The sequence below is a fragment of the Cimex lectularius genome, unplaced genomic scaffold (assembly GCF_000648675.2).
Source record: "Cimex lectularius strain Harlan isolate CLEC.00 unplaced genomic scaffold, Clec_2.1 scaffold253, whole genome shotgun sequence".
NCBI classification, from domain to species: Eukaryota; Metazoa; Arthropoda; class Insecta; order Hemiptera; family Cimicidae; genus Cimex; species Cimex lectularius.
The window spans coordinates 413,937-660,670 of record NW_019392814.1 but is presented as its reverse complement, the minus strand read 5'-3'; the positions used below and the strand labels follow the sequence as shown (position 1 = coordinate 660,670).

General features: G+C 35.0%; 1 protein-coding gene across 1 annotated transcript; it reads left to right on the top strand.

The window, feature by feature from the left end:
• Positions 1-23,594: 23,594 nt before the first annotated feature.
• LOC106673051 (limbic system-associated membrane protein-like) lies at positions 23,595-240,239 on the top strand. The gene is made up of 6 exons (XM_024228370.1): positions 23,595-23,658; positions 23,768-23,940; positions 133,956-134,057; positions 181,364-181,472; positions 220,019-220,309; positions 239,690-240,239. The coding sequence occupies exons 2-6, from the start codon at positions 23,854-23,856 to the stop codon at positions 239,794-239,796; spliced, it is 696 nt and encodes a 231-aa protein (XP_024084138.1). The 5' UTR covers positions 23,595-23,658; positions 23,768-23,853; the 3' UTR covers positions 239,797-240,239.
• Positions 240,240-246,734: the final 6,495 nt, after the last annotated feature.

Genomic DNA, 246,734 nt, shown 5'->3' with positions numbered 1-246,734 from the left:
TATATATATATATATATATATATGTGTGTGTGTGACCCACCAATTTTAGCAATAAAATTAAACATATACTTCTGATGAAAAACACAAAGAACAAAAGAAAGGAGCAAAGCAATAAAAGAGACCAAATAAATCAACAAACCTTCTATAAGGATACACGAAAGAAGAAGAAAAAAAGGTGTTTTACCACTGAGGTGGTAATGCGACAAGCGCTCTCACTGGACGCTGAAAAGTGCCGCCTTTAGTCCTGTGTGACTACCCTAACAACCCCGTCTGTTCCTGGATGGACCGCGATTACTCTCCCCAACGGCCAGGACAAGGGAGTTGTGGTCATACCCTTTATGAATACCACATCATCAACCTTTAGAGAAGTCGCAGCCTTGGCCCATTTCTTCCTTTGTATGAGTTGGTTCAAGTACTGGGTGGACCATCTGGACCAAAATTTTTGGTGGATTTTCTTTACACGTTCCCACCGTGTCGTAGGGGTTGAATTCTCATCAACTAGGGTTTCCGGTGGAGCAAGAAGTGGCGCTCCCGTTAGAACATGTCCCGGACTTAAATAATCCGAGTCGTTGCCAATGTCTGGTGTATTTGAACACAATGGTCGACTGTTAAGCACCGCTTCAATGCGACAAAAGAAGGTCGTATATTCTTCAAATGATAGCGGAGAATCATCTATTATTCTATAAAGACGAGTCTTTACGGATTTTAGTACAGCCTCCCAAAGCCCGCCGAAATGAGGGACTCCTGGAGGGTTGAACTGCCAATCAATTCCTCTCGTTGCCAGTTGGGTAAATATTATCAAAAAACAGATAAAAACCCTCTAGTACTGAGATTGGAAACAACTTCTAAATGCACGGCCTTTGTAGCCATACACACAAAAACACAAAGCTACCCCTTAGTGGTACAGGCATTTCGACGCTGATATTCTTTTATGGGAAAAGGACCCGCATAATCCGTGCCGACATGAAGAAACGCTCTCGAGAGGCGAGTCCGAGTACTCGGGAGATCCGCCAATAGGGGTGTAACAGTATCACCTCTAAATTTATGACAGGTTAAACAGTGTCGGATACGTTTTCTTATCAACGAACGAGCGGATACTATCCAATACTTACGCCTTACCAATGCCTGGACTATAGTGGGTCCTGCGTGTAGGGAAATCTTGTGGAAATAATCACAAATGAGGGCCGACAAGTTACAGCGTTTTGGCAAAATAATGGGATGCCGAGCGGGGTAAGGTAGCAAAGAATGGGATAATCTCCCGCCCACCCTGAGAACACCACAGGAATCAAGAAAGGGGGTAAGAGAATGAAGGGCATTTGGAATTTCTTTCTTCTTGACGATTTGTTTTATTTCAGCTGAGTAACATGTACCTTGGGTAATTTTGATACATGCCAAGGTACCTGCATTAATTTCACAAATAGAGAGAGAACCAATATCACGGGTTACCTTCTTCAGCCTTACATTTTTGACAAAACGCAAGACATAAGCGAACACTCGATTCATCTTTGTAAATGAGGAGAACCTTTCTAGAGAAACGCACAAGTCATTATTGTTTTCAGCTCCAGTCAAGACAGCCACACAAGATTTTACTTCTTCTAACATTTCCAAGGGAATTACTTCAGGAGGGAACTGGTCCCACGAAGAGTTGCTTTGACGTAAGAACAAGGGACCCTCGAACCACGTAGCATCACGAATAAAGACTAAAGGAGTGAGTCCACGCGATGCTAGATCCACGGGATTATTTTCTGAGTTTACATGATGCCATTCTCTAGGAGAAGTGATTTCTAAGACCTCAATCACCCTGTTGGTCACAAACGTTTTCAAACTGTGCGGAGGTGTGGCCAGCCAAGATAGGACGACAGAGGAGTCGGAAAAAAAATGTCTTGACCTTATTTCCAATTCTAAAGTAGGAAGAGACCTTATTAGTCGAGAAAGAAATACAGCTGCACAGAGTTCCAACTGAGGGATCGTTAGGATTTGAGAGGGGCAACTTTGCTTTTAGCCTTGAGAAGCGAGAGTGAACCGTGAGAGCCATAGTCAAAATGTAAGGCATCACAAAATCCAACAAGGCGGCAAATCGCGTCAGGATGAAAATATGATCTAGGGATTTTCAACGAGGAGAGACATTCGAGTTCAGAAGCAAATCTAGACCACTGAGTATGTTGAGAAACGCACAAGGGTTCGTCCCAATCGACACGAGAGAGCCATAAACATTGTAAAAAATGTTTGATAAAGAACGTGACTGGGGCTAAAAATCCTAATGGATCGAAGATTCGAGCTACGTACGAAAGAATCGATCGTTTACATATAGGAGCGTCAAACGGTTTTACGTGAAACATGAAATTGTCATTTGCGGGATTCCACATCAGACCCAAAATTTTAATCACGTGATTATCTTGTGAAAATACCAATGGGGTTTCTAAATAATCTTTTGGAAGGCTCGCCAAGACCGCAGGGTCACTAGTCGACCACTTGCGTAGTTCGAAACCCCCTTCTATTAAGTAGGACAATTAGCTGGTCGAGTAACTTGGACGCCTCATTTTGATTTCTCGCTCCAGATATCACATCATCTATGTAAGTTTGGTTTAACAGAGAGTAGGAGGCAAAAGGAAATTCTCCTCCCTCATCAGCAACGAGCTGACGTAGCACTCTTTGAACCAAATAAGGAGCCGAAGTGAAACCATATGTTAGAGTGTTTAATTCATATTTTAAAACAGGGTTATCAGGATCAGCCCGCCAAAATATATGTAGCTTGGAACGGTCATAAGGATGCAAAAGAATCTGGAGACACATCATCTTGATGTCTGCACATAAAGCGATTGCATACTGCCGAAACCTAATTAAGAGATCACCCAACTCAGGTTGCAACTTGGGACCACTAAATAATCGGTCATTCAGAGAACCACTAAATAATCGGTCATTCAGAGAAGCACCAGTTGCATCAGGAGCCGAAGCATTGAACACTACCCTAACCTTCGTGGTGGAAGAGTGCTCTTTTATCACACAATGGAATGGTGTGAATATGTGATAGAACATATTATGAAGCTTGTGGCGCTAGTACCATATGATTCAAATCAGCTCCCTCATGAACGAGAAATAATCCTTATGCCTATTCACATTCCGTAAAAGTGTCCTTTCTAAAGATAAAAATGCCTAATAAGAACGATTTCGATTATGACTTAAAGGAGAAGAATCCGGTTTAAAACATAAAGACACTACATATCTGCCCTCAGTATTGCGGTAGTGTGTAGAAGAAAAATGTTGCTCGCAAATACGATCCTCAGGATTTTCTGGTATTTCAACCTTGACCTCCTCGGTTTCCCAAAATGGTCTTAGGTCTATATCAGAAACCTGGAGATGGGCAGCGACTACTGAAGCACTCGGTGGTAATACCTGATCTTGATTAACCTTACCGAATATAACCCATCCAAAGATAGTCTCAATTGCGGAAGGCTCTCCCTTCAGTATATGACCATCAGATACCAATATCTCTGAGAAACTGTCTGCACTAATAAGCATATCTATAGAAGCTGGAGAATCAAATTTATTATCAGCCAAAGGCAGGGGTTTAAATTGATTAAAATAATTACTGCATAGAGGGGACACGGGTAAGGGATTGGAGACTGAGGATAATACAAAGGCTGATAATTTAAGTGACATAAAGGATGGTAAGAGAGATTTAAGAGTACATTTCACAATACCATATGGTTTAGTAGAATGATTTCCGATTCCTGTTACAATTACACGAGAGGGGTATACCTTCAAATCCAACTTTTGCAATAACCGCGAAGAAATAGCTGAAATCTGAGGACCTGAATGTATGAGTGCACGAACTGGCTAATAATCACCATGTGAATCTTGGATCAAGGCGCGGATTGTCCCAAGTAAAACTGCAGAGGGTGAATTATCAAGTTGACAAGATAGAGCTTGCGAATAAGGAGATATCAAAAGTCAAACTGCAGAGGGTGAATTATCAAGTTGACAATGTAGAGCTTGCGAATTATTCATATCAATAGGTTCAGAAGGATTCGTTTGCGAAGGAGTAGTGTCTCTTAACAGAGGGACCCGGCGAGGATGTATGGAGCAATGTATGATGACGAGAACTGTTACAAGTCAGACAAGAGCGATTTGAAGAACAGCGATCACGTGGATGAGCACCGAGACAAATGAAACAACGCTTGATCCTTCTAACTGGGTGATAACGTTGTGAGGTTGTAGAAAATCGGGACACTGGGGAAGCGAATGGTTAGCTGAGCAAAGACAACAGGAGTCTTGTGTTTGGATTCAACAATGTTCTTTGATGCGTGGAATGATTTCATTTTAGTTGATCTTGAGGATGAGGCTCCGATGGAATTGGAGGCTGAAGCTGAGTACAGTTCATAAGTTCGATTGTGTTCGGTGACGAATTCTATAAGTTGTTTAAAGGTAGGCAAACTTTGAGAACCCTGAATTTTTTCAAATTCTTTGCGAGTCGCAGCATCTAAGTTGTTCAGCGCTAACTGCACTAGTACGAAGTCAGACAAATCAGTAATGATTTTAACGCATTAACTGCATTTTATGAGTAGTACAAACTTTAGTAATCACTGATGAGAAGGATTCTTAAGAGCAGGAAAATTCAAGATCTGATTAATATACATAGAGGCCAACAACCGTTTATTCTGATATCTATCCAACAGTGTATCATACGCAGAAGTATAATTCTCTGGGCTTAAATGATAAATGGACACAACCGACAACGCTTCGTCAGTTAGGCAAGATACCAGATATTGAAATTTTCCAGTTTGAGTTAAAGACTGTTGCGAGTGCACAAGTGAATCAAATAGCTCAATGAAATTGGACCATGCTTCTATCTGCCCTCCAAAGGCGGGGAGATTTATTTTCGGCAAGTTACGAGGCTTATTACCAGGAACAATAACAGGGCTCGGAGTCTGAAAAGTCAGTCTACATACACCCGCCTAATTTCTCTGAAATGCTCTTCTAAGGCCGTTTGATGGGATTCTACATCCAAACCGAATTTAGGATTTTCCAATTTACTATTGAATGCAATGATCTCATTCTGGACTGTTTCCATTCTTTCCTCTAAATAAAATGGTTTTTCATACATCGCTTTGTGTTCATTTTCTGCTGTGAGCTCCTTAACGGTATCGGCATAAAACTTTACGCTTGCAAAAAGTTGGTCCCTTTTAGCTTTTAATTTTTCAAAAAGTTGCCTATCCTTTTCCGATATATCGGTCATTTTAAGCGACTAGAAATTGTAGATTTATAATAAGAGAAGAATGATCAGAAAGAGAAACCAACAAATTTAAATTACGTTCAATTTAAATTAATTTTTAATTAACTATATATATTTTTAAACCTTTAGCGATTAATTCAAAGAAGTCTCTTCTGTAAACAAGGGATTAGCACTTGAGTCTCACCTTATCCCGAGATTGAATCACAGCTAAAATGGCCGCATGAATCTCTATTCATTTAAACAAAAACAAAAAAAAATTATCCAGAGGCCGATTTAGACCTATCCGGACCGGTAGAGCACCAATGTTTCGGCTATTGCCCAAGAAAAAAAATAAAGCAAATAAAAATTATAATGAAATGAAAGTAAATTAATTCAACTAAAATTAAAATAAAATAAAAAAGTTGAAATTAAGCAATAATTTGGAATCTTCGCAAGGAACCAATTAGTCACAATGAAGAGCAAAGGTAAACGGATACTTACCACCAGTCACGAGTCGCCCTCGTCGGAAGAATCGGCCTCCGCGTCGAGCTCGAGCGGGCCTCAGCCAGAAGCAACTTGTTTTGCAAATCGTGATGGTCTCCAGCCAGTCTTCTCGGCCCCTTTTTGTGACCAATATTGGTTACTTGCACGGACTCGTTTGATGAAGAAATAAAATAAAAATAAAACTTAAGAATAACGGAGACAATCGTAAGAGTCGAGGGAACGAAAGATGTACAGCCTTCTCTCATGCCTTGAGAACAACAACTGGCTTAACCGAGACCCTCTTTAAGATCAACTGTGATTCAAAATCAAATTACTTACTGGCGTAAACATATATATATATATATATGTTGTGTGTGTGTGAAAAATGGAGGTTACCATTGTAGAAAAGATAATGTTTTTCATCTTTTTCTGTTTATAATNCAGTTTTTAGATATCCAGGGGTTACACTAGTAAGCTTAACCTTTCATAGTTAATATTCAAATCAGTATCACAAAGAAAAAACATTTTTTTATATCTTAACAATTTTTTTTAACGGTTTTGACCTATTCAACTATTCTACCTATAAAAAAAAGGACAATCCACGCACAGTAAAGCGGTAGTTCAGGGGATCAAGAGGGCTCTAATCATACATGTCCCTGTGACCGAAATGGTCTCACGACATCTTCACCCGACGACCCTTAAGAACTTTAGGTTAGAAGGTTTTCAAAGGCCAAGAGCAAATAAAACCGGGTTCTTTTACCTTCATGTTGTCCAACTCCGAATACTTTTTATGATTTTCAAAAATAAAAATTTTCCAGGAATTCAAAAATTTCTATAGGAGTGACACTGCGGCCACCTTTCGTTCCAAGGGTCGGTACTAATTGATAAGCTGGGTGTAGTACTACACAACTGGTACAGGACTGCGCCAGCTGTTCCTCTAGACAACATGACTATCTCCCCAAAGCTGTTGAAATTTTTTATCAGCTTGTATAGATTCTAAACTATTATTAAATAATTGATTTAAAACATACTTGATTAATGTGAGAATTAGCAGGCTATTTTATGACATGGTCATTTTTCATCTTCACCTAATTGCCTTTATAAATTACACGTATTGTTATATAAACCTTCTTTCCAACCATAAATAAAAAAGGAGTTATGTGGATACATAGCTAGTTATAGAGATAGAACAATACATAGAGAGTAAAGAGATGGTGATAAGGAGTGAGAGGGGGTGAGAGGGGGAGAGAGGGGGGTGACTGGCGCCAAGTTTCGAAAATGTCAGGAAGGTTTCTACTTACTATATCCAACAAAAAACTTATCTCAACGGTAAAGAAGTAATTTCAGGCTTTGTTTTTTTTTTTAATTTTTCGTCTTGGGTCCACTAAATTGCTTATAAACTTCGGAATTACTGACTGTAGATGAAATCTTGTTTGTGGCTTGTGCCACCTGATAGAACGTTAACTTTTCTGCATGGAAACTTATTCGCATTGTAGAACTGTTGAAAAAATTCTGCACGAAAAATTCAGAAAAGACAGAAATGTTGAAATTTGTATTTTTTTTTAAATGTTGGATTGGTAACTGTTAATAACTACAGGAGCTTTGCAAATTACCTCAAAAGTTCTCCAGCGGTATACCCACCTTGCTGGATTGCTCTTCCGGAAGGCCGAAAATTTCGCATTTTGATGAAAATAACTGGTGTCGATGAAGGGGGGCATTAAAGGGGCAACATTAAATAACTGACATGAAACTCTAGAGCTAGGCGGATTTCCCGGAAAAACTGAACCTGCCTTCATAGCCTTAGCCAACCGATCCGCGAGTTCATTCCCCGATGTCCCAACATGCTCTCTATTCCACGATAAATAAATCGTATGGCTTCGCTCCATTCTCCGCAAGGTGCATCTAAGTTTCTCTATGAGCGGCAAATGTACGTGCGTCCTACTATCAGTCGCGATTCGAACCTTGGTCAGCTGATGACAAATGACGTTCCACCCATTCTAGAGCTTTGGCCACTCTAAGTTGTTCTGCCTGATTATTCGTACAAACGCCACTTCGTCTTAATGAAATATCTTCACTTCCTTGCTGTTGATCACGAATGCTCCTCCCACATATTCCTCATCCTTACTACCTTCAGTATTTTTTGCTGGTTAAAAAGCTAGTCTAATTCCATGTGCATTACCGGGTAACAGCCCGGATGCATCCATTTTTTAAAACGTGTGGGTCTGTTCAGTATGCACCCATCCCTCCAAACCTTCGATTACTTCCCCGCTCCGTACCTATGGAGCCGAGTCAATTCTTCTGCCAAAAGACAAATTGGCTTTGCATCCACAATCACACACACCGCATTATAAAAAAATAGTTCGGTATCCTTTGATAAGCCTAAGAGGAATCAGCCTTTGAATCCTTTCAATTTTCTTCTTGTTTTTCTGTTTATTCGATGCAGAGAACCACAAAGGCTCGTTGTATAGAATCATAGCCGAGAAGGGACCTTGAGGATTATTTTAAGGGCTTCACTATCAATCCACCAGTAAACTTTAGCCACTCCACATGGCTGGTTAACAAGATGCCCCCTTTTTTCATAAATATGGTCTTCATGAAGGTTCCAGCTCCACTTCTTATCAATGATGACACCAAGGTATTTCCGATTATCGACTTTTTCCAACTTCTCCGTGTACATGTAAGCCATTATATTTTTCGGGTGTTCTTTTCTAGAAACATGTAGCTTTGATTTTTTTGTTGCTAAATTTAATTGTTGATTCTGAGGCCCAAACTTCAAGCCGCAAAACCGAGGTTATCATCCGCACCCAACTCCAGCCCATTCTTACCTGCTGTCAGCATTAAAAAGTCATCGGCATAAGTAATGACTACAATGCGGCCAGAAAAAAGGTAAGTTCAAAAGCTAATCAAACATTATAACACAAAAAACGGGCCCAAAGCTAGATCCCTGTGGACAACCTTTTGGGGCTTATGTTACTTTATTATAGGTAGTTTGTGTTTGTGTGTGTGTGTGAGAGAGAGAGAGAGAGAGATAAATAAGTGTTTAAAGTGAGTATGTTTGATAGAGTGAGGGGTGCAAATAAAACGACGTTGTAAAGTGAGTGTAAAAACTTGCAATTAGTTTTCTTCACCCCAAAAACGCGTGAATACTAATTTTTTCGTCACAAAAGGCTTTCTCCAATTTATCTACATTTGTTTTTATGCTGATTGTTGTCAAACATCACAAACATGGTTATTAGTTTAAAACAACCCCACGGACGTATGGAAATTATAACAGGGGTTTAGATCCCTATAAATAACAAATGTTGGAATAAATTTGGTATCCATAAATAAATTAGAATTAGAGATATAAAATAAAACGTCAGAGGAATTTTTGTTGACAACATTATTATTTATTTCACTACTAATCAAATAAAAGCTTAACACTGTGTGACACAGAGTGAAAGTAGAGTAATTCAGCTTTCTCGGTCCTAGGGTCCATTGGCATAAACCTTGGGACACGTATTTAATACTTTTTTCCCTAGTATTCCCAACTGCTTAAACATATGAATTTTTTATCATTTCTATGAATTTTTATCTAGAACAATGGCTACAGGAAACAAACATGAAAACTGCCCCGGCTAATCCCGTCCAAAGATTTTTGTTTTTGGTTTGCTTATAAAATATGTATTGAATGGTTTTGTTGCGCGCTCAAAGCCAATTCCCATTGGTTTTTTCAAACCTTTTGTTGCCTACTTTACCGAAAGCGTTATATTGTTTGTTTTTGTACATTTAATCTCATTTAACACCATCTTGCCGTTTTACTTGCTTATTCTCTATAAAAAAAATTGAATCACATAAAATAACTTTGAAATACACGCAAAACAAAGACTGAAAACATCAAAAAAACAGTACAAATTATTTTTTGTCGGTTCTGGGGTCCATTGACATAAACCTTCGGACACGTATTTAATACTTTTTGCCCTCGTATCCCCAACAAAAGTTTAATTGAAATCGGTGATCCCTCGTCCGTGGCTTCCTCTTTAGTGCACAGCATACAACAATTCAATCTGTTTATTGGGTGTTGTTTTTAACGCCTTCATGAAGGTGACTCTTATTTGTAGCCTTGCAAGATGTTTATTACTACCGTTTTAATAATAGAAAAGAAAAACCGTAATCGTTTAACTGAAGCGTTGAGCAGTAGTGGTACCTTGAGGACCATATACAGAACCAGCTAAAACATCTTTACTTGCTTACATGTACAACAACAATTGACAACATAAGCGGATCCGGTACGTTTAGTGTAATCTGCCATGAATTTTTTTATAAGTCGGCCAAACGGCCTTTTCGATCATTCTTTGTCTTACTGAAAGAATCTCTCCTTTTTCTAAAGTTAGCAAGATAGTTCTGACATCTTAACTGACAGCATCCACACAACACAGGATATTTAAAAAACCTCTTCTGTACAAAATGAATATATTCATAAATTTTGCTCAAACATATATAAAGGTGTTCCTTAAGAATATCAATATAAAATACCAGATGAAGTCTCATAATAAGGGTAAATAGTTTTCAATAATTTTAGAAAACAGTTATACATGAATACGAATTTTGCCATAGTAGTGGGTTTTTTACAATTACAGGGAACGAAATTGTTTCCATATTTTTTCAAACATAAAAGATTGAGAGTGTATGTGTGTCCAAACCATTGTTTTTATTATGAATGTATCACAGCAGGGTATTTTCCTTTTAAAAGTCCATTTACCCCAATGGGTTACAGAGTACAAAGCCCATAGTCATTAGTCCAGTTTGAGCAAACCCAAAGCTTATTTTTTTACCAGTAATTTTTTTTCTATTGTACAACAATATAAATTGTATAGTATTTAATAACACAATAAGATATAAACTTTGATTAAAATTGTAAAAAATCATTTACATGCAAGTTGGTATTATTTTTAAAGCTGTACAATACTAACAAATAATATTTATTTAATGATGATTACAAAAGCAAAACAAAAGATTACAAAGGAAACACCTATTCGGTGTTTGAGAAAGTCCGAGGTCAGACTTCGATTTGATCCATCTGACCGCCAAAGTTGAGCTCCATAGCGATTCTGACAATCGCATTTACTCTAATAAATACTCCAATTAATTATTCTTTTCATCTAAGGTTTTTGGTTGCGCCTCCTTTCTCTACATGAAGGACACATACGCGGGCTCAACCCCTAAGGCGAAAGAGTTTTGAAGTGTGAACAAACAATGCAATTTTACTTGTTCAACAACAACATTTTTTGATTTTTGCACAAAATAAAACCGGTCCCATAGTATTTCGAGCTATATAATTCCTTCGAAAATATTTTATGGAAGTAGGGAATCATGTGTTCTCTTGCTCAGCTTCCTATAACGGCGAACTTTTGAATTGTTCGCCAAAACCCCTACTGCTGGGATATTCCCATCCTGCAATGCGAGTAGAAGTGGAAAAGGAGGAGGCTCTGGGAAGAATGGGGAGGAGACGGCTTTTGATCTGCAAAAGGAAAGAAGAGAAAAGGATTGCCGTGTGAGTCTGCGCAGACGAGAAGACTGTATAGTAAAATTCTATTCATTTCCATTTGTATAAACTTCTACAATTTATACGTTCTAATAATTTGTATGAGCTCAGAGTTTTGGCCAGAGGTGCCTATTCATTTATTTCTATTTTTTATATATATAAACAACAAGTAAACATTTTTTTCAAATTAATTAGGTATAATTAATTTACTTTATATATACAGAAGCTATGTATTATACTTGTATGTATGAAAATTTTTTTATTATTTTTTTAATTATATGCAGATTTGTTTGAAAAAGAGGTATTAGTGGAATTTATTTAATTTAATTTTACCCTAACATAACACACCGTAACTTGAAAACTCTAGTCTTATANAGTTATATATATACATATACATATACATATATGCTACGGTGCTCAGGTTTGGGGAGGAGAGCTTTTTCGTCAGGTAGAGGGTTTCTGCCGTTCTTCATCAGGAGGCTGTTCAGGCTACCTCAATACACCCCCACAGCCTCCCTCTATGCTGAGACAGTTTTCCTTCCGATTTTTCTCTACACTAGAAATCTTTAATTTCATAATCAGAATTTTATCCCTACCCGATAATAGACTACCGAAGATCTTCGCCAGATTGTAGTTAAAGAAATGTATTGGTTTTAGGAAATAAAAAGTCATATCATGCGGTTTAACTTGGACTTGTCCTTAGACCGGAGCAATATCGGCAGAGTTGAACTGTGGAAGGATGGTTTGGGGCTAGTTAGACGGTCCATTTGGGAGAATAAAAAGAGACAACATTGCACAAATATGGCCATTCAGACAGTTTCCCATTCCATAGACAGCTTCTATTGAAATCCCCAAATTATCCAACAGATCTCTCGCTACTATTTAATAGCAAGCGGGGGATAATTAAGTGTCGTGGGGATCTGTTTCACTTAAATTACAAACACATCATACAGCAGAACATTACATGTGAACTTTGTAGTGGTACAGAGCAGGAAGATTTGTTCCATTTCTTGGCAACTTGCCCTTCACTGGCCGCTATCAGGAAACAATATTTTGGTAGAGAAACTCTGTCGAGTGAGATTCAGCTCGAATATATTAATAGCAAGGATTGGACTATGTTGGTCAATTTCTGCAAAGAGGCTTATTTTCTTAGAACCAGGATTAGAGGCACCTGGTGAGGGTGGAAGAAGCTTCTATTGGCGGATTTACATCCTCGACTTAAATATTGTATAGTAAACATTTATTATTTGTTTTGTTTATTACTATTATCTTTTGAAGTATCTAATGTACTTCATTATTATTTACTTTTACTTTTATTATTTACATTTACTTTATTTTAGTTTAGTTCATCGATTGAGTTATGTGCATTGTAGGTAATCATAAATAAGTGATGTATGTATTTGCAATTATACTTCAGCTATATTATGTTCTATTATTACGTTACTGAAATTTTTGAAGAAAGTATATATTCTTTTTGTAAACACTAATTATAATTACTTGCATATTTATGTTTATGTGCTGGACTCCCTCAGACGGTTCCAGAAAAGACAGAGCAGAAGAATTCATGAGACATAATGTCATCGAAGAATCGATAAGCGAATATTTCCAGTCTTTGTTTTTTAGTAACAAAAAAATCAAAAAAGTAGATTAGTTTCGGACTATAGCCAGTTAAATAAGAAACTGAAATATTTCGAATTCCCAATTCCTCAGTCAAAACTATCACGGACACACTAGAAGGGCATAACTACTATTCTTCAATAGACCTGAATAAATCATTCCACCAAATCCGGTTAACTAAAGTTTGCCGACACTCAACCTGTTATGATCTTGTTTATTTGTGTTATTGCTGTTTATCGGTGTAAACCTCTTACAGCATCTACTTAAGAAAATTTTAATTTTAATTTTATCTTTATTCTATTTTCGTACTATTATTATTTTTACTTTACTTGTACACTTTACTTATTAATTTTCTGAATTAATTTTTTTTTTCATCACAGGTCCCCTTACTCAGATCTTTAGCTGTTATAATTATATTATAACGTTTCCGGGATGGACCGCTGAGCGGCGATCTGCTTTTACAGGGATTTTTTTCTGAGAAGTTTTACAACAATTGAAAGAACAATTTTAAACAGATAGAACGACTTTTTACAATTTTAAAATGACTATTTTGACTAGGAAATAAAACGGGATAATGAAACGATTAAATAAATAAATTAAATAATTAAAACAACCAATTTAAATAAATATTTTAACTATATTACATACTAATAACTATATACAATTAAATTAAGTAATTTAACTATATACACATATAAATATTAAAGCATTCTGTATGTATGCACATTTATTTAAAACTAACTGAATTTATACATGGAGATACTTATTTATTTATATACATACTAAAAACGTCTGTGGGGATGTTTTGTTATTAATGATTTTCATTTTGGGAACCGTTTTCAGTCTTTTCTTCATAAACGTAGTTTATACATTTTGTAAACTGTTCATAATTGTGTTTGTTCTTTGTCAGTATTACCAACTTACTTTCATCATCTATTTTTGTTTTTATTTCAATTTCTAGTACTCTTCTCATTTGGTGGTAAATTTCGCAATTCTTCATTATATGTTCGACACTTTCTATATCACCACATTGACATATTGGTGTTTTTTAACCTGTAATTGTATAAGTATTTATTAAATTCTCCATGCCCAGTCAGAAATTGGGTAGTAATATAATTTGGCTGTATAAAATTCCCGTTTTTTTATTCTTAATTTAATGCTTGGCATGAATTTGTATGTTGTTCGCCCTTTTATGCTTGCACTCCATCTAGCTTGTCATTTTGTCAAAATTTCATTTTCTATTTCTTTAATTTTATCACCATAATTGTTGCATGCTATTTTCCTTCGTTTTTGTATCTCTACTCTTTTGTGGAGTGCTAGGTCTATTGGAATCTGCCTGTTATAACTTTTAGTGCATCTGTTAACGTGGTTCGATACCTTTTACCTAGCCATTTTAGTGCACCTCTTTGTATGGTCAGTAATTTGATAATTTGGGTTTTGTTTAATTTTGTAGCCCAAGCTGGTGCTGCATAGCACGGTATTGAGACTACTTTGTATTGTGTTTTTGTGCTTTCGAATTTTAGCCCCCAAGTGGCCTTTGCCAAGTTAGCAAAGTAATTTTGTTTTTCTTCTATTTTTTTTTCTGATCATCGATATGGCTGCTAGGGTTGAAACTATTACAGATGACTACTCCTAAGTATGTTACATTTTTTCCCCACTTTTATTATATTCCCCTTTAGGCTAATTTTTGGTGTTGTTTGAGATGCAACTTTTCCTTTCAAGAACTGAACTTCGGTTTTGTCTTCTGATACCTGGAATTTCTGTTGTTGGCACCACATATGGACTATTTTATTGCTTCGTCGCTTCTTTCCTTTATTTCTCTTACGCTGTCCCCATCTACTACTAGGGCCAAGTCATTCATGAATGCAGTTGCGCTAGTTTGATTGGTTTCCATTTCCTCCAATATTCCATTAAAAGACATTATCCATATGAGTGGCCCTAGAATGGAGCCTTGGGGGCATCTTAGGTTCACTTCTTTGAATAATTTGTCATTAGGAATTTCTGTTGTGGCATATCTTCCGTGGAAATAGCTTTTGTTAACTTTTGAGCAATTGATCTTTAATTTCTTTGTTGTAGAGGTCCACTACTACTTTTGGCCACCATAATTTACCTAATGCTGCGCTAATATCGGTGTAGATTTTAGCTGCATATTTTCCCCTTTTGAATTTTACATCTCTTTGAAGGTTCTGTATTGCATCTGTGGTTGACTTGAATTTCATACTTCCAAATTTCTTTGTATTAATGCTATCTTGTTTTTTATTCTTTCTGGTATGCCAATCAGGTGTTTCAACATTTTGCTGAAAACAGGTATCAAGCTAATTCCCTTATAAGATATTTTTTGGTTCTTTGGTTTTAGCAAAAGTTTTATTTTTGTTATTTTACAGTAACGAGGGAAGTTAACGATTATCCTAGTCTCAGACATTCATTATAAATGTCAACTAGTTCCTTTTTTATTATTTGCATGCTCTTTTTTGCTATTATTGGATCTATTTTATTCTTCCTGACGCTTTTCTAAGCTTTATTTTATGTATTGCGTTATCCATTTCTTCTCCAGGAAAACTAGATCGGTCATTGATTGTTATTGTGTTGTTGTACTGGCTTCGTATTTCTTTTTGTGTTGTTTCTGCTACAGTCTGAACTTGAGGGAAGATGTAATCAAGGATGATGTTCATCGATTCGGTCGTTGTTCCAGTTTCATTTCATCCTTTTTTTATTTTGCATATCTCATTTGGGTTACTTGTTTTCATTGTTATTTTGTAAGGTAGTCCCCATAGGTTTTCTTTTCCCATTTCTGTCACGAAGTTTCTCCACCCCATTCTTTTTTCATNCCTTTAGTTAAGGGCCAAGTGATTGTTTTCCGGACGAGAAGCTGGGTCATGTTTTTTAACTCGGCTAATACTGGATAAATTTAAATTTTGATATGCGTTTCATTTTTCTCAGTCTACACTTTCTGTTTAAGCATCATAGTATACAATTTTACTGTATTTCACTAATTTTACAAAGTCATTTAGTTGTTAAAAGGGAGGCCAAAACGTAATTTTTTAGAACTATTTTTTCAAAACGTTAGCGTAAGAGATCCAGAAATAAGACAAACCACAATATGTTTTTATCTTTAATTTTTTTAGATTACTTACTGGACAATGATAGAAGAAATCTTGTCTGGAGGGCCTCAAATTTAAATTCATCTGATTTCATTATTGGATTAATTCAGTAAAAGGCAAGGAGTTTTACTTTATTGAAAATTAAATGTGTTTACTATTATAATAAATGTGTAAATTTTAATATCAATGAAAATACGGCGCTTTTCCAGTTTTACGTTGAAGTATGAACGGGCACTCTCAACACGACACACAAGGATGGCACAATTACACAGAAGACAAACACTTTGAGCCCTGAAGATGATCTCAATAAAAGATCGAAACGTTGGCACGATAAAGAAAATGTTTTTCTGAAACCTACACCACACCCGACCGCATCTCACGATATCTGAATAACTATGAACATAAATTGCGTGAAACTTCATTTAGTTCATTCTTTACTTCATCATTGAGGTGACGATTGAAAATTTCAAGTTCTTTTTTACTACAGATTGTACTTTTATTTTCAATTTGATATAATGAAAAAATATATTATTAAAAAACAAAGATAAGGATGTAAGTTCAAAATTCCAAAACATATGTCAAAAAATTAAAGCAATACTATTAAAATTAATGTAATACTATACTCAATCAATGTTTTTCGTTCGTACTGAAATTCTTTGAAAACTTACCTTTTAACTAATATTTTAAAAGCGCCAAAAATTGAATATTAAGCAATTTGTGCCACAACAACAGAACATGTAACGTCGTGATTTTTTTCAAACTTAAAGTATTTCTTAGCAGTAATTGAATAATAGTAGTTGAGAAATTACTTCTAATGAGAAGCAATTCTATTTGCTTGTCCCCTCCCAAGTAATGCATGGTCCTGAACTAATTTGGCTTGGTTCCAGTTCGCCAGTTGAATGGTGATTTTTCTTCTTTTTTCCTTTTTCTCCGCTCAGCCCGTTTGGCTTTTTATCATGAGTTGTTCTGAAACGCCAAATCAAGCTGTGTCGAGGTTGCCTTTTAGTAAATGCGACCCACTAAAAACAAAAATTTACACGATAAATAAGACTATAATTACTGGAATTTTTATATATGGAGCTTTTGCTAAAAATGCTATTAATTTTTTTCTAGTTTGAATAGATTTCAAGACAAATCATGTGTGGAACTACTAAGTGTCAGTAAATTTTCTCGTCTAATGAATATTAAACCTTTCGAAAAATACACAAAAAATGAAAGTTAAAATAACCAATTAAATTTCGCATTTGAATATATAATTGTAACATCAGTAAAATAAATGATCAATACTGTTCGATAATAGAGCATGAAATAATAATAACATATGAAAGACCTCCCGGGCACGAGAAGCGACGTACGTTACGACTGCGTCCACGTGCGTAACACTCGGCGAAATCAAAGTATCACGTACTGGAAATGGCACCCTAGGGACATAACACTGCCACACTTCACACCAGGTGGCTGCTAGGCGGAGGACTTGGTGCACCCATGCTGTTGGATGAGAATGTCCAGGCTCTCATATACCATCTACCTCGGAGGACACCATGTCGTCACGCCTCTACCAAAACACAGGAAAAGGCGAACTTTTCGACACGTCAGAAGGCACCCGACGGAAGATAATTTGATTGGGTACAAAGTTAAAAGAGCCGTATACAGTCTCAAGCCAAAAGGGAATTCCATGTGAAGTATGTGGAGAGTATCAACTTCGTACTTCGACTGGGAAGGCATGGCTTAGTTAGGATCAAGGCTATCTCTGGCTGAACTAGAACTCCTTCTGTGCCGATACTAATTACGGAACACAACAACGTCACCAAGGCTTCGGATGTCGCTGGGTAATTGGTACAACACTTTGCAACCATGTCAAGTTCCGTGGCTCACATTGACAGCTTTCGTAGAATGAAAAACGAAGCAGAAACAATCCGGATTGACTCTGACGGAGTGATAAGAGGGGTGTACAACCGTCTCTTGAAGGTTGGACAGTTGGAAGCCTCCTTGGGCCGCACCTGGAATTCAAGCCCTATGAAATGCTGCGAAATTCCCCAGGGTGTGAAGAAAGCCTGTTAGAATTCTTCTACAACATATGGCATACGGGCTCCAATGTCGACCGTTGGCGTGAGGCCCTAGTCAATCCCGCCCATAAGGTGTGAAAGAACCCGAATATGGCCACGAGTTAAAGACCGATCTCCCTGACAAGCAGCCGGGGTTGCGTTACTTCCGAAATGTTGGAATATCGGATTTGGAGGCAAATTCCGCCGGTTCATTGTGGCTTTATTGAAGAACCGAAGATTCCGTGTCAGATTGGTGTCCGAGCTTTCCAGGGACTTCGTTCAGGAGAATGGAGTCCCTCAGGGTTCTCAGTGATAAGCGTTATACTTTTCTCAGTGAACGGTGTCTCTGACGGTGTTCTGCAAACAATGAGAAGATTACTGTACATCGACGACCTCTGTGTTTTCCTTTCAGGGAAAGACATAGCGGAGTTCGGAGGGGTGATGTAGACAGCGACAAACCTTGTGGCTGGAAGAGCCGAGAAAACCGGATTCGCATTCTCTGCGTCGAAAACCGTATACGTCCACTTTCTTAGGATGAGGAGGGTCCAAAGCCTTCCAAAGCTCGGCCTGATAGGCTTTGCGGCGGGGTTCCTTGCCAAACCGGTACATCCGCTTTCGAGTGTGAATCTTTGATGCCCGTATAGTAGAATGTACGAGCAACTCTAGGAATACACTTCGGCGAAGCCTTAGGGAGGGCGGGGATTTCACTGGGAACAGTACTGGAGCTGGATAACCGACTCTTCCCTGGGTCCTCGCCAAGTCATCCACTCCGCCATACCTTTACAGAGCTAAGTGCTTGGAGCTTAAATCGAGTTTTTTCGGTTTTCGAGTCGTCTTTATGGACGGGACTAACACTAATGAAGATGAGGGTGAGCCGTGTATCGCGAGGGGGTCGTTTCCGCCGCACTATAGCGTTTACACAGCAGAATTGTACGCGATTTAGGCCGCGCTTGAGGTGATGCGAGGCGACGGTGGCCCTGCGACCGACCACTGCGCAGATACTGCAGTCCATGACAGGTTTTCCCTCGACACTCTCGTAGTGCTCGTGTTGAAGAGATACCCCGAACTGGAGAGTTTCGGTAAAGCTGTCGATGTTGTCTGAGTACCTGGTCAAGAAGGCGTACGTGGCAGATATAAGGCCAACCTCTGGACTCGACCACCGCGTCCTTACTTGTGACGCTACGATTTCAAACAAAAACCTGATTAGAAGAAGGTGGCAGCGTCAATGGCCGGATCGACAGGGAAGCTTTCTCTTCACGAGCACTGGCGATGGGTGGCCCTCGGAGGAACTGACTCGTAGAAGAAGGGGCATCCTCACCCGATTGAGGATAGGCCATGTAAAGATAACACACAGACAATTATTACCGATTTTTGGACCAACGTGTGTCCGGAATCCAGAGGACAATAATACATTTGCTCGATGTGTCCCGCCTAATTGAAGGGTGCAATTCCTTGGCTTCATACAGAGCGCACGCAGGAAAGCCTCCCGATTTGAAAATTGCACGGCAGCGAATATCTGGTTCCCCTGTTCCGATTCTTAGAGGAAACGGGGTTGTTCCGTATTTATATTTTTACATTTTTAAATAAATCATTTATGTCGTAAATAAAAATATATATATTTCTAATACTGAAAATATTTCTATAAAATAAAAACCGAAAGAATTTCACAACTGAGTTGTTTAAAACAATCATAAATAATGAGAGAAAATTCAGTTGAGTGAATTTATTAGCCACGTTTATTATTCAATCCTTATTTAGTAAATGATATTCAATAAAAAGTTCCATATGGTGTATATATTACAGGAGGAGTAAAAATTGATAAATTCTAGAAGGTAGAAAAAACACTCGATATTATTTTTAATAAACCTAATAATTTATGGTGAATCGATGTGGAATTCGTTATCACGGATACAGGCAATTGTTATAATATTCCAATTTTGATGATGTAAAAGTGATCGACCAGCCTGACCAGTTATTCAACAATATATTTGGTAGGAAATGGGATGTGCTGAAACTACGCCAAGCTTTCGGCACATTCCTCAGAACTCTACAATGGATGTATAAACATATAATATTTTATAATAACTCATCTGTGAAGATGAATTTTTTGGTAGTTACAGTTTCTTCAGTCAGTAATTAAAATTGTTTTCTTTTATCAACATATATAAACCTTTTTTTCTCTTTTTATCATTTCTTACTTTTTACTCTAGATAAAATGTTTTTAACAAATATATAAATGTCACTTTTTACAAAGTAATATCACAGACAAAATTAGAAATGTAACCTACACAAAGAGAAATTGTGTAGATTACTATCAGATACTGTTTGGGACTTGTGCACGTAGTGTTCTGTACCGTTTATATGAAAACCAATTTTTTTTTTAAGTTGTAGTCATCTATCATCTCCTTTGCATTTATCCGCATGCCATCGGAATATTCGAGAGACAGGTTATCTATGGGAGTCTATGAGGTTATATGGACCCACCCCTGAGGGGAAATTTTATTAGTATTTTGTCCCTTTATCAAGTAAAGTGGAAACGACTGTAAGGAGACCTCCTTGATAGACAAATCATGTAATTTTTGGATTTTTGTTTGGTGAGCTAGTGTAATGACCTGTTTATTCAAAAATAGAAAAGCTACATTTCTCTCGGGATTCATGTTTTAAAAAAGCCATCACGTACATTCTCAGTAAAGTCTAATAACATAAAATGTTAAGATTGTACGACGATATTATTTACTTTCGTGATGAAAAAAATAAAGGCGTGTTGTTGTTTATTTTCATTTCTATTATAGAATGAGGATAATTTTGTTTTTTGCTTCGGCAAAGTGCATTGCAAAGAAGTGAAAAAAAGTTATTCTCATGTTTAATTAATGTCAGTCGATTTAAATGTTGCTAAATGTAATTTTGGCGATCAAAACAACGTAATCTTGGAATTGATAATATTAATAAAAAATAGTCGAATATATTTGTGGAAGATGTACTGCTAGTTGTCCTGCTGAAAAGATACGGAAAAATAGTATTTGTTTTTAGCACCATTTAACGCCGTTAAATACAAATTTTAATGTCTATTTTTTGAACATATTGTAATGTCTTTAAAATAGCCATTTCGGACGAGAAGATATATTTGCCGAGAGAGAAAATCTTTTATTTGTCCTCCGTACTGCACCGATTTCGGGCGTGGAAGCAATGATAAAGTGGATATGTTGTCCGAAAAACGAGGCCATATGAATTTTCTACGCCTTGAACCTTTGACATAGTATTTTGCCACAAAAAAGAAATCATCCAAAAATGGATCCTTAATGAGTCCACAACCTGATGGAACAATACCTCAGGCATGAGACAAGCGAAGACATACAGGAGCGATCCGCAATTCCTATAAAGGAATAAAGGGTGTCCTTTTTAGATGGCCCGGCTGAATTTCTCTCGGACCAATGACGCTATCAAAAACACAAAAAATACGGATTTAATATCAGCCCCAGTTCAACTTCATAATTTCAAATACGACCCTGTACATCCAGACACAACATTTTTTCACGCTGAAAACGAAATATGAACGTGAAATGTGATTAATATATAGCAAATGTTGTTTTTTTTTCCAAACTTTTTCATTTTTTGACCAATTTAAAATCTGACTTCTCCATTGTTTTGGGCGTACAAAATCCTTTCAAAAGATGTGCCAGGATGTATAGGGTAGTATTTGAAATTTTAACCCTGTATAATTTTTCTACAAAAAAGTTAAAAATTTCTAACTAGACAATGTTTTTAAATGAATTATTTTTTTTAAAACGTCATTGGTTCGAGAAATTCGTCCCTGCCATCTCTAAAGGACACCCTGTATAGAATTGAGACGACTCGAAAAGCTCGAAAAAATTGATTAATCGTTGATAAATCCAACACCATTTACGTCATTCCTAATTATTAATTACTTTCAGCAAGATGGATCTGATCACGCAAATACAAACCAAGGAAGCCCCCCCCACACTTCTTGATAAATCGTTTAGCGCATTTTGTGATTCATAAGATTATCTGTCTGATCCATCAATTTTGAACGAGAATCCTTTTTTCCCCCATTTTAGCTAGAAATAGTAGAAAAGATATGTGTTATTGAATTAAAATAATCTGATCTTATATATTTGAACAAAAACTAATCAATTTATGGGGCATCTAATTAAAATAAGTACACCTCAATCTATTAAAATTAAACAAATAACTTTAATAACGAGTAAATAACAAATTACTAAAAGTACAATTTATTTCGCGCTTTCTTATCAAAACATCTTAACCCAACTGCGATGATGCAATGCAACAAGGCAGGTAATGAATTATATCGTAATAAGGGAGTAAAGAATAACATATGTGTGAACGTATTTAGTTCATACCTTAAGGGCACGGTCCATAGGGGCCGTAAAGAATAGGCCCTGCGGGGTTGACACATGAACACGAGTGCGTATAGTATATGAGAATCAACCTTAAGCACGACAGCAAGTATCTAGGTCTTCTGTTCTGATTTGTGGAGGAAACAGGGTTGTTCTATTGTATATAATACTGATTTGTGTCCCTAGCTTGTGTTTAGAGTAAATGTATTATTGATGTGAACGTGAAGCTTGAGAAGGCTGATAGCGGAATATTGATTACCGCATCGACCCTCAATTAGGTGTTAAGAGTGATGGAGGAATATCGAGTACTCCCCACCATAACTGAGTGAATAATATGTAAATAGAAAATAAGGTATTTAAAAGAGATAGATAGAATAAATTGGTTTGGTTTCAACAACTATTTGCGTTGAGGGCTGAAATGGCCTAGATGTTGATAGCCCCTGAGCTCAACCTCGACGGCTGGACGGTCTGACCTCGGACTGCCAACACCTGTGGTGGGTGCTTCTCGAGGCCTGACGGCAATTTATTGTAATTAATTGTAAATTACAAAAGTTTGAATTGGCGGTGGACTGCGAGAAGTGATAGGCTCAACAACACATAAAAGCTTATACAAATCAGTAATCTGTAATCAGTTTACTCCTTAGGATAGGGATGAAAGAGGCGGCCACAAATCCTACTGCACCTTGACCTGAATAGAGTTATTAATCAGCCTCCACAGCTTTGCCAGCGGCTCCTTAGTGTAGGATCTTGCTTGTGGTTTTTCTTGACCTAGTTGCAAAAACCTGCACCTTCATAGACCTTCGCAGAAACATAGAATGTGTTCTGCAGTCTCCCTCTTTCTGGCAGTATCTGCACAGTGTTTCTTCTGTCTGTACTCCTATCGGTACGATTTGTCCGGGGGGTTGCCGACAGTTCGGTCTTTCGGTTCAACCCGAAGACTCCAGCTCCCGTACCCTTGTTCGTTTTGGAGCCGTTAGCATACCAGTAGGGGTTTGCCTTCAACAGTGTTCCTTTGGCCCATTCTTCCCATTCTGGTACCTTGTACTTTTTAGTAAGATTTGGCGTAGTGGTATCAATTGGCATGCCTAAAATGCCATCTGCCTGTACCTCTCCCTCAGTTTCCATTGTTTATTTACATGGCCTATTCTTGCGGATGGTTGTTGATTTATGAGCCTGAGCTTCACCTTGAATTAAGATATGAAGTGGTGGGAGGTTTAACAACACCTCCGGTCGTAGATGGCGTTGTGAGTTTACACCTTAACAGATCTACCACGAGATATTATTTAATGTCATTTACATGGTCTGATAAGATTATAACTAATTACAATTTATTTTTGTATATTTTTCAGCTGTTATTCTTCATATAACCTTTTTTATCTTTTCTTATGAAAAGTTTTCATATGTTACAGGTCATAACGACTGGGGGGCCGAAGCGAAACCCGATCACGGCAGCAAAGATTGGAACAGTAACAAGTCCAAGCCTGCAATAGTTTTCATGACTCGCAACGCCAGCATTGTAACAGCTCAGGCCGGAAGTAAAGTCATCCTACCATGTTTTGTTAGAAACCTCTGCGATGGAACAGTAAGTGAAGTTTTGATATTTTGCTTTTAAAAAATATTACATAAAAAGAGCCAAGTTAAACGCACATAAATATACTTTTTTGGTAATTTCAACCGACTATAAGTAAATAAATATATAAATAATAAATATATCAAATACAATAAAATAAAAAAAGTGTTAAATGTTTTCGGTGTTTCGAATCTATTAGCGTCTAAATCAACTCTACTGAAATTAGCAGATAACGAGCCAAAAGTAAGCGGAACTTTGCAGTTACCAGCACGCAGGCTTAAACGATCCCGGTCAATCCTGAATAAGAAATTTTACTTCTGCTTAATAGTTTTCGCCGCTCGTCGTATAATCGATTTCTAAAAAAGATTCAATTACGGTTTATCTACTGAATCCACTAAATATAATTACATAACAAAGTTTAAGATCAGCATCACTTCATAAAAAAACTCGTTTTTTACTTAAATTGTAAAACAAACTCAAATATTGATGTAAAATATTTTTTTTACATATTTAAAAATAAACGTGTATGAATATTAAATATAGACGACAAGATGTAAATTTTTTTGTGATATTTTATCGCAGAGACGACCGTTTGTCAGATGCGTTTCAGCATTTCGCCACCTTTACTGTTGAACGCGTCTGACTGACAAAATCAGAGAGGATAGGCAAACCAAGATGATAAGTAATTATCAAACTATCGATTTTATCCATTCCCATGAAACTATGTTTCGTAATATAAATATAAACAACAAACAAAACTATCGTAATGAATTTATTCTGCTCTATCGGTTCTATTTTAGTTATTGCCGTCTATAGAAAATAATTGGCCAATTAAGAAATTACTTACATAAAACAAATTGTGCTGAAAGTATGATTATCCTAGGGTCACAAGTTTAAAGATATTTGTCATTATTTTTTATTATTTCGGCATGGCCTGTAATAAGGCATTAACACAGGACAACAAGCGATTTATTAATCACTCATTTATTATACATTATCTCTCTGCAGTCATTAATGTTCTGGATAAAATTCTTAAAGGAAAATCAATCCAATTTGCCACACCTGATATATTTTTCCTATAAAAAACGAATGTAATACTGTCACTAAATGAACTTCGAATTTAACAGGAATACAATTAACAAATTTTGTAAAATAAAACAAAATATATTTTTATATTGTATTATTATGCGAAGAGGTAACGAATGGTAAACTTTAAATTAACGTTAAACATTCCTTTTGTGTGTAATCTGACTATATATTTCACTTTCTTTTGCTCATTCGCTCCCTCTCTCTCACTCTCTCCCTCCCTCTCTCTCTCTCTCTCTCTCTCTCTCTCTCTCTCTCTCTCTCTCTCTCTCGTGCTCTCTTTCTCTATGTCTTCCCCCTTCTTTCAGTCATAGAGAACGTCATAGAGAGTATTTTATGTTTGTTTGGTATGCTCACTCATTCATTCACTAAAGAAAAAGGTTGCAAATACATACTAGTAGTAATTGATATCTTTTCAAAATAAATGTAGACATGTGAATTGAAAAGTGAAAAGGGATGTGAAATACTGCGCTTATCTAAAGGTTGTCTATCACGAAATTGCAATCCGATCAAGTTAAAGATTTTTACAATAAAGACGCAAATTCCGTTTTTAAAAAACTTGGTATAAAAATCATCTATAGTTGAACGAAGTATTAGAACCTTAAAAACAATGATTTACGAATAGTTATCACTGTCAAAATCTCACTAAAAGCAAAAACTCTATGAATATAATAATTGGAATAGTGCCGACAGCAGTGAACCCTGGTAACATTGAAACACATTTATTAGAAAACGTTTTCATTACAAATATAAATAAATAAATAAAATAAAAAGTTACCAAAATTCCGAATTGGAGATGACGTGAGAATATCGAAATACAAACCACAATTTAGTATAGGTTATACTCCGTAATGGCCACTGAAATTTTTAACATACATAAAGTTGAAAAATGAAATCCTGTAATGTATACGTTGAAGGTCATAAGAACAAGAAATAGCGGGGTTTTATCGGGTTTAGGAATGGTAGAAGTGTAAGTAAGGATATGCGGGTGGATTTGTTTTTTTTACAATATAGTTAATGAGTTTCGTATTTTTCATTACTAATACCGTTTGTTCTGTCGACGTGAGTAAAACATGTCTTCCAAACAAAAATTCATGTTCATGTTTGTTGATTTGTCTTCCCCAAGTCTTTACAGATTTTAATTCAACAATAATTCTTTTCTCAAGAAAAGTAGGTCCCTGTTGTCTTGTAACTCACAATCTCAAATTTTGAGAGGATAAACATAATTTTTATCATCAAGACGGAATATATTTATCGAGATGTCATTCAATTTCTCTTTTTTTCCCGAGGATACTCAACTACGAGGTTATATGAACCCTCGAGAAGGCGATGTTTTTGACAAAAAGCCCATTTGTAAGTATGGATCCGAACCAGGGACCTTTCTGTCATAGTGATAAGCACCGTGTCAATGACTAAGTCGTTGCAGCCACCCATGCCCAAAACCCTTTATGTCTTTTAAACCGTTTTAACGGTGTGGGATGGTTAATACTTGAAAAGTCAACCGATTCAGCATATTACTGTTGGTGCGGGGTGGATTTGTTTATGTTAAATAATTTTTTAGTTGTAATAAGTGAATTATTTGTATGAAAAATAGGGTAATGCCTTTCATTTTTAATAAAATAGGTTTTCAGATTGTTATTAAATGCCGTTTCAATTTCGATGAATCCGTCATCACCGATCGGATCCATTTCAAGACGAGTTTTTGGTAACATTCTGTCATTTACCTTTTCTTTTTTCATGTATATTTTTGCAAAGCAACTCACGATCATGTCTAGCTTTGATGTTATGAAAGGGTATGCCTCACGTCCCGTAAATATGCCAGCAGGGTTCGTCAAAAGATAATTGCAATGGCAGATCACGTGAGGTGGATGGAAGAAGGATTTTGCGTGAAATTTCATGCACTTCTCTAGTTACATCTCCAATATTTACCCCATATTTTAACCATAATTTGGACCTCTCAAGTATAGGGATATTGTCATCGCGAGTGGGTGCGCAACTCCTTTGTAGTTCACATAATGCTTCATGCGCTTGTCTCAATTCGTTTGTATCAAATGCTTATCCTCAAAGCATGCAAATATTAATTTTGGATGATGAATGACAAGTTTTTTATGTCTAGGGCGGATATCAGGACTTGAAAACCTTTGGTAAATTACGTAATTTTCTTATCATCCATCTTAATAAAAGTATGGATCAAATTAATTACAAACTAAATAAAGAACTCATCGAAATTACAAAAAATAAAAGTCAAGCAAAAATAACTAACCTATTTGATCAAAACAAAATAACGAAACAATTGGTTTAAATTAAAATAAATTGATTCAATACGATAAACGCAAAAGAGGAGTTTACAGTCTTGAGTCTAAAATGTATGCGAGTAGGCAATGGGAAGGGGTGAAAAACGCAGACGGGTTCCTAAAATTAAAAGGGTGAGAGGAGACATGCCAGGTCAAAAACCCGCGTCGCTGACGTAGAAAACAGGTAGAGAAATCATCTGAATTTAGGTTGTGGCCACAAAGAGCGCTACGTGAGCAGTGACTCTCATCAAATTCTGTCAAGATGGATGGGGTTGAACTGTGAGGCAGTCACAGGACCGGTTTTTCCTCAACGCTCTAGTTTAGATTGTGTCCGCCAGGAACACAACGTGATTCGTGAACCTCGTCAAACTCCATGAATGTGGATGGAGTGAGGTAGGAAGTGGTCACAGATCCGTTTTTCCCCTACTCACTAGTTCAGGTTTTGGCCATCAGGAGCGCTATATAAGCCGTGGACTCCGTCAGAGTCCATCAAGAAAGATGGTGGTGGAGTGTGAGGTGGTCACAGGACCGGTTTTTCCTCAACGTTCTACTTTAGATTAAGGCCACCAGGAACACAACGTGAGTCGTGAACCTCGTCAAACTTCATGAATGTTGATGGAGTGAGGTAGGAAGTGGTCTCAGAACCTGGTTTTTCCCCTCCTCCCTACATCAGATTTTGGCCATGAGGAGCGACTTCGACCCTGTCAGACTCCATGAGTGTAGAGAAGTGCGGAGTGAGGCGGTCCCAGAAACGGCGTTGTTCCTCTACTGTTGTTCATTTATAATCATGCCCCTTGGTCTTATTATAATCTTAATTGTTTTTACTGGAGTGCTGACGGCAAAATTAACTTAAACAAGAATCTTCTTTTATAAAATGTCAAACACATGGTAAGTTTACGGGTAGTTGTTTTTCCCACAGTTTGGTTTTAGAAACGAAGAAAAAAAATCCTTACGAGATAAGTTGAGCTTGATTTTTCTTCGGATTTGATACCATTTTACTTTACCTTCTCCCGGAATCTTTCTCACCCATGGTGGAAAATATATTTTTTTCGCCAGACGTCACACGTTCAAAAGACATAAAGTGAACGGAGCACAAAAGAATAACTTTACTTTTTTTATGTTGGTGTAATTTTATTAGTCGACATATGGCTTGCTATTGAGGTCCTTACTAGCTGTCCGTAAATAAATTATAATCTTTGGTTTTCTGCGGGATTAACGATAATACACCGAGCTACTGAGGACTACATCCTTTCGATGAAACCCGTTCCCTCTTTACTTTACCCCCGCACGGATTATTACAGCTTTATATTTCGTTCCTCATTGCCGTTATTAATGTTAACGGATATTAAATTCTTTTTCAAATGAGCCTATTTTCATGTCGATATTATAATTTTTATAACTTATAAGAATATTTAAATAATATTTAAGATAATTTATTGAATATAATAATAATAATTATAAGTAAATATAATTACAATAAAATATATATAGATTTAAATAAATATTGTATGAACATTTGAATATATTTTTAATTATATTTTAAATATATAATCCATTCCAAATATATGCTTTACAAATCTAAAAACACTTTATTTCTTAGTTATTATCTATATTGCAGTATAGTTAAATTATTTTGATATTTTTGATCAGACTGTAGACTGTCATTCAATACTATAAATCACGGATAAGGAAACTCGAACGGAACGAAAAGAATCAGTTCTGAATTATAATTATTTTTATATAAGTAAATAGGGTTTATTGTTTGGAGAGAAAATTTTCAGATCCCTGACATCTTGTTTATATTTAAAAGCAACCAGCTCAAAGGAGGCTGCTTGAAAAATGTGCCTTTAAAGGGGATTGTATGGTTAAATTATGTCGGCATTTTGGTTCAGAAACAATGCTTGGAATACGAGCTATCAAGATGACCCTCTATCAATTGGCCATTTAGTCAATGGACTGAATGACTTGAGAGTGTGCTCGTACTAGATCCTCTTGAATTGTCAGAGCAGGCAAACAGCTTGACAATACCTCTACATCTATGCTTCAATACACGAATGGTGGCCAATTTTAGATATTAGCGTATACAAATTATGAAATCATACGGAAATTTTAAACTGAAAATACTTAAGTTAATAATTAATTAAGTAAATTTAAAATTTTAATTTTTTAAATCAAATAAGATGTACAGATGGCTGTTAAAAAATGAAATGATATCAAAAAGCTACCTTAACAGACGTGATGACTTCCAGTACGGAATGAATGTATTTATTCCCTTGACTGTTTGAGTGAATGGGTGGTTTGTGACGGAATGTCGGGTACCCCACAGACCAACCAAAAAGATTTTTTTTTTTTTTTATTGGCCTTTTGATCTTGCATATTAGCTATGGTACGAATTCTTGTGTGTTCAAATTGGGGGTTATCGGGAAAAAAGGGCCAGAGGCGACGGTGGGAATCGAACCCACGACCGCGGCGTGAGAGTCTCTCATGCTAACCACTCGGCTACCGCGGTCCCCAACCAAAAAGATTAATTAGTTTATCGTCCTGATTGAATGTACTTATTAGCGTAATAGGTTCCGTGCGTGAGTGTATATGTATGGGTTTTCGGCAGAATACAGAATCCCCACAGACCCACCAAATTACGCTACCTTTTAGAGTAATTGTGTTTAGAGTGAATTAGAGAGTCATTTCAAATACCCCAGTAACACCTCAAATTTTATTTGCACATATTGTATGATCGTATTTTTTATGTATGGGTGAACGAATCTGTGTCGAAATCAAAAGTATTCCACGGTGCAGCAAACCTTTAGAGTGAACGTAGGTGAATAGGGGTAAACTCCGGTGCCAGCCAAAATATCAATTCAATATGTACGTACATAGTATGAGAGTTTCTAGTTTGTTTGAAATTATTTGTTAACAGGAAAGGAGGATGGCGTTTCCTCATCAGAATGTCCAGGACCCTGAGAACCGATTAACTTAATAGAAATTATGAATAGAAATTGGCTTAACTTACATTAGGCAATAACATTTGTATTTATGTACGCCCGTGTGTACATGAGTTGCAGTGTCTTTTCACCACCTATGTAAAGGCCAATTAAGATTAATTCTATATAGAAAGAGATAATAAGAGCTCCATAAGTACCATCAATAATGAAGCATCGCCAACCCCTTAAGTGGCTGAGGCAGCTCGTGAACTTTGCACAGGAAACAATAAGTGAGCGCAGCACTTCCAAAAAGTAAAGTATTTTTCTTGAAAAACCTTTAGAGCATCATTCTCAGCTTTTCTTTTTCTTTCCGGTTGGCAATTTGTGACAGTTATGTATTTTCAAGACGAAGAGAAAGATCATTTTTAAAAAGAGAACGAATTGAAATAATAAGAAAATCGGGAAACCAAATGTGTCGGCTTTCTCATAAACTCTATTAATTCTAATAAGAAACAGAAATAATTTTCTTTTAGCTGGACAACGGTAATATCACAAACGGGGCCCCTAGATGGTAACGATCTCGTCAGACGTTTAAAACATGCGAATTCAAAAATTAAAATAAAATATTCCTACTTTTCAGAAATACTATTTATTTGTATCAAAATGTCCAGGGAGACTTCTAGGCTTTCTCTGAAAAAAAGTCGATTTTTTTCGAACTTTTTAGTAGGTAACTCCCCTTAAATTCGCACAATAAGCACGAACGAATTATCGATTTTGAAGCTATGAGAAAGAAAATATTTTATAATTCCCAGGGAAATGTTCAAGACACATTTTCTTTATGGACTGACGGATTATTCTATTACCTTATGGAAACACGTAATCCTTCTATGTAAATAGGAATGCTGATTAACGCTAATAAAACAATAACAAATGAAAAACCGCACGGACATTTCTGGTTACCTGTTAGTTTATTCATGAAACCTTCATATAAAACTTTTACCATCAGAATCGATACTACTCAAATAACTGATAGCTGGAATATTTCGAGGTTTATAAAATTCTTACGAGAGGTAGCCAAGGTAACAACTTACCTTGAAATCCACATTGCCCTGAGCATACAAATCGGTGAGAGATCATAAAACTGCTTTTTATTTAAGATTTTTTAAAATCATTTTTTGTTCTATCTATTTATATATATATGGCCGCAACGGTTTAGGCGTTGACACGGCGCTCATCACTGTAAAGTAAAGGTCCCGGCTTCGAATCCAGCGGCCCTGCATTCGAACCCGACCTACTTACAAATGGGCTTTTTTTTCAAAAAACACCGGCACCCCGAGGGTTGATATAACCTCGGGTGTTGAGAACCCTCGTTAATAATAAATAAATAAAGATATATATTATATATTTATAATATATTATGTTATATATTGTACATATATATATATTATATGGCATAAATAATATTACTTAATTAAATAATAAGTGATAAACAATTAAATGTTCATCTGAAATAACAAGAAAAACATAACATTTTAATCGACTACAAAAAAGAAGTTAATTTGGTTAAATCTGGGTTGTAATAAAAGGAAGCGGCTTGAACAACATAACAAAATAACAATAAATTAATAACACTTGACCGTAATTTAATCTTATCCCGCTTGAAATTTATCTCTCGGGACCTACGCTCTTCTAGCTAGTAACTTCTCAGCCATTTATTCATACCACTTCAAACTAACTTTATACATTTATTTACAATAGAATGCTAACAAATTTTAACGACCCGACTTTATTAAAAGCTAAAAACACACAAAAAACAGTGCTTAATGTTCCAACATCATTAGCTAAGATATGAGTCCAATACCGAATTTTACTTTTATTATAATATTTTTTTATTATTTGTTAAATTAATCTGAATTTTAGATGTAACTCAATGCTTCCTACTTTTTCAAAGTTAAATGCCCGGTAATAGTTTTAATTTTTTTTATTTTAATTTTATTATTCACATATGATGCTGAAAAAGTACATAATCGAAATAAATTAAGAAAGGGCTTCATTGTTAGATCTAGTTATTTTTGTTTCGCACTATCCTCTGCAAAAATAAATTATTAACGGGCTCATAAATAAATAAAAACAAATTATTTTTGGTATGTTAGTATCGGTGAGTAATTATAAGATTTTATAAAGGAACACACGATAAAAATATTTCGGGTGCCAAGTGCATTTACATGATTTTATTATTATTTAGACTTTTTGAACTAAACCGTTCAAAGTATTTACTTCTCAGTTATAAACATTTAAGGAGTTAATTGAAATTTCTCTCTATAATGAAAACATCAATCGACAATATACCAGTAGAACCATTTCTGCGATGTGCCAACTTGTTTAACATTACATAAGCAAATATTGAAACCGGCTTAAATTACTCTAATGTTCGATATTTCTATGCTTTTTATGCAATGAAATGTTTTTTAACTGCTCTTGCCTAGCCATTTTTCCCAGGGATGCCCTCACTAATTGGATTACCCTTATTCTCTCTCAAAGCACATCAAGCCTGCCCTCACGGTAAAGGTGTAATAGAGTTTGCGGTGGAACTCACTTGGAACTTTCTGCAACCCTTTTATTCCGAGGATGAGGGAAAAAAGGTGATCCCTTCAAGAGTCGGAGTACAACAACGCTTAGGCGAAATGTACACCCATTTCTTATTTATTCCCACAGCAAGCCAGAGGTGATTTAAGTTTTTTTCTATTTACAGTACAATTTCTTTTCGTTCTGCACTCAAATTAAAACATAAAAAAATAACAAAAATATTACTGGACGTTTAACTTTAAAAAGTATAGAATATTTGAGCTCAATCCAAAATTCATTTATTATTCAACAAATANTATCATAAAACATTAATCATTCAGGGAGTAATAACTAATACTCTAAATGAATTTGTTATAAATTTTATATAGTGCACTCATTCACCCATGAAAGTTCAAATTTTTTAAAAACTGATTACTGATTTACATTACTGCAACACGTGTACAGAGCTGAGCCTATCACTCCTCGTAGTCCACCTGCAATTCGAGATTTTGGGATTTACAATCAATCACTGGCAGGCCTCAGGAATCTCCCACCCCGGGTGTTGGCGGTCCGGGGTCAAATCTCGAGTTTATCCGTCCAACCACGGGTACGGGCCCGGCTTCTCAACTTTCCGAGGTCAACAGATAGGTCATTCACTACCCAACACAATCAGATCCTAAAACCAGTGACACACAGAGTAAGAGTCCATGTGTCAACCTCGCTTGTCCGATTCTTAATCGAGTGGGGATGACGATTATTCTACGAGACAGGTCTTCGGAGGGCCAACTATAGTCAGTGCTCATAGGCGATAAAAATTAGAAGTATATAACTGAGCTTACATACTATATTTAAGTTAATTTATTATACTTTTTAGTTGGCCCAATAAACCAGTGTAATTACGTTTAATTATTATGCAAAGTATGGTTGGTTGAAAAATTAATGTCACAAGGACTCGGACGCACGACCACCGGATCACAAGCTTCTAGTACTAATCCGGAGGTCGTGGGTTCGAGTCCAGCTTGTGACACTAATGTTTCAACTCTACCATATTTACATTTGTCAGGATCAGGAGTGCATCGACTAATGGTGGGGAGAGATAAGAAGGAACGATAAAAGAAAAATAGATCATTGATGCGTGTCCCCTGCTCCTGCACCGACAAATATCGTGAGTGTGAGCTATGGTCATTTTTGAAATAATTTGTCTTTCAATTCAAAAGGATTATTATTTGATCTATTTTCATTTGACCAGTTGTATTTTCTTTTAATTTTTTTTAACATAAAAATTATAAGTTCAGTTATTTTATTTTATTTTGTTATTTTGTTCTTTTGTTTTAATTCCTTGGAGTGCTCCTTATACATTATAATTAAATTAACTAGTTTCGTGGTCCGCTTGACCAATTAGTATATTACAATTAATTAAGGTTTTCAGTTGAGATAAAAAAGTCAATGGCACGAGCGGGATTCGAACCAACGATCTTCGGCTTGATACGCCGCTGCTCTACCACTTGAGCTATCGTGACCTCGATCCACTCGGACATCAACTTCCCATCTCAACCACAGCTTTTGAATTTTCCCTCCTTTTTGCCATTTTTCAAATGTCGTGTAATCAATTTGATTCTCGGCGACAAATGAAATGGCCGCAGAGAGCTTTAGTGAAGTGATACTTCATTTTAAACTTATTAACATAAAAATTATAAGTTCAGTTATTTTATTTTATTTTGTTCTTTTGTTTTAATTCCATGGAGTGCTCCTTATAAAATTTGGAGGCACCGGCGAGATCCGTACAAACAAAGAGCCCACATGTCCAATAGAGAAGTAGAAGTTAAAATTGGATGAGCTCGAAGAGAGTACTCCAAGGGCTCAAAGGAAATTGATAAGCGAGATGAAAGATACGGAACTAGTTACGCTGTGTGAAAGAATATTAGGGGATGTAGAGTTTACAAACTTGATGAAAAATATTGTAGCTAATGCGTGTCAAAAGACGCATACATTCGAAACAGGTTAAAACCTTGATAAAAAGCTTCGAGGAACAATTCTTAAAAACCATGAAAAAGAAGGTTACATCGGACAGAAATGTTTAGAATTCACCGCGAATTTCATTCGTTCAACAGTTGACTGTGCCAGCTAAGTCCGAACCGATGGGTGAGCTGGCCACGATCACATATGGATTATCCTATAGTCCATATCTGGCCATTCGGGTATTGCACCAGTTAAGTCAGGATGAAGGCGCTCGATACCCTCTAGCTGCCAGTCGACTTCTCACGGACGTGTATGTGGATACGTCGTGACAGGAGCTTGGACGGTGGATGAAGCAAAAGAACTAAGAACACAAGTTATTATATTACTTAAGGCTGCATGTTTCGAATTGAGCAAATGGTCAAGTAATTGCCCAGAGCTATTATCCGATTTAAAAGATGTTGAACAGAGTCTTTCATCATTCCTCTTGAGGACACTCACTCAGTAAAGGTATTAGGCGTCCAATGGGATCCTACTGAGGATTCATTTACCTTTCAAGTTCAAATACCTGACATTAGGTACACAAAACGAGCAATTTTGTCATGCATCGCAAAAATTTTGGGTTTCTTGACTCCAGTAGTTTTTTGTGCTAAGTGTATCTTGCAGGAGATATGGAAGAATGAACTCGGTTGGGACGAGATCGTGCCTGCTACAATTCAAGAGCAATGGAAGATGTTCATATACCAGCTCAACGATCTGAAGACTCTAAAAATCTCTAGACATTTAAAAACCTACGAAAAGACTGATTGCCATTTAATTGGGTTTTCTGATGCATCACAACTTGGTTATGTTTCTGTGATCTACCTGCGATCATGCAATCTGACACGAACGAAGTGCGAGTCTCTTTAATTCGATCAAAAACCAAACTAGCCCCAATGAAGTACGTGTCCATTCCCAGATTGGAATTGTGCGGGGCGTTGCTTCTGGCAAGATTATATAACTCCTTGTCTGGATTTTGTCAGAAATTAAGAATTCCTCATGTCACCTTATACACCGACTCTACTGTCATCCTTAATTGGTTGAATACTCCAACATACAGATTGAAAACTTTTGTGGCCAATCGAGTAACTCAAATTCTGGAATTGACTTCTACGTCAATTTGGCATCATATTGCCACTAAAGAAAATCCTGCAGATTATGCATGTAGAGGATTAATAGAACAGAATATCACGAATAATCTTTGGTGGCATGGCCCAGGATGGCTTAATGATGAATCTGGAAGGTGGCCAGTTTCTAAACCTGGCATGATCCCTAACCTGCCAGAGCTGAAGCCGAATGACCAAGTTCTTCTCTCCACGGATAATGATCCGTATTTTCTCCAATTTATCGCCAAATTTTCATCCTACGAGCAACTCATTCGGACAGTAGCGTGGATCTTGAGATTCTATCATAATTTTTTTGCACGCATTATTCATTACACCCTTTCAATTTGGATTGATCAAAGAATACGAGGAGATCATTAACCTCTGGGGAGAGGAGCGACAGACGTGAGCGTGCGAAGCGTTCACTCCGCATCTCAAAATCAAACACGTAATAAAAATTGGTAGCAGAGCGATACCACGTACTCAATAGTTGATCCATTTAAATTAATTGACCTCTTAATAACGACAGTGTAAAAGACAATAAATTAAAATTGGATTCATTTCTACACGAACGAGCTTGCCCGTAATCCGACAGGTTCCTTCATTCGAATCCCAAGTCTCAACTTAAATATCCCTTCCAACTTGTATTTCCTATTATCCTAATTTTTCCGATATTTGTTAATGCATGCTGGGTCAATTGATCAATAAAAGTGCAAATAAATTAAGAAAATATTTCCCTTTCAAAACATAAATTGTGTTTAATTGTGTTACATAAACTGTGGTTGTGTATAATCACTTTCATTTTTAAATCTATTTGACAATGACAAAAAAATCCTACAAAAGAACTAAAGTCTGTCACAAAAAAATTGAGCAGTTGGAAATGGACGCAGCCGTCAGAAACAGTCTCACGGATCATTTTCTCCACACCTTGGAATCCATTGTTTCTGATGTTAAAAAAGAATCCGACATCATGGATGAGCAGCACCATGAATTGTTAACACAAATTGTGGAGAAACACAGACAAACAACCTTTTCTCATAGTGACTCTATAATAGGTACATAATCCCTCCCCCAATCCACAGAAAAAGAAAGACATTCAGACAACCAACTTTAAACTAGCCGTATCTGAAATGGATCTACCAGATGAAACTTTGAACTCTATAAAAAAAAATTCAGAGAATTAAATATGACCACTCCCTTAGATTCTACACTAGTACCCCCTAAAACACAAAAAGATGCTAAGACAAAAAGGGCTATGACCTCCAATCAAACGGATACAACATTTCTGAACAAAAATCTTGATGCTAATGGGCTCTAAATTAGATAAACAGGAACAATCAGCTTCGGAAACAGATCCAGATATTTCTTCTAGCACATCTTCATCCTCATTCAAACATACTCACAGGCATAGAAGGTATATTAGAAACAAAAATAAATCAGCTTCTTTCTTTGAATTTTTCAATCCCTCTTCAATAATTACCTTTTTAATTGGACTCTCACGAATCAACTTAACAAACGAATACAAATCCAAATCCATTTTATTAATTTTAGCGGAAAGAGAAATAAATCCTACTTGTGCTAATTTTTTTTTACAATGCGCTGTCACATCCGAAGATTAGTTTTGACATGTTATGGCACAGTCGTTGCTAAACAATGGCATGTCTCAAAACAACATTTAAAAACTAATATGGACTATCTTTTCTATCCACAGAAATTAAATGAAAATTTGCGTGAATACATGGACAGGCAAATAATCATGTTAAACCTATTTGGGGAATACAACGAACATGCAAATATTCAAAATTTAAAAACATCTATTCATCCAAAATATTTATTGTTATTAGGATACCTTGATAATATTAATACATACGTCCAATTACACAACAAGGTGAAAGAAGTCGAAATAAGACAATGAAATCTCAATTGCGCAAAACATGCATACTGTAAACGATGTGCCAAATTTTCACATGCCTCAACATTTTCAGCCCAACAAACCACAATTTTCTAATATACATTTCCAATTTTGGCCACGACCTTATACATATCACGCACACTATACACCAAATTTCATCAGCCGTCATCAACAACTCACCACCTTTTCGAACAGGCGTAATAATTATAGACACGACTCCAATAGAAAAACACTAGAAAATGTCAATCAGCGCAATAATTATCAACGGAGTAATAACCATCGTCCTCAAGAGCGATAGCAATACAGCCGACATATAAACGGAAACTCGAAAAGTTACAACCATAGCCAAAGGGATAATAGAAGAAATCCCAATAGAAAGGAAAGCTGTACAAGATATCTAAATTATCAAAACAATAAAAATAAAAAATTTGTACAATTTGACAAGCAGGCTTTTGTGACACTGAATGAAAATGTAGTAAACCACAAATTATCACCAGCAATCATCCGGAAAATACACATAAACCACTTCCCACCGACAACATTTCAAAAAACTAATAGCCAACGCAGTTCCTTAAGATGAATCAATCCCACATCATGCCATACATTTGCCATTTATTATAGTCAAAGTCGGAAGAGTTGAGCTTCCGGCCCTATTAGATTTCGGCAGCTCAATTAATGCCATTTCCCAAAAATGCGCAAAACTTCTCAGCAGGAAATTAATTAAAACCTTGAGTTTGGCTGATGACAAAAATAAGGTTGTTCCAATTGTAGTGACTGCGCTTACAATAAAAACCAAGGCACAATTAAAATTAAATTTAAAAATTTATCCTGGCCAATAAAATTCCAAATTGTAGGAGACATGCCAATCCCTATGCTTCTGGAGTATAATTTCATGACTCATATAGGCTTAATTTTAGATGGAGGTAATAACGAAATTTCATTCTTAAATAACCCTTTGAAAACTTACAAAATTCATTCGTTAAACAATAATAATTTGGAAGAGAATTCAAATCAAATCATATCACACGTATATCAACAAAACCATTTATCCTGTGCAAACTATATCTTCAACGACACCTTAAGCCCAAACAAAAGAGTTTACAGCCTCACCTCTGAAACAGATTTAACAACTCCTCTTCAGGTCAAGGTCATTCGGAATAAAACACAAGCTGTTAAACTGACTAAGGGACTAAGGAAATGTTTTCACAACAAAATGCGATGGTAAACAGCCTTATCAAAGAATTCCCAGACGTTCTTACGGACAAAATAGGCCAGGCCAGAGACAACTCGCTTAAAATACTCGACGAGGACAATAATCCGCCTATTAATCAGCCTGCTTATCCTGTCAATCCGAAAACCTGCAGCAAATGCGAGAAATAACGGACGATTTATGAAGGCAAAATGTTATACAACCTAGTCATTCTGCCTGGGCATCACCAGCGTTTCTAGTCCAAAAAAAGGAAGGATCGGAACGAAAGCGACTAGTAGTAAACTACAAAAAGATTAATGAAAGGATAAAATTTGTAGCATGGCCACTTCCGAATATTGATCATATTTTTGACCATATCCATGGAGCTAAATACTTTACTGTTATGGATTTATCCAATGCCTTTTTTCAGCTGCCATTACACAAAAGCGCCAGACAGTACACTGCTTTCAAAACAACTTATGGTCATTTCGAATTTTTACGTGTGCCGATGGGAATTTCATTGGGCTCTCAAGCTCTGACAGAATATCTGGAAAGAATTTTTTGCGAGATAAAATACAAATTTGTGTGGAACTATCTCGATGACATACTGATATACTCCCAGACCAGAGAACAACATTTGCAACACATAAGACAGGTTTTATTGATACTTAGAAAGAATGGACTCACACTAAAGCCACAAAAAATGAAATTCTTGCAAGAACCGGTCAAATATTTAGGGCATGAAATATCGTTTAATTCAATAGCTATTGACCCGGATAGAACAGAAGCCATACAAAAATCTTCAAACCCCTAAAACGTTAAAACAGACCTTGTCATTTCTTGATCTTTGTTCTTTGTTCGCAAGATTCATACCTAATTTTTCCGAAATTGCGGCACCACTTCATAAATTAAAATCACACAGCAAAGAATTAATTTGGGATCGTGAATGTCAAAATGCGTTCGATACATTGAACAATGTTTTAGTATCACCCCCCTTATTGGCAGCCCCTGATTACGACAATGCCTTTTTGCTTTATAGCGATGCTTCAAGTTGCGCCATTGGTAGTCTCCTTGCACAGGCAGATAGTGAAAACAACGTACGACCTAAAGCCTTTTTATCAAAAATGCTAACGGGTTCAGAACGGAATTATTCTACTTATAAAAAAGAACTTTATGGGTTAATACACAGTTTGAGACGTTTTCGGCAATATCTCGCCTATAAACCTTTCACCCTTTACACAGATTGCACTGGTTTGGTCCAATTCTTGAAAGGAGACAAGGGTAGGATTCTACATAATCCGGCAGTGAAATGGGTCACAGAGTAGGATTCCTTTTCGTTTGATGTGAAGCATGTTAAAGGAAAGAATAATAGCGTTGCAGATTATCTATCAAGATTCGCAGATTTGCCTAACGACAGAAAAGAAAAAGAAGAGAGTGATGATGACAATAAGAGTTTATATAGAGCTTTCTTCACGTCCCCATTGCACAACTTGCATTTTTTCTTTAACAACTTCGGACAAGCACAAAGAGACGATCCATACATATAAAAAAAAATCAATGATAATGATCCGAATGTGAGAATTATCCGAGATTTGATTTACCAAGTGCCGAATGACAATCACAGTCTTAAAAGACTCCTGGTACCACTCTGCGTGAAAGCGCCTATGTTTCAATATTACCATACAAATTACTTATGGAGCACATCAAGGTTTAGCAAAAACTTTATGGCGAATTAAGACTTTATTTACTTATCCACAAATAAATAACGTTATTAAGGGCAGAATAGCTCAGTGTGAAGTTTGCATGAGAATAAAACCAAACAACAACCCATACGACAAGATATTGCATAGCACACCCCCAACACGAACTATGGAGAAAATGTATATAGATTTTATAGGACTTTTACCAATCTCCACAAGCGGAAGCAAATTTATCTTTGTAGCGGTGGATGCGTTCAGCAAATTCTTATTCGCTGTACCTTGTAGGAATACCACCGCAGGAACAGTTATAAAAATCTTGAAGGGTATTTTCTCTCAACATGGATTACCAACTTTCATTATTTGACTGGCAGGCAATCCTGCTTCCGTGCCCAGGCATGCAAAAACTTTCTGTTTGACCTGGGTATCACTTACATTGGAAATATTACTCATTACCCACAAGCAAACCTGGCAGAACGTTATATTTCGGGAATTAAAACAGCCATCAGAGCCTATCACAGCGATTGCCAAAAAAAATGGGAGGAAAATCTATGCATTTTTGTTAGCGCATTGAAACAACCCAAAATACCCCATCATTAATTTTTCTAGGCCCTGATCTACAACATCCCCTCACACTCCAATTGAATATTGAAGATAATGTTTCCCAACTTAATCAGCATCAGATGGATGAACTTTTGAAGGAAACTTACAAAAACCTTCTACAAGCACATAAAACGGGATTATCAAAATACAAAAATAGTGAGAATCCGATAACACCCAAAATTGGGGACATTGTTTACCGCAAGACGTACGTCTTGTCTAACAAAGGGAAGAAAATTAATTCTTCATTATGTGAAAAATTCTCTGGCCCTTATAAAGTGACCTACATTTTTAAGAAAGTTTCTTACTTGATTCAATTAGTAAGTGATCCTAACATTTTAATACACGCCCACATCACAGAATTAAAACCAAATAGCAAGGCACAGTTAAATAATGATAAACATAACATTAAATAAAAGATTCATTCCAGTAGCATGCATTATCTTTCTGTTTCCAGATGAACATATCCTCTATATTCCACTTCCTTCACATTCCCCTTTGTTGTAGAAATAATTAATGTACCTTTCTTATAATCGCTATAAATACCATCTTGTAAATCAATATCAACAAATAAATAATCTAATGTTTGACAATCTAATATTAAATAATGCGTGCAATAAGATATAAATGTAAACATACTTTGCAATATCAGTAAAAATATTATTTTCTAATTGAATCATACAAAATTCAATGTTACTTTCTTGAGAAGACAACCTTCCTTTGAAAATAATTTTTATAAACACCGTAAACATAGTTTCATATTTTTTCTTTTTCTTTTTTCTTTTTGTTAGTTTTAGGAACATTTAAGGCGCAATCAGAGATAACCCCACCTTCCGATAAGGATGATCGGACGAGAAGTTTTTAGTTTTGGCTGGCCAGCCGACAGGTAACAACAAACCTATTGAAAACATCATAACGAAGCATTTTTTTCTTTTACTACCAACACCGCCCGACATTGGAGTCTGGACTGCGTGTGCGAGCCATCTTTTTTACTTCTAACGCCACCCGATATTGGAGCCGGGACTACGCGGCACGTCTTCCAGGAGAGTGAAAATTTCACTTATTTGTGTTTCGGTGGAGGACAGTGACCCAAAGGAAAACATTATTTTTTTGTCCTTTTTTATGTTAAAAAAATCCCTTCGCAAACAATATTTACGTTAATTTTTGAAACTTGCAAGTGTTGCCCTTTTCTTTCCTTTTTTTCAATTTCTGTTCCTTTAAATTATCAAAATATATATGTATAATCGTATATCTTTTTTTCCTTCAATTTGGATTAATCAAAGAATACGAGGAGATACATTAACCTCTGGGGAGAGGAGCGATAGAAGTGAGCGTGCGAAGCATTCACTCCGCCTCTCAAAATCAAACACGTAATACCTTATAGGCTTATATATGTAAAAACCATACAAGGAATGTAATCAAGAAAATATGTTCATAATATCTACTCCCTATGGGCGATTCAGGAACTCAGGAGAAAGCATCCATCCGCAGATCCACGAATCAGAAATAATTATATATAAACAACTTAAAACGATCGACGGTCAGTGGGAAAAATGTCTAGGCGTGAGTTCCCGTGCACCCCACCCACTCAGTACGTCAAGCATATTGACAAATGACGTTGCTGAACGATTACGAGAAACTAATGCTAAAAAATGAATTGAGAAACGAAAGAAAAACATCTTTCATTTATATGTGACATTTATTGGAAAGTATGTATTTATATGCGTGAATGGCGGGGCTTAGCCTAAATTATCATGCGATATATAGAGTACTCCGGCGTAGTGTGAATGATTTGTAGTAAATGCAAGTAATTTATTAGCTTTATGGCAGTGTTTATCTCCAATTACCCCGATGGATATCGAGTACTCTGGGCTAGTGGAAACGAAGTCTGTTGTAATTTGTTAGCCTGAATGAAGTGGCATATTCCCAATTATCACGTGGAATATCGAGTACTCTAGGGTGATTGCTAACCAGCCTATCATGATTATTTGAAGATCGTGATATGCGGTCTGGTGTGACGTAGGTCTTAGAAAAACATTTTCTTTATCGTGCCAACGTTTCGATCTTTATTGAGATCATCTTCAGGCCTGGGATTTATAAACGTTGTTCAAATTTTTCAAATACATGGAGGATGTGAAAAAAAAAAGAATTTATACAATGCTAGAAAATTAAAAAAATTAATTTATACAATTATAGAAAATTTTAGATTAAAAAAGAATGAATTTATGCGATGCTAAAAAATTTTAGATAAAAAAATGAATTATGAATGCTATGTTTAATGTCACATTTCTTAGCTTAGGAAATAATTATAAGAAGAGTAATATAAGATACTGTCCGTGTTTTCCTGACTGCTTTGCTACCGTGGTAATTATGGCACCTCGAGTTTTCCCGCCTCGCTTTTTTTGACTGGACAAATTAAGCTCTACAATAATAAAGCTTGGCGATGTAAATTTTTTAATAAATCTTCTTAGCGTTCATTATTGGGCCTTCCATACGAGTAAAAAGGCTCTGCAATGCACGTACACATGTACTTGCATACAAATATTGTGGCCTAACTTAAGTTGGGCGGATCTCAGAGCACAGTTTCGCTTAGGTTCCGCCATTATTCATGTTACTAAATGATATTCAAACTAACTTTCATTTTTTTTCTTTTTTTACGAGGGTAGGAAACAGCAGAGGTTATATAAAGCCTCGGAGTGCGTGCCGGTGTATTTGTAAGTATGTCGTGTTCGAATGCAGGGCCGCTGGATTCGAACCCTAACTTTCATATTATATGTGCAATTGAAAATTTGACTGGCACCAAGATTTTACGCGCTAGATTTTTGTTTTCAGTGTGAATACTCAATCCATTATGTTCATTGCCAACTTTGCAGTTCTGATTCGAATTAGTTATGCAGGTCTCTACTTTTCCAGTTTTACTAAACTACTAAACCCAAGGAATAGTTGAAGAACTCACTTAAATCGCAATAACGCAATAGTTTGATTAAAGCATTCCAAACAGACTATTACAAAGATTCCTTTTATAGGGGGCCAGAGTTTCAAAGCTAATCTTGAATCAAAGTCCGTCATTCATGGTTTGAAATTAAATCCAGTATCAGTGTGAAAGTGTATGACTTTCCCCGTGTTTGACTGAAGATTCCTTCATAGATTGGCTTATTTACATTTCTGTTGTCCTCAAACCTCGTTACAATATTATACCGATCTTATATTGAATATTTTATGTAAACCAATGTCTGTATTTTGACGCAGGAGTGTATTTTGTTTGCGTTTGTTTTGTGCAATAAATCGACTTGAAAATTTTTGTGTTGTGACACCTGACAGAAAATGAAATAAATCTCGTTTGACACACCTACAGGTGTGTTATTGGTCGCTGATGTTTATTTTATTATTTGGTACGGCTATTTTAATAAAATTATTTTTCAAAAAGTATTGACTTTCTCTTTATACAAAATCTATTCAGTCTATTAGAACTTTTTTTGTTTTATTGATGTTAGTACACTTCCAAGATCATAGATGTAGCATAGGCTATTGGTAGGATCTGGCACCCGGGCATGCTTTATAAACTTAAACGCTTCCTACTCACCCCTTATTATCTTATCGTTAAATCCTTACTAACAGACGACTGCTTCAGACTGAGGTGGCGGCAATGAGTTCTCGGAAATCAGACTGATATATTTTGTCCCATCCTGAATATCGTCTATACTCCTAACCTACCTGCACACCTCAATACCATCATTACCACCGACGATACGACAAGTTTGTCCTCTAACTCGAATCCTATCCAAGATAACTCCAATATTTCAATGGAGCACAAGAACGTTCACATTGAAAAAACCGTCTTCCCTTCCACATCAACAACAAAGCGATACCTTTACGGCCTTTACCTAGACAGCAGACTGACGTGGAAGACATGTCCATCCACTCACAAGACTTAAGAGACGACAACTTAACACCCTTTGACATCTATGAAGACTTCTAAGATCAAAATCTGGCATGGCCGTCGAAACTAAACTAACTTTTCTTTTTTTGTGTAAAGCATTGTTCTACTCACAGAATTATTGGTAGCAACTATCCTGATTTCAAGCCGTAAACGCTCATCATTAGGCCGAATGAATTACAAACACATCTCGAGATGAATTGTAAGAGTGAAAGAAAAGAATGTTGAGAGACGTATTTGTAACTCCTTCAACCTGATATGTGCAACTGTGGGATTCTTCCAAGCCTTACAACGTCCTGAATCGAATCATTCCAATCAAATGTCCTCAGACAAATTCTAAAAGCTCGTTACAACATCACTATCCTCACTATCCACAACGACCTCAACTTTCGTTTTGTCTATTTCTGGGATCCCTTACCGGTCCCAAACGTTTCACACCAACCTCTCGATCCAGCCTTACCCTACTGTTCGAGCCCTCTCTACACAATCCCGAGAACTTGCCACGTAGCCTCCTTTTATACCTTGTTTTAATTTTAGGGAACTTGCCCTTTCTTGCAGGTGCAATGGGAGGATGTGGATAAAAAACCCTTGCATCGCTTGAAAGCACAGGAAAAAGGTCCACATCCTCCCCGCAGACCGGGTCCCAATTCGACCTGAACACTCCACTCCTCCCCCGACAACCGCCCAGCCGGGACGCAGGGCCCAGCCAGCAGAACCCCCGCCACTTCATCTAACGTTTACAGTTCATCTTATGTTCAAGTCCGAGAAACAAAAATACTCCAATTAAGACAATCTGGAATAAGCTTAAAGCAATAAAGAATGTGCCTGTCTGCACCCACCCACCTGTGGTTTACGGTCAATGGACGACAGATCTTATAGATAGTTTGTGTCCTCCTGGACCCATCAATCGTCTCCCATTTGAACGTAAAGACCCAGGTCGAAACACTAGTTTGGTGGAGCAATTCACAATAAATGAGTTAGAAGCAGCATTAAGAAACAGGAACAATCAACAAAGCCCCAGGATTCGATTTAATTCAATATTCTATGATTTATAGATTACCTAAATCTGCCCGCACAGTCCTTCTAGGCATATTCAATGAATCGTGGTTAAAGAAAACCATACCTAATGCGTGGAAAGACATGGTGGTCATATTGATTAAAAAGGAGGGTAAGCCCCAAGACAATTATAAATCCTATCGCCCCATTTCTTTGATGTCATGTATGTTAAAGTCCTACGAAAGAATGATAAAAGCTCGTCTTGAATGGTGGTTGGAAAGAAATTTTCTTCTCCCAGAGACGCAGTTTGGTTTCAGAAGGAACAAGCCAGTTACAGACGCACAATTATATTTTATTAGTGACGTTTACATGAGCTTATCAGTGAATGAAAGCGTCCTAGCTCTCTTCTTGGACGTAGGCGGAGCATATGATAACGTGGATTTGTTCGAGTTAGGCAGAAGGCTTAAAGAGATAGACCTCCCGAAGACTTTGTACAAAATATAATGGCAGTGATCTCAGACAGATCAATTACCATAAATGTAAATGGAGCACTAAAAGGTCCATTCAAATCCTTCAAAGGAATCCCACAGGGAGGAATCCTCAGTCCCCTGTTGTGCAGTATACGTTGCGGACTTACCAGGTATTGTTCCTCCCAGCATCCGGATAGTTCAGTATGCAGACGACATTTGTTTGTATGCAAGAGGGAAAAATTCTGGAATGCAAAGATAAGTTAGCCGAGTTCATTCCCGAATTTAAGAAAATTAATTTTTTACCGGGGCGCGGCGGCTTCTTCTCGTCGGTTTCCCCCGCTTGACATCCCGGATTGACGGCATGGCTGATGTGTGGTTGCACAAGGCAAAAAAAAAAAAGTCCGAGATTTTGTAGAAAATCAAAAATAAGTCTATAGATAATAGCTTTACAGACGCCAACAGACTTTCTAAACAAAACGGTTTAATTACTTCGCTCTGCTCGAAGATTCGGTTTAAAAGGCCAATTCTGAATGTTTCGTATTCCGACCCGAAAAAGACTATATGCATCATGGTTTCAGGTTCGTCACACCTAGGACAATTGAAGACGGTCTAAGGCTAATTCTGTGCAAATGGGAACCATGCCATGATTCGTTCTTAACCGTATTGTTGTTGATAAAACGTCCAAACTCTATGGAAAACCATGAAACGGTATTGGCAAAAATGATCGGTAGAGTGATCCTGCCTAACCGCTGTTATACCTCTACTCTCAGTCCTTTATCCATTTATCGTACAGTACGCGTTTGGCGTCTGATTTTAGATCAATTATAAATGCTCCATATTGTATCACAAATGCTATCCGCCACAATGGCCTTAAAATACAATTTCCAAAAAATTTACGAATTCCATCACCCCACCACTCTTCTCTAACAGAACCAATCCCTATAAGGAGTCTCAAGAGGAAATGGCCTCATCTCATTTCTGAGAAGTAGGTAATGAAGTTTCCTTAATGAAGTAAAGTAGGAAAATAGTATTGATTATTTGCTCCTCCCTCTCGATATAACTATGTAAATAGTTGTATATATGCCTATGTATTCACAATTTACATGCTGTAAATGGCCGATTTTAAGAAAATATGAATTTAAAAAAATTGCTTGTTTTATACCACATATTTACAATCAAACATTTAGACATAATTTGCAATGGTTGGTTTGTTTATAATGAGCTGTTTCCATAATCTATTTTAAACACTTTTGCACTGGCAATGGAGACTTACTGTTTCAACGTTCGTTTATTGTTTATAATTTCGAAGTTTCTTTTTTTTCATATTTTAGACTTTATTCATTACAAAATAATAACAACAATATCAACAACAATTGAATAATCTGTAATTTGTTGGTTACAATTTCTTGGTCTGCCTATCAGATGGGTTTGCCTGTCTGACGGGTTTCAGCATTTCGCCATCATCAGTGTGTCTGTGTGATTTGTGTGAAGTCAAATATTTTGTATAGGGTCCTGAGAAGTACGATAAGCGGGTCGGCGTTTGTTTTGTTTGTCGGTGCCGTTGGTGGATTAGGTTAGGTTTTTATTATTTTTCCGTTGCTTTTTTTGATCGGGCCTTTTTCTTTTTATTGTTAGTGGTAGAAGCATAGCTTTTACTTTAGCTGTGCTTATATAATTTTTTACTGTTACAATTGACATCAATCTTTCTTCAAGAAAAATTAATTAATTCAACCCAAGTATGGCTATAAAGTTAAAAAAACAAGTTCCGTCATGGAGTCCAATAAATTTACAATTGTGCAATCAAGAAAATGGCCGTTGCAAGTTAATGAAACAAATGAGTTCCTAAATTGGAGTCTTTGAAAGAATTAAGAACTGTATAATCCGCTTTTTGTCAGTGAATTAATCAAGGAAATGCAAATTAAGCTTTTGTAGGATGCAATAAAGTATTATTTCAGAATTAAAAGTGAAAAAGAAAAGTTAAAACATAAAGTTTATTCTTGTCAAGTTGATACATACTGATTTCTTCTAATTTATTATATATCTAAAAAAAACTTAGTGGAGAAATAAATATATCTACGGGTATGCGCTGTATAAAACCAGAATATTCTGTGAATCGTTCCGGCCTAGGCCCATTATATATTAGGACAGCTGCTTCCATTGCCTCCTTTGCTCCCGTTTTTTTGTTTGTTTTTGTTTTTTCAACTGATCATCCGTCATATTCAAAATACTCCGCCTGGTCCAGCCGATAAATCGGATAAAAGCTTGGAGGCTCATTTAAACTCTCTTGAATTTACTGGCAAGTGTTTTTGAATCGGGTAAGGTTGTCACTATCTCTACAGGCGATATGTTTACACTAGTAGAAAACAGAAAGACGAAAAGGCAGAAAGCCTTTGTAAATAATTATAAACAGTCCACTAAATTGCCACCGTGCAACACTATGTTAAGATCTTTTTATGTAAGGTTTTTGGTGGAAATGAAAAAGCTAGTATCATGAGCGGTATTTGAACCCAGCTATAGGTTGAGGTTGGGAATTGGTTTCCGAGTGGATCGAAGTCACGATAGCTCAAGTGGTTAGACCAGCGGCATATTTAGCCGAAGGTCGTGGGTTCGAATCCCGCTCATGACACTAGCTTTTCCATTCAAAAAATTTTACATAAAAAGATTAATTGAAAGTAGTAATTTGGTAAATAGAAGACTAAATATAATGGATTTACTACGTTCGAATTATTAATTCCTCAGCCGAACTATTAATCAATAAATTATATGGACAAACGAGAAGGATAGAGAGCGAGGGTCATCTTGGTATGAGTTCTCGAGTACATAAGAACATCACGAAAAAGTAATGATCTCAGTAATAATATCCACTACCAGAATTCACGACACTATCCAAATATTAAAAATAAAATCTGGCATTGCAATAAAAAAATCGAGAATCGGCTGAACCGAAAGAAAATCATCAAAATTATTTACAGTTAAAAAACACATCCTTGGTCGGTCCTTGGCTAGCGGATGGTGGGTGTTGAAGGTAAACGTTCGTACTTACCATGTTGCACATTGGTCACACCAGGATCACACATTGTGACACACATTTCTTTGTCAAACAATAAAATTGTTATACTTTCAAATACTGTGAGTATACAAAGGTTTCCATACATGAATTACTGAAATACGAATAATGAAAACAGACTCTAAGATTAGCAGGGAAAGTTATTATGAGTTTTTTCTTTTCATATTCAGTCGGCTTTATTTTAAATCAAACTGCAACCGATTCGTATTTGAACAAACTAGGACATAAAATTAATTATCTTCTTAAAAAGTTCTCATGCTACTTCGTCATATAATTTAAATATTCGCTTTTTGAACAGTTTAACTCAAATTTATTTCCTTTATTTGTCCTTTTGTTTTTCATATTTTTAAAAATATTGTGGGCTGTCGTGATTCCAATGAGTTATTCATATTTTACTCAAAGCAAATCCAAAAATTGTCCGACTATCGAATACGAAATGCTTTTACCGTGATTTTAATTCTCACTTCATCTAAACATAACACAAATGTTACAATGACAAATAACCTTGCTAAACAAGCTAGCATATTTCTTCTATTTCTTTACAGAAATCTTCTAGAGTGTGAGAGAAACGCACACCCACTCATTCGTATAGGGAGGCCAATTTTTTAAAAGGAATGTCTCGTGGGAAATTAGCGTATTATTGCAAGTATTCCCCGACAAGGCGTCATTTATACGCGGCACACCTAACATTTCTATGTGCAATGCGACTGAGTGATTTGCACTCTGCCGTGTTTGTACGTACCAGCCAAACGACGGATATCAACTCATGTCCAAAACCTCTGCCCTTTTTTCAATCCCTGAATAAATTAATCAATAAAAAATATGGTTAAACACCATTTTGAGTTTGAACTCGCTATCAGCTATTTATTAATTTTAAAAAAACCGCATTACTCTCAAATAAAAGATAATTATGAACGAATAAAATTGGTCTTTCAGTAATATTAAAAAATCATTATTATTATCAGTAAAGTTTTCAACAATAGTTTAAAGATATATCTATGAAAGAAGTTTCAGAATCTGGTTCACCGAATTTAATTCACTTTTATTGTAATATTAGGACGGAAAATATTAGAGTGTCAATGCATTTATGTCAATGAGCTCTAGTTTACCACGAGAAAAAAATTTTGCCTAGGTAATATAAACATTTTTTTTAACATGGATATACTTTTGAGCTGAATACACCATTTTTTGTGTGAACATTTCCTTATTAACAATTAAAGCTTTACCGAGGAGTGCGCATGGTTAGGTTGGGGGCTGGGTTAAAATTAGTGTTATGTAAGACGTTTGGGGTAAGGTTTAGGAGCGGGCAGGTTATGTTAGCTTTTAAAATGAACGTGCTGTGGACTGGATACACAATTTTATAGCGTGAACGTTTATCGCATCATGGATTTTGTAATTCTGTGGAGTGCTTATGGGTTGGTTTAGACTCGGAATAGGTAAATTAGGTAGGTTATGAATCTAAGTAGAGTTACGTTAGGTTAGGTTATGAAAGGTTCCGGAGGTTTTTTTTTTATGAGTTTTGTTAGATAGGGTTAGGATTAGATAGGAGTTAGGTTTAGTTATGGTTATGGTTAGGCTGGAGTTAGTTTAAGTTAAGTTAGGTTTGGTAGGATTACGGTTAGTGTTTAACATGGATGTTTGTGACCTGGACACACTATTTTTTTCCGCTAACATTTATCGCGTCGTCGATTTTGTGCTTTGTGCACCGGCGAATGCATGTGGGTTGGGTTAGATGAGGAAGAGTGAGATTACATAGGGTTAGGTTAAGTTAAGTTAGGGTAAGGTTAGAATATGAACGTGTCGGGTGAGGTTAGGTTATTAGGGGTAGGGCTGTGGTTATTGAAGGGTTATATTAGATTAAATAATGGTTAAGATTGAGTTTGTTAGGATTAGGGTTAAGGTTAGGTTCGGGTTAAGTTGTATATGCACCATTCAACGGTTTTCCGTGAAGCGGAGAAATATGCTAGTGCAAAATTCGAGTTTCTAAATGAAGAGGACCATTCCGAGGAAGAGGTGTAGTATGTAGTTTTATTTATATGGTATTTCAAAGTTAGCTAAAAATGAATTAGATTTAAAAATGTAGTTAATAAAAGTAATAAATAAAGCAGTATTATTATTACAAAACATCCAAGAAGAGTAGTAGATCCAGCATTATCGGGGAGAAACAAACTGCTTATCAATATTTAAATATCTTTCTTTCTTTATTAATATCTTATTTTATTTTAATTATTTTTTTAGTCTAGACTAAATAAACATCCTATTTCTTTCAATCTGATGACAAAAGACAAAATAACACTTATTGAGCAGAATGTTCTATTCATTAGTTATAAATGATATAGTTTGGTGAATTTTTATATCAGTGTCTCACTCATTTAAAAACATTATTTTAATATGCTTCCAAAAAATTAATAGAAGCGTTTATTGCTGTAATTAAACATAAAATTCAATTATTTTTATAGTAAGGTTTTGGTTTTTATTGTAGTAAAGTGAAGAAGGCGATGTAAAAAAATATCAAAATATGCAAGAACAGTGGATGAATTAGTGGGATACTTAAAATATTCCATTAATTGGCCATGGAAAGAAAAAAGGTATCCTCATACACCATATTAGCGAATGTAGATTAGTATAGGCAGTTATTATGATGTATGAAAATGTTAGAAGAGGGCAAGAGTATTGATCCGTTGAAATTTGGAGAACTTCCAATAAGGTAAATCGCAATGAAAAACAACATACCTTTCGTCGCATCACACTCTTGAACCCCAGCGGAGACCTTTTCGCTATCCTGATAACCTACTTTCCCTTCGGACGAAGTTACGGCCACACTGCCTAAGAGTTAGAACGCATACCGTAAAAGATTTAAATAATCGAGAGATAGAATTGGAATAGATCGGGCTGAACTGGCGCTATCTGTTTCTTTCAGCTTAACCAATCCTAAAAATGTAATAACACTTGCACAACAACTCGCACAGTGTTCAAAAGAAATAGGTACTAATCTAATTTCATACTTAACAAAGAAAAGCGGAATAAAAAGTAACATGATTCCTTTTTGACAATGCGCCATCTAAGAAATAAACATCCACATTTTGTAACAAAAGCGGACACATGTATTTTGTTCTTTATTTGATTACTATATGTATTTTATTGTTAAATTAAGTACTAGTTACTTATTTTCATATAAACCAAATTAAACGAGATCAAATTTTATGAGTTTCTATAAAAAACATATAATAATGATGGTTTGAAAGAAAATTTACCAATATATTATTTCCTCTGGCCTCGTGGAGGGCGCTAAGTCTCATAGGAATAGACTAAATAAATAAAATCGGAATTCTTCTTGTGAAACCGAATCCCATTCTTCAAAAAGAGTAGTTTGAGCCTTGTTTTGTTCAACATTTATTGGAAGCGCTGAGCGATGTCTAACCCCTTTATTCGTCTTGTCTCACAAGTGTTCTAAGGATTCATGTCTAGAGAACGCACTGGCCAATTCATTGTGGTAATCCCTCCATCCTCCAAGTATTGGGTGACAACTTGAGCTACATGCGTCGATCATTATCAGGCATTAAGACGAAGCTGTCTTCAAGAGAGCGAATGGGTCTTAAAAAAAATGTACCTTAGTGCAGTTAAAAATCCGACAGATAATCAGATCAGTATGGACATGGATGCTGATTCCACCCCATAACGTAACTGTCATTGTATCGAACCGGTGCTGATCTTTGAAGAGAACAGACCCCCCCCCCATTGTTCAAATATCCAAGTGAGGTGCTGATTTGCTAATAGCCACCTTTCTACACGAGGCCTATCCCGTAGTAGAGAACATCATGCTGGACTTATCTCTCACTCTTACATTACGGACCCTTTGTTTTTGACTACCTATCAAGGAACAAGTGCAATAAAACAATAGTCTCAAGTCGTTATACATCCACTACCTTCTCTTCGATCGAGACTTCCGATCACTACACCTCTGTAGACCATTGTGGGTGGTAGAGATTGGGCACTTGAGATATTTGGGCTACAATATGTAATGGACGTTACCGTCCCATCGTTGGCCAAAGCTCTGCCCGGGAACCAGATATTTCCTGCCGGACAAAGCACGATTCTCACATCGGGTGGCACTCTCTCTGTATGGAGGAGGATTGCTCCGTTCAAAGGAAATATCTGGTTCCTTGTTCCAATTGTTAAAGGAAATAGGGTTGTTCTACTGTATAATACCCATAGTTTGAGGCTCTTGTATGTGTTGATGGTGGTTTATTATATGATATGAATGTGTAATGTAAGTAAGGCAATGGCGGAAAATTGATTACCCATCGAACTTAAATTAGGTTAGGTATGTAATATATAGTGTTAGGGGTGATGTTTAAATATCGAATACTCGACCACTCTAACTGTGGGGAATTGTAACAGGTTTTTAGGAACTGATTGTCTTGTGTGCTAAAATGACCTATCTATTGACCTCGGAAAGTTGAGATCCCGGAGCCCAAACTCGTGGTTGAATGGTAAGCCCGAGATCTGATCCCGGACTGCCAACACCCGAGATGGGAGATTCTCGAGGCCTGCCAGTGATTAATTGTAAATTCCAAAAGCCCGAATTGCCGGTGGACTGCAGCGACGGGCTTAAACTTAAATAAATGAAACAATTCAAGTGGGGCTATTAGTAGGTTGTGTCTAAGGGAAAACCTTTGCTGTTTTTGCCTGCTGCGTTTCTCTTGTATATCTTGAGAAAGGAGGTATATGCTCCGAAACGTCGGTGAAATAAATGTAAGTGAAACGAGTGGTGTCACTTTTTGACTGGAAATCCCCCCCCCCAAAAAAAAACCCAACAGAGGTATTATAATTTAACAGTCATCATATTCATCGATATTAGAATAATAATATTAAAAAAATTTAAAAATTAAATTAAAAAAGTAGAACATTAACCATTAAGCACAACAATTTAATATAATTACAAAACCCTCCGACGCGGCAGTGAGAGGCGACAAGCCGTAGATACAGCCGGTAGAAAAGAGAGGAAGCCTCAGATGGATAGATAGACCCCTCGTCTACAAGTCAGATCTGTCAAGGGCTACTTATCGAGAATGCTCAGTACTTGATACGGACAGTTTCTCTGCCGATCCGGCTCACCGACGCCGCCACTTTCTTTTCATAATGTTTTTATTACATTTTATCTTCATAGGGCCTGATGGAGGTGGTTAAATCCAGAGGTTTGGAAGTCCTGGCCTCAGCCGCTTCGTTCGCCGTTTTCCTCAAATTATACATGCAACGGCAATCACAATGTACGTTCAGCGTTGTATTTATTTAAATAAACTTGATAAATTAATAAAATGCAAATGGTGAAAATGCTGTTTATTATAAAAGAATTGTTAAAGCATTAGTTCATATTTTTTTTAAAATTAATTTTCAAATCCATTTCGGCCACTTTCTCTGAATCTGCCCAACAGTATTACTCGTAAAACAATTCTATTCAATCGCCGAATTGTCATTTTCTAAACTTTGAAAAGTGTAAGATTCTGGTCAGGAGTTTTTCACGGTTTTCTAAAATTGTACATAATAAATGAAAAGTTCCTGGCGATGTGAGCCTTCATGCTTTTCTAATTTCCTTTAAGGCTTTGAGTTTGAGCAATCCTTCTTATTTATAAGCCCCCTTTGATCGACCAAGATAAAACGTTTAATTCTCCTTCCTCTCTGACAGTCATACTAGTGCGTCTTATTTCCACGTCTCTCTGAACCGTGTGAAACGGCACATCTCACTTTCTTTTCCTTTCGATAGGGAACTTTTGAAGAGGGCAAGGCCAAATTAAATCACCTTTTCCAGCATATTAAAAAATTTCTTTATTATGACAGTTTACGGTATTCAAAAACAAATGTAGAATATACTTTAAACCTTAGTTATTATTACAATTAATTAAGGTTTTTAGTTGAGATGAAAAAAAGTTAATGGCACGAGAGGGATTCGAACCCACGACCTTCGGCTAGATACGCCGCTGCTCTACCACCTGAGCTATCGTGACCTCGATCCACTCGGACATCAACTCCCCATCTCAACCCCACCTTATGAGTTTTCCCTCCTTTTGCCATTTTTCAAATGTCGTGAAATCGGTTTGGATTCTCGACGACAATTGAAATGGCGACGGAGAGCTTTAGTGAAGTGTACTCGAGTTAATTCATTAAATTCACTAATTTCGTGGTCCGCTTGACCATTTAAACATTACAATTAATTAAGGTTTTTTGTTGAGATGAAAAAAAGTTAATGGCACGAGAGGGATTCGAACCCACGACCTTCGGCTAGATACGCCGCTGCTCTACCACCTGAGCTATCGTGACCTCGATCCACTCGGACATCAACTCCCCATCTCAACCCCACCTTATGAGTTTTCCCTCCTTTTGCCATTTTTCAAATGTCGTGAAATCGGTTTGGATTCTCGACGACAATTGAAATGGCGACGGAGAGCTTTAGTGAAGTGTACTCGAGTTAATTCATTAAATTCACTAATTTCGTGGTCCGCTTGACCATTTAAACATTACAATTAATTAAGGTTTTTAGTTGAGATGAAAAAAAGTTAATGGCACGAGAGGGATTCGAACCCACGACCTTCGGCTAGATACGCCGCTGCTCTACCACCTGAGCTATCGTGACCTCGATCCACTCGGACATAAAACATAAATCAGCTTTATCTAAAGTTTTAATTCATATGCTGTTAGGACTACTAGTGCTTATTATTTTGTTAGGAGGAGTAACACTTACGATTAATTGATAGTGAAAAATCAAATTCTGGAAAAAGTATATAATGGAGAGCCAATTTCGTTTAAGTTAAATATTCTTTATCCCTAAATTTCAGTAAATTGTACAAATTGATGGGATTTTTTATGCCAACTTCTCTCATTCTGTACATCTATCATTCATTATATTTATCTTCCTCGCATTTTTATTTTTAAATTTTTTTTTATCCTTCTCACTCTTTCTATACAGGCTGTTCCTTGAAAAGACATCAAAAGGTCAAAAGACGCATCAGGAGGTTATTCTACTTGTCAGATGACCTGTAAGTATACATGTACATAATTTCTCGAAGGCAAAAAAATAAGGTTTAATTTCTAAAAATTTGAACTTTGGTCACAAGCTGTAAAAAGTTATTACGATTTTCAAAATTATATTAAAAAATAATGAAAGTAACAAAGTCAACGAAAATTCTCTTGAAATTGAACATAAGAAAACGAAAAAGCGTCTAACGATCAAATGGATTAAAATTAAGAAAAGACGAGAAAAGGTGTTTACAAAACGAAATCTTCATGTTTACTATTTTCAAGTAAATCCGTTATTAAAAATGAGGAGTAACATTTGTTGGTTTTTGGCTTGTATTTTCTATTTTGTTTTATCCAACTAACAAGAATATACCGCTTAATTTAATTAAAATTAATATGATAAGAATAAATTACAAATATCCCTATTCATTTTTGAGCATTTTAGTAAGATTAGGTGTGTATAATTAACTCGTGTAGAGAGAGAGAGAATCTTAGATTTGTATTAACTTGACTATATTATTAGCTTGAATATGTGATGTGAAAGGGACGATGGTGGAATATCGAGTCCTCCATCGATCCACAATTAGGTTAGTTGCATAATATGTGTAAAGGGTGTTGGAGGAATATCGAGTACTCCACCACCCTAATTGACTAAGTGGCACGTAAATAGACGAATGTATTTAAGAATGAATGAGAGTACGAATTGGTTTGGAATTGCATGCGTCGAGTGCTGAATTGACCTAATTATTGACAGCACTCCTCGGTGGCTGGACAGATGAGACTGAGGTCTGCTCCCGGTCAGCCAACACCCGAGGTGTGTGATTCTCGAGTCTACCGGCAATTTACTATAAATAGCAAAAACTCGAATTGCGGTGGGCTACGAGAAGCGAATAGGCTCAACTCGGCACATGTTTGTACGTATGTTTGGTTTGGTTGTTCACAACAATGTTTTTGTTTTTTAAACTAAATTCATTTTTATGTTGACAATACTTTATGCTTTGTAAAGAGTATTGCCTTTGTTGTCAACTTCATTGTTTGAAAACCTGGTTCCATTATTGAGCAAAAGCGTCTCCAATGTTTTTTGTATTTCAATTTTTTTTCTCCCTCCCTTTCTTTCTTTTGGCCTTTTTATGCCAGTAATGCCCGGAAAAGTGTTTGATCTTGTCCTCTCACTGTTTCCACTGCTGCCCTATTTTTAAAATACAGTATATCGGGGTCCACACTGTGACATGCTTTGTCCATCTTCCATCTGTTATTCTGATTCCCTGCCCGGGCCACTTCTAATCGACCCTCTTAATTAATTTTCCAACGGCTTTTACATCATCCTGTTTCTAGATTAAATCACTTTATTTATGCCATTTTTCTCTTTATTCTGAAAAAAAAAAAACTGTTAACTTTATTTTCGTCAAGTACGAATTAAAGATAGGGAGTTAGGGACCACCTGACACTGGATTCAACCTTCCTAGTTCTTTTCTTTGGACTTCTGAGTTATCCATTATGTGATTAAGTGATCACTATTTTTGCCAAACTTTTTGAGATACTTCGGTTAATTTATTTTTTATTACTCTTAGGAAACAAATTATTTGAATATTGAACTTAAGTAGATTTTCATTCTTAAGTTGGTTTTCCTTCCCATTCATTTGCTATTTTTCCAAATTATTGGTCTCTGATCATGTACTTGCAACTTTTAGCTGATCTTGCAAACAAAACCAACTGATTAGTTCCCTATCGCTATTAATGTCTAGTCTCTAACCGCTATCTTTCCAGTTTAGTTCCTTACAAACAAACCTCTTCTATCTTATAGTTAAATAATTGCGAGGGCAATTAACACCCTTTCTTCTTACCACTCTTTCGACTATTTTTCTATATTTGCCATTAGAACCTATAAATAGAACAAATCTATTTTTAATGAGTGTTCGGGGAATGTTATGCAATTAGTGAAATAAAATCTTCTTAAAAGTGCAATTGGAATTTATCTCCAATCCTAATGGATAAACTAAGTCCTTCGGCGAAAATTAAAAAAAAAAAAAATAGAGTAAAAACTTTCTTTGTCCAGTAATGGGGAGACATCTCTCATATCTGGTTGGCCGATCCTCTCTGTTATAGCACGGTTCTCACTTTCCGCCACAAGAGATCGTGTGGAAGGGCTTATCGCCTTCTGGCACTTGCACGACCATCAGATATACTAAGACGTTTGCCGGACTTCGACAACTCTCGACCTTCTTTCTAACTTGCATAAAAATACAGTAATAACACGTTAATAAGCTTGGGAGTGATCACGGGAACCGTTGTTGATTGAGAAGCAAGGAGTAGCGTCGAAGTATTCAAATAAAACAGAATCGCCCTCACTTGAATAAACTTAACCAGACACGGACAACTATCGGAAAATTCCTCGAGGCTAATGAAATGGAAATTTATTTAGATTTATAACCGAGTTAACGATATTCGCATTGCTCCGGTTGAATGGAATATGCATATAACAAATGAAGACGCATCTACACGACGCTCATAAGAAAATGCGTACCGTTCAACATTGAATTTTTGACGAGCTTTAAACATGACCAGACGATATATATTATAAAGAAGATTTTGCATAACGTTAGCGTGAACGGTAACACTAAATTGATTAATATGCGCATGTGCAGGTTTAACGGAGCACTATCTGAAACAGCGTCCTTTGTTATTTGTCTTAGAATAGGTGCTTGTTAAGGTAAAACCAGAAGAGTGGTTTTTTGTTGGAAATATTCATCAATTTAAAAAAAATAATTAAAAAATTCCAATATTAAAATATTTAGCTATTTTTACTGCATACAAGCAGGAATGACAACTATAAATACTGCAAGCTTATACAACTTTCCTTCAATAACGCCTCAGCAATTGTGTAAAACAGACCTTTTGTCTGAAACGACTAAATGCAATTCAAAAGCTAAAATTCTAAAAAAAACAAAAACAGTTATATAATGTAGTTATAATGAGTATGCACATAATGGTTAACGAGCTGCTAATGGTTAACGAAGTAATATTTTAGTTTTTCTTAAAATTGTTTTGTTAAAAGCTTCTTTTTTTAAGAGTTTTTGACACATTTCGTCCTTAATTTCATTAAAACTTGCCACGTCTCCCCAGGTAATTAATGTTTACTTTGTTCATTAAATTTTCTACCATCAGGTAGTCAGCATTTGCCAATCTATTGACAATAATCAAGTGAATATTCATACTGACAATAAAATAATCATTATAATACCAATATTTGTATGATTTTTTAAACTACATGCGATTAAAATTTTAATTTTGTTGTTACTATCGGCCTCCAATGATGAATATAAACTGACAGAGTTTATCCTCCATTGATTATCTAAAAATTATTTGGTCCGTTTGAAAGTATTAGAGGAAAATATACACTGATAAAATCTCTCACTTGTATTTACAATTGTTTTTTGTAAATAAATCTTTGAATAGCGAATCTCTTATTTGTTTGTTTTTCAGTAAGGCTTCTTTCTAACGTTCCTGTGGTTTGATTTTTTCAAGTTGTATCATTTTTAAGTTTCAAATTTGTTTAAATGATAGATGTTTGGGTACAATCATAGCATTGTTGGAAGATGGAAGAAGTCGAGTCAGTATATGGCCAGAGTGCTAAACATTCCCACAACAACTGTCCTAAAGGTCGCACAAATATGATCTTAGTCGATTCCCTAACAGCTGCGCGATACATTGAAATAAGTTATCAGAAGAAGTTGTTGTATACCACATGGTACAGTTTTATTCTTTTCCATGACAATGCAAGGCCACACACATTTAGGATCGTTGGTAACTACTTCGAATGGGGTTCAAATCAATGTATTGTCGACTCCTGACTTAACCCCTAACGAACACATTTGCGATGAGTTGTCAAAGAGGGTAAAAATTCGCCCAGTGATGCCACAGAATTTGCAGGAATTAAGAATGGCGCTTTTGGAGGAGTACGAAAATACTCGATCGCACACTCAAAACCTCATGAATGTATGCAACGTCGAATGTATGCCGTGAGGAGGAAACACTCCGTGCTGGATTGAATATTTTCTTCATTCTTTCCACAGCAACATTTTCGTTAAATTATTTGAACGGGTTTAATTTTCTTATTTAGCTATATATTTTTCTGTAAAAATATCCAGTAACAACAAAAAATAAAAATTATAAGGATTGCAAGTATTTACTAAAATCAAGAGGATGGCCACTCTTGTTGGCTCTCAGTGTAGTTGGTATCTAGCGAGAGACGGCTTGAATAAAAATAAAAATCTCCTGCTTTTTCGGATGTACAGTAAACTTTCCGCAGTTGCAAACTCACTAATGAAGTAGTGGAAGAACTCGTCAAAGCGATCAGAGAAGAGGATTAAAAAGATAAAATACAGAAAAAACTGGAATGAAAAATAAAAAATTTGAACATCTTTTGATTAGCACAACAGTTGAAAGATGAAATAATAGAATATGATCTAATAGTGGAACGAAGGATCAACGTAACGCGACTGCTATGTAGAGCAATGGACAATATCCAACAAAATTTCCAGCAGTGGAAAAACTAGTTCGAGCAGCCAGCCTCCGGTAAAGATGTTCTTTGAGAAAACGTAAAGAACAAACTTCCCTGATTCATCACCACCTACTAATAAGTGTAGACTTTCATTGATATTTTTTACACATTTTATTTGTTCAGTCATTAATCATTTTTTCTCATTTGTTTTGATGTGGTATTTATGTTATTGTGGTTGTTCCTTTTAATGATAAAATAAAGGCATGTGGAACGTAAATTTTCGTGTATAACCACCAGACGTCTTGCGAGATCGTTGAGGGGCGGAGGTCTAAATCCGTCCGAATCGTAGCAAAGTCGAAATTTTTGTTTAAAAAGCACATCCAAAATAGGGCCTACCACAAAGAAATTTTTCATTCATATAATTAAAAAAATAAATAACGAATAAAAAAGGAAATAATAATAAGAAAAGGGAAATACATTTTATTTTCGTTTCTTACCTTCAGCGGCGGCATTGCCTATCAGTCAGAAAAAAGAAAAAGTCAAATGGAGTTTAAATCGCCAACTTAAAACAGAAACCGAACGAGAAAAGGGGTAGGGAGATAAAATAAAATTACGACTAACTGGGGAGGACTTCGTATGATCGTTGGCATGAAACCAAATTATGTATATTCTCTACATATACGAATCGGAATACCGTGTTGAGACTTGGTGGGTATTTGTCGAACCATAAATACTCGGTCCGTTCACAATGCTATATTTCGGCGTCCCATATATATATATATATAGTGTGGACTATGTCCACTTCATTACGGAATGGCAAATGTAACGTTTCTATTTCTCATTTATATTCAATGAGTTCCTGAGACATTATAATTGCAATTATTACAATTACATTATAATAATTATTATAATTGCTTGCCAACAATTAACTACTTACTATTCCGTAGTGTACTCGGTTTAGTCGGTGTCGGAACGGTGGCCGGATGGAGTAGCGTCCCTTTTTCGTCACAGAATGATTTTACTCTACCCAGTGTAAGGAAGTTTCAGTTCAAAAAATCATTTTTCATGATGGCGGTTACAAGCAACTTGTTACAACAGTTGTCAACCTCCAAAATGGCCTTATAGGCGAGGGTGAGTCATAGACTGTTACAATGCCACAACTCACATAGGAAACCCGAGGTTAAATTTTGCTCAGCATCTTTATTTGACTCTAGAAAAGTGAGGAATTGTTTTTTCAGGGAGGGATCCCAATTTTGTATTTACTCATGAAGTACTGTCCATTGCCCGTATTGTGAGATATCAGAATAAACGGTTTTTCCGAAATAAATGAAGGGTTGTATGTATTAATTATTGTTATACACTAATTCTTGATGGTACTGAAGACATTTTGTGAAAGACGTTTTTATTAATAAACCTAGATCAATAAAACATTAGTTAATAAGTACGAGAGTCTGCCGTAAATTACAGAATTCGTGGAGACCGTCGGGCCCGGTTTTCGTGGCTTTTATGGGCAGCCTGGGCAAAGAGACCAAATCTTCCCCTTACTGCCTTTCAAATAAAATAAATATAAATTATTAATATATAAAGAAAAGATTGCAGTCTCTCTCAAGATGGCGTCTGCTTCCGAGGGCATGTTACCCTACATCTAAAGACATGAAAATGAACTGATGCAGTAAAGACATTAGCAGTGAAATAAATAAGCTCTCTTTTTGGGCTCACCGCTCCTGCTCACCAAATTTACTTACCCATAATTCCATGGATAAACTTTGGCGGGTTTTGCGAATTTCGATGTGACAGCACCAGGGCCAAAAGTAAAGGTTTATTATCTTGTTACAGGGTTGTTATACGAAAGAAATCACGAACCTTTCTCTTTCTTACATTTCTCATTTTCTATTATTGCCAATAATAAATGTAAATTAAAAAAATATGAATAATAATATGAAATAAACGAAGAAGGTTGTACTTTTAATCATTTCGTTCATATAAATATTAACAACTCTGTATTTTTATCACCTTTTTCTTGTGTACTAGTGTATAAAACAAAACCTAAAATATATAACCATTAATACAAATAAAAACAAATAATCATAAAATATAGAGAAATTAACACATATTGTATAAAAACTCGCAGAGCTTCTCTAGACATTGTTATTTATTAATTGATTATAACCTCTAAATAAATAAGAGCAAGAGTAATGCTCAATGCTGGAAGTCGGATCGCGGAGGATCGGGAGTTTAAACTTCAAAGGGGGAAAACACCGCAAAAACGCGGTCTCCGGATGGCCTGGAGAGGGCGAACCAGAAGAGCGAAGTGCGGCTGGAGCGGTGAGTGCTGGAGGGGACTTGTCAAGTTATTGAGTGGTGGTAAAGACAAAATTCATTCAAAATTAACTGGCAAGCGGCTCTTTTTTCTTTTTCACGTTTCTGCCAAGGTTTTTATATATAAAGTGGATCTCTGCATTTACTGGTATATTACTTCGTTATTTTAAAATGCTAGCCTCTTGTTAGTACCTCAGGTTGTCAATTTAAGAATAGATAAACAACATACAATACATAACATATATTTCGCTACAAACATAGAAGTCTGGTCACATTCACTCCCCCAGAGTACTCGATATTCCTCGAGGCGGGGTTTAAACCCACTCCATTCGCTCTGATAACTTACTTGTACTCTCCAGAGTACTCCTTACAGAGAACTACTTCTTTTATCGTATTTGAAATTAATAACTTGAGATCCGCTGAGCGTATAGGTTGGGAAGCGTCGTGACGTCCTCTGGCTGCTTCTTTGGCCGCCCTGTCTGCTGCTTCGTTCCCGGCTATCCCTATGTGGCTGGGAACCCAAACCAACACGACCTTCTTCCCAACTGTGTCGATCCCTTTTAATTGTTGTTTTATTTTGTTTACTAATGGGTCCAAGGAGCTTCTTCTCCTGAGCTTCTAGGTTTTCTACCTCCACTTGGTTCAGCTCTACTTCTCACGAGCTAATATTTGCTTTGCCCATTTGCTCGCATAATATTTCAACGTTATTTCCTCTCTTTTTAGAGCAGGGGGGAGAACCCCTGACTCTACACATATGCTATCGAGCGGGCTTGTCCTGAACGCGCCTGTCACTAGTCTTAGGCCTCGTTTGTCGTGTCTAATTTTTTGAGGCGCGTTCTTCTTGCCGAACCGTAGGCCATACAACCGTAAAATAATGTCTGACATAGCAGCGTTTTAAAAAGGGCCATCAACACGTCTCTTTCTGCTCCCCACTTAAAGGTCGAGAGGTATATCAGGAGGTTGATGACACGCTTGCACTGGACTTCGATGTTCACGATATGTGGTTGCCATCTTAGCTTCCCGTCGAAGGTCATACTGAGAAACCTTGAGCTGTCCGCATACCCGAGAGCTTCGTTCCCCATCCGGAAGCTGCGGGGGTCATGTTCCCTCCTCAGTCTACAGAAGAGGACTGCCCTCGTCTTTTCTACTCAGTAGACTGGAGACACTGCACTCCGCATTCCTGGAGTGGAGTATTTTCGAATCTTCCGATCATTAACCTCCTCCAAGTCTGCATCACCGCTAACCATCTGAAAATCAACCACTATCACAGCTTGGTGATGTATCATCACCAGATCAGGCTTCACCACGTGGTTCCCACAGGAAGGATTGGCACCTCATACACCGTCCATCCAATTCTAGCTTGTGATGTCCCAGAATCAACACACGCGTTATATCGCAGACTCCGTCCGCCTTCAGTGGCTGAACAATTCTGAATGGCATGAGCCACTGTTTCCTCAGCACCAGAGCATCTCCGACAACGCTCCATTTTCGAAGCTCTCTGTATCCCTCTAGCCATCCGAACCCTAGTTGGAAGAGAAGCAGACAATAAACATATAAACTGAATATACTCCCTTGCTGATATCTCTGTTGCCAGAGATGGAACTTTCCCTTTCCACGTCAAGGTAGCACCAAGGACGACGACTGCATCTGCTGGTCTACTAATTAGACTGGAGACGCTGCTCTCCGCATTCCTGGAGTGGAGTATTTTCGAATCTTCTTATCATTAACCTCCTCCAAGTCTGCATCACCTCTAACCAACTGAAAATCAACCACTATCACAGCTTGGTGACGTATCATCACCAGATCAGGCTTCACCACGTGGTTCCCACAGGAAGTGTTGGCACCTCATACACCGTCCATCCAGCTCTAGCTTGTAATCCCCTCAGAATCGACACATCCGTCCTCCTTGAGTGGCTGAACAATTCTAAATGGCATGAGCATCTGTTTCCTAAGCACCCGAGCATCTCCGACAACGCACCGTTTTCTAAGCTCTGTGTATCCCTCTAGCCATCCGAACCCTAGTTGGAAGAGAAGCAGACAATAGTCATATAAACTGAATATACTCTCTTGCTGATATCTCTGTTGCAGCACTAATCCATGCCGTTGAAGCAGTCACCAGAGACGCTTCTCGCAGATCTATTCCATCCACCATAGCATAAAGACGTCTGGCCAATTCGTCACTAGATCGTCCCTCGTCACACGCTCACCAAGTTCCGTCATGACTTGTTCAATTCGTCTTCTCTTCCACTCTAATTCTGTAATTCCATAGATGGGACTCCCAATTCACCATATTTAACCATGAAGGAAGGCATTGGGAGTCTCATGTGGCAAATGGACTCATGGGCGCAGACATGCCCCCACATTAACATCAATCTTCTTGAATTCCGCAATGTTCATCTTGCCCAACACCTACCCAAGGTAATGCTTGGGCAATAAAACGTTCTTTAACACTAAAACCTTCTGGGCCTGCCCAGCTTCTTCGGAGCAACACTTATCCTATTTAGTCCCTCCTCCAACGTGCTGACTCCCGTAGTGCTGAACGGCACACCCAGATATTCAAAAGACTCCCCAATTGATATAGTCCTAAGTGGCGTTCCCCGCAACATAAAATGGTGATCATTAACAGCTCAAACTAATTTCTGCTTACCACCAGGAACAAAGGACACCGTAAAAGACTTAGCTAGATTCAATACCGTACTGACCTGCAACCAAATGTTCACTCACCGCATTAAGAAGGATACCCACACCTGCCCTAGAACACGACACCAGTATAAGATCGTCCTCTTTTGTCAAGACACTAACACTTCTAGACTCTTGCCAGTACCCTATGGTTGTGGGAAGACCGTTCAAAATAGAATCCATACAGGCATTGAATAGTAGGGGAGAGAGCAGATCACCCTGTCTAACCCACCTTCCAACAATATAACAGAAGCCACAGCTAGGGGCGAATCTGCGATGGACTAGAAGGAGACTCCGTCGTTGGTATCAAAGTGACCCTCACCGCACAGAGAACTCCCCCTAGAGAGAGATGCCCTACATAGAGATAAATTAAGCAGTGTCCTCTTAATCGCCAAAGGAACCCTGTTCCACATCATCGGTGTTATCCCATTCGGTCCAACTGCAGAGGCCGTCTCGATCGTAAAATTCCTCACTTTATCTTCAGTGAAGTCATTCAAAACTTCATTAAAATCTTCACTGTCGATTTCCATCCTTACAGCTCTTGTATATAGAACACCCGGCACCAGTAAAGCGAATCAAGACGCACATCAGAGCCCCGCGCACCACTTCCCAAAATTCTGCTGCAGGAACTGATCTATCCTACCTTCTCAAATTCTGTTTTTTGGCATAATCCAACCTCCTTGCCATCCAAGCCCCTCCAGGGTAAACTCGGGATCCCTCTCTACTAGAACATCGGCATTATCAATACCAAAATCACTTGGGGTTATCATGGGCAGGAAATGTCAGCTCCAGCCAAATACTAAACAGATCATACCTCCACATTCAAATAAGCACGCGCCATGCCATTCACCATATCATCGGTCCATTGTTGTTCACAACTCGCCATCTGAGCCAAACCCGATCGAATGTACTCTGCCCGTGTGACCGAACCTGCCAACCGCCGTCATACCGTTAGCGAAACCGGTGATCTCACCACTGGCACGCTACCAAATCCAAGTTCGAGAGGTCGCTCATCCATCATACTAGTACTGCTAGAAAAAAAAAAAAAAAAAAAAAAAAACCAAATCCTCCGAGTACTCTTCCCCGTAGTCCCGACCAGGGGAAAATGTCTAGTTCCTGAGGAGGAACAATCCGGCGCAGCTTGAATCTCCGCTTTGCCGAGGGCCCATAACCTTCTCCTCCCGGTCGCCTTCTCTCTCCTCTCTGGCCGGTTACGGGCCTCGATGCCCATGTTCGTGCTGCCGCCTGTCTCTAGCATGTTCCACAACGAAGTTTAAATTTGCACATCTTAAAACTAAGATTTTTTCCCACAACCACCAAAAAATCCATTTTTTCTTTTTTCTTTTAAAAAAGTATAACCTCTTTGTCCTTTTTATCACATATTATTCTTTTCCCGAGCTCCGACGCCGTAAATCCTAATTCCTTTACTTTAGCAGAGCCCACAATCCTTCCCTGGTCCTCCGGTTTAGCAACATCAACATCCTTCACCACATTTCATCCTTCCTCCCTAGTGTTAACTGTAGCAACCAATCTTTCCTTCGCATCCTAAGCAGTCGCAATTCAAGACTCCGGCGTAGGCACCATAACGCCGCATTCCTTTTCGGCGCCATTCCAACTACAGAAGCATAAGATCCGGAGCCCGTACCAGAGCCCATCCCTCTTCCAGGCACCGGACATCACCTTCTCCAGATTTTCCTTCACAGAGCGTACCACAGCAGACAACGTATCAAGCCCATCAACAGCGGCCACCTTAAGACCACGAAGTGCAGAGCATACAGCACCATACTCATCAAAGTCCATCTGGTCAAACCATCGGTCCCTAGTTTCAACTACATTAAGAACCCTATCCAATCTCCCCTAGAATCTCTCAGGGCATTCGGAAGACTTCTCAAGAATCAGAATCTCGGCAACCCACTTAACAACTGAACCCCTATTTGTTATCCTCTGACTTATATATGTAGAAACCCAAGCCGAACAGTTAGCACTAGATCCAAGCCAATCAGACAACTCTTTTCCATTGCCCTATACTCATTTACCAATTCAATGGCACTCAAAGATTTCACCTATGTACCAGTCAGTCTCACCAATAAACTCCTGAGGAGCAGCCAGAGATTCTCTACGCCTTTTAGTACCGGTACCCGGGGACGACATCGACAAATTGTAACGAACAACTAACTGTACGAAAAGAACAAAAAAGCAGGAACAAAAACAACAAACAAGATTTTTTGCTTTGTAACTACATCCAGCCACGTCTTCTAAATTGGATAGGCTAACGTCAGTCCAACCCGCACCGGAGCCGAGCGGGCACCAGAGCCGACAGGAAGGCACCGAGGCTTCCCACATGACTAGAATTCGTACCCTTTCTATTTGTTTACGGACTGTTTCAGCTGGATGCGGATAAAAACCATTAACAAGGCACCTAGGGCCCATGGAAAAGTCCGCATCCATCCCACAGTCCGGAGCAAAACGCGCTCGAGAAGCACGAATGCCCACCCGACCGGCCCCCCGCCTGTCCGACACTGGAGAGGCCCAGACACCGCCCGCCCACCATGACTACGATATTATTTTTATTTTATACCAAAATTTTAAGACAATCTTTTCAAAAAAGTTGTAAATTATTCTATAAATTTGGACGTCGGACTTTGATATTAACGTTTCATAACTGAAAGGCCGTTCAAGAGTACTAACTTTATCTAAGGACTTCATTAATTCTTCCCTTTCTTCCTCAAATTCAACATAGAACATTATTACATGTTTAAAATCTTCATACACATCACATGTTGCGCAATTGGGAGTGTCTCTGCTTTTGATAATTTTATTAAGGTAAGAGCCACAAATGCCGTGATTGCTTCTTAACCGAGAGACAGTTGTGAAGAATGACTTCGGCCCAGTGACTCCTGAAAACAAAGGTAAATAATTAAAATCAGGAAATAGGGTCTTGTAAGGTAGCCCCGCTGTACAACTTCTATATAATTCCTGCCATAACGTAATTTTTGCCATTTGCTATTTATGAGACGTTTAGCATCAGTCTTCAGGATTTTAATATTATGGAATTCCCCATCTTCAGTGGCTTCTTTAGCCAACCGGTCTACCACCTCATTACCTTCAATACCTCCTCGAATCCAACTTTTATTAAGTACTTCGGATATCAAGTCGTCGCATTTGGAGTTGCTTTGCACATTCCTTAACTGAATTATCGCACTCTTACTATCCGTAAAAATGGAGCTTTTAAAAATCTCCTTTGAGCACAGTATGAGTCCAACGCTTTGCTTAAGGCAAAGGTTTCTGCAGAGTATATGGAACAGGAGTCTGGGAGAGACAACTTCGTAAAGTGGTGTGAATAAGAATCGTAATAGGCACTTTGCCTCCTCACAATACGGAAGTTGGGAAATTTCTTGTTTATTACTTCTCGAAATAGTTTATTTGTTACTTGTGCAGGATAACCCGAAAAATCTTCCAACAGAACCAAGGGAGGTTTTCTAATCATAGCTTCATAACTTGTCTTGGAGGAATTCTACTTTTGAACACCCGGTAAAGGTTTGGGATTGAGGAAAGAAAGGTTGACACAATCGGGGGCGATTTCCTTTTATGCCAGTACTTTTCCGTGTTAACCAACTGAGCCAAAAGGCAAATTTTTGGAACTAGCGAACTTTTCTTATGATGTAGGTCTATGATTTTATTTGTACTGAGCTTAATCCTCCTGCATTTCAGAGGAGGTTCACAAGCTTCAGCCGATAAGACTACCAGAGGAGTACTCGGAAGGCTACTGAGGATACGTCGGAGACATTTGTATCTATTTTTCCCGACATTGAGTCTGAGACTTGACCGTACAACCTGACCCGAAATCGATTACAGTTCTTATTGTGGACCTGTAAAATAGAAGGCCGATAGAGGGATCAGCACCCCACCGAGCACCAGTAAAACTACGGAGTTTGTCACATTTATCTAGCAATCTATGCGTACTCCAGGTTAACATGCTATTAATGTGTAATCCCAAAAACCTCACATTACAATTCACGGGGAAAGAAAATTCCCCCACATTAACTCTTTCAGGCAAACCGATTCTTCGTTTCCTTGTGAAGGGGCCGAGTAATGATCTAGACTCAGAAACGTCTAAGCCATTTTCCCTTAAACAAATCGACAAAACCCCAACAAACCTTCGCATTTTCGCCAGGCAATCTGGTATTGAGTCGGAGATTGTATAAGTGCAGATATCGTCAGCATAGTGGGTGATTATGTCTTCTGGCAGAATGTCGACCAAGTCGGCCACATAGATGGCATCCAACAGAGCGCTCAAAAATCTTATGCCCATTTATTTTAAAAATAAGTCTTTTCAGTCGGCAAAGCCATAATGTTTTTAATAAGAAGAGGGGGTAAGCCAAAAGAAGAGAGCTTGGTTCCCAACCGGTGTACATTAACATTGTCATAGGCTCCGTTTATATCGAGAAAAAGGCCCAGAACACTCTTATTATTGGTTAAGGCGATGTAAACATCCGAGATCAAAGACAGATGTGCATCAAAAACAGATTTATTTTTCCTAAATCCAAATTGAGATTGGGGGAGGTGGTGATTATGTTCAAGGGACCATTCCAGACGCGCCTTTATCATCCTTTCGTAGGTTTTTAGTACCCATGACATAAGCGAAATAGGTCGGTACGGGTTCGGAGAGTCTAATGGCCTACCAGCCTTCCTGACTAAAACTACTAACGTGTCTCTCCATGAGTTTGGAGGCTTACTACTGGTCTAAAATTTCTTACATAAATTTAAAAGAAACTTTTTGACAGACTGTAGGAGTTTACTGATCATACTATAATGAATATGATCTATCCCAGGAGCGCTATTATTAGATTTTTTTATTGATCTATCTAGCTCAACAAAAGAGAAGGCGTCAGCTAACCAAGGGTTTTCCCATTGATGTTGTCCCATAATCCACTGAATCGTTCAATTCCCTACTTTTGGTTTCCCATTGTTCTGTGTATGCATCCAAATCTACTTTCTTTATGTACCATTTTTGTTCATTGTAGGCGGCTGTACAAGTTGTGATTGAAGAAGAAGAGAAAAACATTGGAAAATGATCGGATCCCATGGCATCATCTAAAACTTTCCAATTCACTATACGGTATATTTCCGGGGAGACAACTGTAAGATCTACAGCTGAATACCTATGTTCTCTTGAAAGCTTAATTTTTGTGGGGGTACCGTCTTTCATATATCTAAGTCCGTTTGACTCTATAGAGTCCAAGAATTCTTCCCCCTGGGCATCAGTCCAATATAAACCAAAAATAGTATGATGTACATTAAAGTCACCGCCAACCACAAATAGCCGAGGTAATGATTTGAAGAATTTAGTCCATTGACTAGAAGCTGCATGTATGGAGGGATTTCCATACAGAGAAACAACAGACAATTTTTAAATATTAGGAGTAAATAGTTGTATACCAACCGCCCACTTGTTGAATGGCTGAATGAGATCTAAATTTTTATAGCATATACCATTTTGAATTAGTATACCAACTCCTCCATAAGAATTGTCTATGACTAATCGAATAAAGTTACAGTTAGCAAATTTTTAGAAAAGAACAGAGTTTTTATCTTATAATGGTAGTGTAAAGAGCAAAGAGTTAATTATTTTGAAGTTGTGAGTTCTCCTTCATTCTGATTATCAAGTTGTTTAGTCCGCAAATTAAGTCCCGTAACTGGGGATGTATGAAAGTTTCCTTATTAATGTGGTTAATTAATTTACTTATAAGTTCAATTTGGGATGCAATATCTCCAGAGTTACTTAAATTCGTCTCAGTAAGAGATGGTGAAGGGTTTGGGGAGGTATCGTTTTTATTTAGTGTACGTTTCCTTTTTAGTGGCATATCAAGTGGAGGACTAGCACTGCAAACGAATTTCGGAATTTCCTCGTTTTACATGGGACTTGGAGACTGGAACCTTATTTTAGGGGTAAGCCTGGTTGTAAGCTGAGACTTTGGGACTTCTCTGGATAAAGAATTGAGTGGTCTAGAAGTAGCAGAAGAGCTCTCAATATCTGGAAAGTCGGCTTTACATTCCAATAAATTAATTCGATAAGACAATATTAGAGTATAAAGTTCTTGAAAGAGTTTTTGCTTTTTTTTCCTCTATTAATTTCTTATAGGCAGGGCATTGGCGATCGTTTGGACGATGTTTTCCCGAACTATGAAGGGAATATTCCTCTTGGGTGCATTTTACTTCCGGATGGGGTTGACTACAGTTGATGCACCGACTTTGACCTCTATATTGCATTTTTACGTAATTAAATCGAAGACAATTATAGCATTGTTTGATCGGAGCCACGTAAGGATCAACTTTACACAGCATACCGTATACATTGACTGTTTCTGGCAATTTCTGAGCATCGAAAGTCAGGATACATGTGCCTGTTTGAAAATTTTTTGACTTCCCCTGGTCATCAAAGATTGGTGACCCTCCTAATACTAATAACCTTAATTGGACATACAATTACTTCAAGAATCTAGGCCTTACTGATTTCCGTAGAGACGTTGTGGAATACCCCCATCTTATGAGTATAAAATGATGGGATAAACAGGTAAAGTTATGTTCATTAAAGAACTTCAAAGAAACTAAAGAGTTCGCTGAAATGTAGTTTTTGTTTCTATTTTCATTCTGTTACGACCAGAGGCCGAAATATTTTTAATGTTAGATGATACGTTTTTTCTACCTTCCAGATCATCTTGCCTAGAGACATGGGATTTAGATTACCGATATTTTTGTCCAGATTCTCAATGAATACAAAAAAAGGTCCTGTATCACTCGGTTTCTACCTATTCTTTAAAATTTCAAGCCTGGTCAACCTTTTTTTTGTAGAATTCTTCATTATTCATTTTCCCTTCTTCTTTACGCATTATACAGATTTTATTAAATTGAATTGCAGTGGAATCATTTGGTCGTTTCAAAGAATTTGATTTAACATTATCCACAGAAAATTCATTCATTTTTTCATATTGAATGGCATAATTTGCATGTTGGTCAGGGGGTCCCCCCCACCGCTGACCTCACTCATCAATATTTTAAATATTTAAAAGAAAAAAGAAAATTTTATCTTCTATTAACTAATAATTTAAAATAAAAAATAAATTCAATTAATTAAGGTTTTAAGTTGAGATAAATAATTCAATGAAATTAATTGGTCAAGCGGACCACGAAAAGTAGAGAATTTAATAAAACATAAAGAAAATTAGTTAATACTCACTGTTTTAACGAAAGTAGAAGTCGAGCAGTAAACAAACACTATATAAGAGAATTGATCCGGGCTATGCGATGTCTAAATCCCGACTGCTGAAACAAGAAACTTCCTATTACCTAAGAGAGGGCTATAAACAAAGTCTGCACAAAAAACGATATAAACTAATGCAAAAAAAAGTACTTATCGAATCAGCTATGACCAAGTCCAAGTCCTAACAGAAGGGACGTATTCCAAAAGCACGCACACTGCACACACTGAACACTCACGACCGCACACGTACAGGAGCCGAGTCAATATCCAAATTGAGATCCAAGTCCAAATCCAAAGCAAATTCTAGCGGAAAGGCACAAATTGTTTTTATTAATGATAATCGATAAAATTATAAATCATTTGTTTCTTGCATTCAAGTACCTATTTCGGCCAAATAAAAAAAGATTCAATTGTTTTGCAATATGGAAAAACTGAATGCTCAGTTCAAGAATACATATATGCATGTTCAAGTAAACTCAAATTTGGTGCGATTCTTCATCGTAGCTAACGCATGTTTGAATTATTTGGCCTTGGGGTGCATTGTTAAAGAGGGGATGCGTAAATCTTGGACGTTGTGGTTTTCTAGGAGAAGACAATGACAGTTCAAGACCCAATTATGGTGATAATCCACAAGGAATAGCATGGAATCCTGGCTTTATATTTCAAATAACTCATCGTCATTGACCACCCAGGATTGGATTGATGGCTTTTTCTGCAATTTATTTATTTTCTACGTGCTCTATAAAATAATACGTGTAATTTTAATATTATATGATTTTTTTGTTTCAATTTAATTTTTAAATAACTTGTGATGAATTAAATATAAATTAAGATAATTGATTTCCAATACTGGAAAATAATAGAAAAAGGATAGAAATGTTTTAGAATAAATGTTATTTGAAGATATAAAAGTCAATTACTTTTTCAAATTTTAAAAAACTTTCTTTCACTCCGTCTTCCCAAAAGTCCTTTTGGCCACCAGTACTCACCTCCATCCTTATGAGTTACATTCGGTTTGCACAGGGCAAGATAGCAGAGGGTAATCATTCAATATGTGTGATATGTCTTGCTCTGTCGTGGTATCACAAGTGCAACTAGTTGTCTGTATCAAATGGAATATATGTTGGTAGCTCTAGTAAGGTCCGAGCCCAGTCAGGGTTTTTAAATCGATGTCATATTTTATGCTCTCATGGTAAAGATGGTAAAAGCTTTTTGTTTTGCGATGCTTTCCTTCTATGCTGCTAAATCTGTTTCCAGTGACTAATGGCCTTATAGGTGAGTTGGTTCTTCACACAGCCATGAAATTTTGTTGAAGGATATTTCTCGTTGTGCATTCATTGATGCTCTCTTTGAGAGCTTCTCCTATATTACAGTCTCTGTTTAAGCTACCATGCTCGCATTTTTGCAGTTCTTCTTGGCTTTTTGTAGTTAAAACGGTATCGTCCGCGTGGTACCGTTCATCTTTTACATCCTCCTCCACATCATCAAGAGTTTCCCTGAATATGTTTTCGGACTATATGTTAAAGAGTAGTGGCGACAGGATTCACCTCCGTCTCAAACCTCTCTTGATTGTCATCCAATGTGCTTCCTTCTATAACAGTAAAGGTTTGCGATAATGGAATATAAGGATATCTTTTTCAACATTTGGGTGTTTTAAGAATTGCGATCATTTCCCTATGTTGGAATTGATCGAAATCTTTTGACGATGTTCTCATCCCTACATTTCTATATTTGGACTTGGGTGCAGTACAACGCTTCTGTACAAAGTTTCGAAATACAAATTGTAACTTGTTGATTTGGTCTTCTAATTTTATATTGATTCGTCTAGGTATAACCCTTAAGAATATTTTTAGGACATGACTCATTAAAGTGATTGTCGATATTCGTTACATTTTGTTGGGATTTGTTGCCTTGGTATTGTGACAAAATACGATTTCAACCAATCCTTCCTGTGCCATTTATTTTAACTTACTTTAACTTATACTTCCTTAGTTGACCATAAAAGAATGAGAATTTACAAATCAATAAACATGAGTATAACATTTATCAGTTTACAAGTTTTAAACAAAGTCTGTTAATTATTTTTATATAAAATAATTTCAATTAGTGTATTTTAGTAAAAACAGAATTTAGATGAAAACCCTTTAAGAGATGTTTGGCAATAAAGCGAAATTACCTATAAGTTAGAATAACACAGAAACACACAATCCAGTTAACGATGAAATGTGTTTAAGCGGTTTTCTCGTTGACAGCCTTTCTGATTGATAGGCAGTCGATTTGTATTTACAGATCGGAAAGTTGTAAGAGGACGATGTTGATTGGACTTAATGAAGATTGTCTTCTGTGCCTTTCATTAAGAGGGTATTGTTGATGATGTGTCTAACAACTGTGCAGAAGTTAGGAAGAAGGCCACCACTCATTAGAGATGAGAGAAGGATTGCTCGATGTGGTTCGATGGTACAACTTTATACCTACAATTCTCCTCACCCCTTTCACAGTCCTATACAACCCGGCAATGGCCTCTACCCCACTTTTCCATCCCCTTACTAAACTTCTACTTTCAACGCTTCCTTCCCCTTTTGAAATACGTTCTAAGGAAATAGCTTGGATTTATCTTTATTCAATCGCAACCTAATGCATTACGTAAAAACTCAATCGGCCGGTATTTACAAGCTTAGGAATACTTCTAACTTATTACCCGAGTGAACCCTGTGATTTGAAAGGAAAAAAATTGATGTTAGGTAAGTAACTCGGAGTTAAGCCCTTCCTTTGTAACACTCGACAAAAGGGTTTTTTAACTTGGACTTTATTTCGTTATTTGCATATTAAAAGTCACAAAGCGTGATTGTTTGTAAAGACAACCGACAGAAACGAAAATTCTGCTCTTTCAATATTTGTTTCCTTCATATTCCAATATAGTTAACAAACAGTTAAATATAGGTTTTCCCGGTCACAGCATTGACACTTTGGCCTGCTAACTACGCTAAGGGGGCCCATTGTTTGCTTGTGAAGTTTTAAACGCGGGATCATTCAGTACTTTTCTACATTAATGTTTACCTGATAGAAATTTTTATTTTCATATTTACATCTTGGATATCTTCATTCTGTCTTGTCCTCCACTTTTTGAGCTTAGTTCTACTCTAGTTAGAGGATTCGAGTTAGAAGACAGAATTGCGTATTTATATGCATAGATGGTAATGATAATTTTGAGATGTATAGGACATCAGCAGTACGAATAGACCAACATTTGGAGTTAAAACCATAGCCTCCCCTCCCCCCAACATTAACCATAACTCGTTGCAGTTCTCAATTAGATAATTAGTAATATATTATTACTTATAGATTACTATACTTTAGTTATTTCCAAAGGTTTCTTCATGTTAAAAGATTCACTGGTGTTGACCACCGCACTTAGTTCAGTCTTTGGAACTAAAAAACAAATGGTTTATGAACATGGAATCATGATGCCACCTGAAAAATGGCCAAAAGCCATTTATTAAAATGGGCAACAAATTACAGAATAAATACTTTTTATTTTTTATACAAAACGTTATTATTTCCTGATAATTATTTTAAAAAATCTAGGAAAAGAAGAGAATGGGTCTTGATAATGCATACATCAATTTTGCAAGCTAGATTGAGCAGAAACTAAAATAATTGGAGTTTTAATGTGTTGTATTTGTTTGGTGTAAAGTTCTGTTCAGCTCCCAAGCAATAGGTTTATGTGAATATGAAGTACCATCAGCGTCGTGTGAATTGACATTAAAACCAAACAAATAAATAACAATTCATTACGTTGTAATGAGTTGTAAAGCTAAAAATACAATGAAGTGTGAGTAAGAGGAAATTGTCCGCATTATTCACACTGTTATAACAGGAGTCATTCTCCTTTAACCTCAGTGTCAATACAAACAGAACAAAATAATCAGATACGTGCGTATGTGTTTACATACCAAGTTTATCGTTCGAAACCTATTTATTTTACGAAAAAGAGGTTGATTATTGGTTAATTTATTCATTACGGGTCGACATGTTTAGAGAAAATTATATTTGAGAGGCAGGGTGAAAGCTTGAACAAAGAACTATCCTATTTTGAAGGGAAATTGCCGTCTGACCATTGATCTCTGTTATTAACAAAGATTGTACTCAAAAATTAATAATTTAAATTAATTATTTTATGGCACTCTGGGCTGTTGTGGAAGCTCAAGAACATCCTACCAGCAACCTATTACCTTATCCTAAAATCCTATCTTAACGATCGTTACTTCCAAGTATCCCACCAAAATTCATTGTCTCCTATCCGTCCTATACTTGCAGGTGTCCCACAGGGCAGCGTGCTCGCTCCTTTCCTTTATTCAATTTATACCTCCGACCTACCTACGCAACCTAACACTATCACCTTCACCTTTGCCGATGATACCGCAATTCTTTCTCCTGATAAAGATCCTGTCACTGCTTCCCGTAATGTTCAAAATCACCTAAACACCCTAGAATGGTGGCTCCGTCGGTGGAGAATCAAGATCAACGAAATCAAATCAACGAACGTAATATTTACTCTAAACAAGAAAACACTCCCACCAGTATACCTCAACAACGTTCCCATCCCAATTGCGAACCATGTACGATACCTCGGACTCTACCTGGACAAACGACTGACGTGGAACCCCCATATACGACTTAATGCATAGACTGTAATATACGATTTTTCATGCTTAAACGACTACTCGACAGACGGTCAAAACTCTCACTAACAAACAAAAGAAAACTTTACATTGCCCTCCTGGCCTCCATTTGGACATACGGACTTGAACTTTACGGTACTGCTAAGCGTTCCAACCTCAATCCCTTCAATCTAAAATCCTCAAAACAATAGTACAAGCCCCTTTCTATGTATCCAGTCACACCATCCATACCGACCTAAATGTCCCTTTTGTTACCGAGGTAGCCCAATCCCGCTACAAAAAGTTCCATTCCAAACTACTCCACCATCCGAACCCTTTCGTCAAAACCTGTCTTCCACCACATTACCTAATAATCCCAACAGAAGACTGAAGCGTCGATGGCCCCGCGACAACCTTAACAATTGATACCGGTCTCCTACGATGGAGTACATCTCCTCATCGTATTGATTAACTAACGGCTACCATCACTGCATGGTAATTGTTCAAGCTTTCACGGTGCAGTTAATAATTTTATATGTAAATACTATCTGTTTTACTTGTTGCGTCGAAGAATGCAGCTGTAAAAAACAAATAAAAAGTATTAAAAAAATTAATTATTTAAAATAGAAGGTAAAAATCCTGATTAAATTAGGAAATCCCTAATTTACTCGAACCATTTTAAGGAAAATATTTCAATGTAAATTTCATATAGACGATTAAATACTCTTCACCTTTCGTGCGTTACCGAACATTAATAACAAAATTAATTGTTTATTTTTTTTGACCTGTTACCCAAAGCGATTGTGTACGAAAAACTGTGGAACTCTCGTAAGTTGCTTAATTTTTAAAAGATTGATTAATTTTTTTTTAATGTGTGGTGATTAGTGACCGTTAATCGATATTAATTTAGAAATCGTGAGATGCGGTTTGGTGTGATGTAAGTTTCAGAAAAACATTTTCTTTATCGTGCCAACGTTTCGATCTTTATTGAGATCATCTTCAGCGCCTGGGATTTACAAACATTGTTTTTATATTACAATTAAATTTTGGATGTTGAAAAGTGAATTTATACAATGCAAAATATATTTTTTTATATATTCAATCAAAGTATTTCTACTCACTCAATGTGTAGAAATACTTTGATTGAATATATAAAAAAATATATTTTGCATTGTATAAATTCACTTTTCCACATCCAAAATGTAGTTGTTATATGTAAACAATGTTTGTAAATCCCAGGCCCTGAAGATGATCTCAATAAATATCGAAACGTTGGCACGATAAAGAAAATGTTTTTCTGAAACCTACATCACACCAGACCGCATCTCACGAGTTCTAAATAATTTTTTTTTTAATAATAAATTCTTTGCCCATACTTTTGAGCCAAATATAGAAGGTTATCATAAAATTGAATATTATAAGAAACAACCTTTACATTGCTTTACATGTCCGCTTCATTTTCTTATTTTGCTTTCAGTGACCAGGACTGATTTATTTACATTTTGAACGACAACATGAAATTCCAAAATCCTTTTTAAATTAGCCTAATTTTCTTTTTTAATTTTCTTTCTTAATTTAGTTGTCGATTGAAAATACTGTGATGGTAGTGTAAAGTAATGTAATTCCTGTTATTCAGTAGGGTTAAAGTTGTAATACACTTTGGGTGTCGCGGACGAGGGGTCAAACAATTTTAAGCGGCGCGACGGTTCTAACAATCTCTCCGTAATCGCTTCCATTTCTCTGAGCGATAAGAGAGCAGTCGGCGTAAGCCTATCGCTACTTATTTTTGTGTAGGAGAAGGTAAGGTTCGGGAATTTAATAAACAAGAGAGTATATTCTCAAACATTTATTTGAACACAATTTCGCTTTTTAAATGTACACAACCACAACAAAATCTTAATTATCTAATAAGTCAGCACAACTCTAAATCTGGGATGAATCTGTTAACAAAGGGACTTACTTCAACGATGATCGCCACGATTAGCGTCCACAGCATCCTTAATGCTTCTTCGGTATCTCGACCGTCGACTTGATCCGGTGAGTCGCAACGGCTGATCCTCGCTGGCTCTTCCCACCAGTCCCCTTGGTGAGTCCCCGTCCGAGTGTGGCTGCTCCTCTTCCTGATGGATTCCTGGAGTCGACTGTTCACTGGTTTGAGCCCTTGGACGAGATTCACTGGTTTGAGCCCTTGGTTTAGACTGACTTTTGATTTCCAAATCATCCCTTTTTGTACCAGTTTCTCTACAGAGGTATGTTTCACAGATTGGTGGTGACGTCAAGTTGTTGCGGTCGACTGAACTAATTTTTTTTTCGTATTTTAACAACTAACAACTTATTCTAAGACCGGCTTACACACTATCCTCAATAAAAAATCCATGCTCCATGTCAGGATTCGAACCCAGAACCGCTAGCGTGTTATATACAAGTAGGAACTCCTCATCCCCGTTTGTAATGGTAGGTTTTTATAAACTAAACACCTTATTTTTACTATTATTATTTTTGCATTTTGGGTGCTATGACAGGTACCACCTTTTATGAAGGCTGTCAGATAAAGCCATATACATGTAAGGAACAACAAGAACAGCTGTCAATACCCTGAAACTATACATAAAATAAATAAGATAAACTTACAGTTGATGTTTGCCACCCGACGAGGAGGGATCTCTGCTATCTTATCTTTCCTGGACACACATGGGTCTGACCGTTCTGGTGTATAACCAATCCGCCCTCTTGTGGTTTATTCCCAAGATTTGCTGCATGATATCCGGCCAATGCTTATTAGTGCTTTGGGCTATGTTTTATATTGCCTTCTCTTCGCCACGTGACCCTTTTGGCAGGGTGTACCTATACATAGGTATGTATTAAAGATGTTTATGACTGCACCATTAAGAGTGGATGTTTTTTAGATGTTCTTGTCGAGGGTGTGAAAGGTAATTTCTTGGCAATTTCCCTCTATTATTGTTAACAGGTCATGTGCATAACTTGTTGTATGACATCCTCTTTACATCATATACTTGACTGATTTTTGTAGAAATGGATGATTATGCCGTTTGTTAGTTTTGCAAATCTTTTTTAAGGTGTTGCTGAATGAATAAAACCTTCGTATTTCATTTATCGTGATTAATTATCGCACCGAATCCATCATTTATCCGCATTAATTATTAGGTGTGGCCTACTTGCTTATGCTCTTTGAAATGGTACTTTGAACAAGTTAAAATTATTTGACCTCCGTATTACAAACTGGCTTTCAGATATTCCGACTAGGCCCATCAATGGAAAGTTGTTACTACCCGAAATGGCATTTTAAACGTGCGGCTCAAAACAATGGCAAGGTTTAAGGGTTATACTAACAAAGCAAGCCTTGCGGAATCCAATGTTGAGTTGTATGGAATATGAGGTGGATACAATGAAAGCTATTAAGAATTATTGGGGAACTGGCGCCCCAATAATGAGTCAGGGCGAACGATTCACATACCGTGAAAAACGTTTCGTTGTTTCCGATCCTCTACTTTTTATCAACTGTTTTTGAAAACTTGCGATCAAACTAAAAAATTATAGAAACGCGGAATCTTTAATCGAATTTGATTTGATATTGTAAGTGAAATTAAATATTGCAAAGTTTTCTTTAGAATAATTTGTAGTTTTTATTATTTATTTTTCAGTGAAGCAATTTTTGTCCCATTATGTATATCATTATTACTGCTGACATACTATATAACCTATATACTACCATCACTACAACCTACTAGGACAATACAGCAATTTGTACAACTTGCATTTATAAAATAATAGTGCAGAAAGGGTAAAACAAAAGTGAATTAGTAAAGACACACAGAGTACATTTGTGTTGTGAAAAAAAAAGGCATGAACTCAACAGTAAAATAACTGAGGGTTTCCCAAACCATCCAATATCCAGTGCGTCCAATCAAATATTACTCCGATAAATTTTAAAGGTCCTATTTATCAACGGCTATCAATATGTACAATTGTTACACCCAAAATTATGCCGGTCAGAGCAAAATTATTCCGGCAGCTCGTCGGAAGGTGTTGATGTGAATGAAGGGAGAATTTACTAAACAAAACAGAAAAATAATTAAAGACCAAAGAAATACCACTGGGTTGGAAGCCACCACATTTTATTCCTCGAAAGTTCTCCAGGATGGGGAGAATGGAGAACGCCTTGAACAAAAATTATTTTTCTTGTTTTATCATAAAACAAATATTTTTATAAGGATATTTCAACTACGTGGTTATATGAATCCTCGAGATGCCGATGTTTTTGAAAAAAGCCTATTTGTAACTATGTAGAGTTCGAATGCAGGGCCGCTAGATTCCCCCCCCCCCGGACATTTACGCTACAGTGATGAGAGCCGTGTCAACGCCTAAACCGATGCCGCCACTTAAAATAGATTAAAAAAAGAACACCAAAAACATATAGAGAAAAGACTATGGACTTTGTAAATTTGAATAAACGATTTTCTGCTGTATGTATAAGGACTTACATGACTCCAAGCATGGCACTCGCAATGGGGACACCTTCCAGAGAAGGCCACTAGGCTTGGGCCAGAATGAAGCCAACCAAGGAGTGACAAGCAAAGTCTTTCCTTTTGAGGAAATGTTCCCTTTGGGACAGTTTTTTTTATTGAACTAGTTCATATATGTATATACTGTGTTTCATTTTTCGTCGCAATAGAAAAAATATATGTTGCGTTGATTATTGATGCAGCATGCAATGTATTTAGAGGTTTAACTTTTCAACCCGACGTAAAAAAGAGAGACCTGATACATGATTTTTGTCATTTTTCATAATGAATAGGCTAATGGTGAATTAAATCCTAATATAAAGTCATGTATAACGAAAATTAAAACAAAAATAATTTTAATTGTCGGTTTTAAATTGACAGTTAATCAACTTTGAAGTCTCATGGACTGTTACTTATTCCTTGTTGTGCGATCAACCAGCCTTCATACGATGTTGATTGGGATTCGGGTTGTGGTCTTCAAACATACAATGTTATTATATCAACGCCCAAGCTTTCGACAAGTTTTATTGCCTTCTTCAGAGGATCTACAGAGACATAGGGACATAATCATTTAGATAGTTATAAATTGTATAAATAGTTATAAAATATTAGTTTTTTGTTAGTTACAGATACAAAGTCAAAACTTAAACACGTTGCACATTACACGATATGTATATATACAAACTATATACATATATAATAAATAAATAAATAAAAACCTCTTCTTAACAGCCTCTTACATATATAGGCATTTTTAAACCAGTAATAATTGCTTAACAATTAATATTCTTTTGGTACATAAATATCACAGGCGTTTGACTAGAAAATTGTGTTTATCACGTTATCAGGTGGGAGGTTCCCCACACTATCACCTACTGATAACAATCATTTCCCACAATTTTTAAAAACAAGATCTTAATTTCTAATACATTGGTAATTCTATGTTATCACAGCCTGTTATAATATATAAATAAATAAATAAATATGTACACAAGTATTGTTACGATCTTTTGAGAGAGACCTTATCTTTTTCTAAGATCTAAGTCTAAGAGACTTGATCTTTTCCTGAAGAAGGCAATAAAACTTGTCGAAAGCTTGGGCGTTGATATAATAACATTGTATGTTTGAAGACCACAACCCGAATCCCAATCAACATCGTTACTTAATCCTTACCACTCACTGTTGTTTTCACAAATTTACATAAATACACTTATTTTAATTTAGTAAAATTTATTGATGTAATAACTAGGGTGAATATCCCATTACAAGAAAAGGGAACTGATCAAGTCAGGAAAATTAAAAATTTTATTTTGGGGGACAAAAACAAAACACTTTCCTCTCTTACAATAATTTCATTTAAAAAAAATTTGGTCACACAGTGGCTTGGACAATCCTATCATCGACAAATTGACCTTTCCCCGATCCCTAATGTATTTTAACCCACATTTCCATTCCAAATATACTCCAATTCGCTTTTCGTAATAATTGCCTGAAGACTATTCAACCCTTAGGGCCCATCACGGAATCTCGGTTTAAACTGGCTTCACTGGAACCTCGTATATAATTTGAACCAAGTTCAACTCAACATGTGGGGCCAGCGTGGAATAATTTATCACCTGTACCCTAGGGACGCAATTCTGGCAATAGTGTATCGGGTGACGGGTGTGACCGGGTTTGGTTTTTTGCATTATCAACTCTTACTAATCCCACAATGAGAGGAAAAGAGGGGTTTTTTTTAGACTTTTTAACGTTGCTCTGTAGTTAGACGGAAGGTGAGCCCAAGCTCTTCTCCATCTTTTAGGACGATCTACACAAGACTAATCAAATCTAAGTTACCAAGATGATATTCAGCTCCCTATTTATGCCGAAGACGTCGTTATAATGGATGAAAAATCCCCATGGTCTTTAATTAAATATAAATATTTGAAAAATATTGCGACCAAAGGAGATTTTCCGTGAATTGGAAAACGATTAAATTGTTACTTTTAGAAGAGCCTATAGAATCTGCCACAGGGAAAGATGGTTCTATCAACTAAAATTGAGTTCTTCAATAGTTAACGTATCTAGACGTAGTACGTACTCTAGTTTACGAACCGTTTTCAACCAAATACAAAATAGAAGATCTCTTCTGCAAAAATGGCCCTCTATACTGCTTGATCGGGTTGCCTTGCTCAATGCATGATCCTTCTTTTCAAACTAAATTTGACCTTTTCAATTTGGTGGCTCGATCTGTTGCCTGCAATGCAATACAAATTTTGTAATATCGGTGATTTTAATCTAAAAAATATTAAGTTTTTTCATAAAAAGTTTGCTTTACCAACGCTCACTCACAATTTTATGTTGCATTTAAAACCTGATGTGGACATGCTGAAGAGTTTTATAAAATACATTTTAAATTTTTTATATATGCAGGGTGAGTTTACCTGACACCACCCTGAGGCACATAAACTTTTATTTTTTCTAGTTTCTCATGACCAAAAGGTTTTGCTCTAACTCTCCAGGCTAGCGAATTGTACTATTCAAATTGCAAGATAATCTTCAATTTTCAGGTTTTGAAAGGTATCTTTGACGCTGAAATTAGGGGTGTAAGCGATTTTTAATTTGGAGCAACCGTTCAATTTTTGCAAAAAACTATTTCAGAACATTGTTTTTCGAAACAATAAAATCAACTCAAACTTTTTCAACCAAGAACCAATTTATTTATCATGCGGATTATCCGGAAACATTTGGATTCTCTGGATTTTGGAGGATATGGTCCGGGTCCCAAATATGTCCAAATCAGTTTATGGTGTGCTTTGAAACAGTTTATTTGTTATTTATTATTAGTGTAGATGCAGCCCAAATAGGCGTCTCAGTGGTCCATATACGATGATTTCTTGTATCTTAAGTCGAGTTGTGTGCGTTCCATTTATGTCATCGATTCCAATTAAGCACAGGGGAGCAGACCTAGGTGGACGGATGAATTACCTTGTTTATGCTCACTGATGGGCAGCTGACGTCTGAGAGTGAACATCACCGGATAGGCATTATGTAATTAACCATTATCTATTGTACCCAATCTGTATATCTACTATCACCATTCCCACATCATAATTTATGGTCCTTTATACTCCTCTGCCACATTCCCGAAAGACTACCAATCCATATTAAGCAACAATTCAACATTAATAAACAATATTTTTAACTTCTTAGTATACATCCACTAATAGATGAAACGTAATTTCATATTTCCTTAATTCTCCTTTGCTGCCTCGGGTACCGGTCGGTTTGGGGCTCGATTGACGGGCGTCTCCCCGGACACTGAGATCAAGGAATCTCCAGTGAGATTGAAGGAGGTGTGGATGGTAACTAGACGCCGAACTCTTCTCGATATAGCCTTGCGCACAGTATTAAGTTTCATACATACTTATACATCATACTTATAATTTTCCTGGCAATGACCGTAATTAACTTATAATTAATCTTATTTACGGTACTAAGTTTATTTTGAGTTTTTCACCTGGTTCGTTTATGTATTTTTCCTTTTAAAAAAATTATAACGGAAGGGTCATTCCTTCAAGGAGAATTTCTAACTGAGCGCGAGTGGATGAGAAGAAGTACGGTCTCCCGTAATGAGAACTGATGATGAAAAATAAAGCCCTTGAATTTCACCAATTAATGGCTCTTCGGAGTCCTTAGTAACCGAACGCTCGGTGACTTCAGCTCGTCTTCCTCTATGTGCCTCCAAAATTGATTACATTTTGGAATAAATTTCTTTTAACAAGGTACTCTATATAAGCGGGTTTGACCCATTATTTATTTTTTTTTTTAAGCCAATTATTGGTTGGTATTTCGGCTACAGCCAACTCGCCTCCTATTTTTCCCCGCTTTCACCACTCAAATTCTTTCCCACTTCATGGAGACTTAAGACTACTTCAATTGAGGTGTGGTTAAATTGTGTTGGTTCATCTTTTCGGAGTGACGCATTAAACGGGCATAATTTTTAGGTAAATTTTTGAAATACTTCAGTCGCGATATTTTGTTTGCTAAAAATTCATTAATTACATTTCATAACATTCTCTTGAATCTTTTTTTATTTAAAACGTTCTCTTTCGTGTTTCTGAAGTGATCAGGCTTTGCTTACTATTTATTTATTGCCAAGTAAATTTTAAAATCATAGTAAATGTAATTGGGTAAAATAATAATTAAATTTTTAACTACAATAATACTTAGCGTTACAAAAACAAGAAATAATAGGAATAATTGATACAATTAAAATGCGTTATTGGCTCTTTTTGCGAACACATTTTACTAATTGATAAGAAATAATGGCTTTATTTACATTTTATTTTTTTCATTTTTTTGTTTCAGATAGTAAGTGACAAGGCATTTCTCGTCTAGTGCACACTTTAGTTGTAATTATTAATTTTAAACTGATTTCTATTTGTATATATTATTTTGTTCTCACGTTGTAGAATTAAATCATTCCACAACATATTATGTTACGTCATTAAATAAAATATAATTGAAGACTAACAATACAACGATTTAAAAATTATTATTTGGTGATCGTGAGATGCGTTCGGGTGTGATGTAGGTTTCAGAAAAATATTTTCTTTATCGTGCCAACGTTTCGATCTTTCATTGAGATCATCTTCAGGGCCTGGGATTTACAAACAATGTTTATATTTAACAAATACATTTAGGATGCGGAAAAGTGAATTTATACAATGCAAAATATATTTTACATTCAAACAAAGTATTTCTACTTTCTCAAAGTGTTTGTCTTCTGTGTAACTGTGCCATCCTTGCGTGTCGTGTTGAGAGTGCCAGTGAGATTTTGCTGTTTTATGTTTATATATGTTTGGTTTTGAAGGGGTGGGGAAGGAAGTCGGTATATAAAAGACAATTTTATGTAAGGCGTCGGCTTCTTTGAAGTGAAAAAAGCCGACAAAGGGGAACAATGTGTTGGTAATAGTTCGGCGAGATTGTCCTTTCAGGATTATATAGAATATATAAATTCACTTTTCCACATCCTAAATGTAATTGTTAAATGTAAACATTGTTTGTAAATCCCAGGCCCTGAAGATGATCTCAATAAAAGATCGAAACGGTGGCACGATAAAGAAAATGTTTTTCTGAAACCTACATCACACCCGACCGCATCTCACGATATCTGAATATGCTGTATGTATATATGATTAATAAAATGGGGAAAAGATTTATTTACTGATTTTAGCTCAAATTCGATGGTTTTTCTTTCGGGTTGCGTAAGTCTAAAAAGTGATTAAATTTATACGTAACCGATTTACTGCTTCAGCTATCGTATCGATCTGGTTTTGTAATTTTGTGTTAGCTGAATATTTGTCCATGTGTGTCATTTAATATGGGGGATATGAATCCTTTGTGATTTGGTTATGAGGTTGCCGTCCTCATCGGCACCGTATTTTTGGAATCGATTTTAGGGAACGGTGGTTTTTGATGAAAATTTGGTTTCGGATAAAAATTCGTTTTGTGCTGAAATTTAAGGCTTGTGGGACAAAGATAGAATGAGGTTTTGTTTTGGAGGGAAGATCCTGATTTGGAATCCTATAATTGCTTGGTCGTCTGTCTGTCATTTTTATTTATTAAGTCGAGACTAGGGTTGAACTTCAATTGACAAAGGATAATACTGCAATCATTAATCAACTTGGTTCGAGCTTCGTCTAAATTTTGTATTGTAAGTGTTCCGGCCCGGAGGACCAAATTTTATGTTCGTTAAGTGGACTGTATATTAAAGGCTAAATAAATTCAAAATTAAGGAAAATGGGAAAGAGTGAATCCGAGGAGGGGATTGGAATAAATTAGAATTTTCACTTACCCCAACGTGTCTCGGTACGGGATCAAGCAATTCGGCAACGTCCTCTTCTTTCTTCGACTAGGCAGGGCCCCACAGTCTCCGGCGGATTCAGACGTTTGGTACCGAATGCTTACTTGACAACGGCAATTGAAAAACATAAATTGCGCACAAACACGGGGTTTAAATACTCGGGTAAGACAAGGATGTTTTCGGTAGAAACGCCAGGTAACAACTGACTCGCCGACCGGCCGGAGACATCCAGAATGGTTCAAAAGGGCGATCGGCGTAAACAGACACGTTACTTACACTGTACAAAAAATGTTGCACTGCTTCCTGTATAGCTCCTAGCTGAAATGAGGATTTTCGTTAATTTGAAACATTTTCAAGTCCGACTATTATTCAAGAAGGTAATTGACTGAGCATAATAAGAAACGAGAGTACAAAAACAGAACAGGAAGTGCATGTGGTTATTAATTAGATAATGAAATTACAATGTTATGAGTGTAATGAATTAAAAACTCGCGGTTGCCAGAGGACTTTAAAAAGAAAAAAAATTAATAACACCTCATCTGGTTGGAATGAACATTTCGCAGAAGCATTTTTGGGTTTTTCTACTCTGAATATCATTTATACAGCCTGTGATGCGAGAATCATGGAGATATCCTCTCTTGTCACGTACTTAATTTTCAAGATAGATTGACGTTCCTTCCACACGAGGATCCCGACAAAACGCGAAAAGAGTTCAGCCTACTGCATACTTATTTGTTGGCATTTGTATGAAAATCGATTTGGTTCATCAAGCGTTGCACAAACAATATTAACCCATGTAATAAAAGGGATGGGAACGGACGATTTAATTTCTCTATTGCTAACTTAAAAATTGACAAAAAACTATGAATTAGTGCTATAACAAAAATCAATTAATTTTATTTTACGATTATAAGCAGTAATTTGTTGAAGTAGTGAGGAGCAGTCAAAAATTAAGTATTTTAGACAAACATATTTTTTATTTTTTGCCGACGTTGCGATCTTTATTCGGATCATCTTCTAGGTCTGCTCGAATTACAAAGCATATGTTCATCGGAAAAAATAATTTTACATAACTATCCAATACAGATGTAAATAATATAAATTGTGAACCAACCAGTTCATATTCACATAAAGTGTGGTTTTAATCTTGTGGTTTCATGTTGGTTACGTGTGAAATTTTTTTGGAACATGAATTTGTATTTTGCTGTTTTTATTTGATTGTGATAGTAAATCTGAGAAATTTTCTTTTAACAAAGGTGGCGTTTTATTTGATTCAAAGCAGTGTTTACATTGAAACACTCTTATTTAAAAGGCTTTTGTTGTGTTTCATTTTTTCTTATTGCAGTTTAAAACAAACTTTCTGTTCAACCTTGAACAAGTTCAAATTAGTTTACTAGTAGAAGAAGTCTTCCTATTTTCCTAGTTGAGAATAAAGTTGAATGAGCAACTTATTTTGTATCATGCTTTCCATTATTTCTTGAGGCGAGCCAAAACTAGTCAATCAATACAAACTAAATGCAGTTACCTTTTGGTTTCTCTTGTAATCTATTGCGTCAATTTCTAATTGATAATCCGTCAAAATATTTGCAGTTAACTGTTCTTCTAACATCCGGCACATTAATGAACAGATCCTTTGATTTTTCTTAGCAATAGGTTCGTGGGTATTTTTCAGATTATTTTCATATCAGTCCTTTTAAGACTCAAAACAATTGTGAAACTTGAAATTAAACTGGATCCGTATTTATCTGAAATTTATTAAATTCTTGGTTCTGAAATCGTCATGACCATTGTACTTCCCTCTAACTAGTCCTAATTGCGTAATTTATTATTTTACTTTAATTTTTTCCCGCTGGCACCTTACCGTTTTGTTTCTGTCACATTTGTTTTAATACTTTTGTCGATAATGTTTAACCACCCGTGATTAAAATGCCGTAAGTCGAACATTATTAAATGTTATTATATTATCTAATTAATGTTGGCGGGTTTCAAAAGTACTCATATACTGCTGATGAGTCCCCACCCTTATAACTACTCTAAAATTATGCATGAAGGGCGTCGGTAGCCGCAACGGTGCATTGACGCGGCGGTCACCACAGCAAGGTAAAGGACCCGGGTTCGAATGTACATAGGTTCAAATAATCTCGTAGGCCAAATACCCTCATTAAAAGAAAAGAACAAAAATATACGCAGCCAACCTACTGTTAGAAACCCGGCAAGGCAATTTTCTTCTTTACGCCTTCCCTTTATTCACGCCAATAAATACATTCCCACTCAGTAAAAATCATGCATTCACTGTGCTAAGTTAACCTAATTGTTCCACAGGCCAGTGGGTTCCACACAGATTGTATCCATACACAACCATTAACGCAATCACACCATCGGGTTGTCACCAGGGTTTTTGCTATTTTAGCAAACACGCCCTATCATATTGTAAATTATATAAAGATAAATAACCTTGTTTTTTTTTTATCTTGACCATCTCTATTCCATAGACGGAGATAAGGAAAAACACACTTCTATAAAAATAATCTGTGGAACACTTCTATAATCGTAATAATCGCTGGAATTATTACAGGACCTTTACTTTATAGTGATGAGCGAAGTGTCAACAAAGGTTGTCGCACCAGACTCTTATTATAACCATCACTGTGCTTGAGAAGATGTTTAAAATCTGCAGACAGGCCACACCTTATTTTTTGCGGCGCTAATTCCTCGTATTCTGTTAATAGGAGTATTCACGATCTTTGTGTTAACCCTGTTAACTTTGTTAAGTGGTGTTATATCGAGAAAAATGATGACGTAGACGTACGAATCGGCTAGTTTTGTTAATTAGTTAATTGCTTGATATAACATGGTAGGGCCAATTGTAGATGTTAAGTCGAAGATATAGTCACATTGCTAGCCATTGAGGCGTAGGTAACCAACATGGCAACCATGAATTTAACAGCTGTTTTTTGTTTACACGTATTTTTATTCTTAAATATGCATTAATTAAATCAGACCAACACATATCTTTTGTTAATTTCTGACCTGTCCTTATACTCTCATTCATAACAGATACATCCCCTATCCTATAAAATATACATAATCGCAAATTACGTATATAACTAAGCGAAAAATAATCGACCTTCTTGGGGTATTTTTGTCGACCACACGTTTAAAAGAAGTAGACGAGATGAAATACTTAGGAGTTTGGATTGACAAAAGATTCACTTGGAATAGGCACGTTGATTATATTTGCGAAAAGGCCTCCCAGCTCATTAATATGCTCAGCAGATCAGCCAAAGTCTACTGGGGATTCGGAAGCGATGCTCTTGAAATTATCTACAAAGGAGCGATTCTTCCCATCCTTGGCGTATGCCGCTCCGGTTTGGCTCGGAGCACTAAAAAAGCTGTACAATGTTAAAAAATTAAGAAGTGTACAACGCAAAATGGCACTGAGGATTTTTAAAGGTTTCAGAACCATTTAATTTGAAGCTGTATGCATTCCGGCTGACATTCTGCCCATTGACGTTTACCTTCAAGAAGGGTCGATCAAAATCAAACTTTGAAGGTAACTACTACACACGTAGGACCAAACTATGAAATTTTCAAATGTCGTGTTATAAGGATTGGATTCTCAGCGAACTATGAAGTAGCCACGGGGAGCTGTTTAGTGAAGTGATACTTCTTTTAGTAGTTAATGGTTTGAAAATGGCAAAAAGAGGGAAAATTCGAACGGTTGTAGGTTGAGATGGAGAGTTGGTATCCGAGAAGATCGAAGTGATAGAGTAGAGGCGTATTTAGCCGAAAGTTGTGGGTTCGAATCCCCCTCGTGACACTGACTTTTTTATCTCAACCAAGGCCTTAAAAAGAAAGAATAATTAATTAAAAGAAGTACCTTAGTCAATTGGCCACTAAAACGTAAATGGATAAAATGGAAAGTTGGTGCTCCAACAATCTAGCCGATCTTCTGGATATTCTCAAAGCCAAGCATCCCTGGGCTCGATTCAAGACTGTCAAAACCACTCGCTTCTTCTTGAAGAAATCAGGTAATTGGTCTTCCACCTAGAAAACACCGACGGTTCGTCTATAAGCATCAAGTGGATAAAAGCTCACTGTGGATTCACTGGAAACGAATCAGCTGACACAATAGCCAAGGAGGCGGCCAACAGCGAGGACGAAATTAGCTTTTACCTGTGCGGATTAGCCATATACACTCCAAGACGAAACAAGAAAGCGAGGATAGATGGGAAATACAATAGTCGGCAACAGCAAAAGGGCTTCACATCAGAAGGTTCTTCCCAACGATGACTGCCCCAGAAAACTTAACATAAATAAGCACCATTATAATGTGACCCAAGTACTTACTGGGCACGAGAAAAACCGAGCATACCTTCATCGGTTCAAGGTTATAGAGGACCCAAAATGTCATTGCAGTAATCCAGAGGAACGGACATGGGATCACATACTCTTCTAGTGTATTTTATTTGATAAGCCCAGATCAGACTTTGAGCGGTACATGATGACAACGGGCAGCGCCTGGCGAGCAACGTGGGATACGCTGAACAGTGAACACTTTCTAAAGTTCCTCGACTCTATAGACTTTAATTAACTGCGATATACCTGTGATGCTAAATTAAGACAAAATTAGAATAACATTATTAAATTCATTGCAATCTACACATAAGCTGTATATTATAAATACAAATGTAATTATTTGTTATATCACAAGCACACTTGTTATTAGCATATAATAAAAAAAAGGGAGCATGCAATAAATTAAAAAAAATCCTATAAAACTGTAGGCGTTAGACGTTAGGATACAAGTTAGGTAGGTCGGCACGAATTTGAGCGTGCCATTTGTTAGTAATTTTCGAGTACATAGATAGCATTATGAATGAAAGAGTTGAGTAATTTTCCTTTTTTTAGTAACTTCTGGCATCTTACAATTTAACACAAAAGAAAACCGTAACAAACAACAAGTTCTACCAGTCGCCAGCATTGCGGAAAAATTAACTTTTAACATTCTAAGACAAGAAGGGGGCTTTTGATGTTACCGGACATTTCTCTATTCGAGGTAACACGAGTTAATACCTACAAACATCGTGAATTCCCCTAATATGTGCTTTACAAATACTTGTGTGCCGCATAAATGTAGATGTCCAAGTGTCAGCCTGGTGTGGCCTATGCGAGGTTATTCTCTCTTTTTTTTCCAGTTTCTTCCACGCTAGACGGTTTTATTTCATATGGTCTGTTGGTAATGGTAGTGCAGATGTTCTGCCATTCTATCCAGCCATGGTTTTTCAGATAATTTTTCTCATCCACTGGACTCACTGGTCTTTGCGGGTCATTTAGGGTAGGATTTTTGTATAACTGGGTTCTAATTGTGTGATCCAATTTTTTAATTATTTTAATATCAATCGACTCGGCAGGGTTCATTGTTCATTGAAAACAAGTGTCGTAAATATTATTTGTTTGCGTTTATCTTGTTCATTTTTGGGTCTGGAAGTTTACTTATTGCGCAAATTTGTAGTGCATATACATCGAAATCAATTTTATTTCTTGTTTTTTTAATTTTTTCACATTTATTTGGATGCTTCTGAACTTAATCCTTGCCCCAATCGACTCAACAGGGTGTTTCCCATGGAAACGAGTCTAAATTCGTCAAAATAGATTTTCGTTCTTAATTATTAGCTTTACGGGATTTTTTCCGTAAATTTACTCTTTCGAATGTTTACCATATGAACACTAAATACTATTTTTTAATTCATTTATTTATTTACAACTGCACTTCAAATATGCAACAAACAAAAATATTGAAATTGTTATTATATTGGGTGAAAAGGCTTATGCACGGACAAATAAAAGGGCATGTAAGGCATGAACGGCCTCCATCCAGTGATAATGTGTTCCCAACAGAGTGGAGATCACATGGCAACTATCCTTTGCCGATGTTATGCAACTAAGTTGACGCCTGGCCAACCTCGCTCCAGTCTTCGACGAGGATTGCCGGATAATGTTGACGATGACAATTCGCGGATTAAGAAGTTTGAGTGATTGGAATGAAAATTTTTGTAACGAAATTGGGCAAAGTCGCAAACGAATAGGATTTTGAAATCGGTATAAATTGTTTGGTTAGAGACATAAAAGGGATCATTAACTATCGTTCCAATAAGTTTAGAATGTTGGGTTCGTAGTTTGTTAAGTTTGGAACGCTTAGAGTAAATAACGACGAAAGAATTACAAAAAAATTTAATTTTACAACTGCAGGTGTTAAAAAAATTCTCCTTATAAGTTTGAAAAGAAGTAGAATACCTATTAAAAGCGGTCAATAACGGAGTAAATGTATAGACATCGGGGGCACATTGCTCCGGCAAACGTCGACTTACATCTAACTCAAAAATATACAACCATACTGACTCTCCACACACCAGTATGCTACAAAAATTTCAGGAAGTGATGAGAAACGATCCAGTATGGATGTCCAATTCTAAAAATGGTGAAGCAGACGGCCACTGTGTAAGACCATGTATTATAGTTCTATGGCCTACGGATTGTCGCCACGGTCGTAAGTGGGGCTAGAAGGAAGTTTTATTGTTTTTATTATTATGGCATGTTAAGTTAAGGCGTACTTGTGTTCGTGGTTAATATAGTTGTTCTTCTCGTATTGACTGTTTTTCTAAAAGCCAATGCCACCTTTTCCCAACAAAATCAGAAGTGGGATACTGGAGTTGCACTTGAAGGGCATGTTCCTGTTGAAGAGGTATCTCGCCTTGGACTTCAAGGATCGGCTTGCGGCCTTAGGACTTGTGACATCAGGCAAGAAAAGACAATTTCAAGCCAGACTACAAACTGCTATTTGAATATTTCCAGAAACCGCTATTCTCTAGAGGACAATGGCGCATCACACGATAAAGAAGAATACCGGCAGTGACGATGATTTTTCTAGAAGGACGGTCAACGGAGATGATAGCGAAGAAGAAACGAACGACGTCGAAGAGGTGGAAGAGGCTTCTGAGAAGAAGGTAGAAACGTTTAAGAACAAAAACGAATCGGCACAACCGATCTTTACATAAAGGGATTTTGAGGGAGTAATTGATATTTTTAATGGCCAAGACAAAATTCCGGTTGAACTTTGGATTATAAATTTTTAAGAACATGCTAAAATGTTCGATTGGACCGACCTCCTGAGCCTAGTTTACGCGAAAAAGAGTTTATCTGGACCAGCTAAACTTTTTGTTTCAAGCGAAAGAGGACTAACAAGCTGGAAATCTCTTAAACAAGATCTACTAGATGAATTCTCCCGAAATTTATGCAATGCATATGTTCGTGAATTACTAAAAAATAGGAAACTAAAGAGAAACGAAGAGTTTTATGAGTATTTTTTGATAATGAAGGAGCTTGCTACTAGGGGAAATATCGATGAAGCGAGTTTAATTCGGTACGTGTGGGACGGCATTCCTGTTAAGCCACATATCAAAACAATTTTGTATAGCTCGACCGATTTGCATAATTCAGAAAAAATCTTCAACTCTATGAATCCATAAAGAGTAAGAGCATGTCCGGATTATCGCCAGCTTTGAACGAAATGTGTGTTAAAAAATGAGTGTTTTATGTCGAAGCCCCCTGACAAAATTAGGAGCCAATTGAATTGCTATAATTGTGGAAGTTTGGGTCATCGAGCATTAGACTGTAAGAAACCAAAGAGAGAAAGGGGTAGCTGCTATGGATGTGGCTCCAAGGACCACCAGATCGCGTCTTGCCCAAGGAGAATGAAAATTATTTCCGGTAATAAAACTCTCAACCTAATTTTCAGCCAAAATCCGTGGAGAGACAATCTCAGGTAATTACGGAAATTGTATTTAACGATATGTCAAAGAAAATAAGTATGAATGCCAAAATGAACGCATTACTGGATTGGGTAGTCCAATATCAATATTATCTGCTTACTGTGTACCTGGTTTTGTAAACTTACAACCACCACCCTTAAATACATTCATTGGCGTTAATATGTGTCGGTTAAAGGTTGTAGGTACGTTAGAGTCCGAAATAAGTGTCCAGAATGTAAAAATAAAAATAATGTTTCATGTTGTTCCGGAAGGATCATTAACGTTTGCTGCTTTATTAGGAAGAGACTTTATTTTTAATACCAAAATTTCAATAACGATGGGACAATTTTCGGAAGGAAAAAGCATTAAGATTGCAAAAATTTGCGATTCTGAAACTTGTGCTGAGAATAACAGAAATTCTGAAAATGAATTGGAGAAACCAGATATTTTTGAGATCGAAATATTTAACGTTTGTAAAAATAATGACAATCTGAATATCGATTCTAGTTTAGACTATTCCAGCAAACAGAAACTCAACAGAGAATCAAACTTAACTAAGGTTTGGAACAAAATTAGAAAACTTAAAGGAAGCCATTCTGGTGACCGATATATGGAAAAACTTGCGTAGAAGACTTTTTGATTTCCTTGACCCCACCAAATGTAAAAGAGAAATTTTTCAAATACGAGAGAGCAAAAATTTCAATACGATAATTGACCACCCATTCACGACTGAAGAGCTTGAGGCAGCTGTATTGTAGAAAACATAATTCACCCGGGTACGATATGATCCATTACTGACGACACAGCAACTGCCATCTAATGTTAAGAACTGGCTGCTAGAAATATTTAATAAAGTCTGCCTATGTGAGGAGATCCTGAGTGGAAAATACAAACCGTAATCCCTATTTGTAAACCGGGAATACCTGCGGAATTTGCCACCATTCACAGGCCGATCGCTCTTTCCTCCTGCATATTGAAAACGTCTGACAAGATGGTGAAAAGGAGATTGGAATGGTTTGTGGAAACACAAAACATACTACCAGATTTCCAACATGGATTTAAAAAACGACATAGCACATACGGCAAGCTTTCAACCTTCATTACCGATACATACAAAAACCTGTCAGAAAATAGAATGTCAAAATCCCAAGAATAATTATTCAAACTGTTACAAATCTTTTAGAAAATAGGACTATACTTATTCAAGTGGATGGTCAAACACACGGGCCTCGAGATATACATACGGGAATACCGCAAGTGGCAGTTCGAAGTACTATTTTATTCTCAATATATACGGCATCTCTGAAGAAACTTGCTACGAATAATATTACCATCACTCAATTTGCGGACGATATACACCAGTGGCAAGAACGTAGAAGAAGCAATAGCAGAATTACCCCATTCCTTCTTGAATTTGAGAAGCGGACCTACGAATGAGGATCATCGGTATCAGGATAAAAAGATGCTGCGATGATACTAACACGACGTAGTAATATAGGACTGCAGGAAATCCTGCACTTGGATTCATTTACTAAACAAAATGTTCCGATTCACAAATTCATAGGAATGGTTTAGATTTAAAAAAAAAATAGATTAAAACCATAGACTATGTTGAGGGGAAAAAAGCTCTGAATGTGTATGAAGCACACCCAACCATACCATTGTTGGTATACCTCGCCCACATACTATCTCGTTTAGAATCTGGCTCCATAATTTACGACAGCGCAGCAAAATCCCACAGAAGAAAAGATTAACAAAATGCAACACAGAGCAATAAGAATCGGCTTGGGGGGAAATGAATTCCAAACTTACTAATGCACTACTGGCGGAAAGTAGCTTGGAAGATCTTCATTTTAGGCAAGAAAAATTGTCGGCTAACTATCTTTCCTTTCCAACGCCAGACCAGTAGTTATCATGAAGCTAAGCCAACTGGCAGCCCAAGTCTATCCAGACAACATAGCTCCCATAAGCTTCAGCTTCTACTGCTTCGTGTGCTTATGAGGCAAAAAGAGTTAGCTATTGGCAAAGTTATCCACCCCAAATACAGCGAGTTAAACTGGGCCGAGTAATTGGCAAAATTAAATGTCATAACGAGCCGAGAGGATTTCAACGGGCAACCGGATTTCATTAGGGAGGCTTTGTAACAGGAAATAGCCCAGTTGCGTCAGCCATATATTTACAGAGACGTGTCAAGATCAATTCGCGAAGCGGGAGCAGCCGTCTTGAACGTATAATAACTATCAGTTCAGGATAAAATGAAACACCATAACTGCAACTTTTTCAGCCCAAGAGAAGCTTTAAATTACATCAGTGCAGAAAATATAAAATAATTCAATCATCTTATCGGATAGCTGCAGTATGTTGGTATCCCTGAAAAGTGCTAGCGAACATCAACTTCCAACGATCTCGGCAATCTTGGCGCTTGATATGTCGATTATAAATGGGAATGTCTACTTCATATGGGTAAAAAACATAGCAACAATCCATACAAAGTCGATCTACTTGTAAAGGAGAATTCAGTTCTCCTGAAGAGAGATATCTAGAATCCCATTCAAGGAAATCTCGAGCATGGATATTAACGCTCATACCAACAATGTGATTCGACTAAAGTGGCAATGAGTCTAAATACCTCAAGTAACGTTACTATTTGGACATTCAGCCAGGCTTGCAAACTAAACTAGTTCCGCAATGTTAACAGACCCAGGAGATTTTTCACCACATTTTTTCGATTAGGTTTTAGTCACAGCAGGCTGTCATACCACCTACATAAAATAAGATTAATAGACAACAAAATATGTCCGTGTGAAATGTTGTCAGTAGCTGACGCTAATCACGCCATCTTAGCATGCCCACGCAGCTCAATAAGAAGAGATGTTAATAGAAATGAAGCACCCATTACCAACATCGGTTAGCCTTGATGCACACAGCGGATTTAGATATTATGGATTTGGTTTACATTAATTTACAAATTTAATTGTACTTGAAAATTACCTAGAGATTTATCGAAGTAGATCAACGTGAAACTCCCAAAACCGCACAAGATAAACTAATATTATCCTAAATAACATGTTTCCCTAAGTAAGCAGCTTTAGATATAGACCGGAGACCATAAGGGAAAAATTTACGTGAAGTTGTAATAACGGGGTATCGGAGGTGAGTATTGATGTGACATCAGCGAAGGTAAAAATGAAAGTATTAGGGTGAGCGGGTAGATCAGCCGTGTAGATTGCGTAAAAGAGAGGAGCAAGAACGCTCCCCTGTGGAACACCAGCGAGAATCAGGTAAACGGAGGAGAAAGAAGTGGTTTAGACAGTGTGGAAGTGATGGTCTGTAAGCTATGATTTTAGTATCACGTGAGCTTTATTTGCTATTAAAATTAAAACTGATAGAAAATGTAATGTAATAAAGGATCCTTCTACGATATAATGTTTTTTTTTTTTTTTTTTTTTTGATAGGCCTTGGATAAATGGTATGGNGGTTATTGGGAAAAAAGGGCCAGGGGCAACGGTGGGAATCGAACCCACGACCGCGGCGTGAGAGTCTCTCATGCTAACCACTCGGCTACCGCGGTCCCCCTACGATATAATGTTTAAAATGTTAATGGTTATTTTTAACCGAATTGAATTATTTAAGAGTACATCTATTGAGCATTGAAAACATAAAGATAATTTTTAATTCTAACTATTTTAATATAGTTTCTAAGAGCTCAATTATTTTATATTTCAAAAAAATTCAAATTAAAAAACGAAGAATTTGTTTTTTAATTTAATTTTATATACGTTTTAAATCTAATTGCAATAATTTACATATGGTCTTCTAAGAGCTCAATGATTTTATATTAAAAAAGTTCTCAAATACCCAGAAATGTTATTTTTTATACTTACATTACATACCAACTGTAAAGCTTTTACTACTTTACAAAAGGGTTACTTTTAAAATAAAATAGGTTAATTTGAAGTTAAAAATAGTTAATTTGAAATTACGAAGGATTAGTTTGACGGAAAAAAAAGAGTTCATTGCACGGAAAAAAGCTGTAATTAGATTATTTTTTACTTTTTTTTTTTTACTTTCGGCCAGATTGTTTCCATTCCTTACTTAGTTATTATTATACAGAAGATTTCAAGCTTTTGTAATCTTTTGGCAAGAAAATTATACGTCCAAGACAAAAAACTGGATTTTGTTTCAAACGACATATATGTTTTTTATCGTTATATTAATTATAACAAACTCATTTTAGTGAAAACCAAATTAAACGACATCTGAAACTTCTGGTTGTAATAAAAATTATTTAACTATGACGATGAGGACTGTCCAACCGAGATAGTCAGGGAACTCACAACATATTGTGAGGATAATAATATAGGACTTATACTGGGCTGTGATGTAAATGCACANGGAAAGATTTAATACTTTCGAAGGAGAGGACATAACCAAAACACTCCCCAGGATAAAATGGTCCACAATCCTGGGGTTTGTGAATAGGTCCAATAGGTTTATACAGGACTCGTGAGCCGACCAGGTCCCGGACCTTCTAGGGATGGGGTACGGGCCTACTCAGGCTTTTAACCCCTCGGGTCCTGGTCGCCCGCCCTGTGTAATATATATATATAACTATGATGGTTTGAAAGAAAATTTACCCATTTGACTTTAATTAATAATTATTGTTAATTGTATGTTTTATACGTTTATTTAGCGATAGAGCAGTGTGAAATAGTTGGGGCGGCGAACGGAGGAACGAATCCGCGAACGATGTCTACTCGTCTCATCATTATCATGTCCCATAAGTGTTCTATTGGATTCACGTCAGGAGAACGTGCTAGCATGTTCATTGTGGTAATCCCTACATCCTCCAAGTAATGGGTGTCAACTCGAGCTACATGCGGTCGAGCAATATCATACATTAATCAATTATTGGAGCGAACTGGTCCACAGCTTTCAGAAGAAATTCCTCAATTAACGTTGGTCAAAGATCCATTTTATGTGATAATCAGTTCGGAACAGGCATGGACGTTGATTCCACTCCAAACTTATAATAGACAGCCTGTGATAAGGCTGTGATTCACTCATGGTCCGTGAAGTAAAGCGTTCTTTACTTATCCTGCAAACATGGTCCCGGCCATCTGACTACCAGAAACCAGACCGCCATTCAACTTTGAAGAAACCCCCCCCCCGTTTTTCAAATGTATAAGCGAGATGCTGATTTGCGGGACGCCATATACTAGGCTATTCTCACGAAGCCTTCTATTGGCTGTTTTCAGAGCTCACGAAGTTGTGAGCAATAAATGGAAGCTAAACTTCCAGAACAACTTTCTCAGTGCACCTTAATGCAGTCATACAGATCAATTTTGTTTGATAATCAGTTCGGTACAGGTATGGACATTGATTCAATCCAATACCATAATTGGCTGTCTTTGAAAAGGGGGTGACTAGCGCAAGGCACATGAAGCAAAGCGTTCTCCTCTTCTCCTCACACGTTACTGGTCATCTTATGGCCACAGATCAACCGCTGCTGATTTTCGTATAGTCGCTTTTTTACTAGCTGCCTCTCCAGTAGTAGAGAACCTGATGCGGGACGTCTATAGACAAGGTTATTCTTACGTACCCTTCTGATGGCCGTTTTAGAGTTCACCTTTACATTACGGAACGCCTGAACTTAACTCCCTATTAAGGTAGCTGTTAAATTTGCTGTAAAAGCAATAAAATGATCACCTCTAGCCGTTGTACATCGCGGTCAACAGCTACTTCTCTTCGATCGGGACTTTCATTGACCCTAAACCGCTATAGATCATCGTGGATTGTAGAGCGCAGCACACCCACGCCTATGGCAATGTATCGGACGCTACGTCCCTCGTTAGCCGAACCATCTTCCAGGGAGAGATACTCTCGACTTAAAACCATGCTTTCAAGAAAAAAATAACCATTTGTTTTTTACTCAAATTTATTGTTTCATCCAAAAAAATAATTAATAAAACAACAATTAACGAACTCCACAAGTAGCCTCAGGAAAGGATGAAATAGAGCTGATTGTCTTTATTTTTGATCTAAAGAGTGTAAAAGGATTAGCAACTCTCTTTAAAGATAAACAGCGTTTTTAACGCGTTAAGTGTTTTAACGAGTATTCGCAATGGCAGAGGTCATATCACCCCCTCGGGGTGTCGGTGTTTTGGGAAAAAAGTCCATTTGTTAGTAAGTTGGGTTCGAATGCAGCGCCGCTGGATTCGAACCAAGGACCTTTTCCTTATAGTGATGAGCGCCCTGACAACGCCTAAACTGTTGCGGCTCCCAACAAATTATCAATATTGTGTTTACGTTTTAAGTCAAATATTAATCTTTATACCTAGTTATTATAGAAAATAACAATAAATATAAGTGTCAGGTTTTTGTCTTGGGCGTATTTAAAAGAAATGCTCGTCAATTCCTAAAATTAATTCACAACGTAAACGAAACAGTGGGCCGGTTTTTTGTAGTCAGTTAAATTTATAAGATAGTATAAATGGTATTCTATCTAAATGCCATTAAAATATAAACAGAAAACTAAGATTTATTACTTAAATACTAGAATTAAATAACAGTTTTAAAATTTTAACGAGTTTAATTGTTAAATTGTTAGATCAACTATGCGGGATACACTATTGCTAAAGTAGCGTTAGTTTCCCTGCCTGTGTTGGTAGCAATGTTGTTAATCATTTGGGTGAAGCATCGTAGCCAAATAAGGTATTTTAAAATAGCACTATATATAATAAATCAGTTGTAATGAATGATTAATCAATAACATGATATTTTCTTGTTTAAAGCAATCTACATTCGTAACAGCCAAAAGGAAACAATTTCATTAATTTTTGGTACGCATTTATCTCAGAACTACGGAGTTTACGAGCTCAATTCCTGTTCCAAGTCGTTTTACATCGTATATAGCAATATTTTTTTGCGTTTATTTCGAAAACTACGGGGTTAACGAGCTTAATTCTTATTCCAATCGACTCAGCAGGTAGTTTTACATCTAAGTCTTTTTTTTCCAGTGGTTGTCACCAAGCGAATGTCGATTGAAGCCATAACACACATTATTTTCACATCGCTCCGCTTCTTTTATAGATTGTTTCAGCACGTGGTAACAAAAGAAAAGAATTGCGGAAAAAAGGTTTAATAAGAGTTCAATTTATACAGTGAATCATTATTGTGTGTTATTGGTGTAAAGCTCATTTCTTTTTAATAAAACGAATTCCGAATTCTTCCGTGATGGTAACTGGGTTTTTTCACACCCGCAACCTTAGTAAAACCTTTATTAGGATATATAGACAGCCGAAGGAACCATCCATTACAGCTTCATCAGTCCTGTTTGAGCAATAAAATTACTGGATAGAGAGGTGTGATAGGAATAATCGAGGACATTCTCAGAAATTAGGCCGTAATTAAACTCGGTCTAGTGATTTGAAAGGACGATTTTTTGGCAAGTCAATGCACGTGTCATGAATATAATTAGAAAAATTACATCTGCCGGTGTTCGAAACATCCCTTTCACCTCTTCACCATTTATGATCTTATTTTTTCTATTACACATTGGATAATACACATACATGTAACATGGAACTGCATTTAACTCAATAAAAATGAAAATGGGTCCAAATTGAGAGGAGCACTTACTAGCGCATGCATTTCTTTGAAACAAATAGGACTAATGGAAATAGGATATTGCCCTTCTCAATAGTTATAGAAAAATTATTAATAAATATGGCAGAGCGCGGAGTGAGATATGCTCTTCCTCAAATAAAGAAAAAGGGGAAGGACACCAAAACAGAACCAAAAGATATTCTAATAGGAGGGTTTATTAATAATACTTTAAAAATTATTTACATTGTATACTCTAAAATCCCATACCATCACCACTCTTCTGCCAATCTTACCATTCACCAAATGAACAGAAATAATAATGTTTTATGAACTTACTGGATCTTTGTTGAAACTGTCGTGTTTCTGATTCTGGGACACAAAATAAATAGAAATATTAAATTTTATTTTAAAAAAATTAATGAGAAATCCGTACATTATAACTCTCTGCTTAGCATAGAAATAATTCAAAAATTAATATTGAAGTCATTTACAATGTACTGGGACAGTGTGAATGTACTTTATTAGCGTGAATAAAGTAGATTATCCCCAATTACCACAAGGAATATTCAATATCGAGTACTTTGGCGTAGTGGGAACGAATTGTAGTGTGCGAATATAATTTATTAGCGCGAATGTAAGGGCTTATCCCCAATTACACCTAGGAATATCGAGTAATTCTGTGGTGGCGTGGATAATTTTGGTGTATAATTATTAGTATGATTGTAGGAGCTTATCCCCAATTACGCTTATGAATATGGATTACGCTGTGGTAGTGTGATTGAAATTTATTAGCGCGAATGGAAGGGCTTATCATCCTCAATTATCCCGAGGAATATCGAGTAGAGTGAATGATAACCAAACTAGAAGATTTTGTTTATTACCTTTTGGGTATGTGTTTGTTATTTGTGTTATTTTTTCCACAATTTACGAGGACCTGAGGTGCAGAGAGGCTAGAAAGGCTTTCAATAGGACAGAAAGAGAGAGAGTCGGTTACCGTCGTAGCATATAACATTATAAAACATTATAAATATAACATTATAAACGCGAGAAAGAGAAAAGAAAAATTGAGGGATGGCGATGACCAATGTAGTCCGCAGGCCCTAAAAAAATTTACAAATAAATTTAAACAAAAATTCAATAGGATTTTTAATATTTTCAAAATTATTTTAGCTGCTGAGAAAATTACCTGAGAAGTTAAGGGGGAAGTGGCCACCTTTTAGATCAAATTGCATGTTTGCAATATTTTTTATGATTATTTGGAGATCGTGAGATGCGGTCGGCTGTGACGTAGGTTTAGAAAAATATTTCATTTATCGTGCCAACGTTTCGATCTTTATTGAGATTATCTTCAGGGCTCAAAGTGTTTGTTTTCTAAACCTACGTCACACCAAACTGCATCTCACGATCTCCGAATAATCATCGACTAACGGTCACTGATCACCACACAAATATTTTTTATATTTAATTAGAAGATTTTTACATGGATTGAAGTTATTTTCATAAGTTTCTGATCTTTGGAAGTTTTTCAAACCACCATAATTTTTATCTTTTAAGTATATTCTATGCAAAAAAAAAAGTTCCTGAGTAACACATTAATTATCAACTATCTCTCTATCATCTCTAACCACACGAAGAATCGTCGTGTAACTGTAAATTGGGCAGCAACGCAAAGAACATCGAACATTATCAGAGAATCACTTGTCCGGAAAAGTTGCAATTTTCACATTTCGGTACAATTTTCTTTAAAAACACTTCTTCATACCGAAACTATGATTTCTTTTATTATTTTGTAAAGCAATAATAACAAAAACAATCGTAGTTTGTTGCCAAAATTTAAAGGTTAGCTGTTCGTCTGAAAAACGGTCGCTACCTATTTAAGCAGCGATGTTTTTTCATTTGGTACACTAATCTCAATCTTCACCATATTACAACTATTTTTTTTTATAATTTTAGCCTAATAAATACCACCCAAACAAATATAGCGAGCATTGTTTGTATAGAACACACAGGAGCGGAGAAACACAATGTTTTAAATGAAACAAAGGTTTAAATTTTGACACAACTTTAGACCAAAAATAAACAATTCAATACATTGAAAACACCCTAAAAACGCATTTATAGTATAAATAAGAGCGATAATACAAAAATGAATGATTGGAAAAGACAAATAGAATTTGAGAAAATGGTACAAGACAAATGGTTACTTATTGGTCTCTCTTTGAACAAATAAATTTCCCTAAAAAATTGCTGAACTACTGTAGAATTTTAAAGTTAGATAATTACACAAAATGTACAGACAGTATGAGAAATGCCTATCATAATTAAAATCCATAAAGTGATACACAAAGGTGTTAAATTTTGTCACAACTTGTGTCACAGGTGGTTGCTTAAATTAACGATTATCTATTTTGAATATATCATAAATACGAATTCGCAGTTTACTTTAAAAAAAAGATTGGCTATAGATTATGGCATTTTTTGGTTTCTCGTTGTGTAAATAAATGATCATAAAAAATTGCTAACATTTGTACAATTTTATAGTTTCAACTTACCACAAAAGGACAGCTGTCCTGAAAAATAAAGACGTATCACAATTAAAATCTATTTAGCACATGTGTAGTTAAAATATAAACTAAAACAGGGAGAAAAACCCCGTGAATGCCCTAACAATTGTCCCTTCCCCCTCAAATCCCTTTCTTGTTTTTCGTACCTTATATTTATGTGCAGTATCTATAGAATGCTTAATGTGAAATGATTTTGAGGTAAATATAGGTTTTAAATTAATGCATTTTCCCATGTATTCTTTATTCTAACCAAAGGACTTGAAGTTTTTTCAATGAAAACATCATATCGTTAACTAATTATTTGAACTGTTTGTTCAGTACTAATTATCGTTTTTTCGAAAATATTTTCTGAAATGATAATATTATAACACTCTGCAGTCATGCGTCCACATCGTCGTCACGGAATGTCAGATATTCGCAACTTCTGTCCGACATCTAAAAAATTCTGTTGATTGACATACTTTTGGCTTGGCCAAAGTAGCAGACGACGTCATTAGGAAAAGTGAAAGATGACGTTTGCACGTCATTGCATAAACTATCGGCATTACTTGATCCTGTTCCGCATATAAAAACGTTTTATTCATAATTTGAAAATTCAAAAATTATATCATTTTATAACGATTTTTTAAATTTCTGTTTGCGCGAATAGTACATATGTAAATAGTTCGTACTGTTAATCCAAGTAGTTGTTTTCTTTTGATTTCCTCCGCTTGCGCGAGCCAACTTCAATTCTTATGGAATTCTCTTACGATCCACTCCTACTATTCTCTCCAGCGTTTTCTATATTTAAAGTTAAGGCCAGTGATTTAATTGTTTTAGTCAAACCCGTAATTAATATTCACAAGAAAATTAGCGGAAGCTGTACTCCGGAGACTACGACGGACTCGAGCCCGAAGTTCCGTCGCCGCCGTGATTTCGACAAGTTTCAGCAAGGTGAATCTTTCTTGACTTTATTTTCGGGTGAATGGTTTTTTTTAATTTTGAAACATTGGCCCACTTTCATTTCCTCATTTATTTTCGTTCTTTATGATTTTGTTATTATTTAATTTTCTTAAGAAAATATTTTTTTTTCATTTCGAATCGTTTACTCAAACGATTAAACAATTTCATTAAAATAAAACAATAGAATTATTAATATTTCTTATAAATTATTAGAAAGCATTTATTTCAATACAATGAGGAGTGCATATTGGATCTGCTTAATGTTGTAATTTTGTAGCAAATACAGTGAATATAATAAACCAATATAAACCAATTATATTGGGCATACACATCTCAAATAATACTCCCTTTTATAGGCATTATAAAGAATCATTTACTATCCTCGTATGATTGTATGTCCTGCGAAATAAATTATCAATGAAATCAAGTGCTAGATAAATAAAGTCAGTAATCAAAGAAAATCGGTTTGCATTAGTGAATAGAAATGGATTAATTTTCTTCCATGACAGTGCGATGCCTCATAACTCGTCTGTGACGCAGAAAAATTGTTTTGCTACCTCGCCCACCATTTTCAGCGGGTGTAATTCAGGGTTTACAGATTACATTCAGTTTGTGTACTGTAGGTCGTTTTCTAATTGGGTCAACATATTGTTAATACTGTACACCATGCATGGCATAATAAAATTGTCTGGAAACTAAATATATATCATGAAATTATTAGTACCCATGTATTGAAAATTAAACATTTAGTAATTTTATGAAATAATGACGAGATTTCATTATCCATAATTTTTATTTATATTAGCAAGAATTTTTTTTAATTGCCTAAATCTTATATTATTTGTATGTACCAAATTATTCAATAAATTATTATCCTATTTTCGCACATTAACCCCTTTTAATAGTGATAGTGCAATTATATCGGAATAAAACTGATGAGATATTCTCTGAAATTCGATTTTTTTAGGTCGGTTAAGTTTTCGGTAGTCACGAAATTGAACGAGTCTGTATAAAAAAAAATGGTGAGAAAAGCAAAACAGTCGTAAAATTGAAGAGGAAAAAATCAAAATCAGAGATGACGTAGAAAACTGTTTCCGAATATGAGTTCAGTGTAGGAGTTCATTTTGTAGTAATTCTGCTTCGTATTTTTTTATGTGGTGTTTGTTAGTTTCACGAATGCGTGTTTTGTTAAGTATGGTCTCTCGATGAAGGCTTAACCCTGGAAAAGTAAATAGTGAATTGAATGAAAACTTGACTTCGCAGAAATCACATACAGAAACTAACGATGGCGAAATGCCGAAACTCGTCTGTCAGACAATCGAGGGAAGGTAAGCAGTCAAAATTATTCGGTTATAACCAAAATACAGCTAGATAGGCTGGGTTATTTTGGCCAATCAAACACTTCCTGAACAACAAGGTTTCACCAAAATACAAACGAATCCATTCGAATAATACTATAAAGGATGCCTAAACCGTACGAGAAAAAACATTAAAACAGAAATGACATCTACTACAAATAAACCAATATAATTTGTCATAACGAACTTACATCCATCGACTGGAGTAACATATTACAACTTACATTACATTGGAATAACGAATACGAACAACAACTATCTAAATAATACAGACGACAGAATAAAAATACTTTCAAGTCCAAGAACAAATATTGAAAGATGGTCTAGTACTTCGGTAACCCAATATTAGCCAAACTAAGTTTACAAATGTCTCTGAAATATTGGCTACAGCTTCATATACATAAGTTGATGACATACATAATAAACGTCAGCAACATACTACTGAGCGGAACTTCTTACTCAACAACGAAAATTGACAACATACAAAACAGCATATCCTAGATCTATAACAGAGACTGAAACTTACTAAAAACTTGACATATACAGAACGACCGACAATATCGTCTTCTCAAACATCCCCTTCCGACGACTAAATGCACAATAACCCATGATAAATTAAAAATAGTACCACTGTCAAAACGCAAACTCAAACAGAAACCAGTAAATATCATTAAACGCAGTAACGGGTATAACATACAATGCACACACAAAACTAAACTTCGCATAACTTCAAGGAAATCAAAATAAGGTTCAACCCCATTCTGAATTTAAAAAAAGAGAGAATCTGATTTAAAACAAGAACAGCAAGAAGCCTTCGAGAGCCTAATGAACCCCTTGAACGAAGAGGATTATACTCAGGAGAGTCGGTTACAAACTCATCAGTGTCGACATCGTAAAATGACATTTTGCAAAAGACCAAGTGTCGTAATTGGTGTTAGAAAGACGGTTTTCGCCTCGATTCAATAATGAGTAATTACTTCTATCCGTACAGAGAAAGGGAACTCAAAGCAGTTAAAAGACCCAAGTTGTAGAATCTACGGACAGGGAAAGATGAAGGCCCACAAGGGCGTCAATAGATCAGCCGGACACGAACGAACAAACAAATAAAAACGAAGACTATCTGCCAGAAGGTATGTAAAAAAAATATAACATAGTAGAAGACTGGAAACTGAAAACTAATATATTTTACTAACGTACACATTGCAACCTGACTCTTTTTTTATTTGTGTTAGAAGTGCGAAAGACACTGGGCTTTATAACCTTCTGTAACCTTAACAATGTAATCATTTTGTCTTATTTTGCCTGTTACTCGTTTGCGGGGAAAACTGATTATAAAAAACCCGCTATAATAGAAGACGGCGATGGTATATAGAAGGGGTGAAGCAATGGTTTCAAACGTATTCCAGCCCATTCGGTGGGTAAACCAGTAGACGCACATTACTTTTTGCCAACAACGGGACTTGAAAGCCGCCAATGTGCCGACCACCCGCCTCACTGGAAGGACCTCCAGTTCCCATTGGATCGTTAGATATTGTAGAACCCATTACTAAACAAAATCAAATACCTAAATAAATCACCGCGATTTGCAGAGGATACTGGGAAGAAAGGCGAGACCGAAATTATTGTCGAGTACCGGAATACATCCGATCAAGACACGAATTTTAAGTAAGATTTGAAAAATTATTTCGCGTAAATAAATTACAACCGACTGCGTATCACCCGGAAGGTAATGAGAAAGTTTCATCATACTCTTGTAAATTAACTAACACACTTTGTTAATCAGGATGGTGGTTATTAAAACAAATGGGCAGTATGATATTCCGCCTTGTGATACAACAACCACACTCGTCCTTATACAGAAGTTTATACACCCTTCGGTCTTATGTTCAGCCATGTTGGAGGAAAATGAGTGAAACATTTTCTATGACTTGGTTTTAACATTGAAAGAATGTTTTATATTTATTAGATTTAGAGGAGTTTGGCTGGGTCTGGGGTATATCAGCCGGTGTTGCCTAACGGTTTTCCGGTATGCCATGGACTATTTGTTAAGGATGTACTAACTAGGTCTAAATCGGGAGATAGTTCACGCGAATCGTATAAAAACATGCACTGTGTGTCAGGCAGAAAAAGTACCCCACATATCCACACTACTCTGATGTATAAATTTTGATTTTACTACATTGTAAAGTAACCATAAGTGAAAAAGTATATTAATATATATTGTTAAAGCATTATCAATAATATCTTATTATTAAAATCTACATAATGGGAGATTGTTTTCTAAAAAGTTCAGCATATTTTCAACATTCAACTATCAATTAAATTACAATTAATTAAGGTTTTTAGTTGAGATGAAAAAAGTTAATGGCACGAGAGGGATTCGAACCCACGACCTTCGGCTAGATACGCCGCTGCTCTCCCACCTGAGCTATCGTGACATTAACTTTTTTTCATCTCAACTAAAAACCTTAATTAATTGTAATGTTTTAATGGTCAAGCGGACCACGAAATTAGTGAATTTAATGAATTAACTGAAGTACACTTCACTAAAGCTCTCCGTCGCCATTTCAATTGTCGTCGAGAATCCAAACCGATTACACGACATTTGAAAAATGGCAAAAGGAGGGAAAACTCATAAGGTGGGGTTGAGATGGGGAGTTGATGTCCGAGTGGATCGAGGTCACGATAGCTCAGGTGGTAGAGCAGCGGCGTATCTAGCCGAAGGTCGTGGGTTCGAATCCCTCTCGTGCCATTAACTTTTTTTCATCTCAACTAAAAACCTTAATTAATTGTAATGTATTAATTGGTCAAGCGGACCACGAAATTAGTGAATTTAATGAATTAAAATGAAGTACACTTCACTAAAGCTCTCCGTCGCCATTTCAATTGTCGTCGAGAATCCAAACCGATTACACGACATTTGAAAAATGGCAAAAGGAGGGAAAACTCATAAGGTGGGGTTGAGATGGGGAGTTGATGTCCGAGTGGATCGAGGTCACGATAGCTCAGGTGGTAGAGCAGCGGCGTATCTAGCCGAAGGTCGTGGGTTCGAATCCCTCTCGTGCCATTAACTTTTTTTCATCTCAACTAAAAACCTTAATTAATTGTAATGTATTAATTGGTCAAGCGGACCACGAAATTAGTGAATTTAATATCAATTAAATGTATCGTTATCTTAGTGGATATTTCTTAAATAAAAGAAAAGGATTCTTTGTATGTGAAATGCAGTTCACCCGGTCTCTACATATTGTAAAAAGTTGCTTGTCATCAGAGATGCGGACTAAAAATATCCGATGTTCGGTCATGCCCATGTAGTAGACTAAACGGTAAAGATTTAGTCATCATTCTGTCAGCCACTATCGACCGAAGAGGAAGTCAAGAAATTCGAAACATTTTTTTATTATTATAATATTTATCATATAAATTATTATAGATGGACTCTTTGAATCTTGTGCGGGCTCTCAACGAAATCAGCTCTCGAATAATTGGAATAATTTCAAATTTAGAAGTTAAAGTTACGAGGTGAAGGGATTGGTAAAAATCCAAATTAAATGTGGAAAGGCGATTTTCGCCGACCAGGAATACCTTGGGCCTATGTATGTGGAGAATCTTCGATGAGAGTTTTTCTCCCAAAATATTTCAACGAAATATTCACCGCTACAACGATTCAGAATTTTTGTAGTAGTAAAAACAATGTAACATAATATAATTTAAAAAAAAAGGTATAAAGTATTTGTTTCATTCTAATTTCACCTTCATTTAAATATTAATGATTAATGACGTAAAAAAGTGACGTCACAATGCTGCAAAGCGACGCGACACTTTCACGGGTAACATGGCGGAGGGGATTCAGTGACGCCACAAAGTAAAATAAGGGTTGTAACAACCTTCATCAAACCCCATGGTGAATGAAAGAGTGACGTCACGAGATAAAATATTGGTGGTAACAACCCCCTTCCCATTATCACAAGGCAAAAAATAAGGGTTGTTACAACCCTCGTCAAACCCCGCGGTGAAATTTTAGAAAAGTAACGTCACAAGGTAAAACAAGGGAGGTCATTAACCTTGTCAAACCCTACGTCAAACGTCACAAAAAGATAATTCTTGGAAATTAACGTATTTTTCTGGAAATTTAAGAAATCCTGGGAATCGAGGTTTCCTCAGACTCCATGGTGAAGGTGTATGGGTGGACCATTAGTGGGGGTAAAAACAGTCTGACCCAAATGGCAACATATCTACTAACTTATAACTGGCAAGTGAGTTTCAAAAAATAGAGAAGCACAATAGATTTAGTTAGGTCGAAGTGTGGAAATCTTTGTGACTGCCTCATTTATCCCAGATTTATCGTAGGAGAAAAAAAAGCTTTCATCAGGCGAAATAAACCTAAGCTCGAGCTGAAAGATTTAGTTAGAATTAACAAGATTCACAGAAATATGCTGATAAACCTTTAGTCAAGCATGTCGTTATTTATGCTTACTATAAAGTGATACTAACAGTTATATTAATAATTTAATTTTGCCAGAAAAATTAGCAAACATATTTATACATAAAGAGAACCTTATATTTTGATACATATAATTTATATCGTGTTTAAAATGCAATTCAAGTTTTAATAAAACTGATTTTGTACAGAGAGATTCTTGTAACGTATCGTGTGTAAAATTTGTCATGTTAAAAAGCATTGTGCATTTAATTTTTCTTCTTTTCTATTCAAACATTCTTAGGTGAAGTATCATAGAAAAAAATAACTAAGTCTTCTCTGATCGTTCTTCTTCAACTTGAATATAGTTAATTCTCGAAGAATTCTTGTCTGATTCAGAAACAAATATTAACCAAATAAAATAACAAAATGAAAAATTAAATTTTTCTAAAGCTAACGTTTAATTTGATTAAAATTCGTTTAAACTTTTACAAATTTAAGAATCCAATTGGTCATTAAAGTCAGGGAATTGCAGGTGGTTGTAAAATCCAAGCAAATCTTGATAAATGGCACCTACGCGTTCTTATTAAAGCTCATGAGCGTAGGACGAGCCGAATTCACAGGAAATAGTAAGAGATTTTTTTATTTTTTTATATTTTAAATTTACAGGCTTCGTTTTAGTTTATTCCCAACCTGAAAAGGCTAGGAAAAACCTTGCGATTTTCTCATCGGAGCACAAATGGGATAACCCAGTTTATCACCATTTTGTAGATTTTAGGTTGGTCCTATTGGGCTCGTTTCGGCACCTCAACTTCAGCGTTGGAATCCCAAAAATATCAAGAAAAAATGTCACAATATTTATAACCTGTTCACCCCAGGAATAATTTAAAAAAAATTATCTTATTTAGCTCATGCGAGGTGGCATGAGTATGGTTTACCCCGATCGCAGTAGGTTTCTATCGGCCAGATGACCGAAGTTTAGTTGTCGGAGATGGATAAGATAAGACCACGGGAAGTAGATAGTCTGGCCGTCACAACAGTTTTTCTTTGTGCTACCCTCCTTTATAAAGTTATTTCTTCCCTTCAACCCTCTTAAGGAACCGTCTGGGCGAAGGCATGGTTTACTCGGCGGTAGTGGCGAACCCGAGATCAATGCTCATGTCGTTTGTTTGGCGGAAAAATCTTCAGGATTGTCTAAAAATGATGAGTTTTCCTCCTTACTTTTTTGGTCGAGACTGGTGTTTCGGCAGCCCATCGTTCAGGATTTGGGAGATTCCGTTGTCAATCTTCCCCTACTCACTTTAATACAGAAAGTAACAGAATCTGTTAAACAAACAAATAAAACCCTTTTTCAACTTTTACTAACAAGTTCTAGATATTGCATTGTCTGTCTTGTGAAACAAAAATAGAACACATCATATATTTTATTTTTGGTTTAGAATGGTTGCGAGAAATAAAAGTATTTAAGCATACATGTAAGAATTGTTTGAATCGAAAAGGTGTCGGCTATTACCTAAAGAGCACATCGCGTGTCAGACCGCATGTTTCCAGTTATAAGATATAAAGAGAAAGGAAGGAAGCGATTTCTGCCAATTTTCGACTTTCTTTTATGACCCAGATCGGGTTATCAAAATGAAGCATTGTTGATAAAAGATCATAATAACTGAGCAGTCAGGAAGGCGGTGAATGCATCCGCTTTCTCTATTCATTGAATTAATCCCAGCTAGGTTTAGTCACGTTTTGACATTGGATGAATCGATTTATCTGTCGTGGTTCATTTCAAAGAATTTGTTTTTGAATAAATCGACGAAACCAATGCACTTGCGGACTAACGCTCTGTCAAAAACACGTTCGACAACAGACATCAGTCAAACAACGTCTTTATACCTGTTCTTCTAAGAATGTATTTTAATTATTTTTACATGCTAGTGATTTATCTTAAACCTTAATATCTCTTAAACGAAGCAAGAAAAATAGTGCTTTAAGTAAAATATTCTTTAAACAAGTACTAGAACAGAATTCGGAAATCAAAAGTACCTTCTTATTAAAAAACGAAAACAAGAAATTGCACTGCTCTGCCTTGAAGATGCGCACCGTACGTCGAATGATATTGTTGATATCAGATTCAGTTCTATGTAAAAAAAAATATTTAAAAAGCGGTCATCAATTTCTTTAATTTACACCGTAAGAAAAATAAATAGATAAAATGAGGGGTTTATATACAGGCGTAATAAATTCGCTATGGTCACTGTGAGCCACACAACACGTAAAACATTCAAGTAGTCTAGTTTATGACTTATTGCTTTAATGGAAATGACTTTCTGTTCCAACAGCCTGCACTATGATTTTTTTTAACAGCTAATCTAAATATTGAATTTCATATTAAATATTTCTTGGGATGTCACTAGCCAGAGAGGAAGAACTGTGATCAACACCCAAAAGAGTTCTGTCACATTTCATCCAAATCTTTTAAACATTTTCATAGATATTGAATATATTTTGAAAGAGCATGTTTTTGAGAGGATATCCATCCGTACGCCCCTCCTATTTAACGGTTCATCCCTACAGTAACATCAAGTAGCGGCAGAAAAAGTATTGAAGGCAAAGTAGAGCAATGTTCGGCTCTTGAAAAATGTCATTTACATTTTATATTGAAGGAAGGGATCAATTAAAATTTTAGTATAGAATGTATGAAAAAAATAGTCAAGAAAATTTAAAATAACTTTATAGGAAAAGAGCTCTGTTTGTTCTTAACATAATGATAGAACAATACACCGGGACTTTATAAAAGAGTGCTTGTAGAAACGGTATTTTATAGTTATTTTAAATATTTGATGTTCAGCTTATGTTAAGAGGTTAGATCCGAAGATAAAGATAAATACGAATGTCACCAGATAATTAAAAATCTTAAGATATTTCTTGCAAGCTGAAATATATATGAGATTTTTAATATATAGGAACAGAAAATATTTTGGGAGAGACAGAAATATGGAAACGCAGACAACAAAGAAGTCGTGAATATTTTATAGTAATATTCTAAGAAAGGGAATAAATAATATTACAACTTACGGTCAGTGATATCTTGAGAGCAAATGACTCGGAAGAAACATCCGGTAACTGAAAAGATTCACTTCTGACACTGTTGAATATATACCGTTTGTGGAATGTGTCATTTTTCTTTATAAGTTCAAATAACCACAAGTTGAAATACTTTGTTTATTTTTAATAATAGTCTAATAAAAACATTGAAACTACCGAAAAAGTGTTTGACATATATGAACTTTTCTTTTCTCAAAAACTACTAGAACAAATCTAGACCTAAAATTAAACCAATTTACCTGTTCACCAGTGAATTTGTTGATAGTTTTTTATTAATTTGAAATCTATCCATGTACAGAAATAAAGCAAATATCAACACAAAGTCACCGGTTTTTTTTTCCAGATTACGGTAGAGTTTTGGCCAAAACGCACACCTGATTGTCTAATGCCGTCGTACATGATCAAATTTCGTCGGATGTTTTTTTTCTATTTCTGTTTCTCTACGTGCCTACAGAGAAAAACTAATTTCCTGACGTTTCCATTTTCCGATTGATTTTGAATGCCTGAAAACTGTTGCCCTACTAGAGTCAAGATGTTTCGCGGGTTCTTTGACAGTTTGAGATAGATTTTCTTAAGAAGCTCCCTTAGGAAGTTCGTCATTGATTAGTATTGAAGGTCTTCTTTGGAGATGGGTTCCGTAAGTCGTATCGCCTGAAAAAAAAACTTCCCAAGAAAGCGACAAATAGTTCGTTTATCACCCTTTTCACCAAACTGACTAATTTTCCGTGCAGCTTGAGCAGAAGAACGAGTGACTAGGAACTCATAAAAAAATTGGAAAATTTTGAGTTTTCATTGTCAATTTTAAGATAAAATGTAATAAAATTAAAATAATAAAATGTGAATGTTTGCTTTGAAAGAACAAACATAGTTATTAAATATAGTATTAAATAGTGTTTTTATTTACATATTAATTATTTTTTGTTAAATTTTAGCCCTTTAATTCTCTTGTTAGTGCTACAATATAATAACAAAATCGGACATTTCATGTGAACCAAATAGCATGATTGAAACCCGCCAGAAAAAAAAGAAAGGATTATGTTATATATAGCTTTCCAATTTTTTTTTTTTTTTTTTTTTTTTTTTTTTTTTTTTTTTTTTTTTTTTTTTTTTTTTTTTTTNTCGATTATTGGTCACTAATCTCTACACATTAATAATTGGTTTGTCATTTTTTAATAAGTGTTTTCATATGAGATGATTTGTTTGTTTTTTTATACCAATGACATTTGTTATTAGCCTAAAGTATTAAAGAAAAATGTTTCTACCGTCAGTAAGGAAATCCGGTCATCAACAACTAAAAAAAAAAATCTTTCCTTGGCGAGGAAAGGGTGGTAAAATAGGAATTAGGATACTACAGAAATGTGTACATTCTAAGAAGCAATTAGCTCTAAAATGTACTTCAGAAAAAGTTAAATGTTGCTAAGTTGATCAATATTTCTAAGTAAGTTTCCCTCTAATTGATTGATGACTGCTAATTATACAAAACTTCCTCAATGCTTTCCAGTTAAGTTAATTTCGTTAGGCATAAAAAACATTCTTGTTGAAATAATTTTGTTAAAGATATTTTGACAAATTTTTATTCATAAATATATTTTATTATTGATTTTAAATTCAAATGTGTAAACACTTTTGAACTTAATTGGGCAGTACTTTTAATACGAGGTAGAACACTGTTTTAGAAAAAAATTAATTGCTTTAATTTTAATTTTTCGTATAGCATCGTTAATGATAGGGGACCGCGGTAGCCGAGTGGTTAGCATGAGAGACTCTCACGCCGCGGTCGTGGGTTCGATTCCCACCGTCGCCTCTGGCCCTTTTTTCACAATAACCCCCCCAAATTTGAACACACATATATGAATTGTCACATGGCTAATATGCATAGTTCATAACGCAAAAAAAAAATCGTTAATGATTTTCTAAATCATTATTGCCCTCAAAAACGGGACACTACAATGAGAATAGGGATTGGAATTAAACACGTCAGGATAAGTGCAGTTAAATTTCAGTAAAGTAATTTAATGCTATTTCATCGGTGAGATTGATAGAAAGAGCCTTTCCTTACGGAAAGTGGCAACTAATAAAATTAACGAGACGAAAGGATTTATCATTAAACGATCAGTGCACTCTGGAGTAGGGATGCTTTTGTTACTATGATCTGATAAATTGGCAGAAGATAGTGTAAACACAATTGGCCAATGAAATTCAGCTATGCATTGTTTATTTATTTTATTTAATTTTTTAATTTATTTCATTTCATTTTATTTATTTTTTTGTCATTAGTTAGTTGACATTTTGGTCTCACAGATTGATCTAAACTGGTTAAAAAAATAACAAAAGAGTGTAATTTTAATATCGAGCAAAATTGAAGATAATAAGGGCCTAAATATAATATAAAATATATACAAAATATATCCAAAATAAGAAAACAAAGGGGTTACATTAAAAGAAAATAAAATGCTGAGAAAGAGTAAAATAGTGAGAAAAGAAAGAGAAAAAGCATGAGAAAGAGAGAGAATGAGAGAGATACATAGATAGATAGAGCCATTAGATAAATAGATAGATAGATAGATAGATAGATAGATAGATAGATAGAGAGAGAGAGAGAGATACATAGATAGATAGATCCATTAGATAAATAGATAGATAGATAGATAGATAGCGAGAGAGAGAAAGAAAGAGAAAGAGAGGGAGAGAGTGTGAGAGAGGGAATTGAAAATATTTTATCAAAAGAAAAAAATGAAAGATGGCAAATTTAATAATTTTGATTGGATTAAACCTTCCGCCCACCTAAAATGGAACTAATGAAAAAGGGACTCTCCAAACTTAAAAAAAAACTTAAATAATCAAAAATGGAAAATAAAGCAGACTATTGGCAGGCCGTACCTACCGCCCCTACTCCTGACTGCTCGGTCAGGTCCAGAATAAAGATAGAGATTATAGTCCACACATGTCCATAATTTTTTAATTTCTATGATTAATCCTTTCGGGTGATACTACAAGGAAGCCTTCCAGGTCCTTTATGAAGATGCACGCCTACATCCACTGTAAAGTGTGCTTATTGGCCCAGAAATAATATACTACGTCCCCATAATGAAAATATCGTTTATTTTATTTAATAGCATTCCAATTTTCTAAAATAAATTTTAACACATATTTTACACTTAAGGCTAACAGCAGTTATACAGAAAATTAGAGATACTTTTATTTATATAATAGTACAGAGGTTCGTTCTTTTTGGCTTTTATCCTCCTCTTTTTGCAATATGCTTTATGTGTGGGTTAAGTGCAGATATGTTCGTAGGGCTATACATTTATTATTGTTGTTAATTTGTTTATAAAGGTTGCATAATTCACAATTACTCTAGAAAAATAGCATGTTTAAATACTAGCCCTGTAAAGACCAACACTTAGCAATGCTACTTTGTGAAGGTTCAAAGAGAAATATTTAAAGGGGGGGGGGCAAAGAAGGATGTTTTCATATTGAAGCTCAATATAGGTTTCAAGAATTGCCATTGCTTAATCAAAAGAAATCAAGAAGAAAGTGATTTTTTATAATGTTTAAACGGCCCGGCTGATTGCAAATAATTTGAATAATTAAGTCGAGCTTAAAACACTGGAACCGGAAGATTTTTTAATGGTGGTTTAGGCCAAGTTCAACTAATTAAACGCATCGATCTGTGAATATTTTATGGAAGTGCTTTTTCTAAACTTTCCCATTCTCTTGTACACATTTCAACTAACGAGGTATTCAATTTAACGGATACCATACATGGATGAAAATATATACTGCTCAATCGTCAAAAGTCTGCCTTTTTTTAAACTGCCGTTTTATATAATGCCATTGTTCCACATAACCAAACGTACTGAAAGATGAGGAAAAAAACTTTAATGATAAAATAGAAGTAAGTGTTGCTGCGTTAGAGAGAAAGAGAACAATTTACGTCAAGTTCCATGGCACATAGAAAACTTGGGACATTACTGACCTGGCCCGATCCCACCAGTTCAACTGTGATCGTAAATAACTGAAAGGAAATAAACGACAACAGTGCGATAATAAAATTAGAAAAAATAAAAAATGAAATCATTATATGATTTGATTCATTATATGACGATTTTACAACCGATTTGAAAGTCGGTGCGCAAAAATATTAAGGGGTATATGAATTGAAAAAGGAAGTGGCAGCGTCGATGGGCCGGATCGGCAGAGAAGCTCGGACGTATCAAGAGGACTGTGGCTAGGTGGCGGCCCTCGGAGGGCTTGTCTCGTAGAAGATGGATCATCCTCAACCCATATATGCCCAGTGTTGCAAAACCGAAACGTATTGTTTTTTTTAAATATAATTTGTTTTATTTTACAATATTATGTTTTTTTACATGCAACGTTATTTCGGTTTGTCTTTATACTATTGAAAATAACTGTGTGATATTTGGCGTCTAATTTCAGTGTTGCGTTTTCGCAACACCGTTCACTCATGATATAAAATAACCTGTTTTTTTCTCTTCCCTTGAGATTTACTTATATTTCTGTTTCCCATTTCTTTCCTGCCTTTTCTTATATTAATATATATTTTTATCTTATCTAATCATAGTTTATTACAATATCGTATCTAATTTTAGTACCTTATCTTATATACTAGTGATATATTATTATTTCCCTTCTTTTTTATTAGAAAGTATTATATTGCTCACGAGCTATTGTGTATTTTGGAAGAATTAGAGGAAGAGGAAAAACTGCCCTTCATCAAGCCTCATGTATAGACTTATTCATTACTCCTCCCCAGAATGCATGTGATAGTGACATAGACAGTAGTGACGACGACGAGGGTGGTACGATAAACATTCTCAACAGCCGTCAACTATATGCTGAATCTGAAGTTGTCTTTACTTCTAACAATGAAGACGTTTTGGGAATAAATGATAGCAACCAAGTATCTTGTATTTATGCACTTACAAATTCAGATATTTGTGAAATTCTGAACCCCAATCTAGACAAACAACAAAACGAAAGATGCCTCATAAAAAAAACCTGCACCCAGAAAGAAAAATGTCAGCGAAAAAAATGTGTGTAACGTAGGTTTTAGAAAAACATTTTCTTTACCGTGCCAACGTTTCGATCTTTATTGAGATCATCTTCAGGGCCTGGGATTTATAAACATTGTTTACAAATACATGTAAGATGTGGAAAAAAGTGAATTTATACAATGCAAAATATATTTTTTTATATTCAATCAAAGTATTTCTACTCACTCAAATTGTTTGTTTTCTGTGTAATTGTGCGATTCGTGCGTGTCGTGTTGATAGTGCCAGTGAGATATTGCTGTTTTATATTTATTTACGTTGGATTTTGAAGGGGTGGGAAGAAAAGACATTTTGTATTAGGCGTCGGCTTCTTTGAGGTGAAAAGAGCCGACGAAGCTTTTCATGCTACTGTACCAAGTCGACGAATGTATTAGGAAGAATCGCCTGGCGTTACCAACGCAGCAGTAACATCAGCAATGCGTAGAAACCGCTTTGATGATATTATGTGTTATTTACATTTTGCAAATAATAGTAACCACTCCTTCGATGGAGAAGACAGACTTTGGAAAATAAATCCATTGCTGACTCACCTAAAAGAGACATTTTATCGATACGCCAACTGGGAACCCGAATCCATTGTGGATGAGGCGATGACCCCTTATTATGGAAGGCATGGATCAGACATTGTATCAGAGAAAAGCCCATACGCTTTGGATACGAAGTTTGGAGCCACAATCTGAAATTAGGGTATTTAATAAACTTTGTCGTTTATCAAGGAGCCAATGGCCAATGTAACCAGTACAAAGACGATTATGGACTAGGAGGAAGTACTCTCCTAAATTTTTCCGACAAGTAACCTAAAAATGAAGACAATTCAGTGCTGCCTCATGAGATGTTTGCCTGCAATTTTTTTATAACTTTGAAAGTGGCTACAAAACTGTCTGAAACTTTTGTCGGAATTACAGGAACTATAAGAAAAAACCGAACTAAAGACGCGCCCATAAAAGATGTAGCTATTATGAAAAAAGAACCTAGAGGCTTATAACAGTCTTGCATAGAAAAAAAACTCATCAATTCTATTGTGCCGGTGGAACGGTAACTCGGTAACAGTACTTTCGAATTATCAAACATTCACTCCGCCAAGTCAGGCCCAAAAATAATCGGCAGCTTATCAAAATGTTGCCACTTACCGTACAACCATCATTTCTAAAAAATGGTGGTGGCCCATATTTCTCTGATCCATAGATGCGGCTCTACAATATGCCTGGTTGTTATACAGAGCTTTTCCAGGAAAGATATTAGACTTTTTTCAGTTCAAGAGAAGTGTTGCTAGTGAACTGCTTGAAAGATTCGGAAATGCACCTAAACGAACAGGGTATTCGACATCAACTGTTATGAGCAGGATTTCGTCGGGGACTCGATTCGACAAAATTGGGCATTTCTTAGGGACGACAGAAAAACGTACCCAATGTGGAGTATGTAAATCCACAACCATAAAAATGTGTTAAAATGCGGAATCGCATTGCACGAAAAATGTTTTCTTGAATTTCACCAAAACAGGACAATTAAAAAAATATAGTTACAATTATTATACTTAATGATGATTTTAATTTACCTATATGTCAAATATAATCCGAATTTAATACATTTGTAAAGGATAAAAGCAATAAGGGGAAATGACTAATCAAGTGCCCGATGCTGCGTTTTCGCAACTCCCTAATTTGCATCCTAAATGCCTAAAAAAATTTAAAAAAATAGTGGGCATTCACGGAAACCAGACATTTTGTTTGCTATTTAGTAATCACATTTCATGTTCAAACTGCAAAGATTTGTTCTTTTTACACACCCTTTATCTGTGCCCAGAGTAATAGAGTCAAGGGAGATGGATTGACAAGCATTTTCTAACTTTTTCCGCAATTCTTTAATTGAGGTTGCTGGGTTATGATTGGCGTAGACACTGTTTTTTAACTGGCCTCACAGAAAATAGTAAAGTGGAGTTAATTCGGGTGACCGAGGAGGCCAACAGATCGGGCCATGAGGTCCTATTCACCTATTCCGGAAGTGACGATTCAAATAACGTCTCACCTGCAAAAAAAATTGTGTGCTAGCAATCAAGAGGGAAGATCATTCTTTTCCGTTGTTGCAGAGGAACATCATCTAATAGTGTTGGTGCAACCTCCCTCAAAAAATTGAGAAACTGAGCACCATTTAAATAATTTTCGTAGAAATAAGCCCCAATTAATTTATTTCCGAGAAGTCCACACCAAACGTTGATACTGTGAACCACCTGATGATGACAAGAGTACGAAATTTTCGTATTTTCGACTGCCCACGTTTGAAAATTCCAACGATTTAGTATGCCATTTTAGAGGTGAACTTGGATTCATAAATCCATAGGATGTATGGAATAACGATTTTTTCAGCCTATGAAATCGACATAGGTTCAATGAACGTTAGAGGCCAGCCATAGTCAGAATCCTCTTTGCTCCTTTGCTCTTTCCTCTATATGCAGTGTGGGAAGTATTGGCAAGACATACTTTTTGCGTTTAAATCGCTCAAATTGATGGAAATAACATTAACATTTAAATAACATTACAGGGTCCCTAATCACTGTTATGAACAAGCTGATCTAGCTTCAGGAAGAGCTAATATGTAGTGCTACAAAAATTAGACAAGTACCATATGAGGATTTTGCAGTCTGGCGTGTTCCCGTGGGGGCGGTTGGTGGGTCTGGTGGGTGTGGGGCGGGCACCGGTTGAAAAGGGTTTACAAAGAAAATCCAGACGTGTGAGGGATGTGGATGATGGGAATGGCATGCCCATACTAAAAATGTCTTTAAAATGGAATAAAAAGTAGGGTTCACAGTCCCTTGCACGGTATTCGTCGCACCCTCGGCGGGCTGGGCCTTCTTGTGCGGGGGTGACCTGTGCTCTCCACCCCTCACACACAATAGAAGATCAAGGCGATTTATGACCCTAATGGTTGGCCTCCTTTTAAATTTACAAAAAAAATGTTTTAGTGCACGAAAAGCCATTCTTTTCTAATGATTAAACAAAAGTTGATTCAAAACACAAGAATGATAAAATTCAATTATTGAACAACGCTATGGACTTATTTTACAACCTATTATTTAAATTTCAATGGGAGTATATGTGTGCCTCGGATCACAAACTCCATTCATTGGGGGCAGATGACCCTAACTGATGAAAGCTCCTGCGGCCTAAACTTCCCATCATCGTTATTAAGACGTTTACAGCCGTTCTTATAAATTGGAATTAAATCCCTTTTATAATTTACTTTTATTATCTTGTATCTGACATCACGAATCTGACAAAATTAATTAACTTGAATTGACCTTTGTGAGAAAAAAAATTGGAGTCTTTTTATGTGTTTTTCCAAATATCAGAAGGCCTGTTCAATTTTTTTAAACACTTATTTTTGTACTGCCTAATATTATATATTTTGTAAGTACACACAACTGTATAAGTAAAAAGAGAACACATTTTAATCATAAATACTACAGAAGTATCACGTTAATCTTTAGAGATACAATTAACATAACACACTTTAATATTACAAGGATAGCTCACACCTGTGGGATGACCGATTTTAATAAAAGTGTTTTGGGATTAGACGACAAAATAGGTTAACTAATTTACATACTTATTTTAAATATGTTTTTCTGCTTTGTTGAGCATGTATTTTAAAAACTTTGAAAAAAAGAGCTCAAAGAACAAACATGATTGTTCAAAGACAATGCCAGAAAATCAGACTGCACCACTTACTTTCAGAAAACAATCGACTCTCAACAATACATACTATATGAAACAACAATATCACGTACAAAAGGACGAAAACTTTGAAATATACAAAGAAAACACGTTCAACCCTACAACTTACGATTACGCAAATTAAAAACAGCTCCCACTCAAAACATCATACGAAATAAAATGGAAAAGTACCGACTATCCCAAAAACAAACCGAAAAAACTAGACTTAATCCTACAAAATCACAGACACACAAACATAACATCCATAGACAAAGAAAACTCACAAATTTAATAATACGAATAGGTTGAAAACAAAACCGCGTACCTTCGTACATACAATCATCACATTATATGATTTTGTTCAGTGATATGGTAGCCAATATCAGTTGGATCATGTCAAAATTACAAAATTTAAAATTTTGGTCATGATTGCACGTTCTACTGAGGTTACAAAAAATACCTACAACTTGTCAAATTTTACAAAAACTTCTTCATCTAATATGCTTTACGTTGATATATCCAGGTTTTTAAATAACGTTCTAGTAGAGTTCAAAAATCAACGTAAAGCATATTAGATGAAGAAGTTTTTGTGAAATTTGACAAGTTGTAGGTTTTTTTAACCTCAGTAGAACATGCAATCATGACCAAAATTTCAAATTTTGTAATTTTGACATGTTCCAACTGATATTGGCTAAAGTTTTATGTCATTCAGACTATTGCAAATAGAAGTATCTTACAGCAAATTTAGCGTTCTTTCAAATGGTGTAATTGGATTTATTGTAATCTCAACATTTTGGACGTTGTAAGCGTTTTTATGTGGTAAGGTAGTGAAAAGTTGAAAAAACCTAAATTGACGAATATCTTCAAAACAGAGAACTTTCCGAAAATTTTCTCCTGAGCATTTTTTGCTCCAAACGAAGAGTAGAATAGATTCCCTGAGTTTCGTCAGAAGGAACTGGGACACCCTGTATATATAAACGAATGCAAGTGTTTACTAAAAAAACGAGCGTGGCCAGTTTTTTTGCCTCTCAGTGTATATTGGATATATATTTTGGAAAATATCTTATGAGAGATATGTGAACTCCTCCATAGTAGCTACTTGAACTTATCAAATATTATTTATGCTAATTCTAATAATAAAAATTATTAATTTGTTTATAAGAAGTTGTCCGAAAAGGAAGGCTAGTTCGATTTAAACAAAAGAATCCTATTTTACTCTCAAAAATCTTTTTTTTTTAATAAACTATAATAAATCTACTTAAGTTTCTTTTTTTTCCATTCGGCGTAGATTGAATTTTCGATCGCAAAACGGAATTCTTATTGAAGGAATAATTTAAATAATTGCTTTTTGAATGAGGGGCCAAAAAATGACGACATCGGAAATTGGCGAATTCCGGTAATTTTTAAGCATAATTCCCGACGTGATTCATAGCTTAAAGAATTTTTTTTTCGGGTGAGAGCACCAGAAAAATATTCACCGTTATCGCCGACAGTTCACACAAAGGCCCGATGACAAATAGCCTTGCATTTGCAGCCTTTAATTATTCTTAACCCAACAACGACGGAAATAAAGATCTCCCCCTTTTCTCGGATCAGCGGATATTGCTCAATGGGAAAATTCCTTTTATTTATATAACCCTCCGGGCTTGCCGACCCTGTAACGTCGGTTTTCCCCTGAGCCTTTGTTTCCTTTTAAGTCAGAGATATTTCTTTTGTTTTTTAAAGAAATAAAGTTTACGTATTAATCAATATGATCGTCGAGAAAGGGTGCATTATTCCATTACCCACTTAACAAACGAAATTTACTTTACATTTTAGTCATGTTTATTTAGGCAAGGCGTGTTTAAACAGGTATTATTTATTGGTTAAATTTCATCTTGTTGTAACGAAATCCAGGGCGGACCCCTCTCATTAAAGTATTTAAAATTAGATACTTCTAGTTTGTTGTAGTTATTTATTAAATTGCAATTTTATAAATTAGCGAGACCATTACTAATTAGGGGATGGATGGGTATCACTATGAAAACAAACAACAGATTGGCATAAGTGACAATAATCAAATTGGATAGAACAGAAACATTAGGTAGGTAAAACTCGAGCATTAATGATTAATAAATTAATGGGAAGCGTCATGTGGTTTAAGCCTCCACAATTTGGGTATGTTTAATTGTTATTAAGTTGTGGCAAATGGAATAAGTTTTGCGGGTTCAACTAGCGGTTTGAAATTTTTGTTTTCCAGACGGAGCTAAAAATGGGGTTAAGTATCGTACTCGAAAAAAGATTTCAAGGTGGAGTCTGATGAAACATTCGTATTCACTTGAAGACAGACTGGTTGGATTTTTCGAAACTGAAAACGGTTTAGACCACCCAGTCAGTATTGTATCTCGAGCTGTAGTGGGAAGTAGTGCTCAAAGGACATTTACAAATTTGTTAGGTGTTCATATGTTTCGGCAATCAATGTACCGTTCGCAAGCTCCAGTTTTTTTTGCATCTTTCCTCAATTTTTACTGCACACTATGACATACTTGATCATGACCATCAGCTTAACATTGAACACGACTTGAATGTCCCCTTGCAACTCTCTTACCCTCCTAAAGCATTTACTCCATCAGACAAACGACACACTATTACACAACTACCTTCACGAAAAGCTCCAGGTTATGATCTAATTACAAAACAAATATTACAAAATTTTCCCCACAGAGGCTTACTATTCTTAACATACCTATACAACGCTGTGCTCAGGACCACATATTTTCCATTGCAATGGAAGTTCTCTATAATTAAAATGATTCATAAGCCAAATAAACCGTCTGATCTTCGAAATTCCTATCGACCCATTAGTCTCCTTTCTATCCTTGCCAAAATACTAGAAAAACTACTTCTCCGACGACTACTGCCAATAATTGAAAATTCTAATATTATTCCAGATCATCAGTTTGGGTTCCGNACCAAAATTGGATTTTTCTTTTGAAGGCGCGTACTTTGTCATAAGCATCGAAAATTGTGATTATCTTCCCTTGCAAAGATAGACACATCTTATACATTTTCATGAAAATATCTGATAAATACGACAGTATACAACGACAACATACATTACCTTTTCCCGTAATTAAACATATTAGCCTATTTGACAGTATGGTCCATCAATAGACATAAGATTTCAGAACGTAATTCTTGTAATCGTGAACGTGCTTTTCCCCGAGACAGCCAGCTACCTTCTGTATGGTGAAGATGGGAATATGAAGTACATCAACACATAGTACTGTGAAAATAGTATTGTCTTGACTTCAATGGCTGCGACTTGATATAATTAATTATTTCAACAGACATCCTCACTTCTGCATGGCAAAGAAGGGAACGATTAAGGTTTCCCATATCGTCAGTATGAAATTAAGTCTTGACTTCAATGGCCGCGACTTAATATAATTAATTATTTGAACAAACTCTTCCAACATTTTCTTAACAGAGGTTGGCAATTGTTTCATAGTTAAAGTATGTCTGTGGAGAATACAATGACTGCTTCAGCTATCCTTTGATTTGTCTTTTATTTTAGTAATCACTCCGATCGTGTGGTCAGCCATGGCGCAAGTCTATAACAAGATTTCTGGTCACCTGTCGTCAGTATTTTGTCTTGAAAAACTCATGTTTCTTTGGATTGCACTGTCTTTGAATAATTCACGATTTTTCTCTCGAGGCTGATGTTTTACTAGTGATATAACTGTCTATGCTAAACTAGAAAAGCATACGTAATAATTAATTTAACAAATATTTTTTAATGTATTAAATGTATTGTGAAGTTACATACAATACAACTGTCGAATTAAAAATCTTTGAGTGTATTTTGACGACTGCAGGTCAAGATTTCCTTATTTCCGGCTGATTTATTTTCCCTTTGTAAATCCGTTTCATTGTTTATTATATTTTGTTGTTTAAGTCTGGACAGTTTCTCTTTTTATAATTTAGATGGTGGTTAAATTGTTTTTATCTGGACGGTATGTTTGGTCTTACCAAACTTAGTGATCTCCAATCACTTTCTCCCATTCTCTTTTTTCCTCTTTCCAAATCCAGAGCTAATGTTCGACCCACATCTGTATATTCAGATTGATTGGATTGTTTTGGTTTTTAACTTTAAGATTAAATTATATTATTTATAACTTAGTAACTTTCAAAAATATTACATTAAAGGTTTTTGGTGCTAAATGAAGGTGACGCCAGATAGGTGGTATGTATTTTATAATATAATTGTTTGTAATTTACTGTTTCTCAGGCCAAATGATATTGTTTTATGAAATAACGTTGGCCAACCCTCTCTTTTCTTTACCCTAATGCTAGCCTCTAACCATGCCCAGGTTAAAATAATATTCATTATTATAGTATTATCAGAAACATTTAATTACACTACCTTCGGGATAACAGAACTATAAAAAAGGAAAATTGGCCCATTGCTGGAGTGGTTTATAAGAACTGTGTTCATGCATTTTACAAAAATCATTAATGTGTATCCTATTCCGGTATCATGTCAAAAGCTTCCGAGTTCTACTAATTTCCTGATAATTTTCGACCGAGTTTTAAAAAAAAGAAGGTTTTTCTCCATTTAGATAAGTATTAACATTGCATTTCAGAAACTTTACTTGTTAATACATTTTTGGAAGTGAGTTAATACATTTTTAAAAAGAATGATCCTTCAGGGAATGAGGCAATGATTTCCATGTTTGTTTTTCGTAATTTGTATTGAATCAATTGTGCCAAAAACTCTGTCAATGTTCAATATGCTTAACTCTCCACCCCCATCCCTGAACAGAATCGTTCAACAGATAGTAACGGATCAGATATACCTTTCAGCCGATAGACATTCTCAGTTGAAGGTATAAAAACAAACCCGGTTTGAAGAAAAAATGGTGTTTTAAATTCAGTTTGGATACTAATTAGGGAGCTTGGGCAATGGTAGTGGTTCTTTGGCAGAATTTTAGAGTGGAGTGACGGGATTCTTTAAAGGTTGAAAACGTTGGTTGAACTCCACAGTTCAATTCCTTATGCCCAGATTGATTAAAAAGTAATGTGCAAATCGAAAAAACCTAGGGAATGAAATTATAGCAGTAGCAGTCAATGATCTTATACTTTTGAGAAGAAGGTTTGAGTCGATAGCACTGAACTAGAGAACTAGGAAGGTACAATAAGCAAGAAAGCTGCAGTGACTGGGTGCACAAATCCTGTTCCTAGTATCCTCATCACCATCACACATGTGAAAATTAGTAGTTTGTTTTCGAGTTGTCAAGTTGTTTGAGATTTTGTATGGTTCTATTCTTTTGAGTAGCGTGTGGGCGTCCCAAGTAAGTTTTTTACGATGTAAATCCAAAATAGCGGACGATATTGACAGCTAGGAAAGGAACACAGGTGTCGTAGATTGGAAGAGAGGTGAAGCGTTAAGGTTATTCATTGGGATTTCGTTAAGCCTGGTCCTTCATTTCTTTAACCATTCTTTCAAACAAGAGAGATCGTCCTGGAAATTTCTGAAGGTCAATAGTATGTCTGGATTTGCTGAACGGAGGCGGTATTGCCAGCATATGTGCAGTATCGGTGTTGTCTGCAGTCTGCACTGTGTACTGAATACAGGATGGAACTTAGGATGCCGCCTTGCGGAACACCAGCTTAGTCATCGTGTATGGAGTAGAAGGTTGGTCTCATGAATCAGACATAAATAATTTTCTTAAATTGTTCAATGACGGTAAAATAATAACAGGTAGGTAGTGATCATCACGAACGAAAAATATTTCGAACAATCACGTTTGTAATTCGACAGTTAGCAAATTGTAATGTTCTTCTAATACGTCTAATTACTGATTAAGCTTTATTTTCGGAATTAATTTATCTAGTCAAACCTTCCGAATTTCAAAAAGTGTAGGCATATAATTAACATCCGATAACGAGCGGTATTATAAGCTTAAAGCGCTTATCGTAAAACACATGAAGGTACGAAAGCCGTTTTATCTTTACGAGGAGCTAATGTATGAAAGGACATGACAGCTGATGTCACTTACAGCAGTGTGTACATTCCCTTGGATCCCCATCCCTCTGGCTGAAGCCGTGGGCAAACTTTCTGATTTATCACCAAAATTAGACCAACTCCCTTCACCCTATGGAAACATTGTTTCACATTTAGCAAGCCTTTTGGGTAAAAATAGTATTTAATATTAATCCATTTACGTTTTCGTAGCCAATTGACCAAGTTACATCATGTGTAATCCGTGATTTTTTGGAGTGCAAAAAATGAATATCGACTTGGTTTCTCCAAATCGAATCACATTTTTTGGAGAAAAAAAAATAAAAAGTTTATCTTTCTAAATGTCTTTCTAAATGTTCTAAAAATCGCTAAAATAGTGATAAATTTGAAAATCCACCGATCCACTGGAAACGTTGAAGGGGATTAGAACATTACAAATTACACTCAATGACATAAAGTTGATCTCCGAAAATCAATCAACGGGAGATATAAAATACAGCTTTTTGGACTTTTTTATTTTGACATCATCAGACAATTGACAAAAGTCTTGCTTTCTAAGAGTCGTCATAACATTGAATTTCGGTAAAATATCTGTGCATTTTTGTGATCAACCCTGGTCATCGGGGATAGATAAATTGCCACTGCCTAATCCAGCCCATTTTCTTTTTCGTTTGCTATGAAAATTAGCATCTAAGGTTTTTTAGGGTGTTCAAATCAAATCCATCAATCAAACCAAATTTGGCTTTTCCAAATGCAATTTTTTACCCTATTTTACTAAAACCGTCTTTTTATTGTTAAAACTGTTTATTTATCTTATTTTGTTTACTACGGTCCAGCATATTTTCTTATTTTTCATTAAAAACAAATAAACTCACCTATAATAAACTACAACTACTTCACAACAGTGAAAGAAAATCACAATAAAAAATTTTATAAAGTAACTTCAAAATTATTTTTCGGCCCCTAGAGTGTATTAACAAGAAATGTTTCTAATATTCTCCACCTAGTATCACAAAAAAAATTTTAATTGATTTCAATGTTTCCACGTCCGTAGCGTTTTCTTGAGATGTTATTTAGCATATATTTATATACATATTTATTTAAATAAAAAATAAATTAAGTACCTACTTGTCGGATGTAGCCGTAGTTAATCTTTTAAACTGAACCCATTGGGTAAATTTAGTTAATTATATAAAAAAGCTACATTTTACAAATCTTTTTTTTTTTTAGTGGAAAGTGGATTTTTTTACTAATCAAGTAATGATTTACTTTTCTTTTATTCTTTTCATTGGTACATTTCATAACAATCCCCCTTCTCCTTTATTTTCTTTTATTTTTTATTAGAAAGAGCTAAATTTTATTTTCTGTAAACCATATTGTTTAGTGACCTTAATATTAATTATTCTTATCATGCAAGGTTTTTCATCTCAACCAAAATAAGACGAATAATTAATTGGTTTATTTTCTGTTTTAATATTAGTTTAGTTCATGTTAAAGTAAAATGTTTGGTTACTAAAATTATTTTTATGTTCTTAACTTTTGTCCTTTGCCCTGACGAATTCCATTATAAATCATTTCATGAACAATTAATAATACAATATTTTGTCTATACGACCCGTCGGAACACTGAAGTACTCCACACAAATATACCGTATCGTTTGAATTTAGTCTGAGTAAATTAATTTTTAAATTATAATTGATAAGTTTTATGTACATGTATCTTCTTCCTCAAAGAATATCCATTAACTTCTGTACCTCCCCCTAATTTTTTTTGGGGTATGTTTTTGTATAAAAACCCCTAGATAAGTAAATTTTGATTTTTGGTCTAGCCGATCAAACTGAACCAACTTAACTATTTCAAACGGCAAAATATTTATAAATGTAAATTTTTTGAAAGGATTTTCGATGTTGAATTCAATAGTGCAAACAGTTATTAATTTACAGTAACCAATCTCAAGTTATTCGCAAAAACCGTTTCCGAATGTTATTTTTCGGATAAACGAAATAATCTCCAACTTTTTCAACCGATCACGTATTTGTAACGATGAACTAGATTATCAAACTGCTGGATACAAGAAGTCTTTTCAGAGGATCTTCGGAAGAGGTCAANAATTGTATATATATATATTTATTTAAGAAACGCACTGTGATCACATGTATCTGAAAAATTAAAAAAAGGAGGATTTTATTGGTTTTTTAGACTTACATGAGATGCTGAGCCCCAAAAAACATAATGTACTTCTGTGCCCAAAACACCATGTTGTTTAATTTCCTATTAAGGTTTTAAAGCCCTGATGATGACAGTATAAAACTGTCGAAAGCTCGGCTAAAACCGTAAGGAAGTTTTCTCCGCTTTGACCTCTTCCGAAGATTCTCTGAAAAGAATCTCGTATTTATTTGTTTTTTGTTTTTTCATTTTAATTGATAGTAAATTACTTGCTCAACAATTTCGTCACATAAGATCGATTATCAGGACTGTAACACTGTAATTATTGGTCCACTTTTCCCACCAGCAGAATCATCAACTGCCCAGACATTTCGGTACATTAAGTACCTGACGGTTCTCTGAAGATTATTCACCGGAAATATTAACTGCGGCAGATGAATAATGTGCTTTAACACTTGACTCTACTGTTTTGGAGAAATGTTTGGATCTTAAAATCTTATATATAATTTCGAAAGTTGGTAGTAAAACTTTATCTTTAACAAGACGGAACTTGAATACATGATATTCTTATATTTAGTATGTACTTTTTTTTCACATATTTAAATGATAATAAGACTCAATTGCGTTGCAGGTTAGTTGGATAAGGAGAACGGATTACCATTTGCTAACCGTTGGTTTAGCGACGTATGCAGGTGATGACAGGTTCCAAACAAAACATCCCTTCAATTCTGATGTAAGTAGTTTAATGAATAGTAAACTTCATACTGCATTGTAATTTCCTTTTTCCTGAAAGCTGCAATTACTTCTGCTAACAAATGACATATTATCGTCCTTATAAAACTAATGAGGACAAAGGCATACCAAGACTTGGCAGAAGAATGCAACGCGTATAGTAAAATTACCTTGTACAGTGTAAATGGTTTAACAAAACAAATATGGTAAAAATTTATTAGCATTAAAATTTGTGTAGAAAAAATTTCAAATAAAATAAATGTTTCGACTCCTATCTTTGCTATGAATATTATAAAAGAGTGGAAATGTGAAGTTCGGTCAAGCCTATAATATCCAGCGTAACCAATTATTCTAATCAAAAGCCCTCAGACAACCTGTCAAAGCTCCGTACTACGTCACTAACATTACTTTTGTCAACGAACTGAAACGATCATTTTTTTACATAACTTCCACAGTAACTCTCGATCCCATCCTAACCCTACGTCCCCATCCTGAGAACATCAACGTCACAACGTTCGCATCGAGACCTCCTTGCCTCGTAATATTTCATATTGCACAACTAAAGACCTTTAAAGCATCATTCCAACACATTTTTATCTTTCGATGAAAAACACTTGCGAAAATCTAATAAACCAGAATGTTGCTCTGCCTTCCGATGCAACGACATCTGGTTAATTTATTGAGGCTCTGTTTGATCACTTGGAAGAAATTAAACAAGTCGAATAATCTTCAAATGCCGGTTGCAAACAACATAAGTAAAAATGGAAATAGAATATATTTTCGTTTTTTAAATTATTATGTGCAATAAAATATTCTTCAATTTGATGGAGGTTTTATTTAGAAGAATTACACAAAATTTAATTAATCAATTTGATTACTGTTACTATTTTTCACTTTACAATGATTAAAATCCTATCAGTTGCCATTTACACCTCCGTTTATGTTTATTGACTGCGAACTGAAAGATAAACTGTTGATTAACATCTCGTAATAAAAATGCCTTGTTACTTATATTCCAAAAAATATCCTATACGTGGTAAAAGCTGGAGAGTAGATTAATGGAAACGTGTTAAATTTCTGGACAAGACTCGGTAGAATTTCACCGGACGTTGATGACGGGAAAACAGATTGACGGAAGACCCCGTCACATGAAGCTGACTGATAATGATGACGGTGACTTACACGTTATTGATGATTAGCACATTGTTAACGATAATGTTATGTAATAATATTTCAACAGGCATAATTTAGACGTATTACACATACAAAAAGAGAAAAGACTATCGAAAAAAGAGCTCATAGAGACGATTTGAAGGTAGTAATAAATCTATTGTACCTCAAACNATAAGTTCATGTTTGTTTATATGGTACAGGAATATTACAAGAGGACTACACAGGGAATGTAATCCGTTTTTTATCTAACGATCTTATATCAAAAGAAAATATTCAAATCTTTCACCAATTTAGCAAAACCACTTTAAAAGAGAAAAACAAGTATTTCGTGTATAAATGTGTGGTATTAAGTGACCGTTAATTAATGATTATTTATAGGGGTCTCGTGTGATGTAGGTTTAGAAAAACATTTTCTTTTTCGTGCCAACCTTTCCATCTTTATTGAAATCATCTTCAGGGCTCAAAGTGTTTGTTTTCCGTGTAGATGTGTCATTGTTGTCTGTCGTGTATCTCAACACACACACATTTTAATTTTTTTTTCAATTCATCGTAGTCTTATTCTTCTACAATTTATCTCTCTTTTCCCTAATAATCGCCGTCTATAATAACCCTGGCAAACTCGGCCGTAGCTGCGCCAACGTCATATAGTTAAAAAAACTATTAAACCTTCATTTTATTTTTACCTTTCATTCGTTTATCGTCCTTAATAATTAACTTCCTTTCCAATATTGAATGCCGAATCACAAATCGAATCCAGAAAATCCCCATTCTCGACTTCCTTTGAGTTAAATAAAACCACCTATGATCAAAGAAATTTTTCTAGATTACAGCGTCCCCCAACCTTTCGTTATGCGTTCTTTCTCATTGTTTTAATAATAATTTTAATAAGAGCAGATAAGACGAAAAACCTTTAAAAATTTTTGCGTACCAAATTGTTCGTGCTTTTCTGTATGTAATGGTCTTTTTAAAAAACAATCAGAGCACTGACAGTATTTTATTTTTTTTTTATCGAATTTATCTTTGGAATATGCGAATATAAAAAGTATTTATTTTGGCTTTTCATATTATTTTAATATCTCTTCAAAATATTTTTCTTTTAACACTATTTGAATTTCCTAGCAATATTATCAGCATAAAAACAGTGTGTTTTATTTATTATTTGTTGAGAGCGGTTTTCGAAACCATCTAGCACGATATGAAGGCCTTCAGGTATCTTGAATACTTTTTCCAACTGTTTGACTTTGGTGCTCAATGTTCGTAAATTTTGGGTAAAGTCTTGGGTAAAGATTACTGCAGTTTTTATTCGTTTCACGTCTAGATTTTTTGAGAGCTACAAAACAGAATTTACACGGTTTCCAACTTTTGGGACCTTCTTTGAAAAACCACGTTTTCATGGATAAAATTGCAATTTTCTGAAAATTTTATCAACCTCTTTTGATGATAAATTATTGGAATTATTATATAGATGTTTAGCAATAATTGTGGCATAGGAATTTTAAAAATAATACACAGTCTATGAAAAAAAAGTCACAATCATTTCAAGACCATTTTTTTTCAAAATTTAAAATATTATATTGAAATCAAAACTAATACTTTTACCGAAATTGTGTTAACAACAGCTGTTTTTTAACCACACTAACAAAAACGTACACCTAAAATAGAATTCAAACTGATCATTGAATTTGATTAAAGTGCACATGTGATAGGGTTTTATTCCATGTGGATATGGAATTGGTCATTTCTGCCTATAGGCTAAACATATAAAAAAACGTTTGAATTTAAAATTTAATTATCTTTTTATTTCAGCAGTGCACATTGGAACAAATCTCGTGACGGGTTGGAAATATTCTTAAATGTAAAACATCGAAAAATTGAGATGGAATGATCATTGGATCATCAGTTCCTGTTGATAATTTGTTTCACCATTTCTTTCCGCTGTAATTTTTTTTGATGTTTATAAACAAAAAAAGGAGTTTTGGAATGAGAAAAAATTCGAAAAGTACATTTCGCTGTTCGGTGTTCGGGTCTGACGAATTAACAGACTTGACTTTGTTATCAACATTATATTATGAACAATTAAATCACGGCTTTTCATTTTGAATCCAAAGGAAGATAAAGGAGATGAGAGGGAATGATCTAAAAGAGACAATTCCATCTTGTCTGAACGTTGCTCAGTCAATTAAGACTTTGGAATTCGAAACAGTATGTTAAGTCTGATTCTTGATTTACTCATAATAACTCAACATAATCAACAATTACACAAAGTCACACTAAATAAGGGAAAACATAGGTGCAATTTTTTAATGTAATTTCCGCCGTCATTTAAATACTTAATAAATTGTCTACTACGTTCTCAGATTTTTAATTTAAGGAGTTTTATGAGACAACCATACCATAGATCTCAAAATGATTTTGAATTTTAAATAAACTTTTCCCTTTTGTACTACAACGTTGAAATTCTGGGAGTTCTCAACTGGCAACAATGTTGGTATTGTGTTTAAACTAAACTTGTACAACGCTGGCTACAAATAAATTGCCATAGAACAAACGGCTCCTCCTCCTTGCTTTTATCATTTTAAACCCATCGTTTGATTAACAACTATCGTTTAATAAATGTTTTTTAATTAATTTTTTTTTATTACATGTATTTGATATTTACAACTACAAATATTGTGTGGTATTTAGTGACCGTTAGTCAATGATTATTCGGAGATCGTGAGATGCGGTCTGGTGGGACGTAGGTTTTAGAAAAACATTTTCCTTATCGTGCCAACGTTTCGATCTTTAGTGACATCATCTTCAGGGCTGTAAGTGTTTGTTTTCCGTGTAGATGTGTCATTCTCGTGTGCAGTGTTGAGAGTGCCCAACCGGTTCTCTTTAATGAAACAGGACTTCACACTAGATGGACGGGTCGACCTAGGTCTACAAACCAGAGCGACGATAGATTTGTCCATCATCAGGCTCTTCGAAACCACATCATTACGGGAAATGCGTTAAGAAATCGTAAAGACAATCCGAAATGTTTCAATTTCCACCAGGACTGTAGATGTAGATGTAGATGTAATATTTCAGGGTATGGTATACTGCGCCCTTTAAGAGCTATTGTATCCCCTGTGCTCTGCCTAAAGCACATCGGTGAGTCCTATTTCATCAAGAAACTTGATTAATAGGCCCGGTTTCAGTGGTTGTAATTCTTATATGGTCACATTGTACATCCCAAAACACTTCCTCCTGCGGGCTAGTGTAGCTCCGCAGTTTGTTAGTAAGTGTGTTGGTGTCTCTTCTGCTTCTTTGCAGAATCTACATGTGCCATCTTGGATTGTTCCAATTTTCTTTAGATGTCCATTTAATCTACAGTGTTCTGTCAGGAATCCTGTTAGGATTCGCAGTCTATTCCTGCTTCCTTTGACACATTCTGTGATTTCTTTCTTGCCAAAGTTGGTTAGAAGATTCTTGGATTGTCTATGTCCAATAAGTAAATTCCAAAGTTCGCTCATTTTCTTTTTGTCCTTCTGTCTGAGATATTCGTTAATAGTGTGTATTCCTATTCCACAGAAGGGTTCGGGTCCTATTAGCGGTGTGGCAGCCCCTTTTCTTGCAAGGGTGTCCGCTTTCTCGTTGCCTTCTACTCCCATGTGTCCTGGGACCCAGCAGAGGCTACCAGGACTGTAAGAAGAAGGCTCAATGAAAATAATCTCAGGGCTCGGCACGCGTCTCAAAAAATGGCCAGGCGTCATTTCGTACGTGAACATGTTCATTGGACATTGGAAGATTTGGGACGAGTTCTCTTTACAGACGAGGTGAGAGTTGGCCTCAAATCTTCTTATGGGCGTAATTTCGTATGGAGATGCTCAGAAGAAAGGTACTCCCCATGCACGGACGTGATTCCTGCCAGAGGTATAAATACTGAATATTAAAGAGGACAAAAAAAGTTCTTTTTCCCTTTTTATGGGTTCTTGATTTTTTTTTACATTTTTACTAAAAAATCTTTTTTTTTAGAATCAGGAAATAAACATTTTCTTTTTATATGCTTTATTTTTACAACTAAACTTATTTTTGGTGTGCAAAATATAAACCTACATACATTATAATTTAAGAGTGGGGCGTTAATTTTGTCCATCAGTGTATTTGTAAAATTAATTATCATAATAGAAATAATCTCTATATTAGGTTTAAAAAAAACTAAGAACTCGTTTTAATATTATTTTCGTTAACAACATGCTGTATTATTTTTCTTAGGGCCACGTTTAATGGCTAAGAATAGAGTTGCAATTAGAAAGAATTGAATTGAGAATGGTATTCGAGGTGATATTTTGTGCGGATCAAATCCGCATTCGAACGGTGATATTTTTTTTCGGTCTATGTTTCTTTTCTTTCTTATTATAGCACATAGTATTATTATTATAATTGAAATGGTAAAAGCAGTTCTTGCTGTGATTACTGACTAACAACTCATTTTTTAAAATTTCAATGCATTTTTTTAATTCGCCTTTATTTTAACGTATCATTTGAAATCTTAGTATTATTTATTGTGCTATTAATTTGGCCGTCGCGTTTTGGCAAATTTCTTGACAACCCGAAAAAAAACGAGTTTGGTTTGTCTTTGACAGTAGTCTTTGTTTGTTCTTTGACAAAACCACTAATAAAGCAAATAATTGGCTACATATTCCTATGATAAACGTTGGATGGATATTTTCGATTACGTTCGCCCCCTGGATTTCGAGTTAACCTTGGAAGTATTGTAATTTCTGCAGAACAATTACAAAAGTGGTGATTGTGAGGGAATGATCTTAGTTTGCGCTTGTCCTGCTGAACTTTGTTAATCCCTACTTCCACCCGGATATCAAAGTGTAGTGTTTGTTCGGCCAAAGGTCGCTTTAACGCTCTGACTAGAAGCAATCTAAGACGGTGTGTTACAGAATCCAGGAGAAGGGGGTGTACAAACTTAAGCCCACTCCAGACTGTATCTGTCTGGAAAAGGAACAACTTTTACCTAGGCTTAAGCAAAGTTTTCGATTTAATAAATATTAAATTCACTAATTTCGTGGTCCGCTTGACCAATTAATATATTACAATTAATTAAGGTTTTTAGTTGAGATAAAAAAGTCAGTGGCACGAGCGAGATTCGAACCCACGATCTTCGGCTTGATACGCCGCTGCTCTACCGCTTGAGCTATCGTGACCTCGATCCACTCGGACACCAACTTCCCATCGAATCCCGCTCGTGCCATTGACTTTTTTTATCTCAACTAAAAACCTTAATAAATTAATAAATATTATTTTATAATTATTTAGTACTTTCAGTAAATGTAGAAAGCTAAATAAAAGACCTAATCATTTAAAATTCCTTGATGTTTCATTCGGTTATCCTTTTCTAATATTCCACTATTTTAAATATAATATTTATCATTTAATTAGTTTAAACTATTTTAAATCAAACTTTAGATTTTTACTTAAGTAAGTTCCAAACAATCGGCAAATAGGCAACCATGTTAAAACATTTACGAGACTATTTAAACAATCCCGAACTGTAGTATTCGATGAGAAAAAATGAATTAAACGTTTAGTGTATAATGATTTTTTCTGTGTTATCCGTTTCAAAACAACAGAAAATATCTTTCTGAAGATCTGTATGAAAAACTATTGTTCTATACTTGAAAATAAGATTGTTAAAAAATTTGTATTTACGAATAATGTAGTATATTTAAATGAGTACATTCAAGTATTCAAAATTCTTAATTTTAATACAGATTCATTAAACTATAATTTAACTGTACATTAAAATATTTGACAATAGTAATATTTAGCCCATTTTTCAAAATACATTTTTTTTAGAAAAAAATCTACAGTGCTATTGAACTTACGTTATTACGTTTTGTCCAAGGGACTCCATAAATGAAAATCCTAAAAGGATAAATTTGGTTATTTTTGGGGATGTTGTAAGACAGAAGGGGTTCCTTGTCCCTATTCATCTATTCCAGAAAGACCTAAGTATGTTTCCTAACGACTCGGCCATTATGGACAATGAACCCACCCATCCTATCTCAACTAAATGAGAGATTTTATTTTGTCTGTTAGCCATAAGTCAAGTCCACGAAATTAAGCACGAAGTAAAGGATATATATTCAATAAATAAAATCTCTGTAAAAAGTGTGATCATGATTATCCGATACGATTCATTCTTATTGGTGGCTAAATATGGATGAACCGTTAATTGTTTCATTGCCAAGCTCAAATAAATCGATTGAGGACATAAGTTCTCACAACTTCACCTTTCAAAACACTGTAATGTAAATAAACAATGGCAGAAAATTCATTTATCTGCTAATTAGTTAAATAGTATACACCAGTGTTTCCCATTCTTTTTTGTACCATGTCCCACTTAGACTTTTTCAAATCCCTTCTGCCCCACCCATCAACCCCAACGTACATAATTTATAATAGTAAAATGCTCATTAAATAAAGTTAAACCGTTTTGGAAAATCACTATAGAATAATTGATAAAACACAGTAAGCAAATTTTGGAAAACTCCGAAAACCATGTTCCGCGTGTAGGGCTTTGGAACGAAGATGAGAGTTAATAAATTATATTCACTAATTTCGTGGTCCGCTTGACCAATTAAACATTACAATTAATTAAGGTTTTTAGTTGAGATGAAAAAAAGTTAATGGCACGAGAGGGATTCGAACCCACGACCTTCGGCTTGATACGCCGCTGCTCTACCTCATGTGCTATCGTGGTACTCCCAAAACTCCCCAAAAAGGAGGGAAAACTCATAAGGTGGGGTTGAGATGGGGAGTTGATGTCCGAGTGGATCAAGGTCACGATAGCTGGGGTGGTAGAGCAGCGGCGTATCAAGCCGAAGGTCGTGGGTTCGAATCCCTCTCGTGCCATTAACTTTTTTTCATCTCAACTAAAAACCTTAATTAATTGTAATAGTTAATAAATTATTTTATCTGGAACTCAGTCTTGTGATGTTCTTCAATTTTTAAAAAATGTTATACTTCTTTAACACACTAATATAAAGAGACTGCGATCAACGTGGTAAAATCGCATCAGTAAGAATCAATCTTTTTTTATAAATAACAGTAGTTGGTGGACGCTGAAGTTGTTGGAACACGCCACCTGAGATTCAAGTCGGAAGTACTTTTAAAAAGGACATCTGATAGATTCAAAGTATACGTCACCGCAAAATAGTTGACTTCTCGGACTTCAATAGGTTCTTCGTTGTAAAATATTTGCCGGACATTAATTAATATCCAGCAAAAGTAAAAATATAAAATTTCAGTAAAATTCGCTGATCTGATAAAACGTTATATTCTCGTAAAGAAAAAAAACGCCCATAAATTTGATTGACATTTCCAAATTTAACAAAATATCAGATAAAATGCAGTTTTCCTCGTGTAAATTATAATCTTAGAAAGCAATACGATTCTTGGAACGTATTTCATTCTATTTATTTTTTTCACCTGGTAAATTATTTATATTAGTCCGCAATAGCAAAATACTAATTGATATTATTTCATATGAAATATTATGTTTTGTTCCGTAGGAAAATCAGCATTGATCTCTATTATGAAGTTTTGTGCGATTAAATTTCATTTAACATTAAAATTTTGATACAAAAAGATACGGATTATATATTGCACAGTATTGTTTGTATATAAAAATCGAAACGCCACATCTTATTTTCAATTCATTTCTTTATAGATTTGGAATAAACTGTAGAGGTGTTGATATGCAAAAGCCAGTATTGGTAACAAATTATATAAGCCTATAAGACAACATTTATTATTTAATCAATTATTTAACTTAGTTTTTTAGTTAGTATTTAACTTATTATTTAATTAATATTTATTGAAATTTTAGTTTAAAGATTTTCCTTTTCATAAAAACGCGTATAGCTCTATATATCTGCATATTAATATTAATGCTAAATTTACACTAAGATTCATAAAGCATTCTTTATCATTATTCTAGAATTATGACATGTAAAAGCGAAATTTATATAACTCGACAATTTAATATACATGTCATTTATTTGACACTAATAAAATACACTGAATTATGAAAAAGGGAAACTTTGCACAGATTTAAACGAACAATAATTTCAATTTGGTTTGAATTTTTCCTCCTTTTTGCCTTTTTCAAAAGGTGCGGTTGGGATGGGAAGTTGGTGTCCGAGTGGATCGAGGTCACGATAGCTCAAGTGGTAGAGCAGCGGCGTATCTAGCGAAGATCGTGGGTTCGAATCCCGCTCGGGCCATTGACTTTTATATCTCAACTAAAAACCTTAATTAATTGTAATATATTAATTGGTCAAGCGGACTACGAAATTAGTGAATTTAATAATTTCAATTACTCCAGCGATGTCGATAAACCTTAATTGAAACGCCGTGAAAATAAGATACCGACATTGCGAGTTATTGAAAAATAGCACGAATCGCTTGAAAATCGGAATAACCCCAGGTCCGACAAATAAAGTCAGCTATTTCATGGCGAACAGAAGCTACTAATTCGCTGATTGTTCAACGAAATGACGAATGAGAATCGACACATAGTTGAGTAAAAATGTAAATCTTCCTTTTTTCACTGTCCTCTTTCCCATAGAAGTACATTTCTTTGTATTTTAGATAAAAATTTATAAGGAAAGAAAAGCTCTTTTTTAAATATCTATGTTTCTGAATGAGTTTAATTGTTTCTAGTTGATAATGAGCTAGATATAAGATTTACTGTCTTTCTCCAAAAACATTCGTAAACATATGTTTCAACGGTTCAACTAACGGTGTAACTTCAATAGTTCAAAAGAAATTTAGCCGGGCCATCAAAACAGGACACCCTGTATAGAAAACTTTTATTTGATACAATATTTTTAGTAGTGAATAATAAAGTATCAAATAAATATAATAAAGTAAGGAATAAAAATTTCAGTATAAATTTATTCAAACGGGAAAAGTTCTTAATTTTAAGTCTGATTTTGTAATATTCTAGTTTCCTCCGTTTTTATTCCGAATGTACAATTAAGTCTTGAGTTAAGTTCACTGGCACAAAGGATTAATTTCTACGAACAAGAAACCGCTGAAAGGCAATTGGGCGGGAGCGTATTTTCACTGGACCAAGTCAGCCTCAATCCCATTTTTTTAGGCCCTTTCAACGAAGCCCCTTTCTAATGTCTGCACAGTAACTTTGCCTTTATGGATTACTGCCATTGTATACAATTTCAATTGCTTACTTTCTATCCAGTATTGTTACAAGACCCGCCCATCTACACCTTTCCTCCGCCTTATAAATTTCAGCAAACGTACCTCACACTTTGGCCAGCTGATTCAGCTGAATGATAATATGTAAGTTAGTATTGGTTAAAAATAAATTACATTTTAATAAGGTTCTTTTTAGGTTTATTCCCTGTAACGATTTTTACGAATTAAATTTATATAGCAATATGCTTAATTGAAAAAAAAACAAAAAACACGAAACTTAATGATGTTAAACTCCCAAATCTTATTCAAAACGGCTTTTCTAATGTTTTTTATATTATTTATTATCTCAAATTTTTAACAAAAAAATTAATGTGTATTTCTTAGAGACCTGGTATTTTGATAATTTGTTGAAGTCGTGAAGAGCGGTCAAGAATGGTAGTTTAACAAATAACACCTTTTAATTTTTCTTTCGACGTTTCGACCTGTATTCGGGTCATCTTCAGGGCGTAAAATGTTGTGCTATTCTTGTGGTGGCATGTTAGTTTTGTGTAAAAGTGTTGTGTAGAACGTCGCAAAAAAATGAAAAAAGTGTTTTTCTAAACAACCTCATTCTTGAACGCTCCGTACGACAATTATTCAGAAATCGTGAGATGCGGTCTGGTGTGATGTAAACATTTTCAGAACAGAAAAACATTTTCTTTATCGTGCCAACGTTTCGATCTTTATTGAGATCATCTTCAGGGCTCAAAGTGTTTGTCTTCTGTGTAATTGTGCCATTCTTGCGTGTCGTGTTGAGAGTGCCTACATCACACCAGACCACATCTCACGATTTCTGAATAATTATCGATTAACGGTCACTAATCACCACACACGCTCCTTACGACTTCAACAAATTATAAAACAATTAAAATTGTAATTTACTATCTAATAAACGTAATGAAATAGTTAGATCTTTATATAATTATGTAGTGTATATGTAAAGATTAAAGGTTAAAAGGTCAGTAAAGGTATAGTGGAGTAGAAGACATCGTTAACACGGGGAGATTTTCCAGGACGAGTATGGCTGGCAGGGCCCAGGTCGGAGTGGCCGGGTTCACATCTAAATTGAAATTAATTATAAAAAATGTTTATAAAAATAGTGTATTAGATATAGTGTATCGTCTGAAAACCAATGCCAATTAAACAGAAATTATTTCTTTTAAGGATAGGATTTTTTATTGGCATAAAACTGCGTCGGGTGATAACCAAAATAGAATCAAAGAATAAATAAATTTAAATTAAATTCCTTTTAATAAAACTTCAAAGTGTTTGTTAATGACATATAGCTATTTAATCAAAAATATTTGTTGCATTAAAACCTTAATATTATTTTTTATACATTTGCCGACAGTTTCTTATTACTGTAAAAATCAGGTTAAAATAGCTAGTGATATAAAATTTCAATTGTACATAAACAGAGGAGTAATTAATAAACGCTGAAATTTTATGATGTTATTTTATTTGTTGCTTGTTACTTGTTATTAAATATTGATCTTGTCAAATATATTTACTGAATATTNATGGACAATATGAACTTTTTTGTTCATTTTAGGGTCAAGAATCTACTGGTGAAGTTTGTAGCACGAGTAGCAATTCACCCTGTATATTATATACTTATACATTTATATTATATACTATATTTATTAGTAGTAATAGAAGAATAGATTTTGTCCTTACAGTTTCACCGTATTGTCAGCTTTTGTTAATAGGTTTTGAAAAACGAATATCAAAAGAGTAAAAGTTCCTCAAAGTTTGTAAAGGTCCTTCAAGCACCCCTTTGGAGCTTATTTGAAACTTGATTAACATAACTATCATTAGCTTACCGTTCCCGTAAGCCTAATTATTCTTGGCGCTGGTTGATTAACAGTTCAAGTCACATATCATATTCTATTATGCATACACGATATGCTCAAGAGTACACTACTTCAACCTGGTAAACTTTCTTATGAAGATAAATTTTCGTTAACTTGTGATGGATAACGTAGACCAGAAAACCACAATAAATTAGTTTTTTGTGGATAGGCCAAACATTAATTTTGCAAAGATATTTATAATTATTAAATTTGTACATATTCCTATAGACCCATTGGAGCAATAATTGTTTACACTTCGCTACTGTTTCACTAAATAGCTTTTAACATTTTTATTTTTGGGTGTTTTTATAATTTTTGTATTACATAGTTTTATACTGTACCACAGTGTAATAAAATATGTCAACAGAAGCTTTAAGACTTTTTAGTATTTGGTTTTTTATTGTAAGGTTGAAGTATTTTTCTCTTCATTTGCTCTACCCATCTCCTTATACTAAAATGTCTTTTCTATACCGACATCCTTCCCCACCCCTTCAAAATCCAACGTATATAAACACAAAATAGCAAAATCTTACTGGCACTCTCGACACGACACGCAAGAATGGCACAATTACACAGAAGACAAACACTTTGAGTGAGTAGAAATACTTTGATTGAATATATAAAAAATATATTTTGCATTGTATAAATTCACTTTTCCACATCCAAAATGTAATTGTTATATGTAAACAATGTTTGTAAATCCCAGGCCCTGAAGATGATCTCAATAAAGATCGAAACGTTGGCACGATAAAGAAAATGTTTTTCTGAAACCTACATCACACCCGACCGCATCTCACGATTTCTAAATAACTATTATATCCATTACTCGGTGAATGTTGAATGTTTTAGTCGGAATCAAAATGATTGTAGTAAATGATACTGTTTTCTAAAGAAATATAGTTTTTTAATGGAAACATTTACAATCATCTCGTCAAAAGACCTCATAAAAAAGTCAAAGAATTTTACTGAAATATTAAAGAAAGCAATCTATAATTATTGGTTACAATTAAAAGAAAACCAAAATGTCAGAGATATTTCACCACACTTTTATTTCATGGTGGCAATTGTGTGATTTGGAGTTTATGATTAGAATTGCAGTTCCTGATTAAAGGGATGCCCGCTTTTCGGGTAGAAAAATCATATTTAACCTATTCTTGCCTGAGAAAACTTAATTGCGATATACTAAAAATAGTGCTGAAGAAATGTCAGCTCATAACGGATTACTTATTATGTATTATGGGAACAGTGAGTGCCCCCCCCCTTGTTTCCCGTATGGGTCTGGCACATGGTTTATCCATAATTTTAAGTTTGAATTTCAGTTTGCTTAACATTAAAAAATGTGATTTATCAGATATTTAATTTGTGTAAACTACTATTATTTTCTTGCTAAATTAATAAATTTATTTTAAAATTTTGATTAATTTATATTATAAAAACGCACCTGTTCTGATTATATTCAGATAAGATCAAAACCTGTGGAGCTCTGTTTGTTTTATGATAATTAGGATTCAAGGTTGGGCTTGCTTGCTTTGATGAAAATACAAGGGTAACAAAATTGGAGAAACCTGTAATTCATTCAATGTTTAAAAGTAGAGCTTATTCTGAACCAAATAGTGTTTATTTTTTATACTGACGTAGATTTTGAGAATACCGGGGGTGACATTATAAGGTAGTGAAGATGACGCCCTGTATGTACTTTGGAAAGGCATAAATTAAATATAATGATTAAAAATTATAATTATTAATAGTATTATGGAAAGGTTTCCTCAAAATAATTCTTTATCACACCTTTTATCTTCCTGATGTATCCTGTTCTGCAGAATTACAGGAAGAAGATATACTTCCCTACAATTCCATTTTACACATTTCAATCACCACAAACGAAACGATGAATAGTAATAAACCTTTTACAGTTCATTGTGAGAATTGATTCTTCCCCATTTACAATACTGCTCAAGGTAGTATGTATATGTTTAACACAAAATTTTATTACCTCCTTAAATAGCAAAATAGGTTTCCCTGGTGATACGACAAATTTAAGATTATGTAGGCAGTTCGATTTTATTGGATTAGTTTATCGGTGAGAAGAGCTATAAAGAATACATTTTATGAGCCCTCGCCAACTGAATTTTTCTACCTCATCCCGCATTTGGAATTTTCAATAATTTAGACATAAAACTCTAACTTTTCAAAAGTCGATTGTCGCTTATTGTTTGCACGATCAAAGATTGTAGCGCTATGGCCGTCTGATGAAGTATAGTCACTTTTTATATTTCTCACCACTACCATGCTTATTTTTATCGTACCTATTTGTAACTTACTAATTTTGACAATTATGAGAATTACATTCTAACTTAAACTCAATAAAACTTTCTTCAATGAATATTTTATTGTGTGTTTGGACAAGACAGGATCAATTAGAAATTAAATGCAAAATTCACATATGTTTTGTATGTCAGTGTTTTTTACCAGTAATATTTTTCAGTTTAAAAGAAAAAATATTGTGCTTCAAAATTATTTCATTAAGAAAAGCCAAACATTTAATAAATTTTCTTGCACTATTATGGAAAAACTTTCAACCTGCTTTTGAACTTTGATCTTTTCAATAAATGTTATGATTTAAATTCTAATTTGCAGCTTTCATGATTCAATGTACTTTCATTAACTGTTTTAATTTGTAATATCAATCTTAGATCGCTTTGCAAAAGGAGGAACAAGCTCAAACTAAAAAAAAAACTTTTAAAAAACTTTGCAGCCACAGAACAAATTATGAGCCCTATTTAGAAATGATCCCTTGTCGGGAGATTCTATTCCTTAGAGTGGATAAAACTTTTGAAACATACAATTTTCATTATCATGCCTTGTTCCAAATTCAGTCGTAGGCCGAACGTTCCAACCGGACATAACCACCTTGTACTCTGACGCTAAATGTATTTCATAAAGAAAAACTGGCAACATAAATGGACTGGGTCGTCTGAGTAGCGCTTGCGAAGAAGAAGAAGAAAAACTAGTGTATTTAACCAAATATTTACATATGTACAGATTGCAACCTGACTCTTTTTACATTTGCGTTAGAAGTGCGAAACACACTGGGCTTTATAACCTTGTACAACCCTAATATTGTAATCATTTTGTATTGTTTAGCCTGTTACTGCGTTTAGCGGGGAAAACTGATTATAAAAAAAAACCCGCTGTCACTTTTGATTCATGGTAATGATTTTAAATTATGTGAACAATTTAAAATTATTTTGAGTGTGAATCACCTTTTTGACAGAAAATTTAAATAACTTATATGTACATATTTATAAATTAAGTATAAGCTTATATCTATAATTTAAGAAGTAAAATAAATAAATAGGATGAATAAATAGTATAAATAAATCGAATAAATAAATATAATAAATAATTAATTAGATAATAAATAAATATGTACATACATTCACAGATAAATAGGTAATTGCATACATATGCACGTGAACTCACGTGTATCCATACTCTAAGAATAAATAAATAAATAATTAAATGTAACGTGTGGACATGTATGTGTTCAAATGTACATGTATCTATTCTATAGGAATAAATAAATAAATAGATAGATAGATAGATAAGTGTAACGCGTGTGGACACGTGTATATACAAATTATTTAGTGTAGGATAGTTTTCAATCGTTTGTGCTTCCAAGGAATCAGGGTGTCGTAATTTCCAATCGATCTGCAGAGGACGTTCTTGTTTGAGGCGAGTTTACAGTGAAGATTTAAGGTGAGTAGCTCTTGCGTGTGCGACGATTGGTAGGTGCCATTATCACACGATTAAGAATAGGCCATTCGATGTGTCCCACTTAATTGAAGTTTTCATTCCGGGTTCCATATAGAGAGGGCGTAGGAATGCAACCTGATATGAGATTTGTTCTAAAACACGGTTGCGAGTATCTGTGTTCTGTTCCGATTCTTCTTTTATTGTTTATAGTAACAACAGTTTTGTTGCTCTAGCTTGTGTTGAGAGTGAATGTTGTATGTATTAGCGTCAATGTGTAGTTGAGTGGGTCGATGGCAGAATATTGAGTACCATATCGATTGATGGAGGAATATCGTGTTCTCTACCACGCTAACTGATTAAATGGTGTGCAAATAAATAAGAATCTATTTAGGAATTAGTGAGAGTGTGAATGGGTTTGAATTTGGTAATTGATGTGGGTGCTGAAATGAGCACCAAACCTTGGGGTATAGCTCAGCTGCAGTGCTCCAGTCCCTGGTATCCAAAAATCGATCCATCCCTAAACAGTAAAACCAGTAGTAACCCTACTGCCAACACTGGGGAGGGTGATTCTCAAGGCCTGCCGGCAATTCATTGTAAGGTACAAAAGCTGGCATTGCTTGTCGACTGCGAGAAGTGATAGGCTCTACTGTAATATATGTAATATATGTACACGTGTGTACATATATATATGCAGGTAGAGATTTGGGTTTATATACGTCAGTGAACAGCAAAATACAGGGGCCGCGGTAGCCGAGTGGTTAAGGCGTCAGACCCTCGGCTAGTAGATCCCGCGGTCGCCTCTGGACTTTTCTGACGTCTAAGGGGACCGGTGGCCGCAATTGAAATAAATTGACACGGCACTCATCAATGGAAGGGGCGGGATCGGATCTCAGCGACCCTGAATTTGGTCCCAACCCCCTTCAAAAATGAGTTTCTTTGATGGAAGAACACCAGTACAATGGGGGCTCAAGTTCACATTTGTGTTGCGAGCCCTCCCCCAAAATATGGAGCCAGGGATAAAGTACAATAAGCTGCAGTGCTCAGGAAAAAACAGTAAAATCAGTCGTAATTTGTTTCTCCATAGATTTGAGTGAATTTTAAGTGTCGTAAAAAAACAAAAAAAAACAGTAAAATCAGTCGTAATTTGTTCCTCTATAGATTTGAGTAAACTATAAGTGTCGTAACTGATCCTCTAAGAAGTCTTAGATAGATGCTTAAAATATTTTTCAGACGTAGAATTTACAATTGTCTAATTAATTAAGCAAGTCTTGGAAATGTTGCATTAACTTTTAGCAGAATTAATGAACTTCTAACTAGAACAATTAACTCACGGCTAAATTTATTATTATTCTGCCGACAACACCGAAAGAAGTATTTTCTGTTCACATTATTTCTAGTAGCATTCCAAAAATGGCATTTTAAAATTTTTTATAGTAAAATTTAATGTGTGGTGTTTAGAGACCGTTAGCCAGTGATTATATGGAGATCGTGAGGTGCGATCTGGTGTGACGTAAGTTTTAGAAAAACATTTTCTTTATCGTGCCAACGTTTCGATCTTTATTGAGATTATCTTCAGGGCTCAAAGTATTTGTTTTCCGTGTAAATATGTCATTCTTGTCTGTTGTGTATCTGAACACACACATTTTAAAAATTTTTGAAAAAGGATCATGAATCAATAATAATAATATTAATAAATACTTTATTAATTCAAAACGTTTATAAAACAAAAATATATGCAATAACATAAAATAACGGCTATGGTAAAAGCCGTGGATAGTTCTTTCAATAAATTAGAAAAGCAAAGCAAAGCAAAAACAAAAACGGCGTGGATAAAAACCGTCTGCCGGCATGAATGCAATCAAATAGAAGGCGAATTTCAACAATTTTGCTTTTTCGATTAATTTAACTAAAATATATTTTGCCCGGTTTATAGTATGGAAGACAGCCTTCTCGCAGATGCTGGAGAAATGCCAGGAATGCTGGAGAAAAGAGAAAGTTCTAGACGTGACTTACTTGATTTGATGTTTTTTTGTCAAAATCATTTCCTCTAGGTCGCACCCACTCAATCGTCTATTTCCCGGGACCAGTCAAATACCTGACAGCTCACAAGTTGCTAAATGAAAGCATTTTACTCTCTGTATATCCACTTTTGCAAGATATACAGACACCCATACCACCAATTCAAAAAGAAACAGTAGCTGCCAAACGAAAGTTTTCTATTCACTGGGCAAATGTCGTAATGCCCTTACACCCTTGCATGTATACCGCATATCACATAGTCTCATGTATACTGACAACAATAATTATGTTATTTGCTTTGACTCAGAATCTGCCTAACACGGCTCGAGCCACCCCTTCAGGTGTGCCCAACGTCTAGGATGTACTGGCGTCATTTAGGCGCCTCCAATTGCTGACAAGAAGAGTTTATTTTGTATTACATTCCTGGATATGCAAATATAAGGGAAAAATTTAGTTGACAAAACTGCATAAGAAGCGGCCATTATAGTCCGTCAAATCAGGCAAGTACCAAAGGGTGATTTGACTGTAGTTTGCAAGTTAAATGTTTGGGGCCAATGGAAACAGGTCTGGGCTTACATACGTGTACGACTCTGTAGACGCATGGCCTACTTCATATAGGAACAGCAGTAACAGAAGTGATTCTTCCACCGTTCAGGACTGTACAATGTAGAGCAACCAAAGGTCATTTGATGGCGCGAGAAGCGGCCCCCATCTTTGGACCGTGTAACAACTAGACCATTACAACAAAACGTACTTATATCGCGCATATTTATAGAAACCGTAGACACTCCTTCTCTGTAAGCATCCAGGAAATACTTGACAACAACCAGGATTGAATACATAAATTATTTAATTTTCTAGAATTTACTCAACAAATTATGAGCTTTTCATTTTTTCATCCTTTCAGCCGCGTGGTCGGAGTGGGCCCGTTGGCCGGGGCGGGTGGTGGCCCTCAGTCTCACTCGCGTGCCTCCTGAAACAAAGATATTAGAGCAATCATGACACTCGGTAGTTGCGTCCCCCAATAAAAAAATAAAAAAAGAACTCAAAATCTCCGAAAAAAGTTCATCCTCCAAAATTCTTTACAGATATTAAAGTTTCCTTTTATAACTCCCTCACTTAATTTAACGTGTAACTTATTGTTTTTGTTAAAATTTAGATTTAAAATTCAACTGTAATTAAATTTTACACGTTCTCTTTTTTTAACCAGTTACTTTATATATTGACATTATCGACTTCTGAAGAAACACGTCAATATCTCCAGAGCGAACAGTCGAATTTTAAAGTTCCTGGTATCATCTTTTTAGAATGCAAGGGACTTTAAAGATCTGTGAAAACAAAGGGCATTATATTTCTACAAAAAGTTAAACATCAGGTCGGCTTAACGCGCCAACCTATCAAGATTTCAATAGCACAGCAGATTCTACATAAAAATTACATTTGGAACTATACGTAGTTTTACAATAAATAGACAGTGTAAAAACAAAAAGACTTTTATAAATAGCCACATTATATATGTAAGGTCTATTAGCAAAAATTATAGGAAAGTAATGGCTGTCATACAAGAGGGTTTAACGTCCAACAATCTACCCGATGGATCTCGCGGATGACGGCTTGAACCAATTTACAATACATTTTTCGCACTATAATCAATTAAAAACCCATTTTTCTGGAATTCGAACCCAGAACCGTTACCCTGGCAAGAAGGAAGCCCTAACCACTCGGCCATAGAAGCCCCCTATAAGGTTTTTAGAATTAATGCTACATCTTTCGCCAAATTACATTTACAATGGCCATTTAGACTGCTTCTGTAGAACAAAATTACGTTTTTTTTTTCAAAATTAATAAATGTATGTAGCATGACTAGGTGACAGGTAGACAGATCATATCAATAGTTATTAGCTCTTTATTATTATAATAAGAAAATGAAAAAATATTAATTTATATTTTCAAGCCAAACATTCTCACTTCAACAAAAGGCCTAATCTAACATCAAAATTTAACAGAAACCAATTTGGAATATAATCCTTGTTACCAAATGAAATGCTCGACTTAAATGACAAACCATGGCTTAAATTTTAAGTGTTCCTTATGTAATTTAAGGCTGACGTTAAAAAGTTGCAAATATGCTGGTTGATACGACTGAAAGACGAATAAAGGTATTAGAAAAGAGCTAGTTTAAAAAAAATGAAAATAATGCAAATGATTATTTAGAGATCGTGATATGCGGTCTGGTGTGATGTAGGTTAAAAAAAAATTGTTTATCATGCTAACGTTTCGATCTTGATTGAGATCATCTTCAGTTCCAGGAATTTATAAACATTATTTAAATTATACAAATTCATGTAAGATATGAATATAAATTTACACAATGATGTACCCATCTTACAATCTCCAAATAATCATTAACTAACGGTCACTAAACACCACACATTTCTTCACGAGAAAAATAATTATTTAATGTGACCACTTAATTATGTGAGTAATGTGGGCAAAACACAAGTCAGCCAACGCCTCTGGGTGTAGATGATTTAGTATGTCATCTCAGGTTAACATGATCAAAACTATAAAAACTACAAAATCTAACGCATATGATCAATTATCCTATACTGTTAAAATAAATAAAGTATTTTATTATGAAATCAGATTTATTACTGAACTAGTTAGTAAATATTGAATTAGTTAGTAAATAATTAAGAAACAAATTTCTATAGGTGTCGGCATCTATTTATCATTAATTCAAAGTTTATTGACTATTAAAGTCAACAAGCCAGTAAATCGTGTCTTTAATTAATGAAAGAAAGCGCGGGTTTCTACTTATCTTAAGTCTTGTATTTTATCACTGGTTAAAAAAAAACATTGTCAAGTTATTTAGCAATGGTTGGAGGATGTTACCAAAAAATAACCACCTAACAACTTACCACGAGAGTTCCAAAGTTAGCGTAAATTACATGAACGTAAATTTTGTAAAGCTTGCTTCCAGCCCGTTCATCTCTTTACAACCCCAACTTCGACAAGGATGAGTAAAGTCAAAGGGAGAACAGGTTTCGAGCTTCTTTTCTTTATAGCTTTATAGCCTTCCTTTCCTCGTACAAAAAAATACTAAACTAAACGTCTCAAGTTCTTGCGAGCTAAACAAAGAAAAGAGAGAAAGGAAAAAAAAATGTGAACACCATGCTGACAAAAGGTATTGATTATCCAAACCCTAGATATACCAATATCATCAACTTCTTATTACAAATGTTTACCTATCAAAAAAATCGAGAATCTCACAGTGTTTCAAATATATTACAACACTTTTTTCTAAATTCAAAGACTATTGAAAATATCAACATAATATCCGTCATTGTTTATTCTGATGATCGTAAATTTGTAGAATTTTTTCGCCTCGCGGGAATACTAATATAAACTTGGTACTCTATTCTACATTGGTAACCCCAAGTTTAATAAAGGAAAATATAAAAATTTAAAGGAAAAAAAGACACCACAAACAATTAAATTGATTGCGCATTCTAGAAAACATTTTTATTCGAAGTTGTACTATATCCTATTTTTAATGTAGGTTCAATTTTTAGTCACAATTCATTTGACTTGAATATACTGCTTATGATTTTAACTCGCAATAAATTTAGACGAGTCAAAAGTTCGGAATGTGTGTTTCTTAGTGTTTCATACTTAATGGAAGCCATGAGGAGCGGTCAAGAATGAGATAGTTTAGAAAAACACCTTTTTCAGATTTTGCCGACGTTGCGACCTTTATTCGGGTCATCTTCAGGGCCTGGGTAAATTACAAAACATATGTCGATTAGAAAAAATGCAATTTAAGATGTAAAAGGTAAAAATTTAAAACTAGATTAAGAAATATTAAACACGTATTTTTTATTTTTTTATTTTAATTTATTTTAATTTTAATTTTATTTTTTATTTATTGATAGCTTCATTGGTTGAAGCCAGCCGTCTAAATTACGGCTGTATATACATTGAGATGCAAAAAATTCCACCACTTGTAATATAAATGGATTTGTATATATTTTTAGATATTAATCAAATTTTCACGTTTTTTAACGTTTAATAGTTGAGTCTTCGTCTAAGAAAGTGAAAACAAAATGTAAATTGCTAAGGAAAAAACAAACGGACAGATAAAATTTGATTAAATTTTTAAGTAACATTTCAATGTCGCGTATTTCCTTTTATTGCCTTAACTACAACTCGAAGACGCCTCGGCATACTTTCTGCAAGTCTGGAAATGTCTCTTTGCTGGACGTTAGCCCATTTTTCAGGAAGACTCCTTTCAATATCGTGGAGAGTATCAGGAACGTGGTCTTATTCGACTTTTGAGGTTATCCCACAACTGTACGTTGGGGTTCAAGCCTGGAGAACGGGCTGGTCAGGCTAAGACCATAATGTTCTGCTGTTGATGGTACGTTAGTACTATGCGAGCGACATGTGGGCATTATCGTGCATTAGCATGATGTTCCAAAATTTCATCCAAATATCGAGTGGCCGTTTTCTGTGGGACTCTCCATTGATATCCACGCCCCCACCATCTCTGAACTACATTGAAAAGGTTGGATCTGGGAAAAATTACAGTCTTCGTAACTTTCATTTCGCCTTCTCTGCGCTCTTTCACATCCAACTGGAGATCGTAATGCAAATGTACACTTATCTGTAAAAGTACAGCAGATCAATCATCTAAAGATCAATGGCTGTGTTCTCGAGCTAATGGGAGCCATGCAACTCTGTGTGTTTTGGTCAATTCTGGTCCTCTTACGGGGAAAAGCCATCAGTCCATACTGATTTAATCATTTTCGAGCAGTGCATTCAGAAATTTGGAAGAAAACTTCCTGGAGCTGATGAATTGCTTGAACTTGAGGTGCCGGTTTTGGAAAATTCTCAAAGTCAAAAAACGGTCATCCTGTTGGTTTTTAACCCTAGGGAGTCCAGAACCGGGCCTTCTATGCTAGGACTTAGTTTATCGAAAACTTATAACGGCATCCCGCGGTTTTTCGTAGGGAACTCCGATGGCAATAGCTGCATACCTAATGGAACATCAACGTAAGAGCCACACCACGCACAACATCCTCAGCACTAAGTGGCATTTTTAAGTTTGAAAATTGAAATTAAGAAAACAAAGATGTAAACTAAATAGTTTATTGCTTCAAAATTCAAATGAGTCTGAATAAACATTTTAAATTCCGTAAATAGTAAACATTGAAAAATCCTTTATCCTTGTTCTGGATTAAGGATTAAGTGTGTTTACATCTAATTGATATTCCCAATTTAAAATATCGCATAAACAAATATTTATTGGTAAAAACAATGAGACAAATTAATGGCAGAATTTTTTTTCTATTGAGAAAATGAAAAACAAATCAATGTGTATATCTGCAAAAAAAATCACGTTCCTTGGCTAGTATGCAAAATCCATAAGGCCATTAAAAATGATATAAAATGAGTATGTGTTGAATCATCTGTTTGAACAATAATTTTCATAAGTGAACCAGGTATTAATAACTAATATTTTGAAATTCAACAAGTTCTGCCTCTGCCCTTCAATATTCGGTCAGTAATCACAAAACATTGAAGTATGCCAACTGATAATGAACAAACAAAATTCAACTTCAATGAAAAAGCACGATAAATATTACTAATTGAAAGTGCAGACGAAGTTTTCCATCACTAGATAGCAGGACAAAATTCACGAACCAACAACTCTTAAGGAAGAAATTAAATTGAAGCATTGCCAAATAGATCCCTTTTTATCACAACGGCCGAATACATATATATATCATCCACAGGGTTTTCTCAACGGACAACGATTTTCTTGGAATATTATTCATATTATGTACCTCCGTGGTCGCGATATTTATTCATAGATATAAATTCCCACACTTGAAAAGGTACAAGAGATATGTTGGTTATTTTATCTGTTTTACCGAGAGTGAAAATGTTCACATACGGCATGATATATAATGTTGATTTATTTTTCAAATGTTTACCTTTTGTTCTTTTTCATGTTACTGACTATTTTTTCCTTCTCAATGATTCAATATTTAACTATTTATTTTTTAGTGTGGAACATTGGGGACGACAAACCTACAGATTAAACATTGTTTAGTCAGTTTATTTACATTTTTTATATTTTAGAAATTATTTTTTAAAGTGAACCACAAAAACGAAGGTAAGGAGAATATGGCAATAAACAGGAGACCATGTAGGAAAAAGTGTCCTAAACAATATAGCCGAAAAATTAAAAGAAATTTCAGTTAATTACTCTTTTTATGTAAGGTCTTGGTTGAGATGAAAAAGTTAGTGTCACGAGCGGGATTCGAACCCACGAACTTTAACTCAATTGACCGCTGCTCTAACCACTTGAGCTATCGTGACTTCGATCCACTCAAACACAAACTCCTCATCCCAACCTACTACCTATCGAATTTCCCCTCTGTTTGCAATTTTTCAAATGTCGTGTAAGCAGAATTCGATTCTCAACGACTTATGAAGTGGCCACGTGGAGCTGTTAGTGAAGTGATTACTTCTTTACTTATTATATATTAATCCATTTATGTTTAGTAGTGTAATGTCCATGTTAATTATTTCAATTAATTAATATTTTTATGTAAGTAAGTTTATTAGAAGGTCGTGGGTTCGAATCCCGCTCGTGACACTAACTTTTTCATCATAGCCAACGCCTTATAAAAAATAGTAATTAATTGGAATAATTAATATGGTCAATTAGACTACTAAACATAAATGGATTATAGTAGATGATGGGGTTTGGTCTGCAAGTTGGCGAACTCATGTTGAACCGGCGCCCGGGCACTACTGGGTCTGTCTTCACTCGCAGGTTTTTTGTTTGAGTTATTCAAACGCGTTTCGGCATTACGCCATCGTCAGTGAGAAACTTTATGTCCTCTGTCATTTTGTCTGAGTAAGGTTTATATAGTATTGCGTCCGTTGCTTGTTAGGGGGCGTGGTCTTCGTGCTCGTTGGTCGGTCTCGGTGGCGGTTATTTCCGTTATCAGTTATTATTTGAGCGTTGTTGGTTTTTTGTTTTTTCCTGGTGTTGGTTACGATGTTTTGTTCTTCTGAACGTTTTCGTTTTTTGTTATGAAGTGTTTTAATGGTGGAAAGGTGGTGTATGAATGTAAGTTTGTTTGTGCGTTTATAAGTTTTCCGTCTTTAAGTGTTATTTGTTTGTATATCTCGAGGTTCTCCAGTATGTTTAGTTTTCGTCCATTTTGTGCGTTGTGTATTAATGCCATGCTTGTTTCTATTGTGTTTGTTTCGTGGTTGTAGTGTATTAAGTGTGTGGCGTAATTTGATTTTCCGTCATTGTCTCTGAAGGATCTAAGATGTTGTTTGAATTGATCTCTTAGTTTCCTTCCAGTCTGTCCAATGTATGTGTATCCACATTGAAATGTGATGCTATAAACACCGTTGCTGCCTAGCGGTTAGTTGTGTCTATGTTTCTTCTTAGTAGTTTACCTGTGTTATTGTTGGTCCTTAGTGCTGTTATCTTTTAACTTTTACAATATTTTATGCTTTCAACTTTTTTAAAATGTTTTAATAACTTTATTTTTAATAATCAATAAAACCGTTATTTCAATAATTAATTTTTCATTTTAAACAACTAATTAGCCCTGACTTCAGCGGAAAGCACATTTGGGTCAAAAATAATCTAGTAAAACTTACAACATGGATATTTATGCTCGTTTGTTCAGGTTTGAATATTGTCTGTTTCTATCACACAAAAATTAATACCTTACAGTCATTCATTGACCACCATTATCGTTATAATAAACAAATTTAAATTAGTGAGAGTCAATATATGCAAGAAAAGTGTTACAACTCAAAAAGGGGTAGTTTTGTATGGGTTGAACAGCAGGATGTTTAGAGTTTTGGGTTTTCACCTAATATATGAGTCAAAAAAATTAAACTTTCATTTGTCTCTCCTGTAAATTTTTTTGTTGAGTTGTGTCACTTTTCTTGTGAGTGTGCGGTATGTATATAATTTTGTATTTATTTTAGTTTATTAATTTTTTAGTAATGAATATATATTTTCATATATTACAGTTTTATGTAAAATATTAGAGTATTATGTCCTTATATTATTTGTACCTTTTTGTGCGTTAATACATCTATTACTTGCCAAATTTATATAAGGTTTAAATGTTTTTATTTTATTTACAAATGTATTACGATTTTATATATTAAAGTTTATATACAAATTTATATACAATTTTTTGCCATTCTCCTTGCCAAAATTTCAAACCAAATTAAAACATCTGTGGCACTTTACTTGAAGTATCAACCTCCCAGTCCACAGGGATAAAACGAATAGCAAGTTGCACCTAAATAAATAACACCCTCCTTAACAGTGGAGAAACATTTAAAAAGATTTCGAAAAAGCGGTTACTGAAACTAACATACATATTTAATATTTCTTTAGAAATCGTGAGATGCGGTCTGGTGTGATGTAGGTTTCAGAAAAACATCTTCTTTATCGTCAGATCATCTTCAGAGCCTGGGATTTACAAACATTGTTTACATATAACAATTAAATTTTGGATGTGGAAAAGTGAATTTATACAATGCAAAATATATTTTTTTTATATATTCAATCAAGGTATTTCTACTCACTCAAAGTATTTGTCTTCTGTGTAATTGTGCCATTCTTGCGTGTCGTGTCGAGAGTGCCAGTGAGATTTTGCTATTTTGTGTTTATATACGTTGGATTTTGAAGGGGTGGGGAAGGATGTCGGTATAGAAAAGACATTTTTGTATAAGGCGTCGGCTTCTTTGAGGTGATTTCTAAATAAATATCGATTAACGGTCACTAATCACCACACACATACATATTTAATGTTGAAATCATACTGAAATATGTTCCCAGCATCTTGGATTCGCATCCATAATCGTTATACAAAATAAACCGGAAACCTCGAATGAGGTCAAATCATACAGGTCCATATCGCTACTACCGACAATGTAAGCTTTCGAGAAGTTAGTACCAAAAAGAGTAACTCCCATTGTAGAAAAGAAGAAAATCAACCCTGACCACCAATTTGGATTCAGAACAAGACATTCAATAATAGACCAATTTAACGGACTAACGACGTAACAGAAAAATCATTCGAAGAACAAGAATTCGTTCTGATAACTTCCTTGATGTCTCTCTGGCTTTTGACAAGGTTTGGCATGAAAAAATCATCGGTAAACTGAAAGGGATACCACCTAAATTATGATCAGTTCCTACCTAACTGACAAACATTTTACAGTCAAACAAGAAGGTCAATATTCAGAACTAAAAACACTAAATGCAGTAGTGCCAAAACGTTCAATAATAGGTCCCATACTTTTCTTGTTTACACCAGTAATTTTTCAAAAATGGATGAAGTAAATATTGGAACGTTTGAAGATGTCACAGCAGTGATATCAGTAGGACCGAGAATGAACAATTCATCCAAAATCGTTCAAAAGCTTTTAACAAGATAAATAAATGGACAATGAAATTAAGAATCAGGCTCAATCAGTATAAATCTGAACATATTAATTTTACTAACAAAAAATTTGACCTTGTTCCATCTCTCACTGTCGTATATATNAGTTTTAATTAATAAAAGGAAAAAATATCATAAACTTTGATGTCTGGTTTTCCGAGGTCTGCGATTTGTTTAATTAGACCATTCACCAGCTTGAATATCTACCGTCCATAAAGGTCAACCTTTACGAATCCGACTTTCAGCCATATTCGGTGCTTTAGATAGCATCAAAGACACCATGGGATTGCTAGAAAATAGCAAGAAAAATGTTTTTGAAATTAATCATTTACTTCGGACAGGTTCTCTTTATGTAATACTTTATTTTGGTTATCGCCAAAATAGTCGATAGTTAGCTATTTGCAATTCACTTTCGATTTGGACTTTTTGTTAAGGCTGTGATAAGCGGGTATAAGTTAGGCGTTATCTTTTTCCCCCAAATTGATTCAAACCGGAGTAAGGCCGAGATATTTCATGGTCTGTTCTGTATTCTTTCAAAAGACTATTTCGGAATTCGTTTTTATTTGTTTAACCATCGTTGTTGTTAAAATAAATATGTCGACGTCTCATTTGATAGGATTTAGCACCTGCATTTCAAGAGACAAATTTGCTAATGGGATGCCCTAAATTCTAAACCTAAATGTGTTACTATTTTTGTTATGTTTTAGGGCCGGCAAACTATTTACATTAGTCATCGCCACCTCTTTCTTTGCTTTTCTTTTCTTGTCTTTTTCGCGTTTTAATGGTACTGATTTTTTTAACTGTTTCTGATTCCCTCTTTTCTTACCTGTACCTCAGTGCCTCGTTAATTGTGAATAAAATAACCCAAATAACAAACATAATTAAACACAAAAACAGAAATAAGATAAAGCATGATAGTCTGCTTAGCATCCGCACTACAAAGACCTACTGATGAGGCCTCGCTCGCGAGCTGATCAAAAGATTTAACGCACTTTATTGAGCGCGCGATGAGCCTCTCAGTAAAAAGGAATCCCCTCCACCCGTATACCAACTCTTCAACGATTGCCGCTTAATTTTGAATTTTGTCTTTACCATCACTCAGTATGTGGACAAGTGACTTCACCCTGTTTCCCACTGGTGACAATCTCACCGCTCTTCGCTCTAGCTCCACTTTCCTAATTCACCTCTTAATTCTCCAAGCAGTCTGAAATCCGCTGCGCAATCTCACTTTACCAGCATCGAGCATTAGTCTAGCTTTTATTTATTTATTTACAGGTTATACCTTGTTACAAGAAATCCCGATGTTTACAGATCAGCTCTGCCAGTTTAAAAAAATATGTGTTAATTTCTTTTTATTTTATGCTTAATAAAAATTATTATTTGGAGGTCGTGGGGTGCGGTCTGGTGTGACGGTTTTAGCAAAACATTATCTTTATCATGCCAATGTTTCGATCTTTATTGAAATCATCTTCAGGGATCAAAGTGTTTGTTTTCCGTTTAGATGTGTCATTCTTAGAGTCTGTCGTGTTGAGAGTACCCAACCTACGTCACACCAGACCGCACCTCACGATCTCTAAATAATCATTGGCTAACGGTCACTAAACACCACACATTTCTGGGCGGTAAGCCAAGAAAAAGTGGTGATTCATTTAGCTGAGTGAGCGGTTTTTCCTATCTCTACCCCAGAGTACTCGATAGTCCTCGTGGTTATTGGGGATATATGCCCCTCACTCCCACTATTAAATTACATTCACGCACAAGAATTTGTTCATCCTACTACATAGTACTCGATATTGCTCGGGGTTATCGGGGATGAGCCTCTCCATTCATCCTAATAAATTACATTTATACCAAAATTCATGGTCGCTACCCCATAGAACTCGATATTCTTCGAGGTTGTTACAACGGTTTTAGAAGAAAATAGAGAAAATGTATAATCAATGATTGATGAATAGAATGTTTGTATTTTTCTCTCGTTTAATCACAGCTAAATTATCAGTGTGTCAAAACCGCAATAACAATGAAAATTGTTTTAGTTTGATTATAAGTGCGGTTAACTGTACTAATAACCTCAAGAATATTTTATTAAGGAAGTTATATCTTAAGGTATTGCGAAGCTTTGGCATGGCTTTAGTCTTTGAGTTCATTGCCTTAATTTTCAAACCATGTTTAAGCTGTGTTAATTTCGCATTTTGTTTGCATATATTAACACTCCCTTCAAGGCTCTGTGGTATTCCAGGCGGAATACGATAAAATGAATATTATTTCACGTTTATTTTGCCGTTCCGTATACTAATTTTGAATATTTTAACGTATATATATAAAATATTTTCGTAAATTGTATATAGACGTAACCCTATTTTGAATAAGTAACACGATGTTCGTACGGAGTAGATATTTCATAACTTCTTAAAAAAATTTAATATCTCATTTTAGTCGATAATAAAAACCATAGAAAAGAGGTATGAGGTATTAAACATTAAAAATTTAGTAAAAAGCACGCAAAATACATGCTTTCTTAACTTAACTGTATCTATCGAAGAGACCTGCTAGATTATTTTCCAGTGTAAACAATGTAAAACTGTAATGTTAACAATTCAAGTTTAAAAATTATCGGAATATATATCTCTCTGAAATGCTATCACAGCTATGGCAAAAAAAGTTCTTGTCTAAATTCTCCGTCCGAACAAACAGAATTGCCAGCAATGACTGGATAGCTCGTATTTAATGGGATAAAATGACAATGTTGCCCGTGGCATCTTACCTTATCTCGGTTCTCCATTATCATCAGTCAATGTTTTGGTGTAAGTTTTTATTAGAAAAGTTCTATAGCGGCACTTCACAATCCGCTCAGCGCAAGCTGTAATATCAAGGCGGATATTTAATATGAAACGTTCAATGCTGACGCTTAGTGTTATGTACCGAGTGACTGATAATAGTTAAGCTAGCAAATATCTTGTGAAAAAACAAAAAACAAAGAAAGTCCTGCATATAAAACACTTTTCTTAATATTTTTTCTCGCATTCACAGGCGGCGGTTCTATTATATACAAGAAAAACCTATAGAGGTAGATTCCCCTTGCGACAGGACCGTTCAACCCAATTAATTTTCTCTAAGTGAACTCGAGTTTATTCAAAAAGAAAAAAAATAGCAAAGATAGTTTGGATCATCAAAATTTAATTGAATCAAATAGAACACAATAAAGAAATTTTATATAAAAAATAATTCAAAGAAAAAAAGGAAACAAATACACATTTTAAAAAAATTGTCTCACCGCTTTAATTAAACAAATATTGCAGACAGGTCAGATTCCTTCGCAGTTCAGCTCAAGAAGAAGGTAAAATTTTTCTCCACCCAACGAGTCCGCGTTATCTGCGAGCAGGGCCGAGGACAAGAGAAGGAGTCCGAAATTAATAACTGTTATAAACAGAAGACATAGAAAAAAAACGAAACACTCGTTTTTCACACAATACCCATTCCAAAGCTTATGTACAAAGACGGACAGATATAATTTGTGTAGATTTTTAATTAACATTTCAATGTCGCGTATTTCCTTTTATTGCCTTAACTACAACTCGAAGACGCCTCGGCATACTTTCTGCAAGTCTGGAAATGTCTCTTTGCTGGACGTTAGCCCATTTTTCAGGAAGACTCCTTTCAATATCGTGGAGAGTATCAGGAACGTGGTCTTATTCGACTTTTGAGGTTATCCCACAACTGTACGTTGGGGTTCAAGCCTGGAGAACGAGCTAGCCGAGCTGAGACCCTGATGTTATGCTGTTGAAGGTACGTTTGTGCTATGCGAGCGACATGTGGACGGGCATGACCGTGCATTAGAATAGGATTGTCGCAGATTTCATCGAGGATAGGCGACGCATGATGTTCCAAAAATTCATCCACATAGCGAGTGGCCGTCAAAGACCCTCCACAACAACCAATTCTGTGCGACTCTCCGTCGAAATTCCCGCCCACACCATCACTGACCTACGTTGAAAAATTACAGACTACGTACCTTTCATTTCGCCTTCTCTACACTCTTTAACGCCCAACTGGAGATCGTAATGCAAATGTACACTCATCTGTAAAAATTACAGCAGACCAACCATCCGAATGGCTGTGTTCTCGAGCTAATGGGAGCCGTGCAACTCTGTGTTCTGGTCTTTTACGGGGTGAAAAGCCATCTGTTCATACTTATTTAATCTTTTTCGAGCAGCGCGTTCAGAAATATGAATATCTCGAATTTTCTGGAGCTGATGAATCGTCTCTCTCTCTCTCTCTCTCTCTCTCTCTCTCTCTCTCTCTCTCTCTCTCTCTCTCATATTATTAGTTTCACGAATTTTACTACTTTAGTACTACTTTAATTGAAAAATATTTGTTTTAGAATTTTTTTTATTGCTAAACTTTGTTAGTTTTCGTATATTTATGTTGCAATCTACATAGAAATGCTGTCAAATGATATATTCATATAGATGTGCAAGCCGGTCCCCGTCTCAGAGAGTTGTAGTTGTTAAAATAAGAACAACAAAATATTAGTTTAAATGACCACACAAAAAAGGCTATAAATCGGAAGGGGCGTTCACCCTGATGAGATCAACGTGATGAAATCTAGGAAACATAACTCTGCAATAATTAAGCAGTTGGTGAACGGTGACATATCACACAGACAGGAGCGACGTGACGTTTCTCACGAAGGAAGAAACCTAGCCCTGCAAAAATTGCACAGTTGATCTAATAAAACGTTGAAGGTTGTCGCAGAACCAGACGGGAGCCACGGGATATTTCCCACGAACCTGGAAAACATAAAGTTGCAATAGTTGGACAACCGATCAAATAAATAACTAACATCGAGTTATTTAGTGCTGAAGGGTTGTCACAAGGTCAAAAATATGTAGCGACGAGAGATATCGTAAATTGGGGTCGCGTCGACCAGTGCGCTACACCCGTCTTCGCCAGTCCACCCTTGGCGTGGGAACTCCCCCGACGTTTAATTTTCCTTTCAACCCCTACTCCGGTAGAGAAACTAGTACAAAAAAAGGGATAATTTGGAAATCAAAAGGGAGTCTAGACCAAGGGCTCAATTTTTAGAAAAACCAGGGGATACTTGTCCGATATTCTAGAGTGTAGAATCACCAAAAAAAAAACGTTGGATTCAAATCGGTGACACACCAACTCTTCTCACAAACTCTATCCGATGAACCATTCCTATCTTCTGTAAAAGTAAGGAAAGCAGAATCTTCTACTGTTATAAACGTCTTCGTTTACTCAATGCATTCTAATTTTGGGGAGGGGGAATTCCTTTTCAGATCAATTTGTAGTTTTTTCCAAACCATCAAACGTGAAAGTAATTTATTACTTGAAAACGTGGTCAAAATGTTGCAATTTTTCGGTATCATTTCATCAAAATGTATTTTGTCTACTGTAAGCAAATTGTTTGGTTCATTTTTCATAGTGTACTACGAATGTCTGGTGAAGGGCTTTTAAAATTGGCGAATCGTTATTTTTGGCAAGAACCATATTAGTGAAATAAAATTTATAAACTATTCCTTATTTATTTCTTAGCTCCTTGGTGTTTTCAAAAATTTCTCTCTTCTCGAAAAAGTAAGGAAAGAAGAGACTTCTACTGGGGTATAATTTCAATGGAAGGATCAAACTCACAAGAGTAATGGCGAGACAAATACTTTAAGAATCAATACAGAGAACCCTACGCAAATAGATGGTTAGAATAGAGTACACATTTTTTACCAATCTATGTAGTCCAAAGGGTCACTTCAATCTTCCCAAAACCTATATTTATACCTTAATTGTTAATGCCTGGATCGAATGAGCTTGCAAGGAATCCCCAGCTTCATCATCAAGGAAAAACTCGTCGTTGTAACCCATTCGGCAAATATACATTAGGAGTACCACGATGTTTGTAAGATGTTAACTCGTGTTAACTCGAATAAAAAAATGTCCAGTAAGATCGTGAACGCCCCCTTCTTTTCTTAGCACGTTAAACGTTAATTTTTCCTCAATGATGCGCGTGGCGATTGGTAGAAGCAAAATTAAAGCCATAACAATCCGTGAAGGCTTCTTTTTGTTTGTTTTGGTTCTTTTGTGTTAAATTGTAAGATGCCAGAAGTTAGTAAAAGAAGAAAATTAATCAATTCTTTCATTCAAAATGCTATCTATGCACTGGAAAAGTACTAACGAATGACACGCTTCAATTCTTGCCGACATATCTAATCTTAACATTTAACAGCCCACTACTATATAGGATAGGGAATGTATGCATTATGAATGAGAGTATATGTACAGGCATGAAATTCAGAAAAGAAATGTATTAGTCCGATTTAAATAATGCGTGTTTAAGAAAAAAAATACGTGTAAACAAAAAATAGCTAGTAAATTCATGGCTGCCTTGTTGGTTACCTACGCCCTAACGGATAGCAATGTGAATACCACCAGTATCGCATCTCACGATTTCTGAATAATAATGTGAGTACATTTTCGACCTAACATCTAAAATTGACCCTGGCCTGTTAGATCGAGCAATGTTAACTAGCCGATTCTTCAAGTCTACGTCATCATTTTTCCCGATCTAACACGATCTAACAGAGTTAACAGGGTTAACACAAAGATCGTGAATACCCCTATCGTGTTCACTATCAACTTCTTGCTACCCCCTGGCATTGGATGATGATTGCTCTCCAATTGACATTGATCTACACTCAATCTTATTTAGGTATTGATTTTAGATTTTTGTTGAACCGAACCTAATAAAATGTTTATTTCATATATTGTGTAAGACCGGTTTCTTTTTCCATACCGGCCGTAGTCGTGTTCACATATATTTATTCATAGTAGAATGATTTGTATTATCTAATCATAATATAGTTATATATTAATTTAAATATCTCATGAACTATAGTCGATCACATAAATCGTTCAACTTCCTTTAATAATGTCTTTGAAGTTAATCAAACGGAATAATTCATAACATAAAATTTGCGAGAATATTGAGTTAAAACAATAATGTTTTCTTAGTTATTATTAATTGATAACTTCGTTCATAATACAGGTAAGTTCTGTTCTCGAAGCCGAAGGACAAAGACCCAAGTTTCTGTTTGTATCATAAAGGGAAACATTATCAAAACTTGGATACAGCGCTTACAAAAGTGAACTTAGTCGTTTTGCCAGACTTGTTCGGAGAATAAGCAATTTAGCTTCACCTGTCCTTTTTCACACAACAAAAATGGAAGCATTACCGCGTCACTATTGTACGTTTTTGTTGGATTGAAGTTAACCAGAGTTTTTCACTTTTTCTTTTTAAAGGTTGGTAGTATACAATTAATGTTCGGCTTTGTCCATTTCCATCCAATATGCTTTTAGACAAATCTGAAAATCACCGCCGGTTGATTTCAATAAATTATCATTTAGACATTACCCAATAATCATTACATATAATTTATTATATATAATACAATGCAGTTCATGTTGCATGCAAATAATAGTAAAACGCTCAACATGAAATGATGATTCTCGTTTAATAAACCTTCATGTCGGTATAAATAATCTCCATTCATAAATCGAAAACTTCCTCAAGTTCAAAAAAGTTCCAGGTGATATCGCGTTCGATTTTAACCCCTTTAAATAAAAAACATAAAGAATAAATGTCAACCAATTAACACTCTTAATACTTTACTTAAACTATAGTGTTAATTATTCGAAATTCTGTAGCGGTTTTGGTGTTAACTGACTTCTAAAGTTTAGTAACTCAGCCCATGCTGGAATAATTTCACAGACCTAGTTTAGACATTGGTTAATACATTTAGGCACAAATTATTATGATTTCACTCCTATTCTCAATGTAAAAAACCTCCTATAATCAAAAGTTTTAACTACTCAGTTTTCCAAATGAATATATTTATTGATTTGTATATATGTACTCTTTTTCGGTCACAAAAGTCCTATCAAATTGACTCGTCAGATCGCCTTATATGCATTAAGCGTGATAGTGTTTGGAGAGGGAGAGGGAAAGAGAGAAATCTTTCAAAATTCGAGAAAGAAAGATTTATATAGAAAAATAATTTTAAATTTCGATGGCCATGATCACATTTTCACATCATATCCTTATTCATTTTAGTTTAATTTAGAAAAATAAAAGCTCTTGAAAAATACTTTTCATCATATTAAAAGCACAATTTTTTCCACAGTGAGGAAGAACAGCTATCAGAATTGGCTATATACTGCCTATTATTTTATTTACTGTAATATAACCTTATCCTCTTTTGAAGATTTTCCATTTCTCAATCCCTTACAATTTTAAAACCTGGCATAAAATATCCTAAGTAACTGGTAATAGACCCGATTTCGCCCACAAAAAAAAAGGTTTTAGTTGCGGATATCATTAACCTGAATCCCAATTTCGTATGTATGTTTCATATCCCATCTTTTAATTAAATTTAAGATATCCACAAAATAAATAATCTCGGTTGAAAAGCGTCGATTGAGCATAAAAAACGCGATTAGACTAATCGTGGAAAGTTTCCATCATTCGTTACAGAGATAATCGGAGGATCGAGGAAAGTTTTCTTTATTTAGGTGATCCCTGGGGTAGAGAGCCATTAGAACGAGCGCACCCTGTGCAGCCACTAACCCGAAATTTATGCTTTTCATAGATTTAATCCTCGGGTCTAAACACCGTCTAGAAATGGTTTATTACCTGACCCTTAAATTAACTCACCCTTGACGGGGTTTTCTTTTTTTTAGTAATACGTAGGGACTCATTTTCCCCTTCTATATCTGAACTCATACCCTCATTTATACTTATAAATCTAAATGTAAATATCTAAAAAATACTTACACCAACAAGCTTTCCACTTGTAATTTATTGCTTTTAATACTTGAATAGGAGTTCATCTGCAAAAATAAACTTGAAATGTTTTTAAGCTGAGCATTATCTATCATAAACGAAGTAATGAAATAAGGGGAATAATATTAAATAGTTGAAATCAGTTTCGACCTACAAATGAAATTATATATATTTAAGTACTTTTGTTGATGGGGGACCGCAGTAGCCGAGTGGTCAGCATGAGAGACTCTCACGCCGCGGTCGTGGGTTCAATTCCCACCGTCGCCTCTGGCCCTTTTTTCACAATAACCCCCCCCCCCCAAATTTGAACACACATATATGAATTGTCACATGGCTAATATGCATAGTTCATAACGCAAAAAAAAAAGTACTTTTGTTGTACTTCTTCATTGGATATGTCCGTATTTACAAGATATTTCTGTTCTTTAATTACCTTAAAAGTACAATGTACGATTCTTCGATTTAGCAGTATTTAAAATAATAACCAATAATACAATGGGGCTCGATTTTGTGGACCTACCTTCGTGCGCTTAATACCATGGATTCATTCAAGTTCATCATTTCGGTCGGTGTTTACAGGAGGTATTTGGAGTTTTCGGTATTTTATTCTGTTGGATTACAGTTCAGGAGTTAACTGTATTTAAAATAAAATATCAACACATAAAAGGGGAGAATATTTTCGGGGTCTAGATAACGTGTTGCCCTTTTTCAGATTGAAATATCTTTACCATTCATGTAAAATAAAATATATTTTCATTAAGTTTTCTTTCTTTTCTTTTTTCTTTATTTCTTTTATTTTATTTTCTTTCTTTCTTTAATTTTCTTTTCAATGTACTCATCTTTAGAACTAATTTTATGGTTATTTACGTTGTATTTTTAGAGTGCATGAGTTTCTTAAAGTTTTATAACGCACATATTCAACTACAAGATGTGTTTTCGTTGGTTCTTTGCTCAAACCGTATATTCTTTTCTATAGAATTTCGACGGTGTTTCAAAAAGAAAGAGCTACCGTACATGTGACAGCATGTCACATTCGATTCTCATCACTTTTCTGATCCATACTCAGTATTTTTTTTCCTTGCAACAATAGCAAATATACCTTTTTCAGAAGTAATCGCTTATATTTCACAACTCAGCACTCGCTAGGTATTCGGTATTCGACTAAATACCCTGGTTATATTCACAACGAATGTTACCTACTAACCGAGATTTAAAATTAATTACCCATTTACTAAAAAAATGGGTAGATATTTTTTTTTATTTGTTCGAATTATTGTCGAACAACTTACGATTCTGATTTATCTCGGCATTTTGTTAACATAAAACGTATGAATTTATTACTTAACAAATTCTTATTAAAATTCTGTACCATTCATTGGTTTTCTTTACGTAAAAATTAGACCTAAAAAACATATCTTTTCCTTAAAAAGATTCGATTTAAATTAAATATTTTGAAAGATAATTAATTATTATCTTGCAAAACTAAAAATAATTATTATTTTGAGTGAATCTAATATTGCAGTTTTACAAAATAACTAACTTAAGAATACACAGTAAAACAAAAGAACGAAAAAGTAGAATATTTAAGGAGTAAAATACGTGTTTTTCTTCTAATTCATTTGTTTTAAATTCAGTTCTTCACGATGTGTGTAAATTTTAATGCGTATATAATTTTCAAGGTAGCATGCGCTTTTTGTTTCAGTAACAACAATAATGTTTTACCCTATTTATACAATTTTTCAAGCTCGTTTGATTGTTAAAAGAGAGGCAAAATGGTTGCAATTTTCCGGTAAATTTGATTAAAATCTCTTCCGTATATAACAGCCGATATTTTTTTTTTAAATTTCTTTGGACACCCAATTTCCAGCCAGGGGTTTTTAATAATACAAGAGACAAATTGGTTTGTCTTGGCTTTTTGTTAATAAAAAAATAGTTCTCAGCTACATTTGTTTTCAAATATTGTTCGATACTATTGTTTTCCTATTATTATTGCGCAATATGAACGAACGATTGTTTCTGTTTGATGATGATGTTTGGAGAAAAGTGTACCAAAAGTTGAAAAAATACAGCTTTCTGTTTAAACGTTTGAAGTTCAGTTGAATCGTTCCCATTAAAAACCCATTAAACCCATTTTTCCCATTACCCCATTTTGCCCCATTGCCGCACAGTTTCCGCCATAAAAAAACTTTCACGACGATTATTTTCGGTAGAAAGTTTGTAAATGGGAAGGTATTGAAGTTTTTGACGTAGAATGTAGGTAAAAACTAGAATCTTCTAACACAAAAGGAGCACGGCAAGTACAGTAAGCCACTTAATTCTCAACTCTCAAAAAAATATATGAAGCAAGCTCAGAATCGGTTAGGACAAGTCGTTTTATTCTACTCAAAAAACAAAACTAAAAATGTATTATCTTATTCAATTTATAATACAATGTATTAGCAAAGATTTTTAGGAATATTTTTAAAACTTATTAAGCTTCAACATACGCTATGAAAAAAATATTCAGAAATCGTGAGATGCGGTCTGGTGAAACTATGAAAATACTTGAATTTGAACATTTTTAAAAACTTTATTATTGAAAGGGATAGTTTTAGTAATGTTTTATTGAAACTCGTAATAAATGTTAACAAAACAATGGTTTTCCGAGGAAATTAACTTTATTAGTACAATACTGTTAATCAGAATATAAAAACTTTTTTTTTAATTATTCATGTCACACTTTCTATATCCACTTTGACTCATTTATAAAATATTATACTTCCACTATTAACTTTCACCACTTTCAGAAATGTTTGATGAGAGAGTAATCGATGAAGACCGCCTTGAAATAAAAACGTTTATCATGACTTGGTTGGCAATGACATTTGTGCACACTCAGCTTCACCTCGTACTGATCTCTCTTCGGTTCAATTTTCTCTGCAGCACTTCTAAAGCCCCTACATCTTTTGTCGATTTTTTTAAACTTGTTTTGTCAAATTAGCATTTGGCCGAAGTGTCTATTAAATTAAAAAATTAGTGCTGTTGAAAAACTAAATAATTAATGTTTTCGTTTAAATTTATGAGATCATAATCACAAGATAAGTTTTTCGACTTAATTGAAAAAAATTCGCCAGTTACAATGACGCTTTTGTTATCTTTTCAACACAGTAACCTTAGTTCGAAAACCTTTTAATTTGAAAATTCCAAGATAAAACTTAAAAGAACATTATTTGAAAGAAAAGCATTTCAGTTGTTTGTGTATTTTTTTAATATAATTTAATTATGTCTTACGATCTACCTTCCAGTAAAATTTGATGGTTTTTTTTCCAAAAATCAATCGTCATCTAATTTCAAATGTTGCAAACCCAAAGATTTATGCAATTGGAGACTTAATAAAAGAACGCGATTTGTTTCATCAGCAACGCATACATAAAACAACATTAAAAATTCAGTTTAAGTAAAAATACTAACAATAACAAAAGTGAAATTATTTACAAAATAGAAATCTCTTTATATATGTTATTACTTTTTGGTCGTCCTACATGCCTATTGTTTATGTAAATTTCGTGTGAACGTGGTAGATGCGATACGGACGTGAAATACCTGTGTAAACATCAACTTCATTACCCTCCTCCATCTCATCTTTATTCTATCTCATACCCTACTCCAAACAACGTACAGTGTTGATTTAATGCAAGGATTTGCAGTGGAATAATTGGCAAAATAACACATTGTTCATTACTAATTAGACTTTGAGAATGATACAAAAAATGCTTTCAACTTTCATTCAGCCGACTTAAGTATTGACAATAGTCTGATGGAATCCTTCACATTACGTATGCACTTTCTGTTTTATTTGAAGCCTATATATCCTTAAAAGAAAAGCATGCATCGAAAGTAAAAAGATACAGGTTGTTTTAGAGAATTTAAAATCGAAGTGTTTGGCCATTTCTAAAGCATTAGCCTGGTCAGAAAATTACGACCACAAAATGGGTGAAAGAACAGCCAAGTTTGGACTTGCAGGCAAGTTTCCTTGAACTCAATCCCAAACCACCGAAACCAGATGAGCTATAAATCAAGCGGATGAACTGGAAAATAAATATGGGCTGAAAGTTAATATAAAATGGATAAAAGCTTATTATAGGAACATGGAGAATGAAGACGCTGATGAACCAGGAAAGGAAGCAGCAGCTGGCACAATAGAAAAACGCCCATCGAGAATCGGAAGTCCAGGGTAAGACAAAGAGGATAGCTTGAAACTATGGCAAAGGAATGAATGTCTAAAGGACAGAACAGCAAAAGATTCTACCCAACGGTATCAAATTTCAAGCCGCATCAATATTGAGTTGAAGATAAATTATAAACAATTAATTAATGATTTTAGTTAAGATAAAAAAATCAATGGCACGAGCGGGATTCGAACCCACGATCTTCGGCTTGATACGCCGCTGCTCTACCACTTGAGCTATCGTGACCTCGATCCACTCGGACACTAACTTCCCATCTCAACCCCACCTTTTGAATTTTCCCTCCTTTTTGCCATTTTTCAAATGTCGTGTAATCGGATTGGATTCTCGACGACAAATGAAATGGCCACGGAGAGCTTTAGTGAAGTGTACTTCATTTTAATTCATTAAATTCACTAATTTCGTGGTCCGCTTGACCAATTAATACATTACAATTAATTAAGGTTTTTAGTTGAGATGAAAAAAAGTTAATGGCACGAGCGGGATTCGAACCCACGATCTTCGGCTAGATACGCCGCTGCTCTACCACTTGAGCTATCGTGACCTCGATCCACTCGGACACCAACCTCCCATCTCAACCACAGGAACTAAATTATAAAGCCACTCAAGTACTGACTGGAGTTGGGAAAAACCGCTCTACCTCTACCGGTTCCATATTATAACTGACTCTACCTGCCAACATTGGTTCGGTTCGGTTAGGTTAGGTAGGTAATGAATGATGACGGATGTGGGTCTGCGACTCGATGAACTCCTCATGCTGAACCGTTATAGGGCCTTTTATTGCGTCCGATTCCACTCGTGGGTTTGTTGAATTACTCAAACGCGATTCGGCATTGAACCATCTTCACTAAGGAACATATAAGCCCTACTCCGACAAAGTGACAGACAGTTCCTTTCTGAAGATGGCTCAATGCCGAAAGGCGTTTGTGTAATTGAACAAACCCGCTAGTTATGACGGACTCAATAAGTGACCGTATACCGGTTTGTATAGGTAGACTATGTTATGGCAAGTACGAGTTAGGTTACATGCCGATGTTCAGGGTTTTCCTTAAAGCGAAAGAATGCGAAAGTGAAATAGACAATAGAGGAAAAATACAACCATTCTTATAAACAGAATTACTGGTATTATGATAGATGAAGGATCGGCCAAAAGCATAAAGACACGAGACAAGACAAAAAGAAATAATTTGCTGTACATTGAATACTTTATTCTGAGAAAAAAATAAATGATAATGTAAAACAAAATAATGAAAATTAACAGCCTGCTATCAGTAATTTTAAATTGTGCTTGAGAACACGAGTTCTGAGCTGACAAATAGTTTTATACCTTTCAAAAATAAACAAAATCCGATTTATACAATTTAGTGACAGAAGTACACATTCAATTAAATTGACTATTGACATTTTATATAATTTTTAGATAGTCATTTTAAAAGTATATTACTTTTAAAATATTCTCTTCTTTAATCGTTGTTTAATGTTTTTAAAAATAATTTAAATTGATCATAGGAGGGAAAGGTATTAATACCCATTTTGTTTGATATAAGAAACTTAAGCCTACATTACTTGTATTGTTATAATGCATGAAAGTGTTTACTTTGGGAACAACAAATTTTATGAACACATTTCTTCTTCTAGTGAAATTGAAGCCCATAATGTGGAAAAGTCTGTGCCTATAAATATGAAGACATGAATACATCAAAAATAATTGTTTAATTTTTAACACTTTAAAATCAATGTCGAGTTGTTTGGTGTTGTACCTTCTATGTTTTTTAACCAATATTTTTATTTTAGAAGTTTGAGCAATAGTTATTGGAGAAGGTTTTGATTTTGTGGTACCTCCCGTAACTAGGATCTCATATGTTATCGAGGCTTGTGCTAATGCAAAATAAACAGGCCTCATTAAATCTAAAATTTTAAATTTATAAAAGAATTTTCTAAACTGTTTTACCAAAGCATTAATTAAACGTAAATTTTAATTTATTATCAACAATTATTCCAACATATTTAACTTGTTTACAAGAGAGTGTGATCAGGCAATTACGGTTAAATGAACTTTTACAAGAATATAATACTATGTTTTCATTTATGTTGTTTTGATTTGAGATACGAAATTTTATGATTTTATTTTTAAGTGTATTTAAAAGTAAGAAATTACTATATAACCATTTTTAATTACTATTATTTCGTCATTAATATGTTGTATTCTATCATCATAATCCTTGCCAGAAAAAAGTATTGCTGTATCATCAGGGAATCCCAATATTATACCAGAAAGTTTTAGTTTAACTAAGTCGTTAATGTAAATCAAAAATAGATCAGGACGCAAAACAATTCCCTGTGGAATACCAAAATTAACATAAGTGGGATTGCTAAAACTTTGGCTTATTTTCAGTTTTTGTAGTTTTTAAGACCTATTTAACAAACAAGATTTAATGAAATTATAAACTGATCGTTTGATACCAATATTGAAAGGTTTTCCAAGCGATACTGCATGATCTATACAATCAACTGCCTTTGAGAAATCCGATGACTTTTCTTCTATCATGATGATGATGATGGAGGATCTTATAATGGACACAGAAACCCCCTTACAAAAAAGTGCAAAAATACTTTTTTTTTTAACCTAAAATCTCGTTTAAGTAACAACTATAAACTATTTGATGATGAAGGCTCGTGTAACAGAAATTATCATCATCTGGTTTTATAGTTGTTATATGAACTGGGTTTTTAAGTTCTAAAAAAGATATTTTCATTTTACACATTTTTTTCAATAAAAGTGTTTAAACTCACAGTCGCGTTTTATATACCACTTTTATACCACCTGGGTCAATGTAATATTATTTACATATTTTATTTGTATCATCTGCTTATTTACTCGTCTGTATGTTTATTATATTTTCATTTTTAAAATATGAGTTAAACATTGCAATCGAAAAAGATAAATATTGTTAAGATTTATTCATTATTCAGAATCAGTTGATGTTTTACCAAATACAAGCGTTANTTAAGAATAACCAACTTTAGTACCTTTAGGTGCTGGTTTGGATATGAATATATGCATAATTTAAAAATTACCTTGGTGAAGCAGAATAGTATCTCACTTAATTTTAATTTCAGGTTGAATATGAACACACAACTTCTCAATAAACGTAGATTTTGGTTAAAGTTCAGTAGTAATTTAAACTTTAATAATTTCTTCGATCTTTAATGACGATGAAGCTTAAGCGAATCATTATACCAAACAACAATGACCTAATTAAAAAAACTGAGAAAAACTGCTACCCAGGGCTACTAGTAAAAACTGGCTGAAAGGAAGAAAAGCTACGATAAAGGTCTGATTAATCTACACTGTCTCTCGTGAAAAATATAATTTTACTATGAATATAAACAATAAGTGGATTAAAGTCCAAAACTATTTACAAAATCCAGATTTATATATGTTGTGATGTTTTTGACGGTGAGGTATTGTAATAATCTTATTATCTTTTGTTTTCGCAGATCGTTTGGAAAGTAATTCTGTTTCAATTCATTCATATGTGTTGGCACCAAAACAGAATGAAATTTTCGTGCTTATAAACAACGGCACATCACTCAAGAGATTGTCAAGAGTCTCAGGGTACATAGACAAGTAAAATTTTCCATTTGGAAAAACTTTCGAGCAGTTATGGGGTTTAACTTATGCACACTTCCCGGGGTGGAGGAGTTTGTGTATACAAGGTGTATCAACTTCTATAGTCCAATTATTTAATTCAGAAACGATTAACTTTATCAAAAAATGGCCTTTAACAAACCATCAAATTTTGGCTGGAAATCACGTGGTGGTAATGGATTTGATATCACTTTCTCATCTAGCTGGGAAATGACACTAACATGGTTATTATAAATAAGAATACATATTTTTATTGTACGATTCGATTCTTATGATGAAAGCTTCTTAGAGCTTATTTTATGCCACGTTTAATGAAAGAAATATTTTGATAGGATTTGATAGGACCATTTCTGAGTTTGCCCGACTGAAGACGCGTGAGAGGGTTTGCTTTCTGTTACAACAAGATGGCCCTCGTCGTTTAATTCTAAAACGATTATTATTAGCAAGTTAATTTAGGGTAGGAATCGTCTCAGAATAGGGTAGGGATCATGGGGTGCTTTTACGCTGAGTTTATATTAATTTTTGAAAACAAGAACTTTTTTTACAAAAGAGGATTTTTTTATCATCATCGAGTCAATTTTATTTTTAAAATGACTCTCATATTTTACGAAACAAACCTATTTATTCGCACAAAACTTGATAATAGAGATCAAAGCAAGTGATGTTTTTCATACGGAATAAATCATAATATTTCACATGAAATGATATCAATTAGTATTTTGCTATTGCGGTCTAATATAAATGATTTATCATATGAAGGAAAATAAATAGAATGAAATACGTTCCGAGAATCGTATTGCTTTCCAAGATTATAATTTAGACGAGGAAAACTGCATTTTATCTGATATTTTGTTAACTTTGGAAATATCAATCAAATTTATGGGAGTTTTTTTCTTTACGAGAATATAAGGTTTTATCAGATTTGCGAATTTTACTGAAATTTACTATTTTACAATTTACAAAGTACAGAAGAAACAGAGGAAACAAATGGACAGCTATGGAGGTGATATAATAATAAATATTTATAATCCAAATTTCACATATATATTTGTGTTAAATTAGCTAAAATTGAAATTTATAACATATCCTTTTGTAGAGCCCTGAAGAAGGTGCAATAAGAAGCTAGGCGAAGATTTAAAATTAAAAATATCTTTCTTTGACCACATCCCTGATAACAGCCAGGTGAACATTATCTGCAAATCTGCATAAATTGGTCGATAAATCTACATAATATTTAATGAAGACAAACCAGACGAGGCGTTTCAATAGTCAAAACTGTTTAAGAGTTGCTCTGCTTTTCTTTTGGAAAATTGAAACTTTTGAAAAATCTGAAATTTCTAATAAATCATGCATTCGGACATAAAATGGAACCCAGTTTCTATTGAATGTGGATTGCCCGGAAGGGCAATTACCCTACCAACCTGCATAATCATGGTGATTTCTTTCCCTTCAGTGCCTTCATTTTACAATTTTATGTTAAACATACATTTCCAATGGTAAAGTTTTAGATAAAGAAAATAACAGAGAGAAATCCTTGTCTGGAGTTCTTCGTTGGAGAATAAAAAATGCCGTATTTATCGAATAACAAACACCACCGTTAAAACCCAAAAATCCCGAGAGCTTTTAATTTTAGACGGTCCTGTTTGAGAAGTGAGAACGTCTCCTAAAAATACTTTCAATCCTCTCGGCATTAATGAACAACCAGTCAAAACATTTTAATCTGGCTTCTTAAACCCGATTATTTTGGACTAACTAATTTAAGCAGTTTTGCAGTAAATTTCCAACTCTGGAAGTAAGCTTCTTACAGTTTGAAACTATTTAAGACGAGACAAAATAAGAATTTTTAATTCATTGCTTGAATGAATACAGGAGACTAAGCGTAATTGCACTTCAATTAACATTTCGTAGATTAAAATGTGCGAAAATACCGGATGAATCTTCACAACGGCTTCTACGAAACGGAATTAGAAACTATTGTACTTATAATGTTTTTATGTTAGCTCATCCTGAAAATCCTGCAAAGAATTGTTTTCTTGAACGAAGCGGTCAATTCTAGCCCAGTTGCGGAATTGGCCAAAATAAGTGAAACTATCAAAGAAAAGTGGCCTGCATTAGTGAATAGAATTGAACCGTTTTCCTCCATGATAACTCAGAGGCTTAACGGGCTTAAACGGAGGCCAAGATAGTTTCACTTGAATTGAGACGCGCTACATTATCGACCGTATCAACCTGAAGGACTTAGATTATAGTTTTTCGGGTATTTTCAGACTCAAAAGGGCCAAGGTAGGACTTATACAATGACAGGTAAAAATTCCACTCAATTGATTTTTTTTTTCATTTTCTCCATAAAAGAAAATGATTATTTGGAGATCGTGTGATGCGGTCTGGTGGGACGTAGGTTTTAGAAAAACATTTTCTTTATCGTGCCAACGTTTCGATCTTTATTGAGATCATCNTATAATGGAGATAAGCCAGTGTGTATTTAAATATTTTGACGATTAATTAATAACGGCGTTTTAAAAATTGATAATTTTCTATCAGGTCCTGATTTTTGTAATGTGTTTCCTTTTTCTTCCTAGCTCAGTCTTCAATGACTTTTTTTACACATATTTCATCAAACTTTGCCTCATTAAACCAACATTCTTAATATATTTGCCATGCATTTTAACACGTCGCAAGGTTAAGAAGGCTTTTCGGATATTTAGGATTAGATAAACAGCGAAATTCAACAAATTCCGAAAGTCCTCAGTTTAACGATAATTTAAAATAGATAGGAAGCTGTCCAGAATAAATTACCGGTAAAACATTGAAGTCAAAAAACCAATTTCAAAACGCTCAGGGAGGCCAACAAAATTAGTCCCTTGTGCTAACAAAGGTGAAAATCTTCCACCTTGAAAGTATTTGAAAGTTAAACGATGAGAGAAAATAAACCGTCAAGTATACGATGATGTATATTAGGCACGTTTTTATTAAGTCAATTTATTTAATTTTCTAATTCAAATTATAAATCAATTTGCTTAATTTGTTCCAGGACTGGTCGCTACAAGTCAAATTTGTTCAGCTCAAAGATGCTGGGACGTACGAGTGCCAAGTAACATCCCACCCCCCTACAAGTATATTCGTGCATCTAAAAGTCGTTGGTAAGTCACTGAATATATTCAAGTAAATATGTTCAACATCCTCTTTGTACTTCGAAAAAAATTTAAAATATAATTATGTCATCTACAAATAATGAACAAACAACAAATCTGTCATGCAAATCTTAAAGCATGTAACAAAAAATAACTTTTATCAATTTTCCTGAAAATGAATTTTGATCAAAGTAAATTAAATACACAACATCGTAGTCTCAATGAAGTAACATGCGGAAGTTTTAATATTGTATAGTAATAACATTAGAAAAATATTCATCTACTCCTTGTTTTAACCTTACAAAACAGCCTCACTCAAATCTTTATATGAATTTTGTCACAATTTACATCAATTATTATTTTCAATATGTGTGTATAATTATGGTACATTCCAATATAACTTATAAGGTCAGATTTGAATTAATAAAAAAGTACAGTTGCTCGTAATATTGTGAACGCTCTACTTTTACTAAACTAGATATTTATAAATTGAAAACGGCTTACACGGATTTATCCCACAGGGATAGATTACAAAACCTGTCTTCTTTGGATTTGCAAATGTAATTTCGGTTCTACCTGATTTAGAGGAAATATCAAGAACACCACTGATAATTACTGGTTTATAATCATACACTACAATTAAAAATAGCACTAATTTAGTTCATACATGACATCATTAATCATGTATTAAATAATGACTAATAATAATGTGTGTTGTTTAGTGACCGTTAGTTTATGATTATTTGGAGATCGTGAGATGCTGTCTGGTGTGACGGAGGTTTTAGAAAAAATTTTCTTTGTCGAGTCAACGTTTCGATCTTTATTGCGATCATCTTCAGGGCTTGAAATTTATAAACATTGTTTAATTTATACAAATACATGTAGGATGTGAAAAAAGTGAATTTATGCAATGCTAGAAATTTTAGACTCAAAGTATTTGTACTCACTCAAAGTGTTTGTTTTCTGTGTAGATGTGTCATTATTGGGTGTAGTGTTGAGAGTGCCAGTGACATATTGTCTTATTTTTATATACATTGGATTGGTGGGGAAGGAAGTTGGGACAGAATGTGTGGAATGTAATGATTGTTTTATACGTTTTGTGTGCTTTGATGATCATATATGTATGTTATTGATATTGAATTTAATTAGCGCAGCTGTGACAGTTTACATGTGTCTGTTCTGAAATTGATGCTGTGTTTATCACTATTGATGTAAACCATTTCTACAACGTCACGGTTATATTTGTTTAGTTCTGTGTGTAATATATTTGGATTGGTGAAGTCGAAATTGTGTTGTGTTCAAAATGGTGGGTAGCCAGTGCTGTAGGATTTGGTATGGGTTTTTTGCAATCATAGATATGTTGCTTTACTCTCTTATCCAGATACGGGATGTAATTCCGAAGTAAGTTGCCGGACAGTTTAAACAATTGATTTTGTTTAATTTACAACCATTACTCATTTTTTCCCACTGTCGGCTCCTTTACCTCAAAGAAGCCTACTCCTCATAGAAAAATGTTTTCTGTCCAAACTTCCTTCCCCACCCCTTCAAAATCCAACGTATATAAACATAAAACAATATCTCACTGGCACTCTCAACACGCCACTCGATAATGACATATCTACACAGAAAACAGACACTTACAGTGAGTACAAATACTGTGATTGAGTCTAAAATTTCTAGCATTGTATAAATTCACTTTTTTCAATGTATATATATTTCAGTGTATGTATGTATAATTTAAACAAGGTTTAAAAATCCAAGGGCCTGAAGATGATGTCAATAAAGATCGGAACGTTGGCACGATAAAGAAAATGTTTTTCTAAAACCTACGTCACACCAGACCGCATCTCACGATCTCCAAATAATCACTAATAATAATAATTATTATTTCACCACACGGGCATGAGGGTAAACTGCATCTGCATATATAACACACACACACACTAAAGCACATTAGCACTACACTCATCGTAGGGTTACCACCCCTACGAGAATTTGTCTCGAAACAAGGGCCGGAGGATGGTCCACTGGGCTAAACCGAGGAGGATTTATTGTACCTCGTGGGCATTGATTCCTGAGAGCGTTGTGAACCTTAAGGGACAGATTATCGGTGTATATTCTTGTCGTACTTTTGTTCGAAAGAGTTCCTAAGTTGGAGTGGCTTAGAAAAACATCATGGTTGTCTCGGACAGGTCGGACTGGAAGGTAACGAACATCCGTACTATTCGGCGAAACCCGTGACGGCGCACACTACTTACCTTACTATCCCGATCCAGCCCGCTGACCCTAAACGAACAATAGAGAATATGGTAAAGAAAAGGCGGCAGCGTCAGTGGTCTGGGTCGTCCGAGAAACTCTTGCGGTTTAAGAGGACGATTGAGGTAGGTGGCCTCCGGAGAATGTAAATAGCAGAAGAAGTATGATCTAAAACTGACTCAGAATTGGCCATACTTGGTTTACATACGATCTCTGGCCTTTGGGCCAAAGCTCCGGTATGCAGAAAAAGGTTGCTCAATGCGTCCCACATAACTGAAGGGTGTGATCTCTTGCCTCTATGTAGGGAGCTGTGTTTGTATCCGTGAATACCCGAGTACCCCATCGACCCTCAATTAGTCTAGGTATTATGAGCTTAGTAGTTTACATGCGTGATAAAGGGCGATGGAGAACTATCTAGTACTCCTACAGGAGTGATAGGTATGTAAATAAGACGGAACGTATTAAGAATGAGTGATAGAATAGTGTGTTTTGATAAAAACTGCAGCCGTTGAGGGCTTAAATGACCGTCGACGCCTAACGTTGACAGTGGTAGGGATACGACCAAGGTCTGAGCCCGGGCCACCAAAACACCGAAGTGGATGATGAAAAATAATACGTTTTTAACATAAAGTAAAAAAAAGGCAATACTTTAACTGTTCATGCGATATCAGTGTTAGGGCGAATTTGGTAAAAAGGAAAAACACCCAGTTCCTACATCAAGTATTCGAGGAAGATATGTTCAGTTGGAACGCGAAAAAGGTGGTAATCTCCCGAGTACCCGAACACGTTGGGCTGGAGGACAATGAACTTGCAGACGTCTTGGCCTCAATAGACAAAACGCAATAAAAGAACGTTGGCAGCATCAATGGGCAAGATCTTCTGAAAAGCTGTGCGTGTCAAGAGCAAGATTGAGCAATGGCCTACCGAATGTCTGATCCCACCGCAAGGAAGGGATAGTGCTCACAGGTTTTGAGGATAGGCCGTGCCCAAGTGTTCGCCTGAAGTTAAAGGAGTATTCAGTGTGTCACACTTGGTCGAGCAGTGCCACGCCCTGGCTGTTTCAGGAAGCGAGTAGGCATTACTCCCAACATAAAAACAGCCCTTGGGAGCAAGAGTTGGTTGATGGTTCCGCTGTTCTGATTTTAAGAGAAACAGAGGTGTTCCCCATTTGTAAATATTATATATAATTATTGTAAGGCTCTAAAGGGTTTATTTATGTATATATTCGTTTGGGCGTGTACATTGTTTGTTTATACGATAAGTGGCCAATGGCGGAATATCGACCCCAGGATGCGTTGGAGTCTTATATGACTCCATTGTCGGTAGCCTCCATTATAAAGGAAAAAGTGACACAATTGTCGTCACAATTCATAATCATTCATCCAATTGTAAATTAGACATCATTTTTTAAATACATAGTAAGTAAAATTTTATATTTTATTATTATTTCTTTAGATTATATTCCTCGAAATCTTGACGAAGGAACTGAGTGCTTTTCTTTCTTTGAAATTTGCTTTATATCTTATTTTGTGTGTACAGTTATAACAGTAAGGCTGATTATAGTGACATCAAGGGAATACATTTTATATTTAAACAATTTAAATATTTAACGAAATGTTAGCGTAAGATCACTGCAAGTTCAATTAAGGAAGTTCAATCAAGACGGTCCTATAAAAGTACCTTAACAGAAGGAAAATCTCCAAAACGGATGGGAACAAGAGTAGAACATTGTGCGACGAAGTGAAGTTGTCCTCTCAGTGTGCTCTACCCAGTAATTGAGAGACACCATTTCAAAAGCTCTCACGAATTTAAACTGTTTAGACAAATCTTATTTTCACACAGCACCCAGTTATACCAAGTGAACCATATTTATACTGTTCTAAAACCCGGTATAATAATTGAAAAATGGAAAATGTGGATTATGTTTTTTAGATTTTGCTAAATTATCCTAAAGATCCCTGTACATGAATTTATCCTAAACAAAAATTATTTATTTACTCTCTTCATGTAAAACCCCTTTATTACTCCCTAAAATTAAAAAATATAGAAATTTATTACATTGAGCCATACAATTTATTGAGCCTAATAACGACTCTAAAAAATGAACCTTGATTATAAAAGTTACAAATGATAATCCGCCGAAAGAAAATATTATTAAATTAGAATCTGATAATGGTAACCCTCTGTCTGATAATTTTGAAGTTACTAATATATTCAATAAATTCTTTTCGTCAATTTGTACTAATATTAAAAATGAAATTAATAAGAGTTATATTCCTCCTTCTTTTAGTTTTTTGTAATTCCTTTTCATTTCATTACGGAGTCCTACGACTACGAAACTTTTTCCTTAAAACCTGTTACTTCAACTGGATTAGAACCGCTTTTCAATAACCTAAAAATTAGCAACCATTTTTTAAATAATTTTGTGTTAAAAAAACATCTAAATATATCATCCCTCCCCTAGTACATATTTTTAACCTAGCATTTTCACTAGGAGAGCCTTTCCCCTCCATTTAGAAAAAAATCATTAATTATCCCTTTATTTAAATTAGGTTCAAAATCTGACGCTAATAATTACGGACCCATTTCTTTGCCCTTAACTTTGGCTAAAATCGATGAAAAAGTAATTAAAAATAGATTATTTTATTTTCTTAATCTCCACCAATATTGTTTCAAGCCTGCTAAGTCAACTAAACAGGCATGTTAGAGACAATATTGGAAATGGATAGAGGCTATCATGTTTTTGGGATCTGTCTAGATTTAAAAAAAGCTTTTGACTCCGTCGATCATCGATTGTCATTAAAAAAACTAAAATTAATAGGAATTGTTGGGGTTCCACATAAACATATCCTTAGTTCAGTCTATAATTTGCTATGGTATTGTTTCATGGTATGGAACCAATACTTGTTATTTATATCCATTAATTTTAACTGATAATTCTCTTTTGAAAATTATCCTTTCTAAACCTTTTAGATTCAACATCAATAAACTATAGGATATTTTTCAGGTTTTTAAATTTAAACAATTGTTTTTAAAATATCCTTGTTTCTAAGTCTTTCAAAATAACCTTTTTGCTGAATCAAACAATGCGTAACAAAAAGTAATTAAGGATATTTTTATATCCAAAGGAAACACTAATTTATACTTCATTTTTCATTAAATATTGTTATTAGGTGTATTTACAATCATAAAATTAATTTTAACAAATGTAATTCTGGTTAGGATTTCAAAAAATTTATTTCTGTAAAAATTTTAAATTTATAATTTAAACTTTCTTTGTAGCAAATTAGGCAACAAATGGCAATTATTGTATTATTTAATTTTTATTTTATCTTTAATTGAATTTATTTTATTTTATTTATTTTGTCTTATACACCTTCTAAGCTTATTTAATTTAAGTTTTGTTCACTGACATAACTCCTGCCACCTGTTACAAGCACTGCTTTTAGGCAGGAGGCGAAAATGTGCAGATTGGTTAAATGACTTAATTTTTAGTTGTTCTATTATTTTATCCTTAATTTTTTTCTTTTTTTATGTTTTATCTTACAGCATTACTGTACTTTTCGCAAATAAAGGTATTACTATTATTATTTTTATTATTATTATTATTACACTCAAAAGAATGATGCAATAACTTTGATTCCAACTATTAGTCAAGGGGCGTCGGTGGCCGCAAGGTTTAGTCTTTGACACGGCGCTCATCACTGTAAGGTAAAGGTCCCGGGTTCGAATCCAGCGGCCCTGCATTCGAAACCGACATACTTACAAATGGGCTTTTTTTCAAAAACACCGGCACCCTGAGGGTTTATATGCCCTCTGCTGTTGCGAACCCTCTTTTAAAAAAAAAATTAGTCAATATTTTAATTTGGAGGGAGTATCATTTTTCATTATTGAGTTTCAATGTCAACGCTAACAAAATATCTCTCATGCTCTCCACAATGAGAAATAAGCTAAATCTAAAAGCACTCACTCTAAAAGATGAAGTCATAATAAAGAAAATATGTAGTTAAATCATACCATCAGACCATAAAATATTCATACTTAGTTTAGTCTTAACTATTACATCATTGATGTGTTTCTCCATGGAAAACCGAGGAATAGATTTAAAGATTACTCTGGAAATTGGTTTGGACGTGTTGTTAACCATTTTGAAATTGGAAGGCAAATTAAGTATCCTGTGTGAAACAAAAGAGCCACTCACGGGAGTTCGAAGTTCGGAGTCGTCTTCCATTGATGAGGATGATGATGCAAAGAGCCCGATATTTTAGTGTCTGAATAGATGTCTTCTGCCAGCCAGTCTGTTCGTCAACGTAAAATTTTCCTAGAAATGTGCCAATTCTAACCAAGACCACATAGAATCTCTTGAGCAGCTTATGAAGAGTAAAACCTCACGTTCCGTGCGGGTTAATCAAAGCGCGATGAAGACAATGTCTTTTTTATACAACTAACGCCGGTCCCTGTTCGGGCGCCTATTAAATGAACTCGGAGTTAAAACATCTTAAAAAAAAGAAATTTTCCTTATACACAGAGGTACATAGTGTACGGTACCCCGACTCAAGGGTACAAGGAGAAGGTGCCACTCCTCAGTGTTGGAAGGACTGAAGGGATAAAAGCGGAACAGAAAGACAAAGGACAGTACAGGCTTTACGAGAGTGGTATTGTGCAAATTGTATTTGTGATTGTGTAAATAAAGATAATTAATATTCAGTGGTTTTTCATCCTGATACATATTACACTGTTACCCTACAACAGGCTGTTTTTTACAAGGGTATTTCGTTATGATGCTATGTCGGATACCTTTCCCTTACAGTGATGAGCGCCGTGTCAACGCCTATAAACCGATGCGATTACTGACGCCTCCGAAGTATTTCCTCTGGCGTTAACAGTACAGTAATGTACGTGGGGATGCTAGTGCGAATTTTTATAGTAAAACCAGTCTGTCAACAATTCGGCGGATACTTGTCTCGTTTCCTACATCGCTTCCATATCGTTTGCTGTAACTATTGACGAAAAATGCCATAGTCAGAGCATACGACGTCTGGTTTATAAGTAGGACGGGGCAAGACCCTGAGGCCTCGGGCCCACTAGAGGCGGAAAGCTGCGAACTGCGCACGTATTTCGCGCGAATTAGGTTCGTCTGAAATATTGCTTCCAGCCCTCGTCCAATGACGCAGAATTCGTCCGATCTGGGGGCAGATCAAAATAGACTTGATTTGTCTGACTCGGAAATTTTGGCTCTGAGGTCACCCTTGTTTTTCCGACGTAGACAGCAAGGAAGACGTCGGAAAGTATGGGTGAACAGTATTTAAAAAAAAAACTGTCTTCTTTCGAAAATTAAAATTATTAATATATCGCAATCCATCTTACGGAGTCCGAAGAATGAATCGATTCGTCCGAATTCGCATCAAAATCCGAACTGAACTGGATTGGTTCGCATTCTCGACTTTACGCAAAAAAACGGACGAACAAAAACGCGCCTAGTGGACTGGGATTAACTCATTTCAGTGAGTTTGGATTGCTCGCGCTTTTCAGATAAATTCGAACGAATTTAATTCGCAGCTTTTCGCACCTTTCTGCTTCCAGTGAACGCGAGGCCTGACCAATACATTTTTGTGTAAATGCGAACGATAATTTGCTACGGTTTAAACTGGCGAATTTGGCTTTAATAGAGTGCAGTGTTACTGAGAGACGTCAGACTGCTTCTGAAATACGTGCACAATAAAGAGACAACCCCATAATAAACTTTCAAAACGATTTAAATTACTTAGAATGTTTTTTCTCGTTTCCTTGTGCTCACTGGCAAGAACAAGTCGAGTTATTTTGCGACACTAAAAATGTTTTATTAAAATTAGTCAATAGTCCACATCCGTTGCCTTCACAAGTTAGTTAAAACTTTTTCTGATTAGAGACCGTCGAGCTATGTGATTCATGTACATCCCCTTCATTTTTATCATCGTTTATCATTATTGTGGTAATGTTTTTTTAATGAACATTTAACCAGTTGTGCTATTGGCACAAATTCGGGTCCGATGTTGAAACGTTTTCAGCCATTCTAGTAAAAATGAATAAACTGGCTGGTTTGTGTCTGACCAAAATACATCATATTTACGATAAAACCGCTTGAATTAATAGACATTTTTTAGATCAAAAATACGCCACCCTCTTGATATGAAGGAAACACAAAATTAAATTGTGCGTTGTCACACAAATTGATGATGTCCATATTTTTAGATGTTATCTAAATTCTAACCCAGCGACGTTAACTACATCAACATGACCATTACGTTTGATGATTGTTTACGGCCTTTAAATGAGGTTTATAGCCCTATATTCTTGGGCCTAGACAAAAAAGGACTTAAAGGTCACAACAAATTTATTGACAACTGACCTCCATAATTCAAATTGTATACGAACCAAACTACCCGATTTTATAATTGAATATCAAAAATGATTTTTATGGATTATGATTTTAGAAGACAGATTGAATTAACCATTTTTCGAGAAGATACGAAAAGTTTTACATATTCCTAAGCGAAACGCGCAGGGTAGAATTTTTTTCACAGATTTCCTCACTTAGACTATTTGAGAAACGTGTCACGTCCACCTACGACGAATGCATCAATACCTAGCAAATCGACGTGGGCTTAGACCAAAAGAAAGGCAGACAAAACGGACTGCATTTTATGACAGGAGAGGTTTTTTTCTTTCTCGCACTTTTTCCCAGGCACTGTTATTATAGTCTTGGAGTTCAACGAGCGCCTACACGGAAAACGACGGCCCTGCATTTATCACGTGACAAACCTTGAAGCAAATGAATGAATGGTAAAGTAACTTTGACTGAGTTATATGAGAGAGACAGAAAGATACTGAAAAAATAGAAAGAAAAGAAAAGTTACAGCAGAAAGTTAAAAATGATTCATGTTAATTACCAAATAAAGCTGTTTAAACGAAGACATGTTTTTTATCCTTAACAGTAGTACTTATACGAGACTGGACACAATGAAAAGAACGAAAGAACAAACCACTTTCACCGTATGTCGTTATACTATTTTTATAAAATACATTCGAACAAACGCTATTAGAAGATATAATTAACAATTTACAAAAAAAAGCAGAGAACTGTTTGGAATTGGAACGTAAAATTGGACGATAATTTGAAATTTTTCTGTGCTTTGTTTTCAGGGGTGTAAACGGTTGTCATTATTTAGATGCCTTCTGGGTTTTATATGTTAGTGGATGGCAGCGGGACTACGCGAAATGGTAAATAAACATCAATAGTGAACGATAGTTCACAAACTTATACAATGTTCAACACACACCACCTAAAATATCTGATAGGGTGACATATATAATAAACAGGTCAAATTACTACTGTCTTCGCTGGCATTATCACAATTTATTCAACTTAGAAAAATATTGAACAGTATTTTTTTAGCTAATGTAAGCTCTTCATATTCAAAAATTGCAATAATTACAGATATCAATTAATGTTGCATTCAGGCTTCAACTGCAAATACCCCAAGTTGCTTGAATGGTATAAAAAAAGGCGAACACATTTTCAAAATCATGAAAAAAAATTAGATATTGCAAAAATACCACATTAAAACAAATAATTATTAAGAAATCGTGGGATGCGGTCTGGTGTGATGTAGGTTTCAGAAAAACATTTTCTTTATCGGGCCAACGTTTCGATCTCTATTGAGATCATCTTCAGGGCCAGGGATTTACCAACATTGTTTACATTTAACAAATACATTTAGGATGTGGAAACGTGAATTTATACAATGCTAAATATATTTTTTATATTCAATCAAAGTATTTCTACTCACTCAAAGTGTTTGTCTTCTGTGTAATTGTGCCATTCTTGCGTGTCGTGTGGAGTGAACGAGTGCGTAGAAATACTTTGATTGAATATAAAAAATATATTTAGCATTGTATAAATTCACTTTTCCACATCCTAAATGTTTTTGTTAAATGTAAACAGTGTTTGTAAATCCCAGGCCCTGAAGACGATTTCAATAAAGATCGAAACGTTGGCACGATAAAGAAAATGTTTTTTCTGAAACCTACATCACAGCAGACCGCATCTCACGATTTCTAAATAATTATCGATTAACGGTCACTAATCACCACACATTAAAAAAAATACTGCAAAAAATCATCATCGTAGTTTTTATTTTTAGGCGTTTCCATTTGGTTTAAACATGAATTAAAAATTTAACGATATTTTATGTAAATATCCCTCAAAATGGCAAACAAAAAATGTTAAATTTTGATGTAGATTTTTTCAAAATTTTCATTATTTATGATTATAGAATAAAGAAGCTTTTTCAGCTTTTTCAAACACCATACGAGACAGTATGCAATATAGCGTGTAAATTAGGTTGTTAGGATTGTTTCTTTTTATCTAAAAAATTAGATACTTACATTACCTATTTTATTAGTCCCGATTTCACGATTATAACTGTTTCAAAAGACACATTTTTAGAGAGGGTTCAACAGTTAAAACTGCAACTGCTAATTGAAAGACAGAAGGATAAATAATGATGAAAAGTAAACATTTTGCATCATTAATTTATAATCGGTTCTAAAGAATATTTTGATGTTCAACAAACGAGAATGAGTAATTTATTTACTTTTGATATCCACACTGCATCATATTACGTAGCTATGCTTTTGAAACAATTTAAATAACCTAAAGTTTAAAAATAGCAAATTAAAGTTTAATAGAGGATTAATTTTTTGTAATATTCCAATACAAATGAATCACTTGTAATAAAGTTGAACGTTTGAATCGAACAATACTTTCTAGTAGCGCATTATTTCATATTTTGATCTGAAAAATATAGGGTGTTCGTCTACTCGTGTTACAAACTTTGCCAGTAGATTCTACATTCAAAATGAAAATAAAAAGTCTTAATTAACGATGATCCAAATCTCACCAGTTTGGGAGTTATTCCATTTCTCTGATTTTTTAAGATTTCACATCCCTGCTTTAAATAAATAATGTTAACTCCTAAACTAAAATGTTCTGGACAAATCCGTTGATACCATTGAAAACTACCATTCAATTAATTAAGGTTTTTAGTTGAGATAAAAAAGTCAGTGTAACGAGCGGGATTCGAACCCACGATCTTCGGCTTGATACGCCGCTGCTCTACCACTTGAGCTATCGTGGCCTCGATCCACTCGGACACTAACTTTTCATCTCAACCCAACCTTTTGAATTTTCCCTCCTTTTTTCCATTTTTTGAAATGTCGTGTAATCTATTTGATTCTCGGCGACAAATGAAATGCCCACGGAGGGCTTTAGTGAAGGTATACTTCATTTAAACTTATTAAATTCACTAGTTGTCGTGGTCCGCTTGATCTATTAATATCTTTCAATTACTTAAGGTTTTTAGTTGAGATAAAAAGTCAGTGTCACGAGCGGGATCAAAATTTATTTTATGCCCCAAAGTTAAGGCATGTTGAGACAGGGCGGTGTCATTTATTTTCCTATTTTTTAAGGTGTATTTATGTTGATACACCCTCCTGTGTAGGTATTGCCCTGTCTCAGGCGTAGTCTATAAAATACCCTGTGATAATTGCGAAGGAGTTTATTACGGAGATTCCCTCGTGGTAGCAACCGATGGAGTAGAAAAATAACATGGAAGATATGCCAATTAGTAACAATAAATAAAACATAAAAAAGAGGACACTTAGATATCAAGCGGTAAGTTAGATTTTTGACTTCGTGTATATAAAAAATACATGTAATTCTGTAAAAATGAAAAATGTAATAATATACTATATATGTACAGACAGCCTTGAAAAAGATTTAAAATTAAATCGAAACGTCGGCCAGGAAAGGAAGTCATTTTCTTTATGCCAACAACCATTGACTGATATTCCCATCACACAGCATCACAATTATAATTCAACGGTCATCAAAAATTATATTAAGTTTTTCAACTTTGAAAAAAAAAAGTTTTCAACTATTAAAACGCTTATTTCACCAATGTTTACAAGTTTACTGTCGATCAAATCTTATAAATTTAACGTAGTTTTCTATGGTATCAATGGATTTGTCCAAAAACTTTTAGTTTATGACTTATCATTGTTTATTTGAAGCACGGTCATGAAATCTTAAATAATCAGAAAAGAGGAATAACTCCGAAACTGTTGAGATTCGGACCATAGTTTAGGACTTTTTATTTCTATTTTTAATGTAGGATCTACTGGCAAAATTTTTAACACGACTAGCCAAACACCATTTATAACGGAGGTATTTGAAATATTTCACCTTCGCAAAATCCACTTTTTTTACATAAACCACAAACCGAATCGGGTCGAATCAAATACCGCTTGAGTTAGATTAAACCCAAATGAAGCGTGCATTGCTCTCGTTTAATAATTCCGAGTCAATAAGTATGAAACGTGTTTTTGGGTGCTTTTGACGTGTGTCTGTTTGAAATTACAATGGTCCACGATTCAAAACGTTTTATTTTGACGTTGGAATATCGAGGGGGATTATTTGTACTGGTGTAGGAGGGATTTAGCTATTCAGCGGGACATTGTGAGACTCGAAGGGTCGGTTAGGCCCATATGGCAACTCGAAATCGTTAGCCCGACATCCGGGCAAACTCACACAAATAATTCACTCTTTTGTATTCACATTGGAATCCTTGAGATGGCAAACAGAAGTCGAACTGGATAGGCACGTTCAACATTTTCAATTCTGTTTTCCTTTTCTTGGATATTAGGTTAGCTTGAATACGATTACCATTTTAACTTTCATAAAACCCCATTCTTTCTTTAAAATCATTGTTTAACTGCAAACAAATTTAACATTGTTCAAAAAGTTTAGTTATGACTAATAATCTTTTTTTTTTTTTAACAACTTATACAGAATAACGTTAGGTTCTTTGTTCTTCGAAAGCCACTTTACCCACATAAGAGATTATAACACGGTACCTACCACTAAAGCTATCGACAATGAGAAATTTACAAAAATAAAGATGGTTGTGCTGAAAAATTGCACCCTTTATAGAAAAAAAAAGTTCTGTTACAATTGGCTCCTAAGAGCACATTAATAATGGCACCACAAAATAGCAATGAAATGAAAACAACTTTTAAATAACCTCATTACTTTTTTTAAATTTATTGTATAACAGCAAACAAATATCACACTGTAAACATTTAATTTAATAACTAATGCTGTGATAATCGCAATCAATATATATTTCAAAAGAAATTGAATAAAGTGTTGTCTTCGTACGTCTCTAGAATAATTCCCCCTCAAAAAAATAAAAAATTATATTTCTAAATACAACACATCTAAGATTATTTTCATTTCATTTTGATTTAAACAAATTATGAAAACAAAGGTAATTGTAAACGTAATAAGAAAAATAATAGGATCACCGGTGGTCTCAACAGTTTGGGCACACGGCGATGTATCCTGTAACATGCGGGTACGAATCTCATCCAAACGTACTTTGTTTAAAGAAAATAATCTTTTGTTACTGTTTACTGGTGCTTTGGCCGAAGTAACAAGGAACTAATTTTCTTTAGAGAAAGTTAAGTATTCTTCTTTCATACTTGGTACGTTAAGGAAGATTGCTGTGAAGAAAGCTAAAACCCTAAAAACAGGGCCAATGCCATAAATAAAATACAAAAACATTGCACACAAAACGATGACAAAGCTTTTCTGTTTGAGGTAAACATTGTTGTGAATAGACAAGGAAATAAAAAAAAAGCAATGAAGTTGGATCATTCTTCCATTTTTCCTCCCTATGTAGTAAGATTCATTTTTGGAAAGTTATATGGCTTGTTATATAGCAAAGGCTAAGGCATCAGCTATGCAGACGATATTTTATGCATATGGTCGGGAACATTAGAGGATCTCAAAGAATTCCTCCAACTAATTAATTCTGTTCCCCGTAATGTAAATTGGAAAATAACAAAGATGGTTGTTTGAACTTTTTAGACCTAAAATTGTCAATAATAAACAATCTAATTGAAATAGGTGTATATCGAAAACCCACACTACAGACACTATGATACCACTATGATTATTCCCACCCATGGTTCCAAAAGGCTGCTGGTTTTATTTGTCTCATAGACCGTATGTTAAAACTTCTATTAACACCTGCTAACTATAAAAACGAAATAGAAACTATTAAAACCTTAGCAAAAAACAATCGGTATCTAGAAATATTTATTGATAGGTTGCTAGTTAAAAGAATAAAAAAATTAACTTTAACCAGACAATCTATAGTACGTAAGACTAATTTATAGGAAATGGCTTTCAAATTCTACACACAATCCAGATTTTGGATTTTCCAACTTTCTACTGAATGCAACGATCTCGTCTTGTACTGCTTCTACCCTTTCGTCTAAGTAATCTACTTTTTCGTATTTACACTTGTGCTTATACACATTCTCAGCGATTTTTTAGAGGTATAGCATAAATCTTGGTTGAGATGAAAAGTTAGTGTCACGAGCGGGATTCGAACCCACGATCTTCGGTTCGAATCCTGAATACAAGACGTATGAAAAATGGCAAAAAGATGGAAAATTCGAAAGTTTGTAGGTAGAGATGAGAAGTTGGTGTTCGAGTGGATCGAAGTCACGATAGCTCAAGTGGTTAGAGCAGCGGTGAATTGAATCGAAGATCATGGGTTGAATCCCGCGTGTGACACTAACTTTTCAACCTTACATAAAAAGAATAATTAATTGAAATAATTACAATGGTCAATTAGACAACTAAACATAAATGGATTAGTATAGCATAGAAGTGAACCCTTCGCGTTTAGCTTTTTGGATTTCAAAAAGTTGATTATTCTTTTCCGAAAATTTTGTTTATTTTGTTCGTCCCCAAGTCAGTTTCCATAAATAACAAATTAGAATAGACGGTGATAATAGATGTATGAAAGGGTAAAAAACTGATAGAGGAAAATTTTAAAATTTTGTAATTAATTAATAAGAAGAAATTATTTTTAATTTCGTTTTTTTAATAATTATTTAAAACAATTTTTTAATTTTATGATTAAATCTCGTCTCAAATAACAGTAGAGAATTGGATAATATATTTAAAAAATAATAATTGAATTTCCCCCGAAAATAATATGAAATAACAAAAATCCCATCGCACCGGAAGAAGAAAGGCGTAATTTGATGACCGGCATTGAAATCAATATCTGGGTATAATATATCCCTCGAGATTTTCCAACATCAAAAGTTGATATTGGGAAAGTTTTCGTCTTGCCCTCCTAATTTCACAGAGTAGAGAAACAATATAGAAATATTAACTGTTGATCTCTATGTTTCAAATTTTCGGATCTATCCTTTTCCAAATATTGTCAGTACTTTATATAGAAAACTTACTTGTTTATATCATTCTCTAGCGATTAAGGTAATAAAAAGGTAAATAATTAAAGTTTTAAGGTTAGAAAAAAATAGAATTTATATGAATCCGTTTTTAATATTATTATTTGGTGCGCTACCTGAGGTACTAACAAGAGGCTAGCATTTTAAAATAACGACGAAATATACAAGTAAAAGCAGAGAGTCAGTAACCAGATCGAGATGTTCAGGTGGCTGCAGTTCAATACAAAATACGCGAGAAAGACAGGAAAGAGAAGGAATACACGCGGAAGGCCGGCGATGACCTCAGCTGTTTGTCGGCCCATAAACCTTCCACTTTATTTGTATNCGATGAAATATTAGATCAAAATAGTACGTTGATAATACGTCAAAAGTAAATGCTAGCATCTACAAATGCATTTTTGTTGGTATATTAAATGAATATTTCAAATATTTGAAAACAAATCTAATCAATAATACACTGTAAAAACCAGACGCTTGTATTTAGTAAAAATTGTCAATTATCTTCTATTAATATTAATATATATATGTGTGGTGATTAGTGACCGTAAATCAATAATTATTCAGAAATCGTGAGATGCGGTCTGGTGTTGTTGGTTTCAGAAAAACGTTTTCTTTATCGTGCCAACGTTTCTGGGCACTCTCAACACGACACGCAAGAATGGCACGATTACACAGAAGACAAACACTTTCAGCCCTGAAGATGCTCTCAATAAAGATCGAAACGTTGGCACGAAAAAGAAAATGTAGTTCTGAAACCTACAACACCAGACTGCATCTCACGATTTCTGAATAATTAATATATATTACATATAATATATAATCTGTAATATATAATAATTTATAATTATAGTATATATCTAATTTTATATATATTCATATATAATCATTTAAAGTAGTTGTTTGTATTATTTGTTAATTTTCCGTAATAACTAGGTATAAAGATTTTTTTTACGAGGGGGGATGCAGGGCCGCTGGATTCGAACCCGGACCTTTACCTTACAGTGATGTGCGCCGTGTCAACGCCTAAACCGCTGCGGCCACCGACGGCCCCAGTATAAGGTTTAATAGTTTACTTAAAAACGTAAACACCACTTTAATCATTTGTTGTTTGGCTTATTCAGTGTTACTAATCCTTTTACAATCTTTAGAATAAAAATAAACAAAATCAGTTCAATTTCATCCTTTCCAGAGCCAACGTGTCAAGTTGTTAATTTGGGTTTTTAAAAATTGTTTTCTTTGATAAAAATAAATACATTTGAGTAATTATTTTTATTTTATTTTTTAAGCATAGTTTTAAGTCCATGCCATAAACTTGCAAACACAATTGATAAAATAATTAAAACTCACATCAATGTCAAACCTACATTCGGTATTAACAATTCTTTAGAATTGATAAAACAATTAAATAACATCAATATACCCAACAAATGTGTTTTATTGTCATTTGACATTACTGATTTATTCACAAATATCCCCGATGAAGAATGCACTAAACTCATAAAGCAAAAACCTAACGAGAATTCTATTAACGAATTTGTAAAAAATGATATACTAGACCTCTTAAATATATGCCTACTATCTAATTATTGTAAATTCAATAATAAATTTTACGAAATGAAAGGGTTACCAATAGGATCTTCATTATTCCCACTTTGTGCCGAAATATCCATGGATAAATTTGAAAAAAAAATCTTTTCAAATGAAACAACAAATTAATTAAATCTGTTCATTTTTGGAAACGCTATGTAGACGATATTTTATGCATATGGTCGGGAACATTAGAGGATCTCAAAGAATTCCTCCAACTAATTAATTCTGTTCCCCGTAATGTAAATTGGAAAATAACAAAGATGGTTGTTTGAACTTTTTAGACCTAAAATTGTCAATAATAAACAACCTAATTGAAATAGGTGTATATCGAAAACCCACACTACAGACACTATGATACCACTATGATTCTTCCCACCCATGGTTCCAAAAGGCTGCTGGTTTCATTTGTCTCATAGACCGTATGTTAAAACTTCTATTAACACCTGCTAACTATAAAAACGAATTAGAAACTATTAAAACCTTAGCAAAAAACAATGGGTACGTAGAAATATTTATTGATAGGCTGCTAGTTAAAAGAATAAAAAAATTAAATTTAAAAGAATCACCAAAAGGACTCAGTCACCCCACCATAAATGAATCATTAGGTTTCCGTTGTGTGCCATACATTGGTGAATTATCGGAAAAAAGTTAGTAAAATATTTAAACAAGAAGGTTTTGGAATAGCTTTTAGAAGTACGGCTTCACTTAAAAATATCCTCTCAAGACCTGAAGACAAGGTAGACAACTTGGCAAAAAGCGGGGTTTGCCAACTTAATTGTACTGATTGTGATATGAAATATATAGGACAAAGCGGTAGAGAAATAAAAACGAGAGTTTCGAACAAATTTTCGGAATTTAAGGACCATCTAACAGAAACAAAACATAATATTATTTCAATTTTAAAAACAACAGTGCTACATAGTTTCAACAAAGGGAGAGAACTAGATTGGTTTGAGAAATTTGAAATTAAAAATGTAAAATTGAACATGCAGATAAATCGGAACTTTTCAGGTTTTGAGCGATGGATTATATTTTCCGATGTCTATAATACACATCGTTTAAAGTACGAAATCGCTACTAAACTTGACAATTTCACACCTTAAGTAATCGCTTTTCGGAGTGTGTAAACAATAAATGACGAATTAAACATTACATCAGCGCACAACTGGGATAAAATCGAATTATTAAAAAACGGTGCGGTCTTATTTTACAACCCGATATATTAAATGCTCAAATTAATGAAGCGAAACTAACGGTTTCAATTATCTCTTAATGGCCCGACAGGACAGACATTTTCGAAGGATCTTCTAATAAATATAAATTAATAAAGGGGTTCCTTGACCATCTTAAATTCCTTGTGGCCTAGAGATGCCGAAAAATGCAACCTGATGATATTTTATTCTATGAAATTCTCCGTGTCAGGTGTAATAATTAAATTTCAAGGGCTATGGAAAATCGTTTAATAACATTCCGGACAGGAGAATCAATAAAATTTACTTTACAAGTTTATTACTTATTATTATAAGTTTATTATATACAATAATTTCTTAGTGGCCTCTAAGTAAGTAATCATAAAAGCAAAACCGTTTAGGAATTGTAGGGATTTTATTCTTTAGCAATTAAATATTTGTGTCCGATCTGGGTTAATGGTTTTCCTGAAAGATTTCCTTGCTTTAATATGTTAAAAAGTCTTCCTGGTATTTTTGAGGTTTTCATTTTTCAAGCATGGCATTCTTATGTGACATTGCATTTTCTTCTAGTTATTGCAGGGCAGTTGCAGATGCATGGCCTGTTGATTCGGTATTTTATTGGAGCATGTTCTGCTTTCCTTTAATTACCCAAGATTACAATTTTTTTTAATGTGGCTGTAGTTTATGCCACAAAATATGTATTTGGGCGTATGTGTTGTTCCGAGACTGCCTTTTTAGTAAGTATGTCTGCTGCCACGTTGCCTGAAATCCCCTCATGACCTAGAACCCATTTTAGCGAGACTATATGTTGATTTCGGGTTTTTGGTATTCACGCAGTACAAACAAGTTTTGAGTTTATCTCGCAAGATTACAGATCCTTTAGAGCTGTATTGCTGTCTGAAAGTAATATTACAGTTAAACCCTTGACTTGTTTGTAATTTAATATACATGATTCTATGGCTAGCAGTTCGTCTTGAAAAATAGCTGTGGTTGCCCCGTGGTGCTCATACATAGGCACCTTATGCACATACCCGTACAATTCCCATTATAGACGAGCTCCAGGTTTTTAATTAAACCATCGAGAAATAGTTTCTATTTATTTATGAACATTAGTTAAACCCAATGAGACAAGTACGGCAGTGATTTTGGTTAAATCGGATTGCGACGGATGAGAACGAATCTTTTTTGAACGACAGCATTTTCAATCTGGTGTTTGAACCAGTGTAAAAATCCGTCAGAGAATGTGTTCTGGACCAACCGGCATTTTGTCATATTTCTAATTGCGTTTTGTCCTCGCGCATATCTCCCGAATCGGACTTCAATCATGAATCAAAGTACTAACTCAATCATGTTTCTTCTTGTGATTGAAACAAAACGCAAAGCGACTGGGTTGTGCCAGCTCGTTTTGTTTTGTCATACGTCGATTACACAACTGTTAAAAAATAAAGCTATAGTAAAATAATTGTCTTCTTGAATTAAATAATCAATCTTGTATTTAAAAAATCGACTAGAAGAATAAAAGAAAAATGATCTACCATAGAAATGAATTGATAACCAGAAACATCTTTTCTTCAACTTCCCACCAAACAATAGTTTTCCTAACAATCCTTAATCCTTAGAAAATCTATATCACTGGCAATTGTCAACCATAATATCCAAAATCCAACACAGTGTTACACATTTATTACTGCACTGGGTTGTAAAGACTCTCCCGAGATAAGGTAAACATTTTTATTAAAAAATTAAAAAGTGGAAAAAAATTCCAAAAGGTACATTCGAACACTTTTCTGAGTCCATCTGCTCTCACAAACCCGTGAAAGCGTGAAATCTAAATTTATTTCTTGGTATCATGTGCGTTATACTTAGTTTAAACAAATACGTTTTTTTCTATTTTTTCAGTAGTTTTGTAAATCTAAAAACTACTTATAGTAACTTTGCGGTGAATCTGAAAAAAGTTGAAACGTGGATGTACTTTTACAACCTCAAGCAAGGGGTTCAGCACTTCAGCCTAGGGAATCAAGCTCAGTACCCCGTGCCAATTAAGTTAACCGAAAGGTCATGTGTTTGGTGGGGTTTTGTCGGATTTTCACTTCGTGTTGTTACCTCATGGGCATGATGATTAGCCTAATCAGTTCAACGTGATTGAGTACAAACCGCTCTGGCCGAAAATTACCTCGTTTTCTGGGGCAACCAAAATGTTCTACAGCGTGGAAACTTCACGCCAGGCGAGCTGAAAATTACTCAATTGGAATTAAAATTTCTCTTTTTCCTTTAATTCAGCTCGGTCCTTGCTTTTTAGAACTAAGTAGAACAGGAATATAATTACTTTAGTTCATCGTTTACTTTTTGCTTGACAAGTATAAGCTACGCTAAAAAAGTTTGTTGGCCGTGTTTTGCAATGCTCTATTGGTGAGCAAGAAATTGGAATAATTAATTAAAAAGTGCAATCATTTTCTTTATTTGTCATTATTATTATTAATTAGGGTGATCAGAACTGGGTGAGGTATACTCACATGTTTAAGTATATTTAATTTATTCTTCTTGTTTTTTACTATTGTAACCACTTAACATGTGTAAAAATCAATATAAAAAAATAAGCAAGTAAATTCTAATTAGAGAAAGTAATACACATTTACATTGCTGAAAAAAGTCTTTCTTTTTTATTTAACGAAATTACTAACGCTTTCTCTTACTTTTATTCTACTACTTTTGTTTGTTTAACGTTTATTCAATTCCTCTGAACTCTGAAGTAACGTAGATAAAAAAACTTGCAAGCAAGGAAACGACTACTTAATGAAGTTCAACGTAAATAAAACAGGTCTTTGAGTTTTAAAATAAATTATGTACATTCATCCAGTTAGTTGCTTATTTTTGAATACTGTCCTAAATGACTTAAGATCTTTAGTAAAAGTATTAATAAGCATAAGTCGAAAAGTTAAAATTGTTGATTTATTAAAAAATTAAAATTTAAAGGAATTTTACCGGTCAACACGTTTTATAAAAAAGAAAATAATTCCAGTAATTGTGACCACGTGGACTCTCTCCAAATATTGATATATAGCTGGAGCATACGCATTGAGATACATAGCTTTCCATATAACAATGAGGAATTTGGCAGTTATAAAATTTTTGCATTTTTTACATTTTTAATAAACATTAGATCCTGTGACGAACTCTAGAAAACTTTGGTTCAGGAAAAGAAATAAAACATTTTCAAAGTAAATTCCCCATTAATTTTGCATCATTGAAAGGATTTGTTTGTCAACAACAACACATAAAAAAGAGTTTTTGTTCAAAATTAAGATCTGACTTATAGGAAAAACGATACTCGTTTTTAATAACGATAATGAAGAATTTGGTTGTTTATTTTACTTAAGGAAAAATAGCAAATAGCTACTGATAGCAAAATGGTCCAAAAGCCACGCATGTGTCCGGTAGAGTAGGTCGGGGAAACGAAATGAGAATTTTTTGGCATGGGCTATCGAAGTCATGGTTGCTGAAGTGGCTAGAGTAGCGGCGTAAAGTCGTGGGTTCGAATCCTGCCTGTGACACAAATTATTCCTTTCGAAAAAATTGTGTATAATTAATTGAGTATATGTATAATTTAAGAATAACTTCATAAAAAATAATAAAAGTTGGTATTAATCTAGAATCACACTGTACACAGTCCCATTAACGTAGTACAATCGTTAATAAAATGTGTTTCTATGCGAAGCCCCGATTTGCTTATAATTAGAATAAACGGGGAGTCGAAATGAGAAATTTGTAGCATGGGCAATCGAAGTCTAGGTAGCTTAAGTTGTTAGAGCAGCTGAGGCGAAGGTCATGGGTTCAATCCCGCCTGTCACACAAATTTTTCATTTCGAAAAAATTGTGTATAATTAATTGAGTATATGTAAAAATACTAATGTTGACATTGCTCTCAAGCATCTTTAGGCATGAAAGGGTTAAATTATAAACTGTTTATGAAAATTTTATTTTTGGGTAATATAACAATGGTTACAAGACGCGGTGGTGGGGTGAAGAGCCATGTTGGTGATAGAAGATTCCAAAATAAAGTTTTTAGAATTGCGTCAAAAAAATCTGTGTTGCCAATGTATGGGATGAAACGTTGAAGAAAACCGTATCAGCCCTAAACCCATCATATTAGCGGCAAGAAAGGGTTAAACGATTTCTATTCTACACTACTGGTACGCAGATCTAACGTTTCAATAAAAAATAAACTGACAATCAACAAGACAATATTAAAATTAATCTGGAGTACGGATTAGAACTGTGGAGCACCGCTAAATTTTTCTAAACCCAAAACTCCAGTACTTCCAATCCAAAGTCCTTAGAACGCTTTTTAATGCCCCTTACAACGTTTTCAACATTACCCTTCACCTGGAAATCCTTCTCGTGCAAAAAAATTTTCTTTTTCCACTCCATGCCCAATCCTTATCCACTAGAACCCCCCCCCCCCCGACGACTGAAGAGACGTCGCAACGTACTAAACGAGGATTAATCCTTGCGTATGGTTGGAAGAACTACAATGGTTGTTATTTCCATTCACGACACACAAGTATTTCATTTGTAAATATTAACTCCAGGTCATTACATTTGTGAATCAGGATATAAATTGTAATAAATATATAAATTAAAAATTATAAAAAAATTATTACATTATTAATGGTGAAAAGTTTTAAACGGTATTACACCTCTATCGACTTCTTACGGATTGCAAACTTTAACTGTATACCAAATTAAGGCCAGGTCGCTTTTGTTCCTAAATGAACTGACATAGGGTTAGCTGTTGTTTGTTCAACGTTTCGTCAATTCCTCAGCCGTAAATTCTGCTTTAACGGTTTCCACAACGGCGAGACGTTCTACGAGCACAGCCAGGACGAAAAGTAATTCCTTCTTATATTAGTAAATTCCATTAATACCTTTTACCATCAGCTCACTTAATTTGTCGGAAATAGGCTGACTTTTCACTACTCTGTATGTTACTTGAAGCTATTACGCTTTGCAAACTACTTTTATTTTATGCTGTCAATTAGCTAAATCAAACTTTTAACAAGCTGAATAAATAAGGTTACAAGATGGCATTAAAATTTTATTTTATTTTTTTTAAGTATAAACAAAGTAATACATTGTGGAGATGTTTTACTTTAGCATAATATGAAAATCTAGTCAAATTTCCTGAGTTACTCCAAATTTACTAATTATTTTAGAAAATAAAGTAAAAAATAGTAACTGTTTTAACATGGCAAGCACTAATAAACAGTACCTGAATATCAAAACTGTTCTACGGGAAGATATAAGAACTCCTTTTTAAAAGCTTATTACCAATTCGAATTCCGTCCCAATCCATCCACGATCCAACAAAACTTCAGAGTTGTCGACCCTATCGCCTCTCCTCTAGAGATTAATGTGTATTGCTTGGGTGCGTTCCTAGATGTAGCACAGGCTTTAGATAGGGTCTTGCACCCGGACATGCTTTATAAAAAACGTAAATGCCTTTTACCCACTCCTTGTTACCTTACCCTGAAATCCTATGTAATCGACCGCTGCTTCATAATTAGGTGAACACACCCCAATGCCATCATCACCACGTATGTGGACGATCCCAAAATTTTGTCATCTAACTCAAATCCTATGCAAGGTACATCCAATTTCTAAGAACACGTTGAGCTGATTAGAAGATTGATGCAAAAAGTGGAGTACAAGGCTGAATGAAAAAAACTATAATCAGTGTACGTTCACATTGACAAAACAATCTTGCTCTTCACGTACATTCATACATCAACAGCACAGAGATTGTGACGATTCGGACTTATATCCGATGGGAGCGCCACTATAATAGAGTGAGTCGTCACATTTTTTTTTGGGGGGGGGGGCATCAAGAGTAGGGGACAACGCAGCTGATCAATTTTTTTAATATGAAAAAAGGGAATTCGATAAGAAGTACTGTTCTTGGGTTTTCACTTCAATAGTCCGCCCAGTTGTCCTTAACACGACCAGAGAAATTCTCGGCGTACATACAGAAGACAGAAGAATTCTTCAGAGCAGGCGGTAACTTTCGTTTTTACTTTGTTCATTTCCCCCTTTACAGAGACTATCGTATAATGTAATGTTATACATCGTAATATAAAAATTTTTCAATTAAAAAATAATAAGTTCAGTAGTGGTTTTTTGTCTTCATTTTCACCTTTTTTTCCTTTCATATTTCCTTTAAATCTCGACCAAAACGGTAAAAGTTTTATTTTTATATTTACTTTTTATTTTTTTATGCAAGGTCATTTAAAAAATTTAATGATAAATTGAATGAAAAAATTAGTCCATCGCATAAAAAAATCAAATATATTGAACTGACATCTAGCCAGCAGATTAACGTGGAATCCCCACGCAAGACCTAAGCCTTATTAGGACTATGTTAGTAATTCAGCGGAGGGTCAACTTATTTAGTAACTAAACGTCTACGAACTGACCAAAAAGCGTTCGCACGACAGTCGTGTACAGTGCATTAGTTTTCAAGATGAACAGGTTAGGTACAAAATAAATAAATAAAACACTAACTAAACCACTGGGCAAAAATTTTGAAGTTAAGACACGTTTAGTTACTAAAATACTCGTCACTCAACTACATTAGGTCTAAGAGACATCAACTTAACAGAAGACTTGGACAGCTACGAAATCTACTAGGACCGAACTCCGTCTTAAACGTCAAGACACAACTAACTTTTCCTAAGACTTTAGAACACTCTTGACATACGGAGTGGAACTATGGGGTTCTGCCAAGCTAAAGTCCTCAGACTAGCCGTCAAAGCTCCTTACTACGTCACTAACCTCACCATCCAGAACGACCTCACCATTCTTTTTGTATACGAACTGATCCGTTACCGTTTCCTACAGTTTCGCATCAACGTGTCGATCCATCCTAATCCTACTTCTCTAAACATTCCCATCCCGTGGAACCATCACGGCGTCTCAATCGACGATGAACTCGAGACCTCCTTGTCCCTTAATCCTTCACACTGAGTGCTAACATTGGCTGGTTTCTCATGGCATGCAGCGCTGTTGTTGCAGAGGAACATCATCTAATAGTGTTGCACCTGAGCACCATTTAAATGATTGTCGTAGAAATAAGGCCCAATTAATTGATTTCCTGTCCACACCAAACGTTGATACTGGGAACCACCTGCAGATGACAAGAGTACGGGATTCTCGGATTTTCCTCTGACCACGTTTGAAAATTCCAACGGTTTAGTATGCCATTAGAGAGAAAATTGGATTCGTCATTCCATAGGATGTATTTTGTAACGTTTTCCTCAGCCACTCAAAACAACATTTGTGCAATGAACGTTAGATGCCTGTCATAATCAGGGTCAGCGTGATACGGCTTAAAATTATGAACAACACGAATAAATGTTTTGTTGATCACTCTGGAAGGATCAGGAAATTTCTAAGAGCAAAATCGGTCGCGCAATACCACCACTAGCAATAAAATTAATAAAACAGTCGTACATATCTTCCTTTTGAAAAAAAAAATACTGAATGTAAAGAGTGGGTACTATTGTAAAATTTATTTACTTCCAGGAATTAAAATTTGCTCTCATAATGCGAGTTTTACAAATAATAACAGAATGTAAACAATAAAGGCAATTAATGTTTACTTTAGTGAAACAGCAAATTATTGGAATTAAGAAAAAAAAACGAAATGCGTTTTGTGAAACTTTTTGCCATAACTTTATCATTTTTTGACAAATTTAAAATCCGGAAAAAAGTAAGTTTATCCATCATATTTGTGTCTCTACCAGTGAATTTATTAGATATATAAGGTGAAAGCGGGTTTTAAAAAACGTATTTATATTTTTCGCATATAAAATCATTTGAGGTTTGATTTTGTGGAATTTTATTGTAATGCTCGAAATAATGTACGTATTTCAAAAGTACGTATTTTACAGAAAGGCAAATATGATTGATTGTATCGAGAAAAAAATAAAAACATTATAACGAATTCTTTTTTAAAAAAATAGAATTTGGCTGTTTTTATCTTTTTTAGCTATTGTATTGGCAAGGGATAAATCCCTTTAAAACTAGACACTTTTTCCCATATGCCCAGGAAGCACATTGGAACGAACTTTGGCACAAGGGTGTAATAATTTTAAAAGTAAAATCGCTAGAAAAACTTACAACTAGTTAGAATCGCCCACCGTGCAGTCCCATTTGCGCTTTAATAGTAATAAAACCTCAGCTGCCCCCATATGCAATGAAAACTTCAATGGCTTAATTTAATTACAAACCTTCCTCTGGAATTTAACAACTAAATCTGAATTTTATTGTGTAGTCAATACTTTTAAACAACTTTCATAATTGATTGTATTGTTTACAAGCTGTCTTTTATTTACTGCGTGTGATCATCGATGTGAATTGTCTATGGCTTAAGCATTTATAATAGTTGGTTCATTATTCATGCTTTCAAACAATTATTAAACTTTCAAAATATTCAGGGTATCACGGATTCAATAAATTGGATTGTTCATAAATCCATTTTCGTTTGGTATGGAATAGGGTAGGAACCAAATATATCAATGACATCACTCTCCAACAATTTTTTTTTATATCGATTTATTTTGTAAGTCATAACTACATATGTATTGCTGTCATATTTTTTTTATTAAATGTTTCTTTTTTATGTTCTCGTTTTAATCCCAAATATATAGCGGTTTTATCAAGTAATGCCTTGAGTTTCAAGTAATTTTAAGTGATTGAATGCAGAGTTGTTATTTAGAGGATTTTTTTCCCGTTTAAACCAACAATCAACTTCTTTCCAACTAATTTCATAGTTCGATTAATCAACGAGATATTTAACAAAGAAAATATTTTGGGCGGAATTTTCTTAACCGATTTTCGCTAAAGGTTTGACAGTATTCAGCTGACAACTGTATGAGAAGACATTATTTTATACAATTATAAATTATTTTCTGGAAGTTTGTGCGAATCAAAACGCCCTTAGGGGAATACGCGTCCGTTACACGTTTATTTTCTCTGCTCCCTGAACCCTGAATCTTTCCAATCTTGTTCTTCCACCCTGCATCGTCTCAATGACCAAATATTTTTACTTTCTTCGATAAGAACACATCGAGATAAGACGGACAAGAATGATCGAAAATGACCAAACAACGTTATTTTGTTTATGTGAACTAATTCAAAATAATATATATTTTAGTAGCCTCAGTTTAGTGACCGTTAGCCAATGATTATTTGGAGATCTTGAGGTGGGGTCTGGTGTGACGTAGGCTTTAGAAAAACATTTTCTGTATCATGCCAATTATTGAGATCATCTTCAGGGCTGAAAGTGTTTGTTTTCCGTGTAGATGTGTCATTCCTGTGCGTCGTGAGTGCCGCTTTAAGCCGGGAACACACTTACCCGATGCTACGCCATGCGACGCTACCCGACGCAAATCCAAACTCCGATTTTCCATAAGGTTGTATTACCCCCGTGTACATCTACCCGATGCTATGCCACGCTCTGCGATCCCCACTGTCCAGATTTTCGTCGGGTCGCATCGAGTACAGTCGAAGACAAAAGAACCGGACACTCATATTTTTATTCAAAGTACATGTATTATTGTCGTTATATTAATTACAACATACTTATTTTAATATAAACCAAATTAACTGTGATTAAAAATTAATTTGTTTTTATTTAAAAAATTTATTTTAATGGTTTGGTAGAAAATTAATCAAACACCGGAATACGATTTTTTGATATAATGAATTTAACTAACAATTTATTGTACTTGCTTCGGCGGTACATATACTAAAATTGGAACAATTTATTACACGGTTTTGCTTATAAAATTTAATTAACAATTTCTTTCATAGTTTTGCTCGTAAAATTACACCATTTTCGTCGGGTAGCATCAGAACAGGACACTCCTATTTTTTGTAGTTTATTTCAAACTAAGTACATGTAATTTTGTCGTTATATTAATTACAACATGTTCTTTTAATGTAAACCAAATTAAACGAGATAAAAGATGCATAAGTTTTTATAAACATTGTTTAATTGTGGTGGTTAGGAGTAACTTTATTTAAAACAATTAAGTTTAACAAACAATTTATTAGATGATTGTGCTCATAAAATTTAACTAATAATTTATTACAAGGTTTTGCTCAAAATAGTGCATTAGGAACAAGATGCGTTGCGATTGTGATAGTGATTCTTGTGATAAACGCTGTGGACTGTACGCGATGTGTGCTTGCGTCGGATAGATGTGCACACCCCACAAAAACGAGGCAAGGCGTCGGGTAGCATCGGGTAGCGTCGCATGGCGTAGCATCGGGTAAGTGTGTTCCCGGCTTTACCCGATGGAAAACTATTCCAAACTATTGTTCCCTCATCCTGGCATAATAGTTCCTGAACATACAGAAACAATAAAAAGAATTAGTTCAACCACGACCTCCTTCCCCCGTAAGTTTTTCATCCTTCAGAGATCCAGCATATTATCAAAAACCTTCCCAAAAAGAAAGCCCCCGTTAAGACTTATAACAGCTCAATTCCTTAGATTCCTCCCAAAAAGAGCAATCCTCTTCCTAACGTACCTTTATAATGCTGTCCTAATAACTACTCATGTTCCTTGCAATCGGAGTTTTCCATTATAAAGATGTTCTCAAAGCCTCATAAATCTAACCACCTACCTCAACCCTATCGCCCGATAAAGCTTTTACCTAATCTAAGAACAATCCTCGAGAAGCTTCTTACGAAATGATTCCTTCCCATCCGAGAAGAACAAAGCATTATCCTGTTACACCAGTCGGGCTTCCCCAAACCCCCTTGAATTTCACCGTGTTGTCTCTTTCTCTCTTGAGCTGAAAGGGTACTGCTCAGGTGTATTCCTTGATGTGGCTCAAGACTTTGATAGGGTCTAGCAGCCGGGTTTGCTGTGGAAGCTTATTCCTTATTATCTTTCCTCCTTCTTCTTTATTCTACAATTTTACCTGATTGACCGTTTCGTAGAAGTCAGCCAGGGAGCAACCGTGTCTGACTACATTTGCGTTTAGGCTGGGTCCTACTGGGTAGTATCCTGTATTCAACGTACACCACTGATCTACAATAACCTGTCTGACACATACTTTCACAGATGATACAGCTATCTGCTAATAAAGATCCCCTCGTCACACATCGCTCCATATATCCTCACCGTATGCACCTTGGATGAAAAAGTGGTGGATAAAAATAAATGTTGATAAAAGCCATTGTCCGTCGTGGAAAAATAATGCCACCTTTATACCTACATCATATTTCCCTTTCTATAGTTAACCAGATCCGCTACCTTGTGCTGTACATCGACAAAAGACTAACTTGGAATCCACCTACAAGACCAAACACGCAGGTGAGTAGACGTTACACAACATTTTCACGGCTACTCGAGAAAAGATCAAAACTGACGCTTCACAATAAACGACTGTTTATAATGCGATAATAAAGACCATTTAGACATTTTGTATTGAAATGTGCCAACCAAACATTCCAACTCCCATTGTATACAGATTTCTCAATCCAAAATAGTCCGAAAAATAGTAAACCCTCCCATGTATGTATCCAATTATACAATCGATAATGACCTTAACATTCCTTTTGTGAAAGATGTCATAAAATCTAGGTATAGAAAATTCCACAAATCCCATTCATTACACCATTATCCGTTAGTTCTAACCTTCATATTCGGTATTTTCATTACAGCTGCAGTGGCCTAGCGACCTGTGGGGCAGTGAGTGTTAGCTTAGAAGGGTCATCACTGGATGGTTCTTTGCATTCTAGTGCTATATTGTTATTGTTGTTGTTATTTTATTTTTTAAATTATTGTACTAGATTTTGTTTTAATTTATTTTTACATCTGTACTCATCAATAATTTTACTTGTGGTATATTTAAATAAATACTGTTGTTAAAGGAAAAAATATTACCAGAAACTAGAATATGTTATTTTTTAAGTCAACTTTACAAACGTTTGGGGGGGGGGGGTAAATAAAAATTGAAATACATTGGGTAAATGTTTTTAATAAATTAAATTTCAAATTTCCCCTGTTGCTAAAAAAATACTTGGAATTCCATCGATCGGAAATAGTGATTCCGGGAAAAGCATGCGCTTTCGGTTGACAGGAACGAGAGAAATGCTGCCACAACTAAACGTTTAGATTGGTATCGCGGTCAAACGTGGACAGCTAAGCTTGAAATTAAAGCCCCCGCATTCGGCCGAAAGAATTTCTAAATTCGCCTCGCTTCCAGTGACAGAGGGAGTGAAATAACAGCAAGAACAACTTTAAAAGTAAACAGCAAGGGTAAACACTTTTCATGGCGGCAATTAATTTTATCCAGCAACTAGCAGCAAGCCGACCGTTTATAAGCGTCAATCTAGGGAACAGACAGTATAATCTAAAGATATAAAAAAATAAATAAAAGACAGGCGTTTAATTTGTTTTATTACGTTGTATTTTCTTGTTAATTGAGGTAGATAATTAAGTTTTATCCTGTTTTTTAATCTTAAGAAAATTGATTGATATTTTCTATATATCTTCTACCTGTGATAGGTATGCTAGGTCTAGATTTGAAATCTTTGAAGGAGAGGACATCACCAAATCATTCCCTGAGATAAAATGGTCCAAAATCTTGGGGTTTGTGAACAAGTCCAAGAGGTTTATGCAGCCGACCATGTCCCGGACCTTTTAGGGATGGGGTACGAGTCTATCCAGGCATTTAACCACTCGGGTCTTGGTCGCCCACCCTGCATAATATATATATCTTCTACCAAGAATTGGAGTTGAGCAAATCAACTAACATCTTACACTTCCAATATTGGTATTTTATTCATTTTATATTATAGAAAAAGTTTTCCTACTAACTAATTACTTGAAACATTGTTCACATAGGACGAGGCGGCTTAGGCTGGGACGCTCAATCTCCGACTTAACCACCTACATCCGCCCCATGACACTAAAAATGCAATAAAAAACATGATTAAAAGAAAATGGGACCATCGGTGATCCGGATTAGCAGAGAAGCTCTTTCCTATCAAGAGCACTGTCGATACATCGCTCTCGGAGGACCTGATTCGTTGAAGAAAGGTCATTCACCCACTGGAGAATATGCATTGGGCACTTTTGGGCCGAAGCCTGCGTATGTTTCCAGCTAGTAGAGCTTGCTCGGTATGCCCCACCTAATTGAAGGGTGCAATTCCGTAAAGAGAGCCGGTAGAAATGCCACCCTATATGAGAATTGTTCTGCAGCACGTTAGAAAGTATCTTGGTCCCTTCTTCCGATTCTTGGAGGAAACAGGGTTGTTGCAATATATACTAGGGGTATTCCCGATCTTAGTGTTAACCCTGTTAACTCTGTTAGGTCCTGTTAGATCGAGAAAAGTGATGACGTAGACTTGTAAGAATCGGCTAGTTAACGTTGCTCGATTCAACAGGCCAGGGCCAATGTTAGATGTTAGGTCGAAAATGTAGTCACACTGCTATCCGTTAGGGCGTAGGTAACCAATGTGGCAGCCATGAATTAACCAGTTTTTTTTTTTTTTTTTTGTTTACACGTATTTTTATTCTTAAACACGCATTAATAAAATGAGACCGATACATTTCTTTTGTTAATTTCTGACCTGTACATATACTCTCATTCATAATGCATACATCCCGTATCGTATAAAGTAGTAGGCTGTTAAACGTTAGGGTACAAGTTAGGTATGTCGGCACGAATTGAAACGTGTCATTTGTTAATACTTTTTGTGCATAGCTAGCAGTTTGAATGAAAGAGTTGATTAATTTTTAGAAGTCGTTAGAATTAATTAGAAGTCGAAATAACCCACTTGAATACACCTGTAAAGAACTTGAACAAAGGAAAACTGATCTAGGTCTGCTATCAAAACAGTCTCATTGGTTATAACTAGACAAAAGTATGGCTGTCGATAATAATGGAGGGCAATCTCTTCTGGACTATGTCAGCCAAGCCACACTTGGAAAAGCTAGATCTAGTGCAATTCAGAGCGATCCGTATTTCACTGGGAGCTATAATATCAAGCCCTACATCCGCTCTCTCAGTCGATACCCCATCACTTGATATCCAGAGATTCTATATTACATGTAAGTACATATTGAATCGGATGTCAAGTGCAAGTAGTATTTATATGCCAATCACTAGAACCCGCTTATACAACAACTTTCCGTAACATGAATACACCATCCTAAAGCGACTCCGAAATATCTAGAGTGGTTTTTCAAAGTGAAGCAATTGACTCTGGGTCGAGAGTTTCTGGTCTCACGGGTTAGAGGGAATCCTCAAATATGAACTGAATACTCTGAATGTTTGTGTTACAGAAGAGTACTCCGTAGATAATCCAGAAATGGTGAAATGTGTTAGCTACTGCGGTCTCAACACGGATGTCCTGGCAATCTATACAGATGACTGACAGACTAATGATAGCGTGGGAGCAGCATTCTTGGATGCAGTAAACAATACTTCCAGGCTAGTTGCCGAACTTATGTTCAATATAAACAGCCGAATGTGTAGCATCCTAGAAGCAGTGCGTTATGCATAGTCAATGGACGGGAAGGATATAGTAATGCTATATGGTAGTCAAAGTATCTTAGTTCCCTAAAATCGAAGAAGCGCCCTTTAACCTTTATCATACAAGATATTCATATTCACTATGCCGCAATATTTAAGGAAAAGGAAACAAACTTGTACTAAGCTAATTAATCGACTTCAGCACTTTTTCACTATGTTATGCAGACTTCGCTTCAGTCAAAACAGATTACCATCCCATATGTACAAATTCGGAATGACGGACCAGAACATCTGCAGTTGCTATGGCACGGCACGTCTTTCACCGATGCTGATCATATATTTTTTAGGATGCTTCCGTTACCCACAAAAATGCCGATAATATTAACGAAAACGTCAGTTTTAAAATTACTCCAGGCAATTGTCAGGACATCTATAATACTGACCTCCCTATATAAAATAAAAATTAACTAAATAATTGCATTAAAAGGATAATTTTGTATGAATTATAGTTTTAACGTGTGTTAATGTGTGGTGTTGAGTGACAGTTAATTAATGACTATTTGGAGATTGTGAGATGCGATCTGGTGAGATGTTGGTTTAGAAAAACATTTTCGTTGTCGTGCCAACGTTTCGATCTTTATTGAGGCCATTATTGTGTGTCGTGGATAATGACCAATCTACATAGAAAACAAACACTATTACGTTTTTTTTTTAAGGAAAAAAAATAATAATGGATTTTCTGGCGTCTTGCCTGTGCCTGCGTGTGGGGAAAAAATGTTAGTTTTAAGTTGTGTAAATTTGAATTTTGGCGTGGAAGATGAGAGAGCGTCAGGCGGCAGCACGAGGGTAGGCGTCGAGGCCTGGAACGCGACCGAGAGGAGAAGGTTAAGGGTTCTCGGCCCGGAGAGACGTGTCCGCCGTGCGAGGGACGAGCGGCCAAAGAAAAGGGGAAATTCACGCTGCGGCGGATTGTTCGTCCTCATTAACCTGGCATCTTCCCCTGGTCGGAGTGATGGGGAAGAGAACCCAGAAGAGGATTTGTGGTTCTACGAGGACGAATCATTTTCCCCCGATTAAGGCTGCTCCCGGATGAGGACCACGCTGTGCCAGGGCCCCGACGTGAGTTCGCCGAAACGGCGATTGACTTTTTGTATTGATTAATACATTTTGTTAGATTAAGTTTAGTTATAAGACAAAATTGTTACCCTAGGTTTAAGGTTTTCTTTAAGTAGTGAGTCATTTTAGGTTAAAGAGTTAAGATTTAGTTGCTAAGTAGTCTAATTATCATTTATTTATAAGATTATTTCCGATTTAAGTTTTAAAAAGTTTTATTAAGTAGTGAGTCATTTTAGGTTAAAGAGTTAAGATTTAGTTGCTAAGTAGTCTAATTGTCATTTATTTATAAGATTATTTCCGATGTAAGAGATTCTAGTTTAATATAGTATAAAGTCGAGCGGTCTTTGATATTTGTTGTGAACCTTTTATTTGGCGGAGGCCAAATGGCCTAGTTTTTTTTGTTGTTCACTGCACCCGTTGTGGGAGGCACAGGTAAGGCACCGGCGATTAATATTATTGTTCTTTGTCTTTCTCTACCTCTATTTCTATCTCTATCTGTCCGGAGGATGGATTTGGGCCTCGGGTTTCGTGACGATCCCAGACGCAAGGCGGTGAGCCGGCGGGATGCGGCGAGTCTCAGTCGGCGCCTTTGGTCTATTGGTTACGATCGCCGACTTGGGCCTCGAAAGTTGTGGGTTCAATTCCAAACTCCGTTACTGTTATTTTTCCCCTTTGGTTTCAATTTTTTCTCTTCTTCCTTCCTTTACCTCTATTTCTTTTCTTCTCTTAGGGTTTCGGTATTTACCCTTCCCAAAAATACCGTGGCGCTCAACAATTCCCTACCTCTCTCCTTCACCCACCCCCTTCACCGCTGAGCGACGGGACCAACTGTTGTCGGCCGAAGTTTCGATCGTAACAACACTTTGAGTAGGCACAAATATTTTGATTGAGTCTAAAATGTCATCATTGTATAAATTCATTTTTTCACATCCTACATGTATTTGTATAATTTAACCTAAGTTATTCACTCAAAAAGATCGTCGGAAATTTTTTAAAGAATCTTCAAATACTTAACTTTTTATAGTATTAGATGATGTGGAATGTAGTTTAATAGTCTAATTTTATCGGTTACAGGTGGTAGGTAAATTATTGTCTACAGTCAACAAAATATGTCCAATTCCTTCTTTTAGTAAATATAATAACTTGAGTTTTGCCTAAGTTAGGTTTAACTATTCACTTTTCTGATGCTATCGATTTATGTACAGCGTAAGCTCAGAAACAAAAAAAAAATCCAACCAACCATCAGCTTATTGAAAACACACCGAAACATTCAAATTTGCGCCACGTATTGAAGAACCTTGAAAAATAAATAGCACTGAAAAACATAATTTCTATTCTAGTAGAAGTTTTAGATCAGTGTTTCTTATTTAGAAATTAATTATTATTACCTAATTATTTCGTTAATAGTTATGTTACTAATTAAGAGTTTAAGTTTGGTTTTATGAACAAAATATATATACGAGTAAAAAGTAGAGATTTTTTTCATGTGTTACAAGAATCATTAATCATTTTTTTTGTGAAACAAGTTTCGATTTTCCAGGGTTAATTTAATTGACATTAGGGCCTTTGAACTCCTTTGGAGTATCGATTGAATTTTCGATTTAGTAGATGCTGAAGGGCGGGGTTTCATGTCCTGGTTGATTATGGATTGAAGGGAATGCAATAATGTCCAACCTGTTCCACTTTGCCCGCCCTCCTGCATACATGTCAATCAGAGGCAAAATCATCGGCGAGATCTTTCTACGCGCTGTAAATTTTTCTCTTTTATAGTTTTACATTTGTTTTTTTAATACAGAACAATCAAATAATATTTACCCAAACTAATAAAAAAAATTTGAAAATTTTGGAATAACGTAGATGCAATGAACACAAATAGGAAATCTGATGTCATTAAGTTTCCATTGACAATAACGCAGCCTTTCTGGATAATTAACAATACTAGTCCATAATAGCTTTAATAAATAAGACTTGAGGCTGTTTTAACAAAGCTACGATATGAACATAATTCTTGAACAAATGTAGGTTGTATCTAGTTTAGCCAACTTTGAGTATACTAAGACGTGAACCTTGGGACATATTTTTTTTTCTAATTTAAAGACTGTCTTCACTACTATCAACATGATATTAATCACTTTTGTTCTCACTCCTCACAGTTTAATCAAGCAAATTGCCAGTAATTATAAAGTAATTAAATTAAAAAATAAAGGTTATGCAAGCTAAGAGGATCTCCTCAGAAATGGTGTACGTAAGAAAAAAAATCAATAAAAAGCAAATCTTTCTATACGAAAAATAACAGAAAAAATACGTACATTAATTAGCAAACAATAAAACAAAGACTTATCTCTCAATTTATACGCAGGTGAGCTATTAATTTTTAAATTTAGGAGAGACAAAAAGTAACTGCCTGAATTCACGTGGTCGACCCAAAAGCGGAGATAACAATCTTTTTTCTCTGCCGAGAGGTTTCGATGAACCCGCAAAAAACTGTCGATCTTTTTGTGGCACCCTCTTTCAGGCTGGCGCACCTTTCAAAGAACTCTCCAAAATATACTATACATGTTATAAGGTTTGGGTGCATTATTATATAAAATATTGTTTCTCCAGTGTCAACAATAATATAATATCCATAGCCAGACAGATAAAGTTTATCATTTGACAAATGGTTTATCACTGCTTTCTATAAAGAGTTATATACCAACCTAGTAAAGTTCGGTTTCTCAAAATGAAACAAAAAAATTATAATTAATTACAACAAAAATGGGAGAAACTACAATAATTAACACGCGAGCTAACTTTTGTAGAAAAAAAAAACAGCTGTACTGTTGCGGATTTCATTTTCAACGCAGTCTCTACTTTTGGTTCGAGCAACAAACTTTAATGTTATACAGTACTTCTACATTTTTTATGGTCATTTTGTTGTTCAAGTAGAGGCCAAAAAATTTCCCCATTTCGGTAGTATTTTTTCAAAACCTATTTTCTCTATTGCCACTATCTTCATTTCTTCAATCGTTCTTACTACGCTACAAATACGTAGCAAGTGTTTTTTTTATATTTAATAGTTGATCATTCATTTTTGGGAACAACCTAAGTTTATCACATGTTACTTTTTTATACAAAAAAAATATTTTATCTGCTCTTCGGCAGTTTTGAAAACAATTGTTCTCCATGATTGTTTTTCTATTATTGTATTACAAAACTAAAAAGAACAAAAAATAGAAACACTTCGTCTTTTCAATTTTATGATACAAACTGAATTTTTCCCGTTGTCACCCAATTTACACCACAAAAACCATATTTACTGTCGGGTCACTGTCAAAATGATCGGTGGCAACCAAATTGCATTTTGGGGACCGCGGTAGCCGAGTGGTTAGCGTGAGAGACTCTCGGCTCATAAACGCCGCGGTCGTGGGTTCGATTCCCACCGTCGCCTCTGGCCCTTTTTTCACGATAACCCCCCCCCCACCAATATGAACACACATACAAGAATTCGTCACCATGGTTAATATGCATAGACCATAAGGAAAAAAAATGCAGGTACATGCCGTGCAAACTACATGCAATTGCAGTTTCGAAAAAAAACAAGGTCGGCAAGGTCTCCTTCCTTTTTTGGGCCTTAGTCGTGAGGATTGGCTTTTATGTTATTCTTTAATTAATGAATTTTCCATATTACTCTCATTTTATTCTAAGAGTTTGTAAATTTTCATCCCTAGAGGATATCCACTTAGGTCATATAAACACGTCATTTGAGATTACAAAAAAATCAAAGTCACGGAATTCGAACCGACCTTTTATGTTCTGTCCAGGATCTTTTATCCCCAATTTCGTGTATAAAATATGAAAGGAAATGAAATCAATACAAACAATAACCCTTAATGTATAAAAGTTTTTTGTGATTTAAGTAGTAGGTTTGGGACAAACACTGGCTGTGACGTGACCAATGTGATCCGTAACGACAAAATCCCAACTTAATATTCGCTAATCAACTACTAATTGAACAAACAGAAAATAAGAAATTTTTGACATAGGTCTGTCGTGTAATCGGTGGTTCGCTGCTTTGGTGTTGCCTGTGCCAAACTGGGTTTGAAAGAAGAAAGCAGCAAGATTAGGCAGGCCAGGGTAATCAAACAAACACAAGTTCGACATGGCCATGAAACTAAACTCAGATAGAAGTTAAAAATTAAACATGAACAAAATTAAATCTAACAAGTAGTCCAGTAATGCTTCAATAGCAGAGGAAGGCATCAAATGCAAGAATTCAAATGGGGACATTTGAAAAGCTAACGTTAAAATATATTAATGAAGTAATTCGCGTTTGCCAGACCAAAACAGTACGTGTAGGAGTATCAAAGTGCTTCTGCTTCATCGGCCTACAGATCTCACAATTTACTGAATACTTTTTTCTTTTTATCTTATAATAAACTTCAATATTATCCAAATGTACCTTAAACTTTGATTTTAATTTGAGATTTTTTTTTACAGAGGCTCGAGCAGAAATAGGTGGACCAAGCGAAAAGTACGTGAAACTGGGCTCCAGCGTCGAGTTGAACTGCGTCATCCAAGAGAGTCCGGTCCCTCCCGAGTTCGTCTTCTGGTACCACAACGATCGCATGGTCAACTATGACAAAAACCGCGGGCTCAATATCACTTTTGATCTGAACAACAAAAAGTCATCACTCACGATAACAAAGGCTACAAGGGAACATTCAGGCAATTACTCCTGTGTGGCCGGTAACGCCTACCCAGCTAGCGCATTTGTTCACATATTGAATGGTAAGCAATTGAAACTGTGCTACATTGTTCCGTGAAATCCCTCCCCCAAATACTCCGTTTGTTGGCTATTGTCTAACAATCATTTTGAAACTATTTCAAGCATCCGTATACACGTTTGGACAACTTGATCATCGAACAGTCAATAAATGAGACGTGATTTCAATGATAGTACCAGCAATGCATCTTGATATAGAAACAAAGAGAAAGAACCAAGAAAGAGAACCGTCCATTATAATCTAAATGACATGTTTATTAATCAATACACAACAAATCAAAATATACTCCTTAATTCTCGCAAGTCATTTTTTATAGTATAAAATTAATTTTTAAAAATATATAATATTTAAATAAATTATTAAATACAGAACAAAACAAACATAAACGTAACTTTTTTAGAAATGGTTTTCATCAACAGAGATAAATACAGCATCAATTACAGAACAGACACATATAAACTAAGTCGCAACAACGCTAATATTTTAAATCAAATGCAATGTCAATAACACATACAACAAATATTAGCCAAATTAATTGTTAAAAATTCCCAGATTCATTCGATTCTCCAATTTGTATCATAATTATGACTTTTCAGATCTTTCTTTTACCACCCATTTAATCGAAATTCCAAAATTCACTAGAAAAAAACAAAATTTCAATAAATATTTTTGGTGTAAATACAAATCACGACATTTTCCCTATAACCTTTACCAACGAAGAATTGAATGACCATAGACATTTTACTGCTAAAATAAGAAAATGATAAATATCTTTATTTTTATAAACAAAATTTTGAGCGCCTAATTAGCAAACAGGTATCGACAAGAAACAATAAAAATTAATGTGGTGATTAGTTACCGTTAATCGGTGATTATCCAGAAATCGTGAGATGCGGTCTGGTGTGATGTAGGTTTCAGAAAAATATTTTCTCTATCGTTCTACGTTTCAAGCTTTATTGAGATCATCTTCGGGGCCAGGGATTTATAAACATTGTTTAAATTATACAAATACATGTAGGATGTGAAAAAATTATTTTATACGATGATGACATTTTAGACTCAATCAAAATATTTGTGCCCACTCAAAGTGTTTGTTTTCTATGTAGATTAGTCATTATCCACGACACACAATAATAGTCTCAATAAAGATCGAAACGATGGCACGACAAAAAAAAATTTTCTGAAACCTACATCATACCAGATCGCATCTCACGCTTTCTGAATAATCAATAAAAATTAATTTGTTTGTAAAAAATAATTTGAGAGTGCCAGTGAGATATTGCCGTTTTATGTTTGTATACGTTGGATTTTGAAGGGGTGGGGAAGGAAGTCGGTATAGAAAAGACATTTTTGTATAAGGCGACGGCTTCTTTGAGGTGAAAAAAGCCGACGAAGGGAAAAAACGTTCGTAATGTTTCGGCCAGATTATCCTTTCAGGATTATATAGAAAGGGATAAATAGGAAAAGGAAAGCTAAATTGTTGGACAATTTTACTATGAAAAATATTTGATGTGTGGAATGTAATGTAATTATATATGTATGTTATCTGAATATAAAAAATATATTTTGCATTGTATAAATTCACTTTTCCACATCCTAAATGTATTTGTTAAATGTAAACAATTTTTGTTAATCCCAGGCCCTGAAGATGATCTCAATAAAGATCGAAACGTTGCACGATAAAGAAAATGTTTTTCTTAAATCTACATCACACCAGACCGCATCTCACGATTTCTGAATAATTATCGATTAACGGTCACTAATCACCACACATTTGTACAAAAATGTTTTACACATTTTGATTATAGTTACAATGGTTAAAAAAAGTAAAAAATAAACCGGCTAAAGCAGGTTCTCCGGATAACAATTTCATAAAATTTGCAAATGTTGAGCGCACTTTAAATGTGTCATATGTTGTGTATTGAAATTTCGAATAACAACAGATAAGAAATGCAAAACTTCTAATTTGGTTACAACTTTTATACATCCACATGTCCCCATGAGCTTCCTGAATATGTCTTTCAGCAGTTTATACTTAAATAATACCTCTAAATCCATCGACAGATATTGAAATTCAGGAATATAAAGAAACCAAATTTGTTTAATTTACCATCAACCTTTTATCCCTGATGATATGAAGGTCATCATAACCATTTAATAGGAGAGAACAGAGGTGCCGCCCACAATCAATATAACATCCGTTTCAGAACCCGTCATTCCTTCCAGTTTTTATACATAACTAGCTTTTAACCTGGCGTTGCGAGGGGGTTAATAATGTTTTTTTTTCTTTTTTTGAAAAACCCAACGCCTATTATTTGTTATATGCCCATGTTGTAGTCTTTAAACTCAAATAAAAACAAAGTGTGAAAGTTTGACCAAAATCAGTTCAGTAGTTACAGAAGAAAAACTTGTTCCTTCTCTAAACGGATAAATATTAGGATATCTGTAAGATTAATAGATACATTCCGTTTTCTGCCAGCGTTCGTCGTGTACCCCGAAATTTGTAAACCGATTGAGGTAAAGCAACCCTAAAGAAACAAATTCTTTCTTTAAAAATTCCATATAAATCAGTATTCAACCTACAACAATGGTAAAGCATCCATAGTAGAGTGAGCGAGAGAACATAAAAAACAAGGTTTTGGAAAATATTTAGTTTCCAAACGTCTTACGATTGGTTACCAATGATGATATCTCTCCTCGAAGAATACAACGATAAAAAATAACACCGTACTATCGGAATGGCACCGGCAGCTGTGAAAACCGGAAAAATCGAAACCCATTTGTTAGGAAAATTGCAGGACGGTTTTTATAAAGAAGAATTGTAGCTAGTAAAATATCCGGACTGCTACTTAGTGGAAAACGTTATTAAGAAAAATAACAAGAAAGCCCTAATGAAACGGCTCGGATTCGATTCAACACACAATAGGTGCGTTGACATGAAAAATGTAAACATATAAAGCAATCGTTTTTAAATATTTGAATCAGCTTGCGTGGAGCCTCAAACGAATGAACATGGTCCGAAGACGCATATTTAAACGGATAAATATCCCTCCGAAGAAAATCGGTGGTTTTAGATTATGCCTACTGTCGAAGAAAGGAAAAGAGCTATTATGTACTTTTCCAGAATGGAAACTAATATATTTTCAGATTTCTCGAATAGCTCGGTCTTAAAAAATTCAGAGTTTTAAGGGTGTTTTTATGAGAGATGGTCTGCCTAAATCGTGTACAAGCGAATGTGCAATATTGAATTAGGATAAAAGTTGCGGTCGAGGCACACATTGGGTGTTCTATAAAAAATTGAAAAATGGGCGAGGTATTTTAATAGCACTGGTAAAATAAAATATTCTCCCCCAGCTCGTAAGGTAACTGCAAAATGTCCGCATAACTGTGAACAAAAAGAGATATCATATTCCCAATACTAATCTTTCCGGCCATTTGTGTTTATTGTTTTTGTTAGACCTTATAAAATGAACGTTTTCCTAAAAGAAAAGTTCACTATCTTCTTTGACGTGTACACAAAAAGTCTATAAAAAAGGGTATGGATAAAGCTAGGACCATTCTTCCTCAGGAAGACAACGAGAAACACCTCTCGTATCGAAAGAAAACGTTCAGTATTTGAAAAGAGCCGGATATACAATTTTGCCGAAATCACAATGGAAACGTTAACTGTAGAAAAACGTCCAAATGTTGATGAGATCATAGGAGGTATTATCGAAGTATATTCACATTATCCTTACGCATCGACGAAATTGGTGTTGAGTTTAAAATCACTGTTTAATACCCAGAAATTTACACCTAGCGAGAGTTTTCTCTATTTAGAGGGGAAATTTTTAAAAGAAGACGGATGGTAAATCAGCTCAGAATGCTTTTGCTTTTTTGTTCAAAGAAATTAGGTAAGGAATATGTGGAACATAAATAAACTGCGCAAAAATGAATAGAGATATTTGTAATTTATTCTTATTTTATTAATTTTAACTAAATTAACCGATATATTAACCCAATAGAAAATACAAACTGATAACTGGAAAATATGATGCAGGGTGACCCAGAAAAGAACACAAATTGGAATGCTGTTATGTTTACTGATGAGTCGCATTTCTGGCTGTATAGTGATAGCAGAAGGAACTGGAACTCACAGACAGAAATGCGACTCATTAGTAAACATAACATTATTCCAATTCTTTCAATTAATTTATCTTTATTTAAGGTATTGGTTGAGATAAAAAAGCTAGTATCACGAGCGGATTGAAAAATGGCAAAAAGGGGGGAAATTTCGAAAGGTGGGGTTGAGATGGAAAGTTGGTGTCCGAGCGGATCGAAGTCACGATAGCTCAAGTGGTAGAGCAGCGGCGTATCTAGCCGAAGATCGTGGGTTCGAATCCCACTTGTGCCATTGACTTTATTATCTCAACCAAAAACCTTAATTAATTGTAATATATTAATTGGTCAAGCGGACCACGAAATTAGTGAATTTAATGAATTAAAATGAAGTATACTTCACTAAAGCTCTCCGTGGCCATTTGATTTGTCGCCGAGAGTCCAATCCGATTACACGACATTTTAAAAATGGCAAAAAGGAGGGAAAATTCAAAAGGTGGGGTTGAGATGGGAAGTTACTGCCCGAGGGGATCGAAGTCACGATAGCTCAAGTGGTAGAGCAGCCGGCGTATTTAGCCGAAAGTCGTGAGTTCGAATCGCGCTCGTGACACTGGCTTTTTTTTATCTCAACTTGTACCTTAAATAAAGATTAATTAATTGAAAGAAGTTACTTGGTCAATTGGACCACGAAATCTAATAAATTATTCCAGTTGCTGTTCTCTTCTAGGCACTAGCTGCGCCATATTCACCTGAGTTGCTGGTGACTGGCTGTTGCTGCAGGTCGTCGCAATGGGGCATGCCTTGTTAATGCGAGGCAACAAACGATTAAGAAACTTTTATGTTGATACAGGCCGTGTCAAAACATCTTGTACTTCATTTAGGCTATGGCGGGCACTATGGAAAGGGTTCTGTCTTTCTGCAATGACTATATTTTTATCCTCTCTTAACATCATAATGCGCTGAAATCCACCACCAGGCCTCCTATTGGCACTTTCATTCTCTTGGAATCTGGCTAAAGCTCGGGAGAATACGCTTTGAGAAACGCCAACCCAACTGTCTCTGCGATATCCACTTGCAAGTGACTTCGATGACTCATTCTCAAAATAATATTGCGAACTTCTGGTTCAAGATTTTGTCTTTAAATGATTAAAGAGAATTCAACTAAATTAAAATGGAGAAAAGCCAAGAAAAAGTGCTTGTTTACAAAATGAATAATCCTCATATTTACTATTCTTAAGTAAACCCGTTATTAAAAGTTAGGATGAACTAAGGTTGATGAACTAAAAATAATCCTTTTTAAAAAGATGGTTTCTACTCACAGTAAGTTGTTTCGCAACAGAACGAATTCGAGCCCTTTAGCTCATCATCAGGTTGAAGGGTTTCTACAAACACGCCTCTCGACATGAATTGCAAAAATGAACCCTCTGATACCCCCGCCAGCAGCGAGTTAAAAAACCAGCTCCTCGTCGGAACGTTGCGTTGGCGGGGGTATCGGCGGGTTCACTTCTGCAATTCATGTCGAGAGACGTGTTTGTAGAAACCCTTCAACCTGATGATGAGCTACAGGTCTCGAAATCTGGATTGTTGCGAAACAACTTACTGTGAGTAGGAACCACCTTTTTAAAAAGGTTTGAACTCCACACCCACTCCATCATTCATAATTTCAACTAAAAATAAGGTTGTAGTTTCTATTTTCTTTTCATACAACTAACAAGAATATATCTGTTAATTTAATTAAAATTAATCGAATAAGAATAAATTACAAATATTCCTATTCATTTTTGTGCAGTTTAGATAGAATCCAGAAATTTTCAGTAGTTTGAAGGGTTTGTGTTCTATCAACCGTGACGATATAAATGAAAATGCTGGAAGGATCTCGCAAGGTACAAAAACTCTTAAGTTTGAATGCCGTGGAAGGATATTTCAACGCTTGCATCCCATACGAACATTTCATTGCTACTCGGTTTTGCTGAAGATTGCCAAAAGTTATCATCAAGGTGAAACAAGAGTTCATAATCATGCGGTGCAGAAGAGATGAGGATTCTTACATTTCCACAGACCTATCTAAAAAGGCGAAAATTGAATTGACGAATCTCTCGTGGACAATACCGTCTCTATTTAAACGAATATAATATAACTTTTAATTTTTAATATTGAAAAAAAGAAAAGAATTATTTCGGTACCGTTTAGAAATTTGGACTTATACGTTTAACTTCTGCTTCTCCTGACCCAGAGGCAGTAGTGGGTGATCAAAACTTCGACTGAAATGGAAAAATCGCGTTTTGTAATTTTGACATTTCAGGCATCAACGAAAAATAACTCGATGGCGGTTTCAATAAACTTGATCATTGCTGTTTGACAAACGTGAAACCTTTCTTAAAATCTAAATCTTATCCAAACGACGATTTTAAATAACATGTTTTAAATGACCAACACGGAATGTTATATTACATGTACACAAACTTCCAAAAACATTTCTACACTGATCCATATCCATCACCTCTACATTCATTATCTCTATTCAGAAACGAATCTCCACTAACGTCACCGATTGTGCCGAACAGACCGAATCCATAAAAACTGGTCCGGCAGACGTGATACTCCAATCGTTACTCGAGATCACATTCGATAGAATATAACCCTTTGTCGATTATCGTCCATAGAATGGTATAAATTGATGAACTTTGAGAATTTCAATTCATACTCAATCATGACTTCGAACAGACCATGCTTTCATTGAAATTCAATGCTTTGCTGACAACAAGAATACTTACATTGTAAAAGAATTGTCAATTTTACATTTGGATCACTATTCAAGTAACTCTGGGCACTCTCGACACGATATGCAAGAATGGCACAATTACACAGAAGACAAACACTTTGAGCCCTGAAGATGATCTCAATAAAGACCGAAATGTTGGCTCGATAAAGAAAATGTTTTTCTGAAACCTACATCACACCAGACCGCATCTCACTATTTCTAAATACAAATTCAAGTAAACATTGGGTTATCTGCATCGTTCCAATTTTAGTATATGTACAGCAGAAGTCGTGTTTGGACGTCATGGAGTGAGGATCAATGTGTCCTTATTTCCTGTTGTTGTTGACGCCAGTGTATCTTACAATCGACACGTTCTCTCACGAATTATCTGCGTGCTGTGTTATAAATTGATTATTGTTTAATATCTTAAATTGTTATACTATTTATATGTTTATTAAATTGTTATCATTGTTTAGTTATCTGATTAAAATGCCAGAATTGAACGGTGGGAAGGACCCCTGATATAAATTTAAACGTAAACCGACAAAACGAAAATGAAACAAAGATGGAAATGTCAGGCGGAAATCCTCTGAAAAGGAAATCGGACACACAATCAGTGGGATATAACAAAATATTTGTGCGATCCAATGATTCTAACAGAATCAAGTGGATAGAATGTCCTTTTTAACAACACTTTCTGTGAATAGATAAAAAGTAGAAGATAACAGTCCATTCATTGTATTTATTGAAAGACTTGAAGCCAACGCAGGAAAATTCACCCAATTAAGTTGGTAAAATGATTTTCAACTCAGAGTTTAAATATAGTGAGGAAATAGTAAATATGTTCATGTCAGGTAGAAACTTTTCAACCTTCTTAAAAGAGCACAAGCTGTCGGCATATATTTCGTCCTATTTTGTTTCTAAAAGGGGTGTGATTAAAAATATCGATACGAACCCACTGAGGAAGAAATACTTAATGTTATAACGTCCCTGTCAAGGTGAAATCGAGAAAAAGTATTTCAAAAACATACGTAGAAAATAATCGTTCTCAAATAATAAATCTGGGTACATGTATACTGTCAAAAATTAAAACACATTACTGTATATGGACCCCGTTGCAGCGTTGATACTTAGACAGTGTAGAAATTGTATTTCTACCATTTCCAACATTAATGTAGAGGAAAATCAAGATGGGAAAATTGTGGACAGTCACATGAAAATAATTTGCCATGTAGTTGTATAGCCAAATGTGCAAATTGTTCTGGAAATCATAAGGCTTCTGACCGATCTTGTCCTGAATATTTGTAAATTCATTAAAACGAAATAAGGTTATATCATCTACGTTATATTCAACAGTCACATCTAACAAATTTCACCTGTTTACAGATCTGTCAGAATTTCCCAAATTAGATTCGCCAGTTTCAAAGGAACATAGCACTAAGCTTAAAACTCGACCCGTGACTACAATGTCATCCTTCAGACATAACCCTTATTCAATCAATAAATATCAGGTTAAAGATAAGTTGAAAGAATAAAATCCACAAGACAATCTCTTAAAATCGAATGAAAACGTCAATAAACAGTCTGAGAGTGTTCTATGGCCCTAAGGTCAATCCGTATTCCAGTCCGAAGAAAATATAAACTCATACTACGTAAATGTGTTACAAAAAATTGTACATCATCTAGAAAATAATCCTGGTGTAAACCTAGAAGAACGATGTCTAATATTTTTCAAGCTTATCAACTATTTATAAACGATGTCAAAAAAAATTCAAAAGAACATAAGTGACTAGAACAATACAAACTACAATTAAATATATATAAATAAAATATAAATTTACGTTGCTTCAATGGAATTGCCGCTCCATAATTTCAAAGAAAGGTTTTTTGGAGGCGATAATACAATAGATAGACTAACAATTCATATCGTTATTTTATCCGAAACTTGGTTGACTCCAAGCCGTAAAATAAAATTCTGTGCCTTAACTTCACACGTCAGGACAGAAATGGTGGTTATGGAGGAGTGGTTTTGCTTGAATTCGTAATTCATTCTCACTTTTCAAAGTCACTATATATTGTAACATACCAAATTTCCGGATTATAGCAATTCATCTCCCAATAAAAAATTAAGAATCTCCGCTATTATACCTGTATAAAATAACCCTAGAAATAATATCAGAACACAGGATTGGGACACATTTTTCAGTAATTTGCCTAGACCATTCATATTACCAGGAGACTAACACGTCCACCACAGGGCTTTTGGGTCGGATTGGTCTGACTCTTGCGGCGATCCCTGATTGATGCTTTAGGAAACCATAATGTAGTGTTTTTGAATGACGACTCGTCGCCCACACATATAATATCTTCGTCCACACATATAATATCTTCGTCATTATCCAGAAAATCGTCGGTTGATCTAACTTTCTGAAGTTCCGATATATCGACAAAGGTTTCCTGGAAGCTATTGGAAGATCCTTTGTGTTCGGATCATTTCCCTATCCATGTCATGAAAGTGTACGTAAAGAAAAGCACCCATCATGGAAAATTTCATTGGATTTTGGGTTCCAAAATTTCAGCGCTAAAACCCTTTTTTTGTCCTTTCTCGAGGAAGAGGTCGATTCCTCTAGGTCACACGGTTGAGTTTTGTAGCTGTCTATACCTTTCCTGTATGTATGGCTGTAAAATTTTTAGGTCTCATGCTAGACCGCAAATTGTTATGGAAGGAACAAATATCACAAATATTATATAAAGGAAACATATTTTAATGTTCTAAGAGGTTTCACAGCACATAAATGAGGGCTGACCCAGAAATTTCACTATTATTCTACAGGATTTTATTATCTATTAGGATTTATTTAAATCGCCTCCGTGTACTCCGCAATAAGTGCTTACGGCGATGCCTGGATGTTTTGCCGGATACCCCTATAAAAGTGTTGGACATCGAATGGTGCGAACCACCTCAGACCCTAAAAATTGCAAGATTAGCCCAAAACTATGTTTTTAAAATATATTCAACGAACAGCGAAACTTACAAAAAAATAGCCCTTGAAACTGTAAAACACTTACAAAGAAATTCTTAGAAAAGAAAAGTACGCCCCCTAATGTAGAAGCATATTTATAATATGCTTCCAGTATATCTTTATAAAATCAACATTTGTCCAACATTGGAATCGGATTATGAATCTCCCGCTCGAATATACAGGATATGTTCCTTCGCGAGTACTCTGGGATACCTTCCTCGGCAGTCAATTCTGTATTTTTAGGTGATATGCACCTGTTTTCCTGATCTATTTACTATTTCTACACAGAAGGTTCAAAATCAAATGACGGAGTAGGTTGTGCTTGGTTTGTCTCTCAATTAAAGGAAAAGGAAATGTATAAGCTTCCTTCGGAATTAAGCATCTACTCTGCAGAACTCTTAGGAATTTTAAAGGCTCTTGAGTATGCCTATGAAAATCACCTATGCAGACAGTGAATTAGATTCTAAAAGTGCTTTGGAAAGCATAAAACATCGCACTTTAAAATTTGGTGATAATTATGTAGTACATTGAGTGGCAAATAAAATATTAACATTAAAAAATAATAAAAACATTAATATAAGATTGTGTTGGAGTAGGGGTCATGCCGGAATCACAGAGAATTACATGGTTGACAAACTAGCAAAATGCGCCTTATATGAGGGTAAAAGCCTTAAAGCCCCTATTCCCGTCGAGGACGCGAAACGATGTCTCCAGGCGGAGATTATTAAGAAATGCCGTATCATAAATGATACCAACAATATATATGGCAGGATCGGGGATGTGGTCCAATTAATTTTCTGGTGTTGAAACTACGCCAAGCTTTCGGTATTTTACTTCACCATCCTCAGGGCTAAATTCTATGTCAATGTTTAAAATTGTTTTTTATTTTCAACATGTATAAATATTTTTTCAGTCTTTTTGACATTTCTTATACTAAGTACAATTTTTTCAATAAATAAATGGCACTTATTACAAATTATTATCACAGACAAAATCAACGCAAATAAAGAGGACTAGAAAAGGTTTTTATATTATAGGGATAATAATCTTCTCTAGTCCTCTTTGTTTACATTGATTTTGTCTGTGATAATAGTTTGTAATAAGTGCCATTTATTTATTTATAGAAAACATTGTACTCAGTATAAGAAATGTCCAAAAGAGTTAAAAAATATTTATACAAATTGAACAGAAAAAACTTAAAATTGTTTTTTCTTTTCAATATGCATAAATATTTTTTCACTCTCTCACCGACAGCTTGGCGTAGTTTCAACAAGAGAACATTCTTTGGACCACATCCCCCAGCCTACCATATATATTGGTCAATAACAGCTGGTCGATCACCTTAACATCATAAATGATACCATACCTACAGGTGCTTTCTATACCTCTGTTAATCCTAACTTAAATAAGAAACCTTGGTTCTATGGACTAGACTGGACAAAAAGGGACTGCTCAATGATAAACAGGCTTAGGTCCGGTCAAGGCATTTGTGGGGCGTTCCACTAATTTATGTGGAACATGACAGATTGAAGAAGATATGAAAGATATTGTTATGTTGAACTGTACGAAATATTCTGAAGAGAGAAAATTGTGGCTTGACAGATTGTACTCAATGAAGAGTATTGCCAAGCCAATAAACTAAACATCCTTACTTTTCCCAAAAGATGAACAAATATACCGACTACTAGTAGAATTTATATATAACCGTGGGATAACACTTTAAAACTAGAATTAGATAAAATGTGTGGTGCTTAGTGACCGTTATTTGTTGATTATTTGGAGGTCTTGAGATGCGGTCTGGTGTGATGTAGGTTTCAGAAAAACATTTTCTTTATCGTGCCAACGTTTCGATCTTTATTTAAATCATCTTCAGGGCCGTGGATTTATAAACATTGTTTAAATTTTACAAATACATGTAGGATGTGAAAAAAATGAATTTATACAATGCTAAAAAAATTTACATTGAAAAAAATGAATTTACACAATGCTACAAAATTTTAGATTTAAAAAAATTAATTCATACAATGCTAGAAAAGTTTTCTAGAAAAAATCAATCAAAGTGTTTTTACTCTCTCAAAGTGTATTTTTTCTGCGTAGATGTGTCATTCTTGTCTGTCGTGTTGAGGGTGCCAGTGAGATATGGATGTTTTATATTTATATATGTTAGATTTTGAAGGGGTGGGGAAGGAAGTCGGAATAGAAAGACATTTTTATGTGGGGAGTCGGCTTAACAACTAACAAACTTCGGGGATACCCATAATGTATTATTTGGTTACATATATTTTTTTTTTTTAAATTTGAAAGAATTTTCATTTAATAGCATTTGTGTGTTTATGGGGTCACTAGTGAGATATGACACCTGGAAATCTGTTTGAATGAGGAAGTGGTTACTGGCGATGTGGTAAAATACCGTAAACCATCACTGTTCCATTGAAATTTATTTCAAACAAACCTTCTCGATGTGTCTCCACGTTGACGTAGTGAGAAGGCTTTGAAACAAAAAGGGAAGCGAAAACAATATATGATATGCAGCAATTATGTATTTTTTTCTGGAGAATGTAGTAGAAAAGTGTAATAGAGATTGGAAGCAAATCCCGACTTATGTTTCTATACTAGTAGCGAACACTACACACAAACTAAATTTTGATTTAATTATGCTTCGAAAAGTGGAAAACCGATAAGAAAGAAAATTGTCTTTAAAGTATTGTAGAAATTACTTCAATACGAGTTTGGACGATATTAAAAATAATTTTACATTATTTTTCCGTTTTTCATTATCAAATTAAAAATGCAAATTTGCTTAAATCTTAAATCTTAAACCGGAAACTATACCTTGATAGAATGGAGGCATGACGTAATAAACATTTACAAACATGTCGGACCACTCTTTCCAAACTATCATTCTGTCCGTATGGTTTAAGAAATCGACACGTAAACGGGTAAAGTGCTGACTGCTTTTGCAATTACGGCTATTTCAATAAATCTAAATACATAACGACAATATGATGTCTTCACTAGCATCCCACTAAATGATATACATGTAAGAGGATGTGGCATCGGTAAAATTTCTGACCTAAGAGTTAGTATTGTGTACGTGTGTAGTAAGTGATGTACTTCATTGAACTTAAAAGAAAATTAGGCAGGGCTGTGCTAGCGCATTTTAAACATAATGGACCAACCAACTCTTCAAGGAGAACCAGACAGAATCTTCATTCCAAATTGAATTGAAGCTGGAATTACAATTGTATTGATGGACAAGTACGATCAAACACTACATTGATTTATCAAGGAAAGAAGAGTGGAAGAAGCGAAATTGAATTTGTGTGATTTAAATATGAAATAATATTTGTATTCATTTAAGTTTTAAAAAAATTAAAGAAAAAAACTGTTTTATAGGGAGTTTTGATCTTGTTTCTTTTAGTTTTATGATGTAATGTTTATATAAAACAAGTTTCAGTCGTTGTTTATCCTCTGAAGACTAAACATCGGAGCGTTATCTACTTGATCCCATCCTCCTTGTATTTCAAGAAGTATTATATTCAGTTCATTTATATACTGCAAATAATTTTTATTTTTCTCAACTCTGATCATATTACTCCTTCAATCTCGTTTTATTTTATTAATTCATCCTTCATGCTGGAGGCCCCCGGCCCCATCTCAAATACTGAACCCCCGGACAAAATACCCTGTATAAATACGAAAATGAAATGGTGTCGTAAGTTTCTTGTCTTGACTTTAGAACATGAAAAAATCTCTTTCAAAAATTTCAGTCCTTTTAAGGTTTGCAAATTTTTGAAAAGCTACGCACCTAAAGCCTCTATGAAATTCCTTCGAGACGGATCTGTTTTAGTTGATATCGACTGTGAAAATGATTATCGAAACATCCAAAGTATTAGAACTTATGAAAATATCAAAGTGAATTTTACCTTGCATCGTTCATTGAACTTCTCCAAAGGTGTCGCATACATTCCTGAATTATGAACAATCCAGAATCAGAAATCCTCTCTGAACTCGAATTTCAAGGAGTATCCAGAGTTCACAGGGTCATGAAAACTGAAAATGGCAGAACAATTCCCAATCCCACACTATTTCTCACCTTTCAAAAACCGGAACTCCCAAACAAAATTATTTTAGACTTCCTTCAAATTAAAATATCTACGTCCTTTTACCCCTAACCCAATGCAATGTTATTCATGTTATCGGTACCGGCATGTGAGCAAATATTGCTAAATTAAAAACTGTGGTCAATGTGGGGAACCTAACCATGAAACTACTAACTGCCCCAATGACCCCCATTGCATAAATTGCTCTGGACCACACCCAGCCTTTAATCGACAATGCCCCACACATTGAAAAGAAAATTAAAAACATCCGTCAAAGCGAAAAAGTGTCCTTTAAACATGTTGAAAACTGAACTTAGGATCGACTACTGACATATGCACAAGCAGCTTGCTATGCTCCAAATAACTGGCAATCCTCTTCCTCCTTTTCCCAACCAGCTACCTTCCAATCTACCTCTGTTATACCACAATCCTCATCACCCTCCTCCACGTCCCTTTCTCCGCCACAAAATAGTACAATTGAATCCTTAGTTAACGAAGTCGCCAAGCTCACAAAACTAGTTCATTTCCTTACAAACCAGGTTCTGACATCTCAACAACTTCAACCATCACCCCACGTCAATCCTCCCAAAAAAAAAACTCATCGTGTCTGTACCCTCCAATCACAATAGCAATATATCTGACTCAACGTATACTCCATCGAACAATACAACTACCCAAAAGTCAAATCACTTGAAAAACTCCAACCTAAATCTAGAGAGAATTAGTGTCAAAAGTCCTGCTTCTCAAGGTTCAAACTCATCCTCCACTACTAATCAAAAACAAGTTTCCAAACTTACCAAAACAAATGAAAAAACTTAATATCGCAACTGTAATTAAATAAATGAATTCTGAGCTCTAAATTTTCCACGTAACATTTATGTGCTACAAATATAACCTCCATAAGCTAAAACTTAACTCTCTTATGGACATTCTTCAATGGAACATAAATGGTCTAAATTATCACCGAAATGAACTGCTTTACTTAATGAATGAATTAAACTGTCATGCTGCCTGCATTCAAGAAACTCATCTCAAAATGAATGATAACCTCTCAATTCGTAAATATAACTCCATTCGAAAAGATTATACCAATGGTCTAGTTGCCAGTGGAGGAGTATGCATACTAATTAAAAATGATATTCCTCACAAACCATTGGACCTCACAACACAGTTACAAGTGGTAGCAATCAGATTACTCTCCCCCAAACCACTTACGATCTGCACTATCTACTTTCCTCAACAACTCTACCTACACGACCTTGAAGACCTATTCCATCAACTTCCACCACCATTAATACTTCTAGGAGACTTCAGTGCGCACAACTTTCTTTCGAACGGAGATCATTGATAAAAAGGGCAAAAATCTCTCAAAAACCTTCATCGACAAATATCAACTGAATATTCTAAACTCGGGAAGCCCCACTCATTTTTGTGCTCGCTCAGGGAAACACTCTATAATTGATCTCAGTATTATTAGTCCTTCACTCCAGCCTCGCTTTAACTGGTACGCCTTAAACGATCATCATCAAAGTGATCAATATCCAATCCTAATTAAATCAAACCTCCATATCCCTTTGCACTCCCCTCCAAAACGCTGGAACTTCATAAAGCTGGCTGGACGAAATATCAAAATAATGTTCATCTTAACGATCTTGACCTAAACGAATCCAATATCGATGTCCTAATCAATAATTTAAACAAGAGAATTCTGAATGCTGCCAACTCAACCATTCTGAAAACAAATCCCAACAAATATACCAAACTACCAATTCCCTGGTCGACCCCTGAATGCTCTCAAGCCATACACGAGCGCAAACGTACATTACGAAAATTCCTTCCTCCACATCCAACCTTCAATTATATTCTGCTGCTAAAGAAAACGCCCGACTCGTAGTCAAAAAATGTAAAAACCACTCATGGTCAAATTTTCTTTCAAAGGTCAACCGACATACGCCAATTAAGGAATTTTGGTCCACTGCCAGAGGATTATGGGTCATGGTTCTTCCCCTCCGGTTCCGCCCTCCAAAATGGAAACAATATAACCACAGATCCTAGATGAAAGCTGAATTGCTTGCTAAAACTCAACACGAAACATCAGCATCCTCCAACTTCTCCTCTGATTTTATTTTAATTAAAACTGCAAAAGAAGCTACCCCTTTACTTTCTGATAACAATCAACATGATGACCCGCTGAATCTGCCTCTCACTTTTGATTAATTTACTCATGCACTATCTTCTAGGAAAGATACTACTCCTGGACCCTATGACCTATGCATTGGGATAATCAAAAACCTGTCGCACTCCAAAAGCTCACCATCTTAAACATTTTCAATAAAATTTTTCTCGAGGAAAAATTTCCCTCTGTATGGTCAAAAGCCATAAATATTCCAATCATTAAAAAGAATAAATCTCCTCTTTTAGCCTCGAACTATCGACATATATCCCTGACGTCTTCCATGAGTAAATTACTTGAAAAAATTATATCGCAAAGACTCAATTGGTATCTTGAGTCGCACCTTTTACAACCCCCATTTCAGAGCGGCTTCCGAAAGAAACGAAGCACCACAGACAACCTTGTGTTTTTGGACTCATACATCATGAATGCATTTTATCAGAAAGAAAAAGTTCTCGCAGTATTCGTGGACATGGAAAATGCTTTTGACAGAACATGGCATCGACCGGTTCTTGATACTCTGGCAAGCCTTGGAAGCACAGGACACATTATAAAATTTATAACTAACTTTCTACAGAATAGAACCTTTCAAGTTCGATGCGGCAGTACCCTATCAAGTGTTTTCCCACAAGAAAATGGTGTCCCGCAAGGATGTGTTCTTAGTTCTACCCTTTTTTGTATCTGCATCAACCAACTTCTCAAAAAAATAAAGCCCCCTATCCAAGCTATGCTGTATGCCGATGACGTAGTTATCTTCTATAAGCATAAAAATATTCCTCCATTAGAAGAACAAATTCAATCAGCGATATCTCTGGTAAACGAATGGGTGAGACCTTCCAGTGACGTCACCTGTGCCAGTAGCTCCTTGCAAAATTTTAGGCTGTTCGTTAAATATGCCAATAGCTCCTGCAGTGATGTCATAACCCTCATCAGACCCCGTCAAGTGCGCCAGTATCATCTGTGGCAGAACGATCTTTTCACTACTAGAAGAAAGTGCTGCTCTGGTGATTTCATGGACATGTCCCAAGCTTTTAACAGGGTATGGCACCCGATAGTTCTCGTTAAAGTGAAGTTGTCCCTACCCTCTCCTTGCGAATTATTACCAAATCCTAAAATCGTATCTGAAAGATAATTGCTTCAGAGTTGCAGCAATTAGTTCTCTGAGATAAGGCCGATCCAGGCTGGGCGTCCTTCCTACAAGAGAACATTCTAGCTCTCATCGTATACATCATACTTAGAGGTATACTTACGGTTTCTGCCTTTATTGTGCATGCATTTCAAGGATATTAAACATCAATCGATTTTTTTATATGGAAATAATAAGCAGAATCGTATTAAATGAGTTTGAATATACAAACAGTTACAACCAAACAAAACGTAGCTTCTTGTAAGGTAGGCCAAAACATTGTTTTTGAGAAAACAATTTCAATTCGTTTCTGTAAAGACCTTAGGTAAAAATTAAAATTTTTATAGCTATTCTTTTTTGGCTAGATTAGCCGGGAGCAATTTTCTTTCTTACAATTTTGAGGGTTCCACCTAAAATGTCATAACTTCCCGAGATTTTCTCCAAATCCAACGTTCTTATTACCGTCGGAATACTGTAAATCTCTTTTCTTGAGCTTTTATATTATAATTTAATTGTAATGTCATTAAACGTGATAAAAAAGATGAAATAAAAACTATAAAAAAAAACTTCTTATTTTATTTCCGGTTCTTATTTACTTATTTCAAGTGCTAGATGAAGAGACCACTTTTTTACTCACGAATAAACTAGATCTCGCTACGTTCTTGATGAAAAAACAAATTCAATTATTACCTGCCGAGCTTTAAACTTTTTAGGTCATCATCTGGGCCTATATTAATCACAAATTTTTAATAAATGTTGGTATAGTTAATTCAACAATCAATAAAACTATGTAGATATTACAAAACAATCTTAAAGATGTTTGCAAATCAAGTTTTTACAATTCAGACATAATTGAGTATTTAACAAATTTTTTCAAATTTCTTTGAAGATAGACTCAGACCCAACATTGCCAACGACTTCGGTCTCGTCCGGCAAGCCACTAAGTTTGTGCTCCTGGGTCTATCTACTACTAGGCCATTTCTACCCTCAGTTCCTAAAACCAAACCCATTCACTCTATCACTCACTCTTAAATACGTTTTTTACTATTACTCGTAAATATATTTTTTACTATTTACATACCATTCACTCAGTTAGGGTGGTGAAATTACTCGATATTCCTCCATCACATTTTACACCTATTATATATAACTAACTTAATTGAGGGACAGTGGAGTACTCAATATTCCGCCATCGGCCTTCTCAGATTACACATTCATATCAATAAATACATTCCCTCTTAACACACACGCTGACGTTCTTACGCGTATGTATATGGAGCAAGGGATTTGTACCCTTCAACTAGATGGGAAACATAGATCAACCTATCCTCTACATGTCTACGCGGGTTTTGACCCAAAAATAACTGCCCGTTTGTCAACCTCGAATTGCCTATTCTTAATCGGGTAAGGATGACTCCTCTTCTTCCAGTCAGATCCTCCGAGGCCACCTATCGTCAGTTCCTTTGATAAGTGAGAGCTGTTTTGCCTATCCCGCCCACCGACACTGCAACTTTATTTAATAATGTATTTTATTGCAATTTGTATTTTGTTGGATTTTCATTGAAAAGAAATTCAATAATAGTCGCTAAAATTTGTTGGTTTCAGTGAGCCCATACAGAAAATAGAAAGACAAAATATGCATACATTTAATGTCTGGGAAATGAAAAGAAATAGTTCAAAATAGAGAAGTACATAGTTTAAAAACTTCCTTACTGCCTAAAACTACAGAATGAAACAAAGGAAACGCAAAAAACTATGAAGGATTGATAGAACGTCTGACCTTTTCTAGGTTGAAGGAAAACAAAAAAAAAGAATTATGTCAATTTTTTGTTAGAAATAACAAAACAAATACTTTTAATTCTTATTTCTATTATTAAAGACGTAGGGTTACAGTTAATCTTCAGAACTAAAGGCTTTACTTATGCCCTTAGACATTAAATAATTGATTGATTCTTATTACATAAAACTTATTTGAATGACTGAGCCGTTGAAGACTTACAATTAATAATCTATCTACAGTATCTCAAATTAGGATCTTGTAGCCACCAGTATTTCTAAGTATTAATATTGAAAACTATTTTTATAATTACTCTGTTTCAGACGAAAATCCGGCAGCGATGCAGACTGGCAGTGGGCAACGTTGTTCAGTGAATACATTTCTTTTAGCTTCTTCCAATCTGCTCATCCTTTTAGCATCCACAATGTAATAATACAAGCAGCTCTTGTTATCAACGTATAACCGTTGCTCACTAATGTGTTATTATTACATTGGTGTTTAATGTGTCACTGTGATATGTATTAATTTATTATTTATTGCAATAGCTGGTCCGTATTATGTTGATAAATGTACATAATAAATAATATATTAACCCACATACCTGTGTATTTGTTTCAACCAATTGTAGTATCTTTATATTAGACAAGTTTACATTTTTACCGTCCTTTCATTAGGCTGATGTGGGATATCTTTTCAGTGTTGTAATAGATATTATCGCTATTTCATTGAAAATATGGTAAGATTATTGTTTATTAATGTTGGTTAATGTATTTAATAATATAAAATGATGATTGCCTACAAGGCTCTATCATTATTATTGTGTAGATCTATAAATGTATATTGTTAAAAAAATATGTTGCTGGCTTTATTTGAGTACAAGTACACTATACATATTGTGTGAATGTATGTATATATATTTATATATATAAATATATAGAATTTTACTTTTAAAAAGTATAAATTTTTAAATAATTGTATTAATTTTTCGATTTATCGAATAGCATGGTTGTTGCTTGCTACAAAAAAGAAGTTATTTTCCTAAAACTCAAAATACATTTTGTATCTCTTTGTTTTGATTTTCTAGCGGATTTTGAAAATATAGAAAAGTAGAAAATTTACAACATCTATGATGACATAAAAAATATATTTATGTAAAAAAAGTAAAACAGCGTGTTTCAAAATGGAGTAGTGTATAGCACATATAGCAACATACTAGATATACAAAATTTTGCTTAAATAAAAAAAACTAAACTTGTTTTTTAATGAGGGTATCTTCATATTGAAAATATGAAGAAAAACACGAGGTAAATGCATTTTTCAATGAGCATAACGAAAATGCTTTCGAATTTACCGACTGATGTTACTGTAATTGTAACTTTTATGAACATTAATTTAAAACACAATTACATGGTACTTTTATACGAAAAAATATTTGTATGTATGTAAAATGTAGATTTTATAAGAAAATATTATTTGTTTACACACTTAGTAATTGAAGAAAAAATAATAAATACTGTGTGTCTTTTAGAAAATGTAAACAAATCCAAAATTCCCGTGTTAAATTAAATTCGTCCTAGTTTTACTTTCAAGACAATAATATACACATTACAGAACAATTTGACGGGTTGAAGAGGTTGAAATTATCAGTGGATTGATTTTGTTCTATTTTTATTTAAACACATATAAATATTAATTTTTTATTATACAAAAATTATATAGTTTTGTGTAATCAATTTTTGCATTATTCGAGGTATTTTTAATGCAAAGTTTACCTAAAATAATAAACATAACATGTAATTTCTATAACACCAAAAATAAATGGAGGGACATCTTTAAAACGCAAAATATTTTAATTTTACATTAAAAGACATTTTGCCGAAGAGGACACAAATAAGAAAAACATATAAAATTTTCTAGACCTATTTTACATTTTTGATCCTTTAATTTTCTTTGTAAGGTTTATTTTAGCAACTCCATTTTACAAAGTGTAATTACGATCCTTAGCCCTACGTTGATTTTTTACGCTGCTATTTTTTTCGACCAATTGATAAAGTCTATCAATTTAGTTTATGGTAAATTAAACGAAGGATGAAAAAGGTTCATATTTCGATGAAAATTTGATTTGACATCAAGAGTTTAAAATTAGTTCAAATTCATTAAGTGGTATTTAACATATTTTACAAAGAGGTCAAAACTTACCGCTTAACATCTCGGCTAAACATTAAAACAATATGTACAATCGAAAAACATTCCATACACATATGTTTATCGTATTGGTGTTTTGAACCCAAAGAAGTAGGACGTTGTAAATTTTCTACTGGTTATTCCTGGCAGGATAAATATTTTAAAAAATGTAAAGCCTCAAAATATAGGAGAAGTTGTAATTTTAATTGTAACGTGATAATTCAGTGCATTTTTTTTAATATGTTTTAACAGGTAGTTTATGGTACAAAATGGATGTGGTTTTTTTTACATGTAAAATACTCTGTATCACATTCCCATGATACTAAAATTCAACTGTTTTCTTGAACATATTCTAAGTTCATATTAATATCTAAAAAAACATTTAAGAAAATGCTTATTGTCTAATTTTAAACACACTATTATGAAGATATTTTTTGTTTGAATTTATAAGAAAATATAAAGCACGTGCCAACGCTTGGTTTTTATATTAATCTTTAATTTTAATTCTTAAAAATCAACTTAATTTAATATTTACAAATCAGGGGGGCTTGATTATTCAAACTGTGCATTTTTTTAAAATTAAACCTTTAAGAAACAAACTGCCGTTTAAAACGTTCTTCATTGTTTACTGTTCATTGTTCATATGAAACGTGAATAGAAAACTAATCTGCCCACGTTTTTATAACTGACAGTTATTGGCTGATTTGAAACCATTTTGTAAAAGTTTCCAAGCATTAATTATATAAAGAACAAAATGGACTTGAAAAATTTACTCGGCATATTTGGAATTTTATTCTGCAGAATTGACTTTCTAGTGAGTACATGGGCAAAAGCATAGAAGGGTAAATTTAGGGATGATAGAAGATAGAAACTTGGTCTCTTGGGTAAAGCAACTGCCGTAAAATTTGTTTTATAAAGATCAAAAAGAGACACAAGAGGAGCCTACAGACGTGGGATCAATATTTTAATTTTTTTTGTGATACTACATCGAAAAATATTAAATATATTTTGGATCGTTCATGTCAATGGCCATTAGGAGCCAAAAATAATATCTTATGTAATTTGGGTGACTTTTTTTGTAAGGGTTTCTGCCTTCCTTGTGAATATATTTCACAATTATAATATACGTCGATTGCTTTTTTTATGTAGGATAAATAATACTTTGCCGAAAAGACGCAAGGCATATAGAAATATCACAGTAAAGTAAACAAAAAAATATTTTTTAAAGAAAACTATTTCCATTAATTCTAAGAATACTTTAACGGCCTTAAATATCAATTTTAACATCAAAAACACGTCCAATTAGCCGGGGCAGTGTTTTCGCCTTTATGTGGTGTTCTACTTAAAAATTCATTATTCCCCTTTATTTTGTCCCAATTCAACCTTATTACAATCGTTCCAAAGCATTTTTAGGCTTTTTTAGGCTAAGTCAATAATATCTCATTTTTTTGTCATTATAAGTGAGAAAAATAAAGGATGAAATAAATAAAACAACTCAAACTTTAAGATATATTTTATATCTTAAGTTTACTTTTTTTTACGGAGAGAGATTTATTTCATTGTGTGTAGTTTACATGGGTTTATATTTCAAAAATGTTTCATTTGGATTTGTGGAATCGTTAATATTATGTTTGTGATGACCATGGGACGTAGGAAAGTATATATAATAAACACACACTTGTATGGAAGGTTAACCTCAAATTTCGACAATAACGTCAACATTTCTTTAATAGAAGAACATTCGGAAATTTCGACATCATATAGTAACAAAAAATAAACAATTTTAGGCTGGATAAGCCTGCTGGTTTTTTCCACTTATTCGGTCTTCCGCTTAAAAATTCATAACCCTTATCAATTTTATCCATATTCAACGTTTCTACAATCATTTCAAAGCGGGATTTTTCTTCTTTCGTTCTATATCAATAACGTTTAGATTTATTATCATTATAAACGTTAGATTTAATATCATTATAAGAAATAAAAATAAAAATGAAATTAATAAAAACATCCGAATGTTTTATTTTTTATCTCTGATTTTAATTAATTCTTTGGTAGCTAAATTTGTCCTTATTTACGTTTATGTTATACGTTTCTAAGTGTAAATTTTTCTGTCGTGTCGTTTTAATGTAATCATTATTGATGTGATTTAAAAAAAAAGCACATTTAGAAAGAGAAAAAGTGGAGAATAAAAATTCAGGTTTTTTTCGGAGCGCACAAAACGAACTTTTCTTTTTGCTGACAAAATGTTTTTCATCTTGCAAGGTTATAAAATAATTATATATTGTATGTCATTAGATGGTTTAATTTTGCTTGACCGTAGAATGATTATTTTCGCCTTTTAGCAACGTTCGTAAAAATATTGATTAATATGGGTATCGATTTTAAAATAAATAATTTTTGACCGAACGACGTATGCTAAAAATGTATTACTATTTCTATATTTATTTTTACTTTACTGGAAGCGTCTTTTCGTTGTAACGTTTTATACATACATAAAATCTACTCTACTACTACTACTAATATATATGTATGTACACACATATATATATATATATATATATATATATCACACCCTTAAAATTCATACACAAAAAAGGCGGAAACTATATTTCAAAAAATATATTTGAATTGCTTAAAATACTTTTCCCTCGGCTTCTGAGGACCTAGGCACGAACGGTCTGACTAATGTCCAATATTTTTCCACCTCACCCAAAAAATTTCATTAAAATCGGTGATCCTAGGCCATAGCGTCCCTTTGTGGTTCTCAAATCATAAAGCCCATTCAATGACCACATAAAAATATTATATTGCTTAAAATACCCGGCTACTTGATTTTGCTTATACCATTGTTACTAAAATAAACTCTACATAAATTTACAAAACCCGACCAAGAACGAACATTTCTATACCTATTGTAATAACAAAATTCGAAATCCACTAATCGTTAAAGGAAATTAAAATTTATAAAGTGGAACAAAGTTAAAGTTCTATTTTAAGTTTTATCATTTAAATGTATTTTTAATTAAGAACCCGAAATGTTGAACTAATGATGTCAATAATAACGACCCGCAATTAATTGAGAAGGCCATGCTCTTTGTATAACTGCAAAAGTTAACAGAACGTTACATGTTATAATAATATGTAGCATAATGTTGAGTCTAAGTACTTTAAATTTAATGGTATTATAATCATGAAAGTATAAATTGTTGAATTTACCATGTTTGTGAGCGGGATGTGATTGTGTGCGTCAATATCTCGATAGTATCCTCCATAGAACAAAGTTAGTTGGGTTAATTCTTAGAATTATTGCCGAACACATAAAATTAACATTGAAGCATATCACCTTATTGTCTAATTCATATATGTGTAATCTGGATTATAGGGTCCTTCGTTTTCATCTTGCTGTTGCTACGTAATTCTTAAAACAAAACCAACATATATATGTATGTGTATATATGTAATAAAGTACAATGCTCCCAACAACTAAAATGACTGTGAATCTTACGAAAAACAATAAACAGTTGTCACAAAATTTAAAAAAAAATACAAAAATGTTTGTACTATTTCAAAATTGATCACAGAGGACCAAATATAAAAAGAAGAAAGCAGGCAATTGACATTATAACGATATCACTTTCACAGTCTTATACGTTTGGCACACTTTCCGTATTTTGTTAACCTGTAATTAAAATAGAAATTATATATTTTTTGTTCTACCTGATGATACACTTGTAATTGTTACCAATAATTTAATTATTTTTTTATTAATCGTTCGTGTATTACCTTTCCTTTCTATTCTCTTTAATGAAATATCAGAACATGTCAAAATGAATTATGAGAACTGTTTGTGGGATGCAGTTATGTACATTGTAAATAATATATTTTATATTTAAAGCTGGTTTTTTTTATTGTATCCTCTATTCCTCAGTACATTCGTTATGACAGCAAAGGCCCTTTTTAAGGCTAAACGCACCCCAAAAAATTATTAATCAAATCCAAACCACTAAATTGTCAAATGTCTTAGACCTCCATTTATATATTAGTAGCAATTTTAATTCTGTAAACTGATTTATAATTCCTGCCATTCCACAATTGGCATGCTAGTTGGATTACCAAACTTTTATACAAAAAAATAAACTCTGTAATTTTTGACTAATCTTTTGGGTTGGGTGACGGAAAAAATTGGATTTGCACTATCACAATTTTTTCGCTCAAAAATATGATCCTAAAGAGAAATTTACAGTAAAGATGAAGTCGATGTTTTTTAAATTTTGTGTTATTACTTTTACATCTTATTACTTTAAACGAAATAAAATCTGTAATTTTAGTTAGTTTAGTCTGTAGTTGAGTTATGAATAAATACGAGGATGATTTGAGCTATTAAAACACAATAGCCAGAGACTTTCACGTTAAAGTTAAGCCAATTTTGATCGGACCAGGTTATAGTTGGGTTTACGTCCTCCAAAATTCTACAATCGCAACTTGCAAGTCAGGAAGTCAGAAGAAAAGAAACATTTATAAATCATATGCATTCCAGTTTGTTTTAGACTTAAGCCTAAATATATCTGTTTATCCTAGCTAGCCTCCTTTGTTTTCAGGGAAATTTTTAAATAGGAAAAAAATATTTCACAAATTTATACATTTTAAAACAACCCAGGAATGAATAATTTGCAATATTACTTTGTGTGTGTTCATTGTTTTAGTCGCGCCCAAGTCGTTACGTATAAATTAAAGTATTGCTTCTAAAAGGGAGCTAATTTAAACTCCTGAATCCGGATAATTCTCTCACTCCTTAATAATCTTCCTTGACGTCTAGAGACAAATAGTACGTTCAAATAAGATTATAGTAAATAGTAATCTCTTTGAAAAATATTTCTTCGGACGATTTTACCAATTTTGCTCGATATGTAAAATTCGGCATTGACCATGACACTTTATTTATGATTAATACAGAAAAAGTATTGTAAAATTGTCTTGAACTCTCGTCCGCGATACCAAACTACCCGTTCGTATGCCGCTTAACATCGATGATCGGATGAAAACCGGTGTGTTCAGCATGGTATAGATGTTGGCTGCATTATACTGTGTGGTGTTTGGTGTCATTTTTTTTCCTACTTGTATTTGTAAAATTTAAACAATGTTTATAAATCCCAGGCCCTGAAGATGATCTCGATAAAGATGGAA

Coding starts and splice junctions, on each gene's coding strand:
- LOC106673051 (XM_024228370.1), top strand. CDS start 23,854: ATGACTCGCAACGCCAGCATTGTAACAGCTCAGGCCGGAAGTAAAGTC. Junction 23,941..133,955: donor GAAACCTCTGCGATGGAACA/GTAAGTGAAGTT, acceptor ATTGCGTTGCAG/GTTAGTTGGATAAGGAGAAC. Junction 181,473..220,018: donor CGTGCATCTAAAAGTCGTTG/GTAAGTCACTGA, acceptor TTTTTTTTACAG/AGGCTCGAGCAGAAATAGGT.